Genomic DNA, 236714 nt, shown 5'->3' with positions numbered 1-236714 from the left:
GTTTAAGTTCCAGTTAGGCAACACACAGTGTAATGTTAGTTTCAGGTGTACGATATGCTGATTCATCACTTCCATACATCACCCATTACTCACCACAAGTGCCCTCCTTCATCCCCATCATCTATTTCCCCCACCCCACTCCCACTTCCCCTCTGGTGACCATCAGTGTGTTGTTCTCTGTAGTTGAGTCCATTTCTTGGTTGGACTCTGTCTTTGCTTTTTCCCCTTTGCTCGTTTGTTTTGTTTCTTAAATTCCACATTCAGCATTGCATCTTTCACAGTCCTAGTTAGTGAATTTATTTCAACCCTTGGTGTCAAAGATACCATTCTCCCTTCAGCTTACACTCACCTCTCTCGTTCTTTGGCTCTTTCTCTGCCTGCACACCCCAGAGCTTCCTCTCAATTCCCTCCTCTTGCTGAGCCACATGATCTCCCGGAGTGATTTCATCCACTACCCTCACTTCCACTGCTAACTGCATGTTAATGCTCCAGACCGCTTCCAGCCCAGGCTCTCCCTGCCAGGACCAACATGTCTTTCCAGCTCATTCTGGAACATTTTATCATGTATCACAAACTTGCTCTATTTAAGAACTAACTCAGTCTCCCAGGTTAGTAACCTTGATCTAAGTCTCTCTTGCTCCCCTCCCCACCCCACTTTATTAATTCTACTTCTGTTTTATGCCTAGAATCTGACCTTCATTTACCTTTACTTCTACTGTGTTTGCTGAATGAGTAAACATTTCGTGCCACGCTTGGAGCATCTGAGGTGGCTGCTGGGTTGTGTCTTGCCCTACATTTTGAAGTAGACTGTGCAGAGTGGTAAGTAGGGATCAGTAAAATTAGATTTGCTCTAAATCTGTGACATTTTTGGATGACTGGCATACCTCCAATTTTTTACCTAATTCATCTTATACCTCATTGTTTGAGGCCTCAGACACCAGAAGATGTGAATCAGGTCATTCTCTGTAGCTTATGGCTGAGGGATCACTCCAAATCTAAAGCATAAAAGCAGGGAAAGGATTTTTACCTCTTAAAAATTTCCCACACTAGGGTGCCTGCGTGGCTCTGTCCGTTAAGCATCTGACTTCGGCTCAGGTCACGATCTCGCAGTTCATGAGTCGGAGCCCCACGTCTGTATTTGGCTTAATTTGGCTCTGTTGATTGGCTGGGTGTGCATAGTTGACTTTATTTAGAACAAGGAAACCATTACAGATTCTTGGTAGTTGGCTATTGACCAGCTGGATATATTGCATGTCTGGTCAAGGGGAGCACTTACGGGGACTTGAAAGTTCACCTAAGTTTTGATTTCCTGACGTGGGACCCCGGACAGGAGGTGTCCACCTTGGGCTTAGAAACTTATTTCCGTGATGGGGTATAAACATTTCCATATGTCTCCCAGAGAAGCTGTCTTGACACTCTGTATTTTGTATTTCCTAGAATTTCAAACAAGGAGATGTCTTATGGAACATACGAATGGAAAATATAAGGAAATTGCATATATTAATTTGACCCAGGATGAGTTTATCAGTTTTGTACAGCTGCTATAACAAAACACTACAGTTTGAGTGGCCTAAAACGACAGGAATGTGTTCTTTTGCAATTCTGAAGGCTAGAAGTCTGAGATACAGGTGTTGGGAGGTTCCTTCTGTAGGTTCTTATTTTCTTGAATTTTTAAATATTTATTTATTTTTTAGTGAGCAACACAGAACATGAGCAGGGGAGGGTCAGAGAGAGGGAGACACCGAATCCGAAGCAGGCTCCAGGCTCCGAGCTGTCAGCAGAGAGCCCGATGCGGGGCTTGAACCAAAGAACTGCGAGATCATGACCTGAGCTGAAGTCAGACACTTAACCCACTGGGCCACCCCGACGCCCCTCTTCTGTAGGTTCTAAGGGAGACCGTTCCATGCCTGTCTCCCAGCTTCTGGTGGTGGCCAGAACCTGTGGTGTCTGTTGTTTTCCGGATGTACCACAGCAGCGTCTTCCTCCCTCTCCACATGCCTCTTGCCCCTGTGTGTGTGTCTCTGTGTGTCTTCTCTTGTTACACGGACACCAGCACCGAATTTAGGGCCCAACCTAATCCATCCGAACCTCATCTTCACTTGATTACATCTGCAAAATACTTTGTTTCTAAATAAAATCACCTTCATGGGTATGGGGATTAGAACTTTGGGCTACACTCTTCAACCTAGTACAATGAGTTATTCCAATGGACTATTACAGAAGTTACCTTTATGGAAAGACTTAACTTGACGTGAACAGTAACCCCTTTCTTGTTTTATGAATCTAATATCCACATTTCCCCCTACATTTCTCTTAAATATTTTTATTTTCCACTGTGTTCCTTGATGTGAAAATATTGTTCTAACCTTCCTAAAACTAACTCCTACTTTTAGAAAACCATGCTAGGGCTTATGACTGTAGTTCTGGGCATTACGGAGAGGAAGAGGCCACAAAATGTATTTTATCAAGACTAGTGCTCTTACTTTCCAAGACGTAAGTATCCACATAACACTTCTGCCAGTAGATGGGGTTACTGGCTAGGTCTATTTAACGAATGTAGTTCACTTACAGTCTAAGATGAGCTACCTTTTGAACTTATGTAGCTGTTTTTTTGTTTTGTTTTGTTTTGTTTTTGTTAAAAAAAAAAAAAAAAGACCAACTCTGTACCCAAAGTGGGACTCGAAGTCACCACCAGAGATCAAGAGTCTCATGTTCTGCCCACTGAACCAGATAGGTGCCCTGAAAGATGTAGCCCTTTATTAATACAACTACGTTCAGACACTGTGTTACCTACCATAGCGGAAAAGATAACTCCCAGCTACACATTGGGGGGGTGGGGGGGGGCACCTGAGTGGCTCAGTCGGGTAAGCGTCCGACTCAGCTCAGGTCATGGATCTCAAGGTTGAGGAGTTTGATCTCCACAGCAGGCTCTGGGCTGACAGCTCAGAGCCTGGAGCCTGCTTCGGATTCTGTGTCTCCTTCTCTCTCTCTGCTCCTCCCCTCTTCCGGCTCTGTCTCTCTCTTTCGCAAAATAAATTTTAAAAAAATTTAAAAAATAAAAGCTACACATCCGGTTATACAAAAGAAAATTTTTTTTAATTCTCTCTTAAACTGGACTTCATCTTTTTTTTTTTTTTTTTTTTTTTTTTAAATCTTAACACTCCATTTCTATCTCTGGAAGAAATTTCAATCCAGTCATTTTCACCTAAATTCAGTCAAATTTCGTTATCTTTTCATAAATTGAGGTCTGTCACTTTGAGGATTATTCCCTCCACTCCTTCTGTCCTCGGCATTCCTGTCTTCCCCGTCTGCCTCACACCCACCTTGACTTGTCCAGTGACGTCCAGGGTTCCCAGAAAAACAAAACAAGAGGAACAGCAGTTCGAGCTCTGTTAACTGGTCTTCTCTCTACAGCTATAAGAGGAAAGTCGCCTTGTTGGCTATTTTAGGATTTTGTGGATCACCAGGCCTTTCTGTGAGGAGGCGACCACGTCAATCTTCTGTTTAACAGCTAGTGCTCCTGTGGGCTACGTTTTTAGACAGGCTGGCTTAAATCGGGGAACTCACGTCTACTCTCACAACACAGAATTTACTGTGTACATGTGGTGGCTCTCCTGTCACACTCCCCTGTGGCTGGGCAGCAGGGGAGACGGGGATTGGAGGACACTCACCATTATGTGACAGATGCAGATAAAGACCAGAATGAGTTTTGACTTATGTAGGAGTCTACACTGCACCAAATTTAGACCACTCAAGTGCTACAATTATTCTGGCAGGCCGTTTTTCTATTTCCTATAAAAAAAATCTTGAATGTTCAAATGCTTAGGTTTTTTCTTTTTAATAAGCCGTGCCTTATGCCTGGAAAGTTCTCATTCCTAGTCTATGTAAGCCTTCGGGTCTTAGCTAATTTTGTTACTTATTGATTATTTATGTAGTAAGCCCTACCCCCCCTGTGTGGGGCTCGAACTCGTGACCTTGAGATAAGAGCCACACGCTCCAGCCAAGCACTCCTCAATCCCTAGAATCCTAAGTGAAATGATTAACTACGTTCTTGCATGCTGCTCACATTAGTGATGAAGCTGCCTTCCCTCCCCACCTCCCTGTTATTTAAAACAAACAAAAAAAATCTCTACATCCAACGTGGGGCTGGAATTCAGATCCACAGGTCATGAGTCACATGCTCCACTGACTGAGCCAGCCAGGTGCCCCAAGCTTATTTATTTTGGACTTTAGTTTTGAAAAGCAGCTGTTTACTGAAGCTCAGGAGTACATTTGCTGTCTTCCCCCAATTAACCCTAAGTCTCTTTGACTTTCTCTAGAAGCTGTCCTGCCCAACACAGTGGTGCGACCGTCCAATCAAAACTGCCCCCTGCGCTTGCAGGGCGAGCCTTGCGCAAGGCAAAACTGGTACAGAGGTTAAGAGCTTAGACCCACAGCTAGACGGCCCAGGTTCAAATTGCAGCCGCGTCGCTAACTGCTTGCTCTGACACCTTGGTCGAACTATGCCACTTTTGTATCTGAATTTCCTTGGCTGTGAAATGTGGATAGTAACATCCCCTAGTTCAGTGGGTTTTTTTTTGTTTTTTTTTTGTGAGCAGTAAATGGGTTATACTGTGAAAGAACAGTCCGTACCAAGAGCTGCATAAGTGACTCTTCTTCTATCCTCTTTACCCTTTACCACTTGATCCCCTCCTGTACTCATCAGCTTTCTCTTGTCACAACTGGTCGTCCCTGTGTACTAGGCCAGACCAGCTGCTTAATTTTCTGAGTTATTTCTTTAAAAATGTAATGTTAGGGTGCCTGGGGTGGCTCAGTCGGTTAAGTGCCTAACTCTTGATCTTGGCTCAGGTCATGATCTCACGGTTCCTGAGTTCGAGCCCCGTGTCGGGCTCTGTGCTGACAGCTTAGAACCTGGAGCCTGCTTCAGATTCTCTGTCTCCCTCTCTCTCTGCCCTTCCCTGGCTTGTGTTCTGTCTCCCTCTCTAAAAAATAAATAAATATCCAATTAAAATTCAATGTAAAAAATTTAGCTTTATGTCTTGGGCCTTTCACACACACACACACACACACACACACACACACACACACAAATGTAGCTTACACGTGGATACGCAGTGTAATGATTTTCTTTCAGTAGCTGTTGAAGCACTAAGTATGAATAGGTTTGTTCCCGTCCTAGAGGGTCAGCAAAAGAGAAGGCATTGAGTGTGACATTGAAAGGAAGGGGTTAGGACTTGGTGACCTGTTGAATATAGAAGTTCTGATAAGTGGAGGAATCAAACACCACTTTAAGGGACAACCTAGTGTGTCTGGGAAGTTAAAGATAGGGGTGCTGAACAGCCATTTCATTTCTTTGATGGTTTCCATGGATCATGAATTCAGACAGGGCACAGAGGGAAGGCTTATCTGCACTATAATGTCTGGGGTTTCACCTGGAAGGGTTGAAGGCTGGGGACTGGAATCACCCGAAGGCTTTTTATTCATGTTTCTGCCTGGCCCTCACCTGGGAAGTCACACAACGTCGCTCCTGCCAGACTGCACTCACTGTCCAGATTCCAGGCTAGGGACACGGCCCCCACCGCTGATGGGGGGAGGGAGCGTTCATCACAAAGAAGAGCTTGTTGGGTGAGCTGAGTACGGGTGTGGCCATCTTCTAAAAATTCAATCTCCCTCAGCTGCCAACGAAACCTAATGAAGGGTGGGAATTTTCTTGTAGGAAAAACTTGAGTTGGGCTTGGGGTTAGTTGAATTAAAGGTTCACTTTGTTGTCACTCCTTGTATCCTCTACATGACAATCAATACAAAAGACAGTAATGTTAGCGACACAAAGATTGACTGTCTACAGGTGAAAATTCAAGCTTAAGTAATGGGTTCCCCAAAATGTGAGGATAATAATCGTAACATTTACGTGGTTCCCTGGGAAAAGGAACAGGAAAGCAATGCCACGTGAAGATACCAGTTCCGACCCCAGTGCTACCACTTTCTGTGCAACCTGACAAAAAAGTTAATTTCTTTGTTCAGTTAGCGCATTAGTTAAGGGGGAGATAAAAATAGCATCTAACTCATGGAGTTTTTGTGAGGATTAATAGAATTCTTTTTAAAATATATATTTTTTTTAGAGAGCAAGAGCGTGTGGGTGTGCGAGAGGAGCAGGAGAGGGAGAGAATCTTTTTTGGAAAAAAATTTGAAATGTTTATTTTTGAGAGAGACAGAGACAGAGTGCGTGTGGGGAGGGGCAGAGAGAGAGAGGGAGACATAGAATTTGAAGTAGGCTCCAGGGTCTGGGCTGTCAGCACAGAACCCAAGGGCAGGGCTCGAAATCATGAACTATGAGATCATGACCTGAGCCGAACTTGGACACTTAACCCAGTGAGCTACCCAGGTGCCCTGACGACTAATAGAATTCTTTTTTGAATTGTGGGAGTGCCTGGCTGGCTCAGTCGCTGGAACATGTGACTCATGATGTCAGGGTTGTGAATTCCAGTCCCATATTGGGTGTAGTCATTAGAAAAGGGGCACCTGGCTGGTTGGGTCGGTGAAGCATGGGATTACATCTCAGGTGGGTCCCACCTTGGGTGTAGAGCCTACATAAAAATAAAATGAAAAAAAGTTACTCAAAAGATAAAATTAAATTTAAAAAATTCTTAATTGTTCAGTAAAGTTAGCTGTTAATATGCATTCTATTCCCCTCCTACTGAAATAGCTGCAAAAGTATCTCATCATAAATTAAAACCCAATCAGATGTCTGAATAATACTTTAATGAGCTGTGTAGACCTAAGCGGCAGAAAACACTCAGGTGACATCACACCCCGGCACTACAAGGTCGGAAGTGCGAAGACTGGAGCAGCCCCGCCTCCCGACCCTTCCGGGCTCAGGCCCGCTCCTCCGGCCAGTAGCCCCGCCCCTCCTGGATGTCGGCCAATAGCTGCGTGCATCTTCGCCGTCCGAGGCTCCTATTGGAGGAGCGGGCGGGGCGCGGCCGCCCGGGGTGGGCGGGGCAGCGGCGCGGGGACCCCTGGCGTGCGCCGGCAGTCTCCACGTAGAAGGTGTCCCTGGGTGCTTGGTAGTCATGGCTGTGCTGGCGGCTCTCCTGCGTGGCGGCGCCCGTGGGCGCGGCCCCCTGCTCCGGAGGCTGATACGGGTGAGAGGGGTTGGGACCCGGGCTGCAGAATGCCGGCCCGCGCAGGGCAGGACCCCGGCCCGCGAAGCTCCAGGCGCAGGCCTCGGGAACTCTCGCCGGGAAGCCCACCTGTACCGCGCATGCTCAATGCGCGCCGCTGCCTGGCGCCTGCGGGGACCCGCGCGTGGGTTGCGCGGGGCTCGGACCGTTGCAGGCCGAAGGTTCTCTCCTTGGCGGGCGCCCTGAGCGAAACGTCTTCCCCGGGGTTTTCTTTCTTTCCTTTTAAATTTTTCCCGGGATTAAAAGAAAACAAAACATGTTTGTGAGCTCGTTGTCAGGATGTATTATGTTCGTGCAGTAGGTCATCATTGGGCTTGCGAGACGTGAAGCCCTAAGGGGGAATAAAAAGAGGCCCTTGGTGCAGCTCAAATTTGCCAGGGAAAATAAATGGCTGCTCACCATACAAGGAATAGATTATACTTGGTGTTTCGTATTTTGGAAGGGGTGGCCTCCGTGGGCGTGCCTCGCCTCTGGTTGTTGTGCCGGCGGTGCACAGGAGCCACGGCCTTGAACGCCAAGACTGTGTTTCCCATACCTCAAAGCAAAGGAGCCTGCACCTTGGATTCAGGATCAGGCAAAATTTAGGGATTAGTAAGACTTCAGGGTGTGGCTGGTGAGGCCTGAGCTTTCCAGGCTGATTGGGGTAATACGCTTTGAAGTTCACCCACGTCATTTTTTATGAGTTGGGATTTGACCCAAGTCAGTGGAGACCGTTGATGTGTTTTTTTTTTTTTTTTGGGGGGGGGGGGAGTTGTCATAGCCAGAGATCTGGAGGATTGAAGTGGGGGAGAAAACCATTGTCTGTTTTGGTTTGAGGTAACTTGAGCTGCATGCTGACAACAGAAGCTGAAAAAGGGAGCAGCATTATGCAAGAGATTTATGAAAGAATAAATGTGGAACTTGACAGACAGGGAGGGTGCGGGGCCAAGGGTAAAGGAGTCTAAAAATAACCCCCGGTGACTGAGCAAATAGAAAAGGCAGGAAGAGTGGGTTTCCAGGAACCAGGAGTTCTTTTCTTCTTTCTTTCTCCCGGTCCTCCCCCCACCTAGCTGCAGAGGGGAGTTGGGAAATGTACCAGGATCAGTTCTTAATGAGCTTGTTTGGTATTTCATGGAATGATTTGGGAGGTCGGGGTTTCAGCCAGTGTTGGCCAGGTGAACTAGGTCCTGTTAAGAAACACAGGTGCAGAGCCTTCTTAATTTATAGTTAAGATATTACCGTCAAACACACAGTTGCCGATGAAAGAGTGGAGCTGTAAGTTCACAGCGTTGGTAATTTGAATTAAGTGGTCATTTACTGAACTACAGAAATCTGTTGTTAACGGGATTTTCAGTGTTCGGTGCCAGTTTGTTGAATGGAATGTGACTGTTACCCTTGGCACACAAGTGTCTCATGATGATCAGCAAACCTGAACGGACTTCATTGGAGCCTGTTGCCCTGCCAGCTGTAATCACTAAGCGGCTGGAGGTAGATTTCCCTGCCACTCATTCAAAGAATACCAGCGCTTTTCTTTTTTTGTATTATTTTTCTTCCTGTTTACCTTCTTGATACTACTGAGCATCGCCTCCTTGAAGCTCCTATTTTGACCCAAAATTACTGCCTTTTAAAAAAATGTTTGTTTATTTTTGAGAGAGACAGAGGGTGAGTGCGGGGGGAGGGACAGAGAAAGAGGGAGACACCGAATCCGAAGCAAGCTCCAGGTTCTGAGCTGTCCGCACAGAGCCCCATGCGGGGCTCAAACTCACTAACTGTGAGATCATGACTGGAACCAAAGTTGGATGCTTAACTGACTGAGCCACCCAGGAGCCCTTTGTTTTGTTTTGTTTTGTTTTGTTTTTGTTTTTGTCTTAAATACTCGAACTGATAAAACAAATTACTGCATTGTGCCTGTCCTGGGTCTGTTTGTTGTCAGATTCCTTTCTGCCCTCTGTATTGCTGCAGGGCTTCCTTTTGGGTGTGCAAACATCTAGTGTCTACTAGCTGACTTCTGGCTGTGTTCAGAGGCTGGTAAGAGATTGGGAGATAGGAATGGAGAAGCCAGGATTATTTTCTCTCCGTCTGCCCTTGGATGGTGTTGCGGACAAAGTCAGGGGCTCTTTTGGTTCTCGTTTTTGCAAGGTGACCCTGACCCCTTGGCTTTGGTAACCTTGGTTCTTCCCTTTGTCCTAACATCCTAAATGTGCTAATGCCTTCCTGTTGCTAATCTGTACTGCCTGTCTCCTGTTGTTCTTAGCTTTCCTGTCACCTTTGTATTTAATCTCTGCATTGAGTTATGTTTCAAATACAGTGGTTTTCATTTTCCTGGTTGAACCCTGATGGATACACTTCCCATTCCCTTTCACCCCATGGTTTTTGCACCTCAGTCCCTCGGCCTGCTTTCTTAACGCAGGCCAAAAGAAAAGTCAGGATATTGCCGTAAGCTGGCAAGTCGTATAGCAGTTGGATGTGCTAATAAACATAGGCGGAGAAGGAGAGATTCTAGAGGTAGCCTGGAAGTAGAATCTGTTGCCCTTCATGAGTAATTGGCTAAGAAGAACTGAGCGAGAAGGAGTTAGGTGTAATTTGGGGGCCTTGGCCTGCCATTTAGTGGATGGTAGAGGTTTTCAGAGGAACAGATGTGGGGCAGTAGAAAGAAAGTGATGAGTTGTATTTTGGACTTGAGTTTGGAGTTGCCAGTTAGAGGAAACGGTGTGGCCTGTAAGAGAACTGCGTGAAATACACATTTGGAAACGACCAGCCTCGGACGGCGGTAGCCTTCGCAGGCATTGATGAGCTCCGTGAGAGCAAGTGCATGGAGGGAGAAGAGAGCAGGACTTCGCATGGGGCCTTAGGGAGACAGGGCATTTCAGGACAGGCTGGACAAGCAGGATCCTGTGAAGGGGAGGGCAGAGAGCATGGCATCATGGGAGGAAACCCTGGGCAAGAGACTGCGTCTGAAAGCCCAGGGAAGGGAGGTTTTCAGCAAGGGGGATGTGTTAGCTTTCTTGGGCTACTGTAACAAAATTGTGCAATTTGGGCAGCTTAAAACAAGAGAAACGTTTCAGAGTTCTGGAGGCTGGAAATTCCAAAGTCATGGTGTTGCCACGCCCCCCGCCCCCCCCCCCCCCCCCCATCCTGTAGGGAAATCCTGCCTTGCCTCTTCATTCCATCTGGTGGTTTGCTGGCGATCTTTGGAGTTCCTTGGTTTGTTGATACATGGTCCCAGTTCTCTGTCTGCACCGGGCAGTCTCCCCCAGTCTTCTGTTTTCTTCCGTGCATGTCTGTCTCTGTGTTAAAATTCTCTTTCTGTAAGAACATCAGTCCTACCGGATTAGGGCTACTCGTCTTGCTTGTTTCCATAAGGACCACTATCAATAAAGTTACAGCCTAAGGTACAAGGGTTAGGGCTTCTTTGTTTTGGCAGGGTTGGGAAGTGGAGCACAGTTCAACCCGTAACAGGGCACTCAGACTGTAAAGATTTAGTGTAACAAGGTAGTTAGGTAAGATTTTTTAACAGTGGGATTAGAGAAATGAAATACCTACATTGAAAACTGTCGCTTGCAATTAGCATAACTTTTTTAAGTTTGTGTATTTGTTTTGAGGGAGGGGGAGAGACAGAGCACGCGCCAGTGGGGAAGGGGCAGAAAGAGAATCCCGAGCAGGCTCTGAGCTGTCAGCACAGAACCCGACGCAGTGCTCGATCCCACCGACCAGGAGATCATGACCTGAGCCAAAGTCCGATGCTTAACAGGCTGAGACTGAGAGACACAGGCGCCCCCTGATTGACATTTTTAAAGCTGGGTGCATGGAACTGGGCAGGAGGCTGTCATATTGGTGGGAGAGCGGGACAGGACCTGGTGGCAGTAGTGGAGGTGGAGAGGGGGAAGAATTTAGGTGTATTTTGGACACGGGAGTGCCCGCATCTGGGGTAGGGTATCTGGGTTTTGGGGAAGGTGAAGGGTGAGTGTAGGGTCTGGGCTCGAGCACTTGGGTACTGCGATGTTTGGAGGTGGGACGTGCCGGGAGGCAGCCAGTTTCCTGGGGTGCAAATTGAGGGCAGTGGTTTGGACACGGAACTGAGGCCAACGAGGTGGTGCTTGGATCCTGAGTCTGCAGGTCGGTGGGGAGGTCAGGCTGGAGAGAGTTTGCAGGTCATCTGGGCGACCGTGAGGCCGAGGGAGAAGGGAGGCCCTGGCCCTGGGCTGGCTGGGAGGGGTGACACAGCCCAGGACCGTGTGACCGTGGACGCCGAGGAGAGGGAGGCCTCAGTTGGTGGTCCCGGCGCCCTGCGGTGGAGGGGACCCGGCTGGAGGAGGCCCAGGCAGGGAGCCCGGGGCCGGACCCGCTTCCCGAGAGACCGAGCGGCTTGCCTGCCGCGCCGACCCTGCTGAGCTGGTGCCAGGCGGGGGGTGGAAGGGGCGTTGGTAAGCGGGTGGTAACCGTAGGCCACCTGTTGGAGAACTTGGGGACCGGGAAGCCGAGCAGTGAGGTGAACGCTCAGGGTCGGCGGTTTGGGAAGTTTGCGGGTGTTTGTGTGGGAGGCCGCGGAGCCTGACTGTGCGCCTGGATCTGGGCGCGGGTGGGGAGGAGGGGAAGGTGCACCTGAACGTGCGGAGCCTGACTCTGCGCCTGGGTCCAGGCCGGGCGGGGGCTGGGGGGAGGGGGACGAGGAGGGGAGGCGCGCCTGAACTTGTGGACTCTGTGAAAGCGCAGCTGCAGGCAGCATCGGGCCGGCGGAGAGGCCTGGGAGCCCTGGGTTAGAACCAGGAACCCTGAAGAGGAGGAGTGGCCCGAGTGAAGGCCGCGTGATTCCGAGGCTCCGCCTCCCTTCCAGACTCGCTATGGAGTGGGGGTTGGGGGTTGGGAGTATTCACCGCGGGCAGCTCCCGGCATCCAAGGCATCATAGGCCGCGTTCCTGGACCCTGATGGAAGGTCAGTCTCCGAGGAACTGCCTTTGCCTCTTGCGGCCCGTCAAGCTCTTTCCTCCTGTTGGAACAGTTAGGTTGCCTTCCTTTACTTCTCTGCCTGCCGAGGGCTCCCTTCTCCCCTGCCACCTCTGCTGTGACGCCGCGTTGGCCGTGGTGCCGACGGCTCCAGCGCCCGGGACCCCTCCGTTGAAGGGCCCGTCATCACCCAGTTGAGCCGGTCTCTCGGGGTGCCGCTTGGGTCACAGTCCACCCCGTCCGAGGTGCTGTCAGCTCTGGCCAGCGGGAGGAGGGTGCAGTCAGAGGTACTTAGGGCTGTCCCTTCCACCCCATTTGAGAAAGGACTGTAGCTGGAGAGGCCGTGACTGGCATGTTCAGTGCAAATGGGAACTTAAAAAATTTCTTTTCACTGCTTTAGTTACAGCCCACAAGATCGAGTATGTTGGGTTTCCATTAAAAGTGTGTTAGTTTCCAAATATTTGGGAATACCAGCGGGAACTTGTAATTCAAAGTTGGATCACAGAGGATAAGCTGGAATTCTTCACGAGAAGTCAGTTCTGTCCGCAGCAGCCCTGATTATATGATGTGTTAAGGGCGCACTTGTTTTCGCACAGCTGAGAGGGAGGAGTATGGGCATTCGGCAGGTGCACTTGGGTCTCGCCGGCCGAGGCCCTCGTGTGCTGCCCTGGGCCAGTGCGTACATGGGAAGCTCAGGAGAGTGAAGTCACAAACCTGGCTCGTCTAATGACTCAGCTTCCAGAGGGACAGGTAGAGATGGCGGGGGAATGTCATTTCAGGGTCTGCGCGGATGGGTTAGTCTGGAAGTGACAACATGTCGGTGACCTCTGTTGTGTGTACTTGTGACGTATTTATTGGAAAGAAGAACTTAGAATGTAGAGTTGCTGCCCGCAGCGTTTTGTTGGAACTCTGTGTCTGGAGAGCATTGCGTCACGCCAAGTAAGCCTTCTCACTGATCCCTGGGGATGGTTGATGAGGCTCCCTGTGTTTTTTTTACATGTTGTCTTTGGAGTGTGGAATGTGTACATGTAATTTCGACATTTCTCATTTTGTAAGAATATGATGCTGCTGTAATAGAGGGATTATATTTTATGGATACCGGATTCCTGATGTCGCCTTCGGGAAAGTAAATGATTCCAGGGGTTACTGAGCGAGTGAAGGATCAGGTCATTAGCAGGTGTATTTGACATCCCTTCCTCACAAAGACTGTAAAGACATGGCTTCAGAATATGAGCTGCTTTGAATATTGTAACAATTATATGTATATATATGTTTTAATATATTTCTTATGTTTATTTTTGAGACAGAAACAGAGCATGAGTGGGGGAGGCGCAGAGAGAGAGGGAGACAGAGAATCCGAAGCAGGCTCCAGGCTCTGAGCTGTCGGCACAGAGCCCGATGCGGGGCTCGAACCCACGAGCTGTGAGATCGTGACCTGAGCTGAAGTTGGACGCCTAACTGACTGAGCCACCCAGGCGCCCCTAAATTAGGTTATTTCTTGTAGCAAAGTTGTTTATGTGAACTTTCTACCTAAGAGTGACTTACTCCGTCGTATTAACCTGGGGAAAGAAGATGATCTTAAATGCTGTTCTTCCACTGCCGGAACAGCATTCTCTCTTACGTTGCTGTTTGCATCTGTTGTTATCTAAACACTTGATAAACCGGTTTCTTGCGGTTGCTGCGCTTCTCTCTGCTCATAACCACTCGTCGAATCTACTTTCTTTTCGTGCCGAGTTATAAATCGAGAGCTGCCATGGGTTATTTGCGCGAAGTCAGGCCAGCCTTTATGTGTTGTGGGTTTGTTACACTGAGGTGTGATTGCCCACTAATAACTATCAACAAGAATAGGTTCTAAATAGAAGTTGTTAGTTTTGAGTATTTACTTTGCTTTCTGACTTCAGAGGCTAAAAAAATTTATTCTTTGTTCTTTGTCCTGTAAGTTGTTCATTTCCAGGAAAGTCAGGTCTCTGAACTGTGACTTGTATTTCCTCAACTTGGTCTTGATGGGTTTTGTTCCTAAGAGCAGTGCAGAAAGAAGTGGGGTGTACGGCAAGGTATTTACCCTTTTCTTTCTTGAAAAATAATTTGTCTGGGATTATAGGCCATGTTTATAGGAGGTATGTTTGCCTCAGATAAATCAGTACATTCGTTAGAAGTGGATGAAGAAAATAACAAGTTTTATTTATATATTTTTTAAACAACGAGGATATTTTCTTGTGGAGCTCTAAAATTAATTTAGAATTTAGATTTAACTTAAAACTACATTTTATAAAACTTACACTTAAAAAGGCCTAGAAATTTTAAGTTTATGAACTTATCTGAAGTTAAAGCAACATTTCAATGAATAGCTAAAAAGTGTATTAACAAAGTAGTATTTTTTCAGATTGTAACAGTGATATGCGTGGTGTAGAATGTGGAAATAAAAACACACGGAAGCAGAAAGAAGTCCCCATAACCTCGCTGCCGAGAAGTACAAAATGATGTAGGTTAATATTTTTTACACGATAACTTTATAATTGTTTATATTACAGGAAATAAAATACATGGAGCGAAGTTATGTATCAAAACCCACTTTGAATGTAAGTATAAATTTAATTCATACTTAAAAATTTTTAAAATTTAAAGGAAAATGTGGTCAATAAAAAAAATGTCTATCTTTATATTTGCATATTTGTGGGGCCACCTTGGGGGCTGCTGTGGTTGGGAATAGCTAATTCTTGAAATTCTAGGTTAAACTCCCAAATGCCCCTGAAGAGACATCAGTCTACTGCCCTTGCCCCGCGTAGTAATCTGCTCCGTCCCCACTGTCTCCTGCCGGACAGCCTTCTCTCTCAACTGTGCCGTGTTCGTCCTTACTCTCAGGGACCCTCTTTATACCGTGAGGGACATGTAGAGGCCACATGGAAGATACTAGCAGAAAGAAACTGAACCAGGCTGGGTATTAGACAGGAAGGACCATCATCTGATCAGCTGGTGCTTTCTGATGGGTTCTCTTTGTTTTCCGAGTCCCTCAAATGACTTCCTAATGGCCATAAATCTTTTTTTTTTTTTTAACTTAAAAAAAAAAAGTTTATTTTGAGGGAGGGAGGGAGACAGAGAGAGGGTGCACAATTGGGCGAGGGACAGAGACAGAGAGGGAGAGAGAGAGAATCCCAAGCAGGCTCCACACTGTCAGTGCAGAGCCCCATGTGGGGCTTGAACCCACAAACCGTGAGATCATAACTTGAGCCTAAGTCAAGAGTTGGACGCTTAGCTGACTGAGCCGCCCAAGTGTCCCTGATGGCCAGAAATCTAAGGAACACTTCCCTTATTTATCTCCGGCCTTAGGAGAATGCCCAAGGCAAGTGTGAGGAGAAAACTGTTAAAATAGTTTGACAGTGTCTAAGAGGGCTTTATCTATTTTTTCTTATGGTTCATATTCATATTCTCTTACTAATCACTTAAGAAATTATGGTTGTGCCGTGTCCTCCTTACAAGGCCCAGCCCCGTCCACCCAGCACGCAGATCTGGACCGCCCCCCACCCAGAGCCGCCGTCAGTGAAGAAGCCTTTTGGTTAGCGCCCTTGATGGTGCAGGTGACAAGGAAACTGATCGTTTCCTAAATTGTGAGGGCGTAGTAGAATCAAAACTCAACCTTCTGGTTTCAGACCTCTTGTGGATAATGGGGAAGCATCTGTGCCTGCTTTAGACTTGGTTTGTCTGAGGTTTTCAGTTAGATCTTAAATCCTAAAGCACCATTATTGGATTGATTAGTCTTACTGCTATTCAGATACTAAGATGGTTTTAAGGAGTAGTCATTCATAAAAAGTCTGTTTTTTAAGATAATAAAGCGGTCCCCTTATCTGCGACCCCGCTTTCCATGGTGTCTGTTCCCAGTGGTCAGCCTGGGCCTGGAAGGAGACGATCCTCCTTGTGATGTCCCCAGAAAGCCAGTAGTAACCTAACGCTCCGTCCCAGTGCCTGGCCGGCTCACCTCACGTCACCTGCGTCCATGGGCGTTTTATCATCACCCACCACGGTGGTCCTCAGGGGGCATCCAGGACAGTAAGATCCTGGGAGAGGGACCATGTGCACGTGACTTTGATGCCCGTGTATTCTTCTAGTGGTTCTGTTTGACTAGTCATTGTTGTCAGCCTCTTACTGTGCCTGACTTATGAATTGAACTCCGTCACGGCTGTGCACACGTAGGAAAACCAGTATAGTGTTCATTTCTCTCCGGTTTCAGGCGTATCCACTGGGCATCTGAGAAGGTATCCCCGGTGAGTAAGGCTGGGGGACCACTGTGGATCTGTGAGTGATGTTGATTTAATGAGAGATGGTTTGGGTGAAATTTTGAAATCGTTCTTCCCATCTTGTGTCTTGCCAGGAAGTGGTCATAGTAAGTGCCGCGAGAACGCCCATTGGATCCTTTCTAGGCAGCCTTTCCTCCCTGCCAGCCACTAGGCTCGGTTCCCTTGCAATTCAGGGGGCCATTGAAAAGGCAGGTCAGTAGTTGCTTTTGGGTTTTTTTTTTTTTTTTTTTTTTTTTTTAAATAAGTAAACTCTGTGCTCAACATGGGGCTTGAACTCATGACCCGAGATCAAGAGTCGTGTGTCCCTAAGTGTTGAATCGCTCAATTGTACACGTGAAATGAATTCTACACTGTGTGTTAACTGACTGGAATTTGAATAAAAACTGACAAGAAAGCAACAGAGTCATGTGCTCTGCCCACTGAGCCAGCCAGGCACCCCAGCTCCCGTGCTTTTTTGTGTTGAGGGGGGCAGTGATTAAATGGAACAAGTATTAGTTTTGCACTAACTGCGTACATAACATTTAGAAATGACTTAATGCCTTCCATTTCTTTCATTTTTAATGTTTATTATTTATTTTGAGAGGGAGGGAGGGAGAGAGAGTGCGCTAGCGGGGGAGGGAGAGAGAGAGGACAGAAAGAATCCCACGCAGGCTCTGCATTATCAGTGCAGAACCCGATGCGGGGCTTGAACTCCCAAACCGTGAGATCATGCATGACCTGAGCTGAGATCAAGCGTCCGTCGCTTAACTGAGCCACCCGGGTGTCCCTCAATGCCTCTATTTCTAATTTTCTTGTGAAGGAATCTTTGTGCTCCAGGGCCGCCTGGCTGGCTGAGCCCGTTAAGTGTTCGACGCTTGATCTTGGCTCGGGTCATGATCTCATGGTACATGAACTGAAGCCCTGTGTCCGGCTCTGTGCTGATAGCTCAGAGCCTGCTTTGGATTCTGTCTCCTCTCTCTCTCTCTCTCTCTCTCTCTCTCTCTCTCTCTGCCCCTCCCCCACTCACATTCCTTCTCTCTCTCTGGCTCTTAAACATTAAAAAGAAAATCCTACAGTGAGTCTGAATCTCACAGCTGACAAAAAGAAACCATTCCCGCTATATAATGTCGTGTACCTTATTAGTAATCACTGATTATTCAGTTGAATAAAATACGGACATGCCTGTTTTATTTGTGTCACAAAAGGGATTCCGAAAGAAGAAGTGAAGGAAGCATACATGGGGAACGTTCTACAAGGAGGCGAAGGTCAGGCCCCTGCGAGGCAAGCGGTCCTGGGCGCAGGTACCGGGAATTGTTCTTCTTCTACACTTACGGTGTTTGGCGCAGCACTGGTGGCCATGTCCGCTTAAACGAGATGTCAGATGCGTCGTAGAACGTGGATTTATATGGGCAAGAGCGATGCCGTTGGGGGTTAGAAGTTAACGTGCTCTGTTGTGTTCATTTTAACTCTGCGGCTGTCGAAGAGGGTCTTCTTTTTTCACAAGTGTGACCTGACTTGTGTCGGTTTTAGGCTTACCTCTGTCTACTCCGTGCACGACTGTGAACAAAGTCTGTGCCTCGGGGATGAAGGCCATCATGCTGGCCTCTCAGAGCCTCATGTGTGGACATCAGGTAAGAAGCACCTCCTTTTCCAATTTGTGGTGTCGGAAGTCCCCAAAGACGTCGCCCGTGAGTGCTTTAGAAGTGCGATCCTTTGTCCCGAGTACAGCCGCTGTGGTGTTTGACGCGCGCCGTCCGGATTTGCTTATCGCGCTTGGAGGAGACGTCAGATGATAGCTTCTGGGTCTTGTGTTAAAAAACAGTTTTCAGCCAAGATGTTTTAGTCTTTGGGTGACCTTTTACTTGGTCTTTTTCTGAGATTCTGGGTGATTTATAACATCGTGACTTTTTTATTTGCCAGAATAAGAGGGTTTTCATCAGAGATGAGAATAAGGTGCTGACCCTGGGAATCAAATCCTCGACTGAGCCCAGAATTGATGACGCATTTATGGTTCCCACATACCCAGGTTCATTTGTTAAATTGTGCAGGTTTTCTCCTGGCTTTGCTGAATTTTTTAATTCTTTATTTTATTTTAGAGTGTGTGAGAGCGCACACGAGTGCAGGAAGGGCAGAGACAGAATTTTTTTAATGTTTATTTTGAGAGAGGGAGCGTGAGCAGAGGAGGGACAGAGAGAGAGAGAAAGACAGGATCCCAAGCAGGCCCGCACCGTCAGCTCGGAGCCTGGTGTGGGACTCAGAGCTGCGGATCGCGAGGTCATGACCTGAGCCGAAGTTGGATGCTTCACCGACTGAGCCACCCGGGCGCCCCATCCCATCATTACACACTCGAGACCGCTTTTTTCATCGGGGGCAAGAGGGTATTTGTATGTTCGCCGTGTAACAGATGTTGAATGAAGCCCCCAGAACGCTTGTGTGCTGGAGCTGTGAAGCGGGCGTACCGGGTCTGCAGCTCAGCTCCTGTTGGAACTGACATTGTGCGTGTTCGCTGCCGGGCAGGATGTGATGGTGGCAGGTGGGATGGAGAGCATGTCCAACGCTCCCTATGTGATGAACAGAGGCGCTACACCGTACGGTGGTGTCAAGCTTGAAGACTTGATTGTGAAGGATGGGCTGACTGACGTCTACAATAAAATCCATATGGTAATTATTGCTTTTGAAGGAGAAATACCGGCTAGTATACAATACTGCTTGACTTTAAGTTCATTTTGAGAGAGTGCATGGGTAAGCTGGGGAGGGGGCAGAGGGGGAGAGAGGATCCCAGTCAGGCTCCGTACTCTGCGCAGAGCCTTCACGGGGCTCGAGCCCATGACCCTGGGATCGTGACCTGAGCCGAAATCGAGAGTTGGGTACGCAACCGATGGAGCCACCCAACTGTCCCTGCTTGACTTTTTATTTTTTTTATTTTTTATTTTTTTCTTAAAGTTTTTTTTTTTTTTTTTTAATGTTTATTTATTTTTGGGACAGAGAGAGAGCATGAACGGGGGAGGGGCAGAGAGAGAGGGAGACACAGAATCGGAAGCAGGCTCCAGGCTCTGAGCCATCAGCCCAGAGCCCGACGCGGGGCTCGAACTCACGGACCGCGAGATCGTGACCTGAGCTGAAGTCGGACACTTTACCGACTGAGCCACCCAGGCGCCCCCCTGCTTGACTTTTTAAAATAAGTGTGTTTTGGAGAGGAAGGATGGGCTCTGTAAATGCTCATTTTCACCATTCGTTTTGGGAAAATACTGTCCTTTGCCCACTGCATCAGTTTGACTCTGTTGTTGAATAAACCGCCCCACCCGGGGGGATAGGGTGTGTCCTGACTTCTAATGACGGATTCCACAGCTGTTGAATTTGCCTTTGAACTAGCAACTTCTGAGCTCACTCAAGGACCTGACGAGGAGACATGAGTGAAAAATTACCCGGTATCGAAAGAAGTGTATTTTTAGAAACTGAGTTTACCGGCTAACCACGGTTTTAGGTTATACAAAGTTGGTATTTTATAAGTTACGCCAAGTGAATTAGTTTGATAAAGATCCCAACTTGAATCAGGGGAACTGTGCCGAGAACACGGCTAAGAAGCTGCACATCACGCGCGAGGAGCAGGACGCGTACGCCGTGGGCTCCTACGGCAGGAGTCAGGCGGCCTGGGACGCCGGGAGGTTTGCCGAGGAGGTCGTTCCTGTCACGATTTCGGCGAAAGGTAGACGCGTGACGTTCCAAAATCGGTTTGATTTTTAGTGGACTTACATGTTGTGGAAGTCTGGTTTTAAATTAGTATGTTTTTATCTTTGTTCAACTGAGGACACAGATGGTTATGGTCACTAAAGTGAAACGTTGCCAGTTGAGAGAGAATAGAATTAAACCCAATTTAGTATCAGGTTCCACCTCCCCAGATTCCACTGAGAAGAATACTTTCAATTCGAGAAACGGATTAAAAACCTTTGCAGTGTAAGTGACAGACCATATATTAGCCTTTTAAGTGAAACCGGGGATTTATTAGAAGGGCGGGGCTAGGCGGCTCTGGGCTCCACACCCCTTTGTCCCACCCGCATCCCCAGAGCCCCCTCTGTAGGGCTTGTGGTCACAGAGATCACAGGGCAGGTGCCCCCCCGCCCACCCCACCCCCCGACTCCAGCAGACTAAATCCACAGTGAAGTCTTGTTCCTTTGGTTTAGGTTACGTTTCCATTCAGAAATGATGACTAGGCTCCGAATGACGGAATCGCCGGAGCCTCTCCCGACCCCAGGGTCAGGAGAGTGGGTCGTATCTGTGGTGGCAGAATAGGGAGGGAAGAGAACGAGGTGTGGCCACATCCAAGATCCGAATCGTCCAACTATTTAATAAGCTCCTCTTTCAGTCACTCTCAGGGCCCAGGTGATGGAAGGTAGAGTGGAGTCCCCGGGGCGGTGCGAGGTGCACGGGCTCAGAGGAGGCCCAGGCTGCCCGGGTCCTTGCCCACGCATCGCACCGACTCACTGTGGTCTTGGCCGGTGATTACTTAAAAGACTTGTGTTTCAGGTAAACCAGATGTAGTGGTGAAAGAAGATGAAGAATATAGACGTGTTGACTTTAGCAAAGTTCCAAAGCTGAAGACCGTTTTCCAGAAAGAAAATGGTTAGTACTGTGAAATGAAGCGTGACAAAAAGAGGAGTTAATGTACCATAGCTAGTCTGGGAACCACCTAAGGATTTTTTAAAAAGTAATTCTAGAAAACATATAGCTGTTACTTAACATTTTCAGTTATGTCGGGCTCATGTGAAACGAACAAATTAGGTTTATTAAAAAAAATCTTTAAAATCGCTTACTGGTTAATACCTTCAAAATAGAAATCCTAGGGAGGAGATTGTAGAATGGGTATAGAATGCAGTTTTTCATTCGCAGTTCATCTTGAAAGTGCATTGTGACATGAAAGTCGTTGAGATGTTAAATCCCTGTAAGATTCTTGACTAGGAAGCCGACAGCAGAGTTGTTCCCTGTTTTATCGCCAGTGCCAGGTAGGCCCTCAGTAACTGTCAAATGCTACCGTAAGTGGATGCCAGTGTTTAAGTTAATGCTTTTGGAATCCTTGAGAAGGTCAGTTCTGCTTTTAAAATTGGCTGTATATACAGTTGTCGTAACCCAAAGTTACTTTTCTGCCTTTCCTGATTGAGTTTCTCAATACCAACTATAGGAATGGATCAGTCGTCTTTATTTTTCAAAAAGCGTTTTATTTTGAGAGAATGCATGCATGAGCAGGGGGAAGGGCAGAGAGAAAGGGGGGAACAGAATCCCAAGCAGGCTCTGTGCTGTCAGTGCAGAGCCTGAATCAGGGCTTGAACTCACGCACCGTGAGATCACCACCTGAGCCGAAATCCACTCGAACGCTTAACTGACTGAGCCACTCAGGCGTCCCTGGATCAGTCTTTTTTAAAGTATCATATAAAATTCATATTACAGAAACATATTTTTATATTTTTAGCTGCGGTCTACTGTAGGGTCTTTGTTGCAATTAAAAAAAAGAACCTGTTTAGTTGACATAGTTTACATACTGTAACATTCCGATGTTTAAAATGTTCGGTCGAGGGGCGCCTGGGTGGCTCCGTCGGTTGAATGTCTGACTCCTGATTGCTGCTCAGGTCATGATCTCACGGTTCCTGAGCGTGAGCCCCACTTCGGGCTCTGCACTGATGGTGCGGAGCCTGCTTGGGATGCTCTCTCTGCCCCTCCCGTGCTCACAAACGGACTCTCTCTCAAATAAACTTAAAAAGTTGAATGATCTTTAGAGTTCTTGACGTCTAACTTGAAGTGATTATAGAGAACAAGTACCTGGTTTTGATACTGAGTTTTTGCTTCTCTCTTTCTCTGGGGAGAAAAAATAGCGGGCTGGTCTGTATGTCTGAAGTGCAAGCCAGCACGTACCTAGTGCCATCACACACGTGTTTCTGAGCTAGCTTTGACCAGACGGGTCCGGAACTAACCCAAGGCACTCTTACACGAGTGTTAGAGTTAGCTCTGCGTGTGCTTCCCGGAAGCTGGAATTCTCGCCATGCATCGTGGTCATTTTTCACGCGGCAAACCACCCAGGCATTACCCTGCAGGAATTTATTAAATCGATCCTGGTGAATTCCGTGTGAAACTGTGTTCTCACCTCCTGCTCACTGGTGCTTGCAGGCACAGTAACGGCGGCCAATGCCAGCACGCTGAACGATGGCGCGGCCGCCGTGGTTCTGATGACTGCGGATGCCGCCAAGAGGCTCAGCGTTAAGCCGCTGGCAAGGATAGCGGGTAGGTCGTGTTCTCAGCTCGTTTATCCCTTCACGTCTGCACACTTCCCGAAGTGGGGTTTCCATGCTGGTAATACACGGTGTCTACACGTGTACCGTGCGATGGGATGTAACTCCTAGTGGGAGCGAGCAGCTCCTTTAACCTTTGTTACAACTTGCTTTACGGGAAGAGTAAGCTTTAAAAATTTTTGTCCTGTCCGATATGAGGAGTGGGAGAGTACAACGTACATGTTTTACCGTGGCACCAAGGGGAAAGGTAGTTATTAAAAGTGTACGAAATTAGGGACTAAGAAATAGCTCATAATAAATGCCCGAGAAGCTAGATTTCCTGTGTGACCTCGTCATACCCTCAATCTCGTTACACGTATTTCTAGTTGTAAAATCTGCTTTGCCTTCTCAATGTGTTAGACCAATACCATTTCGTTACTTACTAAAAGCCTTACAACTTCAGTTTTAGTCCAGGTCTTGGTTTCTTAACCTCAGCACTGTTGACATTTTGTAACCAGTGATTCCGTTGTTGAGGCTGTCGGGTACTTTGGATGCTTGGAGGCATCCTCACTGGATACGGCAGGACGTGGGATTCTGCCTGTTGCAGCACCCACGGTTATGTGTAGATCATGCCGGTGTCCCTGGAGGCCAGTTCCCTCCAACCTCCTACCTGTGAAAATCCATGGCTTTGATGACTAATGTGGTTTTATAAAGCAAAGAATCCTAGAAAAGGAACAAATACGTTTACATCTATTAGGATTGGGAAGCTTGCATCTTTGCGTATGATACGTAACAACTGTTAGCGATCACTTGTACAAAAGATTTTAACGACCTATTAAATTTTTTAAACTCCAGCGTTTGCTGATGCTGCTGTGGACCCTATTGATTTTCCAGTTGCACCTGTATATGCTGTACCTAAGGTGAGAACAGATGAGGGCCGGTCCTCCGTTATGCCGGCCTCTGGTTTGTTTCTACCAACGCTGCAGGGTTTAGGTTTTCAGTGTCACTCGTCTGCTGAAGGACAGAGATAGCTTGGTTTTGAATCTTCCAACTTCTCCTGAAAATAATTTGAGCAATCCACAGACATCTTCAGTGGAACAGACAAAAACTGTGAATTATTTTTAAGTATGATGCTGAACCTCACACCTGGTGTGATGACCAGAGTAGGAGGTTGGCGTGGCAAGGGAAAAGGGGATACTGAGGGGCCTGGTTCTAGAATTCAAAGCACATATTCACTACTAGGAGGTCTCCATTCTGCAAGGGAACTGTCGGGAGCCGGTCTTAGAGTAAACCTCAAAACGGAAAACCTACATACTCCAAGCTATGGCTCTGATAAGGTCTCTCAGGGAAGTTGCTTTGTGTGCGTGGGGGGGAGGTCACAGGAAGAGACGGTGCTGAACGCGTTGAGGGGCTGAAGGATCGCGGAAGACTGCGCAAATAAATCCTTTCAGAAGGAGAGGGCGTCACCCTGAGGGAGAACTTGAGACCAGCAGTCACAGAGCAGAAATCAGTGAGGAAGGAGGGTAGAGAGGATCAGAAAGGATGGGAAGTGATGGTCTGGCAGCAGGGGGCAGATCTGAGAAAGGAACGGAAGGGCATGGTACGGCCTCTGAAAGTGAGTGCCGCCCTGGAGAGCAAGGGGGGTCAACGGGGATTCTGAAGGCAGAAGTGTGCTCCTGACCCTGGCCCGACTGAGAGCTCGACAGGTGGCCACGCTCAGGTGCCCTGTTGTTGCCTTAGGCTGTTGGAGCAGTAGAGCTTAAAATACTGAGCCTTCTGGAGGAAGAGAGGAAGGGGGAGGAATAGTTTCAAGTTCACAATAAAAGGGGAAATAGCCTGATTTTAGAGAGAGAATCACCATCCAGCCATTAATACCCCAAAGCCTTCCTGCATAGCTGAGGAACCACCAGAACAATAGCTGATAGAATAAAAGACCTGAAATAATTTACAGTGAAGGTACAACAGCTAAGAGTGTCTGTGCCCCTGCACCCCATGGCAACTTTTATAAAGGAGAAACTACAGGAGATGTAGAGAAAAACCCACGCTCTTTGATTTGGCAGACGAAGATCTGCAACCAAGCATCAAGGCAAATAGATCTCAAGGCTGTCAAGTCAGAATCCCCAAATAGAGAATACATGTTCGTTTCGGGTACCCATGGAACATTCAAGAAAATTAAGTTGTTTCGCTGCAAAACAAAGAAATGCAAAGAAGATCCTTTGCTTGTAGTGCAGTAAGATGAGAAATTAAAAGCAGAAAATAAAAAGGCCCTTCCTCCTGGAAACTAAGAAACTCCAAATTTAAATATCTGTTGCATGAGGGGGAAATAGAAACCCAAATTGCGGAATTCCAAGAAAACAGTGAAAATAAATGTTAACTGTAAAATAAAATTTTTAGGTTCTTAAAGATGCAGGATTGAGAAAAGAGGATATTACAATGTGGGAAGTTAATGAAGCCTTTAGTCTGGTGGTGCTAGCCAACATGAAAATGCTGGAGCTTGACCCCCAAAAAGTGAACATCAACGGAGGTGCCGTCTCTCTGGGACATCCGATCGGGTAGGTGGTTCTGGAAACACCTGCGTCTGGGCTAGTGGCCACTTAACGATCTTTGTATCTCTGTCTAAACCAGACTGCTTCCTGCTCATTCCTATTACTCTTAACCGTTTCCTTCCCAGCGTCCTTGAAAGAGCAAACCCCACTTGTGATAGGACTTGACACCGAACACAGCCATGTCACTGTTGCCTAAGAATGGTTAGTTTTACGATGAAGATTATTTAAAAGTAAAGTCTACGCTTGGGCTTTTAAAAAAAGCCCTAACTGTTCTGGAAACCTCTCTCTCCGGTTTAAGAAAAGGGGTCAAATTCTGCTGTCTGTAATGAAAGCCTTTTTTTCTTTTTAATGTTTATTTCTGAGACAGACACGCAGGGGAGGGGCAGAGAGAGAGGGAGACGCAGAATCTGAAGCGGGCCCCAGGCTCTGAGCTGTCAGCACAAGAGCCCGATGCGGGGTCTCCAACTTGCGGACCGTGAACCCCGAGATCATGACCTGAGCCGAAGTGGGACACTTAACCGACTGAGCCACCCAGGGGCCCCTAGACTTTTCAAGTTAATTTGGAATTGAAACAGATTTTGGTTATATATTCTATAATTTATTAAAGACCAAATGATCTCTCTGTCCCAGGATGTCTGGAGCCCGGATTGTCATTCATATGGTTCACACCTTGAAGCCAGGGCAATATGGTCTTGCCAGTATCTGCAACGGAGGAGGAGGGGCTTCTGCCATGCTGGTCCAGAGGCTGTAGAACATCCGCGTGTCCAGAGCAACAACCTGAGGTGGCTCGAAGGGCCCGGCGCCACCAGTATGACGAAGTACCCGAGGTCAGGCTGTAACAAGATCATCTGTTTGGGGTTTTATTTTCTTAACTTTTTTTTAATAACAAGGTCAACTCTCAAATCTTTTGAAATTCTAAATAAATTTTTTCTTCTCTAAATCTTTGGTAATCTTGAAAAGTTTAAAATACTTTTGTTATAAAGCTATACTAGTTGAAACACCAGTGTTCAGTATTAGTGACTTTTAAGTAGAAGCTTCCATTTGAGACAATCGTAATTTAAGAATCCCACGCAGATTCCACACTGTCAACACAGAGCCCACCGTGGGGCTCAATCTCATGGAACCGTGAGATCAAGTCAGATGCTTAACCGACTGAGCCACCTCGGTGTCCCTCCTTGCAGCCTCTTCAAAGTGAGGGCAGCTGTTCTGTCACACCGGCAGGGCCTCCTACCATTAATGAAGAAGCCACAGGTAGTGTGGTCAATGTTGCTGGAAACAGGAAGATAACCATGTGCTCAGGTCTCGGATGGGTACAACTTCTATCAGCAGGCAGGATTTAGGAGGACAGGGGTCTGAGAAGATCCTGGGCATTGCACTCTGGATTACGAAGGAAGGGAACAGACTGCCTATTCCGGTATGCCACAGTGCCTGTCCTTAAGCACTTGAATTTCTTGAATTTCTTGAATTTCAAGAATTCTTGAATTTGAAATTCTTGAAATGTCTTGAATTTCATTTCCTCTGGGAAAAAAAACTACACTCTAGGCAGAGGCTGGGCTACGGATGCCAGCCTCAGCTGCAGAGCTCCCTCTGCAGGGAAAGCTCCTGTTCAAGCTGAGGTGGGCAGTGGGGAGTGGGCGCGGCGGGGGGAGGGGCAGAAATGGTCACTGTGCATAGTCTCCTGGCAAATACTTCATTATGCATCCTTACCTTAGAAGGAAAAGGCAACATAAGGAAAAAAAGTTTTCTTTTTAAAAAATGTTTGTTTTTTGGGGCGCCTGGGTGGCGCAGTCGGTTAAGCGTCCGACTTCAGCCAGGTCACGATCTCGCGGTCTGTGAGTTCGAGCCCCGCATCAGGCTCTGGGCTGATGGCTCGGAGCCTGGAGCCTGTTTCCGATTCTGTGTCTCCCTCTCTCTCTGCCCCTCCCCCGTTCATGCTCTGTCTCTCTCTGTCCCAAAAATAAATAAAAAACGTTGAAAAAAAAAAATTAAAAAAAAAAAAAAAAAAATGTTTGTTTTTGAGAGGAGAAGGACGCAAAATCCAAAGCAGGCTCCAGGCTCTGAGCTGTCAGCACAGAGCCTGACGCACGGCTTGAACTCATGAACTGTGAGATCATGACCTGAGCTGAAGCTGGACACTTAAGTGAGCCAGCCAGGCGCCCTGAAAAAAATGTTATTAAGATTCAAATAATACTTAAAAAAAGTATCTGTAGAGTAGTCACAGCTAACAGGTTTGTGGCTCAACCTGGACTAACTCCTTTAATTCTCACAAAGACTCTCAAGAGGGTAGGTACTATTATTCTCTCTACTATACAGACGAGGAAACTGAAGCACGGAGTAGCTGAGGTGGATACAAATCCAAGCAGAACTCCAGAGCCCAAGTTCTTTACTCGCTGCGCTCGGTAAGTATCTGCCGTGACTGTAACGTGAGGTGGGTAACATACACAAGAAAAGAAAACCCAAAATATGTTAGGATACTTCACTGAAGACTAACAGAATTAACACTGCATCTAAAAGTCCGTGATCTGGAAAAGCTCTCTGCTAATTCTGGGGAAAAACTGAGAGGAAAAGAAAAAAAGAACCAACCAGTAAATGGTATTCTTTAAAAAACAAAAACCTGCGGCACTCCCATCTTTAAGTACTAAGTGGGCAGGTTGGGAAGGCCTTTCGTTAGCAAAATTAATGAACAGAATCATACGAAGATATTCTGGAGAAAACATCTAGGTAGAAAAATGAGTAGCCTTAGTCCTTATTTGTTAAACACTAGAATACATGTGACCTACAGATTTTTATTGAAATAAAGTGTTAAAGATAGAAATCTTTAGGTATGCAAGAGCTTTGATATCTCCTCCAAAAATGACTAAATTTATTACCAGCACATAGGAAGAAGAATCAAAATGGTACTTTTGAGGGAGACAGAGGATCTGAACCATGCTGGTTCTTGCTGCCAGCAGAGCCCAATGTGGGGCCTGGAACTCATAAACCATGAGATTATGACCTGAGCTGAAGTTGGGACGCTTAACCCACTGAGCCACCCAGGCGTCCCTAAAGTAGCTTGCTTGCTTGCTTGCTTGCTTTATTTTTAAAGATTTTTTTTTTTTTTTAACGTTTATTTATTTTTGAGACAGAGAGAGAGGGAGACACAGAATCCGAAACAGGCTCCAGGCTCTGAGCAGTCAGCACAGAGCCTGATGCGGGGCTTGAACTCACGGACCGCAAGATCACGACCTGAGCCGAAGTCGGATGCTTAACCGACTGAGCCACCCAGGCGCCCCTGTTTTTTAAAATAAGCTCTGTACCTGGCATGGGGCTTGAACTCATGATCCCAAGATTAAGAGTCGTGTACTCTACTCACTGAGGCAGCCAGGTGCCCCCAAATTAAAAATTTTTAAAGTTTAAAAGGACTGGCTGGGGAGAAAGGGAATGTAGGGGTAAAACAGGAGTTTATATATATGTGTGTTATATATATGTATATATACGTGTGTATATATATATACACACATATATGTATATATACATATATATATATATACATATGTATATATATATATATATATGCTAAATAAAGGCAAATGCCGTTAGAGTATAAACATGAGTTCTATAAAATGAATCACCATAGAATACAAAAGCTGAAAAAATTAGAGAGTTGGCATGTATCACAAATTATGAGAAGGCAGAAAGTGTTAAAATAGGACTTTCTATATAAAGAAAGGACTATTCAAAACAAAGTTCTAGAGAACCTGAAGACAGACCAGAGAGGCCAGCAGACCCTATCTCTGATTTCTCGCTTGAACCCACTGCACATTGCCGGCATCTTCCTAGAAGTAGTGTGTACGTTTGGTGTCCCACATTTTGCAGCTGCCACTCAAAGGTTGGGTACTTGCATCACTTGGCTTTGGGGGGCAACAGGGCCTGCACTCCTGGGTACTAGAGAATGGCAGCAAATAACCCATTATTAATGGGTGCAGGAGCATCCCCACAGGCTCCAGTGCACAGGGAGGGGGGCAGAGAAGGCTATTGTTTGGTTTCTCTCTGAAAGGGCCCTAACCACCTGCCTTCCCAGCTGCTGCCTGACAGTGCAGCCTTCACTCATGCCTGTGATCCTCCCTTCAGGTCATTCAGGTATGGGTGTGCCCTCAGGTACTGCGAGCCACTGAGAACGGCAGCAGGACAGTCACAGAGTAAGAGAACAAAGAACTCTGGCCAGGCTAACTGATCTGGTTCATCTCCTACACAAGGTCACCATCAAGACTTGGAGGGGTTGTTGTATGTAATGTGTGGAAACCAAAGAAGAGAGTCCAGGAAAATGGAAAGAACAAGATAAAACTGAACTAGCCTTCATGAAACAGAGACCAGTGATTTACCTGATAGAGTTCAAAATAATAGTCATAAAGATCCTAACTGCGGTTAGGAGAACAATATATAAACAAGGGCAGTATTGCAAAAAAGAGAAAGTATAAGAAAGTATCAAAGAGAAATCAGAGCTGAATACAATAACTGAACTGAAAACTTCAGTTCAGCAGCAGACTTGACCCTGTGGAAGAAAGGATCACCAAAATCAGGACAATGAAACTCCTCTAATCAGGAGAGTAAACAGAATGAAGGTGACTTAAAGGACTTATGTGAAAATATCCAGGGGACAAATACATGCATTACCAGAGTCCCAGAAGATAGGGGCCAGGAGCTTATTCGAGGAAATAATGGTTGAAGTCCCTCATCTGGGGAAGTGACCAGAAATCCACATCCAGGGAGCCCCCAGAGTTCCAAATAAGATGAATCCACAGAGCTCCACATCAAGACGTACCATAATTGTGAAAAGTTATAGCCAAGGAGAAAATCTTCGATGCAGCAGAGAAAAATGATTTGTTACCTACAAGGGAAACTCCGTAAGACTATCAGTGCAGTTTTCAGCAAATTGTAGCCAGAAGAGACTGGCAGGATCTGTCCAAAGTGCTGAAAGAAAAACAATGCCAACCAGTACTTTACCCAGCAGAGTTGTCTTTGACATTTGAATGAGAGTTTTTCAGGCAAGAGCTGAGAGTTCAACACCACTAGGCCACTGTTACAAGAAATGCTAAAGGGACATCTTCAACCTGAAACAAAAGTAAGCTAATTAGTAACAAGGAGACATTTGAAGGTTTAAGTGTCCCTGGTAAAGACAAATAGAGTGAAATTCAGAATACTCTAATGTTGTAATGGTGGTGGGTACGTCACTTGTAACTGTAGTAAGAAGGTTAAAAGGCAAAAGTATTAAAATAAGTATAACTACAAATATTTTAATGGTTGCATAAGGTAAAAATAGTGACATCAAAACCAGTGTGGTAGGGGAATGTACAAGTGTGGTTTTTGTATGCATTTGAAGTTAGTTGTTATAGCTTAAAATGAACTATTACAAATGTCCTGGTGGCACCTGGGTGACTTAGTGGGTTGAACACCAACACTTGATTTTGGCTCAAGTCATGAACCCAGGGTTGAGGGATCAAGTCCTGATTTGGGTGGAGCCTTCTCTCTCTCTGGGGAACCTGATGGCTCAGTTGGTTAAGCATGCGACTTCAGCTCAGGTCATAATCTTGAGGTTTATGAGTTCGAGTCCCATATAGGGCTGTGCTGTCAGGGCAGAGCCTGCTTTGGATCCTGTGTCCCACCCTCCTCCTCTGCCCCTCCCCCACCTGTGCACACACGTGCTCTCTCTCTCAAAAATAAACAAAAAATTCTCTTTTCCCCCTCTGCCTCTCTCCCCTGATGGGGATTTCTAAAAATTAAAAAAAGGATACTTAACTGCCTTATGTAAGCCTCATGGTAACTGCAAAACAAACACCTATAGCAGATACACAAAAAGATAGAGTCAAAAATTTACCAAATCACAAAGGGAGAGAGAGGTGAAAAAGGAAACAAAGGGATTACACAACAGCCAGAGAACAGTTAACAAAATGGCCATAGTAAATCCATACCTGTAAATAATACCTTTAAATACAAAGGAACTAAATTCTCCAATCAAAAGATACAGAGTAGCTGAATGGAGAAACAAAGACTGGACTATATGCTGCCTGCAAATAACATACTTCAGCTTCAAGGGCACAGACTGCAAGTGAAGTGTTGAAGATGATATTCCATGTACGGAGGCCAAAGAAAGCACGGAAGCTATACTCACATTGGACAAATTAGACTAAGACATAGAGGAGGCAGGGGTCAAGCCAACAGGAGGCTAAACAGTTTCAAGTATTGATGCACCTGACACAGGGGCATGATCTAATTAGGAAGGGACTTCAGGAACTTCTTTCAATAATGGAAAGACTGTCCAGACATAAAATCAAAAAGGAAATACTGCACTTAACATGTTAGACCAGATGGACTTAGATATTTACAAAACATTCCATCTAACAGCAGAATCCGCATTCTTCTCAAGTGCACATGGAACACTGTCTGGGATAGATCATAGGCCAGGCCAGAAAAGAAATCGTGGTAAGTTTAAGGTGATTGAAATACTATCCAGCATTTTTTCTAACATTGGTATAAAACTAGAAATTACAAGAAGAAAAAGTGAAAAATTCGCAAATATGTGGAAATTAAAAACCATTAAACGGAATCAATGGATCAAAGAAATCAAAAGAGAAATTTAAAAAAATATTGACACAGGGGCACCGGGCTGGGTCAGTCGCCAGAGCATGTAACTCTTGATGGTGGGGTTAGAAGTCTGAGTTTCATGTTTGGTGCAGATTACTCAAATGTAAAATTAGAAGAAAATGTTGACTGACACAAGTGAAAATGGAAATACAACATACCAGAACTTATGGGATGTAGCAAAAACAGCTCTAATAGGGAGGTTCACAGTGACAAATGCTCACATTAGAAATCAAGAAAGATCTCAAACACACTACACTTCAAGGAGAAGAAAACAAAGCAACCTTTAAGTTAGTAGAAGGAAGGAAATAACAAATACCAGAGTGGAAATATATGAAATAGATACAAAAATGACAACAGAAAAGACCAATAGAGCTAAGAGCTGTTTTTTGTTGTTTTTAAAGCAGAAACAAAAACTATTAGCTAGACTTAATAAGAGAACTTGCTTTGGCAGCAAATATACTAAAAATGGAATGAAAATAAGAGAATTCAAATATATAAAAGTCTAAAGGAAGGAGACATCACACAAATACCACACAAATACAAAGGATAATAAGAGGCTACAATGAATAATTCCCAACACATTGGAAGACTCAGAAGCAGATAAACTGCTAGAAACACACAACCTACTAAGAATGAATCATGAAGAAACAGTATCTGAACAGATCAATTAACAGGACATTGATTCAGTAATCACAAACCTCACATGGAAGTCCAGGACCAGACAGTTCCACTGCTTAATTCTATCAAGCATTTAAATAGAAGAAATCATTTTATGAGGACAGCACTACCCTGATAACCAAAACCACACAAGGACACTACAAGAAAGAAAATTACAGACTAATCCTTCATGAACACAGGTGCCAAGAGCCTGAACAGCATATTAGCCAATCAAATTCTACAGCATATTAAGCAGATCACATATCACAATCAAATGAGATTTATTCCAGGGATGCAAGTGGATGATGGTTTAGTATCTGCAAATTCATGATACATCATTAACGAAATAAAGTGTAAAAATGATGTGATCATCTTTACAGATGAAGAAAAAGCATTTGACAAAACAAAAAAATCTGATAACTCCCAACATACTGGATATAAGAAGAATATGCCTCAACTTAATAAAGATCATCTATGATAAGCCCACAGCTAATATACTTTCAATAATGGTTGAAAAGCTCAAGGTCTCATCTCCAAAACATGAACAAGGATACTATCACTTTCATCAATTTTATTCAATAGATTGGAAGTCCTAGCCAGAGAATTATGCAAAGAAATAAAAAGCATGAAAGTCAGAAGGGAACTAAAACTGTCTCTATTTGTAGATAATATGACATACAGAACACACTAAAGACTATCAAAGTAACTGTTAAAACTAATAGACGGATTTGGTACAGTTGTAGGACATAAGACCAATATACAAAAGTCCACTACATTTTTATACACTAAGTCTACTAACAGGGACATTAAACAAACAATCCCATTTACAATTTTATCAAAAAGAATAAAGTATCTAGTAATACCTTTAACCAGGGAGTGGAAAGATCTGTACACTGATACTATTAAGACATTTACAAAAGAAACTAAAGAAACAAATGGAAAGATATTCCATGTTGATGGACTTCAACAAAGAATCTGAAAATTTGTATGGAACTACAAGAGAGCCTGAATAGCCAAAGCAATCTTGAGAGAGAATATAGACAGAGGTATCACACTTCTTGAGTTCAAACAAAGTTACAGTAATCAAAACAGTATGGTACTGGCATAAAGCAGACACAAAGATCAATGGAATAGAGGAGTTAGAAGTAAAACATGCAACATGTGATCAATTAACTTATGACAAAGAGACAAGAATATAAAATGGGGAAAGGACGGTCTCTTCAATTAATGGTGTTGGAAAAACTGGGTAGCCACATGCAAGAGTGAAACTAGACCCTTTCCAACATACACAAAAATTACCCCAAAATGTAAATTAAAAGCTGAAATCTTAAGATCTGAAACTGTAAAACTTCTAGAAGAATACACAGAAAGTGACCATCTTTCCTCCCAAGATTTTACTTAAATTCAAGTTTAGTTAACATACAGTGTAGTATTGGTTTCAGGAGAAGTTAGTGATTCATCACTTACATAGAACACCCAGTGCTCATCACAAGTGCCCTCCTTAATACCCATCACCCATTCAGCCCATCCCCCACCAACCTCATTGAAAGTGACCTTGGCAATGGTATTTTGAATTTGAAACCAAAAGCAGAGGCAGCAAAAGCCAAAAAAAAAAAAAAAAAAAAGGAAACAAATGGGCCTACATCAGACTAAAAAGCTTAGGCACAGCCAAGGAAACCAGCAAAAAGAAAAGACAACATATGGAATGGGACAGAATATTTAGAAACCATGTACCTGATAAGGAGTTAATGTTCAAAAGGAACTCCCATAAGTGAATAGCAAAAAACCAAGCCAACTAAAAAATGGGCAGAGGATCTGAAGAGAGCTTTTTCCAAGGAAGACGTATAAATGAGCAGGGGGTACATGAAAAGGTGCTATCAGTAGTCACCTGGGAAACGAAAATCAAAACTACAATAACGTATCATGTCACACCTAGTAGAATGGCTACCACTGAAAAGACAGAAGCACTGGTAAGGATGTGGAGAACAGAACCCCTGTGCACTGTTAATGAGAATGTAAACTGGTGCAGTCATTATGGAAACAGTGTGGAGTTTTCTCAAAAATTAAAGACAAAAAAATCGAAAAAAATAGGAAAAAAAAATATTCCAAGGAAATGAAAACAGGACGTTGAAAAGGCATGATCCACAGTAGCTAAGATACGGAAACATCTAAGTGATAGTCAACAAATGAACATATAAAAACAGAGGTGGTAAATATATGCAATGGAATATTCAGCCACGACAAAGAGAAATTCTGCATATGCAACAACATGGATGGATCTTGAGGGCATTATACTTAGTGAAATAAGCCAGAGGAAGACAAATACTGCATGCTATCACTTATATGTGGAATTAAAAAAGTCGAACTCCTAGAAACAGAGAAGGAGAGGTGTTGCTAGGGGTTGGGGTAGGGGGAGTGGTGGGTGGAACCAGGATTTTGTAAATGGGTATGTACAACATTTCAGTCTAATGTGAATATGCTTTCGGGATCTAATATATGACAACAGTGGGTAATACTGTATAGTTGAAATTTTCTAAGAGCTCAAAGGTCACACACACCCAAAAAGATAAACATGGGAGGTGATGGATGTGTTTGATGGGAGGAATCCTTCCAAAATGTACTGTAGATCCACTCATGATGTACACTTTAAATATTTTAACAATTTTAATCATCAATTTTAACTCAATAAAGCTGAAAAAAAAAAAATGACAGTGATAGTTATGACAGTGACAGACTGCCCTAAGCAATATAGGAAAACAAATGAAGCGAAAACTGTGGCCAAGGGGCGTCTGGGTGGCTCAGGTGGTTCAGAGTCCGACTTGATTTTGGCTTAGGGCATGATCTCATGGTTCATGAGTTCAAACTTCACGTTGGGCATCTCTACACTGACAGCATGGAGTCTGCTTGGGATTCTCTGTCTTCCTCTCTCTCTGTCTGGCCCCCTCAGAAACAAACATTAAAAAAAAAAAAAAAAGAGTTAAATAAAAAGAAAACCATGGCCAAGATCATTCTATGGGAAAGTAAAGGTTTAGGACAAAAGAGTCAAAAACAAAGGTAGATAGAATTTGATAGCACAAAATTAAAGATCAAACCTAAGCATATTTATAACGAGAATATTTGTTTTTTGGCATCCATGCAAGATTTACAGAAATATCAACTTATCTTCTTACCAGAATAATAAAAACAAATTTTTAGGCAAATAAAGCATGCTTATTCTAAGTAATTAAGTTACCATATAAAAAATAACAAGAATAGGAAAGTACTTACCCTATCTTCCAAATCTTGATGTATTAAGTTGAAATCAGAACTAAATTCATAGCCTTAAATGCTTGCATAGTTTTAAAAGGAAAAAAAAGCGAGATAACTCTTGATTCAATTTAAGAAGTAAAACATGCAGAAGAACTCTGAAGAAAATAGCAAACATTTAAGAATAAACTACAAATTAGCCAATCAGAACAGTATAGAATTTTTAAATTTAAGAGGTGATTTTGTCAAAAAATTAATCTCTAAAAAGAATGGGGTAAGATTTAGAGGAAAAACATGGTATTTAATTCAGACTAAAGCTCCAAGCCTGGTTATACCCATCAGCCTAGAAGAAGTCTTGGGGAAATAAAATGAATTGCTTCTGCAAAAGCCTGCAGGCTTAGGTGATTCAGTTTCAAAGAATAATTATTTCCCGTTCTCAATAATCTGTTGCAGAGTACAGAAATAAAAAACAGCATTGGTAGCTAGTTGTGAAGGTGCTTATTATGTTCCATTGACCTAAATGCTCTACATAAATTGTCTTAAACATCACATTAATCCTAAAACAAGTACTATTTATTATTCCAATATTCAGATAAAGTGGAAAGACACAGAAAGTTTCAAATTCATTGAAAAACTGGCATAAGCTTGAAACCAATCTCATTATAAACATTAAAATGCTGACAAATCAAGTTATATTTAAAGAATCACTAAGATTGCAAAGTATACAATATTAGAATATAAAAACAAATTCATGAATTTAACAAAAATATTTTAATTGATGTTAGAACAGCACCTAATTAAGCTGAACAAATACTCCTGATGTAAATTCTTAAAACACTGCAAACAAAATCCAACACTGTATTGAACATTCTCTTTAAAATGAGGAATAAGACATGGAAGTCTACTTTGATCATTACTAGTTGTACTTGAAGGGCTAATCAGTGTGGTAAGAAGAAATGAAATTAGTTAATAATTATTTAGGGATGATACATCCTTGTTAAGTAAAAAGTAAGCATCAGGAAAGCCATGGCTCTCATAGAGCTCACTTTGTTAAGGGGCTCAAATATAAAATCTAAAACACAAAGATTTCCTACAGTAATCAAGCTGGTGTGTTACTGGCACATCTTTAAAATGTAGACCAATGGTACAAACTTCCAGTTATAAATTAAGTCATGGAGATGAAAAGTACAGCATTGGGAATACAGTCAATGACGTTGTGATAATGTTCGACAGATGGTGACTACACTTATTGTAGTGAAGACCAAGTCATGTGTAAAGTTGTTTGCATCAATGTTATATACCTGAAAGATAACACTGTAGGTTAATGATATTTCAGTTAAGAAAAAAGAGGTCCAGAGGCAAACTCACACATACACAGTTTATCAGCTCCTGACAATGGGAACAGTATGACATATTTGGGAAAGGACAGTCTTTCTCAGTACTGGTGTTGGGTTAACTGGATTATCCATATGGAAAATCATTTCCAGATGGATGCTTAATGAAAACACAAAAGGCTGACCAATAAAACTGCTAGAAGAAAAACATGGTAAAATATTCAGACATTGGACATCCATGGACTTGTATCTAGAACACAGAAATGTACGCATCAGTAAGAAAAAGGCAGACAACTCAATACAAAAGTGGTCAAAAGACACAAACAGAGGGGCGCCTGGGTGGCTTGGCCAGTTAGTGCAGTGCAGGGGCTCTGCACTGACAGCACGGAACCTGCCTGGGATTCTCTCTCCCTCTCTGCCCCTCCCCTGCTCACTCTTTGTCTCAAAAAAAAAAAAAAAAAAAAAAAGACATGAACAGATACTTCACGAAAGGAAATAAACTATCCAAATGTCCAATAAGCGTTTGAAATGGTGTTCAATTGTCAGGAAGAACCAAAATAAAACTGCATTATGATGTCAATATACACCATCAAAATGGCTAAAATGAAAATACCGATTACTGACAATGATGTAAAACAAATGGAACTCTTTTTACAATGTTGATAGTGGCACAATTTAGCAAAACCACTCTGGGAAACTGAAAAATGTGAATAAGGCTGTATATGTGTAACCCGCTAAGCCAGCAACCCTACTCCTGAGTATATAACCAACTGAGAAGTGTAATACATTCATCCCAAAAACGTACAAATATATTCAATTCTATTCATAATAGCTCCAAACTGAAATGTTCAACTCTAAAATGGATTAACTTAAAATACATAGCATTGAAGATGACATCCGAACTACATACGAGTGGATCTTGCAATACTGAGCAAAAGAACTTTTTATAAAAGACTGTAATATTGCACGAATACATTCACACAGAGTTAAAAAAAAAAAAAAGCTCAAATTATGGTGTATATATAAACCAAGACAATTATTACCCTTGGGGTGAGCAGTCACTAGAGGAAGTATGAAGGGCCTCTAGGGTATTGGTAATGTTCTGGTCTTCATCTGGATGATTAAGTGGATGTGTGTACTTTTAGGAAACCCACTTTAGTATGTGAACTTAACAGCTGGCACACTCTGTTATTTTATGCTTCCATACAGATTTTACACTAACTAAAAAACAGTAACCAGTTAGAACGAGAGTTCTCTAAAAATAGCAACAACAACAAAATACTCTGTTTAGCAAGAAATTTATGAGGCTAGCGGCAACTACAAAGCTATAGATATATACCGTATTGCCCTTACCATTTGCCTCTTTCGTTATCAGGGTTAATGTACTTCAAATCAATATTCCAAAAGAATTAAAACATTTAAAAAAATGTTTTTAGTTTTGAGAGAGAGAGAACACTAACAGGGGAGGGGCAGAGATAGAGGGAAAGAGAGAATCCCAAGCAGGCTCCACGTTGTCAGCCCAGAGCCTGATAAGGGACCTGAACCCACAAACCATGATATCATGACCTGAGCTGAAACTGAGTTGGATACTTAACTGACTGAGCCACCCAGGCGCCCCCCACAAAAGAATTTTAATTCTAAAGAAAACTAGTGATTCTAAACAGTTAACCAGGACACATGGCAGGAGTGAGTACTTGAAAAGAATAGTAGTTATAATGGACACAAAGCTATAATCATTTAATCAATGGCACAAAATCTATACACCACAGTATATAGTATACATACGTATAAATTTTTTTTCATGTTTATTTATTTTTCAGAGAGAGAGAGAGAGACAGAGTGTGAGCGGGGGAGGGTCACAGAGAGAGGGAGACACAGAATCTGAAGCAGGCTCCAGGCTCTGAGCTGTCAGCACAGAGCCTGAGGCGGGGCTCGAACTCACGGACTGTGAGATTGTGACCTGAGTTCAAGTTGGCCGCTGAACCGACTGAGCCACTCAGGTGCCCCTATGTGTAATTTTTATTAATGTTTATTATTTTTGAGACGGAGACAAGAGACACGAGTGGTGGGGACAGGCAGAGAGAGAGGGAGACACAGAATCTGAAGAAGGCTGCGAACTGTCAGCACAGAGTCCACAGCAGGACTTGAACCCACAAACCGTGAGATCGTGACCAGAGCCGAAGTCGGATGCTCAACTGACTGATCCACCAGGTGCCCCTGTATGTATAAATTTAATGTAGGTTCAGCGTCTTTGGTCTTATACCTTTAAGGTTAGCTGGGTTTCATGATTCATAATATTCAGGATTTTTAAAAAGTAACATGATGTGTGTATCATACCCAGTTGAATCTCAAACAGCACACTAAGCACATTACTACTTTTCTAGTAAAATGTGAATATCCATACCAAATGAGATAAAGATTCATGTAGCCTCATGTCAAATCAGGTCAGGTTTTGCCATAAAATGATTTTGATGCTAAACTTAGGGGAAAAAATTGGTGTCAGAACCTTTTGGATTTTAAAACTGTGAGTCAGAGATTGTGGATCAGGACAGAGTAAGGGAGACATCGTAAGCAGATGCATGTGAAGAGAGAAACCTTATTTTAATCAATTATAGAATCAAATGGTTAAATATTTAGGGAAAAATTAGACTTTGATCCTTACCTCAGACCAGATACTAAAAAAATTTTTATATGGGTTAGGAGCTAATACCTAATTTTAATAAATCAAGAAATAAAAGCCTAGAAACCAGTGATGACATTCTTCACTGTATCTCTGGTAAGGGAGAAACCGATGCTGTGGAAGAAATGACAAACTGAAAAAATTTTCTGCAAGAATTTGGGAAAATATTTTGAGATCCTTAAAAAAAATGTGCACTCAGTTTTTAATTTGGTAATTCTGCTCTCCTAAAATGTCTCCTAGGGGCGCCTGGGTGGCTCATTCAGTTGAGCGTCTGACTTCGGCTCAGGTCATGATCTCACAGCTTGTGAGTTCAAGCCCCATGTGGGGCTCTGGGCTGGCAGCTCAGAGCCTGCTTCGGATTCTGCTTTGGATCCCGCTCTCTCTGCTTCTAATACACTCGCATTCTGTCTCCGTCTCTCTCAAAAATAAATAAACATTAAAAAAAATTAAAAAGAAATAAATAAAATGTCTCCTAAGGAAGCAACTGATAACACAAACAAATAATAACTGGTTACAAATCTGTCCGTGCTATTTTTTTTTAAACTTTCTAAGCTTTTAAATCATTCATAAATTAAAATCATGACTCTTAATGGCTGTCATATAAATGTTTTTCTTTTTTCCGTTGGTAAAAACTGGAAAATGCTTGGTATTATGTGAAGTGAAAAACAGCATTAGGATGTTATATTTACAGTTTAAGTTCAGCTATACAGAGAAAATAATTTAGGAAAAAAGCATGCCAAATGTTAACTAGTGTTTATAAAAAGAAACAAGTCTATGAGGAGAAAAAGCCTTGGGGGCGCCTCGCTGGCCCAGTCGGCAGAGCATGTGACTCTGAATCAGGGGGTTGTGAGTTTAAGCCCCACGTTGGGCACGGAGCCTACCTAAAAAAAAGGAAAGAAAACAAAAAGGCTAATAATAAAGTGAAAACTTCATGCGGAATTTCAAGAAGCTGAGGCTATGGCTGAAAGATGGTGGCTTGAGAAATAATGAATGTAAAATATATAATAATATTGCATTTGAATTTACTCCTTATCAGAAATAAAATCTTATCCTCCCCTAAGAGTCATGACATCTAGCGTTTGGCCGAATGCTGATGGATGCTCTTCCCATGTACAACTTCAACATACTAAAAGGTTCTAATAATATCCGGGCTAAAATAGTCAAACACTTTAATTACAAGAATTCCCAGATTTAATACACGACTACATTAATCAGTAAGTAATGTCCACAATAAAGAGTAGATCCTTACGTGTACTTACAAAAGTAGGCATAAGTTGTTTATGGTATATATACTCTGATCCAAAAACGTAGTCCCCGGGCACCTGACTGTTAAAATAGATTACCGAGTATACGCTACAACTAAGTTCAGGACTTTGGACTTTTAAGGTAAAATGGAGGTTATGGTTTTACTCTTGAACGTGAATGCAAGTTCCAAGTACAGGTTGTTTTTGGACTATATCTAATGGCTCCTGGCTGGTGACCTAACAATCTTGAATAAAGCAAACTTTATTTGTATGTGAATTCTTAGTACTTAGCAAATACTAATACATATTAATTGAATGAGAAGAAAATCTGTATTTTCCAACATCATGTGAACTTGTGAAAAAGTGGCTTGCAAAGGAATTTAATCAAAGTATCTAAATGAGAATGACTGCCAATATAAAGTAGTTCAAACTTTTGAAGTTACCGAAAATATTTATTCAAACCTAACTGTAGTACAGTATCACACTGAGTTAAATAAACATTACGTGTATGATATGTAGTTCCTTATGAATAGACCACTGCCATATCATAACTCACAAGACAAATTTCTGCAGTAAGATTCAGCAATTATGACATGATTTCCACACTGAGAGAGAGAAGTAGGATGCATTTAGTTTCTTGAAGGCCCAGTATAAGAAAATAAGGCCGAGGAAAAGGACTCTTTAACAACATACACACCTGTAGAAAAAAATCCTGATATACTGATATTTAACCAAACAGAAAGCACTTAAGAGAATATACTTTAATCTAGGCACAATTGGTCACATATTAAAGATAATTTCTGTTCTCATAAAGATTTAAACGAATTTTTCAACTTAACTGATGCATGTGAGTCTGAAACAGAGAAGGCACCTCTTTCATTCTCCTTAAGGACTCTGTGACAGTAACTCTTCGTAACACCTTAGGGGGCACTATATCTAAGTATAGACACAGTTATGTAACAGCCCATTTTAGGAGAAACTACATTAAAATATAAAACTATGATTTTTCTTTTTTACATCTTATGATGGACACAGCTTCCCAGACGATGGCCCTCCACACAAGCTTTAACCCAGAACACAAGACTTAAATCAAATGTGCACTGGTCACTACTACGTAAGAAGTGCTATGGATTAGTGCAATTCTTCAAATCCCCAGTATGTGGGGGAAAAGGATATACATACCAAGAAGTCTCAACTACCACATGAATAGACTTTGTATGGCTCAACAGTCTAAACATTTAAAGTTCTGTAAAAGATCTCAAAAGTTATAAACAAAAGATCAGAACACTCAAAAATGGTTTACAAAATTCTCTTTAAACAAAGAGACCAGAACCATCAGAAGAAACAGTGAAAGTGTAAAACTTCAGGAATACAACCTTTGCTGTAACAAGAAGGGGTAATAAAGTATTCACTCTAGAAAAAATCCTAAATTGTTAATTTCTGGTCTCTCTACCACCAGATGAGGTTGTCATCACTTCTGTACTACTTTGTGGCTGTCTTCAAACATCTTGTAGGACAGTCACCAAAGGCAACTGTAAGGAAAAGCATCATTTTCCCCCCAAAAGTGAGAAACTAGTCCAGATGCATCAACCTCAGAGTTAGGGATCACAAGAAGTCAAAAAACACAATGTAAGAACGCTAGGCTGATTTAACCTCTATTTCAACCAGATTCATACAATATTTACAGTACGTAATTGTCACAGCTATACAGTTTTGCAGATTGGATTTACTTACATTTCTGCAAATGTTTTTTCCAAAATAAAAAATATACCAGGTAAATCTATGTACAAAGTAGGAAGCTGCTTCAGAAACAGCATGATTCAGGTATAAAGTGAAATTTCAGTACAAGGAAAGTGCAGGTCAGGTTCTGTCAGTATCTCATTCCCTACACTCAGAGTTTAAGGGATACGAGTTTTAAACAGCTACTGTTCTTTTAGGTTCAGAGTGTTTACTCATCATAATGCAATGATAACAAAAATTTGTCCACATCCATTCCAGCTGGAAATGAACTGGGTAGCTTCTTTTTCTGTTAAAAAAAAAAAAAAAAAAAGAAAAGAAAAGAAAAAAAGAAAAAAGAAAGAAAGAAAAGAAAAAAAAGAAAAAATAAACCTAAGTTAACATATTGAACTCAAACAAGGGCAAAAAACTTTCATTTGCAACCTTATATCAGGTTCTTCCTATACTACAATTCTGCCAAAACTTTTAGTTCACTGGAACTTTAGTTACACAGAGAAGCAGAAACACATTTTCTAAATCCAAAGTTATTAAATTATACCTCAGTGGTACTTTAACATTAGTTTAGGGCAAAAGACATTATACAAATCCAGAGCTGATGAATGTTGAGTAAGCTAGAACACGCTTTCTATAAAGGCGGTCATTATTACCAAAACATAAACCTTAGAAAGCTTTACTGACTGTCAGTCACAGGTACCGTTCAAGTTCCCAACACTTAATGCACCCCCGTATCTTATCAACACTACACTCGGGGAAGACGTGTGGTAACCTCGTATCAAGTGATGCAGCCGAGACTTGAGACTCGGGCGCCACGGGCTTCACCACAGCCACAGGCCCAGCGAACAGAAGATGTGAGATTCCGACCCAGGCTGGCACGGCATCGAGGCCAACACGGTCTTCCCCCGGCACCATACTTCCCCTAAGACATCCTGAACACCTTTCTTTCTATTCAGTTCACTCACTAAATGGCTCAAGAGGTTTAGGAAAAATGGGTTTCAGTTATCAATGCTCTCCCTGCGTTACCTTCCCACAGAGAACTATGGTCAAAGAAAAACCAGGTAAATGTAATTTTTCCTCTGCTCCAACACATTAGCATCTGTTAGAGCCAATGGAAGAGATGGCAGGACGTGCGGAAAAAAAACAAAAAGGAAGAGCCGCAGAGTTGCTTTCTACTTGGTAATTCCACACGTGACAGTGGCTTCCCAATCTTTCATGCCTTACGGCATTCTCCCAAACACCTGGGTCCTACCGTGACAGAAACAGAAACCTCCTTTCCCCAAGGAAGACGTTTAGAGATAAACGCCTTAGCAACGGTTCTGCAAACGCTCCATTCCACCTAGACACACACTGAGCACCACACTGGCTGAGACACACCGCCATAAACACATTCTGTCAACCAAAACCCAGAGCTGTCTCGACCAGAACGTGTGGTTAGGGAGCTCTGGCAAAAACGCGGAGATCTCTACTGTGAGCACTGAACGAAGGGCAAAGGTGTGGTTTTGAAATTAAGACTTTCAAACTTGCCTTAATTTTCTTCTTTTTCATCGGTAGTGACGAATTTGCAAGACTTTTATTGGAAGTACGGGAGGTTCGTTCGCGTTCATCTAATTCCTCAATCTTCCGCTTTTTGGTGGCGCTCCTCGAAGATGCTCTGAATTGTTGTTGTGTGTTGTCTTTCAGGGGAGTTGTCGAGGTGGTCCTGGAGATGGCAGCCCGGGACAGAATCATCAGCGTGTGGGCAGCCATGTTCACACTGTTCTCACTCCCCGTCTCGCTGGCAGGGCTGCAGGCAGGCAGGTCTGGGGTGACAGGAGGGACCATGACTTTGGCTGTGCTACTGTCTTCACCAAAACGCCTACTGGAGGGGACCTTGATCCCATCTCTAGGTTCTTCTTTATGTTTGTCCCCTGCCCCCAAGCCCGCTGTCCGGGGTACAGGGGAGTCAGAGCTATCGGGGAGCCTACTTACTGGGCTGTGCCACTGACCATCCTGCAGCATTTCTGAGCCAGGTTTGGTTAGCGGGTTAACCAAAGAAGCGGCACATTTAGTTTGTTCTTGCTTTGGATCCTTCCCAGCTGCACCTACCGAAATGACATTTTTACTACTTGAGGACGTGCCTTGTTTTTTGGTCAGTTCGTGCAGTGAAGTTACGGTTTTCTCATTCCGTATACCCCCATTTTGCTGCCCATTTGACAGTTTTGAAGTTTCGGGATTTTTCTGCCTTTCGACATCGCTGCATAATTCATTCTCCTTATTAGCTGTCGTTTTATGGAAAGATTCAAGTACAATTTCTGTCGGTGGGACTTTCTTTTCTGACTGAGTTTCTTTTGTGGTGCTATGTCGGCTATTGGGAGTTTCTGATTTAGATAAAATCTTAGGCAAAGGAGGTTTCTCTCGGTCTCTTTTGAGAGCATTATTAGAAGGGGCCTTGGAGGTGGAGGACACAGTGGGTGACTCGAGATTAGGAAATGAAATGTCATTCCTTTCCTTGTTTTGGGACACCGCCTTATGGTTTGTGCCCTGTGTATTCGCCACAGAAGCAGTGCTATCAAAACAGAGCACACGTCTGTGGCTTTCAAATGGTTTGCTAGCTGGAACTACACTCTCTAATGAGAAGGGAACCGTGATTTCTTCCAATTTTTTCCCGAGATCGGTGGCCATATTCTTGTCAGACACTTCAGTTCTGTAAAATAAATAAATAAAATTTAGCAACATAAAGAAATCCTTGTCAGACACTTCAGTTCCGCAAATCAATTAATTAACTGTTTTTAGCAACACAAAGACATCTTTTATGTTTTTTATCTGAGCATTCAAAAAATCTAGAATGGAAACTACATGGATGCTCACCTTTGTGCATGACATCCAACTAAATGACTAGATGAATCCACCAAATTATTTACCTGCTTTCCTGGAATTATAAATGAAATAATTAGAAAAGAGAAACATTCCTGAGAGAAAGAGTACATTACTCTGAAAGGAAATGGAACAGACCACAGTATCACACATCATGAGAAAAATTTAAATGACCGCTAATGTACAAATGAAGTACTCTCACATACTGGGTGTAAAAAGCAGCTTCTAATTTTATATAAAAGACAGTCACTCATCCATTTTACAGAGGAAATACACACATGGAGCAAATGACTTGTTTCCAACTTCAGGCAAATATTATGAATCCAGTCTCTGGATTTATCGATTACAATGTTCAACATAGCACTTAAGGGTACTCCTTAGATTTAGAAAACTAAAGAAAGCAATATATTAATGCCTATTTTGAAATTCTGCCCATTTAACTCTCATATTTGCAAGCGTATGTCAGGCAGAGCACCAGCTATGGAGTTTTAATAGCCATATTTTAATTTCCAAGGACTTAGGAACTGATGTGGGGAGTAGCAAGATACGAAGCTAGAGAGAAAAGCAGAGATGAACTCATAAAGGACCTTGTGCATTATGCAAAAGGTTTCTTTTTTTATATATATATATATATTTATTTTGAGAGACAAGGAGGGAGGGAGGGAATCTTTTTTTTTTTTTTTTGAGAGAGAGAGAATCTTAAGCAGGCTGTGCGCTGTCAGCACAGAGCCTGACACAGGACTCAAACTCACACACCATGAGATCATGACCTGAGCTGAAACCCGGAGTCGGACGCTCAACTCACTGAGCCACCCAGACGCCCCTGTGCAGAAGGTTTCATGGAGAATCCTTACGAGTTTAAAATAGGGAAGGTGCATAAATCGATTTATGTTTCAGGAAGTCATTCTGGCAGTAGTGTAGAAGATGGACTAGAGAAGCAAGAAAACTGCAAAGATAAATTCTACATACATGGCTACAAATACTCCAGGTAAGAGATGAGAGAGGCGTCAGGAGACCGGGATGGGCATTCACAGAGACATGAAGGGTGAAGGAAGACTCAATGGTGACATCAACCAAGGAGAAAAAAGCAGAGAGAGGAGGAGGTCTTTGACAGGGAAGAGGTGAGAGGCCAAGACATGTCGAAGTTGAAGGTCTTGAGTTAGGCACGAGAGCAGGAGTGCACTAATTGAGTGGTGGGTCCAAAAGCCACCAACAGTATCAAGTGCTAGAGGGAATAAGGTTAGAATGGAAACGATGCAAAGCATATGACATTATCAGGAGGCCACTGATGATCTCCATTTAAACAGCTGTAGTGGAAACAGGAGAAAAGACAAAAACATGGATGAATAAAGAATGGGAGACGGAAGTGTTGGGGATAAACAAAGGGCTGGCAGGTGAGACAAACCCAAGGAACTTTACAGCCAGACAGGGAAGGATCCAAACAAGAAAAATTTAAGACATACATAGGACACAAGATGCAGGCAGACTGCATTAACCTTAGGAAGAGCGAGATCATTATTCCTGTAAGAAAGAAAGGAAAGGGAGGAATGATTCTGGAAGAACAGGTACACACCAAATGGGATGTGAGAAAATGCAGCTTCCTACTGATGAGGTGGGAGAGAAGAGTGCTGGCTTGACAGGAGGAGGGTGGGGACTGAAGAGACGTGAGAAGAGCTGTGAAGTCAGAAAGAGCCTGAAGGGGGATGGGAAAGAGCGCCAGGAGGACATGTGGAGTGACCGCTAAGAGACCGTGAACAGCCCCACTTTGAATGCAATGCCGGAGAGCCCAGGTATAAAGGCAGGGATGGGTGCCGGGACAGACCCAGGGCGGACAGCAGCAAGAGGGACGGTAGAAGAATGTGTTGGCTGAGGCCATACACGTGGGTCTAGCCTGGATGGGGAAGGGAGTCTCCAGGAAGGAAATGGGAGGTTCATGTGAAGTGTGAAAGTTCAAGTAATGGGAACTCACACTGGAGGCCGAGGTTCTCCGGTATGTGGGGAAGAGGTACGGGAGAGGCTGACTGGCACACACATACAGACTTGGAGATGGAGGGGTCTAAGGATCATGCAGGTTAGGCTGCGGGCCAGGCTGACACCACAGGCATTCATCATCCACGAGGATGGGAAGTCTGAGAACTAGATGCAACCCCGAAATGAAGATCGGGTATTATTCTGTACACAGTGTCTTCTGTGGAACACAAATCTTTAATTTTGGAGTAGTCAGTGCTATCAACTTTTTCCACTTATAATGATGGGGTTTTTTTTCATTTTTTAAAGCAATCCTTTTATCCTTGTGCCATTAAGCCATTCTCTTACATTTCTTTTACTGTTTAATTGTTTTGCTTTACATTTTTAGGTCTTTAATCACCTTGGAGTTCACCTTTCACCTTTGTATATGGCATGAGGAAGGGATGTAAAGTTTTTCCTATAATGTATGTAATGGCCAATGAAATTAATTTATTAAACAATCTTTCCCCTTCTCTCTGACTTCTGATGTTACCTCCACCACATACAAATTTCCTTAAGTACATGGTCTCTTTCCGAACTCTATTTTGTTCCATTTGCCTTTTTTGTTTTTATTACTAAAAAAAAAACTTCAAGCAAAGGTTGGACAATCACCTGTTGGGAATGAGACAAGTATTCAAAAAGAAAATACTGTGGCGTTGCTGCAAACAAATGCACATAGAGAACATAAAACTGACATTAATGAACTTAAAAACGTACCTGTACAAGGCTTGTTTCTCAGTCCCTGAGTCTTCTGAGACTTTGGAGGGATGGGGAATTGAGGGATACTTCTACTGCATACAGGTGCCGCCAAAGGCATATGAAGGACCTAGAAGAGAAGCAGCCGTTAACTATACTACGTTTGAGAAGCATCACTGTGCCATTTTCAATTAAAAAATCTTACCTGCTGAGGAGGAGCAGGAAAGGTATTTCCATTCTGTCCAACCACAGATACAGGGATCATCCCCACCATTCCTTGGAGTACAGGTTGGACAGGAGAGGCAATTATGATGGCAGATCCTTAAAAAAAAGAAAAAAAAATCTCAGTAAGCTTCTCATAAACAAGAGACTCCAAAGTAATTATTAATTTAAAATAAATTCTATAAAATTGTATCTCTTTCCCTTAGAATCTACTCTCCTTAAAAAAATTTAGGAACAGCAAGGCTACAAATTAAGAAAAAGGCAACCTGAATTATTAATCTTATGGCCCTTTCGGCCAGAACTGCCATCTTCCAGTAATTCACGCAAAGGACCAACACAAAGGGAAAGAGGGGGAGTACCCCCTATATATTCTCTAGGCCTTTCAGAAAATACGGAGTTGTTCTTTGGACACATTCATGCAAATCTACAAGAAAGGTGATGTTGCGGACATCAAGCGAATGGGCACTGTTCAAAAGGGAATGCCCCACAACTGTTAACAGGGCAAAACTCAACAGTCTACAATGGTACCTGGCATGCTGTTGGCACTGTGATGAGTAAGTTAAGGTCAAGATTCTCACCCAGAAATAATGTACATATTGAGCACATTAAGCGCTCAAAGAACCGAGATAGCTTCTTGAAGTGTGTGAAGGAAAACGAACAGATAAAGCAGGAAGCCACACAGAAAGGTACTTGGGTTCAACTGCAGCACCAGCCTGCCCCACCCAGAGAAACACACTTTGTGAGAACCAAGGGAAAGGAGCCTGAGCTGCCAGAGTCCATTGCCTATGAGTTCATGGTGTGATAACTGTAAAAAAATAAAAGACCTCAGGCCTGTAATACATACGTACACACACAAACATACAAAGCAATCTTACAGCATTTGGTCGAGGTAAGTATCACGAGTAATTCATTAGACTTCACAGCCAGGAGATCACATTATAGTTATATGTTGACTGTCTGGCTAGAATAGTGAAACTGATCAGAAAATTGATGGTGAAGGCTTCAAGTTTCAATCTTATACCAGAAAATTAGGGTCTCAACTGAATGTTTATGGCTCAAGACTCGCTCAGAACTCCAACCTATAACCTCTAATGGTACTTGTCAAAAAGAGTCCAGGGAAGTGTACAAACCGTCAAAACTATGGGGGGAAATTACAATGGCTATATGCTCCCTAGAAATCAACAATATAGTCTGTGGCTATCCTCATATATCCCTGTCGCACAAGTGAAACTTCCTTAGAGTCACTAACAGTTCCTGTCAGGTGGATCTCACTTTCACAAACACTCACTTCAGTCTCTCAAATACCTACTTACACTTAAGAATTCCCTTCCTTGGGATGCCTGGGGCTTAGTCTGTTAAACATCCGACTCTTGATTTTGGCTCAGGTCATGATGTCGCAGCTTGTGGGATTGAGCTCCGTTGTCAGACTCCGTGCTGACATCATGGAACCCACTTGGGATTCTGTCTCTCTGCCCCTCCCCTGCTCTCACTCTCAAAATAAATGCATGAACCTTCCAAAAAAAAAGAAAAAAAAATTCCCCTCCTTTACTCCAATTACTACTTCATTTCTCTGAGCTTCAGCTCAAGTCCCACATTCTCTACTAATTCTGACCCCTCTTTTATGTTATTTTAAACAGCACTTCAAGCAGGACCATCATGCTTGCTAGTTGATTGTTCACATTTAGTCACATTTTATTACATGCCTACAATATAAAAAAAAAAAAGGGAAAGGAGTTTGGGAACCAATATATAAGGAAAGGTACATGAATGATGTATCATCAGCTCCATCTCCAAGAATCACTGAAACCAGTGAATTCTGTAACTTAAAAAAAAAACAACTTTATTTATCTGGGGGGGGGGGGGTGCAGATAGAGAGAGGGAGAGACAGAATCCCAAGCAGGCTCCGCAGTGGCAGTGCAGAATCTGACGTGGGGCTCGAAACCCACAAATCATGAGATCATGGCCTAAGCCAAAGTCGAGAGTCGGACGCTCAATTGACTGAACCACCCAGGCTCTCCATGAATTCCATAACTTACCACTAGATTTAAAAAAAGGTCTGAATGAATGAATTAGGGAGAGAAAACAAGAGCATCAACACAAATTTCAGTCTTTTCTCACACTATATATCCATGATTTATCACCTGCTAGTCAGTAACTGCACACGCAAGAGAAATGAGACACCATTCCAGAGACGTGAACTTCAACGTGTTCTTGAAGTTACCTTGTGAAAAGCTGGGTGACACGGTTTGATTGACAGCAAATACGCTGTTTGACCTTGGCGGTGTCTGTAACTGAGGCGGCGGGGGCTGAGCAGTCCCAGGTACGGAATTTCCAGGCAACACCACCACATTAGACTGACTGACAGTGGTTCCTAAGGCTGTTGGATCAGTCATGCACGTAGCTATCAGAATGTTATTTGAATTTCCAAAAGTTGTGCTTGTAGCTGGCATCAACTGTATGTATCCGCCATCCTTGGAGACGCACGGTGGGGCACTGGCTGAAAAAGCAACGCTGCCTTCACTCTGCGCATTCACTGCGGAGTCTTCGGGTTTGAGGGCCAAGAGGCTCTGTTCCACCGATGCTGAATCCCCCGTTCTTTCCGCAGATGTGAGAGCGCCTGGGGCTTCTTCTGAAGACAGGCACTTAACCAATTCTCCATTTTTGGCAGGGGACTTAGTGGGAGAGGACAGTATTATAGTCGGCAGGTTCTCCCCACTGATACTAGAAACAGCACTGTTCAGTTCAGTATCTGAGGAAACAAATGGATCATCACTAATGATAATTTTGAGAGAGACAATATTTGCTGCATCAACGTCTGCCGAGCTGTCAACACCAGGTCTGTCGCTGGTGTTCTGGGACTCAGGATGAGAACCTCCCACTGAAGAACACACAGATTCTGACAGAACAGCACGTTTATCTTCTACAGGGTCACCTTCTGGAGCAATCAATGCAACTTCCCCACAGTTACCATTCTCACTTAAAGTGAGAAAAATACTATCACCATCTTCTTTTAAAGATGAAGGCTCTTGCGAACCGCCAGCAACTTTCTCAGACCTTGAAGGCTGAGTTTCATGTTCTTCCGCGTGATTTAACTCAAGAGATGATGAACCATCAGGCGGCTGTTTAACCGAAGATGTTGTATCTTCCAGACAAATGTCTACTTGTTCGGATATATTTAAACCTGAACTTTCAACCGATACAGGTAATATCTTGCTTTGAAGTGGAGAATTATCACGGCAATCCACATGTTGTTGTGATGTGACCGGCAATCCGTTGTGAATCTCAGTCTCACTCTGCAGAATCTCTTTAGGGTCTGGTGACTTAGAACCAGGGAGGTTAGTTTTAAGTCTTCCTGTGTTGTTAGAGCTTTCACAAAACTGACTTGTTTTAGATGTCTTTCCAGTTAATGGAATATTTTGGGATAAAAGCTGAGAACTCTTCCCAGAGAGAACGAAGTTTTCACTGTTAGTTTCCCCCCCGAGGGAAACAAATGACGTTACTGGTATACCAGACTGATCAGGCTGTAATGGAGAATCACGTAGCGCATCCGGCAACAGAGAACTCTTTCCGACCTCCATTGCCATGGCGGTTTCAGTGGACATCTGATGGGTGTATAATTCGGCACAACGCTGATTACATTCGGCATCAGAATTTACTCTTTGGTTAAAGTCATTCAAATGAGGCACAGATTCAAAGGAAATATCAAGGTTACACTTCTGTTCATTAGGTACACCCGTTTTAAATGCCTTTTTCTGGACATTAGAGCCTATCTGAGAAAAGTGTTCCTGTGCTTCTGGTCTAAGCTCATCGTGGTTGCTGCCATTCTTCAAGGCACTGGATGTGTCTTCATTTTGGTAGGATGTACAAAATGGGGGCTGCCCAGACTGATCACCTGCAAAATAGGATGGAAGAGACAGATAGGGAGTATGCGTTGCTTTCTGAGGGAGTCACGTTTACCGTAAGACCTATTTTGCCAAGGAAGTAACGCATCTCAGACATAACGCAAAGGGCAGGTCTGAAAAACCGTATCTCACATTTTCTGAGTCTCAAAAAATTCACAGGCACTTTTTTTCTTTTTTTTTTTTTAATTACTGATGCCTTTCTGAGTAACTGCCAGACTGTTTTTCAAACCTCTTGGAAAACAAATGACACAATGAAGGAAAAAATATATGGGTTTCAGAACATCCAATGTTTATCAGTATGTAAAACTGGCCCCACACATGCAGCTGTTTTCACAATAGCTGGCTTTTCAACTTTTACCATTTCTATCAACCTTACTTTATCTGATATATTTTTCACGGTGAAATGGGCCAAGTACACTGTGCATCATCAGCATTTGATGTTACTGTCTACTGTGTGCAACATTCAACATTCAGTAGAAACATAGGAATATGACCTAAAATGTTTTAATATCCAGAATTCAAGACTATCACTACAGTATATAATCTCCTCTAAGCAAGTAAGATATAGATCTTGAGCACTCAGTTGCACTTGCTTACCAGGCTAAATGATTAATACCACACACCAACGTTACATAGCAGAGATTTGGACTTGTAACACACAAAAAACTGTTAAATGTTATATAGACTTTTGTCAAACTGGTCAATTCTATTAATGCTAAATTGCGCAGGTCAACAATTATGAAAGAATGAGTACTAAAAATTCTCCTTTTAATTAAATTACTAAAAGACTTGGGATTTTTTCTTTAATGAAAAGAAAAAAACTTATTCTTACCAGATTGTTCTGATTCAAAAGAACCTTTAACTGCTAGATTAGTTTCATCTGCTAACACTACACTGGGATTGGTGTCCAGATGTGGACTGCAAATGCCTTGGGATACCTGTTTATTATTCTTGGATTTACCTGTTAGAAAGGGAACAGGGAAATAACTGGTTAAATGATCAAAATAAAAAAAGCATCAGTTAATACAACTTAATGGTGATCCATCAAATGTTTAACTTTATGTCTTTTGGATATAGCCTTGTATATCATGGACAAAACCAAAGATTTTTGTAACAGACTGGTAGTTCTTAAGCTTTAGCCTACATCAGAATCATCTGGAGAGTCCAAGAATTTGCATTTTTAACGTGTTCTCAGATAATGCTGATAATGCTGGTCTGGAGACTAACTCTGAGAATACTGCATGAGACCATAAAATTAAGGGCAATAGCCAATTTCTTGCATTCCTTTTGTACTACCCAATTGTGTTTAATATAATGTATGTGTTAACCTCAACATATTTGTGCTGACTGGCAAAAATGCCCACACAAAAAACAAAATACAAAATGTTTTCCATTTTTATAGCTTAAATTTAAGGAAAAAACCCACCCTCCCCCACTCCCAGACCCTTCACAGCCATAGACTTGCTTTGAAGAAAATAGGATATTTTTCCAGATGCTCTGGGAATTTTGCTTCAGTCTGGCTAAGGTGCCCAAGAAATGGAAACTTTTTTCTTCTAACTGCCTTGAAAGAAATGGTCTACTTACCATAGTCAAAGAGATCAAAAAGTGCCTGAAATGCCGGATCTGATTCTGTCTGCTCCAGTATGTCCTGGATAGCCTCCTCAGACATATGGATTTCACTCTGCAAAAAAAAGAGTGATCCTAACTCAATTAGTGTAGTTTAATACCAGCAAAATAATCATAGGATATCTGATAGCTCTCAACTTCTATGTATAATTATTTCCCTCCAGGAAAATTTCTTCTGATTATGACACTAGGCTCATGTGAAATAAATTAAAACAAGACTAGAAAGGAGAAAATGAATGTTCCCTCATTCAACTTCCTAAAGTTAACTGTCTTGGTGCATATATTCCCAAACATTAAACATAAGTAAAATCACACTATAAATGTTCTTTTTTAAAAACTTGACATCCAGCAACGAGTAAGTGCACAGCATAATGTCTTCGCCTACATATGGTGTGAGATAATGACCACAGTAAGTTTGGTTAATATCTATCATCTTATACAGATATAACAACAGGGAAAGTGTTCTGAGAACTCTTAGGACTTACTCTCTTAACAATTTTCAAATATGCCACACAGCGGTGTTAACGACTCATCATGCTGTACATTACCCCGCAGTGCTGACCGCCTTCATCCAACTGCCCTACTCTCAATGCCCTGCCTCTGGTAACCACAAATCTCATCTATTTTCCTATTAGTTTGGCCTCCTCCTGTATAAAATCTCACACTTTTTATCTACCTGTTTTGGCCTTTTAATATTAAATGCTTTCCTTAAGTGTCAGACAATCCTTGCACGTCCATTCACATTTTAGTAGCATGCCAAAAGCTACCTGCAAACTCTGTGCTAAGGGAGGGAGCTTGTCAATTACCAGGTATGCAACAGAATAATCTCACAGAACTATCCGTATTTTTAGTTTTTTTTTTTTTTACATTTTTGTGAGAGAAAGGAAGAGGGAGAGTGTGCAGAGGGTGGAGGCAGAGAGAGAGTGAGACACAATCCCAAGCAGGCTCTGCTCTGTCAGTGAAGAGCCTGATGTGGGGCCTGACCTCACAAACCACGAGATCATGACCTGGGCTGAAATCAAGTGTCGGAAGCTTAACTGACTGAGCCACCTAGGCACCACTAAGTTTTTTGTTTGTTTGTTTGTTTTGAGGGAGTTAGACTTCTTGGTGGATGAGTTTAGGGCTGACAAATGTGTTTCTGGTAAACAGTGTGAATGGGGGCAATGTTGAGACTTTAACTACGACCTCCTAAATGTTGCACGCTGTCTTCCTGCTTTAGCTATCTTTACATCTGCTTTCGGAGCTACTGGTGCTAAGCTTTTTGGGATTTCTATGTGGTAAAGTTGGTTTTTCCTGAGCTTCGCCTTTACTGGCTTACAACTCGGAATCTCGTAAGTACTACATGTCCATTTTGACTTCTGTAAGTTTCTTTTTTCCCTTTTCTATCCTCTTTCCTTTGTTCTTGTGAGTTTTTAAAATTTCCCTATGCTGTCTAGTAGTAGGGTACAAAACTAAATGTTTAATCCACTATCTATGTAAGAAAAATGAATCCCTTTGTAACAGGCTTTTTGTTTGCTAACTATGCCACGATTTAGCCAATTACCACTGATGGATATTAGAATTTTTTCAAATTTTCAGTTACAGTAGTGAATACCACAATGAAAATCTATCTAGGAATCTGTTCATTTCTTTCTAAATTTTTTTTTTTAACGTTTATTTATTTTTGAGACAGAGAGAGACAGAGCATGAACAGGGGAGGGGCAGAAAGAGAGGGAGACACAGAATCTGAAATGGGCTCCAGGCTCTGAGCTGTCAGCACAGAGCCCGACGCGGGGCTCGAACTCACGGACCGTGAGATCATGACCTGAGCTGAAGTCGGACGCTTAACCAACTGAGCCACCCAGGCGCCCCGGAATCTGTTCATTTCTTACAATAAATTCTTACCAACAGAATTACCGATTCCACTGATGAGAAGCAGCCGGAGGATATACACATTTAAAATTTTGAGAACTGGGGGAAAAAAAAAATGGGGCACCTGGGTGGCTCAGTTGGTTGAACGTCCAACTTCAGCTCAGGTCATGATCTAGCAGTTTGTGAGTTCGAGCCCCGCAAAGGGCTCTGTGCTGACAGCTCAGAGCCTGGAGCCTGCTTCGGATTCTGTGTCTCCCCCTCCCTCTGCCCGTTCCCTGCTCATGGTCTCTCTCTGTCTCTCAAAAATGAATAAACGTTAAAAAAAAAAATTTTAAATTTTGAGAACTGGGGAGCCTGAGCAGCTCAGTTGGTTAAGCATCCGACTCTTGATTTTGGCTCGGGTTGTGATCTCACAGTTTACGGGATCAAGCCCCGTGCTGGGCTCTATGCTGACAGCAGGGAGCCTACTTGGGATTCTCTCCCCACCACTCTCAAAATAAATAAACATTTAAAAAATAAAGTAAAATTCTGAAGACTACTACCAAGTAGCTTTCTACAGAAGTTGTGTTAAGAGTTCCTGTTCTGTGTAACAATGTACAAACTTTTTTTTTTTTTAATTTAACGTTTATTTATTTTTGAGACAGAGAGAGACAGAGCATGAACGGGGGAGGGTCAGAGAGAGGGAGACACAGAATCTGAAACAGGCTCCAGGCTCTGAGCTGTCAGCACAGAGCCCAATGCGGGGCTCGAACTCAGGGACCGCGAGATCATGACCTGAGCCGAAGTCGGCTGCTTAACCGACTGAGCCACCCAGGCGCCCCAACAAACTCTTAACAATAATGGGCAATATCAATTTTTAAGCATCGTTAGTCTATTGAATAAAAGTAATCTGTTCTCTTAATTTGTGATTATTGAATTGAATATTATCTCCATGTTTACTAAACATTTCAACATCTTTTTGAGACCAATATGATTTAAACAGAATGACACTGAACACATTTTAAAACAATGCATTCAAAGCTGGTGAGGAACCAAGAGGGTGAAGGGTACATCCTATTCTTAAGCAGTCAACAAAAACGTGCTGAGGTTTTTCAAGTTCACAAGTCACTGGGGTAAAACACCACCATCACGACCACCTTTGTTTCCTTTAAAAGTTGGAGCAAACAGATTAGATTGTTACTTCACACAGGGATAGGACAGATACTCAGTGAAAGGCTGGAGTAGTATGCCAGAGGGTATGCAATCTAGCTAGATAAAATGATGTATTTTCCACTTGCATCAATTTTACATGAAAATAGAATGTTTTTTTTTAAAGAAAAAAATAAAAGAAATAGAGACTAAGAAGCAAAACTGGTAAGTCTTGTCAACTAAAATATTATTATTTCAAAGAAGTTTCAGTACATTCTGGCTAGGGTCTTCATTTACTCTTCTCATAGTTGAAGATTTAAAATTCTCAATTTTAGTTATTTATAAGTCATGGTGCAATGTTGCATTTTTCAAGATTGATAAGGCGTACATTTGAATACTGTGGAACAGGAAATTCACATGCAGCAAGAGTTAAAGGGGAACTTTCATGAAGTGGTAAAAACTTGGTTGTTTTTTTTTTTTTTTAATAAAAATGGCCATAAAATGAAAAGAAGAACCTGTCTGAAGTTAAAGAGCCAGTCAACTTTGATTATGAGGATGTACAGAGAACATCAACAATTCTTGATGAAATGTGATTTGGGAGGAAGCCTGGAGCTTGAACAAATATTTCTATATGCATGAACTTGAAAATTTACAGTCATGTAAATAATGTCAAGGATTCAATGTAATCAAATTATGAAATGGTGGATGCACTCTTATAAAAGTTAATGTTGATGAAATATACTCTTCTGGTCAATCGTTTTACTCTAAACTTCAAAAGTTACAACCAGAAGAATCCTGAAATACATGTTCCAATCAGTCTTCTAACTATTTTTAAAAATCAAAGTAGAATTTACACACAATAAAAGGCACAGATTTTAAGTGCTCAATGAGCACAGCTCAATGAGCTTTGAGAATTTTAAGGACTATGTAACCACTACTCCAATAAAAAACGTTAAAATGGGGCTCCTGGCTGTCTCAGTCGGGGGAGACTGTGACTCTTATTTTTTTCTAGTTTAAGAAACAAAGATTGTCAATCTGGATTTTATTACTATTATCACTATTATTTCTTATTCTCAAGTTTGTTAATATACAGTGTAGTCTTGGCTTCAAGAGGAGAACCCAGTGATTGATTCATGTCTTATGACACCCAGGGCTCATCTCAGAGCTGTGAGTTTGGGCCCCACATTGAGAGTAGAGATTACTTAAAAATAAAATCTTTAAGGAAAACAAAACAAAACAAAACAAAACAAAAGTAAAACATTTCCACCACTCAAGAAACTCACATACCTATACACACCATTCCCTCTTCTAGAGAATTCTTCTTCTCGGCAAATCACTCCCCTCACCCTCACTGGGGCAACAACTTCTGATTTCTATCACCATAAATTAGTGCTGCATGTTTCACAACTTTATATAAATGGAAGCACACCCTTTGCATTGTTAGTCTATCTTCTTGATCAACATGTTTTAAGATTCATCCATGTTGCTATGTATACTAATAGCTCATTCCTTCTTACTGTTCACCAGTATTCTATTTCATGGCTGTCAAAATTTGTTTATTCCTTTTTTTGTTGATGGACATTTGGTGAACATTCTTATAGAAATCCTTTTGTAAACATATGCTTATTTCTTTTGGGTAAGCAGCCTCGTAATTGCTAGGTCAAAAGGAAGGTGTACAGGTGGATACATAACTTTGTAAACTATCAGTTTTCCAAGCAGGCTGTACCATTCATAACCTCCATCAGCAATCTTTCAGAGTTCCAGGTGTTTCATATCCTCGTCTCCATTTGATATTGTCAGATTTTTAACTTTTTAGCCACTGTAGTGAGTGAAAGGGTATCTCATTTTATTGTTAAAGTTCACTTATTTTTTTATTTTTTTTTTATTTTTTTTTTATTTTTATTTGTGGGACAGAGAGAGACAGAGCATGAACGGGGGAGGGACAGAGAGAGAGGGAGACACAGAATTGGAAACAGGCTCCAGGCTCTGAGCCATCAGCCCAGAGCCCAACGCGGGGCTCGAACCCACGGACCGTGAGATCGTGACCTGACTGAAGTCGGACGCTTAACCGACTGCGCCACCCAGGCGCCCCATTAACTTATTTTTTTTGAGAGAGCGAGAGTAAGCACATGAGCAGGACAGGGGCAGAGAGAGAATCCCAAGCAGGTTTTGAGCTGTCAGCACAGAGCCGGACACGGGGCTCGAACTCACACAAACCATGAGATCATGAATTGTGCCAAAAAGAATGAGACACTTAACTGACTGAGCCACCCAGGCACCCTTCATTGTATTCTTAACTTTCATTTCCCAAATGACAAATAAAGTTATCTTTTTATAGACTTATTAGCCATTCCTCTATCTTCTTTTGTCTGTCCCAGCCTTTTGCCCATTTCTTAAAATGGGTGGTTTATCTTTTTACTATTGGTTTGTGGGGGCTCTTTTTATACAGTGGATACAAACTTGTCAGATAAATGTATTATGAATATTTTCTCCAAGTTGGTGGTTTGATATTTTCTTTAATGATGCTTTTAACAAGCAGGTATTTTAAATTTTAAGGAAGCTTTTTTCTTTTTTTAAATCTTTTATGTGTAAAAATATCTTGCTACTCCAAGGTCACAAAGATTTTTAACTACTTAAAAATTTCTACTTCACCTATTCATATAACTAATCACTTCTTAGTGTATCTGATGTTTTTACTACTCAGTTGGGCAATATGTCTTGCTATTCTTTTAAAAAGTTATTTAGGGGCGCCTGGGTGGCTCAGTCAGTTGAGCATCAGACTCTTGATGTCAGCCTACGTCACGATCTCACGGTTCACGGGATCCAGCCTCACAATGGACGGCGCACTGAGCATGGAGCCTACTTAAGAATCTCTCTCTCTCTCTCTCTCTCTCTCTCTCTGGGTGCCTGGGTGGCTTGGGTGGTTGAGTGGCTGACTCGTGATTTCAGCTCAGGTCATGATCTCATGGCCATGGAATCAAGCCCTGTGTTGGGCTCCATGCTGAGTGTGGAACCTGCTCGGGATTCTCTGTCTCTCTCTCCCCTCCCCACCTCCGCCCCACTACCCTACTTACACTCTCTCACATTAAAAAGATTCTCTCGGGGCGCCTGGGTGGCGCAGTCGGTTAAGCGTCCGACTTCAGCCAGGTCACGATCTCGCAGTCCGTGAGTTCGAGCCCCGCGTCAGGCTCTGGGCTGATGGCTCGGAGCCTGGAGCCTGTTTCAGATTCTGTGTCTCCCTCTCTCTCTGCCCCTCCCCCGTTCATGCTCTGTCTCTCTCTGTCCCAAAAATAAATAAAAAACGTTGAAAAAAAAAAAAAATTAAAAAAAAAAAAAAAATTCTCTCTCTCTGCCCCCTCCCGTACTTATGCTCTCTCTCCACCAAAAAAAAAAAACAAAACACAAACAAACAAAAAACTTATAGTTCGTTAAATTTACAGAATTTCACTATGGGAAAATATCACAATTAAAAATTATTTATTTATTTAGTTATTTATTTAGAGAGGGAGAGAGCAAAGTTGGAGCAGGGTAGGGATACAGAGGGAGAGAAAATCCCATGCAGGCTCCATGCTAACAGCGCAGAGCCCCAGGCAGGGCTTGATCCCATGAACCGTGAGATCATGGCGTGAGCCAAAACCAAGAACCAGATGCTCAACTGAGTGACTCACCCAGGTGCCTAGAAAATTTTCTTAAAGTATTCTGAAAGAATGGACAAAAAATAAATAAATAAAATAAAATTAATCAGTGGTCTGACCCAGAATTCATCTGAAGCAAACCTGCCACAATGAATTCAATTGGTGGGCATGGCAACAAGCACGGATTACACTGCGTGAGAGCCCAAGTGAAAGGATGTGCTACGGTCACAAATCTCCGCCGCTCTTGAGAAAGTATTTGCACAGGAACAGATCTCAAAGATACAATATTGTATTCTCCCTCCACCAGCTTACAGTCCTCCATCTTCACTATCACTGAGCAGCCCAAGTGACTACACCCCACCTTCCTTCTGTTAGCGGTAAGCGGTCACACTAGTTAGTAACCTGTCTTTTTCAAGTGTCTTGTTCATTTTATTTGGAATCATTAAATATCTTTAACGTAGAACTTCATTGTTCCCTCACGTTTTAACATCGTCTGTAGCAGATAAAAGGAATCTCATTTAAATATACGCTGTATCATATTGTTGCTTCCTGTGCACCCATGTACCCACTCAGGTACCTGAAAGTATTAAATACTTGGATATCCAGGACAAGGGCTGTATAGCTACAGCAGACAGCTTTAGTGATACAGGGAGAAACTGGAGATATTAGATGGCTTAGGATGTCTTACTCCTTTTACCATTTAAACAATGCAATTTACACTGATTATTTGAAAATTCACTAGCACATTTTCAGGAACACATTATATTACATTTAGATAAAGAAGGAGATCTCTAAAATTATTATTTTAAATAATTTTATACATCTAATCTGTTGGCAATGGATGTGAAATGAAACCAAAATGTTCACTACGAGCATATGCACTATATGCACACACCGTAACCTGTACCTGAAGTCCCAGGAGCTCATCAATTGAAGTCTCTGGTTCGGTAGGGTTGCTCTCTGTTTGCTTAGGTACTTGAGCAATATTGTTGTCACTGTAATACAGAAAGAAAAATTTTACCATAGCTCTCAGTTAGGTGAAAACAATGAAGCATTTTAAACACACATAGCTTACCTAGTCAGAAATTTATTAATGTTTTCTGCAAGCTTTTCTTGAAGAGATTTGTTACTTAATATTTTTTCTCGTGCATTTTCAATAACCATTTGCTGGAAAAGAAAGTCAGTATTAGAAAAAAGAATAGGGTAGAGCTTCCAGTAAATGACAGCGAGGATAGTTTTAATAAATCTAGGTGGAAACTCCGAAATTGTGGCTCCCTCCGTATTAATACTCAAATACAACACTTTACAATTGTTTTCACAGATCCTTTACCAACCCTTTCTTAATTGATTACAAAACACAATTCCAAGCTCTTTAACTTTTTATACAAGGTTTCAAATAATTTGCCTCTAGTAAAATGCCCTTTGTATCGCATAAGCCAGCACCCACAAGATATTTACAGTTTCCGGAACATTACACTGTTTCTTACTTGGTGCACTTGCTCATGTGACCTAATCTAAATGGACTGTCTCCTACTCATAAATTTTACTACTCTCTATCTGATGGCAATTCCTCTGCACAGTGTTGTAGAAATATTATAACACACAAATGCATATACACACTAAATATATATACCCGTTTCTCTATCAGTATTTTAAAACTCAGGAATGTCTCAAGTTGCAAACCTTGGTAAGGTCACTTACTTTTTCTACTGCAAATGCATTTGGATCCTGGAAATTCCGTATTGTTGAATGAGGTCCAGACAGAGTGTTACTCTTCCTTTGAGATTCACTGAAACACATTTTAAAGCTTGTCTTTTAACTAGGATGTAAAACAGATTCAATGATAATTACATATGCAGACACAAATCTTAAGATCATGGAACACCAGGCATTTTTCCTCTTTGTGGTGGGAACAAAGGGCAGTAGAACAGAAAAGCATTACTAAATTTGGATTAATAAAAAATGAATCTGAGGTCCAGCTTTACCACTTACTATGTGGTCTGAAGCAAGGTAGGTTCTGACTCTTTGACCTACTTTTTAATGGGATAAGACCAACTGTATTATTAATTTTATGAAATAATTGAATAAAGTGAAGTATGTGAAAAGACTTCATAAAAAGGCCAAGGTTTCACTCTCGCCATTGTTATTCAACAAAGTATTGGAAGTCTTAGCCTCAGCAATCAGACAATGCAAAGGAATAAAAGGCATCCAAACTGGCCAGATGGAAGTCAGACTTTCACTCTTCGCAGATGACATGATGTTCTAGATGGAAAACCAAAAGGTTCCACCAAAAAACTGCTAGAACTGATCCATGAATTCAGCAAAATCAGATTATAAAACCAAGAGATTTCACCAAAAAACTGCTAGAACTAATCCATGAATTCAGCAAAATCGCAGATTATAAAATCAACGCACAGAAATTGTTTGCTATCCTATACACCAATGAAGCAGCAGAAAGAGAAATCAAGGAATTGATCCCACTTACAATTGCACCAAAAACCATCAAGTACTTAGGAATAAACATAACCAAAGAAGTGAAAAATCTATACACTGAAAACTAGAGAAAGCTTATGAAAGAAATTGAAGAAGACACAAAAACATGGAAAAATATTCCATGCTCCTGGATCGGAAGAACAAACATTGTTAAAATGCTGATACTACCCAAAGCCACCTACATATTCAATGCAATACCTATCAAAATAACACCAGCATTCTTCACAGAGCCAGAGCAAACAATCTTAAAATTTGTATGGAACCAGAAAAGACCCCGGATAGCCAGAACAATCTTGAAAAAGAAAACCCGAAGCTGGAGGCATCACAATCCCGGACTTCAAGCTATGCTACAAAACTGTAATCATCAAGATAGTATGGTACTGGCACAAAAACAGACACTCAGATCAATGGAAAAGAAAAGAGAATCCAGAAACGGACCCACAACTGTATGTCCAACTAATCTTTGACAAAGCAGGAAAGAATATCCAATGGAATAAAGACAGTCTCCTCAGCAAGTGGTGCTAGGAAAATGGACAGCAACATGCAGAAGAATGAACCTGGACCACCTTCTTACACCATACACAAAAATAAACTCAAAATGGATGAAAGACCTCAATGTAAGACAGGAAGCCATCAAAATCCTCGAGGAGAAAGGCAAAAACCTCTTTGACTTCGGTCACAGCAACTTCTTACTCAACACGTCTCCGGAGGCAAGGGAAACAAAAGCAAAAATGAACTATTGGGACCTCATCAAAATAAAAAAGCTTCTGCACAGTGAAGGAAACAATCAGCAAAACTAAAAGGCAAATGACGGAATGGGAGAAGATATTTGCAAACAACCTATCAGGTAAAGGGTTAGTATCCAAAATCTATCAAGAGCTTCTCAAACTCAACACCCAAAAAAACAAATAATCCAGTGAAAAAATGGGCAAAAGACGGAATAGACACTTCTCCAAAGAAGACATCCAGATGGCCAAATGACGCAGGAAAAAATGCTCCACATCACTCATCATCAGGGAAATACAAATCAAAACCACAACGAGACACCACCTCACACCTGCCAGAATGGCTAACATTAACAACTCAAGCAACAACAGATGGTGACGAGGATGCGAGAAAGAGGATCTCTTTGGCACTGCTGGCAGGAATGCAAACTGGTGCAGCCACTCTAGAAAACAGTAAGGAGGTTCCTCAAAAAAATTAAAAATAGAACTACCCTATAACTCAGCAATTGCACTACTAGGTATTTATCCACGGGATACAGGTATGTGGTTTCGAAGGCGCACATGCACCCCGATGTTTATAGCAGCACTATCGACAATAGCCAAAGTATGGAAAGAACCCAATGTCCATCGACAGATGAATGGATAAAGATGTGGTGTATATATACAATGGAGTATTACTCGGCAACCAAAGAATGCAATCTTGCCGTTTGCAACTACGTGGATGGAACTGGAGGGTATTATGCTAAGCGAAATTAGTCAGAGAAAGATAAATATCACATGACTTTACTCATATGAGGAATTTACAATACAAAACAGATGAACATAAGGGAAGGGAAGCAAAAATAATATAAAAACGGGAGGGGGACAAAACATAACAGACTTTTAAAGAACAGAGGGTTGGAAGGGTTGTAGGAGGGGGATGGGCTAAATGGGTAAGGGGCATTAAGGCATCTACTCCTGAAATCATTATTGCACCATATGCTAAACCTGGATGTAAATTAAACAATAAATAAATTAAGAAAAAGGGCCAAGGTTTCTATAAATGTTAGATACTGTTATCGTTATTTTACTATTAAAACAATAAAGGAGGGGAGGTCAGCCTTGAATGGGAGACAACCAAGTAAAAAGCGTAACAAAAATACCCATGGTGTGGCAGTTAAGAAATCAGAAAAAGCATTTAAAAACTATTCTCTCTTTTCTGAAATATCCTTCAAACAAAGACACAGGGCTAAGTACAGAAAGAACTTTGATCTCAAAGACTTCCTGAAAAGATTTCTGACTTTGAGACTCTAAATATTTATTTGTGAAAATGCCAGTATTATTTATATTTACTCAAAAACAGCCTACTTAAAAAAATCTGATAGTACCAATTTTAAGACATATTTTTATGCACTATTTTAGAAAGAACAGATTTCCAACAAAACAGTGATAAGCCATTGAGTATAAGATACAACTAGATATCAAGGAGGTTAAAATGTGGGAAAAAAATGCATTTTGCAATGAATATAATAGTAAATAATCCCAAGAAGTGAGTCCATTCTTGTTATTTTATTCATAATGTAAATATCCTGGTGTAATTCTTATTTAATTTTAATGGTTATTAGAAACTCTTCCTTTTAAAAGGCATTTACCTTTTGCGTCTAGCAGGAGACATTACACTGGCTTGAGTTTTCCTTTCCTGAGGACCAGGAATGATACTTAAAGACTCTCCAGCTGTATTTCAAGAAAAAAAGTATTAAGTCAAGGACATGGAATAGTTTTCTAAACTTGAATTAATGGAATAAGCAGCATCACATAATGATTATTTTATATTAAATTCAGTTAGCATACACTGAATGCTTCACTATGTGCAAGGCACTGTAGAATATATTAGAATGAGTAATATCTATTGTTTGACTTCAGGCTTTTAAACTTTTTTTAACGTTATTATTATTTATTCTTAAGCGAGATAAAGAAACAGAGCATAAGTGGGGGAGGGGCACAGAGAGAGAGGGAGACACAGAATTCAAAGCAGGATGCAGGCTCTGAGCTGTCAGCACAGAGCCCGACGCAGGGCTCGAGCTCACAAACCGAGAGATCATGACCTGAGCTGAAGTCGGACGTTTGACTGACTGAGCCACCCAGGCGCCCCAAGATTATGCATTTTTGACAAGCTCCCAGGTGATACTGATACTTCTGGTCCACTGACCACCATTTGAGCAGACAAGATTCAGATTATTTTCAGTATTTTGTCATTATAAACAGGCTCCCCTAGATTAAAAAAAAATTTTTTTTTAACATTTATTCATTTTTGAGAGACAGAGTGCAGGTGGGGGGTGGGGCAGAGAGAGAGGGAGACAGAATCTGAAGCAGGCTCCAGGCTCTGAGCTGCCAGCACAGAGCCTGACGCGGGGCTCAAACCCACGAACCATGAGATGTGACCTGAGCCAAAGTTGGACGCTCAACTGACTGAGTCACTCAGGCGCCCCATTGTCTGACTTCAGGTTTTACAATTAAGTACAGCACAGTCTCAACAAAACATGGCAGATTGGAGGAAGTGTAAGAATTGTAAACTAAGTGTACACTATAGTGTATATATACTACATGTTTTTACCCCGGGGTGTAAAAAAGGTTGGAGAAGAGATGGAAATGAAGGAGGATGTAATGGATGGCAGTAAGTTTCAGCTGCACAGAAGAGAAAGAAAACTTGTCTAAGTGAAACTGGCATCTGAATTTTAATCCCAACTCTGTTATTAAATAGCTTTTCGCCCCTTAGTATCAGGTGTTTTCAACCATTTCAAGTACACAACAAGCAAGCTATACTAGACGATCTCTACGTGTACCTCCAGCTCTAAGATTCACAGAATATGAATGATTTTCAACATGTAGATAAAGATGGAGGTGAACTGGAAGAACACCGTTCATTCTAGGAGACTGGCATGAACAAATAGAAGGAGGCGGTCAAATTTACTGTGTATTACTTTTAAAATCAAATATAACACAAGTCTTTTCTATTAATGTAGAAAACGGAGAATTAGAAGAAAGTTCCAGGTTGGACCTCAGAATAGAGATAAGAATTCTAGATTAAAATGTTTTCTAAGTATAACAACATGCTCACTTTAAGACAAACTTACCCAAAGTCTGTTCCAGTTTATAGTACTTTACAATTTATAAAGACAGTAATATATCATCTATTTACACAATGTGATTAAAAACAAAACTCAGAGAACAAAATTTAAACTCACTGGCCACAGTGTCTTGTGACTGTGAATGGTTAACCACTACAAAATTTGACCTCACAGGAGCTGTAATCTGGCCAGCTGACCGGACAAGCTGTGTGGCTGTTGAAGGAGTAGCAGCAGGACATTGTCCTGAAAGATACGCTAAAGTCAGCAACTCTGAATTGACGGGAGCCGCTTGAGACGCCAGCTTTCTCTGTCTTTTGATTTCTGCAATTCCACTTCTTGTTCGGACTGCAACACAGGAGAATTTAAAAAATTAACTCAGTGTCAGAGTGCTCTGGCAATTTTAACAAGTCTATGTGATACACATCCTACTATTTAATAACATATTAGAGCTATAGATTGAAAAAGAGCCCTTGAAAGTAACAACTAACTTTAGGTGTTAATTTCGTATGAAACAAACTAAAATGCATACAGTTGACCCTTGAACAACACAGGGGTTAAGAGCACCGACTCTTTGCACAGTCAAAAATCCAAATACAACTTCTGACTCCCCCCAGACTTTAACTACTGATAGCTTACTGGTGACCAGAAGCCTTATCGATAACCAACAATTGAACACACATTCTGTATGTTATATTATACTGTAGTCTTACAACAAAGTAGCCTTAGAAAAGAAAATGTGATTAAGAAAGTCACTGGAAGCCAAGATACATTCATATTCCTGTACTGTATTTATTAACAGAAAAAAATTATGAATAAGTGAACCCACCCAGTTCAAAGCAGTGTGATTCAAGGGTCAACTGTATACACAAAGTTTATAAATCTATGAGTATATTTCTTTAGTAATTCATACTAATAACACCTCTACAAATTAAGAAACAAACCAATGAAATGAGAATTAAAGACATGAATACATTAGAGTCAATGAAAAAAAAACAGGGAGTACTTCAAATGCTCTTTTCTACAATATAATTTCCTATTATGGTAATAACTGTACTTCAAAGAGCAGTAGTTAAAATTTTTTTTTTTTTTTTTAACGTTTATTTATTTTTGAGACAGGGAGAGACAGAGCATGAACAGGGGAGGGGCAGAGAGAGAGGGAGACACAGAATCTGAAACAGGCTCCAGGCTCTGAGCTGTCAGCACAGAGCCCGACGCGGGGCTCGAACTCACGGACTGCGAGATCATGACCTGAGCCGAAGTCGGACGCTTAACCGACTGAGCCACCCAGGTGCTCCAAAGAGCGGTAGTTTAAACAAAATATATACTTAGCATAAATTTGACAGTTTAAGTCTGAATTAATGCTAAACATTATTTATAAAGCTGAATACCTACCTCTCTGACTGGCAACAAACCCTGGGGAACTTTGCATGCTCCTAACAAATAAAAGAGTTAGACGTTAAAAGATACGGTCTAGTTTATTAACAGTCAGACCTGAAGTAAACTGAATTAAAAGATAATAGACCTCTCTCAGATAAAAAAGATACGCACATTTTTTTTGAGGGGTGACCAATCTTACTTGCTTTAGAATGGTGGCATGTTAACACACTCACACACACCGAATTTTAATAATCAAGTTTTTATCCAATGCGGTAAGCATTAGAGAACTCTGACATCCCTTTAAGAATTCGACTTGACTTTAAGAAGTCTATATATTTAAGGAAGCCACGGATAAAATTCTGTAGTTATTAATTACCTTTTATCACTACAGTGATACCTTCACAAAGAAATTCTTCATTTCACATAGGACTCCATACATAAATATGTCAGAATCCCGAAGTTAATTTCAAAGGATATCCTGCTTTTAACAAATTTACTACTTATAAAACTATTTTATCCAGTGTCTAACAAAGGAGGAAAGCAAACAGGAAAGCAAACATATAAGAAAATTCACAGTATAAGGTGATTCTCCTTTTATTATGAACTGGTTACCCAATCACAGACACTGCTCTCTTCCTGGGAAATCTGTTAAATTAGTCTCTATGAAAAAGAGCAATAAAACTTACTAAATTGAAAAAGCATTTTTAATAACACACACACACCAATCTTGGAGAATATTTGACTAAAAGCCTTTTATTTTTATGTAGCATCTCAACAAAACATCTCAGTAACTTATAAATATTTATAGGTGCTAATTGTGAATGTCTTTCAAGATTATTTGAAAGGGGGGAAAAAAGTCAAGAAAGGGGGAATAAAGGTAAGAGTACCAAATAAGATGTGATAGAGTTAGACAGAAAGCATTTGAAGCCATTTCAGCAGTTTAAACTGGGAAGGAAATGAAGCCCCTGCTGCATTTATGCTGAGTGTTCCACTTTCTCTGGGAGAAAGGGTAAGAAACTGTTTTTATACTATACTCTAAAGTTAGGTAAGAGCTGTTTACCAGTAGGGCATTACATGGCCATGACCTCGGTAAAAGGTGCATATTAGTACCATGAGAACATTCCAAAATTAGAAGATTCCACAAGTAGCATTTTATTTAGGCTTGTTTCTTTACAGGGGAAGAACCAATGAGGCACGAATTCAACACATCAATTCTTGGCATGAGTAATGAAGATTCAACTGTGTAAGGAAATTCACACAAGGCTGGATTAGATTTATATTGTACCCAGAGAGCTGCCTCTAAATTGCTAAGGGACTTTGGGAATATCATTAAACATGTGTAAGTCTCAATTTCCTTATTTCTAAACATTTTATTAAATATGTATTTTATTTCAAATTATTCCAATAAAAAACAGGAATATCCATAACCTCTGGAGTAAATTTAAAATTAGATCAGTATTACAGAAGTGCACTGTGTGGGTCATAAGAAGATTTAAATCTGAAGAGCTTTCTGCATGTGTTTGCATTCCCAAATCATCATGCATGTTCTGATAACTTTACTATACAGGCTTTTTATTTATTACCTGATCTGGGAAAGCGTATGGTCTAACTTCTTCCACAGAGATGACATAATTGCTGGAACATCATTTGATGTTTCTAGGGAAGAAGAAAAGTTAATGAATATGGCTGAAGAAAATTCATCACTTAATTTGGTCACAAAATCAACAAGGAAAAAACCTTTTCTCTCAACTGTTGACCTTATGTTGGAAACTAGGAAATAAGCCTACTTTGTAAAATGACCTGCAAAGCTGTACTTCTTTCTTTTCTCAAGCCACTGACTATCCGACGCAATGAGTGGAAATGGACATCTGTAAAGTCTCTGAAGCTTTTTAAGAACGATTTTATATCTTCTTTGTATTAAATAAAAAACAAACTATTTTATTTCCTTTTTTTTTTTTTTAAAAGATTTTTAAAAAATTTTAAATAATCTCTACACCCAACATAGTGAGCTCACAACCCTGAGATCGAGAGTCACATGCTCCACTGACTGAGCCAGCCAGGTGCCCCCAAAAGGACAAACTATCTTAAATCTGTTCTAGTTGACAACATGTGACATTTAAAAGTGAATTAAAATAATGTGATTTATAATAAATTTCATAAAGGTTATGCAAACTCCTGTGAGTGTGGAAATTATTTTTCCACAACCAATTTTTTCATGTCCAAATTACTGTGATTGGTCAGCAACCCCTCAATAAAAGCACCACCGCTTGGAGCGCCTGGGTGGCTCAGTTGGTTAAGCGTCCGATTTCGGCTCAGGTCATGATCTCGTGGTCTGTGAGTTCGAGCCCCGCGTTGGGCTCTGTGCTGACAGCTCAGAGCCTGGAGCCTGTTTCAGATTCTGTGTCTCCCTCTCTCTGACCCTCCCCCGTTCATGCTCTGTCTCTCTCTGTCTCAAAAATAAATAAACGTTAAAAAAAAAAAAATTAAAAAAAAAAAAAAAAAAGGCACCACCACTTACTATACTTAAGAGTTACAGGTAAAATTCCTGAGAACTGATTTTTTTTTTTTTTTTTAGGATATGCTCTTAAAGTCCAGAGTGTTGGGGAACTTACAGGATATTTAAAATCTTTACCATATACTTACAAAAAACTCAAACCAGAGAAAGCTACCCAACATAAAAATGGGATTAAACGTTCATATTGCAATAGCATATAGTTTTTGATGTTATTTACACTGTAAAAATTCCTGTAGAGGGGCACCTGGGTGGCTCAGTTGGTTAGGTATCAGGCTCTTTATTTTGGCTCAGTCATGATCTCACGATTTGTGGGATCAAGTCCTGCTTCAGGCTCTGTGCTGGCAGCACGGAGCCTGCTTGGGATTCTCCCTCTCCCCCCAACTCTCTGCCCCTCCGGAGCTCACACTCATTCTGTCTCAAAATAAACAAACATAACATTTTAAAAAAATTTAATATTACTCTCTGTAGTTTCTAGGGCTGCAATCTGGGAAAAGTTGTTTGGCCTAATTCTCAGTTTCCTGGGATCTTAACAATAAAAATGGATTTTTTTTTTTAACATTTATTTTTGAGACAGAGAGAGAGCATGAATAGGGGAGGGTCAGAGAAAGAGGGAGACATAGAATCCGGAACAGGCTCTAGGCTCTGAGCTGTCAGCCCAGAGCCCGACGCGGGGCTCGAACCCACGGACCGTGAGATCATGACCTGAGCGAAGTTGGACGCTTAACCGACTGAGCCACCCAGGCGCCCCTAAAAATGGATTTTAACAATAAATACCTCTTACTGGGTTAGTTTAAGGACTGTTTACAAAACATATGAAAGCATCTAGCACAAAGCTGTCTACAGACAAATACTCAATAAACATGAAGCATCCTTCCTTTTTTTCAATGCTATTGTTTTATGGTAATTCTTGTTAATGTTCTGAGCTACAAAAATAATATTAGAGAATAAAACAATTTTAACTTTCCCCTTAAAATATTAACTTAGGCAACTATTAATTTATATTCTGGCTAATATAAATCAGAATTTTATGACTGGGTCCTGTGTCCAGATTTAGACTACAAAGGACTTAAAACATTATCTTGAAATTCTCTAACACGTAGCAATGCTGTTCATCAAGGCAGAGACCTACATTTAGGAGTTTTATTTTTTACAAAATTTATTTTGTTACATTCATCAGCATTCAGATTTTTACGATTTCTCAATATAAATGCAAACTTTTTAATTAGGTATTTCCCAGTAAAACTTCTCTCATCGTAATGGAGATAAGTTTTTTGCTTTGTTTTGTTTTCTGAAAAGTTTTCTTTTGATTTGCAAGAGGCATTATCCTTTAAAAATTATTTCTACTTAAAAATTAGATAAAAAGAATCCCTGAACTTGAATTCTTACCTTTTGCTTTCATAGCTACATATTCATTCAGAATTGTTGTCAAGTTTTTTCCAAACAAGGACTGAAAAGAAAAAAATCAAGCATTACAAAAATTGTGCAACACTGCAAATAATCTTCCACCATAGAACGTCTATATAACGTTATAAAAGCCCTGGATTTTTTGATGGGGGTGAAGAACAAGGTATCAAAAATAAAGAGTCACTTAAGTTAGGAGTTGCATCAAATCTTCCACGAGTCAAGAAAATTGCCTGTTTGAAATTTTAAAAAAATTTTATTTATTTTGAGAGAGACAGTGAAGAGTGAGCAGGGGAGAGGCAGAGAGAGAGAGAGGGAGAGAGAGAATCCGAAGCAAGCTCCGCACCATCAGTGCAGAGCCTGACATGTGGTTCAAACTCATGAACCATGAGACCATGACCTGAGCCCAAGCCGGAAGCTTAACTGACTGAGCCACCGAGGCACCCCAAGGACCTTGTCTGTTTGAATAAGACACTAAGACTATGTTTTTTTAAGTAAGATAGTCCAAAGGCAGAAAAGTAGTTTTCAGCTGCAAGGGAGGGATCCAGTCACCTAAGTTTTAAAACTGTAAGGACCCACTCCTAATCTGCCCTTTCTTTTAAAAAAAATTCTTTTTAAAATATTAATTTTTGAGAGAGAGAGAGAAATGTGAGTGCACAAGAGTTAGTGGGGAAGGTGCAGAGACAGGGAGACACAGAATCCGAAGCAGGCTAGAGGCTGTGAGCTGTCAGCACAGAGCCTGAAGTGGGGCTTGAACCCACAAACTGTGAGACCATGACCTGCGTCAAAGTTGGTCACGTAACCCACTGAGTCACCCAGGTGCCCCACCCCCGCGACCATTCTTAATCTTATTTGTATGTTCTTTCTCACAGAGAAACCTGGCTCCCATTATCTACATTACATTTTCATTATTTGTTGAGAATGGCTAATTTAGTAGAACTCAGAGGGATTTATTTAAGATTCATTCACGCTTTTTGAGTCAACAGCATGTTTGCTTTTTGTTGTTTAGTAGTATTCCATTCTATGGCTGTACCACAGTTTATCTGTTTATTGGCTAAAGGACAGCTTGGTTGTTTTCCGTTTTTGACCATCACAGATAAACATTAGTGTGCAGGCTTTTGTGTGAACATGTTTTTCAATTTACTTGGATTAAGTATCTGGGTGTATGAGTGCTGGGTCACATGGGGAACACATGTTTACCTTTATAAACAACTGCCAATTTGTTTTTCAAAGTGGTTGTATGATTTTACATTCTCAGCAGCAATAAATGTGAGTTCCTGCTGTTTTGCACCATTACTGCTAATGATCTGACAGTTTTTAAACTGTTCTTTACAGTAGCCATTCTAATATATATATGCTGGTATCTCTTTTTTTAAAAAAAAAAAAAAATTTTTTTTTTAACGTTTATTTATTTTTGAGACAGAGAGAGACAGAGCATGAACGGGGGAGGGTCAGAAAGAGGGAGACACAGAGTCTGAAACAGGCTCCAGGCTCTGAGCTGTCAGCACAGAGCCCGACGCGGGGCTCAAACTCACAGACTGCGAGATCATGACCTGAGCCGAAGTTGGACGCTTAACCAACTGAGCCACCCAGGCGTCCCTCTCTCTCTCTTTTTTAATGTTTCACTTATTCTTGAGAGAGAGAGAGAGACAGACGATGAGCGGGGAAGGGGCAGAGTGAGTGAGGGACACAGAATTGGAAGCAGACTCCAGGCTCTGAGCTGTCAGCATCGAGCCCCCGTGAGGCCCAAACTCACAAGCGGTGAGATCATGACCTGAGGCAAAGTCAGAGGCTTTACCGCCTGAGCCACGGACGCACCCCTGTTGATATCTCTTTAGAGTATTAATTTGCATTTTCCCAATGACAAATGATTTGGAGTTTTTAAATTAGCTTATTGCCATCTTCAGATCCCTTGCCCTTTAAAAAGATTTTCTTTTTTGGGGCACCTGGGTGGCTTGGTTGAGTGCCCGACTTCGGCTCAGGTCATGATCTCATGGCTCATGAGTTCGAGACCAGCGTGGGGCTCTGTGCTGACAGCTCAGAGCCTGGAGCCTGCTTCAGATCCTGTGTGTGTGTGTCTCGCTCTCTGCCCCTCCCCCACTCACTCACACTCTCTCTCTCTCTCTCTCTCTCTGTCTTCCTCAAAAATAAACATTAAAAAAATTAAAAAAAAAAAATAAAGAGATTTTCTTTTTAAAGAGTTTTTTTTTTTTTAATGTTTATTTTTGAGAGAGACAGAGAAAGAGACAGAGTAAGAGCAAGGGAGGGGCAGAGAGACACAGAGAGAGAGACACAGAATTTGAGGCAGGCTCCAGACTCTGAGCTGTCAGCACAGAGCCTGATGTGGGGCTCGAACTCACGAACCATGAGATCATGACCTGAGCCGAGATCAAGAGTAGGATGCTTAACTGACTGAGCCCCCCAGTCACCCCCAAAATAATTTCATTAAAAAAAATTTTAATAGTTTTTAAAAGGGTGTTCTGGGTACAAATCCTTTATCACATAACTGATAATGTAATTTTTTTTTTCCAGCCTATGGTTGGTCATTCTTTGAACAGTCTATTGTAAAGCAAAATTTTTAAATTTTTAGGAAGTTTAATTTACCAATTTTTCCTTTTTGTCAGTGTCATACTTAAAACTCATCATCAAATCTAAGTTAACATAAATTTTCTCCTGAAAAGTCTTATAGTTCTATGCTGTACATTTGGTCTATTATCCATTTTGGTAGTCTTTGTATGATGTATGTGTAGAGAATCTTTTTTTGAATCTGCATGACTAATTGCTCTATCTCCATTTGTTGATAAATTACCATCTCCAGTGAATTCCCTTTGTACTTCAATCACAAATCAGTTCTGCATGGGTCTACACTGGGCTCTATTCTGTTCCACTGATGTAAGTGCCAAACCTCCCCCTAACATCACCGGATCATGATGACCAGAACTCATTAATAAGTCTTACAATTAAGTAACAGGACTCTTCCAACTTATCCTTTTTAAGAACAGTTTGGAGTATTCTAGTCCCTTTGCTTTTCCACATGAAATTTAGAAATCAGCTTGTTGCTATCTATAAAAATGCTTATGGGCATTTTAATTGTAATGAATCTATAGATCAAAATGGGGAGAATGGACATCTTAAATGAATGCACTATCTTTGATATTCCCTAGCAGTTTTACTTTTCAGGTTTCCTCCACAGAAAAGAATGTTGTTTGTGACAGCTGAAATGAATCTAAGGAGCCATGTTTAAAAAAAATTAACAAAATACTATGTCAAATAACGTGGTTACAAAATACACCCACTGTATTCCCAATGATGCTCTGTTGGTCTAGTAATCTTTTTTTTTTTTTAATGTTTATTTATTTTTGAGAGAGAGAGACAGAGACAGACTGTGAGCAGGGGAGGGGCAGAGACAGAAGGAGACACAGAATATGAAGTAGGCTCCAGGCTCTGAGCTGTCAGCACAGGTGAAGTGACAACAAAGATAACAAAATACCTGTTTTTTATTTATCTAAAGTAAGCAACCAGATGCAGGAAAAAATTGGTTAAGTGTAAGACACTATATAGCAGGTGGCTTAAATAATAGGCATTTCTTATTCTGGAGGCCAGCGAGTCCAAGGTCAAGGTGCCAGCCAATTTAGTTCCTGGTGAGGGCCACCTTCCTGGCTTCCAGACATCGCCTCTGTGCTTATTCAAGGAGAGAGATCTCTCTCTTCCACTTCTTACAAAGGCAATAATCACAACACATGAGGCCCAACCTCATGACCCAATCTAAACCTAATTAATTCTCAAAGATCCCACTACCAAATAGCATCACACTGGTGATGGGGTTTCAACATATGCATCTTGAGGGACACAAATATTTTAGTCCATAGCAAGCAGAAAACAAGTGAGCCTCAAGATAAATAGTAGTGGAATTAATTAGAAATGAGAGAGTCATTTTGAAACTGATTCTTAGAGGCAAAAGTTGTAATTGTGTGAAATAAATGTGTGAAAAGAAGAGTTGGCCTTCTCTGGGTCTTTCCACTCATGCATGAATACTATCAAATCTTTACGAATTCTGGTACTGCTAATGAGCTGATTTTAAGACTGTGTTTACAGTCTCTCATGTTGGCCAGTGAGGAAATATTTCCTGTAAGGAACACATCACTCACCAGTAAGCAGGCTGGGATAAAACCTTCATCTGTACAATGTTCGGCATATTCTTTTAAATTTGAACTTTCCAAAATAAAAGTCTGGCAGGTAGAAGTGAGGTTTTCCTGTTGCAAGTAACCTAAATGAAAAACAGAAGTTTAGGTGATGCCAGTAAGCTTCTCTATTTTTATCAAAATGCTGTTGAAATACTACAGAAGTTTCATATCACAAATGAACCCTTAGGTAGAATGTGCTGGGATTCTGCAGCCTTGCCCAGAACCACCAGTATGGGCTTCAGTACAAAATAAGTAGTCTTCATAGAATAGATGGCTGTTTGATGGAAAAAACTCCAGGTAAACGAGAAATATAAGGTGTCTGATAAACAGCAACCAACACCCAGTAATGCTTAGAAGAGAATAAAATAATGATAAATAACAGGAGAACTAATAAGGAAATGATAAATGTTCTTCTACTCCATGAACTCCATACTCACAAGGATGGCAAAGAGTATTAAATTAACTTACTGGCTTATCAAAAAATACTACATTCTCCTAAAATTGCTACTTACTTGTACATTTCACTTATTTGCCTACTGGTTTAAGAGAAAAATGAACAAAAGACCTACTTCTCAAGAAAGGCAAGAACGGCACTCCTTTGATTTTTAATTTATGCCCTTTGGGAGTCAAAACACTATTTCAACAAGAACTTTATTAGCATTTACATCTAACCAACATTTATGGAACAATCTTACGTATCAGTGCTTGGTACTTGCACACATATGACCTGACTAGCAGTCAGTCTATCCTTGCTGTTTTGTTTCTTAGCATTACCAACCACTAAAAAAAGGTAGTATAGTACAGAAAGAACATTGGATAGGATCCTGGGAGACCAGGTTCTTCTTCCATTCTGTTAAAATAAGCATTGTGAATATAGGGCAAAAAAAATCACTTATATTCTGCAGAACTAAGGTGCTTCATGTATAAAACATCACACTTGCCTTGACTTGTGGATCAAAGCTGGTGAAATTAAACCCTTGTGTAAAGCCCTTTGATCATGTGTAAAGCCCTTCCATCACTTCCTGTATCTCTGTTTAAATTTCTAAAATCTTAGCAGTTTCAGTAGGAATGGCAACATAAGGACCTCCAAAAATCCTCTCGTCCATAAAAGAAATGAGAACGCTAGCACAAATTATTAAAAAAAGGTCACAAAACTCTGAATATAATCAAAGTTTTGAGAGCATTTAAGAAAAATAGATGAACATCATGTATAATGAACATCTTGGCACTTAAACTAGCTCTATTCCCATGATCATCTCCCTAGCTGAGCAATATATACTTGAAAGTCAATAGCCTGCAATCACAATTAAAACAAACAGCCTAGCAGCCAATGGAGGGACTGGATATGCTGGAATTTTTCCAAAGACTCATTTCCAGAAATTGTCATAATGTGATCTGTGTGAAAATTCCCTGTAAAACTCTGGTTGCATGGCTTGTCTCTGAGACGAATCCGAATTTACCCAGTGCAAAGAAACTTCTTTAAGATGTTTGCTTAAAACTACCGCCACGAATTGCTAAACACTACAGCTGCCTGTGACAGAAGAGTAGGACAAACAAGCTACCTCAAAGTTAAAAGGAAAAAAAAAGCTAGGGCATGAAGAGTACATGGCAGGCTATGAAAAGCTAGGATATATTCCTGAGATAGTAGGAGGCCACGTGCAACTGTAGGGCAACGTGCATACTCAAGAATATACCTGACAAGGCCCCGAGCCCTCGCCTCTGGCTTACTAGGTAAGGCTCTGCGGAAGCAGGAAGTGAAAGCTCAGGCAGAGTCGTCAATGGTTTAGCTGAATGTTGAAGTGTGCCCAATATACACACAGCCCCTTGGTAAACAAAGGGAGACTAACTGACAGCAAGCATTTAAAAAATGAAAAATAAAGGCAGGGGGATGGGGCGCTTTGGGGGCTTAGCCGGTTAAGCGTCCAACTTCAGCTCAGGTCATGATCTCGCAGTCCGTGAGTTCGAGCCCCGCGTTGGGCTCTGGGCTGACAGCTCAGAGCCTGGAGCCTGCTTCGATTTCTGTGTCTCTCGCTGTCTCTGGACCGCCCCTGCTCAAGCTCTGGCTCTCCCTCTCTCTCTCAAAAATAAATACACATTAAAAAAAATAAATTTAAAAAATGAAAAAAATCATTCTCCAATCGTAGGATATAAATTTAAAGACTATAGACCTTACAGAATTAGTTCAGGCAGCAGTTCACAGCCACTACTGAAGCAATAAAGTGCAGTAACAAAGAGAGTCTGATCATAAGAGTTGTCACATTATATTATTTAAAACGTCAAATTTTCAACAAAAAATTATGAGACATGCACAGAAACAAGAAAGTATGCCTCATATGCAAGGGGAAATAAAAGTAGTCAACAGACATCATTCCTAAGGAAACCAAGACACTATAGTTAAAACTTTTAAAAAGTCAGCTATTTTAAATAAGTTCAGAGAATTAAAGAAAAATATTCATAAATACCTAAAAAGATTATGAGAGCAATGTTTCACCAAACAGAAATAAGACAGAAATTCTACAAAAAGCATAAACAAAACAAAAACCAAATAGAAATTCTAGAGTTGAAAAGAACTAAAATGAGAAATTCTCTAGAGGGGGGCTCAACAGATTTAAGGCAGATGAAAGAATTAGTGAACCTGAACACAGATCAAATGATCTGTATCCAGCATAAGGAACAAAAACAAATAGGATCACGAAAAGTGAACAGAGTCCCTGGGAGCTGTGGGGTACCATCAGCTGTACCAAGACACGCATTATCAAAGTCCCAAGAGAGCAGAGACAAAAAAAGCAAAAAGACTATTTGAAGAAATAATGTACAAATAACGAACCTCCAAAATTTTTGGAAACACGTTAGTCTATTTATGCAGGAAGGTCAATAAACTCTAAGTGGGATAAAGTGAAAGAAATCCACACCTAGATACAGCATATTCAAACTGTCAAAACAACAAGAGAGAATCTTGAAATCAGAAACAGCTCATCACATACAAGCAATCCGCAGTAGGATTAACGGCTTTTTTCTCATTAAAAACCACAGAGACCACAGGCAGGGAGATGACACATACAAAATGCTAACAAAAAAGTCAACCAAGACCAGCAAAACTCCTTCAAAATGGACAAATTAAGATATTTCCACATTAACAAAACAAAACAAAACCCAGACGCACTGTTGCTAGCAGACTCACTCTATAAGAAATATTAAAGGGAATCCTAGGGGAGACCCTAGGGTGGCTCATTTGGTTGGGCATCTCATTCTTGATTTTGGCTCAGGTCATGATCCCCGGATTGTGGGACTGAGCCCCATGTCGGGCTCCATGCTGACTGTGGAGCCTGTTTCATATTCCTTCTCTCAGGGTGCCTAGATGGCTCAGTCGGTTAAGTGTTTGACCTCAGCTCAGGAGGTCATGATCTCGCAGTTTGTGAGTTCCAGCTCCACATGGGGCTCTGGGCGGTCAGCACAGAGCCTGCTTCAGATCCCCTGTCTCCCTCTCTCTCTGCCCCTCACCCACTCACTCTCCCTCTTCTAGAAATAAACACTTAAATAGTGGATTACAATAAAAGGATGGAAAAAGATACACCATTCATACAGGAACTAAGAGCTGAAGAGGCTACACTGAATCAGACAAAGCGAGACAAACATTGTTAGTAGGGGCAAAGATGGCGAAAAAATATCCAATCATTCAAAAGATACACAAAACACAAAGGAGACACTCACAAAAGTGCAACAAGAACTAGACAATTCAATAAAAGTTATACACTTCAAAAAAGTCTCACTTTCAATAATGAATAGACAACTAGAGAGTTCAATAAGGAAACAGAAGACTTGAACACTATAAACCAACTAGACCTAACTTCTATAGTGTACTACACCCAACGATAGCCGAATATACATTCTTCTCAGGTGTATGTGAACATCTTCCAGGATAAACTATGTATTAGGACATATAATAAATTTAAAAATTGATGGAAATTATATAGAGGATGCTCTCTGACCCTAACAGAATGAAATTAGAAATCAATAAGAAATTCATAAATATGCAGAAATTTTTTAAGAAGTTTTTTAATGTTTGTTTATTTCTGAGAAAGAGAGAGTGCAAAAGGGGGAGGTGCGAGGGAGACACAGAATCCAAAGCAGGCTCCAGGCTCTGAAGTGTCAGTACAGAGCAAACGTGGGGCTTGAACCCATGAACCCTGCGATCACCTGAGGCGAAGTCGGATGCTCAAACGACTGAGTCAACCAGGCGCCCCACAAATATTCAGAAATTAAACAACACTCTCTTAAATAATCAAAGCATCAAAGAAGAAAACAAAAAGAGACAATATTTTGAGATAAACAAAAACAAAAATGCAACATGCTAAAACAGGATACAACTACAGTAGTGCTTAGTGGCATATTTATAGCTTTAAATACCTGTTTTTTGTTTTTTTTCCAAGCAGGCTTCACGTCCAGCTCAGGGCCCAATGCAGGGATTGAACTCATGACTCTGAGATCAAGACTTGAGCTTATATCAAGAGTCAGGCGCTGGGTTAACTGAACAACACAGGCGTCCCAGTAAATACCTGTATTTAAAAGATAAATATTTTGGGGGTGCATGGATGGCTCAATCAGTTGAGCAACTGACTCCTGATTTTGGCTTGGGTCATGGTCCCATGTTTCATGGGTTTGAGCCCTGTGTCAGGCTCTGTGCTGACAGTCTGGAGCCTGCTTGGGATTTTCTCTCTCCCTCCTTCCCTCTGCCTCTCCTGCATGTACTCTTTTCAAAATAAATAAAAACTTAAAAAAAAGATAAAATATCTCAAACCAATACCCTATCCTTCCATTTTATAAACTAGAAGAAGAGCAAACTAAACCCAAAAGAAAGCAGAAGAAAGAAAATAGAGTAGAAAAAAAAAATGAAACAGAATAACAAAAGAGACAAATCTATGAAACTAAAAGTTGATTCTCTGAAAAGACTAACAAAAATCAACAAATCTGTAATGAGACTGATAAAGAAGACTTAAATTCCTATATTCAGAAATGAAAAGGGGGGACATTACTATTAAATTACAGAAATAAACTGGATTATAAAGGGATACTATGAATAGTTGTATGTACTATGAACAATTTAGAGAGCCCAGGTAAAACAGATACTTCTTACAGAGACATTAAACGGACTCAAGAAAGAAGAGAAAATCTGAACAGACTTAAAACAAGTAAAGAGATTTAACTGTAATAAAGAATCTTTTCACAAAGAAAAGCCTAGGATCAAATGGCCTCACTGGTGAATTCTATCAAACACTGAAAAAATTTCACCAACTCTTTTAAAAAAAGTAATAAATAAATAAAAGAGAGATTTCCCAATTCAGATGCTAGTGGTAGTAATAATCTGATAATAAAACCAGACAATAACATCACAAGAAAACTACACACCAATATCCCCCATGAGAAAGCAGATGTAATAATTCTCAACATAATACTAACAAAATAAATTCAGTAACATTTAAAAATGATTATACGCCATGACAAAGTACAATTGTGCCAGAAATGCAAGACCAGTTCAATAAAACAAAAATAAATCCATGTAACACATGATATTAAATATCTAGTAGCCATTACCCTGTATATTAATAAAGAACAAAACCATGTTATCTCATAAGATGCAGAAAAACCATGACAAATTCCAGTATCTTTTCATGATGCAAATATTAGGAATATAAGGGAATTTCTTCAACCTGATAAAGGCATCTATGAAAATCCCACAGGTAACATATCACATCTCAAGGGTGAAAGAGTCAAAGCTTCCCCCATAAGATCACAGACAAGATGATGCCTGCTCTTGCCATTTCAATGCAACACTGTACTAGAGGTTCTAGCTTGGGCAATTAAGAAAGAAAATAAAATAAAAAGCATCCAGATTGGAAAGGAAAAAAATCAAATATCCCCATTCGCAGATGATATGATGTCTTAAATAGGAAAATTTAAGGAATCCATGTACACAGAAAAACTATTAAAGTCAATAAATGACTTCAGTAAGGCTGCAGAATACATGATGAATATACAAAATTTAACTGCATTTCTATATATTTGCAATGAACAATGAATTTCAAAAATGAAATTAAAAAAGTTTCATTTACAACAGCATCAAAAAGAATAAAACAGGAATAAGTTTAGCAAAAGAAGGAAATGATTATACTAAAAACTAAAATACCACTCAAAGATATTAAAGACTAAACAAATGGATATATCTTGTTAATGGATTAGAAGCGTTAATATTATTGAGATGTCAATACTCTCAGACTCAACATAATCTCTATCAAAATTTTAGTTGTCTTTTGTGCAGAAATTCACAAACTGATCTTAACATCCATAATACAAGGGACACAGAGTAGTTAAAACTATCTTCAAGATGAAATAGCTGGTGGAGAAACACCCATTTCAAAATATACTACTATGTAATAGTAATCAAGCTAATATGTTACAGGCATAAGGATAGACACAGATCAATGGGACAGAATTCACAGTCCAGACATTTATGGTCAACTGATTTTCAGAAACAGCGCCAAGTCATCTCAATGGGGGAAATGGTCTTTTCAACAACTGGTGCTGGGAGAACTGGATACCCACATGCAAAAGAATGAAGTTGGACCCTCATGCCTCATACCAAATATAAAAATTAACTAAAAATAGATCAAAGATGTAAGTTTAAGAGCAAAACCCATAAAAGTCTTACAACAAAACAGAGGTGTAAATATTTCTGACATCAGATCAGGTAATGGTTTCTTAGTTATGACATTTAAAGAACAAGCAACCAAAGAAAAAATTAGATGAAGTGAATTTCACCAAAATTAGAAACAATTTGTGTTTTCAATGAAAAGACAATGGATGAAACGGAAGAAAATATGTGCAACTCATCTACCTGATAAGGGACTACAATCCAGAATTTATAAAGAACAAACCATTAAGCACATAAGAGGCTCAACTTCATTAGTAATTAGGAAGATTTAAAACCAAAACTACAATGAGATATACCAATTCATACCACTAGGATAGCCAGAATTCAGATAGTCGTGAATATTGGCAAAGATGTGATGAAACTGGAAATCTCATACATTGCTGGTAGGAATTTAAAGTAGTACAAAATCGTTAGAAAATTCCTTGTGAAGTTCTCAGAAATATTAAACATAGAATTACCAAATGACCAAGTGATTCTACTAAGGTATATGTGTAAGAGAGCTGAAACAGTATGTCCAAACAAAACTTGTACATGAGTGCTCACAGCATTTTTCTTAATATCCAAAAAGTGGAAACAACTTAAATGTCCATCAGTGAATGGACAAAATGTGGAATATCCATACCATGGAACAGTATTCAGCTATGCAAAGTACTACTTCCACTTGCTGCAACATGGATGAATCCTGAAAACATGACGTTCTAGAAGTCAGGTACAAAAGATCACGTATCGTATACGGTAAAACCTTGGATTGCAGCAGTAGCTCACACATTGTATGCAGTAAAACCTTGGATAACTTGTTCTGCAAGTGTTCTGTAAGAGCAGTGAACATTTCTAATACAAAACTTTAACTTGATAAACCAGTGACGTCTCACAATGCTAGTAGCACATGACAATGAATGTCATGTGATCACAACTGAGTCAATGGTTCTCGAAATTCACTTTGAAATACAAGAGCTTTGGATTACAAGCATGTTTCCGAAATGAATTCTGGTCAACAAACCAAGGTTTTACTATAATTCCATTTATATAAAATGTCCAGAATAGGCAAATCCACAGAGACAAAAGGAAATCAGTGGTTGCTAGAGGATGGGGGGATGGGGCAAGTGGGAGTGACTGTTAACAGGTTTGGGGTTTCTTTCTGGGATGACGGAAACATTCTGGACTTAACATAGTGATGATGGTTGCACAACATTGTGAATATACTGAAAACCACTGAATTCTACATGTTGTGGTACATGAAACTCAAAGTAAAAATGTAATCCTTAATTCTTAACATGTTATATGAAGTTCTACTTGTTTTCCATCCCAATTTCTTCTTGAGACTTGTGTCATTCCATCTCTCTCAGACTAACTGGTCTCTCAATTGTGCAAATTCATGAATGTTCTGATATCAAGGCCATTGTAAATGTCATTCCTGTTGCTTGGGCAGCTTATCCTTTCTTAGTCTAGCTAATTCCAACTCATTTTTCAGGTCTAGGGTAACTACCACTTACTCAGAGACTCTTTTTTGGCACGTATTATACTCCTCTTATCAGATCCTTTTGTACTAGACTCATCTCAGTGCTGGTACAGTACTCAAGTATTTAACTACCAATGCAATTATTTAGGTCTCTTCCAACTTTAAAATTATAAGGTTCTACTCTTCTCACCTGGAACTGTGTCTTTAACCAGGCCCTCCAAGTCAAAAAAGTAGCAAGAGTGTCTATGAAGTCATTATATATGAAGGTTATAAAACGAAAGAGCCAGAAAACTGTCATCCCATTTTAGGAAATGGCCTAATTGGGATCTGGGAACCAACTCACCACTTTCTACTTACAGGTGATGAATCAGTTTTCCAACCTTTTGTTAACTAATGCTACAGGAAGAAACAAATAAATATACCAATAAAAACCCCAAAGATATGTCCTTTGGAGTATGGGAGGACATTTAGAAACAGAAGAAACCTTTTATCTCATATATTACTACTTCAATATCTCTATCACTGAAGATGTGAAATCACCTCAAATAGGAAAGCAGATCAAGGATAAATGGCTATGTTTTACTTTTTTATTTTTTACAAATAAAGAGCTCAAATATAAACCCTTATAATTCTACAGCCAGCTGAGAAGTTATCATTTTTATGAAGGTTTGCTTTTTGAGTTACATTATTTGTAGTAAGTCAGCTGCTACTAGGATTTCATGAATACAGAAGTTTAAAATATGTTAAGAACCACTGGAGTCACTCTGGAATCAGGGCAGGTGGAGCTTTTTATATGCTTCAAAATTTAAACTGAAGATAAACAATTTCTTTCCATGGGAGAGTTTCAAAAGTTCTAATCACCCAGATGTATTCATAACCACTTGAGACTTCTAACAGGTGGTGGTGTGAAATCTAATTCCTTAAAGTGGATTTGCTTTTCTGCAGACCAAACATTCTCAAAAGAACAACATAGCCTTAAGGGGATGAAAATTGGTACAGAGGCAGCAAGGGAACAAAGAAAATACCACTGTTTTTATGCATAAGTCACAGATATACATACAATATGTAAATAGTGTACTTGTGACATTAAAATATTTGGAAATGGGGGGGGTGGGAAGTCTAAAAATACTCCTTAAGGGTATGATAATGAAGTAAGGTTGAGAAATACCTCCCTAAACACAATGTAGTAACAGAAGTAACCTTTCTCAGAATAATATGGTCACTTGTGGTAGCATATGCTGGCCAAGGAATGGTCACAGATCAGACAGTTATGGCTTATCATAAGACATTACACTTCAGTATACACTTCAGAAAAGGCTTTGTTAAAAGACTAAGTTACTTCTATAAAAAATGTTCAAAAATTACAATGCATCTTAAAATATCTAAGATATTTATCTTTGGCTCTTAGAAATATGTCCAAGTTTAGGCAATCTAGAGTTCCCACTTTAGATTAGATTTAATGTTTTCTGCTTTACTTTTTAAAAATGAAAACAGCCAAAGTTAATAAGCTAGTAGTGTAGAGAAAATGGAATACTAAAAATAACCCATAAGAATGTAGGAAAAAATGGCACATTTTTTGGTTGGAAACAAATGAGACAAACAGAAAACAAATAGTGAGATAGTAAACTCAATTTAGCAACTACTTTTTGGTATTTACTCAAATGAAATGAAACTTACGTCCACACACAAACTTGTAAGCAAGGTTATAAACATTTTTAAAGTTTGTATAAGCTTTATAAAACTCAAATATGCATCAACTGGTGAACACAGCATATACATTAATAATACATATGTTGTTTACACATACACAATATTATATATGTAGCATACACATATACAATAAAATACAGCAAAAAAGAGGGATAGGCTGGATTTTCAGGAAGCTTTCTTTGGAGAAGGGTTTGTTAAAAATTGAACGAGTTCCTGAATAAATGGATAGCTAAATGAACAAATGAATAAAAATCTATGATCAAGGACGGTCTTTCAGTGTTTTCTGGCATTTAAAAGAAAAGCAGTTTATAGCACACATATATCCTCTAGGGACCTCGCTTTCCACCAATGTATCATAGAGCAAGCAGTTGCTACTTTTCTGGGGCCTTGAGAAGATCAAATAAGATAATAAAATATGGGGTGTCTGGGTGGCTCAGTCACTTAAGTGTGCAACTCTTGATACTGGCTCAGGTTTTAAGATTGAGCCTTGTACTGGGCTTGGTACTGACAGTGCTGAGCCTGCTTGGGATTCTCACTCTCCCTCTCTCTCTCTCTCTCTGCCACTCCCCTGCTCGCTCGCTCACTCACTCACTCACTCACTCACTCACACACACACACACCTACTCCCTCTCAAAACAAATTTTAAAAGAGTCCATTAAAAAAAGATGTTAAAATGGGGCGCCTGGGTGGCGCAGTCGGTTAAGCGTCCGACTTCAGCCAGGTCACGATCTCGCGGTCTGTGAGTTCGAGCCCCACGTCAGGCTCTGGGCTGATGGCTCGGAGCCTGGAGCCTGTTTCCGATTCTGTGTCTCCCTCTCTCTCTGCCCCTCCCCCGTTCATGCTCTGTCTCTCTCTGTCCCAAAAATAAAAAATAAAAATAAAAATAAAAAACGTTGAAAAAAAGATGTTAAAAAAATATTTAATATGTCTGGCCCATAATCAGAGAAAACTAGTGATGTTTAAAGCTATGATGCATGTGTGCAGGAGTAGGGGTACCTAATCCTGAAAATTCAGGCAGAACGGCTTACTTTATTTTATAGCCTGGTTTCCATCTCGTAGCATTATCATCAGTTTACCAGAGAGGGACAAGAGACTTTTCAGCATCCTCCACATGACCCATTTTCTCATGTGTGGGGCTGATTTTGTGCTTGTACAGACAATTGATGCCCTTCCTCAACTCTTATAATTGGAGTTATTAGTCATGACCATAGGATTAACAGTTTATATTGAAAGTGTTCCCAGGGATTCTGTTAGTTCCTTTGGCTTCTACTCAAATTTAACAGAGATTATTAGAATTAGTATTTGTGATTTCACCCAGCTTCAAATATTTTACAGACGCTTAACTCTTAGATCCTTTTATCATTCCAACAGATTTAAACTCCGAGATAAATATTCGTTTGGGAGCTTTTATTTTGTTTTGATACAAAAACTACCAGAGCCATGTGATTTGAAACTGACTTCTAAATGAGATGCTCTCTAGCAATCCAAGTATCTGACATGGTCATTATTCCACTGCAAAGCACAGTTTACCCCAGGGAATGTGCTCTCAGAGAAAATTAAAACGTAGCTGCCCACATCAAAGCCCATTAAGTCATGAGGTGGCCCTTCAGTAAGTGAGCTTCATTTTGCTGCTGGGCTGCAGGGCACTAGGAACCCTACCAGAGACACTGATGAGAGCCTCCTGCCTGCAGATTTCTTTATCCAGGAATCAAAGAATTTAGACCTGAGATGGACCTTGGGCTTCCTCAATCTGAAGAAGAAGAAACTGGGCACAGACGACATTAAATGGTTTTTCCAAGATCTGTATCAGGTTACATAAAGAGTTAGGAAAAAAACCCAAATACCCACAGCATCCTAAAATCCCAGATTCTGAGTGGTCCTGAAGGTGGGGTCAATTATTCTAGACTGATGTGATTTGGACAGTGGAATCAGAATACCATCTGGGTTGATGACTGCTTCAGATGAAGTAAAAGGATTCTTCAGGGGCGCCTGGCTGGCTCCGCCAGCGATTCCTTGATCTCGTGTTGTTGAGCGATATGTTGGGTGTAGAGATTACTTAAAAATAAAATCTTAAGGGGCGCCTGGGTGGCTCAGTTGGTTAAGCGTCCGACTTCAGCTCAGGTCACGATCTCGCGGTCCGTGAGTTCGAGCCCCGCGTCGGGCTCTGGGCTGATGGCTCGGAGCCTGGAGCCTGCTTCCGATTCTGTGTCTCCCTCTCTCTCTGCCCCTCCCCCGTTCATGCTCTGTCTCTCTCTGTCTCAAAAATAAATAAAACGTTAAAAAAAATTAAAAAAAAAAATCTTAAGAAAAAAACACACCAATTCTTTAAAAACAAAACAAAAAACATGCCCAACTTTGGGCGATCCAGATTGGACACTTTAGATTAGACTTGATGTATTTTGCTTTACTTTTGTCTTAAGACTTCCAAAACAATGTGGTAATTGTATTAAGTGCCTACTTCACCGTTTTGACTACTTCAAAGCTTACACATACATATATATACATACACCACAGGCAGATGTATATGTATACACACGCACATACATACATATATATATATATATATATAAAACCAGTTATTTGCTTACTAAAAGCTTACTTATCATCAAGTACTAGATCGTGACCAATTCTATTAGAATAATAGAAGTTGGGAATGCAAGCTGGTGCAGCCACTCTGGAAAACAGTATGGAGGTTCCTCAAAAAACTAAAAACAGAACTACCCTATGACCCAGCAGTTGCACTACTAGGCATTTATCCAAGGGATACAGGTGTGCTCTTTTGAAGGGACACGTGCACCCCCACGTTTATAGCAGCACTATTAACAATAGCCAAAGTATGGAAAGAGCCCAAATGTCCACCGAAGGATGAATGGATAAAGAAGATGTATATATATGTATATATATATATACATATACACACACACAATGGAGTAGTACTTGGCAATCAGAATGAAATCTTGACATTTGCAACTACGTGGATGGAACTGGAGGGTATTATGCTAAGTGAAATTAAGTCAGAGAAAGACAAAAATCATATGACTTCACTCATATGAGGACTTAAAGAGACAAAACAGATGAGCATAAGGGAAGGAAAACAAAAATATAAAAACAGGGAGGGGGACAAAGCATGAGAGACTCATAAAAATGGAGAACAATCAGAGGGTTACTGGAGGGGTTATGGGAGGGGGGATGGGCTAAATGGGTAAAGGGCACTGAGGAACCTACTCCTGAAATCATTGTTGCACCAGACGCTAATTTGGATGTAAATTAAAAAAATTAAATAAAACAAAAACTCACAGAACTGAGAATGAGTGATTTCCACTGTATGTAAAATTTTCATTTAATAAAAAATTGTAAAAAAAAAAAAATAATAATAGTGGAAGTTTTAGGTATAAATTATTCCAAATGTCAAAATTTACAATGAAAATACAAAATAGGGGTCAAAGATCTTATTATAATACATATAATTACTCTTTAATTAACATTAGTGATTATTTTTTACTTCTAAAAACAGCTTTTATGTAAACTTATTTTCAAAGAGGTACAAAAGGTAAGAAAGCATGCCTGAGTTTCCTTTTTTCTTAATATAATACTGTCTTCAGCCTGCTTTTCAGTGGAGGGAGTAATGAGTAACAAAATAGACCAAAGGGGAAATATAACTAGAAAAGAGAAGGAAAGATAAAATCCTAATTATATCTAGAGTATTAAAATTTTAGACTCATGGCAAGAGTCAATCTTCTTTCATTCTATTTATGGAGAAAGAAAGAGAGGTGCCTCATGAAGAAAGCAAGAGATCACAAAACCCCGACTTGAAAATAACTCCTTCACATTTTTTTTAAAAACTGTTTTATTTCTGACAGGAGAGACAGAATGCAAGCAGGGGAGGGGCAGAGAGGGAAACACAGAATCTAAAGCAGGCTCCTGGCTCTGAGCTGTCAGACAGAGCCCGTCAGCGGGCTCGAACTCACCAACCATGAGATCGTGACCTGAGCCCAACCTGAGCTTAACTGACTGAACCACCCAGGTGCCCCAATCTCCGACATATAATACTTTCCCAGAAATTATCCAATTATTTAATGATTAATGATATTTTAAATATGTAAGTAATTCTGGGGCACCTGGGTGGCTCAGTCGGTTGAGCATCCGACTACAGCTCAGGTCATGATCTTATGGTCCGTGAATTCAGGTCCCGCATTGGGCTCTGTGCTGACAGCTCAGAGCCTAGAGCCTGCTTCGGATTCTGTGCCTCCCTCTCTCTCTGCCCCTCCCGACTCACACGCTGTCTCTCTCTGCCTCTCAAAAATAAAGAAAACTAATAAAAAAAAATTAAAAAAAAAAGTGATTCTTGGGAAGACTTAACTTACTGATGTAACTAGATTCACAAATAACAAAAGTTTCTGTCTATAAAGAAGTTATCTAAAAGGACCCAAAAGATATATATGCAAGTAACTGTAATACAAAGAAAAGGTAGTAACACAATAGGAGTTACTTCCTGAGGGGATGGGGCTAGAGAAAGTATTACTAGACTTGGGGAAAATTATGACTATCACAAAGAAGATGTTGAGTCTCAAAGGATGGTTGGGGAATCCCCAACAAAGCTTATGAAAAGCATGTATGGAGAACATGCCCAGTTTGGAGGAAGCACAACGTATATGAAAGAGAACAGCTGGAGATACAACTGAAAAGACAGAATGAGTAAGGATCATAAAAAGCTGTAAATGTCAGCAATGACATATTATGAATAAATAATATGAATAAACACAATCTGAATAAAAACAGAAAACATGGGTAAATGACGTCAGTAGGCAAAAAGGACTGTTATGATCACAGTTGCACGTTTGTAAATATTTATCAAGTATTTATAATGTTTTAGCTATATACAGGTGAATAGGATCAGTGGCTCTTGACCTTCCAGGAGTGTGTCAATTCTGGTTCTGTTTGCTTTCAATCTCTTCTTCCTCTTTCTCTGCTGCGAAAGATAGGAAACCTGACCCCACGCAGACAATGTTTCCTAGGCTCCAGGTCAGCTGGCTTCTAGCTGCATCCAAACAATGCGAAGCACTGGTGGGGGACTGGAGGGCAACTGGAAGAAGCCATATTGTTTTCTCTCACTTCTTCTTTACCTTGGCAGAATATCCTCTGTGACAACTGCTCCCTCACCAGACAAGTCTACCTTCCATCTTCCTCAGAGAGAACCCAGCCTCTGGATTGCTTCATCTCTCCTTGTCCTCCTGATTATCATAGTGGCTTCCTGCTGAGGCTACTCTGAGTCTGTTCACATAAGCTGCTTGTCTTAGTTCTTCTATCACCAGTGTAACCAATTCTCTCATTAAATCCCTTCCCTTTAAATACTCACATTGGTTTTAAGTTTTCCTGAACGGACTCTGAATCATATAGAAAGGAACAAACCTATTGAGAAATCCGAAAACAGTTCTGGATCCTATACCCATAAAAATGCCCAACTGTACATAAATCTTTACAGACAGTTTTGGGGGGGCTTCCAAGAACCCTCGAAGCTGGTCTTATTAATCTCTGATCAAAAATACCAAGGACAAAAAGGCAACTTTCAGTTTGGGAATATGAAAAACTACAGGTCGATGATGGTGATGGTTACAGAACAATGTAAATGTACTCAATGCCACAAAATCATACACTTAAAAATGGCTCAAGTGTTGTATATGTTTATATTATGTACATTTCACAAACATAAGTACGGCATTAGATGGAACATCAGGTGGGGTCTAGGAAAAGTATTTGGGGGGCAGGAGGGGTACACGCGTAAGGGTAAAAGAAAAAAAACACAACCCTAATTATGTGAACTCTAAAGGGAGAACTTGTCTATTCTTAGCATTTAGCACAGTGTCCGATACTAAGCAAAGATTTGCTTAAAGAACATTATGAATAAAAGGAACCAACAAAAAGGGAGCTGCTGAAAAAGGTGCTTTGTACTGAAAGAAGAATCATAAGGAAATAATGAAACTATTACTATTTTAGGCTTCTATGCTTTGTAATTATGGATCACCAGGTGCTAACATAACTTCAAGATACATAATACTAAGTGAGAAGAGTACGAATGGGTGTGGGTGGGGAGACTTTCTTTTCTTTTGTATTACACTATACTCTTTTGCACAACTTTAAATTTTGGTAAGTGCATACGTTTTTCAACTTTTAGAATGGGAGGTGTAATGTGAATGCTTTAGGCAGACTTGTTCAATAGTAAATATCAATAGCAAGACTATTTGAGAAGCCACGAAAGAAGTCCAAAAGAAGGCATGGGGGGCGGGCATATTAAGTAGGATTGGTGGCAATTAAAATGGAATGTGAATGACAAAGAATTTTAGGAAAAGAAACAATTAATTTGGAGTTTTTATCCATTAAAAAAACTAGGAAGTCAAGCAGAGCAGATGGCTTGTGGAGAACACAAGTAGGTGTGAATTATTCCAGTTAGAAAATCATATTGCTTTAAGACCGGTTGTTTTTAGCTGGGGGTGATTTTGCCCTCCAGGGAACATACTGGCAATATTTAGAGACATGTGTTAAAATGTCATAAGTGGGTGGGGGGTGGGACTGAGGTCTTACTGGCATCTATCCATACATGCCAGGTATCTAAACATCTCACAATGCACAGGACAGCTCCCCATAATAAATAATTATCTGGTGCCAAAAGTCAATAGCGAACAAGGTGAGAAACCCTGTTAAGGACTTCTATAGTTACATAAAATCCGGTGGATTAACCAAATTGCCAAAACTCAAAAATTCATAACCAAATGATACACCTTCAAGAAAAAACAAAGTATGTCAATATTATCTTCAACACTGTGAAAGTCTACTTTAGGTTATGAGGTTTACCATAAACCTCATAAATGTAACTAACAATTACAAGATAGCCAGCTTTTTCTCACAGATAGAGATGGAGGCTAACTACTGATAAGTTCTCATAAAGTGGACAAAACAGTAACCAAACATTAGCAAAAATACTAGTTTAAGCTTATGTCACTAGTTCCTCCAAAAACGGGCTGTGGAACAGTTAGTCTCTCCTGTTTCCTGCAAAATGTGCTCATCAAAAGCCCCGTGCACGAAGGCCTGTTTTTCTGGGCAGGGCTGAGTATTTAAAAAAGTAAGACTAATGGGATTTTCTAACAATAAGGTAACAGTAGCAACTACTGTGGACACGACGGGAAATTTCATCACAGATGTTTACCATTTACTTTCAAGGGTGTCGCGTATGAGGTCTGCAAACCACTGGCTCGGGATCTGAGGGTTTGAGCTTCCTACAGATCTGGTGCTCAGCAGCACGACCCTCTCCATTCTTTTGGGAACAAACAACAACAAAACCCGTTTCCCACAGAAACAATACGCCCTGACAACAGGCCCGCTGAACCGACCGTCCTCAAATGGAGGAAAACACTAACCATCAGAGCTAGAAAACGTTCAACTGGAAAGCATTTCCTCTGCGAAATTGCTCGCCCGTCCTGTTTTAGAACATGCAGCTGGCATTTCAGACCTCGGTGCCGGACGACTAACTGCGGGGAGGGAGGGTGAGGGATGGGGAGGCAAGATCACCCCCGTTCGCCCCACATTCGTAGTTCTAAGGGCGAGGGACGAATAGGGCGTCGGGAAGGTCTTTCTGCACGACCGGGTGGCTCAGGGACGTCCTCATTTTTCCTAATTAGAACGTGGGTCCGTCCGTCTCGTCCACAAGGCTCCTTGCAGGGGTCCCAACGAAGCTTGCAGGCCCGGCTCCCCCTCCGAATCCGGGCCTCAGGTGTTCCGCCCGGGCTTCTCCTGGGCCCTCCCCTCGCCACGCAGCCTCCGGGGAGCGCAGCATCCACACAAAGAGGCTTAAGCGGTCCGAGAGCCCGGCTGGGGGAGAACGGCCGCCGGTCAGAACTTGCAAACGCGGAGGCAAAGCCCCAGAGCCTCCCCGCCCCGGGAGAACCTCTGGCCCCAAAGGTCGTTCCGTCCTGCTCTGCCTGGCCCAATAACTGTCCCTCCCGCGCCTGCACTCACCCAGAACCAGCCGCGCAATGTCCGAAGGTAACAGCATGACCGAAGCCGCAGCAGGAACCGCAATAGGAGACGAGACTCAGGTGAAAGCCCACACACCGACAGCTCCTGCGCCGCATCTCCCGGTTCCAGTGGCGGCACCGAACCCGCGGCAATTTGGCCCGCCTCTTTCGCCCCACGTCCGCCAATCGCTTCCGCCGGAGAAAGAAAGGCGCCGAAATGAAACCCGCCTCCGTTCCCGTCGGAACTGTCGTCACTTCCGTCCTCGCGTTAGGAGGGGTGGGGCTGAAGGCGGCGAGGAGGTGGGATGCAGGCGCCGGAGCCCAAGTCGGAGGGCGAGCGGAGAGCTCAAGTTCGCATGCCATTGGCGGGCGACGCGCAGGCGCGTTCGCTCAGACGAGCCGAATGTTTTGAGGGGAGCGAGGGCAGGAGGCGGAGAGCGTGCGGGGGTCGTCGCGCATGGGCAGAGCGTGCCCGCTTCTGGGTCACTCTGACTTCTTCCTCCGGACACCCAAGCTGTGCGGGCACGCCGCGTTTGAACCGGAAGCGGGAATAGTGGGTGTCTACTCGGCTGGAACCGCTGTGGACGCGGGAAAGGCGAGTGGAGCGGGATTTAGGCTGCAGCCGCCGCCTCCGCTTTGGGAAATTGCACTCTGGCCGTTCGAGTGCAGCGGTAGGTTTGCGGCGAGCAGGCAGCGGCTTCTGCGTGGGGGTACTTGAGGGGCGTCCAAGCCATTCTGGGCCAGCCCCCTGATGGCGGGTGTACCCTGCTGCTCTCTAGAGGCGTATTATTCCGCGCTGCACTTTCTCCCGCTCTCTCTGCGATCCCGTAGCGGACTTAGCGGAGTTAATAGCCGGGACTCTTCTGCCAAATGCCGCGTTGAGTCCTGCGCGTCCCCTTTCTCTGTCCCTGTATGGACCAGCTGTAACTAAATGACTTGACTAATCATGCCCCCCCTCTTCTTTATTAGATGTGATCTACGAGCATCTGTTGAGGTTTAAACTAGATTGGCGTGCGTTGGAGCGCGGAGTGTGGAATTACTTTTGCTGGAGCTGGAATTCTGGCTGACATCTGCAACCGCGCTGTACAGCCTCCCTTGTGATTATTCTGGCCTGTGGTGAGCACTCAAGAGCGTTCGCTGTTGTTCTTGCAGGGTACCGAGAAGTTTTAGGCTTTTTTTTTTTGTTTTGTTTTGTTTTAAAGAGTGGCAGAGGGAGGGACAGTGAGGATCCCAGGCCGGCTCCAAGCTCAGCGCTGGGCTGGATCGAACGACCCTGGGATCATGACCTAAAAAGAAATCGAGAGCCCCATGCTCAAAGGACCGAGCCACCCGTGTGCCCCGCTGGGCACAGGAAGTAAAAGGACCCTTAGAGCTCAGGGGGATAATCTGAGAGAGAACTGTGACGGCAGAGGAGCAAATGAGGTTGTGTGGTAAGACCTCCAATTGTTCAGTGGCCACTGAACCCGGAGGGGTATGGTAGGGGCCTTGCAGACAAGGGGAAATGCATGTAAAGGCATAAAGTGTGGAAGGTTTCTGAAGCTCAAGAGTGAGGTCTGGCGTGGATTGAAAGATGTGGGCATTTTCAGCATGGTGGGGTCTTAGGGATGGATGAGACAACCCTGGGAGAGCATAGGTTGAGAAGTAAGGACACAAAGATCCTCTTGCAGGTGTGGGTGGAAGAAGAACCAGCAAAAAAGATTAAAGAAACAAAGGGAATAATGATAATTGCTAGCAATGGTTGGGCATTTGCTGTGTTCCAGGCACTGTGTTAAACACGCTCGTGCACCCTTACAAAACCTTTGAAGTAGGCACCCTTACAATACCTTTGGTATTGTTTTTTATTTTATCGTTGACAGAACTGACGTTAGAGGAAATAGCTATCTTGCTCAGGCTTATACAGTTTCTAAATGGCAGGACGAGGATTTGAACCAGTATAATCTAAGTACAGAGCCCACACTATTACACCGGGAAAGAATGGCATGCCAAGGGCAGAATTGTATGCGGGAAGATGGGGTGTAGGTATCATTGTCAAATTCTGTAAAGGGACCAACTTGGTGGAGATCTAAAAAGGGACATTGGATTTGCCATTTCAGAGGCTGTTGCTTAGGAAATGTGTATTGTTTAACTGCATGTTGGTAGTGGAATGTAGATAGTTCTGGATGAATGTATTAATCAAATTCTACCTGATCTGTTGACTCTTTTGCTGTAGCTGACTGCTTTGTAGTTCTTTGGTTTTCTTTCACTTCCTCCAACATACCATGCACTTTTCCATTTTAAGACCTTTTGGTGATACTAGTCTCTGCTGCAGTGTTGGCCCTCTAGCTGTTTCATTGATTGGCACCCGTTCAGATCTTGGCTTTGTTGTAACCTCTGCTGGGATGTGTTCCCTGGCTCCTTATCAAAAGTGATCTTCTCCATTGTTATTGTATATTGTGTTTCCTTTGAGTCATATATCAGTTTGGAATTATACATTTATTTTTCAGTGTACTCGTTTGTCGTCACTCTCCCTCACCACTTCTGACTCCACAAGGGTAGGATTTGTGTCTCTTACCCGTAACATAGTACCTCGAACACAGTTGTTGCTCAGTAAATGTTGCATGTATCAGTGATTGAACATTTCCTGATTGGACTGTTGTGTTTTCTTGAAAGTAATCCATTTTTGGGAAACGGAAGAGAGAAAAATAGAAGGAAGCCAGCAGAAAAATCACAGCTTTAAAAAAGAAAATTTGAGGGCTACATCTTCCTGGAAGTGTCACGTGGTCAGTAAACATGTGATTTTTTTTTTTTTTACATTACAAACAACACGTTTAGTATATCTAGAAATAAATGTGCCTACATTTATGGTTCTTTGGATATTGCTAAGGTGTTTTCATTGGTTACAATCCCAGTTTTGTTTTCCGTATTGACTCACTCCAAGAGGGTTTTAAGCTAAGAGTGAGTAAGAAGGGGGAAGAGTCCTAGGTAAAATTGTGAGGAATGGAAATGAAAATAGCATGAACATGAAAATAATAGTTTTTTTCCCCGAGAAGTTTACGACCAAACAAATAAGACTGTCAAGTAAATAACAACCTGTAATCCACAGCAGTGTAGAGGAGGTTGTACTAGGGATAAGAGTCAGAAAAACCAATGAATAAAAATGAAGAAGTGACTTAGACTTTTCTACCAGTGCAATAGGTAGGCTCATTAGGTAGTGTGCCTTCACTGGATGTTAAAAGAGTGTTGAAATAATTTTGTAGGAGAGATTTCTTTGTACGAAGATTGGACGTGTTCTCTCAGTTCCGGTTTTAAGATCCTGTAAGTGAAATAGCAGCAGGGAAACATACTTGATCTTTAAAGAATGAGTAGAATTTATGTGAATGCATGGGTAAAGGACACCCCCCCCCTTGCCTCTTGAGATAGGTAATACACAAAAAAAGGTACATATTTTCTTTGTAAATATTTATAGTCTAACAAAGATGAAGCTTCTTTGTAAAGTGACTCAAAATTAATGACACGAAATGCTTTTCTTATATGAGTTCTTTTAAAGGTCATCAGAGGTAGGCTTGATTATGTTCAAAAACCTAAGAGGAGAGCTACAGCAATGGCATTCAAGCCCAGTAAGATGTAGTTGATTTTTGACTTTTGCAAGGGATATCTCTGTAGTATTTTTTTTTTAATTTTTTTAACATTTATTTATTTTTGAGAGACAGAGACAGAGCATGAGCAGGGGAGGGGCAGAGAGAGAGGGAGACACAGAATCCAAATCAAGCTCCAGGCTCTGAGCTGTCAGCACAGCTAAGCATCTGACTTCAGCTCAGGTCATGATCTCACTGTCTGTGAGTTCAAGCCCCACATCAGGCTCTGTGCTGACAGCTCAGAGCCTGGAGCCTACTTGAGATTATGTGTCTCCCTCTCTCTCTGCCCCAACCCCACTCATGCTCTGTCTCTCTCTCAAAAATAAATAAACGTTAAAAACAATTTTTTTTTTTAAGTGAGAACCATCAAGCCAGTTGAGACTTAAGTGCTAGGCAAGGTTTGCCAGCTCTGATAACCTCCTAGCTATCAATTCCAGAGCACAGCAAATTAAACTTTTGGCTCAACAAATGACACATCGCTACATATAAGAAAGGGTGCTGCTGTTAAAGTGTTAAATCCTTGGGTGCCCTTTTCCTTGTTCTTGACCTGTCTGTTTTCTGTTTATCTTTTACGTTTTAATAGAAATATCATATACATGGAAAATCCGATAGACTCCACCAAAAGTCTGCTAGAACTGATACATGAATTTAGCAAAGTTGCAGGATACAAAGTCAATGTACAGAAATCAGTTGCATTCTTATACTCTAATAATGAAGCAACAGAAAGACAAATAAAGAAACTGATCCCATTCACAATTGTACCAAGAAGCATAAAATACCTAGGGATAAATCTAACCAAAGTTGTAAAAGATCTGTATGCTGAAAACTATAGAACGCTTATGAAGGAAATTGAAGAAGATATAAAGAAATGGAAAAACATTCCATGCTCATGGATTGGAAGAATAAATATTGTCAAAATGTCGATACTACCCAAAGCTATCTACACATTCAATGCAATCCCAATCAAAATTGCACCAGCATTCTTCTCGAAACTAGAACAAGGAATCCTAAAATTCATATAGAACCGCAAAAGGCCCCGAAGAGCCAAAGTAATTTTGAAGAAGAAGACCAAAGCAGGAGGCATCACAATCCCAGACTTTAGCCGCTACTACAAAGCTGTCATCATCAAGACAGCATGGTATTGGCGCAAAAACAGATACACAGACCAATGGAATAGAATAGAAACCCCAGAACTAGACCCACAAACGTATGGCCAACTCATCTTTGACAAAGCAGGAAGGAACATCCAATGGAAAAAAGTCTCTTTAACAAATGGTGCTGGGAGAACTGAACAGCAACATGCAGAAGATTGAAACTAGACTACTTTCTCACACCATTCACAAAAATAAACTCAAAATGGATAAAGGACCTGAATGTGAGACAGGAAACCATCAAAACCCTAGAGGAGAAAGCAGGAAAAGACCTCTCTGACCTCAGCCGTAGCAATCTCTTACTTGACACATCCCCAAAGGCAAGGGAATTAAAAGCAAAAATGAACTACTGGGACCTTATGAAGATAAAAAGCTTCTGCACAGCAAAGGAAACAACCAACAAAACTAAAAGGCAACCAACAGAATGGGAAAAGATATTTGCAAATGACATATCGGACAAAGGACTAGTATCCAAAATCTATAAAGAGCTCACCAAACTCCACACCCAAAAAACAAATAACCCAGTGAAGAAATGGGCAGAAAACATGAATAGACACTTCTCTAAAGAAGACATCCGGATGGCCAACAGGCACATGAAAAGATGCTCAACATCGCTCCTCATCAGGGAAATACAAATCAAAACCACACTCAGATATCACCTCACGCCAGTCAGAGTGGCCAAAATGAAGAAATCAGGAGACTATAGATGCTGGCGAGGATGTGGAGAAACGGGAACCCTCTTGCACTGTTGGTGGGAATGCAAATTGGTGTAGCCACTCTGGAAAACATTGTGGAGGTTCCTCAGAAAATTAAAAATAGACCTACCCTATGACCCAGCAATAGCACTGCTAGGAATTTACCCAAGGGATGCAGGAGTACTGATGCATAGAGGCACTTGTACCCCAATGTTTATAGCAGCACTCTCAACAATAGCCAAATGATGGAAAGAGCCTAAATGTCCATCACCTGGTGAATGGATAAAGAAATTGTGGTTTATATACACAATGGAGTACTACGTGGCAACAAGAAAGAACAAAATATGGCCTTTTGTAGCAACGTGGATGGAACTGGAGAGTGTGATGTTAAGTGAAATAAGCCATACAGAGAAAGACAGATAGCATATGTTTTCACTCTTATGTGGATCCTGAGAAACTTAACAGAAACCCATGGGGGAGGGGAAGGAAAAAAAAAAAAAAAAGAGGTTAGAGTGGGAGAGAGCCAAAGCATAAGAGACTCTTAAAAACAACAAACTGAGGGTTGATGGGGGGTGGGAGGGAGGGGAGGGTGGGTGATGGGTATTGTTGAGGGCACCTCTTGGGATGAGCACTGGGTGTTGTGTGGAAACCAATTTGACAATAAATTTCATATATTGAAAAAAAAAATAGAAGTGTCATGTCTCCTAGAAAAGGTCTCGGGGACGCCTGGGTGGCTCAGTTGGCTAAGTGTCTGACTTCAGCTCAGGTCATGATCTCGCAGTTCTTGAGTTCGAGCCCCATGTTGGCTTCTGTGCTGACAGCTCAGATCCTGAATCCTGCTTCGGATTCTATGTCTCCCTCTCTCTGCCCCTCCCCTGCTCACGCTCTGTCTCTGTCTCTCAAACATTAATAAAACCATTAACAAAAAAATTAAAAAAAAAAAAAGAAAAGTTCTCAGAACAATAAATTACATGTTTTCTATTTTTATCCCACTGCTGCACACAAATTTACATGTTTGAAGCTTTGTTTTGATATATTTTAAGAAAATCTCAGTTGAACATGGAAACGTTAAGAAAAACCACTGTATGTTTGAGCACAGTATATCTCTAGTTGTGTAGTTTGACCTGCCTATGTATTAATACCACAATCCGAAGGTCTAAAGTAATTTTGCATGTATGTATTTTTTACAGTGACGTTTTCTGAAATTCTGAACCATGAGTCTAGCACTTAACGATCTGCTTATTTGCTGTCGTCAATTGGAACACGATAGAGCTACAGAACGAAGGGTAGTAAATTCCTGAAATTTTATATTTCCTTGTAGCAGGTGTGTGATTGGCAATCCATTACCATGTTCTTCTTCATTTTCAGAAAGAAGTTGAGAAATTTAAGCGCCTTATCCGGGATCCTGAAACTGTTCAACACTTAGATCGGCATTCAGATTCCAAACAAGGGAAATACTTGAATTGGGATGCTGTTTTTAGGTATTCCATTCTAATTTCATTTTAGCGTCTTTAGTTTTTGCTTTCATTTTTATTTGTTGTGGTATTTTTGTGTATGTAGGTGTTACTTTGCTCCCTATATACAATTGTGCTTCGTATATAAAATTGGTGCTTAACATTCATCTGAAACATAAGTTTTAAAGGATGTTCATGTAGAAAAAGTTACATTTTTTAAGTCATTTGATCAATAAAAGGTCTTAGACATATCTCACTCAAGATTAGAGAAAATTCTGGGGTGCCTGGGTGGCTCAGTATGTCGAGTGTCTGTTTCTCAGTTTCAGCTCAGGTCATGATCTCACACTTCATGAATTCGAGCCCCATGTCAGGCTCTGCGCTATGCAGATTTAGTTGATTTTTGACTTTGGCAAAATCCTCTTTCTTTGCTATTTCCTACTTGGTGCTTTCTCTCTCTAGAAAATAAATAAATGAATGAATGAAAAGATTAGAGAAAATTCCTTTCATACTAGTTAGTTCAAAAGTCTTAATTTCTAATTCGAGAAAAAAATTAAGTTATAAAAAGTACTTTATTATTTTTGCATCTTTTAAAGCTTGTTTATTTATTTTGAGAGAAAGAGAGAGAGCATGCAGGAGGGTGAGGGACAGAGAGAAAGGGAGAGGGAGAGAATTCCAGGCAGGCTTTGCACTGTCAGTGCTTGTGGAGTTTGACACCCAGGCTTGAACCCACAAACTGTGAGATCATGACCTGAGCTGAAACCAAGGGCCGGATGTTCAGCTGACTGAGTCCCACCCGCACCCCTGTTATTTTTACATCTATATTGCTGTAAGTAACTGCCATATGTTAAATTTTAACAATAACAAACAAAATTCAGGATTCAGGCATTGGAAAGACAGAATTGATTAGTGGACTGGAGTGGCAGACAGAATTGATGCTTTTTTACATTAAAATATAATTTTTAACTGTGAAGTCTGTAACTAGAAATAGATCGTAAGACTTAGGGCACATGAGTGAAATATTTTAAATTAATAGAGAATACTGGGAAACATGAAACAACATTTTCAGTCAAGGAAGTTGTTAGTATTTAGAAAGAACACTTTTATTTTTACTGCGTATTTGGTACTGGAATGACTTACAGATTTCAATGCAGATAACATGAAAAATACATGATTCTCTTCCTCTGGTTAGTTTATTTCGAATACCACAACTATAGTTATTATCTAAAGATGACTTTTGCGTAAACTGTTCAGATCGGTCAGAGATGCACTTGGCACTTTCAGCTAATCATGAATATTTTCTAGGCAGCCTTTATTCCAAAGGTAGAAGTGTTACCAACTGCTTAGGGAAGGTGTGGGTTGTACAGAATAACAGGCAATAAAGAATCAAGAGCCCTAAAACAATTGTAAGCTTTTAATAATAAGGTGAAAAAGCAAGCAGGAAAGCAACAGAAAATCACGGAGGCTCCAGATCCAGACCAGACTTTAAGCGGGTGTGGTGGGGCTTAGGCCTTGAAAGAGAAAATTGTTTTATTTAGCTGGTACATTGATGGCACATTGTGGCTTGTTCTCTGTATAATGGCATAAGGACTTTTTAGAATTGTTGCAATAATTTTTTTTTTTAATGTTTATTTTTGAGAGAGACTGTGTGAGTGGCGGGGGGGGGGGGGCATGCGCAGAGAGAGTTGGAGACATAGAATCCGAAGCGGGCTCCAGGCTCTGAGCTGTCAGCACAGAGCCCGATGTGGGGCTCGAATTCACGAGCTATGAGATCATGACCCAAGCCGCAGTCAGCCATCCACCCAACTTAGCTACCCAGGCGCCCTGAACTGTTGTAATAATTTAAGCATTTAATGAGTTTTCTGAAATTCTACTTTGTTTTCTTGAAGATTTTTACAGAAATATGTTCAAAAAGAAACAGAATGTCTGAGAACAGCAAAAGCAGGTGTATCAGCCTCAACACAAGCCACCAGGCAGAAAAAGATGCAAGAAATTAGTAGTCTGGTCAAATACTTCATCAAATGTGCAAATAAAAGTAAGTGCTGTTGTTAGTTGTAACGAGCTGGTTTATTAAGAGTTACTGTTGCCTGAGTCTGGTTGTAATGTGTTGAGGTAATAGTTGATGCTAACTCTAATCTCTAGTACATATCATGGTTTTTAATACTATAGATTTAACTATTTGGATGAATTTATGCAAGCATGGAATGGTAGTGCCTGGATTGAAAGATTAAAAATTACTATTCCAGCTGCCCGTTCTTCTTCTTGGACCCCCTCTATTTGTTCTTAGCACTTAGGTGGCCTTAATGATGAACATAACCTTTTGAGGCCTTTTTTTTTTTTTTTTTTTTTTTTTTTTTGCTATCTTTGAATAGCTTTAATAGTAGTAAAAACTTGTCTCCCTTTGTTATTTATTGCTTCTGCCTTCTCAGGTAATAAAGACACATCCCAATAAATTTTTTCAAAATGGTATCCTTTGAGGTATTTGAAGTTAGCCATGACATTTTCTCTGAGGCTTTTTCTCTAAGCTAAACAGATAAACTTCCTTCAGCTCGTATGACCTAGTATTTGTGTCAGTCTCTTCTGAATTTTCTTCAATTTAATTCTCTCTCAAAGTGTGGGACTCAATTATAGGTATGTTCTGATTGGTACAGAGCAGTGCATGACTCGTATATCTTTTATTCTATACTTGTAACTCATTTTGAGATCACAGTGGCTTTCTTGGCAGTCAAAACCCACTCTTGTAACTATAACTGTGCCTTCTATTGATTAAAAAAGAAAATAACTGTGATTTTTTTGCTTCTGTTGAGCCACATATTTCCATTTTGAACTGATGCGGTGAATGCTTTAAAGAGTTCATATTTTTGAATCAAAACACAGGATCCTTGTAGGCTCATGTAAAGAAACGGGCTTCATACAATCCTGAAAGCTAGAAGCAGAAATGTTTGTGTACAGACTCTTCGGCTTAAACTCTGTTCACTCTTCAAAGATGTGGCTTTGTTGGGAATGCGAGCTGGTGCAGCCACTCTGGAAAACAGAATGGAGGTTCCTTAAAAAACTAAAAATAGAACTACCCTACGACCCAGCAGTTGCACTACTAGGCATTTATCCAAGGGATACAGGTGTGCTGTTTTGAAGGGACACGTGCACCCCAGTGTTTACAGCAGCACTATCAACAATAGCCAAAGTATGAAAAGAGCCCCAATGTCCACCGAAGGATGAATGGATAAAGAAGATGTGGTGTGTGTATATATATACACATACGCAATGGAGTAGTACTCGGCAATCAAAAAGAATGAAATCTTGCCATTTGCAACAATGTGGATGGAACTAGAGGGTATTATGCTAAGTGAAATTAGAAAAAGACAAAAATCATACGACTTCACTCATATGAGGACTTGAAGAGACAAAACAGATGAGCATAAGGGAAGGGAAACAAAAATAATATAAAAACAGGGAGGGGGACAAAACAGAAGAGACTCATAAATATAGAGAACAAACTGAGGGTTACTGGAGGGGTTGTGGGAAGGGGGATGGGCTAAATGGGTTAAAGGGCACTAAGGAATCTACTCCTAAATCGTTGCACTATGTGCTAACTAATTTGGATGTAAACTGAAAACAATTAAAAATAAATTTTAAAAAATGTGGCTTTGCGATACCAAGTTTAGTTTAAGAATCAGAAACGCCATTGAGTCACTGTATATTGGACACCTGAAAGAAATATGACACTGTAGGCTATCTTGGAGTTAAAATAAGGAACTTAGTAAAATAAAAAGAATCAGAAAAGGCCAGTGTTGGTAAATGTTATTGAGTAGAAGGATACAGATGGTTAGCAAATGATATTTTAGAATGGTGGTATGAGACTTGAGTCTAAAAAGTGGTGGTTTAGGAGAAATTTATTTTTCCAGCTCTGAGATGCCAGTTGTGTGGATAGGGGCAAGCCCATGTCAGGGACTCCAGCATGGACAGAGGAAAGCTACACTGAAATACTCTGCACCTGCTTTTGCCCTGTAGGATAGCCCTGCATTTATTAAAATTTGATTTCTTGGCTACTGACATTGGGTTCTTATTAGATTTTAATCTGTACTTAGAGAGTAAGGAGAGAACGATACCCAAGCCCATTTGTAACCCCTCAGAAAACTTTGCAGCATGTAATTTTGCATTAGAGTGAAAAGACCTTCAGTCACAAAATTAACAGTGGACATCACATTTGAAAATGTGTGAAAGTATCAATATTTTGTTTATAGGAAAGAGTAGTTAAAATTATCAATATAAGATCATTTAAATGGTTGAAAAGTGGTTGTTTTCATTTGAAGCTTCCTTTTCTTTCAGGTTTAACTTTGAATTTTTTTTAAATGTTTATTTATTTTTGAAGGGGAGAGATGGGGGGTTTGAGTGAGGGACGGGTAGAGAGAGAGGAAGTCACAGAATCTGAAACAGGCCCCAGGTTCCGAGCTGTCACCACAGAGCCTGATGCGGAGCTCGAACTCGTGACCTCATGTGCCCTGAGATCAAGACCTGATCTGAAGTCTGATGCTTAACTGATTGAGCCACCCAGGTGCTCCAGTTTCAGGTTTAACTTTGTAACTTAAATGTCTTTAACCTCAGAACAAAGGTAGGGTGTTACTATTATGTCATCTCACTTCTTTGTGTTTTTCAAAGAGGTGAGAGAATTGATGGGAATTGAAACACATGTGCAGACTTTGCCAGACTTAGTTAGCACTGGTATTCAAAGTGTGACGAAAGAAACAGATTGAAAAAAGACAGTTGGGAAGGAACCAATAAGCATTTGTTCATTCTTTTATGTAGGCATTTATCTGCTTCTGCACAAAGCACATTTGTAAAATGTTAAGTTCTGTGAGGTTCCTTAAATCCTTTTCAGCCAACTTAGTTGTCCTCTGGAGGCAGATTTTTATAGAAAAGAATGTCAGCATAATTCTTAAGGCCTTTCTCAAATTTGGCAGAGGAAGGAAATATGTTGGGACTAAGACCATAGGGAAATGTGATTTCATCCTGACATTAATTTATGCAGTTAATAAATGTTTACTAAGCAAACACTATTTAGGACAGTTACTGGGTTGTGTTGCAATATAGAGATTAATTCCTTAGGAATGTTATAATATAACAGACGTTATGGATAAGAAAATGTTACAAGGACCATAAGAGAAAGATACACAGGGTGTTAAAGCAGAGGATCGTGGGATTGTGCATTTCATGATTGGCCAGAGATGCCTAAAATTGTAATAGAGGACACAAATGAAAATAGTACTCCGATTATGTCAGTGTGTATTTGCTTACTGTAGTTTGATGGTTGTCACCATATGAAAATGCTGAACTAGAATATGATCAGATACATATGATTTGCGACCTGCTGATAGCTTATAACAAAAAAAATGTTAATGTGTGGTTTTAAGATTGTTAATGTTGAAATAGGATAAAATTTTAGCCGCAACATCAGTGTGATTTGCTGAAAATAAGAAACAGTTTTTAAATATCCTTTTGTTAAGAGTATATCCTTTAGTACTGAATTTTTGGGACCTCTAGTAAATAAAAGAGGAAATATTACTGCCTTACATACTTGTATGCCATACATGCTGTTGTAGGATTTGAAAGTAATTTGATTTTTAGTGTAAATATCTTCCTTACAATCTCAAGTTATTCTAATGAATTCGTTCTTTTTAAAAAGTACCAAGAAACGTTGGATCATTTTAGGTCTAATTCCAGAAGTTGTGAATTATTAAGGATAGGATGAATGATTGTTTTTGCTATATATTCCCATAGAGATCAGCAAACTTCTTTTGTCAAGGGACCAGACTGTAAACGTTTTTGACTTTTCAGGCTCTCTAGTCTGTCTCAGTTATTGAGCTCTGCTGTTGTGGCATAAAAGTAGCTGTAGACAATACATAAATGAATGGATGTGGCTGTGGCCCCGTAAAGCTTTCTTTCCCAAAACAGGCAGCTGGCTGCATTTTGCCCACAGGCCATAGTTTGCTGCTCCCTGCTCTGTGAGAAAGAGGTTAATAGTAATTTCCCACATGGAATTATTTATATAGTTGTACTTCCAGGTGTTCTTACTTGTCTTAAGATTTATACGTTTTTATTTACTTGCTTGTTTATTTTTAAATAGGAGCACCCAGACTAAAATGTCAAGAACTCTTGAATTATGTCATGGATACGGTGAAAGATTCGTTTAATGGTACTGTTTATGGAGCCGACTGCAGCAACATACTGCTCAAGGATATTCTTTCAGTGAGAAAATACTGGTGTGAAATAACTCAGCAACAGTGGCTAGGTATGTTTTGAAGTTTGTTATTTTTGAATTTTTTCTGTGAAATGAAATGTCAGTAAAAGGCTGGTCGGAATCTGTATCCCCCAAATGACCTGGCCGTTTCACAGTATCCTGGTAAAATGAAATGGTTACAGAATCCAACACCTAGTTTCATTTTTTAAGGACTTCCGAAGTTATTGTCTCTATCATAGGTAAGGAGTTACAGAATTGAAAGAAGCCATACCTGTCCTCAAGAACTTGACAGGCCAGTGGCAGGAAAAAACCAAGTAAACCAAAAATTCTAACACACTATGACATAGATATGTTTGGAAGCCGTGACTTCACAGATCAATGACACCCAAACCCCACCATGATTAAAGTACAAAGAAGAAAACCAGTAGGGAGAGGTGTTGTAGAAGTGAAAGCAACAGAGTTTCAGGTTGGAAGGGGGATGACGTTTTAAGTGTGGTGGAAATGATAAAACACAGAAGAATCCATTGGATTAGGCTTGTAGCAGGTCACTTGTAAGGTAGCGCACATTACGGATAGCACAGGATGTACAGGCCCCAGTGACTACAAGATGAGGAGAGTGGGTGCCAGGGAGGAATCGAGTGTTTTTGACAGCCTGTAGGTGAAAGTTAGTAGAGACCACAAAGGAAGGAAGTTAGGGTCAGAGGCTGAAACATTTGAGTTTATTGATTTCAGAGGTGGAGCATTTCCGTTGCTGAGTGGGTTCAATGGGTGAGAATGGGATTTCGCTTTAGTGAAGCCACTCTTAAGCCATATCAGAGTCGTCTAATACAACCACCTCTGAAAATCTAAAAGCTCAGTATTTTTCATTGTAAATATTCAAGATAAATTTTGCTGACTACCTGAAAAGATGTTTGTATTATTTGTCGTCAGTTTCTCGTTTCAAAATGAGATATATGTGGATGGTAAAACCATGACCTGATCAGTGCTCTGCATTATACTCTACTGTTCCCACATGAAGGAAAGCCTTCTGAGCTGCTGTATTAATTTCTTAGATGTCATCTGGGGCCTCTGTTGTTGTTCTGGACGTAAGGGAGGCTGTGTCCCAAATCCGACCCTCAACAAGTCTTGTAGAGAATAGGCTAGTGATATCCAGGATACTGTGACACCTGTCTATGACCAAAGTGGTCCATCCTAAGTATTCAGAGGGTTTGTGTATCTTAGATTATTACATGTAACCACAGGTCTCACTGAAACAAAGGTGGTCCTTCCTGTAGCATCCTAAGTATGGTTCCATCATCTGGCATGTTCTCTGAAACGCTCTTTTTATTTTTAAGCATACTACTTTCACTTCTCACCATCTGCCCCTTGGTTGAATTGTTTTTCTAGTTAGCTCCCTCCTCTGATGAGAACTTGCTTCTTTAATGAGGACTTTGCTCAAGAAGTGAAGTTTATGTTCAGAACCCATCTTTAGTAGTGATGTTGATGGAGCCCATGGTTAAGGATGAGACTTTTTAGAGGGAGAGTTTTTGTTTTTTTTTTTTTTAATTTTTTTTAACGTTTATTTATTTTTGAGACAGAGAGAGACAGAGCATGAACGGGGGAGGGTCAGAGAGAGGGAGACACAGAATCTGAAACAGGCTCCAGGCTCCGAGCTGTCAGCACAGAGCCCGACGCGGGGCTCGAACTCACGGACCGCGAGATGGTGACCTGAGCCGAAGTCGGCCGCTTAACCGACTGAGCCACCCAGGCGCCCCTAGAGGGAGAGTTTTGAGGAGATGAGAAGATGGCCTGAAGCCAGCCAGCATTTTCATACAAAGTTTGGAATCCGTTTGTTGATTTCTACAAAAAACCCTGCTGGGATTTTGGTAGGGATTGCACGGACTCTACTGAACAATTATGGAAGAATAGACTTCTTAACCATGTAGAGTCTTCCAATCCATGAACATGATGTATTTCTTTGTTTAGGTCTTTGTTTTTGTTGTTGTAGTTGTTGTTGTTCTCTTCCAAATTTTTATTTAAAATCAAGTTAGTTAATATATAGTGTTAGTATTTATTTCAAAAGTAGAATTTAGTGGTTTATCACTTATATACAACACCCAGTGCTCATTGTAATAGGTCTTTTTTGACGTAAAGAAATCAATGTTTTATGATTATCAGCATACAGGGTTTGTATATTTTTATTAGATTTATATAGCAATAGTTTATAAATTGTATAATGTTAAAATTTTCAATTTCTGTATTGTTCATTACTATCATACAGAAGTACAGCTGATTTTAGTGTATTAATCTTGTGTCCTGGGACCTTGCTAAAATCACTTATTAGATCTAGGAGTTCTTTTTTACCTTCTGTGGGGTTTTGTCTTTAGGCAGTCCTGTATCTGTGTTTTTTCCATTCATTTCTGAGCTGTGTGACTTTTATTTATTTTTTTCTGCTGTATCCTATTGACAAAGAGCTTTAGTATGATTTTTTTAAATGGTGAAACGTACATGACATAAAATTTACCGTCTTAACCATTGTTAAGTGTGCAGTTCAGTGGCGTTACGTATTATATCCACATTGTTGTGCAACCATCACCTTCCATTTCCAACACTTTTCTCATCTTCCCAAACTAAAACTGACTCCTGCAGCCCTTGGCAACCATTCTGCTTTCTGTATCTGTAAGTTTGACCACCCTGGCCGCCTCGTGTAAGTGAAATCATACAGTGTTTGTCCTCTTGTCAGTGGCCCATTTCACTCGTGTCTTCAAGGTTCATCCATGTCGTAGTGTGTCTCGCAACTTACTTCCTTTTTAAGGCTGAGTAATATTCTACTGTGTGTATATACTACATTTTGTTTATCCATTCATCTGTCATTGAGCATTTGAGTGGTTTCTACCTTTTGGCTGTTGTGAATAATGCTGTTATGAACATGAGCGTACAAATAGCTCTTTGAGTCCTTTCTTTTGGGGGGGAGGGTGGCACAAAGGTGATTTTATTAAAGCACAGGGACAGGACAGGACCCTTGGGTAGGAAGAGCTGCCTGAGTCCTTTGTTTCAGTTCTTTTGTGTATTTATCCAGAAGTAGAATTACTGCATTATATGGTAACTCCGTGTTTAATTTATTGAGGAACCACAAAACTTTTCCTCAAGGGCTGCATTGTTTTACAGATCCACAATCACAAACGTTCCCAGTGTCTCCACACTCTTACTACCAACACTTGTTCTTTTTCTTGTTTTGATAGTAGTCCTCCTAATGTGAATGCGTATGAAGTGGTGTCTCGTTGTGATTTTGATTTGCATTTCTCTAATGACTTTAACACGTACTTATTGGCCATTTGCACATCACCTTTGGAAAAGTATCTATTCCTGTCTTCTGTCCAGTTTTTATTCTATGTATCTGTGTGTCTATTTATTTATATATTTTTGAGTGAGTGAAAGAGAGAGAAAGGGCGTGAGTGAGCAAGGGGCAGAGACTGAGAATCCCACAAGGGGCAGAGAGTGGGACGGAGGGAGGGAGAGAGTGAGGGGCAGAGAGAGAATTCCACATGGGCTCCGCACTGTCAGTGCTGGGCTTAAGCTCACCTGACGTGGGGCTTGATCTCAGGAATGGTGAGATCTTGACCTGAGCCAAAGTCGGATGCTTAACCAACTGAGCCACTCAGGTGCCTCCTTTGTCCAGTTTTTTTTTTTTTTTTTTTTTTAATTTTTTTTTTTTCCAACATTTTTTTTTATTTATTTTTGGGACAGAGAGAGACAGAGCATGAACGGGGGAGGGGCAGAGAGAGAGGGAGACACAGAATCGGAAACAGGCTCCAGGCTCCGAGCCATCAGCCCAGAGCCCGACGCGGGGCTCGAACTCACGGACCGCGAGATCGTGACCTGGCTGAAGTCGGACGCTTAACCGACTGCGCCACCCAGGCGCCCCCTTTGTCCAGTTTTTAATCAGCTTGTTATCTTGTTGTTGAAATGTAGGAATTATTTACATATTCTGGATGTTAACCCCCGATTGTCAGATATATGGTTTGCAACTATTTTCTCCCATTCCATGGGTTGCTTTAACGCTGACAATAGTGTTCTTTGGTATACAAAAGTTAAGTCAACCTTGCATTCTTGGGACATACCCTCCTAGGGCATGATGTATTATTCTTTTTACGTATTACTAGATTGAATTTGAAGGTTATTTTTGGAAGGTGATTTTTAACTATGAATTCAATTTCTTTAACAGATATGGGAATGTTTAGTTTATTTCTTTTTTAGTTAGCTTTAATAACTTGTGTAAGAATTTGTACACTTTATCTAAATTGTTTAATGCAGGAGCGTAAAGTTGTTCTTAAACATTATTACCTTGTTGTCCTTTTAACGTATGTAGGCTTGATTTGGTATTGCCTCTTTCATTATGGATTTCTGGTATTATTCTTCCCTTATGTTTATTTTGGGTTTAATTTGTTCTCTAGTTTCTTAACGTAGAAGCTTACATCATTGGTTTGAGAGCTTCTTTCCTAATATGTGTATTTAATATAATAAACTTTTCTCTGAACACTGCTTTGTCACATCTCACGCGTTTTGGCATTGTTACATTTTCATTTTTCTTCAAGACTTGTTTTTCTTGAAAGTTCTTCTTTGACCTGTGGATTATTTAGAAGTGTGTTATTTAATTTCCAATTGTTTGGGGGTACTTTCCTATTTTTTATTTCATTTTCCCTTTTATGGTTTTTAGTCTAATTACATTATTGCCAGAGAACATACTTCTTATAACGTATTTATAATTATTATGACTTCTTTTATGGCCCAGGATAAAGTCTAATTTGATGAATGCTCCATATGCATTTGAAAAGAAAGTCTATCTGCTGTTATGGGTGATTCGTTCTGTAAATGGCAACTAGAGTCAGTTGGTTGATGGTGTTCAATCCTGTAACAGACTGGTGTGAGAGCTTGAGTGACAAGTGAGGAGATGGAAGAGCAAAACGACACTTTCCAAAGCTTTGGTCGTAAGGTGAAGGGAAAGAGGGGTCCTGCTAGAGAGGAGAGTAACTAGAGTATGCCTAAATGTAATCAGAAGGATTTCATGCAGAGAGAGTGTGTGAATACACAGGAAAATGGACTGTGTTTTCTGAGAATAAGTGTTTCCAAAGGAAGAGCTCTGGGATTGTCCCAAGGAAGAGGGCAGGTTTTCTAATGAGGTAGGAAGGAAGAAACGTGAAAACCTCTCGTGGCTTTCCTGTAAAACTGGCAAGAAATGTCGACTCCCCCTTTGCTCGGCCTTGGAAGCGCGGGGTAGCTCTGCCTACCTCTCTGACCTTAACCAAAAGCCTGCCCCCGTCCTTCTGATCTCTGTGTTCTGGCTACAGTGGCCCTCATTCAGATTCTCTAACCCAGTGGTCTCCAGACACTTTAAAAAACAGACTGCATTTTTTTAGAGCCATTTCAGATTCATCGCAAAATTGAGCAGGAAGTACAGAGTCCGCGCGAGCCCTCACACACTGGCACGGCTTCTGCTCTTGTCAACTTCCTGCATCAGAGTGGCACGTTTGTTTCAGTCCACGCACCCATACTGACCCCTCCTGTCACCTGGCATTCACAGTTGACATTGGGATCACTCCTGGTGCCGTCCGTTCTATAGATTGTGACATATGTGTCATGAGGGGTATTTACCATTATAGTGTCACATAGAATGGTTTCACTGCCATAGAAATCTTCCATGCTCTATCAGTTCATCCTTCCCTTCCCACTGATCCCCAGCAACCAGTGATCTTTTTACAGTCTCTCTAGGTTTACCTTTTCCAGAATGTGATGTAGTTGGTATCATGTGGTCATAGTACATAGTCTTGTCACGCTGGCTTATTTCACTTAGTAATATGCATTTCAGGTTCCTCCGTGCCCCCTCGTGGCTTGATAGCTTACTTCTTTTTAGCGCTGAATAATATTCCATTGGCTGCATGTGCCACACTGTAATTTTCCATTCATTTACTGAAGGACACCTTGATTGCTTCCAGGCTTTGACAGGTTATGAATAAAGCTGCCATAAACATCTGTGTGCAGATAGGTTTCCAGCTCATTTCAGTAAATACCAAGAAGTATGATTGCTGGATCATATGGTAAAACTTTGTTTAGTTTTATAAGAAGCTGCCAAAGCTCTCTTCCCAAATGGCCGTTATTGATTTCTATGTCAGTAGAGCTTAATTTTTTATTTGTAATTACTTCTAATTTAAAAAATAAGAGTTCTAGTATTTCCTTCTCACACGGCTACGGATCATCTCGCACTGTTTCGAGAGTGCAAGCCCTTTCTTGCCTCATGACGTGTCCTCCTCTTGTTAGAGGCTACCCTTTGTTTGGCTGGTTTCTTCTCATCCTGCAGGTCTCAACTTAATGCCACTGCTGTGTTCTGGTCTCCCCTTCTAAATTTGTTCCTGTCTTTCCATATTCTACCATAGTACCCTGTTTCCTCAGGATTCTCGCAGAGTCGTGACACCGAGGCTTTTTTCTTTAATTTTTTCTAACGTTTATTTATTTTTGAGAGAGAGAGAGAGCGCGAGAGAGAGCGCGCGTGCGCGGGGGAGGGGGAGACAGGGAGACACAGAATCAGAAGCGGCTCCAGGCTCTGAGCTGCCAGCAAAGAGCCCGATGCAGGGCCTGAACCCATGAACCATGAGATCATGATCTGAGCTGAATTCAGATGCTCAACCCAGGTGCCCCAAACACGGAAGCTTTTTATCCAGGAAGGAACTTTATTTGTGCCAGCACCACTCAGTTGGGTTCCTACCCAAAGAACTGAGCACTCAACGTCACATGGCATAGGTTTGTTTTGTTTTGTTTTAATTTTTTTTTTTTAACGTTTTATTTTTGAGACAGAGAGAGAGAGAGCATGAACAGGGGAGGGTCAGAGAGAGGGAGACACAGAATCCAAAGCAGTCCAGGCTCTGAGCTCTCAGCACAGAGCCTGATGTGGGGCTCAAACTCACGGACCGCGAGATCATGACCTGAGCCAAAGTCGGACGCTTAACTGGCTGAGCCACCCAGGCGCCCCTCATGGCATAGTTTTTTAAAATACATTTTCTATTTCTTTGTCTCCCCATATATGGTAACACACATAAACATGCAGTCTAAGTAGTCTCAGTTTCCAAGGTCATGAGGGATGTTGTCACGCAGGCAGATAGCCAGGTTACCTTGAAGTTTTCTCTCCCTTTTTTTCTCCCCTTAGGGAGAGGACCCTACCACAATAGTACTTTTGTGAAAATAAATAACACACTTCTGAATTCATGGGTCAAAAGAAAAGTCTTCAAGGAAATCAAAGTATACTTAGAACTGGATGAAAATGAAAAAAAAAATACAAGATGTCAAAATTTGTAGAATGCAGCTAAAGTTATATGGAAAGGGCAATTTTTATAGCATCGACTGCCCATACTCGGAAGGAGGAAAAGTCTCACATCAGTAACCTTAGCTTCCACCTCAAGAAACGAGAAAAGCAAAACCAAACTCTTTGAAGCAAGGGGAAGTAAAGAAATCACTGGAATTGAAAACAGAAAAACAAGAGAGAACAATTAATTAAATAAAAAGCTGATTCTTTGACAACATCAAGAAAATCTAGAACCGCTAGCAGGAGTGACTTACATACAAAAGAAGACACAAATTGCTGATATGAGGAAGGAAATAGATACAGTTGCATGTTTTGCAGCTATTAAAAGAGTATTGACATACTATGGACAACTCTATGCATTTAAATGCAGCAGTTCCTTTATGGATTCCTTCTTTTTTTTTTTTTTTAATGTTTATTTTTGAGAGAGACCGAGCGTGAGTGGGGGAAGGGCAGAGAGAGACGGGGAGACACAGAATCTGAAGCAGGCTCCAGGCTCCCAGCTGTCAGTGCAGAGCCTGATGCAGGGCTCGAACTCAGGAACTTTGAGATCATGACCTGAGCCGAAGTCAGGTCTTAACCGACTGAGCCACCCAGATGCCTCTGGACCAGTTCCTTTAAACCACATCCTATCAGAACTCACCCACTGTGAAATAGATACTCTGAATAGTTATGAATCGATAATTTAAAACCACTCATAAAAGACACTGGGAACAAGGCAAGGATGTGTGCCCTCCCCACTCCTGTTGAGCCTTGCAGTAGAGGTTCTACTGTTAGGGCAGTAGGCCAGGAAAGGAAATAAAAGGCGTACAGATTAGAAAGGACTAAAGAAAACTGTTCCAGTTTGCAGATAGCTTGAGTGTCTATGTATAAAGTCCTAAGGAATCTACATTTAATTTAAAATTTTTAACTCCAGAAGTCCTTTTAAATATCATGTTCCTTTACTATTCATTCTTTGAGCTTTTCTGTCTGTTGAATTCATGGAGGAAGTGAATCCACCTGGAGGCATGTCCTACAGCCTTTTTTTGAAGAAGTTGGACTCTTTGCTTCTGAGACTTCTGTTGACGGCTTATACTGTTTTTTTTTTAATCGCTTGCTAGGATAGTATGTGGGATTCTATGAGAATTGGGATCAACTTCTCTGATCTAACATAAATGCCCTAAAACTTGAGCTTTAATCCAAGACAGTTGGCTTTCTCATTTCACCTCTCTGCACCTACCAACTAATAAGAGTAAGGTAACCACTCCTGTGTTCTCTTCTCCACGTTTGTGTGTATTAACTCACAGTTTTACCGTTTAGGTGTTGTATGTCGTGATGAAACTTTGGGAAGCACTGATGTAGAGTTGCATAAATTGATGTCAGATACGATAGGAATCATTTGAACGATCATTTTCTTTACTATCATGTTTGAGGTATTTATATTGTCCTTATTCTTTTGTATTTGATAACTGATTGTAAACTATTTTTGCAGAATTATGTGATATTATACAGTTGAAAAGGCAGATACCCATGGTGTTAGTCTTACTTTACCAGCCAAGGACTTTGTGTTTTTCTCTTTATGGGAAGAAAATCCTGCATTAGCAACTTTGGTTTTCATTGTTTTGGGAGATGATTCTCAATGCATTTCAATGTTTCTGCGTGTCTTAAGAGCAGACACTGGCTGCTTTATTCCTGGCTTTTTTTTTTTTTTTTTTTTTAATGTTTATTTACTTTTTGAGACAGAGAGACAGAGCATGCGTGCGAGACAGGCAGAGAGAAAGAGGGAGACCCAGAATCCAAAGCAGGTTCCAGGCTCTGAGCTGTCAGTACAGAGCCCCACACAGGGCTCGAACTCATGAGCCGTGAGATCATGACCTGAGCTGAAGTTGGACGCTCAACCGACTGAGGCCCCCAGGCGCCCCGTCCTGACTTTTTTTTAAGTACGTGCGTATAGCAGACCTTGGAAGCCAGAGATGATGGCTTCCTCAGAGCAAGGACAGGCTTGCTTGCTGCCCGTTTGTTACAGGTGGCTTGAGATTTCTCTTCTATAATGTAGCTCACTTTTGTATCATGTCCCTTGCCCCTCTTCAGGTTGCCTTTGGGGCTGAGGAATTTATGTAAGAAGGAAGGTCCTGTGGCTATTGTCATTGCTGTGAGAAATAAACTGTCATTTTTCTCGGACCAAGAATATCTTGTCTTCTGCCAACACCCAGGAAACTGGCATTCTGATTCCTTAGGTTTCAAGTAGAATAAAATGTTATCCCCTTGACATGGTTCTTGATGCGCTTGATATATTTTACACGTGTTATTAATCAACCGGCTTTAAAACAAAATAGTAGATTGTGTGTGCCCTGTGTCACATGCTCTGTTAGACCTGCATGGAAGGACGTAGATATTGAAGAGGTGCCACAGCTTGTCTGAGGGCCGGCTGCACATGGTCTGCGGCCTTAAGTTGTTCCTCTCGAAGGCAGTTTACCTAACATAACATTGAATACTGATTGAACACTTTTACTGTTTTGAGTGTAAATTAGTGTAATTTTTAATCTTTTTGTCTGTATGGGATTATTGAAATTTAAATTGTAGCAGGACCTTTAAGTTAAATGCTTTGATAATTTTCTTTTTGATAACATAACTAAAATGTTTTTTTTTTGTTTGTTTTTTAAGAGTTGTTCTCTGTGTACTTCAATCTGTACCTTAAACCTGCACAAGACATTAATAGAATTTTAGTGGCTAGAATAATTCATGCTGTGGCCAGAGGGTGCTGTTCGCAAACTGATGGATTGAATTCCAAATTGTTGGATTTCTTTTCCAAAGCGATTCATCATGCAAGGTAATCTAGTCTCGTTTTGTTCTGTATTGGAAATCTGTTTGATCTTTTTGCAAGTATATCTTTTATTTTCAGTGCGTGTGTGTGTGTGTGTGTGTGTGTGTTTTAATGTGTATTTATTTTGAGAGAGAGGGCAAGAGGGGAGGGACAGAGACAGAAAACCTTAAGCAGGTGCCATGCTATCAACCCAGAGCCCGACGTGGGGCTCAGACTCATGAACTGTGAGATCATGACCTGAGCTGAAATCGAGAGTCAAACGTTTAACTGGCTGAGCCACCCAGGTGCTCTGCAAGTCTGTCTTTTAGATCTAGCATCTGAAAATGTTACCAATTAAAAAAACAAAAACAAAAACATCGGCCCATTGTAGTAGAATTAGTAGATTCCTAAAGAAAGTATCACTCCAGCTATTCTTGAATATCCAAAGGCAGAACATGAAAATGATGTTTTTAGATGGGAGATCAGTGCTGCTTTATTAAAAAAGATAAATATCCTCTTAAGTAGTTTGATTTTCCCCATTTTTGAGAATAGATGTACTAAGAAAAAATGAACTCGTGTATTTTGGAAGTATCAATATCTTACGTTTGTGCTGCATTAGTCTATAATATGAAACATTGTATACATGGTGTTTGAGCAGCAGAGAGAGCTGGTGTCCTAGCACCAGATAATGTTGTTGCTGCCTGTAGTCCCACTAGGATTTGTTTCCTGAATAGTTCTGAAACTAAGGCTATTGTTATTTGAAGATTAGATACTTTTTTCTTTCCAGCGTGCAACTTCATAACTGTCTTCAGTGTTCATTGTCTTCCCTGTTAAGCGGAGTGTGTTTATTTTCTGTGACAGACAAGAGAAGAGCTCTGCAGGTCTAAACCACATCTTAGCAGCATTTGTTATCTTCCTCAAGACGTTGGCTGTTAACTTTCGAATTTGCGTGTGTCAGTTAGGAGATGAAGTTCTTCCTACCTTGCTTTATATTTGGACTCAACACAGACTTAATGATTGTTTAAAAGAAGTGATTATTGAATTATTTCAGCTGCAAATTTATATCCGTCATCCAAAGGGAGCTAAAACCCAAGAGAAAGGTAATAAAAGGCAGTTTTTGCTGTTTTGAATTTACTTCCTCATCGAAATGTAGGGGCTTAAGTATGAAAATTGTATTTTGTAGGAGGTTATGACCTTCTTATGGATTACTGTGCTTGATAATGGTATTAGTCACAGGGATATTTCTCACACTTTTTTGAGAATTTGAAGTTGTGGTAGCAAGTCATATTGTGCCGTTTGTTTAGTACATTGCTAGGCATCACGAGGAAACACAAATATGACGTGATGTCCCCTCTGGGAGCTGATGATGCAGCAGTTAGGTGCTAAAAGGTATTTCTCATACTATAGCGTAAAAGAGTTCAGAGAAGGCAGGGTCTTGTTTATTTACATGTGGCTTTTATTGGGAGGTAGAAAAGATAAATATGGACCCAAAGCAGTCAGATTAGTCAGTTCCTCAGGGAGATGTGTACATGCTGCTTTAAACCTCATACTTGATCCAGGCCCCTGTTTGCTGGGAATACCAGAAATGAATGATTTCTCCTCTTTGATACCTTTACCTTCGTTTTTCATCAAGAGAGTATTGCTGGTTAATACATATCGCATATTTGAAAGCAGCTAGGATAGTAGATCTTAAAAGTTCTCATCACAAGGAAGAAGCTTTTTTTTTTTTTTTTTTTTTTTTTGTTATGTAAGGTGTGTTAACTAGACTTAACTGTGGTCATTTCACAAGGTTATACAAATACTGAATAATTACGTTGTACACATGAAACTAACGTTGCATGTCAATTACACCTTCATAGAAAGAGTACTGCTGGGATGGTTTCGCTTCATTCAGTAGAAGGGAACTTTATTGGGCGGAACAGGAACTGAACGAGTTCCCCCATGCTCAGGCTGTGTTTACCTTTGGCCTTGTACTGGCCTTTGGTTGAATTCATCATGGCGAGCGTAATGACTGTGTTAGGAAATCATGCTACACTGAGTAATAGCAGCTAAAATGGAGGAAAACAGTTATAGCCAATTTTTTTCAAAAGTAGCAATGTTTAATGGGCTCTTCTAGTATGTGTAGTTAGAGTATTTGTGGCCCGAGAAACTACTGAAGCCAAAGAATGGCGGATTCTCTTAGTTTGTCATCTTTCACACAGCTTTCACCAGGATGAAGATCAGGCTTAATTTATGGGACGGCATGATATGTTTAGGATTTTAGTTAATGGTATATTTAGGATGAAAATTGACAGGATGGTGAGTTTGCCAGAAACACTAACGTAGTGTTAGACTGCGTCAGTAGATTTTATGGTTCTTTGTGGGGAGTAACAGCTCCTTTGTTACCCATCGGGTCAGATGACAGTGGGAGTATTCTGTCTACCAGATTTTGGACAGTCACCATTTGAAGAGAGATCTAGTAGACTGGAGTGTGTTTAGGGAAAGGTGACCAGAGTAATGAGAAGTCTGGGTAACATGTCATTTGTACACCAGTTAAAGGAACTGGTAACATTTTTCTCTAAATGATGTAGTGAGAACTTGGTCCTCATGTAAATGACAGAGCCTGTTAATTACATTTGCCTCAGGGTAGAGACACAGTTAAAGTTCGATTGAGATTTTCATTGAGTTGATCAGAGAAAAATCAGACTATTGAAGAATTTTATAGGAAACACAGGTAAGCTGAGCATGAAGCGGACACTTAGAAAGTAGAGTTTGGCAAGGATATTGTCACAAGAGGCATTAGTACTGAGTGGGCAGTTGGCCCAGTTTCCGCCTCAGTAGCTGAATGGTTTTGTGGGAGGTGGTGGGGCAAATGGAGTGTGTATGTACATTATATTCTCTTTTTTTGAATTACAGGTGCTTATGAATCAAATAAATGGAAAAGTATCTTATACAACTTATATGATCTGCTGATTAATGAGATAAGTCATATAGGAAGCAGAGGGAAATACTCTTCAGGATCCCGTAATGTTGCTGTCAAGGAAAACTTGATTGACCTGATGGCAGATATTTGTCACCAGGTACAGTTGGTTGCAATTTTCCATTAATTTCCTTTTATTTGGTGTTTTTTTTTTTTTTTTTTTTTTTTTTAGAGATAGAGGATCTTAAGCAGGCTCCAGCGTGGAGCCTGATGCGGGTCTCCATCTCACGACTTGTGAGGTCTTGACCTGAGCCAAAATCTAGTTGGATGCTTAACCAACTGAGCCACCCAGGTGCCCTTTACTGGACTTTCCAAATGTGCGTTCTGATAGGAAACCTTGTCAAATTATTTTGTATATGTAGCTTTTCTGTTCAAAATACTGTAAATATTTGGAATTAATCTTCTGACTTAAAAAATAACTATTTTGCACATATGAACTTAGTAAAAACTAGGGATGAACTCTTCATTCTTAGAAGGTTGTCTGTAGAAAATCAGATTATGTTTCTTGTTTAAAATTTTCTTTTTCTACTGAGTTAGAAATCACATAGCATACAAGTACACAATTGAGTGGTTTTCAGTATTTTCACTATATTGTGCAAGCATCACCACTGTGTGATTCCAGAATATTTCCACTACTCCCCAAACAGACTCTGTACCTGTTAGCAGTCAGTCCCAGTGCCCAGCTTTTTTCAGTTTTTAGCAGCTAACCACTAAGCTCCTTTCTGTCTCTAAAGATTTGCTATTTTGGACATTTCATGTAAATGAAATAGAAACACAACTGTAAACTATGTGGAAACAACTTGTAGTCTTTCCTCCATGTTGTGCTAGGAACTAGTGGTTCATTCCTTTTTATTGCCTGATAATGTTTAGTAGTGTGGGTATTTTACATTTTGTTTGCCCGTTCATCAGTTGATGGCAGTTTTTTTTTTTTTTAATGGTTTTTTTTTTTTTTTAATTTTTTTTTTTTTTAACATTTTATTTATTTTTGAGACAGAGAGAGACAGAGCATGAACGGGGGAGGGGCAGAGAGAGAGGGAGACACAGAATCGGAAGCAGGCTCCAGGCTCTGAGCCATCAGCCCAGAGCCCGACGCGGGGCTCGAACTCACGGACCGCGAGATCGTGACCTGAGCCAAAGTCAGACGCTTAACCGACTGAGCCACCCAGGCGCCCCTTTAATGTTTTTATTTTATGTTTGAGAGAGAGAGAGAGGGACTGAGTGTGAGTGGGGGAGGGGCAGAGAGAGAAAGACACAGAATCTGAAGCAGGCTCTAGGCCCTGAGCTGTCAGCACAGAGCCCAACGTGGGGCTCGAACCCACAAACTGCGAGATCATGACCTGAGCCAAAGTCGGATGCTTCACCGACTGAACCACCCAAGTGCCCCTATGGCTTAATGTTTCTTAAGTAAAACTTTTTCCCAGAAATTTGATTAACATCCTGGGTAATTTCATTTGTCAGATATTTTCTTAATGCTAAACTTAAAATACTTTTTTTTAATTAAAAAAGCTTTTTTAAATTTAATCCCATTGAAAATACAGATTTTTGCTTGGTAATATGTGCTTCCTGGAGAGCTGTTACAGTCCTGTAAAATGTTTGTTCATTACTATGTTATCATACTTATATATTTCCATAATTTACTACTTTTGCTCTATGACTTTGCTGTGTCTAATTTGAGGAGGAACATTTTTTCCCTCATGAACTATTAGAAAACAGGAACAGTGTAAAAAAACAAAAAAAGTAAGTTGTCTTTTTGTTATTTTACAGGTTTTTAATGAAGATACCAGATCTTTGGAGATTTCTCAATCTTACGCTATCACACAAAGAGAACTTAATGATTACGGTGCAACTTGCAAAAAGAGGAAAATAGAATTAGGCTGGGACGTAATAAAAGATCATCTTCAGAAGTCACAGAATGATTTTGATCTTGTGCCTTGGTAAAATGTTACCTTTTTCAGTGTCATCCTGGTCTCATTTAGTTTTTCTTATGAGACCTCTACTACGACAGCCTGGCCATAACTAGGTCATCTGTCCACTCCTAAACCAGTCATTGGCAGAGGGGAAGGTGGTTGCTGGGACGTGTTGAGGTCCACCACCGTGGCTCATGTGCTGGAGCCGGGGCCACGGCCTTAGCAAAGGAGATGGGGGGACAGCAGCCTGGGAGACAGTCATGTGTGGCTCGTGGAATTTCCTGAGTTGTGCATCTCAACATAGACATTTTAGCAGGTACAGCACCTGCTAGTAAAAGTAGCTTGGGAAGAAATTAAAGATGGCATTCAGAAATCACAGAATAATTTGGACCTCTTGCCACAATAAAAGGTTGTCTTTTTAAAATTTTGCTGGGTACAGCATACACAGTTACTTAAATGATTAAATTGTTGACTTCTGTGATAACATAAAATACTAGGTTTGGTAGGAGTCTTTAGAATTCATCCAGTCCACCCTGTTCGTTTTATCAAACTGAGGAAGGTTCCGCAGCTTGGACAAGGACACTTAGAAATTTGTAGGTGACAGTCAAGCTTCTGTGATCCCTGCCTCCGTTTTCCCCATGTTGATGTAATAGTTAAATATAATTGCGTTGTGGGGGAAAGCGTCTTGATTTAGATACCTAGTGTTTGAGCTCATGTTTGTTTTATATAGTGGAGAATCCCTATTTCAGATTCTTCAATTTGTTCATTTCCTGCAGGGTTATTTATTGAATACTTGCTTTGTGCCAAGCATTATAGATGCAAGGATGAATAAGATAAAGTTCTTCTTCTTGAGCAGGATGCATTCTAAGAATTCACAGCAAATATTTTTTGACTTAACCAACATCTAGGAAGAATAGTTGTTTGGCTTTTTTGTTCTTGTTTTAGAGGAATAGTCTTCGTGGCTAAAGAGCAAGGATGGGTGTGATAATTCAGAAGTAGAAAATTGGGTCATTTAGGGGCGTCTAGGTGGCTCAGTCAGTTAAACATCTGACTCTTGATTTCGGCTCAGGTCATGATCTTACAATTCGTGAGACTGAGCCCCACATCAGGCTCTGCACCGACAGTATGGAGCCTGCTTGGGATTCTCTCTCTCTCTTTCTCTCTGCCCCTCCCTTGCTTGCTCTCTTGCTCAAAATAAATAAATTTTATTAAAAAAAAAATTGGAGCATCTGGGTGGCTCCATCAGTTGGGCTTTCAACTTTGGCTCAGGTCATGATCTCATTGTCCGTGGGGTTCGAGCCTCACTTCGGGCTTTGCTCTGACAGCATGGAGCCTACTTTGGATTCTCTGACTCTCTCTCTCTCTGCCCCTCTGCCACTTGTGTGCTCTCTCTCTCTCTTTCAAAAATAAACATTAAAAAATTAGCAAAAAAAATATGGGGCGCCTGGGTGGCTTGGTCGGTTAAGCGTCCGACTTCGGCTCAGGTCATGATCTCACGGCCCGTGAGTTCGAGCCCTGCGTCGGGCTCTGTGCTGACCACTCAGAGCCTGCAGCCTGTTTCAGATTCTGTGTCTCCCTCTCTCTCTGCCCCTCCCCTGTTCATGCTCTGTCTTTCTCTGGCTCAAAAACAAATGTTGAAAAAAAAAATTTAAAAAAAAAATTAACAAAAAAATAAATAAAAGAAAGTTGATAATTTACTTTTTATTTATTTTTAAGTAGGCTTCAGTGTGGGGCTCACACTCCCAGCCCTGAGATCAAAAGTTGCATGCTCTACCTACGGAGCCAGTCAGGTGCACTTACCTTTAGTTACTCCTCAGAATTTTTGTGTAAGGGAAATATGACAGCTCCCCTACCTGGCCAAAAAGTTGTCATTCTTCCTGCCACTTTAGGAAGTAGGGCTTAATAAATACTAAGAGCCTTTTATTTGGAGAGTAGTATGGAAAGTAATGATGGTGATTCTTTAGGATATTGTAAAGGTGCTATGTCTGTAGATTTATTTTCTGTTAGCTTGTTAATAGACTTGAATCATTTTCAAATTAATTACACTTTTTTCTTTTAGGTTACAGATTGCAACCCAATTAATATCAAAATATCCTTCCAGTTTACCTAACTATGAGTTGTCACCATTACTGATGATACTGTACCAGCTTCTGCCTCAGCAGCGACATGGGGAGCGCACGCCGTACGTGTTACGGTGCCTTGTGGAGCTTGCATCGTGTCAAGGCAAGAAATCAGACCTGGAAAGCTCACAGAAATCAGATTTATTGAAACTCTGGACTAAAATTTGGTCTATTACTTTTCGCGGTATAAGTTCTGAACGAATACAAGCTGAAAACTTTGGCTTACTTGGAGCTATAATTCAAGGTGGTTTAATTGAGGTTGATAGAGAATTCTGGAAGTTATTTACTGGGTCAGCCTGCAGACCTTCATGGTAGGTTGATTTATGTATTGTATTAGATTTTTATATATACATATACTTCTTTTTTTCCCCTCTGGTTTTTGTAGTTTTTCACTTCAGTTAAAAATATGTTAAATTCTGGGGGTGCCTGGGTGGCTCAGTCGGTTGGGCATCTGACTTCGGCTCAGGTCATGATCTCCCTGTTCCCGAGTTCGAGCCTGGCTTCAGGCTCTGTGCTGACAGTTCGGAGCCTGGAGCCTGCTTCAGACTCTGTGTCTCCCCGCTCTCTACTCCTCTCCCACTCATGCTGTGTCTGTGTCTCTCAAAAATAAACATTTAAAAAAAAAAAACCAAAGAGATTCAAATTGTTCTTGAGGGAAAGAATGTGGACAGGAGATGGTAACTTAAAATTGGTGCATTGCTGCTTTTCCTGCAAGAATATATAGGTAGCATTTATAGTCTCCTCTTGCAGTGCTTTTCTCCCATTGTTGACTCTCCTATTCTGTCACTCAAGGGTGGGGAACGCTTTGTCATTCTTTCATCACATTTAATCTAATTTTGGTTATTCTCGTGATGGCACTTACTGCAGAAAGAAAACATATAACTATTAGGACTGGGCCCGGGGTAGTGGTGGGGGGAAAGCTTATTTTTAACAACAGCACCCTCTGTTTTGTTGTAGTTCTGCAGTGTGCTGCTTGACTTTGGCCCTGACCATCTGCGTTGTTCCAGAAACAATAAAGACAGGAGTGGAGCAGAATACATGTGAAGTAAATAGAAGTTTTTCGTTAAAGGAATTGATAATGAAATGGCTCTTATTCTATCAGTTAGAGGATGACTTTGAAGACAGTACCGAGCCGCCCCCAGTTCTTCACAGGTGATTTGAATTCATTAGCATCCAGCTCCTTTTTGTATGGGGAGGTACCGGAGGCTTGTGCTTGTTTGATACTCGATGGCTTGTCGCACAGTGGTAATGTGGGGTTTCTGAGACCTTACCCCAGATATTAAACAGTCCCTTTGTTTTTCCAGTGTTCTGTGTCTTTGTGCTTGGATGTCTTCATGTCCTTTTACTTTGTTTTTATCTCTGCTGAGACAGAACACAGGGGGATGTGCCTGAATAATACGAATTATAATTCTTTGAGCACTTCCGTGTTCCTTTGTGATTTTCTGTGAGTAGGTTCATCCGCATGTATGTCTGATGCAGCCGTATCCCGGAATCAGAACGGGAGTATCTTGTGCGTGACGGGTGTTAAATTAATGGGGGGAGGAAACTGGAGACAGTCAAAATGGGGCTTAAGCCCCAGAACGGGGAGCAGCTTGACCCTGTAACCTTTCCACAGCTGGTGGTCAGGACTGAAGGAGTAGAGGATGGGATTTTCTGGGTCCTAGTGCTTTTGTTTTAATTTCACAATCTGTTTCAGATACAATTTTTAAAAATTAGATGAGTCTGCTGCCAGGAAGTATTGAAAATTATAGTAACATAAAATAAACGTATGCTTCTTAATTCTTGTTTTAGATGTTAAAAAATTCAGTAACGATGAAAGAAAGTGATGTCAAGATTTACAACCAAACATGGATATTTAAGTATAAACAATGCATTCAATGGGTGTTGGTCTTCTAAGTGAAGATTTTTTTTTAATTTTCCTTTGTAGTAATTTTCCTCATCTTGCACTGGAGAAAATTCTTGTGAGTCTCACTATGAAAAACTCTAAAGCTGCAATGAATTTTTTCCAAAGAGTGCCAGAATGGTATGTTATCTAATAGAGTTCTGTATTCGTTTAAGCTATGGCTGTTAATTACAAAGATGATAATTTTAGCAGGGTAGTAGCTACATCTTAAAAATTATGAACTAAGTTGATCAATTAAAGAAAATTCCATCTCTGAGCCAGGGAAAAAGCTGCTTTTAATTCAGTGATAGTCATCTGCGTTCTATAATTTTAGATCCTGTCGACTGGTTTTTAACGCCGTGTAGTATAGCGTGGCAACTCATGCCAATGGAAGAAATAGAATAGTTGTCATGGGTGGTTAAGACATGAGTTTTTTAAAGATGTGACCCATTTTTGTGTGCCATGTAAAATCTGTTCGTTTTAAAATTAATGGTAATGGAGGATAGGTCAAAGTAAAAATAAGTCTAAAAACCTCATTTTAGTTGATTGACTCAAGAGGCCCCTGTTTGTCACTGTGGCGGAAAATGACTCACTAGTATTAAGATTCCTGATCTCCCTTGAGAGGGCATAGCATGAAAAACTCCTCCATTTTGGAGAAATCAAAGCGGAAAAAAGGAAAGTGTTTTCAGATAATGTTTATCTTAGTGTTTGTACCTGGTGCTATTAATGTTTTCTTTTTAATGTTTTTGACTTTGCCTTTGAAATTATAACCTATGTGTCTTTCATCCATGTGTTAGTGGAATTTGCTATTGCAAAATGAAAGCTGGTACACGAGTGTAGCCATTCCAAAGCCGAGAAGCCTTTAAAAAGACTAATCCGTTAATTGTGTAAGCAGTCTGTAAAGTAGATGCTAAGTTAAAGTTTTCATTTATGATATATTGCTGCTGCGTGGAGGTGAAGCAGTTAGTCACTTGATTGTACATTTAAGGTCTTACTCTCTTGAAGTGAACAACACCACAAAGATGCAGAGGAGTCTTCGTTCTCAGAAATTGAAGAACTGTTTCTTCAGACAACTTTCGACAAGATGGATTTCTTAACCATTGTGAAGGAATGTCCCATAGAAAAGCTCCAGTCCAGTGGAGGCATTTCTGTCCACCAGAACCTCAAGGAATCACTGGATCGCTATCTTCTGGGGTTATCAGAACAGCTTCTAAATAACTACTCCTTTGAGGTGAGATTTTCAGAAGAACTAAAGCCTACATCTGACTCAACTTTGGTGGACTGTTAGGAAGGAGAAACAGGCAGAAGGGGCCCTGAGGATGGTGACAGGCTTAATTAAAAAAAGCATAGTGACAGTACATGCGTACAAATAGGGAAGACTTACTACAAGAGCAGAAAGACCCAAGAAGAATAATTTGTGTTTCTTTTGTACCAGGAGTTCCAGTAGATGTTAAAGAAGTAGAATTCTTTGTGTGGGTGCGTGGGGAACAATAATGGTTTGGAGCATAGGGATTATATGATGAGAAAGAACCTCTCAACTGAGAGGAGGGAGAGGTTACAATAACAGACAAGAACATCATTTAAACTGATCTAAAAGATCTTGGTGACACTTGAAGAGGGAGAAGTGTTAATAAAATGTAATAAATGATCTAGCAATCACCCATAGTTTAGAGGTCACTCGTAATTTCTCATAAATCATTTTCTTCACTGTCTTAAGATCACACATTCTCTTGGGGCGCCTGGGTGGCTCAGTTGGTTAAGTGTTCGTCTCTTGATTTTGGCTCAGGTCATGATCTCGTGGTGAGATTGAGCCCCGCGTTGGGTGTTGGGCTCCACGCTAGCAATGGAGCCTGCTTGAGATTCTCTCTCTCTCTCTCTCTCTCTCTCTCTCTCTCTCTCTCTCTCTCTCTTTTTCTTTCTCTCTTTCTCAAAGAAAAAAAAAGATCACAAATTTTCTTTGTGTGTACCATTCTCTTGCTGAAACTCCCGTTATTTTTGACGTGAAATAAATATCTTTCTACCCATTTTTGTGTGTTCAAAATCATCCACATGTCAAAATCCTGCTAAAGCCTTTTTTAGATAATCTCAGCCATAATAATTCATCTTTTGATTTTCACAGTACTTAGTATTTCTCAAAAAAAATTTTTTTAATGTTTTATTTTTGAGAGAGAGCGTGAGTGGGGGAAGAGAGAGGGAGACAGAATCTGAAGCAGGCTGCAGGCTCTGAGCTGTCAGCATAGAGCTTGATGTGGGGGCTTGAACTCGAGGACCAAGATATCATGACCTGAGCCAAAGTTGGATGCTCAACCGACTGAGCCACCCGGGCGCCCCTACTATTTCTTTTTAAAGTAACTCTTAGTATATTCCTTGTCCCATGGATATTTGTGTGTATGTTTTATACGCAGATGTTTCAGGCCATGCTGTAAATCTCCTTGAAGGACATCTGTATTTTTGTTAATCTTTGGATCTTCCACAATGCCTTGTTATATTGTAAATGGTGAAATATTTGTTGAATAAAATAAAATCTGCAAGTTAGAGGAGTGAATTCGGTAGCCAGGGATGATGACCCACAGAACCAGAGAAGAGATAGTGTGTCTGTTTCATATGTCTTATCCTTAGTTACTGACATTCTGCTAGATCACGCTTGTAACCATTTTCGTGACAAAGTAATACAGTCTTCTGTGTTTTCCCCTAAAATGACATTCCCTACAATATAGGAACAGAGCAATCTGGAAATGTTATTTTTCTGTGTAGCCATTGCAGATTTGTAAATAATTGTGTAAATTTGGCTGAGTGATAGCTACTTGCAAAATTTGTGCTAGTTTCTAGAGTCTAAAAAGCTGAGTAAGTCGGGGTTCTTATCTTTCTGAAGCTCAAAATGTCATTTTAATATCTCTTTATATGAATCTGATTTCTACTCCTATTCAAAGAGTTATAGACTTTTATTTGTGTATTATTTTTTTTCTTTCCACTGTACCTCAAATATTAAGGGCCTTTGTGTACAGTACATTGTGCTACTGTAAGAGGAGATAGATGCCTAACTTGGCCATTAGGAGATAGTTTTGTTTTTCCCAAGATTTCTACTTATCACAACTCCGCAGGGATCTCTTAGATGTTTTTAGAGATAATCACAATTATGCCACTATTAAATCAGTTAACTAGTTTCTTAATGTGTACCTAAGATTTGTTCCTACAAAAGATAACTGTGGTACTCAAAATTATTTGTGAAACGTGTATATTTTTTCTTTCTTGTTTCACTTGAAGTCTACAGATGCAGAAACGCTTATCCGATGTTCAAGTCTTGTGGTGGGTGTTCTTGGCTGCTATTGTTACATGGGTGTAATAGCTGAAGAGGAAGCATATAAATCAGAGTTGTTCCAGAAAGCCAAGGTATGAGAATTCATTCTGTTCACATTCTGGATAAATATGAGTGCAATGTATTCCTGGGGAAATTGGTATATTTGCTTGAGAAAACATAAAAACTTCTACATAGGGTAACCTTTTCTCTTTGGTTTATGCTGTCTGAGAGAAATGGAACTATCCATCCTTCCTTAAAACTTGATTTTAACCCAACTATACGTAGAGTAATTGAAATAGTATCACATTAACACTTAATCTTGTTAAAGAAAAATACTGACTTGTATGGGCACTTTTAAACGTTTTTTTCTGTGATCAGTTATCCTAAAGAATCCTTGACTGAGTGTTAAGCAGTTTTGCTGGACACATGAAACTTACTTTCATCTCTGAGTCCTGTTCTGTCAGCGTGTGGTTTGTAAGGAGAACAGAGTATACGTTAAGTCATTAAAAACACTGTTAATTGTTACTATGACTTTTAATTGCTCTGGATAGCCAAGTATAACTTAAGAACACTAATTTTATTTCTTAAGTAGACTTTGAAGAGCAATCCCTAAACTGTCATTTTAACTAGAGTTTGGATTTTTTCTTCTTTTATCAATAGTCTCTCATGCAGTGTGCCGGAGAAAGTATCACTGTGTTTAAAAATAAGCCCCATGAAGAATCTAGGATTGTCTCGCTGAGAAATTTGATGCATCTCTGTACACGTTGCTTGTCTAACTGTACCAGGGTAAGGTGTTCTTACTTCACTATGTGGTCACTCAGCGTGGTGGATAACTGGGTGCTGGTGGTACCGTTTTTTGGTCCATTTGTAATTTACAATTAAATGGAATGTAAATAAAGGTAGCATCCACAGGAATAAAGCAACAGGTGATCTGAGTTTCTCAGGAACGAATTTCATCATTTCAGGAAGGTTTCTGGGATTACCACTTTTATAGACAACTCCAGAGGCAACTCTTTTATGGCCAGCGTATTTTCTTTCATTTAGTAAAAACTTGTTGACTGTGGCCATGTGAGGTGCATACCACTGTACCGGGGCTAGTGAGCACCATGAAGATAGAGAACTCCAGCACATGCCTTGTTCTCTTTTGCCCAGATAGTCTTGTAGAACCCTGGGCACAAAGAGTGTTGCTCTGTGTCATCTTTGTTTCGATTTGGAGTAGGCCTAAGTTGTACCTGAGCCAGGCCAGAGTGTCAGTCACAGTTGCAAAGCAAGTTTTTCGAAAGCCAATGATAACTACATGGCTACATAACAATATTACCAGCACATATTTTTAATTTTATAATGTGTTTTTCTTTTTGTTTTAACTAAAAAAACATAATGTGTTTTTCTGTAAATGGGGAAGGAGAGAAATGGAAGTATGAATTCAAACTTACAGTTATCACTTGTGTTTAGGGTCAGTAGTCAGTATTTTACTTTAATGTTTATACACAATATACTTAAATGTGCTGTAGTTATTACTCTAAGAAAAGAGGTTAGTGTTGTTGATGCAGTTTATATCTTGGCCCTGATGGTAAACTGATCATCCATGCTTCTCATGATAGAGAATTTCCAGTGTCAAAGAAAATTGGTATTTCATTTAAGATAGAGAAGATATTGTCTGCCAAGAATAAGTTTTTATTTTTTTGCTTGCTTGTGTTTTTGTCTTCATTACAGCCCAGTCCAAGTAAGATTGCATCTGGATTTTTCCTGAGATTGTTGACATCAAAGCTAATGAATGATATTGCAGATATTTGTAGAAGTTTAGTAAGTATGCGTGTTTTACCACCCTGTTTCATTGATTCTTTGATTCTTTTTTCGTTGATACCTCTCTTCGGTAGGTATTCATCTCACGATATATGGCACCTTATGTATTTTTAAATGTGGAAATTGAAGTTATTTGGTTTTGGAGGGGAATATATTCTTTGCTTCTTAATATCAGTACATACTGGTTGGCTTTTAGTTTTTCAGTAATTAGTAATAGACTGAATGATTGTAAAGTAATCATCCAGGCTTACACTTATTTCTATGTAACACTATACCAGAATTCAAAATAATTGTTTATCTTTAAAAATAAAAACAAAAACTGTGTCAGACGAACAACACCTTCTCATCATGGCATTGACTTTTCTTCCATCCATACAAATGGGCTTTTGCTACATGTATTCTTTAGTCTAGAACAGTGCCTGGCACGTACATTACATACTCAAATGTATGTTGAATGAAAAATATTCTGTAATTTGGTCATTTTTCTATGTTGCTACATGCTGCTGTTTTTTATTTATTTATTTATTTTTTAATGTATATTTATTTTTGAGAGACAGAGACAGAGCACGAGCAGGGGAGGGGCAGAGAGAGAGAGGGGGAGACACAGAATCTGGAACAGGCTCCAGGCTCCAAGCTGTCAGCACAGAGCCGGACGCAGGGCTTGAACTCACGAACTGCGAGATCATGACCTGAGCCGAAATCAGATACCCAATTGACTGAGCCACCCAGGCGCTCCTACTTGTTTTTTTAAAGTAGCATTGTATCTCATTATATGGGAATGGTATATATGTATTTTTAGTCCATCTGACCTTAGCATTAGATGTCGTTTCTATTTTGTTGTTGTTACGGAGAGTTTTGTGGTAAAGATTCTTGTATTTTTGTCTACTAGTATGTGTGTATATCATGAATGTAGAATAAATTCTAGCAGCGGAATTGCTTGTTTAAAAGGAATGCGAATTTTACTTTTTGATGGATATTGTCAATTTCCTCAAAAAGTCATACCAATTTATACTTTTCCCCATATGTTCATGACATTTCGGTGTTATAAAGCTCATTGTAAGAAATTATTTTTAAGGTTTGCGTATCATTGTTGTATATACATACTACAGTTTATCCATTTTTTATTGTTAGACATTTAATAGAAATAATACTGCAGCATTCATACATGTGAATGTTGAATTGTTTGATTAGGTGAATTTTAACTAAAACATGCTTCTGGAAGAAGCCAATTTAAACATCTTTGTTTTTCTTCTCTGAAGGCATCCTTCAGCAGAAAGCCGTTTGACTATGGAGAAGTGGAATCAGTGGAAGATGATCCTGACGAAAGTCTGATGGAGGCGGAGGATCAGTCATCCATGAGTCTATTCAGTGATTACCCTGCCGGCAGTGTTAGTGATGCTAACGTATCTGGAGAGGGTCAAAATACTATTGGTAAATACGCATTTACTGCTTGGGATTTCTTTTTCCCTTTGTATTGATTTGGCATTACGAAAGGCCTCAGAGATACCAATTTTTTGCCCATTTTATTTTCCCTTCTATGGTCTGCTGGGATTGGTTCCCTTCTGTGTACCTTAGATTTCTCTGATTTTGAATTGAATTTATTAGTTACCTGTGTTATTCTTCATCTAAGGAATTTAAAATAGATTATTTGGAAAACAAAGCAGGAGAGTGAAAACACCCCTGGGGCCATCGCTTTTAACCTTTTTTGTCTTTTTGGAATCAGCATCAACCGTTCACGTGTTTTTTTATGCCTTCATTTCCTTTTAACAACTGTGAGCATTTTTTTTCATTAAGCTTTATTGGTAGTTATACTTAAAAAAAATTTTTTTTAATGTTTATTTTTGAGAGAGAGCAAGAGAGAGAGAGAGAGAGATTTAGAGCAGGGGAGGGACAGAGAGAGAGGGAGACACAGAATCTGAAGCACGATCCGGGCTCTGAACTGTTAGCAGAGAGCCCAATGCGGGGCTCAAACCCACGAACTGTGAGATATGACCTGAGCAGAAATCGGATGCTTAACTGACTGAGCCACCCAAGTGTCCCGATCATTGTACTTTTTAATGGCTTCATTGTATCCAAATTAACATATGTACCATAACTCACGTGACCATTTTTTTTGTCACAAGTGTGGGTTCCTCTCTGTTTCGCTGTACTTGGCAGTGCTTCTGTGAATGTTTGTATAGATTATTTATTGATGACAGAATCCTAGAGTAACTTTTCATGAAGAATTTTGAAGCTTTTAGTGTTTAATCACTTTCACCATAATTTTGCTTTCCGTAGACTTTCATCCCTCTCTTTTTTTTTTGTAGACTGGAAAATGTTTGAGTTAATGTTCAATATATGTGTGTTGTGTCCCTCTCTTAGTTTTAATAAGTGCTTTTTATTCAGGTGCCATGAATCCTTTAGCTGAAGAACATCTTTCAAAGCAAGATCTACTTTTCCTCGACATGCTCAAGTTCTTGTGTATGTGTGTAACTACCGCTCAGACTAGTACCGTGTCGTTCAGAGCAGCTGACATTCGGAGGAGACTGTTAATGTTAATTGATTCCAGCATGCTGGACCCTGCTAAATCCCTCCACCTGCACATGGTGAGTTCAGGGAAAGTGACACACCTTCAGTTCCGTCTGATGTTGCTGGATAGAGTATATGGTACTTGTGATGGTTTGAACCTGCTTCCTTGAGGAACAAATCTGACGCCAGTTATAAAAATGCTAGTTATAAAAAAATGCTGGTTATAAAAATATAACAATCTGATGCTAGTTATAAAATAGACTTTTTCTTTTCATGTACTGTGAAAAAATTTTAAGTGGATAGTGAAACATTAAAACTCGGTTGGACTTTGGATACATTTATTATTTTTAGTTATAATTAATTATTGTAAATTACTTTAAAGTAGGCCAAGACTCCCGAGTAAAAATAATACATACCTTGTAGTTGAATTCTGAGTCTTGCCTTGACCTTATTTACATGTTGTAGATATTTTTAGATGTAATTTCAAGATGACAGTAAAGTAATGATACTACAAGAATTCCCATATTTCCTTCACATGCTTCCACAGGTAACATTTTACCACATCTGCCTTTTTAGTAATTCTCTATCCTTGCCTCAAATTGTCATGCATTTTCAGTCTCTTTCAATCTGGAACAGTTCTTTAGTCTTTCCTTAGGACGTTCGTATTTTTGAATAGTATAGGCATTTGTCCTTCTCTTTTTTTCACTTGCACACACCACACAGTGCTCATCACAACAGTTGCCCTCCCAATACCCATCAGCCGTCTAGCCCATCCCCCTGCCCACCTCCCTTCCAGGAACCCTCAGTTTGGTTTTGGTTAAGAGTCTGTTTTATGGTTTGCCCCTCTCCCCGCCCCCCCATGTGTCTCTTCAAATCAGTATGTTTTTTTAATGTTTCTTTATTTTGAGAGAGAGAGAGGGAGGGAGCGAATATGAATGGGGCAGGGGCAGAGAGAGAGAGAGAGAGAGAGAGAGATTCCCAAGCAGGCTCCACGCTCTTAGTGTGGAGCCCAGTGTAGGGTTCCACTCCATGAACCGTGAGATATGACCTGAGCCGAAATCAAGAGTCAGACGCTCAACCGAGTCACCCAGGCGCCCCTCGAATCAGTATTTTTACATCCTTCAGGTAAATACCTAATAATGCAACCGTTAGGTCATAGGGTAGTTAGTTGTATTCTTAACTTTTTGAGGAACCTCCATGCTGTTTTCCAGAGTGACTACACCAGTTTGCATTCCCACCAACAGTGTAAGAGGGTTCTGCTTTCTCCTTATGCTAGCCAATACCTGTTGTTTCCTCTGTTGTTAATTTTAGCCATTCTGACAGGTATCAGGTGGTATCTCATTGTGGTTTAGGTTTGTGTTTCCCTGATGATGAGTGATGTTGAGCATCTTTTCATGTGTCTGTTAGCCATCTGGATGTCTTCTTTGGAAAAGTGTGTATTCATATCTTCTGCCCATTTCTTAACTGGATTATTTTTTGGGGGGGTGTGTTGAATTTGCTAAGTTTGCTGTAGATTTTGGATACTAACCCTTTATCCGATATGTCATTTACAAATACCTTCTTCCATTCCATAGACTGCCCTTTAGTTTTGTTGATGGTTTCCTTCACTGTGCAGAAGGTCTTTATTTTGATGAAGTCCCAGTGGTTCATTTTTGTTTTTGTTTCCCTTGCTTCCGGAGATGTGTCTAATAAGTTGCTATGGCTGGGGTGAAAGAGGTTGCTGCCTGTGTTCTCCTGTAGGATTTTGATGTTCGTGTCTTACATTTAGGTCCTTCAACCATTTTGAATTTTTTTGTGTATGGTATAAGAAAGTGGTCCAGTTTTATTCTTCATGTTGCTGTCCAGTTTTCCCTACACATTTGCTGAAGAGACTGTCTTTTTTCCATTGAATATTATTTCCTGCTTTTTTGAAAATTAGTTGACCATATAATTGTGGGTCCATTTCTGGGTTTTCTATTCTGTTCCATTGACTTACGTGTCTGATTTTGTGCCAGTACCACACTTCCTGGATGACTACAGCTTTGTAGTATAGCTTGAAATCCAGAATCGTGATGACTCCCGTTTTGGTTTTCTTTTTCAAGATTGCTTTGGCCATTTGGGGTTGTTGGTAGTTCCATACCAATTTTAGGATTGTTTGTTCTAGCTCTGTGAAAAATGCTGGTTGTATTTTGATAGGGATTGCATTAAATGTATGGATTGCATTAAATAGTATAGACTTTTTAATGATGTTTGTTCTTCCAATCCATAAGCTTGGAATGTTTTTCTGTTTCTTTGTGCCTTCTTCAATTTCTTTCATCAGTGTTTTATAGTTTTCAGACTATAGATCTTTTACCTCTTTGGTAGGTTTATTCCTAAGTATCTTAGGGTTTTTGGTACAATTATACATGGGTCGATTCCTTGATTTCTCTTTCTGCCACTCCGTTATTGGTGTACAGAACTGCAACAGATATCTGCATTAATTTTGTATCCTGTGACTTCACTGAATTTGTGTATCAATTCTAGCATTTTTTGGTGGAGTCTTTCAGGTTTTCTACATGGAATATCATGTTGTCTACAAATCATGAGCGTTTGACTTCTTTGCCTATTTGGATGCTTTGGTTTTTTTTTTTATTTTTTTTTTTAAATATTTTTTTTTGACGTTTATTTTTGAGACAGAGAGAGACAGAGCGTGAAGGGCGGAGGGGCAGAGAGAGAGGGAGACACAGAATTGGAAGCAGGCTCCAGGCTCTGAGCCATCAGCCCAGAGCCTGACGCGGGGCTCAAACTCACGGACCGCGAGATCGTGACCTGAGCTGAAGTCGGACGCTTAACTGACTGCGCCACCCAGGCGCCCCTGGATGCTTTGTTTTTCTTGTTGTCTGATTGCTGAGACTCATACTTCCAGTCTTATGTTAGATAACAGTGGTGAGAGTGGACATCCCTGTCTTGGTCTTGACCATAGAGGAAGAGCTCTGTTTTTCCCCATTGAGAATGTTAGCTGTGGGTCTTTCACATATGGCCTTTATGAGTGTTGACATATGTTCCCTCTATCCCTACTTTGTTGAAGTTTTGTATCAAGAATGGATGTTGTACTTTGTCAAATACTTTTTTTTACATCTATCGAGAGGATCGTATGGTTTTTATCCTTTCTTTTATTAATGTGATGTATTACATTGATTGATTTGCAAATACTGACCCTCCTTGCAGCCCAGGACCATGATCATGGTGAACGATTCTTTTAATGTACTATTTATTGGATTGGATTTGCTAGTAGTTTGTTGAGAATTTTTGCATCCATGTTCATCAGGGATATTAGTGTATAATTCTTTTTTTTATTGGAGTCTTTGGTTTTGGAATCAAGGTAATACTGGCCTTATAGAAGAGTTTGTAAGTTTCCTCCCATTTCTACTTTTTGGAACACTTTGAGAAGAAAACATATTAACTGTTCTTTAAATGTTTGGTAGAATTTACCTGGGAAGCCATGTGGCCCTGGACTTTTGTTTGTTGGGAGATTTTTGATTACTGATTCAATTTCTTTGCTGGTTATGAGCCTGTTCAAATTTTCTATTTCTGTTTCAGTTTTGGTAGTTTGTATGTTTCTAGGAGTTTATCTGTTTCTTCCAGATTGCCTAAATTGTTACGTATCATTTTTCATATTACTCTCTTACAATCGTTTGTATTTCTGTGGTGTTCGTTGTAATCTCTTTCATTTGTGATTTTATTTATTTGGGTCCTTTCTTTTTTCTTTTTGGTAAGTCTAGCTAGGGGTTTATCAGTTTTATTAGTTCTTTCAAAGAACTAGCGCCTAGTTTCATTGATCTGTTCTGGGTTTTTTGTTTGTTTGTTTCTATATTGTTTATTTCTTCTCTGATCTTTATTATTCCCTTCTTCTGTTGGCCTTAGGCTAAAAGCATCAGAAGAAGGGAAATATAGCCACTTGTTCTTTAGAAGCCCTCACTTTGGGTTTGTCTCATGTTTCCTAATAAGTAGATACAGATTTGTTTTTTTTGTTTTTGTTTTTGTTTTTTTTTTTTTTGAGACTATTAAGAAAAGAATCCCTCTCCTGCCCTAACCCCATTAATCTGTCTACCTACCGATAGATTTCTTCAGTTCCAGTCCAACATCATAGGATTTGTTGTTTTCTCTGTCCATATTTCTAGCTACCTTTCCCAACAGTAAGGGACCTGGCTTCCCATTTAACTTCCATACGTTTACTTGGTTACTCAGTATTCTTATATGTTACTTAGCTCCTGACCATGTAAGTCATCTCCTTCGCCCCAGCACTACTGAACATTTAGGGAGAGCCTCTGGCCCAGCAAGTATGCTGGGTGAGTCCGTGGGCATGTCCCTAGTCCCAGAAAATTGGCAAACATGCCTGTGTTTCCTCAGACCCAGGAAACATGCCAGGGGATTCCGTAATTAGAACCTTATAGTCATGAAGTTTGAATCCTTGTGGAATCCTTGTCATGTTCCAGCTGTCGTGAACAAGCTTGTTGATCCTCTGCCCCCAGCAAATGTGCTCAGTTGAGCCTTGTGTGATCCCCTGGTTTTGACCCTGGCCAACACTCTAGTCAGGTCTCCAGCCCCCACCAGTGAGGAAGGCTCTGAGCTTTTCTTGAGGCTTTGGTGTTTAAAGTCAGTTCAAGATACTCTATGACATCGTGCATGTGACTCTCAAAGCAAATATTTAAAATGGTCCAATTTAATCTTCTTTTATAATATCTGAGAAGGAGGAAGAAACATTTTTCTACATATGGATGATAGGAAAAAGTATCTTTGAATTTCTTACTATAGCTAGAAAATTGTTTGGCGGCTCTCGGAAACCAGCTGCCTAGTTACAACTGCCATTATTATACCTGGTAGTTGCTGAGTGGCCCTTGGTATCCCCAGTACCATAGAGAACCCTACAAGGTTGCCTTTAGGAAGAGAAGCCAGTGTATTTGCCTTTTCCCTGCCCACCACTATGTCTGCTGTCCAAAATTCCATAGAACAGTTTTGAACCATTGAAGTCTTATCCCGAAGCATTATTTTTGGAGGGTAGGAACATAATAATCATTTCAGATTCTTGCGCAGGCTTTTATTTATTTTATTTATTTATTTATTTATTTATTTATTTATTTATTTATTTATTTATTTATTTCTGGGACAGAGAGAGACAGAGCATGAACGGGGGAGGGGCAGAGAGAGAGGGAGACACAGAATCGGAAACAGGCTCCAGGCTCCGAGCCGTCAGCCCAGAGCCTGACGCGGGGCTCGAACTCACGGACCGCAAGATCGTGACCTGGCTGAAGTCGGACGCTTAACCGACTGCGCCACCCAGGCGCCCCAGATTCTTGCGCAGGCTTTTAACCCCAACAGTGATTACAACTATCTATTTACTGAATTCCTACAATACATGCTAGACATTTACATTCATTTCCTTTAATCCTCAGTAACCTGGCCATGTAAGTGCCCTGTCTGCATTTTACAGGTGAGAGTACAAGGCTCCGATGACAAGGCACGTTTTTTAACCATGCAAGTAATAGGTTGTAGTGCTGGGATTTGAGTCCAGCTCTGTTTGACTTCAGACCCTTTTTGTTACTATACTGCCTCTTTTACAGATTCACTGGTCTTGTGTGTGTATGTGTGTGTGCACATGTGTGCATGCATTAATGTGTGAATTTATGGTTACGTGTGTATACTTATTTAAGCAAATGACCTATAGAAAAAAAATGATTTAACCCCCTCAACTGTCTTAGTATCTAGTGCTTTTAAAGGAGCTTCCTGGAGAAGAACATCCTTTGCCGATGGAAGAGGTTGTTGAACTCCTAAAGCCACTATCGTAAGAAATTAAAACCATGTGTTATGTTCACTTTAAATTTATAAACTAACTGGTGTGTTGTGCTGTACTTATAAAGTTAAATTTTTTCCACTACAGCAACGTGTGTTCTTTGTATCGCCGTGACCAGGATGTTTGCAAGACAGTTTTAAACCACGTCGTTCATATAGTGATGAACCTGTGTCAAGGCAGTATGGATGCTGAAAACACAAGGGATGCCCAAGGGCAGTTTCTAACAGTGATTGGAGCGTTCTGGTAGGTGCAGAGTATTTTGTGGCGTTCTTAACTTTCTTTTACTACTCTGGATGCAATTGTTAACTTTGTCTTTCTGCATTAGTGATTTGTTCGAATCCTTGAATGTGAGTATATACATCTTTTAACAATAGCAGAATGTAGTTTCTGTTTCCTTCCTTGATTGCTTGAAGAACAGTGAACACATTGGCCTTGTCCCCAGTGTATGCATGTAGTCACAGCGTGACGTGACACGAGGCAAGTTTTACCATATTTACAGAGGAGCACATCTTTAGAGCCCTCCTCCCACTTGATTTGTAAGGATTTCTGAATCAGTGTAGAATGTGGTTTTGAAATCTTTGATATAAAAACAAGTTTTACAAATGTTTTCCTTTTAAAGCAAGGTTATAAATAACATGGTTCGCTGAAGTATGATAGCCCCCAGATGAGGCATGATCATAGAAAACAAATAAGGTACATTAAAATGAACTCCTTTTCAAACTAACTTTTTTTATTTGGAGTTTTTTGGAAGCTGAGAATATTGGCCTATGAGGATTACAGAATGAGAATTAAATTTAGTATGAAAAGAAATTTTGGAAGAAACCTAGAATAAGTATGACACTCAATGATATATTTTGACTGAGCTTTTAGTGGAATAATTATTTGACTTTGAAACACTTACTTTATTTCAGGCACTTGGCAAAGGAGGGGAAATGCACATTCTCTGTAAGAATGGCACTAGTAAAATGCCTTAAAACTTTGCTCGAGGTGAGTTATTCCACATCAATTATTAATAAGGTCTCTATTGAAATTTTTAAAGTAGCCTTTGTTTCTGTTTGTTGATGGATAATTTTTGTCTTAGTATTTCATATTTAACCTTAGTTCTTTTCCCATAGGCTGATCCTTATTCAAAATGGGCTATTCTTAATGTGATGGGCAAAGAGTTTCCTGTGAACGAAGTCTTTCCACATTTTCTTGCTGATAATCATCATCAAGTTAGCATGTTGGCCGCAGAGTCCATCAATAGGTAATAGGTCCTATATTCATGACGTGTCTAGAATGCTGCAGATAGCGTGTCTCGTCTGGCACAGTTGTGGGTCACTAGTTGTGATATTGAAAGTAGGTAGCACTTACTGGGCATATACTGTAGGCCTGGCATTTATGTTTTCTCTTAATTCTGACACTTTTATCACTTAGATACTATTATTTTCTCCATTTTGTGAGTAAAAAGTGTGGCTCAGTGAGAGAAAGTAACTTGCTCCGTGCCATACAGCTAGTAAGTGGTTGAGTTGAATAAGATGTGTGTCTTAACCACTTCCAGAAGGTATTGAATGTTTGGATGTCACTGTGACTTTTATATGAGTTTATAAAATGAAGATTGGGACATTTCGTTTTGTGCTAATTACGATTATATTTATTCTGGTGAACATGCAGTCACAGAGTCACTGGAGTGATTCTATCGTGTAGACCTGTTTTATGTTTGAGTACTTAAAGGAGAAACTGTAATTTTTTAGGACTGCGTGTTTTTGTCAGGTTGTTCAGCATTCTTGAACGCTTGAAATGTTACGTTCTAACACATCTACCTAAAATATAAGCTGCTTAAATGGGCTCAGGTTTCATTAGTTTTTTGAAACAAGACCCAGTATGTTAGTGTGTGTCACATAGTGATTTATTTGTGTCTGATAATATACTTTGGAAAGTTGTATTTAAGGTAAATTATTTCACTTTTTACTTTTTTTTTTTTTTTTTAAGATTATTCCAGGATATGAAGCACGGAGGTTCTTCCACATTATTGAAAGCACTTCCTTTGAAGCTTCAGCAAACAGCTTTTGAAAATGCATACTCGAAAGCTCAGGAAGGAATGAGAGAAGTAGTAATTTTAATACTTGCTAGTATCATACACTTCTTATAAATATGGTATATACTACTTTACCAAGCGTGGTCTAAGACGACATCCGCTGGTTTACTAAAACAACTGTATGAGTTAATTGAAATTATCTTGTTATAGGTTAGACTTGGTCCAATAATGGCAATTTCTTTTGATTCAACTTAGATGTACTATTTTTGTGGGAAGAACAAAATTTATTGAGTGTAAATGGCTTCCTTTTTCATTAAAATTTTAATTGAGGGGTGCCTGGTTGGCTCAGTTAAGTGTCTGACTCTTGGTTTCGGCTCAGGTCGTGATCTCACGGTTCGTGAATTTGAGTCCCGCGTCAGGCTCTGCGCAGTGTGGAGCCTGCTTAGGATACCCTCTCTCTTTCTCTCTGTCTCTGTCTCTCTCTCTTTCTGCACCTCCCCCACTCACGCTGTGTCTGTCTCTCTCAAAATAAATAAAAATAAACTTTAAAAAAAAAATTTTTTTAAGTTGAAGTATCGTTAAGGTACAATGTTATATTAGTTTCACGTGTATAACATGATAATTTCACAATTCTGTACATTACCCAGTGCTTACGATAGACGTAGTCACCATACTATAAACGTAGTCACCATGCAGCATTGTTACATTATTATTGAGTATATTCCCTATGCTGTATTTGTCATCCCTGTGACTTATTTTATAGATGGAAGTTTGTACCTCTTAATCTCCATTCTCTCTTTCACCCATTCCTCCACCCACCTCCCCTCTGATAATCACCACTTCTCTGTATTTAAAAGTCTGATTTTTTTTTTGTTCACTTGAAGTGAAATCCTATGGTGTTTGTGTTTCTTTGATTTATTTCACTTAGCATAATACCGTCTGCGTCCATCCACATTGTTGCAGAAGTCAAGATCTCATTCTTTTTTGTGGCTGAGTCATATTCTGTTGCACCCACCTGCCCACTCATCCTCCATATATTCTTGATCCATTCATTTGTCAGTGGACACTTGGGTTACTTCCCTCACTTGGATATTGTGAATAATGCATAGGGGTGCATATATCTTTTGAATTAGTGTTTTTGTTTCTTTGAGTGAGTACCCAGTAGTGAAATTATTGGATCATAAGGGATTCCTATTTTTAATTTTTTAAAGAACCTTATACTGTTTTCCACATTGGCTTCACCATTTTATATTCCCACCAACAGTGCACAGGGTTCCTTTTCTCCACATCCTCACTAACACTTGTTATTTTTGATTTTCTTGATAGCAACCATTCTGACAGGTGTGAGGTAATAGCTCATTGTGGTTTTGGTTTGTATTTCCGTGATCATGAATGATGTCGAGCATCTTTTCATGTGTCTGTTGGCCATCTCGATGTCTTCTTTGGAAAAATGTCTGTTTAGGTACTCTGCTCATCTTTTAATCAAATTTTTCTTTAGGTGTTAAATTGTAGAAGTTCTTTATATATTTTGGATGTTAATTCCTTATCAGATATATCACTTACAAATATCTCTTTCCTTTCCGTTTTGTTGATGGTTTCCCTTTGGTGGGCAAAACATTTATTTTGGTGTTCTCCCAATAGTTTATTTTTGCTTTAGTTTTCTTTGCCTGAATTGATATACAGAAAACTGTTGCTAAGGTCAGTGTCCAAGAGAATACTGCCTATGTTTTCTTTTAGGAATTTTGTGGTTTCAGGTCTCACATTTAGACTTTTCATCCATTTTGAGTTTATTTTTGTGTATGGAGTTAGTGGCCCAGTTTTATTCTTGGCCATGTAGCTGTCCAGTTTTCCCAGCACCATTTTATTGAAGATACTGTTTATTTCGCATTGTATATTCTTGCCTCCTATGTCATAGACTCACCATGTAAGTGTAGGTTTATTTCTAGCCTCTCTCTTCTGTTACATTGATTGTGTATCTTTTTTTGTGCCGGTACCATACTGCTTTGATTACTGTGATTGTGATACCTCTGGTTTTGTTCTTTTTCAAGACTGTTTTGGGTATTCAGAGTCTTTTCTGGTCCCATACAAGCTTTATAAGATTATTTGTTCCAGTTCTGTGAAAAATACTGTTGGTATTTTGATAGGGATTGCATTGAATCTGTAGATTGTTTTGCGTAGTATGGACATTTTGATAATATTAATTCTTCCAATATGAGACCATGACATATATTTCCATTTTTCTGTGTCATTTTCAGTTTCTTTCATTAACATCTTATTTTTTCAGAGTATGGGTCTTTTACCTCCTTGGTTAAATATACTCCTAGGTATTTTATTCTTTTTGGTATAATTGTAAATGGCATTGTTTTCTTAGTTTCTCTTTCTGCTACTTCGTTACTAGTGTATAAAAAACTGCGACAGATTTCTGTGTATTAATTTTGTATCCTGCAACAGCATACTGAATTCATTTATGAGTTCTAATGGTTTTTTGATGGAGTCTTTAGGGTTTTCTTTTTTTTTTTTTTAGTTTATTTATTTTGAAAGAACACAAGCAGGGGAGGGGCAGAGGGAAGGAGAGACAGAACCCCAAGCAGGATCTGCACTGTCAGCGCAGAGCCCGATGTGGGGCTTGAACCCACAAACCACAAGATCATGACCCGAGCTGAGATCAAGAGTCAGACGCTTAACTGACTGAGCCACCCAGGCACTCCGTAGGTTTTTCTATGTGTAGTATCATTTCATCTGCAAATAGTGGCAGTTTCACTTCTTCCTTACCAATTTAGATGCCTTTTATTTCATGTTTGGTTGCTGTAGTTAGGGCTTCCAGTATTGTGTTGAATAAAAATGGTGAGAGTGGACACCTTTTATTTGTGCCTGCTCTTAGAGTAAATGCTTTTAGTTTTTCACCATTGAGTATAATGTTAGCTGCGGGTTTTTCACATATGGCTTTTATCATGTTGAGCTTTGTTTCCCCTAAACCCTCTTTGTTCGGAGAGTGTTTATCATGAAAGATGTTGTATTTTCTTAAATTTTTTTTTATCTGTTGAGGGGATCATATGGTTTTTATTTTTCCTCTTGTTAATATGATGTATCACATTGATTGACTTGTGAATATCGAACCATCCTTGCATCCCTGAAATAAATACCCTTGACTGCAGCAAATGGTCTTTTTGATGTATTGTTGAATTTAGTTTGGTATTATTTTGTTGGGGATTTTTGCATCTGCATTCATCAGGGATATTGGCCCCTAGTTCTCTTTTTTGTCTTTCTGCCTGGTTTTGGTATCAGGGCCTTCTGGAACAAATTTGGAAGTTTTCCTTTCTCTTCTCATTTTTGGAGTAGTTTGAGAAGAATAAATAATATCTCTTCTTTAAATGTCTGGTAGAATTCACCTGTGAAGCCATCTGGTTTTGGATGTGTTTGTTGGGAGATTTTTGATTACCAATTCAATTTCTTTACTAGTAATCTATTCAAGTTTTCTGTTTCTTCCTGATTTAGTTTTGGAACTTTATGTGTCTAGAAATTTACCCATCTGTTCTTGATTGTCCAGTTTGTTGGCGTATAATGTTTCATAGTATTCTCTTATTCTTTGTATTTTTGTGGTATCAGTTGCTATTTCTCCTCTTTCATTCCGATTTTATTTGAGTCCTCTTTTTTTTCTTGATGACTCTGGTCAAAGGTTTATCAATTTTGTTGATCTTTTCAAAGAACCAGCCCTTGGCTTCCTTGATCTTTTCTGTTTTTGTTGTTGTTGTCTCTTTTCTTTATTTCCTTTCTAATCTTTATTTCCTTCCTTCCACCAGCTTTGGCCTTTGCTTTTTCTTTTTCTAGTTCTGTTAGGTGTAAAGTTAGGTTGTTTTCTTGAGAGTTTTGTTGTTTCTTGAGGTATTGCTATAAACTTCCCTCTTAGAACTGCTTTTGCTACATCCCAAAGATTTTGGATCATTGTGTTTTCATTTTCATTTGTTTCCATGTATATTTTTATTTCCTCTTTGATTTCTTCATTTACCCATTGGGTGTTCAGTAGCATGTTGTTTAGACTGCGTGCATTTGTGGTTTTGTCAGGATTTTTAAATTGATTTATACCATTGTGTTTGGAAAAGTTGCTTGATGTGATTTCTGTCTTCTTAAAATATTTCTTGTAAGATCTGGTTAAAAACCAATTTGGAGAAAGGTGATGGTAGGAAGAAATGGATTGAAAACCCTGTTCTGATAGGGGAGATCAACTTATATTGGTGTTCTTTAGGGAGCCTTATGATTCTTATATTTCTTTGTAGAATAATATTTTTCTTAAATGGCAAAATTATCTGAGTGTTAGAATTTATTCACTTATTTATGCCTTGATATGTTTGTGAAAAGTATATGAGGTGGTTAATCAAATACTGTCTAGTCAGTGATAACACAAAAGGACAGTTTTTGGACAGTTGGGTGAAAGAATGTGAATTTCAAAAAAAGTTTCAATAGATTGGAAAAATGAATGTGAATAATATAAGATTTAATAGAGATGTATATGGTACATTTAAAAAAAATTTTTTTTTTGACGTTTATTTATTTTTGAGACAGAGAGAGACAGAGCATGAATGGGGGAGGGTCAGAGAGAGAGGGAGACACAGAATCCGAAACAGGCTCCAGGCTCTGAGCAGTCAGCACAGAGGCTGACGCGGGGCTTGAACTCACGGACCGCGAGATCACGACCTGAGCCGAAGTCGGACGCTTAACCGACTGAGCCACCCAGGCGCCCCATATGGTACATTTTTAAATTAGCCTGTCTTAAGCAAAAAGGGAAAATACTGACTTGATAGAAATTCATTTGTAACAAGTCCTAACAGGTTTTACTCTTGAGAGCACTGTATGAATCCCATTGCAATAGTTATCAAAAGAAACAAATTCTGCCTTAGATGTCATTAATAGAAGCTTACTGTCACACACAAGCTGATAAAAAGAATCTGGACTCATCTATACATTATAGAAGGCAGCTTGTATTTTGGGTTTGGTTCTGAGTAGAAGTAGATTTTTAACTAGGATGTTAGAGTCTGTAGATCCTGTCTCTCCTAAGGAGTTGGTGAAGGAGCTGACTTAGTGGGAACCTCATAGCTATTTTCAAACATGTCAATGATGGCCATTTAGTAAAGGCTCTTCCTTTTCCTTGTTCCAAAAAACCAGAAGTAGGATCAGTGGGTAGGAGAGTTTTCTAAATGTGAAGAGAAACTTTTTTTTTAAGATTTTATTTTTTAATTTTTTTAAATGTTTATTTATTTTTGACAGAGAGAAAGAAATAGAGTGTGAGTGGGGGAGGGACAGACAGAGAGGGAGACACAGAATCTGAAGCAGGCTCTAGGCTCTGAGCTGTCAGCACAGAGCTGACCCAGGGCTTGAAGTCGCAAACCACGAGATCATGACCTGAGCCAAAGTCAGACACTTAACCAGCTGAGCCACCCAGGCGCCCCATTCATGATTTTATTTTTAAGTAATCTCTTCACCGATTGTGGGGCTCAAACTCACAAGTCTGAGATGAAGAATCTCATGCTCCACCTACTGAACCAGCCAGGTGCCCGAGAAGCTTTTATCAATTACAGCTAGTCAAAAAATGTTCACATCTGTTGGGATATTATAATGATGGGTCATTAAACTAGAAGCATGTGTCATTCTGTCTAGTTGCATGATTTTATTTTTACCTTTTTTTTTTTTTTTGAGAGAAAGAGCACACATGCCCATGCACGCATGCAAGTGGGACGGGGCAGAGGGAGAGAGAGAGTATCTCAAGCAGGCTCCCTGCCCAGTACAGAGCCTGTCGTGGGGCTTGAGATCACGACTGCGAGATCATGACCTGAGCTAAAATCAAGAGTTGGACGCTTAACCAACTGAGCTACTCGGGCGCCCCCATTTTTACTTTTGACAGTACACGTGACTGTATGTTTTGCAGTATAAAGTGCTGTCTATGAAATTATGATAATAAAAACATCCCAGGATGTATACTTTGTAATTGAAAAGGAGCTTTTAGTTATTCTCCCCTACTTGGATTTTTTTTTTTTTTAATTTAAGTTTTTGTTTTAATTCTCGTCAGTTAGCCTACAGTGTTTATACTACCTTCAGGTGTACAATGTGGTGCTTCAGCATTTCCTTACATCACCTGTGCTCATCACAAGAGCACCCTTCATCCCCATCACCTGTTTACCCCCCCACCTGCCTCTCTGGTGACCATCAGGTTGCCCTTGTTGCAATTTCTTTCTTGTTTTTCTTTAAATTGCTTTATACCTCACTGAAATGTTTGTGAATTCTTTCCCTAAGATATTATCAGAAACAGTTTTTGCACTGTAGAAACTTTGATATTTTCTCATATCTCTGCTCTTGGCTCCATCACTCTAGGGTTTAAAATTGCTCACTGGTGGGGGCCTGGGTGGCTCAGTCAGTTAAGCGGCCGACTTCGGCTCAGGTCATGATTTCGCGGTCCATGAGTTTGAGCCCCACGTCGGGCTCTATGCTGACAGCTCAGAGTCTGGAGCCTGTTTCAGATTCTGTGTCTCCCTCTCTCTGACCCTCCCCTGTTCGTGCTCTGTCCTCTGTCTCAAAAATAAATAAATGTTAAAAAAAAAAATTAAAAAAAATAAAAATAAAAAAATAAAATTGCTCACTGGCTGCTTAGACGTTATAATGGTGAACATTGATTTTAGCCTGATTGGTTTATTTGTAATGTTTGTGTACTCATATGACATCATTGTTTTTTTTTTTTTTGTTTTGTTTTTTTTAAATTTTTTTTTCAACGTTTTTAATTTATTTTTGGGACAGAGAGAGACAGAGCATGAACGGGGGAGGGGCAGAGAGAGAGGGAGACACAGAATCGGAAACAGGCTCCAGGCTCCGAGCCATCAGCCCAGAGCCTGACGCGGGGCTCGAACTCACGGACCGCGAGATCGTGACCTGGCTGAAGTCGGACGCTTAACCGACTGCGCCACCCAGGCGCCCCAACATCATTGTTTTTAAAATTCCATCGCAGGCCCACAGAGCTGAGAACACTGAACTCGTAGATGAGGTTTATAACAGAAAATCTGTCCTGCTGATGACGATGGCTGTGATTTTATGCTGCAGCCCCGTCTGTGAGAAACAGGCTTTGTTTGCCCTGTGCAAGGCTGTGAAAGAGAGTGGATTAGAACCTCACCTCATTAAAAAGGTACATGTGGATGAATACTTTTTATTATCTTCCTTGGGTAACTTGTAAATAATTTAAAAAGTGTAAACTTATTTTAAAGTGGCTCTTGGAGACCGTTTTATTTTTTAGATCTGGAATATTGGAAAGTAGTAACTCTTCAGCGTATGTTTATTTGTATGTGGTATCATTTATTTTTTACCTCCAGCGTGTCACGGGGTGTTCATTGAACTGATAGGGATCAGTGACCTTTCATCAGGCAGACCAGGCCCTCTGGAATTGCTTTTATTGAGGGAGACCCATAGAGAAAAGAGCAGTAGCAAGTGTTTTGCCTGGGAGTTCTGGGTCACGACCTTGGGATCTAGCAGGGCTAGAAGTCAAATCATAGAGCTGTGACACTTTTAAAGTTGCAGGACTGGGAAAGGAACACTAGAGTCCATTTGTGCAATCACATCAGCACATTGTTGTTGAATGTTTGCCTCTGCCCCGTTCCACCACCTCACCTCCATGGTTTGGAAAGTTCCACGCCTTTCCATCATAGATGTTCATGTGATGAACCAGTGATAGACCAGTGGCCTGACAGACCATTCAGGATTCTACCAGCATGGTCTCCATGGACCCTTAAAGTAGGCCAGCCTGTGGGTAATCAATCTTAGACCAGTTAACCTTTTAACATTTACTGAGTGGTCGCTATGTGCCAGGCTCTGTGCTAATTATATTAAATACATTTTTCTTGTTTAGCGTCTCTGAAGTATAAGTACTTTTATTATCTCCATCTCATAGATGAGGAAGCCAAGGTATAGAATAGTTGAATGAACGTGTCAAAGTTATGCTGTAAATAATGAAGGATTTAGATCTAGATATATTATTTCATTGGTTTCTTAAAGCATTGACTTCTTTCTGATTTGTGCAGGTTTTAGAGAAAGTTTCTGAAACCTTTGGGTACAGACATTTAGAAGACTTCATGGCTTCTCATTTGGATTATCTGGTTTTGGAATGGCTGAATCTTCAAGATACTGAACACAGCTTATGTTCTTTTCCTTTTATTTTATTAAACTACACAAATGTTGAGGATTTCTATAGGTAGGTGTACACACACAAGAAATATGTTCATTTTAAAATTAGAGGGTAATGTTTGGGAGCCCCCCACCCCCACCTGACACACGCACATACACACATGCACATACACATGTACGTGTGCACACACACACACACACACACACGCACACACACACACACACACACACACACATCCGGAGCTTGGGGGCTGTATAGTAGGAGAGACAGGGCTGCTTGTTTTAATTAGAGTGTACTGAAGGGAATCACTGGGTTTAGGGTCCGGTCCTAGCTGTGCCAGTAACTAGCTGTGTAACTTCAGGCAAGCCATGAAAATACCTGCTCGGCTTTGGTTTTTCAATCTGTACAGTAAGAAAGTAACATCGGTCTCTAAGGACTCTTTCAGCTTTAAATTTTTTTTTGAATTTTTTTTATTTTTACATTTATTTATATTTGAGAGACAGAGAGAGACAGAGCACGAGTGAGGGAGGGGCAGAGAGAGAAGGAGACACAATCCAAAGCAGGCTCCAGGCTCTGAGCTGTCAGCACAGAGCCCGACATGGGGTTCGAACTCACGGACCGTGAGATCATGACTTGTGCTGAAGTTGGACGCTTAACCAACTAAGCCATCCAGGCGCCCCTCTTTTAGCTTTAATGTTTGGTATTCTTCCCTATGACAAACCAAAGAGAAATTACCAGTGGCTGTTATTTCTGCATTGTTCTTCCTTTCTGTTCCTTGGCTATGGACCATTTTGTCATTATTTTTATTAGATTTAAAGTGTAACGTAAAAATACTTATTTTGCTAAATCCTAACTCTTGAGAAGAAAATTTTGAAAATAGATTTGGAACAACTGAAGAATCATCTAGAGAATAATGTTTTGGTCTCAGGATGATGGGAAAGCAGTGCGTTATTCAGTGATCCTTGTTGTTTCATTTTGGCTATAACAGTATTTACATTCATAGTTTGAATTCACCGGGCACCTGGGTGGCTCAGTTGGTTAAGCGTCCAGCTCTTGATTTCAGCTCAGGTCATGATCTCACCATAGGTGAAATCTAGTCCCACATCAGGCTTTGTGCTGACAGTGTGAAGCCTGCTTCAGATTCTCTCTCTTCTCTCTCTCTGACCCCTCCCCTGCTTGTGCATGTGCTCTCTCTCTCTCAAAATAAACAAGTAAACTTTAGAAAAATAGTTTGAATTCATACATTTCTTTCACATTTCATTCTACATAAATGAAATAATTTTGCATAAATTGATTATGTAGAAGAGAGAAATTCATTTCCCACTTTTTTTGATCATAGAATTAGGTTGGTGTATTCTAAGATCTCTGTTTTCTTATGTGATTATTTAAAATTTATTTAACTTCATCTCTGCATTTATAAAATTAGAGTAAGAATGTTTAGTGATCTAGACAAAGTGATGTTCTAATGCTCGTTTCATTATTTTAAGGGCTGTATTGTAAAATTTGACTTTGAGAAGTTATATATAACATGTACTTGAAATTTTTACATTTTTAGATCTTGTTACAAGGTTTTGATCCCACATCTGGTGATTAGAAGTCGTTTTGATGAGGTGAAGTCCATTGCTAATCAGATTCAAGAGGATTGGAAAACTCTTCTAACACACTGTTTTCCGAAGATTCTTGTAAATATTCTTCCTTACTTTGCCTATGAGGGTACAGGAGAAAGTGAGACAGCACAGCAGAGAGAGACTGCTACCAAAGTCTACGACACACTCAAAGATGAAAACTTTCTAGGAAAACAGGTATGACTTCACTTTTACCTACTAGCTCTAGGCCAAATGTGGGGCTCGAACTCACAATCCTGAGATCAGGGGTCTCATGCTCTACCAACTGAGCCAGACAGACACCCCTCTTGAGCCCCTAATTGGTCTGAGATGTAACTTAAAGATTTTCTTTTTAATGTTTATGCATTTTTGAGAGACAGAGACAGAACGCTCTGCGAGTGGGGGAGGGGCAGAGAGAGGGAGGGAGACACAGAATCCGAAGCAGGCTCCAGGCTCCGAGCTGTCGGCACAGAGCCTGACTTGGGGCTTGAACCCACAAACTGTGAGGTTGTGACCTGAGCCGAAGTCGGACACCTAACTGAGCTACCCAGGTGCCCCCTGACATGTGACTTTAAAGTTTTAAGACCAGTCATCATTTATGTAGTAAAATTTAATATGTAGTCATCACTGTCTGGTGTAGGCAATCCGTGAATTTTTTTATTGTTGTTGTTATTACAGTGGTCTCTTCTTTTGAGTAGCTTTTATAAATGAAATGTTTTTAACCAGAAAAATTTTTAAAAACTTTGAAATTTATTGCTTTTTCATTTTTAAAATTTATTTTTATTGGCAGTAATACGTGAATGCAAGCTGGGTGTTCAATCCATGCACTACTGGACAGTGTATACAAAGTGTTCCTCACTTTCTCTTCAGTCCCATTGAGCTCTTTACTGTTCGGGGAGAAGTATGATCCCAGACTCCCATGCTCTGCTCTTTCTTTTTTCCATGACACTTACCACCTTTTAACGTGTAATATAAGTTACTTAAGAATATGGTTTATCTTCTCTGCTGTGAGTACTCGGACAGATTTTCTGCTGTTTTTTTTTTTTCTGCTTTGTACCCCTGCTACTTTGTATGTAGTGAATACTCATAATTTGAGAAAAGATGGAGTCAGGTAAAAAAGGATCTAACAGCTTCTGTTTTTAATATAACTTACATACATCCAAAATAATTTGAGGGAGATTACATTAAAAACACATATATAAACTTTGTTTAAGGTCAAAGAGGATTGGTAACTCTCAACTTTTTTGTTTTGTTTTGTAAGTAAGGGATGACTAAGCAAAGTTGGCTAATGTTAAAATTACAGTTAGATAAACTTCAAAAGACTTGTTTTGTTTGCCCCTGACCTATATGGAGCCAGCAAACGGAACGAATTTCCCAGCTGCTTAGAGGGACCACTGCCAGTCAGAGCTGCTTCTCAGTCAGTCTGGAGGCAAACGAGGAGCTCCCTTCTCAAAAGTTACTTGGAACTGGATGTTACAGCTCCAGACGTTATGGGATTTATGAAAGACGCTGCTTTTATCCCCTCCCAGCCCGTCTTCCTGCTTAGACTTCTAAGCAGACCTAATCTTACTACTTCTTAAAATTATTCAAACCAAAAGACAGCAATTTTCAGAGTCAGAGTAAGTCTAGGAGGAGAACACAATTACACTGAGGCCTGATTGAAACATCAGTCTTGAGAATGAAGAGAGGCAAACTTAAATGATAATTTCTTATCTTCTTGGTTAAAGACATAAGTTTTTATTAGTTTCAATTCCAGTTAGCATTAAGTTGTCACAAGTTAAGTTTTTCTTTGATTCTCTAATACACACTTTCTCTGAATCCATCTTGTTGATTCTTTTTTCAGTGAGTAAGGGTTGGTGCAGCTATTATTATTAGTCTCTAAGCCTCTTAAAACTGTCACTTGTGGAAAGCCAAAAATATTAACAGTTGCAACATTGTTTAGCTGTACCTAGACATCTGAACGGTATGTCCCTCAGCTAAACAGTACAGATCGGGCTTATTACAGAATAATAGGAAACTAGTGAAGCCGCTGGTCATTTTTTGTGTAAGGGAATTCATGAGTTTTTCCTTTGTTATTAATCAGATGGGGCCAATTTGTCCTTCCTTGTCCCAGATATACTTTGAAATGAGCTGGTGTTTTAAGAGGGTTGAAACCTTGGAAGTGGTGACCTGAATGACGGATGTGTAAGCCTGAGGGAAAGGCTAGCACCTTTACGTTTGGCTTCCTTTTTGTCACATTTTAAAATGCTTCTGTTATGAGGAAGTGTGTTTTCAAACCTCCTTGCACACCAAGTAAATCAGCCGTTTATTTGCCTTTAAGTTTGGTGCCCTGGTAATTCCTAACTTGGAGAGCTAATGAGTCCTCCTTCACAACTTCATGACCGTCCTTCCCTTGGCTGGGGTATATGTAACGCAGTAGGCCCATTCTGTATAATTAGAGAATGTGTGCCTCTCTCTGGGAGGCCGCCGTAACAGGAGGTGGATCGATGGAGAACCTGCTCCTGTCTGGGAGGATTTTGGTTGACTGATGATGACAGGGGATGTGGGGGCCAGCTAGGCTCAGAATTTGGCACATCAGCCAAGTAGAAATCTGGGGGACAGTTCTGCAGGGAACAGAGAAATGCTTATTGCCAGTCACTGGGAATTCTTACAAGTATTGTTAAGTGAGAGAGATCTCCCAAGTGAGTCAAGAGTAAAATGCAGACTGAGAAGCCGTGTAGATCAGTGGGGAATTTGGTTGGCAGGAAAATTACTAGGTTGAGGAATTCAGTGCTACAGCTGAAGCCTTAGTTAAAATGATTCTTTAAAATGAAACTAGAGTCAGATTAAGGGAGTCTTGTTTGGTTAGATTTCCTTACTCTCCCCCAGGCTACAGGTCGGTTGCATAGCAGAAAAAAGTGGAGTTAGCCGTATGTCTTGGCAGATCTTAGGTCTTTCATCATCTATTTCCTTTTACGGTCACTGACTCATTTTGGAAATGATGCCGTAACATTAGCCCCTTGAGCCGTGTTAAAGCTCACAGACATAAGAACTTAAACATTATTTTAATTTTGTATCCTTACAGATTGATCACTTATTCCTCAGTAATTTACCAGAGATTGTTGTGGAGTTACTGATGACGTTACACGAACCAGCAACTTCTGGTGGCAGCCAAAGCACTGACCTTGGTGACTTTTCAGGGTACGGGTATTTTAAACTTAGCGGATTAACTGCAATCTCAGAATTTCCTTGGGAAGCTTATTGCTTGACACCTTCAAATGTCTGTTTCAGTTTTTAGGCACAGCTATGCTTTTAAATTGTTTCTTTAAAAGTAACTGCCTTTGACTTGAAGTACCACCTCCTTGCCTCTACTGGAGTCTCCCCACCATGATTGCTCGCTCTTTCAGGTGGATCACCTGGTTTGCAAATCCGTTGACCTTTTCCTTCTCAATCTTTCATTCTGTTTTTTGAAATTTCATGGACACATCCATGGGTTTCTTACCTGTGGCTTGCATGTCTAGATCACCTTTTCTTGATGCTCCTTAGCTCTCAGAATCTTACCTATGACAGCTTAACTTGGATGTGAGACGCACTTGGCTGTATATGTTACTTTCCCAGCTTGATTGTAAGCTTCTTGAAAGCACCCTTTACGTATTTTTGAGTTCCCTACCATGCCAGCTGTGCAAAAAAGTAATAATATCCACCCGAATACTTTTACTGTATAATTTCATTTGATGTAAATAGTGTTTGATTTCCCAGTCTTAAGGTATTAGTGCTTTTACAGTACTAGCTTAGAACTTTAATTCAAATGTGAAGTGATACCAAGGCTCATTTGTGGGATTGCCATTAACTTCATAAAAGATTTCGTCAGCAAATCATTTAAAATTGATTCAGTCATGGAGGGCACAGGTATTTAGATATGCTGACTGCTAACATGTAGACCGTCATAAGTCATTTGTGATTTTATTTAAAAGCCAAGTTTTTCAATGGAAGAGTAGTTGTAGAATGTGGGATTATTATTGTCTTAATTTTGTTCTGAAAATGATGACTGTGTGTTTTCTTCTGACTCTTAGGGATTTGGACCCTGCTCCTAACCCACCTCATTTCCCATCACACGTGATCAAAGCAACGTTTGCCTATATCAGTAATTGCCATAAAACCAAGCTTAAAAGCATCTTAGAAATTCTTTCCAAAAGCCCTGTGAGTACACATTTCTATTAAAATAACTGAAGAGAGAATTCCTTCTTTTTCAGCTCAAAAATCTGTGTAAGTGCATCTTAAAGAGAAAAAAAGATGAACAAATGGAAAATTCATCTGAATTAATTAAAAAGTAAAACACTCCTCAACAAGTTTATATCTTGGTATCTTACCTGTCAGTATTCATTGATGAAGCCTGAATTTCATGATAGTTTAGTCATATGTTAGCTCAGAGTGTAGATATTTTTTAAATTATTTTTTGCTGTCTGAAAGCTAGATAAATTGACAATAGTTTTTTAAGTTCATGATATTAATTTTCTTAATGTAATATTTGCCTTTGATATCAAACCAACACAAAATTCTGTAATTTGTTATTTTGAATATAAAATACATTTGTTATAGCTGAGTATAAATGATTACATAAGTTTTTATGAAATGTCTCTTTATTTTCTAGGATTCCTATCAGAAAATTCTTCTAGCCATATGTGAACAAGCCGCTGAGACAAATAATGTTTATAAAAAGCACAGAATTCTGAAAATATATCACCTATTTGTTAGTTTATTACTGAAAGACATAAAAAGTACCTTAGGAGGAGCATGGGCCTTTGTTCTTCGAGACGTTATTTACACTTTGATTCATTATATCAACAAAAGGTAAGAAATATATTTAGAGCAATATGTAAGTTTTTTCTACCCTGTTAGTTGAAAATTTACATAGTTTTAAGATGTAGAAGCCACAGTATTGTTTTCTTTATTTTGCTTTCTAATATATAGCTACTTAATATTTTTTAAAAATTACATTACTATTTCTTCATCTCAAAAAATATTAGTATTAAGGGTCTTCAACATTTAAAAAAAATTTTTTTTTTTTTTTTTTTGAGAGAGAGAAACAGTGTGAGCCAGGGAGGGGCAGAGAGAGGGAGTCACAGAATCTGAAGCAGGCTCCAGGCTCTGAGCTGTTAGCACAGAGCCCAACGCAGGGCTCGAACCCACAAACTGTAAGATTGTGATCAGAGCTGAAATCTGATGCTTAACTGACTGAGCCACCCAGATGCCCCAATTCATCATTTTAAAATAAACTAATTTTAGATGGCCTGAAATATCTATGTCACTATAGTGGTTCTGGTCACCAGTTCCTGTGTGTGTGTGTGTAACACCCACTCTCCAGACACACACACACACACACACACACACACACACACACACACTCACACAATTATCCAGACACCTGCTGGGTGTCCTACAGTTCAACTCAGATGTAGCTGGTTAGTGTCAGATTCCACAGATTGAGGTCTCAGTCCTGCAAGACTGCCTGCCCCTCCTTCCTTTCCAATGGCAGTCACTAGCCAGGATTAGCACCTGTGCTGTCCAGCCAGCTCTACACTGCAGGTTCCAATGACCCTCTTCCTACAGTCCTGAGTCATTTTTAGAGTGGCTCTCAGAACTCAGGATAGCTGTTTACTGACTAAAATACCGCTTTATTATAGAAGGGCATAGCTCAGGAAAAGCCAGATGGAAGAAATCGCGTAGGACCATGTATAGGGAAAGTGGGCACCACTTTGGATGGACTTGGCATCCTTATCAGAAATCATTTGGCCCTTGATGTGTGGATTTATTTCTCGATTCTCAATTCTGTGTCCTTGGTTTGCCCTTGTGTCAGTACTACCTGGGTTTTTTGCTGTTGTTTTTGTTTGTTTTGTTTTTTTGAGAGAGCACAAGTGTGAGGCAGAGGGAGAGAGAATCTGAAGCAGGCTCCATGCTCAGCATGTGGGGCTCAGCCCCACAACCCTGGGATCAAGACCTGAGTTGAAATCAAGAGTCAGATGCTCAGCCCCCCAACCCACCCAGGCACCTTAATCTGATTATTTTTTTAATTTTTGTGTGAATTCTTTATGTATTTTGGATATTAACCTTCATCAGATATAGCATTTGGAGATATCTTTTATCTTACCTTGTTGTTTTGTTGATAATTTCCTTTGCTGTGCAAAAGCTGTTTATTTTGATGAGATTTTTTCTTTTGTTTACCTTGCCTGAGGAGACGTACCTAGAAAAATGTTTCTCTGGCTGATATCAAAGAAGTTACTGTCTGTGATTTCTTCTAGGAGTTCTGTGGTTTCAGGTTTCCCATTTAGGTGTAATGCATTTTGAGTTTATTTTTGTGTGCAATTATAAGAAAGTGGTTTAGTTTCACTCTTTGGCACATAGCCGTTCAGTTTTCCCAGCACCGTTTGCTGAAATGACTGTCTTTTCCCTGTTGTAGATTCTTGCCTCCTTTGCTGTGGATTAAGTGACTATATAAGTGTGGATTTCTGGGCTCTCTGTTTTGTTCTGAAAACTGGCTATTTTACTATTAAATTGTGGTAAATGGGGAAATCACACTCTCCCCTTCCCTAGGGTTTGACTTTTTTTTCCCCTAATTGTCGAAGGTTGTAGTGGTCCATATGTTTCACGAGTGTGCAAACTCTTTTTGCCAAGGGTGTGTTCCTCACCGTATGTGGCTACTGAAGAGTGTTCCTTGTGTTCAGGTAGTATTTTTACACAGATTTCCTTGAATGCCGAGAGCAAGTGATTGAATATGAGAGAGAGAGAGAGAGAGAGAGAATGAGAATGAGAATCTTTCCCAACTTCTGCAGGTTGGCTCTTTGTGAGGACTTGCCTTCACAGGCAGGTTCTCACCGAGCCTAGGGACTAGCCCAGCATGAACGCGTATGGTCTTCCTGGGTGTTTTTTGAATAAGCTTCTTACCTTGGGCATATGTGTGGCTTTCTCAGTGTCCCAGATATATGAGAGATTTTGAACTCTCTAATTTCAGGAAGAAACTTTCTTCCCAGCTTTTCATCCAAGGCTTTAGGCAGTCTGTTGCATGTCTGAACAATAATCTGTTGCCCCTCACAGCTGTGGGTAGTTGGCCAGTGTTATTTATGGTGCTTTTGAGTACTGCTCATGGCTCTTACAGCCTGGGGAGATTCAAGTAAGACAAACCAGAGTGAAGCACCCGCCCTTCAGGTAGCTCCCAGACAGGCTTAGGACAGATACACACAGTCATTAACAAATACGCTCTGCTCTGCTCCATCCAGAGCAAAGGGCCAGGATCCCATGCTGGGAATGGGGACTATAGTTTTTTCATCACACCCGCCAAGCTGGGGAGGGAGTAGCGAGGCAGAGGCTGGTAGAACGCCATGAAGCTTTAAGTCTTTTTTTTTTTTTTTTTTTTAAACACTTGTTTATTTAGAGAGAGAGAGCGCGCCAACGGGGGGGAGGCAGAGAGAGAGGGAGAGAGAATCCCAAGCAGGCTCCGTGCTGTCTGTACAGATCCCAGTGCGGGGCTCGAACCCATGAACTGTGAGATCATGACCTGAACCGAAGTCAGATGCTTAACCGACTGAGCCACCAGGCACCCCTCCAACTGTTTTTAAGTTGCCGTTTTTGTTTGTTTTTTGTTTGTTTGTTTTTTAGCATTTGCTCGACTTCTGTACACCTTTGCCTATTTGACAGAGTTCTGACAAAGTTCTGCCCGCTCGGCCTGTCAGGAGGGGGGATTGGAGCTGTCTACTCTCTCATTTTGCTGTTGTCACTTCTCTTTTTGGTTTTTAAACCATTAAGGAATTAGATACAAAAGTGACTTTTGTGTCGGGGTCACTTCAGAATTAGAGCTCCTGAATAAAAATGACTTTTTAATGAGCTCATATGGAAGCAGTTTCCCAGAACTTACTGTTTTTTGCCTGTGTCACAGGCCTTCTCGTTTCATGGACGTGTCGTTACGAAGCTTCTCCCTGTGTTGTGACCTGTTAAGCCGGGTTTGCCACACAGCAGTCACTTACTGCAAGGATGCTTTAGAAAATCACCTTCACGTCATTGTCGGTACACTCATACCCCTTGTGGATGATCAGATGGAGGTTCAGGAACAGGTGATGCCCAAATCATCTTCACAAAGATATTTGACATACATTGATAAAGCGTTATTGGAAGGAGCTGAACGTTTTACGTTTACTTGGTGCGGTGGGTCATTTCAGCGAAAATATTCTTTGAAAAATGGTTGGAAAAACATTTTCAGTTAATTAAGCCTTGTAATCATTTAATTACAGAGCACCTAATAATTTTTTTTAATTTTTAAAATTTTTTGTATTTGAAAGAAACAGAGACAGTGCGAGTGGGGGAGGGGCAGGGAGAGGGAGGAGAGAGAGAGAATCCCAAGCAGGCTCCGCACTCCCAGCATAGAGACCAGTGTGGAGCTTGAACCCACAAAACCTCAAGATCATGACCTGAGCTGAAACCAAGAGTTGGGTGCTTAACGGATCGAGCCACCCAGGCGCCCCCAGTAACTTGGATCTAACAGATTACCTAACAGTGTCTGTCTCTTCCTTGCTTTGAAGTATAGAGGTAATGAAAACGAGGGACAGCAGTTCATACTACTGTCATGGTGTGTGAGATACTGCTTAAATAAAATGTTCCGGTAATATTGGCATTTCTCTACCCCAGTGCCCATGCTATAGCAGCAACTTACGTATTTGTTGACTCATTTGAAAACAGTAATAGCTGGTACTATAGAAGTAATTAGAACCTTTTATCTGAACTAGGCCAGTAGAGTTTTTATCACTTATTATAGTAGGTTTGGTTGTTTTACTTTAAAATGTAATTAAACCATTTTTTCCTTTTGATTTTTTCTTTTTTAAATTATGTTTAGGTATTGGACTTGTTGAAATACTTAGTGATAGATAACAAGGATAATGAAAACCTCTATATGACAATTAAACTTTTAGATCCTTTTCCTGACCATGATGTCTTTAAGGATTTGCGTCTTACTCAGCAGAAAATTAAATACAGTAAAGGACCCTTTTCACTTTTGGAGGTAATAATTATTCCATCATCTTACTATTTTGTATTAGGATAAAGAGCAATACTTTTTGAACACTTCTAATTCTCTGAAAGAAAACAACTGAGTCTTTTAAAAAAAACTGTGATAAAAAATAACCTGAGATTTAGCTTCTCAACAAAAAAGTGAGTCTTAATATATCCTCTTGTATTGCAGTAAAATTGTAAATATTAAGTTTTTTTTTTTGTTACGGTCTGAAATTAAGTATTGAAGAAATGTGATATAAAATATGCCTGATTTTCGTATGCATCAGATTCATTAATTCCTCAAAATTACTGTGTGATCTTTTGAAGGACAATTTGATGTTTGAAGTAGAGAGGATATTTGAATTTTTAAAGAGTTTTTCAAGTTTTAATCTTACTTTAATCTTTATAAACTTGAAAATTATTTTCAAGTGTGTTTTTTAGCATAAATTTTCTTCCAATTTTAAAACCATACTCTATATTTGACTACATATCAATGTGATAATATAGCTAAATGTACTAACATATAAAATGAGAGTTACAGTACTAAATAAGTAGAAATTTAAACTTTTCCCTTGGAATATGCTAATTATAATCTTAAAATCTTAAAGATGTTCTTGTGAGAGAGTCAAGATTAAAACATTGGCCAACAAAACAAAACAAAACAAAACAAAAAAACCAAACCACATTGTAGGACTGAAATGGAAGAAGTCATTTATTTCTACCTTGTTTGGTAATAATAAAGCTGTGAGTCAGTGTCTGTGAAAGGCTCTTAGTAATTTTTTTCTTTTGAGTTTTATTTCGCAGACTTCATACAAATCAAAAAACCAGTTATGTTTTTAACTAATGCTCTCTTTCAGGAAATAAATCATTTTCTCTCCGTGAGTGTTTATGATGCACTTCCTTTGACAAGGCTCGAAGGGTTGAAGGATCTTCGCAGACAGCTGGCACAACATAAAGATCAGATGTTGGATCTCATGAGAGCATCTCAGGGTACTGATGTCAATGACCCGGGTTATTTGTACCTATTTCTTTTGGAAAGAGCTTTGTAAACTTTTTTTTTTTTTTTGAGTTTTGTAAACTCTTACTCTTTGATTAATTGCCACGGACTTAGTTTAGATTCTGATCCTTTAGTTCAAACCTCTATCATTTCTCTTCTAACTGGGAAAGAGGTCATTACATGGCCTCCTCACCTTGAATTACCCTCATTTCATCCATCCCCTGCACCTCAGCCAGGGTGATTTCTCTGAACCCAAACATGATTGCATTATTCTCTTGCTTGAAAAGTTTTAATCACTTCCTGCTGCCTGAGACAGAAATTTGAGTTCCTTAGAGCCAGGCATACAGGCAATGTGTCTCTCTGCCTCCTGCTCCAACTCGTATTCATAGAAGAAACGTATCCCACTTACAGCCTCTTAGCCATGTGTGTGCATGTAATTGTGTGCATATGTGTGTGTTTTCTGTATACACACATATTTGTATATGTGTTTCTACCTTTTTCTCATTTAAGAAAACATTCATTTTTATGTTATTTTGATTTCGGTTTAGGTTACTGTAATATTGTACTTGGAAATTTTCTCTACTTACATTTTGATTTTCATCTTGTACCCATTAATTTCATATTTCCATTGTGATTTTTTTCCAGTAACTTTAAAAACTAATATTGGGGACGCCTGGGTGGCTCAGTCGGTTAAGTGTCCGACTTCGACTCAGGTCACGCTCTCACGGTCCGTGAGTTCGAGCACCGCATCGGGCTCTGGGCTGATGGCTCGGAGCCTGGAGCCTGCTTCCGATTCTGTGTCTCCCTCTCTCTCTGCCCCTCCCCCGTTCATGCTCTGTCTCTCTCTGTCTCAAAAATAAATAAACGTTAAAAAAAAAATTAAAAAAAAAATAAAATAAAAACTAATTTTGATTTTGACCACCTGAGCTCAGAGCTCGTAGCACATTTGTTCTGAGATGAGTGTTTGTGTAAAGATGAGAAACTGTATCTTTTGTTCTCGTGTGTTTGGGTCATTCATTGGTCTAGACTTCTCTTGTCCAGTAGCTATTCATAGCTACTTAAATTTCAGTGAATTAAAGTTTAATAAAATTTAAAATTTAGTTTCTTATATCATACTAGCTCATGTCACGTTCTCAGGAGTAAGTGAGCTAGTGGCTGTTGTTGGACAGTACAGATTATGGAACATTTCTGTCATTGCAGAAAGTTCTATTGGATATTGCTGTTCTAGACTAAATGCTAGATGTTGAAGAACAAGACATGCTCCCAAGGTCTCTTTCAGGTTGATGTTGAATGACTTTTGTATTTCTTACTGTGATTTTCCTAAGGTATTGACTTATCTGTGCAACATATGAAGACATTTCTCTTTCTCTCTCTGCCAAATATTGCCAGTCATTTTTACATGGTTCTGTTTTATAAGTCGAGATCTATTCACTATATATTTTTTGACCTTCTTATGGTTTTAAAACCTTGTTTTAAAAAAAAAAAACTTGATAAAAGTGTTTTAGATAATTTGATATATAAGCCTGTTGTAAAGAAATGTGTATTCTCCGGTGTAGTTGAAACTAATTTTTTTAAAACTGCTCCTAGAAAACCCACAAGATGGCATAATGGTGAAACTAATCGTCAGCTTGTTGCAGTTATGCAAGATGGCAGTGAGCCACACTGGTGAAAGAGAAGTTTTAGGTAATCTCTGGCTAAATGAATGTGAGTTTTTCTGTTTGAGTGGCCATTCCTGTTTTCACAGTCAGTAGAAGTTTGTCATTTGGGTTATTAGGGAAACGTGCAGTGCTAGCTGAGGTATAGTTCTGTCTAGTTCAGATGGCCTTAAGCAACCCTCCTTTCGTACTTTCCTTAAACATTTATAAAAGTGAAAAGTTAGCGATATACACGTGTGCAAAACCGTTCTTTTGAAAAGGCCTTGGTTATCTTTAGGAAAGTTTGAAATACCTGTTTGTAGCATTAAGTTGCAAATCATCTTTGATACATTTTGTAAATATAACTGATTAGTACTTAGTCTTTTTGTAGGACAGAAATAAGATGAGGTTTTGGAGGGCTAGATGAATTAAACTCAGATATTAAAACCACATTCGGGGCATCTGGGTGGCTCAGCTAGTTGAATGTCCTACTTCAGCCCAGGTCATGATGTCACCATTCATGAGTTTGAGCCCTGCGTCAGGCTCTGTGCTGACAGCTCAGAACCTGAAGCCTACTTCAAATTCTGTGTCTCCCTCTTTCTCTTCCCCTCCCCCTCCCCCACTTACACTGTCTCTCTCCCTCTCAAACATTAAAAAAAAAAAAATTAAAACCACATTCAAGTCCTATACTATTTGTAGGGTATCGTATTGTAAGATAAATGGCCACCATACATCCTGCCTAGAAGAGGTGTTTAGACTTAGTGATCCCAGGCTGGAAACACTGAATGATTGAAGTCAGCTTGAAGTTGTCATGACAGCATTGATTCAAATAAGAAAAATGGAGGAATAAGAGGTCCTTCAGATACTATTTCCTTTCAGTGAAGCCTTCCTTCACATCTCAGGGGGAGCCTGTTATCTGGGGCACTTCTTTTTTTTTCTTTTGTAAATTTTTTATTGAAATATACCTTACATACAGAAAAGTATACAAATGATAAGTATGTAACTCGAAAACTTTTCACAAATGGAACACACCTGTGCTTTTAGCATCCAGACCAGGAAACAGAATCTTATTAACGCCCTAGAAGTTTCCTTTGACCAAGGAATTTATACCTTATCCATGGTGGCACTGTTTCTAGAGACAAACCTGATTTGCTACAGGAGCCCTAAGTGGCTTTCCTGTGTAGCATAAAATCTTAACATGGTTTTATTAAGTAGCCACAGCTCACATCATACTTAGTGGTGAGAGACTGAAAGCTTTCACCCCCACATCAGGAAAGAGACAAGGTTGCCCTCTTTCACCAGTGCTGTTCCAAGTTGTACTGGAAATTCTAGCCGGAGCAGTGGGACAAGAAGAGAAAAAGCATCCAAATTGGAAAGGGAGAAGTAGAATTGTCTCTATCCACAGATGACATCATTCTGTATCTAGAAAATGCTAGAGAATCTACAAGAAAGCTACTGTAACAGGGCCAGCAAATGAATCACAATCGCAGGATGTAAGATCCATACACAAGATTGAGTTGTGATTATGTACACCAGCAGTGAACAATCTGAAAAGAAAATTTCGTTCCATTTACCATTCTGTTCATAATAGCCTTTAAGAGAATCCGGTACCTGGGGATAAATTTAAAGAAGGAAGTGAAATACTTGTACACGATCTGTTTGTTACAAGTGAATCACCAAGGACACCCCACATTGAAGGGGAGAGGAATCAGGCTCCACCTTTGGAAAAGAGAGCTATCAAAAAAGTTGTGAACATACTTTAATAAATTCCATCACTCCTGGAAAAGAGCGTGAGGGAGTTCTCTGGCATACAGAAACTGCTCCCTATCTTCATCTGGGTAGTGATAACACAGGTGGAAAAAAACATGTATGAATTTTCACTAAAGTAAGTGTTTCAGATTGGTGTGCTTCGTGTGTGTAATACTTAAAATTTTAACAGGCTTAAGTCTGTTGATAACGTTCATACAGTAGCTCTGTTTACACTTTCATTCTTAATACCTATATTCTGTTAATGACTTCTCTGTCCTGGATATGATTTTATATGGGAAAATACCTTTGCCCACATGGATGTATAAAGGCAGTGATACAATGTATTGCAGCTTCTTTATTCAGTCTTTGGTTAACCACTCAAATCTTGAAGAATGACAAAACATTTTATTTTTGAAGTTAGAAAAGTTGTTTTATGGAAGAACTCTAAGCTACAAGTGTACTGACAAGGAGTTTCTCTATACAGAGGCTGTTGGAAGCTGCCTGGGAGAAGTGGGTCCTATAGACTTCTCGACGATAGCTATCCAGCATAGCAGAGATACATCTTCTACCAAGGCCCTGGAGTTCTTTGAAGATAAAGAACTTCAGTGGACCTTCCTAACGCTGACCTACCTGAATAATACGCTAGTAGAAGATTGGTGAGTATTTAATGATACTTTATATCTGATAGCACCTACCTCGTCCTGTGTTCAAGGAGAATGATACTTTATATAAACAAACATCTCTCCTAACTAAACTTTTCCCCTGTAAGCTGCATACTTTTTTTTTTTTTTTTAAGTTGATTTATTTATTTTGAGAGAGAGCATGTACACGTGCCGGGGAGGAGCAGAGAGAGAGGGAGAGGGAGAATCCCTGACATGGGGCTCGAACCCACACACCATGAGATCATGACCTGAGCCGAAGTCAAGAGCTGGATGCTCAACCTACTGAGCCACCCAGGCACCCCATAAACTGCCATACTTGTAATCTCAGGTATTCTAATGAAAATTGGTGTATTTTTATTAATTCACATAATCGCTGAAACCCTGCTAGGTGCCAGGCCCTGGATTCACTGGTGAGCACATCAGACTAGGTCCATGTTAAATTCTAGTGAGAGTAGACTAGAGAAACAGTAAGAAAAGTACCAGGTGGTTCTGTACAGAACATTAAAATAGAATTGCCAAAGAGGATGCTTGGGGCCCTTGTCAAGATCACAGGTGCTGCTCTCCTCTCATTTAGAGAATTATGATCCTTTTCCAGTAAGTCCTGGAGCAGAAGCTTCCTAACTCCAACAGTCTTCAGCTTAGACAGAGTTTTCTTTTGCCCTTTTATTCATTATGCGAAACAAAAGTGCCACACATATTATCCTGACTACTGCTTTGGTGGCTATGAATTCACTTGGGCTTTCTTTCTGCACACCCCTGCCCCATTTATGTATCTGTTTATTTTTGGTGTATGTGAGCACCTCCGTTTTGGGGAGGGTGGGTTCAGAGGAGTTTTGCCCACCACCAGACACCCTTCTAAGGTAATAAGGTGTCTTACCTGTGTTTGCCCGCAACTGGCCCACCTCTGAGAGAATAAATAGCTGGCAGTAATGTCTACGTGACATGTTTTCATTGTTCATTTAATGGGCATGTATCTTTCTCTTTTCTTGTTACAATAAAAATGCTGACAGCATTTCTTTCTCAACATTTTATTTAAAAAATTTTCAAGCCTACAGAAAAGTTGAAAGAATTTTACAGCAAATACCCGTATACTCACCACCTAGATTCTACCCTTACTGTTTCACTGCTGTCTCTGCTTCATCACCTCAAGCCATCCTTCTATCCACTTAGTAATCCATCTCATCAGTCAAACTGTATTTCAAAGTGTATATGGCATAGTCGTTGAAGATGTTTCCACAGAAAATTGGCAGGCAGCATTCACTACGTGGTAATTTGGAGTTGGCTCTTCTGAAAAGGGTGGGCAAAGATATTTAATGTGACTTAAACTGTAAAGCATAAGGAACCTCTTTGTGTAAGAGGAAACAAATCATGACGTTTGAGGGCCTCCGGTCTACCAAGGGAATGTTGACCAGAGGATTCTCCCAAGAGCTGGTCCTGGAAGGCTTGTGTGAGCAAGTGTCATCCCGCTGATCACTGATGGGTGTGAGCGGGAATGAAGTGTAGGTGATAAGGGATGAAACATCCCAGACTGGGAGATAACTCCAGAGCGGGGATTAGCGTGGTGTGTCTGAGGAGCAGAAAGAAGACGATGGTGTGTTTGAAATTAAAAAGATAGGACTAATTCTGATTAAGAAATTTGGATTATATTTGAAACATACATGAAAGCCATAGAGTTTTGAGCAGAGTAGTGTCAGGATGCAGCCTACTGTTTCACTCTGGCTTGTATGTGGCAGATGGCTTGTGGAGGGGAAACGGGAAGCCCAGTTATGGAGCAGCTGGGGTGGTCCAGAGGGGAAATGATGGTGATTCGGGTTAGGGTGGTGGGGACAGAGGGCAGGTGGAACATTACTGGAGCCAAGGTGTGTTTTTAACGGAGACCCGGCAGGACTTGCCTGTGAGTCGGGTGTGGAGCAGTGAGGGAGAGGGGATGAAAGGTGAGTCCAGGTTTAGGGTTTATGCTTCCACATCTTAAATTGAGAAACCCAGGAGGAACAAGCCTTTATTTCATAGCTCATCGCCAGTTTACAGGGTCAGGCTTTTGATGTTCTTGTCCACTTATATTTTCAGCTTTCTTGTATCACAGCCCTCCTTTTCCTAATATTTTGCAAAGCAAAAGGACTTTCAGGGTATTATGACAGGTTTCAGATGCCTTACCTCATGATTCTCAACTAGGTTCTGGTCAGAATACGTGTGTACTTACTGTTTGTTTAAAGTTGTTGCAGACTTGGGGCCCCTGGGTGCCTTTGTCAGCTAAATGTTCAGCTTTGGCTCAGGTCACGATCTCGTGGTTCGTGAGTTCGGGCCCCGCATCGGGCTCTGTGCTGACAGCTCAGAGCCTGGAGCCTGCTTCAGATTCTGTGTCTCCCTCTCTCTCTGCCCCTCCTCTGCTCACACACACACTCACTCCCTCTCAAAAATAAATAAACATTACAATAAAACAAATAAAATTGTTCCAGACAATAATTTTATCATTTGAGGGAAAAGCTATTCTTTTTTGCCCAAATGATTTACATCTTTTAGATAAAGCACTATCAAAGTATTGTTTTCTCAGGTGAATTTGTATTCTGTGGTTCTCATTGCCCATATTTATTAGCCATTGTTATTTCCAAGTATTTCTTTTCCTGAGTACTTTTAATTTATAGCAGTCATAATGTAAACTTTATTGTAGTCATTGAAGGGAATTGCTGCAGTGATTAATAAGTCAGGCTTACTGAAGGAATATTAAAAATTCACTGATAATTTTGGCTTTGATGCTGTAGAATTTTATAGGTGTAAACTTTCCTTGTGTTAAAACTGCCTAACACAGTTGGCTTTTACAGTTTACAGTTGAACAACACAGAATTGAACTCTGCGGATCTACTTCTATGTGGATTTCTTTTGATAAACACAGCCCAGTACTCTAAATATATTTTCTCTTCCTTATGATTTTCTTAAAAACAGCTTTTTCCTAGCTTGCTTCTTTGTAGAAATACAGTATATAACACAGAACATATAAAATATATGTTAATTGACTGTTTATGTTATCAGTAAGGCTTCTGGTCAATAGCAGGTTGTTAGTGGTTAAGTGTTGGGGGAGTCAAGATTTTTATGCAAATTTTCGACTGTGGAGGGATCAGCACTCCTAACTCCTGTATTATTCAAGGGCCAACTGTAATGTAAATTTACTTAAATTTTTTATTCGAGGTTGATTCATGACCATAGTTGATATACTTTATAGGCATTTGAATTATGTATGTTTTTCAGTGTCAAAGTGCGATCAGCTGCTGTTACCTGTTTGAAAAGCATCTTAGCCACAAAGACTGGACATACTTTCTGGGAGATTTATAAGACGACAACTGATCCCATGCTGATCTATCTACAGCCTTTTAGAACATCGAGAAAAAAGGTCTGTCAAATAGTGAATGTTTATTGAATACACACTGTCTAGAACAGTTGTATGTGCTGTGAGATATGACTGTCAAGTTTCTTAAGTAGCATTATACTAACGTTTAACCTTTCTCATAAGTAATTCCAACTGTACTTCTTGAATCCAGGGGATTTGTTTTTAATTTTAGCAGTGTGGAATAGTTGAGAGATAGAAAGCTCAACTTCAGATTGACGCAGGGGATAGGAGGAGTTCTTAGTGATAGGCCTTTTTTCTTAGGAGTAGAAAACCCTTACGTTGATCCCTCGAAAGCCCTTGGTGTTGGGTGTGGTGTGTAGTGTAGGTATTGTGCCACAAGCAACAGTTTATTCCCGAAGGAAGTTAAAATAGCACCGTCCTTCGGGATAGAAGGAACATACTTAAACATCATAAAAGCCATATATGAAAGGCCCACAGCTAATATCATCCTCACTAGGGAAAAACTTCCCCCTCTCTCCCTGGGAGAGCTTTCCCCCTGAGATCAGGAACACGACAGGGATGTCCACTCTCACCACTCTTGTTTAACGTAGTGTTGGAAGCCCTAGCATCCTCAGTCAGACAACAAAATGAAATAAAAGGCATCCAAACTGGTAAAGAAGAAGTCCAACTTTCACTTTTCACAAATGACATGATTCTCTACATGGAAAACCCAACAGACTCCACCAAAAGTCTGCTACAACTGATACATTAATTCAGCAAAGTTACAGGGTACAAAATCAATGTACAGAAATTGGTTGCATTTTTATACACCAATAATGAAGCAACGGAAAGAGAAATAAAGAAACGGATCCCATTTACAATTGCACCAAGAACCATAAAATATCTAGGAATAAATCTAACCAAAGATGTAAAAGACCTGTATGCTGAAAACCATAGAAAGGTTATGAAGGAAATTGAAGAAGACACAAATGGAAAAATATTCCACGCCTCTGGATTGGAAGAATAAATATTGTTAAAATGTCAATACTATTCAAAGCAATCTACACATTCAGTGTAATCCCAATCAAAATTGCATCAGCATTCTTCTCAAAGCTAGAAGACACAATCCTAAAATTTGTATGGAGCCCACAAAAGTCCCCAAATAGCCAGAGTAATACTGAAGAAGAAAACCAAAGCAGGAGGCATCACAATCCCAGACTTCAGCCTTTACTACAAAGCTGTAATCATCAAGACAGTATGGTATTGGCACAAAAACAGACACATAGACCAGTGGAATAGAATAGAGAACCCAGAACTGGACCCATAAATGTATGCCCAACAAATCTTTGGCAAAGCAAGAAAGAATATCCAATGACAAAAAGACAGTCTTTTTAACAAATGGTGCTGGGAGAACTGGACAGCAACATGCAGAAGAATGAAACTAGACCACTTTCTTACACCATTCACAAAAATAAACTCAAAATGGATGAAGGACCTGAATGGGAGACAGAAAACCATCAAAACCCTAGAGGAGAAAACAGACAACAACCTCTTTGACCTCAGCTGCAGCAATTTCTTACTCAACACATCTCTCCACTTGCAAGGGAATTAAAAGTGAAAATGAACTATTGGGACCTCATGAAGATAAAAAGCTGCACTGCAAAGGAAACAATCAACAAAACTAAAAGGCAACCATGGAATGGGAAAAGATATTTGCAAACAACTTATTGGATAAAGGGCTGGTATCCGAAATCTATAAAGAACTCACCAAACTCACACCTGAAAAAAAATAATCCAGTGAAGAAATGGGCAGATGACATGAATAGACGCCTTTCTAAAGAAGACATCCAAATGACCAACAGACACATGAAAAGATGCTCAACGTCATTCATCTTCAGGGAAATATAAAAGCCACACTGAGATACCACCTCACACCAGTCAGAGTGGCTAAAATGAACAAATGAGGAGACTATAGATGCTGGTGAGGATGTGGAGACACGGGAACCCTCTTGCACTGTTGGTGGGAATGCAAACTGGTGCAGCCGCTCTGGAAAACAGTATGGAGGTTCCTCAAAAAATTGAAAATAGAACTACCCTACGACCCAGGAATAGCACTGCTAGGAATTTACCCAAGGGATACAGGAGTGCTGACGCACAGGGGCACTTGTACCCCAATGTTTATAGCAGCACTTTCAACAATAGCCAAATTATGGAAAGAGCCCAAATGTCCATCACCTGATGAGTGGATAAAGAAGAAGTGGTTTATATGTACAATGGAATACTACTTGGCAATGAGAAAGAGTGAAATCTGGCCATTTGCAGCAACGTGGATGGAACTGGAGGGTATTATGCTAAGGGAAATAAGTCAGTCAGAGAAAAGACAGAAACCATGTTTTCACTCTTAAGTGGATCCTGAGAAACTTAACAGAAGACCATGGGGGAGGGGAAGGGGAAAAAAATTACAGAGAGGGAGGAAGGCAAACCATGAAAGACTCTTAAATACTGAGAACAAAGTAAGGGCAGATGTGGGGTGGGGGAGAGGGGAAAGTGGGTGATGGTCATTGAGGAGGGCACCTGTTGGGGTGAGCACTGAGTGTTGTATGGAAACCAATTTGACAATAAATTACATAGTAAAAAAAAAAAAAACACCATCTGTAGTGAAATCTAAGATGACCTATAGATTTCTCCTTTGTCCACGGTAATAACCATTGCAAGGTTCTGAAAGTAAATACATAAGAACTCTTCCTTCTCTTTAGTCTAAACTTTCCTCTTTAGTATTTTCTTTTCATAAAGCACCTGGGAAATACACAGTAGAATTTTCACCAAATTAACTTGAGGACATATACCCATTATTGTAATAGTCTTTTTAATAGATCATCAATACAGTTTCGGTCTCAGTGAAATTACTGTTAATATAAAGTATTAATAAAACCAGTCATCTAAGCTATAAAACACTGTAGTTTTAACATTTTGAGAACTGATTTAATCTTGAAATCAGTTCTGTGTGGTGGACCCTGACTGGTTCTGTCCACAAGACAGGTGCTGCAGAGAGTTTGTGATTCATATAACACACTAGTGAGCTGAGGTTCGAACTCATGCATCCTGCTGTGTAGACCAGTAACTTTTTGGCATACCACTCTGCCATTCATGTAAACATAAATGTATTTTAATTTTAAAATGTACCCATTGCTTCCAGATTTTGTTTTAACTGTAGTTTGGTTTGGAAACAGATTCGTTTATGTCTGGATATTTGTTCTGCATAAGAAAGATAGAATGTATTTCTAATTGCCTTACTTACATGTGTTGACTGTTTTCTTTCTAGTTTTTAGAAGTACCCAGACTGGACAAAGAAAGTCCTTTAGAAGGCCTGGATGATACGAGCCTGTGGACTCCTCAAAGTGGAAATCATGACAGTTGGATAAAGAGGCTGACTTGTGCATTTTTGGATAGTGGAGGCACGAAGAGTGAAATTCTTCAATTATTAAAGCCAATGTGTGAAGTAAGATTAGTTAGTCTGACTTAATTACTCCCTTCCTACCTTTGCTGTTTTTATTTGAGCCTTCTCTTAATAGCTTTCTTGGCTGGTCACGTCCCGTTCGGCTTCTGTGTACACGATTCTGGTCTGCAGATCTGTGGTACTCGCATCATCTCCGTGGAGCGTCACCTCCATGGAGCAGTGCCCGCGCTCGGCCTTTGGGAACCCATTGCACGGGCGTGTTTAAATATTTAGCTATAACTTTGTGCGATCGGTTTCTGCTGTGGGCTAGCTACCTCCTAGATGAGCTCTAAAGGGTGCCACTAATGATAGTTAAGATACGGATGGTTGTAAATTATTTATATGAACCAAAAGTCTCCTGCTTTATTGTTAGTTTACTTTTTTTTTTTAAGGTGTTTGTGATTCTCTTTCCCTGGTATATACTTTCTTGAGTGAGAAAAAGAACTAGGGTAGCAGTTAGCATTGCTCTTTTATTTTTGAAGGTACAGTACAGTTTATTTCAATAGAGGGTAAAGGTACATACCCAATTAAACACCAACTTTGTGTGCTTTTATCAAGTGTGCCAAACAGTACAATATCATGATGCTCTAAGGCTTCAAAAGCTGCATGATTCAATAGCAGTGTGAAAACAGAGTATCTGACTAGTTCAGACATCTGCCAGTTCAAAGTACTGATAGAGAAATGAGTATTTGGGTAAAGTGCCCTGATTGAAAGCAATTTAAAAAACGGTCCTTACTTCTACAGAAAAATTGTTGGCAGTGAATAAATTCTCACACTCTCTGCATTACTACGTAGCATTTGTGCTAAGTCAGCATGGTGATAACCCTGGACACACACACACATCATATTTCCCATTAGTGAACATATCTGAGATTTTTTATAAAGTCCTGACTTTGGGTCACAAGATAAAATATTCCAAATATACATAGAGACAACACCCCAGCTCCAAATTCCTTAAATTCTTTATTTCTAAAACTGCCATTTTGATTTGTCTTTAGTCTAAAAGGAAAAGATAAAGTGTGCATTTGGTACACATTTGTTTTGTGTGTGTAGTATGTGATGAGTAATGAAGAGAGTGCCTTGACAAACATAAGGTTGTATGCTGTTTCAGTGTACCACGGGTATTAAAGTACTTATCTATACCTTGGAGTAGATCACAAACAAGTACCCACATCATATACCCATAAATTGGAGTTTATTAAAATAATAAACATTTTAACATGACTGTTGTAGCTTTTCACTGAGTGTAGAAAATGTACAAACATCAGCTTTCCAGCTTTTTTCTTTAACTTCAATCCCCATTTTCCTTTATAACAAATTAGAAAGCTGCTTTATTTTTTCTAATTTTTTTAATGTTGATTTATTTATTTATTTTAATTTTTTTTTTAACGTTTATTTATTTTTGAGACAGAGAGAGACAGAGCGTGAACAGGGGAGGGGCAGAGAGAGAGGGAGACACAGAATCTGAAACAGGCTCCAGGCTCTGAGCTGTCAGCAAAGAACCCAATGTGGGGCTCGAACTCACGAACCATGAAATCATGGCCTGAGCCAAAGTCGGACACTTAACCGACTGAGCTATCCAGGTGCCCTGAAAGCTGCTTGTTATTAGTAACACTTGTCAACAGTGAAATTTTATTTGCTGTAGTGACCTAATAATTTCACTTGTAAGCAGTATCCTGTTTCATTGCATGCAGGTGGCCCAGGTCGGAAATGAACAGTTGTCATGTAATTGACACATATGTTTGACATAGATACTCTAGATTAGTTTGATTTGTTTAAGCACTGCCTGAAAATGTATTTTGATTGTGTTTTAGAGGTACGTTGAGTTCATGGCAGATTGATTTTTTTTTTTTAAGTCTAATATGCCAGTAATGGATGAAAATTTTAAGTACATTATTTTCACTCAAACTCTTGATTTGATATGCTTGTATATTTTAGGTGAAAACTGACTTTTGTCAGACTGTGCTTCCATACTTGATTCATGATATTTTACTCCAAGATACAAATGAATCATGGAGAACTCTGCTGTCTACACACATTCAGGGATTTTTCACTAACTGTTTCAGACACTCCTCACAAACGAGCCGATCCACAACCCCTGCAAATTTGGATTCAGGTATTCTGTTCAATTTCTAGCATTTATACTTTAAGTTCTCAGTTCTAGAGAAAGGTGGATTTGTTTGAATCCCTTCAGGATGCTTTATTGGCTTAATTCCATAGCATCTAAATACTATTTCCTCATCTGTAGAATGGTGATGAAGGTTGTAGCCAGTTTTCAATGAGATGACATATAAAGCACCTGGGATAACACTTGATGCACAGTACTCCCTCAGGAAGTTGTGGCTCTTAATAAGGGAGCAACTAACTGAGCATTCGGTGTGTGTCAGGCACTAGGCTTGGCACGGACCTTAGCCACACAGAGAAGACGCCCTACAGTCTAGCAGTGGAAAAAGCAGGCTAATAAATGCAAGCAAATGTTAGGAGTACCATGTTGGAAAGATGATGAAATGTTCATGCTAAAGCTCTGGCCCCGACTCATTTGTTTGAAAACAACCCTTTTTATTACCAAATATTTATTGTGGAAAATAGAAATGAGCAGAAATTAAAAAATTAAGTTGCCCATAATTCCATGATCAAGGATAACAACCATTCACATGTGGTACATATCCTTGGGGTTTTTGCAAACAAAAATTAGATTATACTTCATTTGCTCACATAACCTCCTTTCTTTTCATGCTTTATAATAAGTATTTCCCATGGTAGAGCTTATAGTGGGAGAAATTCCACCGGGAACAGGAGCACTGTATTATGGGGGGTATATAATATATATATATATATATATATATATATATATACACACACACACACACACACAATATATATATATATATATATGCGCATAGTTGAGGGCTTCTTCTGGGTCAGGTTTTCAAACCTAAGATTAAATAAAGGCAAAACGAATCACAAATCTGTAATGGTAACTTACTGTCTTTAACATGTGTCATTAATGTATTTTATGTGCAAACACAAAACCAGGTGCAAATTCACTTGGTGTACTGGACACCAGTGCAGTTCTAAGAGAAGGACCGATGTACGTTCTGTTTTGCTGCAACTGACTTGCTCTTCCCAGTCTTGATACAGTTCTAGTCACTTTGGCAGAAGCTGTGACTTGTCCCACTCGTTTCCCTCTTTACTGCTAAAACCTTCGACACGACTGAGGTGTCACTTAGGCTTATGTTTCACGTAGTTCTTCGTTGATAGCAATTACACCCTTACCATGTGAAATAATCTAACTATAAACGTAGACCTGGAAGCTCACTCTGTGGTCTGAGTAGATTATACATTGTCATGTAAATGACCCAAAACATGCTTACATGAATTTTCTTCAGATTATTGGAATGAAATTCATGAAATAATTCTCGTAGAGACTTTGCAAACTAAACTGTGTCTCCTGTCCTTAACTTGGGAAATATGGTGTAAGTGATTCAATTACCAGTAAGCGTTTAAACTTTAAATATTAAAATAATTTAAAGTTCTGTTGAAGACGATTTTATTACCAACTTTAATGTAATCATTGCTTGTGATGACCTGGCAGTTCCTTATCATGAACATGATAATTGTTTTCATATTTATCCTATATACATACATGTGTATATATGTATATGTGTCCTATCACCATTCATTGGTAGAAATCTGCCCATTTTATTTTATCTCTGTGTAAAGTGCCAGTATCTGTGACCATAAATGACAATTTATATTTCACCTGTAGAATTCTGTTGTTTACAAGGAAAGCAAATACACATTTCCATCAGATCTGATGTCTGTAAGTCTCCCTGACCTCACTTGACTGTGTCCCGTGCACCTTGGACTCACTTCTCCAGAGTAAACTTGCCATCTTCCTCCTATCCCCTCCCCTCGGCCTCTCCGACCATGCACCTCGTCAGTGAAGGGCACCCACTTAGACCTCTCTCATGTTCACCCGACTGCCAGGTCCTGCCACTTCTGTGTTATAAATCCTGCTAGTCCCTCTGTGTCTGCCCCCAGCATCCTTGCTGCTGTCAGCACAACTGAAATTCTTACAGTGAGTTCCTGTTGCAGCCGCCGTAGGTGGTTGTTTCTCTTGCCTGGGACACTGTCTGCCACTCTTCCATCGGATACCCCTTTCTCTGTGAACCTTTCCTTGTTTAGATTAGGTTCCATCCTTTGTGCCTGTCCACTCTCCACTTCACTGTCACATCCTCATCACACAGAGGTGAGACTCTCAGGCAAAAGCCAGTGACTTCTGTGTGCACAGAAACAGTCTCTCTTATTCAGAGTTGTATCCCAACTGCCCAGTACATAAAAGATCCTCGGTAAGTATTTACTGAGCCAGTGAATTAGCCCCCTTCAGAAATAAAATATAAATTGTAATTAAATTCTCAGTTTCATTAATAAGCACAGTTTCTTGTAAAAGAGTAAGAAATGCCATTAAGTTCTTATCGATTCATACTTATTAAGAACCAGTTTTATGCCAGGTGACTGCCCACCAGAAGCTTAGAGTGTAGAAGGAGACAGACGCACGCCCAGAAGGAAGGATGCCCTTAAGCAAGTCTGCCCAGACTAAGGGGAGCTGTCTTTCTTTGTCAGACTCAGAGCACTTTTTCCGATGCTGTGTGGATAAAAAGTCGCAGAGGACCATGCTTGCTGTTGTGGACTACATGAGGAGACAAAGGAGGTAATGGAGTGAACATGGCTTTTGGGGTTTGGGGACTTAGAAGGGTCACTTGTTACTGCCGGCTGCATTGTCACGTTCTCTGAGGTGGTGCTGTTTCCAAGGTGCTGTAAGTACTTTGTGTGATGCTTCTATCTTCTTGAAATAACCCATATTCAGGTGGCACTTTGGTTAAATCAGGCCTGCAGCTTGGATAGGTAGGAAGTGGCGTCTTCTGTGCGTGTATGCTGGTGGCGGCAGTGGTTGACGAAGGGCGGGAAGGAGAGTAGGGGAGGAGTGCAAAATCCCCAAATGCCTTTACGTTTTCAAATGAATTCCTCTTTGTCCCCCGCATACCATCCCACACCGCTCTTAGAAATGTTAGGGTTTCAGTATGTTTCCAATTAGAAAGTTACCGATACGCTATATTGTCGCGTAGAGATCCTTTCCTGAGAAAGCCCATAAAAAGCTGTAGCTGTAGCCAGAAGCATGTTATTTCTTGGGGCTGGGAGTCCGTTTCACCTCTGAATCGTTCAATGCAGATTCGTCATCAAGGTAGAGTGGTGTTGACATTCCAGTCCTTGGAAGAGATAAACATTCTTCACATTTAGTTTTCATTCTAAATAGGCCGTACGGAAGATTCCTTGAGAGAATATGAACAGAACAAAGGAGTGTAAAGGACCTCAATTTATGTCCGATTCTGGTGCTTAGAAGCTTTGTGATCTCTGAACTTCAGGTTCCTCAGCCACAGGGTTTGTTTTTTGGTGGTTTTGTTTTTTATTTTAGAGAGAGAGCACGTGCAAGTGGGGGAGGGGCACAGGTGGGGAGAGAGAGGGCAAGTGGGAGCAGGGGAGGAGCAGAGAGAGAGGGAGAGAGAAAATCCCAAGCAGGCTCCCTGCTCAACCGACTGAGCCACCCAGGTGCCCCTCCGTAGCTACAGTTAAGCGTCAGCTCTGTGACAGGCGCTGTATTCATCAGCCTGATACGTGTTATTTAATCATTGCAAATTCCGTGGAAGATGGCTCTTGTTCCCCGGTTTTACAAATGAGAAAATTAAACCTTCAGAATCGAAGTTGTTGAAGGTGATATATCTTGTAGTGGGTGGTCCAACCGGACTTGAACCAGGCCATATGCTGGCCTAAAACCAGTGTTGTTACCCACTACCTTGTCGCATTTCATTTATAATGCTGGTTTTAAAAGAGATAGATGATTGCTTCCGATTGTGACCCACTGTTACTCCCAGAAGGTTTTTATTAAGTAACTTAGGCGAAAAAACAAAGAGAAAACGGACTGCATTAGGAAAAACATGTACTTGTGTTTTGAAGAAACAGTATTTCCATTAAATTGGCCACTTTTTAAAAAAGATTTTTGTAGGTGTTATTGGGTATTCTGTGCAGCCTACCCTTAGCCTGGAGTCCATAGACCCCTTGATGGAAGGTAGGTGTGAACCCCAAATTTGTATGAGCTCTGATGATCCGTAGCTTTCCTCAGATTCCGTACGGGGTTTGTGATCCGAAAGGGGTCAGATAGGGCTCTTCAGCCGTAGTATGTTAACATGTTTACAGCTGTATGTTGGGGACATGCGGTTTTTGGCTATTTGAATCTAATTTTCTTTTTAACGCTTGCTACCATTGTGTTCTATATCAGCATACTCTTCTTTTGATATTGAAGTTAAAGAAATGGACATGACTTGATGTTAAGTTTTTCCTTAGACCTTCCTTAGGAACCGTTTTTGATGATGCTTTCTGGCTGGAGTTGAATTACCTGGAGGTTGCTAAGGTGGCTCAGTCTTGTGCTGCTCACTTTACAGCATTGCTCTACGCAGAAATTTATGCAGATAAGAAAAGCACAGATGACCAGGAGAAAAGGTAATGGAATTTAGACACTTGGCTTTTAAAATCAGTGTTGACATTGTTTCAGTAAAGGTATGTATTTTATTTTGCTCCCATTCCCCCATTTAAAAGACATTTTAGATAGAAGTTTTCTATTAAAGTGAAATAATATTTTAAAAGATATAAATAATTCTGCTCTGAAATAAAACAGATGTTTATTCCTTAAGAATTGTATAAATTCTAGATAGCAAACTCCTTATTCATCTCTCTGTTCCCCATAGCGGTAGCATTGGGAATTTAATAGAAGTGATCAATAAATAGTTTTCAGATGATTGAGTGATTGCTTGATTTTAGTGAAATTACTTTTACCACTAATCCCCCAGCTTGTTCAAGGTCCATTTTCCTTGTTTATTATAAAGTAATGTACTGATTTCTTTCTGTGACTCAATTACTTTCATTACTTTGCTATCTACCTGTATTTCTACCAACTTAATTAACTTTTCCTCTGAGTTAGAATTCTAATAGGAGTTGAATAGGTGTTGTCCTAGATCTTAGTGAAAAACAAGAAAGCAAGGAGGTTAAAGAGTAGAGAATGCACACTGTATTATCCCAGCTGCACTCGTGAGATCTTACTCATTTGAAGTAGCCTAGTGTTGGGGCGCCTGGGTGGCGCAGTCGGTTAAGCGTCCGACTTCAGCCAGGTCACGATCTCGTGGTCCGTGAGTTCGAGCCCCGCGTCAGGCTCTGGGCTGATGGCTCGGAGCCTGGAGCCTGTTTCCGATTCTGTGTCTCCCTCTCTCTCTGCCCCTCCCCCGTTCATGCTCTGTCTCTCTCTGTCCCAAAAATAAATAAAAAACGTTGAAAAAAAAAAAAATTGAAGTAGCCTAGTGTTTATTTTTCTTCTTAGCCTCATTCTCCCACCACAGAATCACTGCTATTACAGAATTGCAATGGCAAAGATATAATATGTTGCTATATTTCTCATGCTTGCTACTTAATGATTTCTACCTTGGACTGTCCTTAAGCTGGAAACAGTGTGATTTTTAGACTGTGGAAAACCAGGAGCCAGAATTCAGATCCTCGTCCAAACATAAATAAATGAGTTACTTGGACTGATTTCTTAAGTCTTTGGTTTGGTATTTAGTTTCTCCTTTTCAAATGAAAACAAAAATCTATGATATGTAGATACTATGTATAATATGTAATTGGTTCATCATCACTATAGACTGTATGAAGACAGTTATGTTCGTTAAATATCAGTAAGAAATGGATCATTGCCCATTCTTAGAGACTTAACATTTGAGTCAGGGTCTACATACTTGGCAGTAGTAATTATGATCTGAATGTGTTTCAGTATCTTGGTTTCATTGTGTATTTCCTTCTAATTAGTATTTCTTCTAATTGGGAGTGAATACACTTGTCTAGTAGTATAATGTTCATTTATTTTTGAGAGACCGAGCATGAGTGGGGGAGGGGCTGAGAGGGAGAGGGAGGCACAGAATCCGAAGCAGGCTCCGGGCTCTGAGCCGTCAGCACACAGCCTGACATGGGGCTCCAACTCAACAACTGCGAGATCATGACCTGAGCCGAAGTCGGACGCTTAACAGACTGAGCCACCCAGGCACCACTCGTCTATGAGTGTAAATAAAATCACCTTAATTTGTAGATAGGTGATGGGATAGATTTTGGCAAACTTTTGCAGAATTGTTTAACGAGCAGGAGGCCCGGATTTTGATTTGGTTAACTTTAGGAACAAGTCCTTGACAGAGAAGGCTTGCAATTTGCTTTAACAGTTTGGTTTTGATTTTTGATTTTTTTCCCCAAGTGCCTGATGGGACAGGAAGGGCAGACAGAGGGATGAGCTTGACGGAGGGTAGGGAACGCTGGTTTTCTTCAGTGACTCAGTCAGGTACCATAAAGTTTTGTTTGTTAACTTGCTCCTGAGAACATACGAGATTTCAAAGCTAGTGTCCATAATTTTTCAGAAAGAAGTGTAAAACTCCCTCAAACAGATTTAGACCAAAGGTGTTCATTCGTGACCTCGGTTATGTGAGTGTCACTGGTACTTGAGGCAGCGTCTGCCAGGTCCTGGCGGCTCTGTTTTTCCTGGATTAATTACAGCCTTAGACGGACAAAGTTACAACCTCTAGTACTGTCTCCCCTGCTCTCCAAATTTCTCCTCTGAAAACTGTCTTCTGCATGACCTGCCAATAAGGAAAATAGATGTAATAGCTACACATAAATTGGATGTTGTCGCCACTCTTCTGTCAGGCAGCAGTCTCCTCTGTCCCATCCCTCTGTCTTCCCTCCGGGAGGTGAACGTGAGCTCGTGTTTTGTGTTCATTCTTATAGGTGCTGTTTTTATCCTAGGAGTATGAATACATAAATATGGTTTAGTTTTCCTCATTTTTGAGCTTCATGACAAATTATGTGTGTGCTTTTCTAGAACTTGTTTTTCGTGTGTTGCTGTGGTCAGTACTTTGTCACTGCCACTGCGTGTCCCAGCGGGGGGCGGTGCACCACGATTCGTTTCCTCCTTCCCCGGTTCAGGATCTGTGTCTAAGGGGAAAACTACTGGGCTGCAGGGGATGCAGAAGTTCAGCCTTGTCAAGATAGTGCCAGATTGTTTCTGAAAGTGGTCACAGCCGTTTGCGTACTTGTCAGAAATGGAGTTGTGGGAGTGGATCCGTAGAAAGCCTTACATTTGAAGGAGGGAGCCAAACAGGAATCAATTGATAAGTAATAACAGAGGCACTCCCACTTAGGTTACTATTGATTTTATACACGGGATAATTATTGTCGCCAACTTTATAGCTGACATGACTTGGGAGTTGAAATTAACTGATGGGACTGAATATCGTGTATGTACGTGCAGGGCTGAAAGCTGAGGCCTTGGGGTACCCAGATCTCTGTCTTCTTCCTGTCACTTAGTGGTTTTATAACCTTGGGTGGGTGGATCCCACCCATGCCCCTCTTTGTGAACACTTAGTATTATCACACTTCCTAATTTTTACCGATTTATCGCTTGTTATGTGGTGTCTCGGTGTGGTCTTGTGTGCCCGTGATTATTAATGAGGTTGAACTTCGGGTAAAACCCCTGACAGAACATTATAAATTGGAGAGCATTTATTTTTAAACAGGCCTGGCCCTATAAATAAGCGCAGTTTGACTTATGGCCTTCCTGTCTATGAGATTGTCATTAATATTTGATAATCATGAGAAGAATTAATATTCACAAATTTTTTCCATTCTAGGTGTGAGTCATATTACATTTTAAAGTATGAATGGTTCATTATGTTTTATCTGTGATCTTGGTTAGTTTTTCTCATTCAAGGCTATAGTGTGTGTTAGTAAGCTTCACAATAGTATATTTTCATTAAAAGATGTGCTCTTGTGACAAACAGAAGCCTTATGTTTGAAGAAGCAAGCCAAAATACAACGATTTCTAGTTTGAGTGAAAAAAGTAAAGAAGAAACTGGAATAAGTTTACAGGTAAATATTACAGAGACCTTATTATTTGTGATACTATTTATTTTGTATTATTATTTTATTATAGAGATGCTAGAGACGTCATTTGATTTTCAGACTGACGTTACTGTTTGGGCTGAGTGTCCTGTACGTAAGCTCACGGTTTGAACGTTAGGCCTCGGGGTGGACAGAGTTGAGTTCTGATCCTGACCCTGCTGCTTGTAAAATCTTGTGCAGATCACTCCCCCTTTCCAACCTTGAGTTCCTTCATCTGACACTTGGAAGTAAAACCACCTATCTCATACAGATTTTTCTGCCACAGTAGCCTGTTTCTTTTCTTTATAGAATTTAACATTTGTAATCATATATTCATTTGTTTACTTGTTTACTGTATGTCACATCGCAGGGCCGATTCCTTCTATAAATTTTTTTTAATGTTTATGTATTTAGAGAAAGAGAGAGAATCCCAAACAGGCTCCATACCGTCAGTGCAGAGCCCAACATAGGGCTCGATCCCATGAACTATGAGGTCGTGACCTGAGCTGAAACAAAGAGTTGGACACTTAACCGACTGAGCCCCCCAGGAACCCCTTCTATAAATCTCTTCATGCCTACTCCTAAGTTGGCCATTCTCGCTGAATTTCTTTGGTCGGCTCAGTCCTCTGAAATGACCGTTTCTACCTCTCCACTTGGTCTCTTCCCTTTTGCTTGTAGCTTGCCTCCTGCTTCTCGAAGAAAACCGGGGAGGTAGAGACGAAGTCCCAGCACATCTCCCCATCAAACACGAAATCCCCCTGCATCGCTCGGTGTAACCTTTCCTGTTGTTAAAGTGGAGAAACACTTTCTCCTTCTAGTCAACACAGTCCTTCCTGTGCTTCGTTGTTTATGAGTTCTTTCTCAGAGCAGTTACTCTTCACTGTGCTCTGCTCCCTCTGGACGTGTCCAGACGTTGTCACACTTCTGTTCAAGTCATTCCCCTGCAGGGGCGCGTGGCTGGCTCAGTTGGTAGAGCTCGTGACTGTTGATCTCAGGGTCATGAGATCGGGCCCCACTTTGGGCATGGAGCCTACTTAAAAATAAAGTCATTTCCGGGGTGCCTGGTTGGCTCAATTGGTTAAGCGTCCGACTTCGGCAGGTCATGATCTCGCAATCTGTGGGTTCAAGCCCTGCGTCGGGTTCTCTGCTGACAGCTCAGAGCCTGGAGCCTGCTTTGGATTCTGTGTCTCCCTGTCTGCCCCTGTCCAGCTCACTCTCTGTCTCTCTCTGTCTCTGTCTGTCTGTCTGTCTGTCTCTCTCTCTCTCTCTCTCAAAAATAAATAAATATTAAAAAAAAAAAAAAATAAGTCATTTCTCTCTTCTGTCACCCTTTCTGGCCTCTTTTTCCTTAACAGCTGGACTTGTGAAAGACTAACCTCCTCCCAGAAGCAGCACTTGCTCGTGGGCCCTGTGAACTTTGTGTTACTAGCGTGGGGGTCGCCTTCCTTTCAGCATCTTCTCTGATGTTTCACTAACCCTTAGCACCATCAGCCTCTCCTGGCGTCTTGTATGTTCTCTACTGTTGATCCCATTCTCCTTTCTCTTTTCCATTTGTGCTTTTTGATAGTTTTACCCTCTTTTGCTGAGTTTTTGCAGTATTTTCTGTGCTAGGCTGGCTACTGCGCTAAGCTGGGTACTGAACATTCCAGCACCAAGGGCTCAATTTCACGTTCATGAATAGAAACAGTTTAATTAGAATTCAAACTGCAGGGGCGCCTGGGAGGCTCAGTCGGTTGAGTGTCCGACTTCAGCTCAGGTCATGTTCTTACAGTTCGTGGGTTTGAGCCCTGCGTTGGGCTCTGTGTTGTTGGCTCAGAGCCTGGAGCCTGCTTTGGATTCTGTCTCCCCCTCTCTCTCTGCCCCTCCCCAACTCACACTTGTGCTATCAAGAATAAATAAACAGTAACAAAAAAAAAAAGAATTAGAATTACAGACTTATGCCAGTATCCATGAAGTTGTATTTAGTAAATATTTCCCAGAGCAAGCACCATTAAGCAGTAAAATTGCTTGATTGGTTTTCTGTGCAGAGGTTTCTAGTTTTTCCAATCTTCTGTTGTCTTTCTGTTTTCATTTTTATTTTACTGAGATGGTTTTAAACAGAATCCATTCTGTGTACATTTTACAACAAAGATTGGAGTCATCAAGCTGCTTCTTTATCCTTACTGTGTTTTACCAATTGTAACATAATTCAGTTTTGAGTTTTCTTTGAAAGAAAAGTTCATGACCTTTATTTTTACTACATTCAGTTTCCAAGAGTCAGACTTTGCAGATGTCATTTTCCTGTGTCCATTTTTAGCTGTTGATAGGATTCTTTGTTTTTATTTAAATGATTACTTATGCATGTGTTTGAAAGCCTGATAAATTGGGGTTGATTTCTTATTCAATGCATGAAATTGTGATCAGTTCTTTTCAGGGAGCCATTCTGTTGTCTGGGATCTGTTCGTTGTGTTGCCGATTCACATCTTTGGTATACATTTCCATATCACTATCTCTTACGTTTATGACAATAATGTGTAGTTGGGAGACATGTTGGTAATGATACAATTTCCATTTTGTTGAATTCATAAAGCGGTATTTTTCCCATCTCCAATTTTTGTTGCTGCCCCGTTTTTAGGATCTGCTCTTAGAAATCTATAGAAGTATCGGAGAGCCAGATAGCCTGTACGGCTGTGGTGGGGGGAAGATGCTCCAGCCCCTTACCAGGTAAAACCCGTGCTTCTGGATGGCGGGATGGTAATTCTGTCTGTGAAGGAGCCACACGCAGGTAGAACTCAGAGGTACCTTGGAAATCTGTAATTACAGGCTGCGAACGTACGAGCATGAAGCCATGTGGGGGAAAGCCCTGGTGACATATGACCTTGAGTCGGCAATCTCCTCATCCACCCGCCAGGCAGGAATCATCCAGGTGAGTTCTCTTCTGCTCTGGTGAAGTCCTGTGTCGCGTGAGGGGATTTCAGTACATGGGTGGCGTCTTCAGCCGGCCACGTAAACTCTGGACACGGGCATTGGGGTCAAAACCCAGAGGGTCGCTGACCTGAAAGATGGTGTGGGTTTGTTGATCACAGTCTTGTTAGCCAGCAGAAGACATTTCTCACTAGCACGCAGCGTGGCAGGTCGTGGATTACATCCTTTCCGTGGAAAGCCTCACGTAAACTCTTGCTCGTAGTCTGTATGTCAGGTGGTCCGGAGGCTGTCATCTGTGCTGCTGGCTGGCGCCCCTCAGCCGGGCTTCAGTCTCTGTCTTTGTGTTTCGGGGAGAGCAAACTAAATGGTACTTGGGGATTTTCAGTGATGGTGTTGTGAAAGTTACTTCTCATGTTTTGTTGTTTTTTAATGTTTATTTTTGAGAGAGAGAGAGAGAGAGAGCAAGCATGGGAGGGGGCAGAGAGAGAGAGAGACAGAGGATCTGAAGCAGGCTCCTGAGGGTGGAGAGTTCAGTGCGGGGCTTGAACTCACAAGCCATGAGATCATGACCTGAGCTGAAGCTGGTTGCTGAACCGACTGAGCCCCCCAGGCGCCCCTACTTTTCATGTTTGGCCATTATTTTTTCGCTAGTTTTGTTATCTTTGACTACTTTTTTTTTTTTTTTTTAAACTCCTGCTTAGGCCCTGCAGAATTTGGGACTCTGCCATATCCTTTCTGTCTATTTAAAAAGGATTAGACCTTGAAAATAAAGAGTGGAGTGCAGAGCTGCAGGAGCTCTGTTACCAAGCAGCGTGGAGGAATATGCAGTGGGACCACTGTGTTTCTGCCAAGTAAGAGCTTGGACATTTTCTTCTGGTTGTAACTGATGAGCTGTTTTTATTCTTTTTTAAGTTTATATATTTATTTTGAGTGAGAGAAAGGGAAAGAGAGAGCGTGCATAAGCAGGGGAGGGGCAGAGAGACAAGGAAAAGGAGAGAGAATCCTAAGCAGGCTTCGTGCTGACGGTACAGAGCCTGACGCAGGGCTCGAACTCATGAACCGTGAGACTGTGACCTGACTCAAAATCAGGAGTCAGATGCTTAACGGACTGAGCCGCCCAGGCACCCCTATAACGAACTGTTTTTAGACTTACTCTGTGAGCATAACAAGAGTTGGGGGGTTTCTCGTGTTTTGTACATGCTGCAGGCTATAGAGATGCCCGAGTGGCTTAAACATGACAGCAGTAAGCAGTTCACGTATCTGGGTTGAGTTACACCCTCTAATTCCATCAGGGCATCCCTCCCCGCCCCCCCCCCCCCCCACCCCCCGGCCTGCTGCCAGACATACTTGAAAATAGAAATGTAAAATGTATTTTCTCCTGAGAATCTTCTCATTGATTGTTTATGAACCCAAAGAGAAGTATAGCCTTTCCGCTTCCCAGTCCCTGCGGTATTCAGGTAGCACCGTCATGGCTGGACAGCACTCCTAAGACTGCTTATCTTTAGCGATGGGATATTTTCTTTCATGAAAAAATACTGCTAATCCCGGAACATGGGAAGATACCGTTTGTAGCCCTGTATGTAACATCACCATTTGCTCCGAATGGAAAGCCAAACACCTGATCTTAGAAAAGATTTCTCATTTATGTAAAAAGTCTTTTGATGACATAGGCACCAAAAAATGAAACCATATTAATTGTATGTTTAATTGCCTTCACAGAAAAAAATTTCATCAATTGGAGTGTCTTTCAGATTTCAGACTGTTAGATTGCCATATGATTAGAGAGATACGCTTTCATATTTTTATAGCATTTACTCTTGCTTCCTCTCTAAGTCACCGTATACTGTTCCCGCTGCCTGCTGTATTTCAGGCACGTGGGCTTTCTCTGTGTTCTTCCTGCACACCAGGCTGTTGGTACGTAAAGGCCTTGAATGTATCTGCTGCCTGTTGCCCCTGTTGCCCCGGGTGTGGCTTCTCGTCATGCAGATTCTAGTAGGACAGTGTCATGTCTCAGACATTCCCTGACCATCCATCTCAAGTTGCCACCCGGTCCTTCTCTTTTGTTACCGTTTTAATTCTCTGCACGTTCCTTGTCAGCGTCTGGCTTATTTATTGTCCATCTTCTCTGAACCACAACATGAACTCCATGGGAATGGCGACCTTATCTGACCTGTCCAGTCATGGACCCCCTTCCCCCCGCTCTGCCCCGGCTTTGGAGCCTGGTGCCCCCTGGCCCATAGTCGGTGTTTGCTGAATAAGTGAGAATTAGAACCAGGCACAAGAGCTGAGAAATACACTTTTTTCTGCTTGAATAATTTAAATGATCCACAAGATTCTTTGTATTTCTTGCCAGAATTTCTAGAAATGCATTCTTTGAAATGGAGACGCCTTAATTTTAGTTGTCAAATTTTGTTTTTTTGGTGCAATTATATTGTATATACCTGTACATTTTAAGACTTTTTGTTTTTAAATATATTTTTTCTCTATGTTTTAATTATCTCAGTAAAGGAATGGAGGGAACCAGTTACCATGAATCCGTGTACAATGCTCTACAGTCTCTGAGAGATAGAGAATTCTCCACATTTTATGAAAGTCTCAAATATGCCAGGTATTGTAAAAAGAGTTACTGTATTTTAACATTTAGTGTCATGGCTGCTTTTCTGAAAACTTGATGAGTAATTTCAGCATGCGGATTTGCACTGCTGAAGGGTAAGGACTTGGTGGCTTTGGTCAGGTTGTGTCTTCGTCATTCCCACCCTCTTGTCAGGCAACACCTTCGCTGTGGAATAAATCATGCCAGTCACTGTTGGGATTCAAACAGTGCAGAAGGGGGAGGCGAAATCCTGTAACAATTTTGTAGCTTATGTACATCTGAGAAGTAAGTGCTCAGATGAGTTTTATCTTCTGCAGGAATGTTTTTAATAGGAACTGTGGGTGTTTTCCGTATCTTGGAAGGGCATTCTCTGTGTTTCAGCAGTTTTATATGAGAGAATTCTCTATTCGTATTTGTCACACAAATACGTGTGTGTCACACACACACACTCTATAATAGTACCTTTTTATTTTTTGTTTTAGATGGAGGAGCTTGCTCATGTTAGGTGCTTACATAAATTGTTACATTCTTTTTTTCTGATAAGATCTTTTTCCTTGTTCATGTGGTTCAAATCTGTTCTTTCCTTAAAAAAAAAAAAATTCCCTTTGGTACCAGATCAGCTCTTTATGTACAGCCCTCGAGAACGAGATTCCCACCCCTCTGTCCCGTTCCTGGGCCTCTGTGTCTCAAGAGTTGTAACCTCGCCTCCGTTGGTAGTTGTATGGCATTTACCTCTTAGCACTGGTGTTCTTTTTGTTAAGTGCTGACTGTGGTTAGTACTTACCAATACTTAGGCTTGTTATGAGGCGCAATGAGGTAATACACCAGAAGGTACTTAACTATAACAGGTTAAACACAGGTAACATACTATTTATTTAACAGTAGTTAGTGACCTGTTAAATCCTGTATTTGGTTACAAAAATATTTGCTGCTATTTTGGTGCTTATTATGTGCTGGCCATTTTGTTAGGCTCTTTCTATGTGTATTCTCTAATGTTCAGAAGAATTCTGAAAGCGAAGAAACCTAGGTGCAGGGGAGTGCAGGTTAGACAGCCTGCGGCTTAGGGCCGGGTTGCAGTACAGGTCCGTGCGAGGATGGTGTTTCTGCCGCAGGATGCTGGGGCCTCCACAGCATGAGGTCAACAGCACAGCCAGCAAAGCAACTCTGTATCCACAGATTCGAACTTTGATCTTTCTGCAAGCCTCTTCGTGTCCCAAGCGTCTTGTCTTTTGCCCCCAGGGTGAGAGAAGTGGAGGAGCTGTGTAGGGGCAGCCTCGAGTCCGTGTACTCGCTCTACCCCACCCTCGGCAGGCTGCAGGCCATTGGAGAGCTCGAAAACATCGGGGAGCTTTTCTCCAGGTATGTGGTTCCTGCGATGCTGTGCCTCTCCCCTGAGGGCAGGTCTGCTGTGTGCAGTGAGCCCTGACCAGAGAACTAAGACAGAGGGTGAGCCTTGACCGGAGGACTGAGACAGGAGGTGAGCGCTGACCAGGGAACTGAGACGGGAGGTGAGCGCTGACCGCTGAAACATTTTCAAAAATATTTACTGTAAAAATTCCGGTTTTTAAAATTTAGCATCATTGTGCTGATTCACAGCTTTCCCCCTTCCTACCCCAGGTAAAATTGCTTTTCCACGGTTTTTTTCGCCATAGCACGTGATCGGCCATTCTGTCTTCAGCACTGTGTTGGCATTGGTGTTGTTTTAGGTCTATGCTGCCATGCTGTACTAGAAGCATACTTTTTTTTTTTTTAATGAATATAATTTATTGTCAGATTGGCTTACATACAACACCCAGTGCTCATCCCAATAAGTGCCCTCCTCAGTGCCCATCACCCATTTTCCCTCTCTCCTACCCCCCCATCCACCCTTAGTTTCTTCTCTGTATTTAGTAGTCTCTTGTGGTTTGCCTCCCTCCCTCTCTGTTTGTACCTATTTTATATTTTCCCCTTCCCTTCCCCCCGGTCTGTTCAGTTTCTCAAGATCCCCATATGAGTGAAAACATGATAATCTATCCTTCTCTGACTGATGTATTTCACTCAGCATAATACCTTCCAGTTCCATCCACGTTGCTGCAAATGGCATGATTTCATTCTTTCTTATTGCCAAGGAGTATTCCTTGTATATATAAACCGCATCCTCTTTATCCATTCCTCAGTTGATGGACATTTAGGCTCTTTCTGTAGTTTGGCTATTGTTGAAAGTGCTGCTATAAACATTGGGGTACAAGTGCCCCTATGCATCAGCACTCCTGTATCCCTGGGGTAAATTCCTAGCAGTGCTACTGCTGGGTCATAGGGTAGATCTATTTTTAATTTTTTCCGGAACCTCCACACAGTTTTCCAGAGCGGCTGCACCAGTTTGCATTCCCATCAACAGTGCAAGAGGGTTCCCATTTCTCCACATCCTTGCCAGAATCTATAGTCTCCTGACTTGTTCATTTTAGCCACTCTGACCAGTGTGAGGTGGTATCCCAGTGTGGCTTTGATTTATATTTCCCTGAAGATGAATGACGTTGAGCATTGTTTCATGTGTCTGTTGGCCATGTGGATGTCTTCATTGGAAAAGTGTCTATTCTGGTCTTCTGCCCATTTCTTCACTGGATTATTTGTTTTTTGGGTGTGGAGTTTGGTGAGTTCTTTATAGATTTTGGATACTAGCCATTTATCCGATATGTCATTTGCAGATATCTTTTCCCATTCCATGGTTGCCTGTTAGTTTTGTTGATTGTTTCCTTTCCAGTGCAGAAGCTTTTTATCTTGGTGAGGTCCCGGTAGTTCATTTTTGCTTTTAATCTCCTTGCCTTTGGAAGTGTCAAGTAAGTAAGAAATTGCTCCTGCTTAGGTCAAAGAGGTTGTTGCCTGCTTTCTCCTCTAGGGTTTTGATGGTTTCCTGTCTCACCTTTAGGTCTTTCATCCATTTTATTTTCGTGTATGGTATAAGAAAGTGGTCTAGTTTCATTCTCCTGCATGTTGCTGTCCAGTTCTCCCAGCACCATTTGCTGAAGAGACTATCTTTTTTCCATTGGATACTCTTTCCTGCTTTGCCAAATATTTGTTGGGCATACGTTTATGGGTCCAGTTCTGGGTTCTCTATTCTATTCCACTGGTCTATGTGTCTGTTTTCGTGCCAGTAGCATACTGTCTTGATGATGGCAGCTTTGTAGTAGAGGCTAAAGTCTGGGATTGTGATGCCTCCTGCTTTGGTTTTCTTCTTCAGTATTACTTTGGCTATTTGGGGTCTTTTGTGGCTCCATACAAATGTTAGGATTGTTTGTTCTAGCTTTGAGAAGAATGCTGGTGCAATTTTGATTGGGATTGCATTGAATGTGTAGATTGCTTTGGGTAGTATTGACATTTTAACAAGATTTATTCTTCCAATCCAGGAGCATGGAATATTTTTCCATTTCTTTGTGTCTTCTTCAGTTTCCTTCATAAGCTTTCTATGGTTTTCAGCATACAGGTCTTTTACATCTTTGGTTAGATTTATTCATAGATATTTTATGGTTCTTGGTGCAATTGTAAATGGGATCCATTTCTTTATTTCTCTTTCTGTTGCTTCATTATTGGTGTATAAAAATGCAACCAATTTCTGTACATTGATTTTGTACCCTGTAACTTTGCTGAATTCATGTATTAGTTCTAGGAGTCTTTTGGTGGACTCTTTCGGGTTTTCCCTGTAGAGTATCATGTCATCTGCAAAAAAAAGTTTTCCTTCTTTGGCAATTTTGATGCCTTTTATTTCATTTTGTTGTCTGCTGATACTAGGACTTCCAGTGCTATGTGAAACAACAGTGGTGAGAGTGGACATCCCTGTCGTGTTCCTGATCTCAGGGGGAAAGCTCTCCGTTTTTCCCCGTTGAGGATGATATTAGCTGTGGGCCTTTCATATATGGCTTTTATGATGTTTAAGTATGTTCCTTCTATCCCAACTTTCTTGAGGGTTTTTATTAAGAAAGGATGTTGTATTTTGTCAAATGCTTTTTCTCCATCTATTGACAGGATCATATGGTTCTTATCCTTTCTTTTATTAATGTGATGAATCACACTGATTGATTTGTGAGTATTGAACCAGCCCTGCAGCCCAGGAATGAATCCCACTTGATCATGGTGAATAATTCTTTGTATATGCTATTGAATTTGATTTGCTAGTATCTTGAGAATTTTTGCATCCATGTTCATCAGGGATATTGGCCTATAGTTCTCCTTTTTTATGAGGTCTCTGTCTGGTTTAGGAATCAAGATAATGCTGGCTTCATAAAATGAATCTGGAAGTTTTCCTTCCATTTCTGTTTTTTGGAACAGCTTGAGAAGGATAAGTATTAACTCTGCTTTAAATGTCTGGTAGAATTCCCTGGGACTAGCCATCTTGTCCAGGACTCTTATTTGTTGGGAGATTTTTGATAACTTTCAATTTCTTCACTAGTTATGGGTCTGTTCAGATTTTCTATTTCTTCCCATTTGAGTTTTGGTAGTGTGTGGGTATCTAGGAATTTGTCCATTTCTTCCAGGTTGTCCAGTTTGTTGGCATATAATTTTTCATAGTATTCCCTGATAATTGCTTGTATTTCTGAAGGATTGGTTGTGATATATCCATTTTCATTTGTTATTTTATCTATTTGGGTCCTTTCTCTTTTTTTGAGAAACCTGGCTAGAGGTTTATCAATTTTGTTTATTTTTTTCAAAAAACCAATTCTTAGTTTCATTGATCTGTTCTGTTTTTTTGAATTCTACATTATTTATTTCTGCTCTGATCTTTATTATTCCTTTTTTTCTGCTGGGTATGGGGTTTCTTTGCTGTTCTGCTTCTAGTTCCTTTAGGTGTGCTGTTAGATTTCGTATTTGGGATTTTTCTTGTTTCTTGAGATAGGCCTGGATTGCAATGTATTTCCCCCTTAGAATTGCCTTTGCTGCATCCCAGAGGGTTTGGATTGTTGTGTTTTCATTTTCATTTGTTTCCATACATTTTTTTTTTTAAATTTTTTTTTTTTTCAACGTTTTTTATTTATTTTTGGGACAGAGAGAGAGACAGAGCATGAATGGGGGAGGGGCAGAGAGAGAGAGGGAGACACAGAATCGGAAACAGGCTCCAGGCTCCGAGCCATCAGCCCAGAGCCTGACGCGGGGCTCGAACTCACGGACCGCGAGATCGTGACCTGGCTGAAGTCGGACGCTTAACCGACTGCGCCACCCAGGCGCCCCTGTTTCCATACATTTTTTAATTTCTTCTTTAATTGTCTGATTGACCCATTTGTTTTTTAGTAGGATGTTCTTTAACCTCCATGCATTTGGAGGTTTTCCAAACTTTTTCCTGTGGTTGATTTCAAGTTTCATAGCATTGTGATCTGAAAGTGTGCATGGTATGATCTCAATTCTTTTGTATTTATTGAGGGTTTTTTGTGGCTCAGTATGTGATCTATGTTGGAGAATGTTACATGTGCACTCGAGAAGAAGGTATATTCTGCTGTTTTTGGATGAAAAGTTCTAAATATATCTGTCAAGTCCATCTGGTCCAGTGTATCATTCAGGGCCATTGTTTCTTTATTGATTTTCTGTCTAGATGATCTTTCCATTGTTGTAAGTGGAGTATTAAAGTCCCCTGCAATTCTTACCAATAAGATCGCTTATGTTTGTAAATAATTGTTTTATGTATTTGGGGGCTCCCATATTCGGCACATAGACATTTATAATTGTTAGCTCTTCCTGATGGATAGACCTCGTAATTATTATATAATGCCCCTCTTCATCTCTTGTTACTGTCTTTAGTTTAAAATCTAGTTCGTCTGATACAAGTATGGCTACTCCAACTTTCTTTCACTTCCAGTAGCATGAGAGATGGTTCTCCATCCCCTCATTTTCAATCTGAAGGTGTCCTCAGGTCTAAAATGGGTCTCTTGTAGACAGCAAATAGATGGGTCTTGTTTTTGTATCCATTCTGATACCCTGTGTCTTTTGATTGGAGCATTTAGTCCATTTATATTCAGTGTTCTTATTGAAAGATAAGGGTTTAGAGCCATTGTCTTGTCTGTAGGTTTCATGCTTCTAGTGATGTTTCTGATGCTTTTTGGTCCCCCTTAGGATCTCTTGTGCGTCTGGTTTAGTGGTGATGAATTCCTTCAGTTTTGTTTAGGAAAACCTTGATCTCTTCTATTCTGAATGACAGGCTTGCTGGATAAAGGATTCTTGGCTGCATGTTTTTCATATTCATCACATTGAAAATTTCCTGCCATTCCTTTCTGGCCTGCCAAGTTTCAGTAGATAGGTCAGCTACTACCCTTATATGTCTACCCTTGTAGGTTAAGGTGTGTTTATCTCTAGCTGCTTTCAGAATTCTCTTTATCTTTGTATTTTGCCAGTTTTGCTGTGATATGTTGTGCAGAAGATCGATTCAAGTTACGTCTGAAGGGAGTTCTCTGTGCCTCCTGGATTTCAATGTCTGTTTCCTTCCCCAGATTGGGGAAGTTATCAACTGTGATTTTTTCAAGCACACCTTGGGCCCTTTTCTCTATCTTCTTCTTCTGGAATTCCCAAGATACGGATGTTGTTCTGTTTCATTGAGTCACTTAGTTCTCTAATTCTCCCCTCTGCCTCTTCAGTTCTTTCTGTGACTGCCTCTAGTTTATTTTGCACCTCATTTACAGCATTTTTAAATTCATCATTACTATTTTTTAGTTCCTTGATCTCTACAGCAGTAGATTCTCTGCTGTCTTCTATGCTTTTTTCAAGTCCAGCTGTTAATCTTTTTTTTTTTTTAATTTTTTTTAATCTTTATTTATTTTTGAGAGATAGAGACAGCGTGTGAGCAGGAGAGGAGCAGAGAGAGAGGGAGACACAGAGTCCGAAGCAGGCTCCAGGCCCTGAGCTGTCAGCACGGAGCCCGATGCAGGGCTCGAACTCACGAACTGTGAGATTATGACCTGAGCTGAAGTCGGACACTCAACCGACTGAGCCACTCAGGCGCGCCATTCAGCGATTAGTATTATGACTATTATTCTAAATTCTAAATCTCCCTACCGTAGTGGTGTTTTGAACCCTCCACTAAGTGTGCTTTGATTTGTTCATTCAAGTAGCCCTGGAAAGGAAAACAAACAAAACTCAGAAAACAAAAACACGCGAACAGACGAAAAGCCAGAAACAGAAACACCAGCTGCAAGTACCCATAGGGTGGAGGCAGTGCTGTTGGAAGAGGCCTTATCCCATTCGGAGAGAGAAATGACAGGGGCCGGGGAGAAAGAAAAAATAAAAATTGACCAGGCAGAGAAACTCTATGGCTTAATCCAGAGAGAGAGAAGGGAAAATAAAGAAGGAAGTGGGGGAAAAGAAAAGAAAATAAAGTTATCCAGACAGAGAAACTATACAGCTTAAACCAGAGAGAGAGAATGGAGAATTAAGAAGGAGGTGTGGAACATGTATCAAGAAAATGGATTAAATATGTCTGCTTAAACAAAGCAGCAACCAGAGTAACCAGACTAGAGGAGGGAAGAGAGAAAAAGAAGAAAAGGAAGGAAGAATATATGTCTATAATTAGAATTATCCGAGAATTAATCCAGGCAATGCAGCAGCTCAGGTCTGGACGAGGGGGCGTCCGGTTGCTCAGCGCCAATCCTGTTCCCGTAGATACACAGCACGCGGCGCGGAGGGGTGTGGTTTGGTGTAGGCGGGTCCCGCCTCCGCTGTGGGCCCTGCCGTCTGTGAGCTGAACTGCCCCCTTGGTGGTGATGGCAACCCCAAGTCTCTTCTTCACAGACCTGGTGTTCCAAACCACTCTGTTCGAGCCGTCCTCACTGTGCCACGGACACAAATGAGGACGCAGATTAGGCGGTTTGTCCTGCTCCACCGATTCCCATGCCTGGGGCTTGGCTGGGACTCAAACTCCCGCTCCTTGCGCCCGGGTACTGGGGAAGCACCCTTCCCTGCTGCCGGATATGTGGTCCCCGACCGGCAGGCGCAGCAGGCTTTGCCCTTTCCCGCAGCACTCCAGGGAGGGGATCGCTGTCTCCTACTGCGGACTGCACCCGCGACCTAGTCCCCGAGCCTGGGGCTGGCTCCCCTCCTGCCCAGTCGCGTGATCCGGACAGCTGGCCCAGTCCTGGCCCAGCCCGGAGCAAGCCCTGCAGTTAGAGATGGGCTTTTTCTCCGTCCTGGTTTGAGGTTTTTCTCTTGTCCAGATACAGTGCTATGCTTCCTCAGCTGCACTTTCTCTTCTCTTTGTGTCTCTGCAGAAGGGAATCCCTCTCCTCCGTTCGTTTCATCTCTCCCAGTTCAGAATCATGCATTTACGGCAGTCAGGTTGTCCCTGTGGGTCCCTGGAAGCGACTGTCTCTTTTCCTCCCGGACTCTCAGAATTCAAAGTCTTTTAGTTTCAACACTGCTTTGTTTCACAGAGGAGGGAACTTTGGATCCCCTTACTTCTCTGCCATGTTGGCCCCTCCCATCTGGAAGCTTCCTGAAGGAGCTTTCATTTCCTAGTCACCATCTTGTCATCTTCTTACTGTCCCTTCTTCATCTTGATTCCTGTCAGTACAGTGGCCCTCAAGGATTGGACGGTATTGCTTAGTGTGACCGTGTGGGAAGCATCCTTTTCATGTAAACTAATTGCACAATATGCATTTTCTCTTCCTTTAATCAATAATGTTGGGGAGTGAGACCTTTGCCGGCTACCAGCATTTCTCCCCCTGAATTGTGATTTCTTTAGCAGCTGTAATTATGCATAGAGTCCTCCCCTGCACCCACTTGGGCACAGCAGAAATTAATACATCTGTTCCCTTTCCTTGCTCACATGCCGCCTTTTGCCACAGGGAACGTTGAAGCGGGACTAGAGGTGTCGGCGTTCTGACACCAAGCTTCATGAAGGTGTTCTCGTTTCAGAAGAATATATACTTAGAAATGCTGCTTTTTGTGAGCTTTAAGAGTATTTTTAAGAAAATCTTTAAAAACATTCATCATCTGTAGCCCCTGTGCTGACCCTCACAAGTCTGCTGGTTTTGTAGTTTTATGAACTTTGGTGCTTACTTTGTATCCTTTTTAAGCTCTCGTGTCATTACTGTCAAAACTCCTTTGTGTTTTATCTTAAATGCAGAAGCTGTGTGGTAGCATTTTTGTCCTTCAATTTCTCTTGCTTACGTGGCTTCTGTGATGTTGCTTTCAGATCGGTCCCCGGTAGGCAGCCCTCCGAAGTCTACGCTAAGTGGCGGAAACACTCCCAGCTTCTCAAAGACAGTGACTTTAGTTTTCAGGAGCCCATCATGGCTCTCCGCACAGTCATTTTGGAGATCTTGATGGAAAAGGAAATGGAAAACTCCCAGAGAGAATGTTTTAAGGATATTCTCACCACGCACCTTGTAGAACTCTCCATACTGGCCCGAACTTTTAAGAACACTCAGGTAATAAGATTTAAAATGATGTCGTCTCACCCTATGACTTTTTCTTTTATGACCCAGAAAATGGAAAGCACGAGTAAAACAGAAGCGTCACCGAGAAACAGATTGCTGTAAAAATATTGCTTAGGATAATTGTTCAAGATTTCCCGTTTTGGCATCAGACCTGAGTTCAAGCCTTGGACAGGGTACTTCTCTAAGCCTCAGTCTCATGGTTCTGAAATGAGAAGATACCTAACTGACTATATTGATAACAATTCAGTGGTCTTATATACTGCACGCATGCATACATCTATATGTATGTATTTGTGAGAGAATCAGATGGATGCCGGGCTGAGGGAGGCAGGCACAGATGTACTTGAGACCGTCCTGACAAACAGTCGTCAGTGATGGGAGTTACTGCTTCCATGATTCGTGCTAGCAGTAGTAACAGTAATGGTATTTATTCCCATATGTCGTTTTCATTTCAGCTCCCTGAACGGGCAATATTTCACATTAAACAGTACAACCCACCTGGTCGTGGAGTCTCCGAGTGGCAGCTGGAGGAGGCCCAAGTATTTTGGGCAAGAAACGAGCAGAGTCTCGCCCTGAGTGTCCTCAAGCAGATGATCAAGAAGCTGGACTCCAGTGGTGCAGAGGTTTACTGGTTTTTTTTAATTGGCTGAATTAGTATTTTACTGTTGTAAAGCAACCACTGAGCTTTAAAATAGATATATTTTTAATTTTTTAAATGTTTGTTTATTTTTGAGGTAGAGATAGAGCATCAGCGGAGGAGGGGCAGGGAGAGAGGGAGACACAGAATCCAAAGCAGGCTCCAGGCTCTGGGTTGTCAGCACAGAGCCCAATGCGGGGCACAAACTCACGAACCGTGAGATCATGACCTGAGCCAAAGTCGGACGCTTAACTGACTGAGCCACCCAGGCGCCCTGAGAGAGAGAATCTTAAGCAGGCTCCATGCTCAGTGTGGAGCGCAACAGGAGGTTTGATCCCACGACTTTGGGATTATGACCTGAGCCGAAATCAAGTCAGATGCTCAACCGACTGAGCCACTGAGGTGCCCCCTAAAATATTTTTAATAAGTCCACAGTTTTATTAAAGCCTTGAAAGTTGCTTATCTATGAACAAGAAAGTATAAAAAGGAGACTGGAAAATTACTATTTGTAAAGAAGTTTAGAAATACTAATTTTAGTTTCTCTTTACAATAATTCTGTTAGTCCATCTTGTGGTAGATTTATTTGATTTAACCCAGTGTTAAGCATTTTTTTTTAAACTTTATATGGAATTCGAGAAGAGTATGATGGAAACAAACATGAAATAGCCAGTACAGGAGGTGGAGGGGGAAGAAATAGCTACTATAAATTCAAAATAAAGAAATGGAAGAGGAAATGTGTGAGAGAACCAAAGTTTAAAAAGGAAGCAAGTTGGAACAATTAAGTTGTCAGTCTTCGTACTTAGGAAAAAGAATGTCTCATATTTTATTTAACATGACCCACTGGTTACTGGAAATCTGTGTGCCTCTGTAGCTGTCTCTCCAGCGTATTATGGGCACAGTAGAGGTGTTTGCGGGAGTCGTGTGGTGTTTGCAGGTGTGGCCACAGTGCTCTCCTTCTGACACGCACCTGCCTTTCCGGTATTGGGCACTTTAGGACATCCTCATCCTAAAGAGTTTTACCATTATACCAGAGCTCCGGGAGCTGATACAGTATGATGTTTACACGTTGCTTAACAAGTGGGGCCCGGGATCAGCCTGGCTTGAGTTACCTGCCCCCTCTGTATGTCCGTACTGCCACTGCACTCTGCAGATGAAGGGTAATAGAGTCCTCGCCTCACAGGGTTCTTGTGGGGATGAGATGAGGTAACATACAGAAATCAAGCCTTGCTAAAGTGCCTGGCATATACGAGGAAAAATATTCTTAACCTGCTTTTTTCCCCTACACGGAAGATACCTTCGCATAGTCATGATAGTGAATTACATTTTAAGATTTTGCTTTTCATATACAGAATGATCCCAGCCTAAGACTTCTGTACACAGAATGTCTGAGGGTTTGCGGCACCTGGTTGGCGGAAACTTGCTTAGAAAACCCTGCGGTCATCATGCAGACCTACCTGGAAAAGGTAAGGTTTTCTCACAACCCTTAGGAGAGCTGTTCAGCATGAGTACGCTTGATCTTTCATCAAGGCCATGTGCATTTCAAAAGCAAATAAAAGGAAGATTTCAGTTTTGGAGTATTTATTACTATAGCAGCTCCATGTAATTTTTAGGGCAGGATGAAACAGTGGTAAAAAAGAAGGACCCTGTTTTGAAAGGAAGCCCAGATGTGTCTTCCCTCAGTTCCCCCCCCCCCCCCCCCCCCCAACACACACACCACCTACTCTCTGAAGTTGTTTCTGGTCATTTCTCCATTTACTTATCTACAAGAAGAGCTGATTAAGGAACATGCAAGTTAGTCTTGACTGTGCACTTGTAACCCAACCGCCTTGCAAACAGGATCAGGACTTTGTGCTCCGGCCCCTCTCTCCCTCTTGTTTCTCCCCTTATTCCTGTAGTTTAATTAATTTTGGAAGTAGCTATCTCACTATAAATAAGTATAGCATGAAAAGTATAATATGACCGTCTTTAAATTTTATGAAGCCCTTTGTTTTCTACAGTTTGTTAAAATATTAGCTGTTTTGGTTATTTCTACACTGTCAAAGTTGTTTGAAAATTCAAAATACTGTGCTTCATATAATTTAGCTTATCCATAAAAATATGTATAAATTGAACTTTACTGTGACTGTCTTTTTAAGTGGTTCTTTAGATACGTTTAGGATCTGTGTAAATAACATAAGTTATTGTGTTTTCTTGAAGGCAGTGGAAGTTGCTGGAAATTATGACGGAGAAAGCAGTGATGAGCTTAGAAATGGAAAAATGAAGGCATTTCTCTCATTAGCACGGTTCTCGGATACGCAGTACCAGAGAATTGAAAACTACATGAAATCATCAGAATTTGAAAACAAGCAGGCTCTCCTGAAAAGGGCCAAAGAGGAAGTGGGCCTTCTTAGGGAGCATAAAATTCAGACCACCAGGTAACTACATGTCCACCAGTGATAAGTGACAAGATGCACAGAAATGCAGTGACTGTATGTATAGACAAGATGTACAGAACCGGGGCGTGATTGCGCACTGTGGTTCTAAGCTCATTGTAGACTGTATGGATGTTAGCTTTTTGTTTTGCTTTTTGGGTTTGTTGGTATCATAGTGAAAAGGAGATAGGTGGTGAAATTAAATATGGAAGAGTTATCTATTCTGATGTGTGTGTGTTTTTTAAACCCTTTCTTCATGCGTCCCTTTTGTCTGAACAGGATAGTGAAAGGAGAGAATAAAGTTAAGTAGGTATCTTGAGTAGAGTCCACTTGGCCCCTGGTTGCCTAGGATGGCTTTTGATGTTTACTTTTATTTTTGAGAGAGAGCGTGTGTGCTCACAAGTGGGGAGGGGCAGAGAGAGAGAGAGAGAGAGAGAGAGAGAAAGAGGGAAAGAGAGAATCCTAAGCAGGCTCCACGCAGATCACGACATGGGGCTGATCTCACAAACTGTGAGATCATGACCTGAGCCGAAATCAAGAGTTGGACGTTTAACCAACTGAGCTACCCAGGCGCCCCTACAATGACTTTTGAATTGCCCAGACTTACTTTGAGATACTAAGTTTGTTCCCTTATAATTTTTAGAATTTTGCTTTTTCTCCTAGGATGGACAGTTGACTTTTCATTTATGTTGTATATCATGTATGATGTAGTTCTATACGTTCTGATGGATTTTGCATCTTCCTTTAATTATCCAACACAAGATACACGATAAAGGTGCAGCGAGAGCTGGAGCTGGATGAGTGTGCGCTCCGTGCCCTGAAAGAGGATCGTAAGCGGTTCTTATGTAAAGCAGTTGAAAATTACATCAGTTGCTTATTGAGTGGAGAAGCGCATGATATGTGGATATTCCGTCTTTGTTCTCTCTGGCTTGAAAATTCTGGAGTTTCTGAAGTCAATGGCATGATGAAGGCAAGTCGTCTTTGTAAACCCCAGATTCTAGCCTGCGCTTGAAAAGCTTAGACAAGAGCCTGCCAGTGTTACTGATTTTGTGTATTCTTTGTATCCCTGCCATCTGGTTCGGTGCTCTACTCCTGCGTACTTGATCAGCTCTCATGATGCAGGTTTATGCGGAGACGAGAGCCTTTAGGTCATTCTTTCACCGTACCTTTGCAGTTACTGCTGGAAAGTACCAGAATGCCAGATTGGGAGATTTCAGGCAGGTTCTTCCTCTGGCTTTATCTTTTCTGGGATTTTTACAGTGAATTACTTTTGCAAATGACAAACACATTTTTAAGAAACATGAAGGCAGTAGTATTTCCTGAGTTTTTACTTAAAAATTTTAGATTTCAGTGAGGATACCTAATTTTAAAGTTATGCTTACAGGATCTCCATCGGCAATCCATTTGAAGCTTAAAAATAAAGTGGTTCTCCTGGATGAGAAGAATGATAAGACACATAGTAGTTACAAGCAAGCAGTCTCTGCTGCAAGTGCACATTCAATCCTGTTGCTTTTGGCGTCAGGGAACCCGGTTACCCCATTTTATTACACACGGACTTCCCAGGGGTCCCCATCACAGCAGCCCTCCCGTCTCATGGAATGTAATCAGTGCAGGTGTTCCAGGTCTGAACAGTTTACTTTCGGATCGAGCACTGTGACTCACCAGTGAATCAAATCCAGAATACCACTGAAACTAAGAGAAGATGAGTCTTGAGGGGAAAAATGTAGCTAGTGCAGTTTTAGTAACAACCAGCAGGTGACTGTGGTGGCAGCGTTACCTTAGAGTAATTTATTTGCTTAGATGTGAGGCTTCTTGAAACGCATTGCTTCTTAAGGTTTGTTTGTTCTTTTTAACGGTAGAGCAAAGGAATGAACATTCCGTCATACAAATTCCTGCCTCTTATGTACCAGCTGGCTGCTAGAATGGGGACCAAAATGATGGGGGGCCTAGGATTCCACGAAGTCCTCAATAACGTAAGTACGCCTGCAGACCAAGGCACAATTGGTTGTCTTTCATGGGTTGTACGCTAATGTCCCACTCTAGGAGACGAAGATAAAAAATATCCCAGTCAGTTGCATTTATCATGCTGTAAAAGGGCGGGAATAAAAATCTCCTTTTGTCTCGTCTCTCCACGTAAGTTACTCCATTTCTGTATCATGCTCACATTCCTCTGTCCCACACATATACAGCGCTCTACCCACTATGGCATCTGGTACCCTATGTGTCTTAACGTCAAACAAAATGAAAAACGTAATGGATTTTCCACTTTTGTTTTTTGGTTGATTGATTGCATAAAACTAATAGTTCTTTATTTTCTGACAGCTTATCTCTACAATTGCTATGGATCACCCCCATCATACCTTGTTTATTATATTGGCTTTAGCAAATGCAAACAAAGATGAATTTTTGACCAAACCAGAGGCGGCAAGAAGGAGTAGAATAAGTAAAAATGCACCTAAACAAAGCTCTCAGCTTGATGAGGTATTTGGATTAAACATACATACCTTTTTGAATTATAGTATTCATTTTTTCCCAGAATGTTCTCTTCTTAATTCTCAGGGATTCTAAGAAGGTGTGTTGTTCATACTCAGTTTGTAAATCCTTTGTTATCATGCCACCTAAAAATGGTTCAAAATTCCTGAATATTCTCAAAGCATAGGACATACCAATACTTTTTTTCCCTCACATCATTGAGCAAAGAAAAAACATTTCAAGGCACACCTAAGTCATTTACTGTTGATAGTATTATACCTTTGGTGTATTGCATTCACAAGGTGACTGTTTTGTTCATTTCTGGGGGACGCGAGTCCTTCCAGTGCTTAGATCAGTCCATTAACTTTGGTGGTTCTTTTTGTTATAACTCTGAAAAGTGCCAGTGTCGGGTATTCCTTTGTGTAATGTTTTTTTGCTTGTTTTTTTACTAACAGGATCGAACCGAGGCTGCAAACAGAATAATATGTACTATCAGAAGTAGGAGACCTCATATGGTCAGAAGTGTAGAGGCACTTTGTGATGCTTACATCATATTAGCAAACTTAGATGCCACTCAGTGGAGGACGCAGAGAAGTATGTGTTGGGAAGAAAGAGTGTTGTTTTCTTGCTGTTTTTCTCTGTAGGGATATATTAATTATAGAGCTTAATATGTAATCTCTTTTAACTTATACACATAACAGTAATTATAGACATGAAGGTCTTTATGATTACGATTCACATGTGATCCACAGCTTAAGTTTTACCCAGTGACTTCAACATCCCCTTGTCACTTCTCATTTAATATCTTGTATCTATCTGATGATAGATGACTGCGCTGAGTTAATTGGATTCTCTGGGTAATATTCTGGTGCAAATACTTGTCTCAGAGAATTCATTGTGTAGAGACCAGTGCGTTAAAATAACTGACAATTTTCAGGGTCAAAAGTTCTTAAAATGATGTCAGTTACTCACTGTGCTCTGGTACTTAAGAGTGAGAAGGCCTCACCATTTCCTCCACAGGTGTTAGAATATCTGGCACATATATAATCCCTCGTTCTTCTTGCCGTGTCTCTTCCAGTAATCAGAAGCTGCTATAACATTTGGTTATGTGCATACACTCGAAAGTCTCTCTCCGCATTCTTGGACAATTATATTCCCTTTTCCGTTCAGGACTGTCTCTTCATATTTACATTTTTGCTACTTTAAAATAAGAACGAGACTTTTCTGGTATTTGTGTAAGCAAACAAAGAGTATTGATTGTCACATCCTTTGGTTACATCTGATAGTGATGTGGCAGGAGTACATTAATCTGTGTGCTGTGCAGACTTGTGGAATTATCTTAAGGTGCTCAGCCTGGACCCTCAGCTGGGATGGGACCTAATCACTAGCGCCAGGTTACCTGCAAATCCGTGTGTCAGCCATGCTCTTCTCTGAGCTACGTTGTGTCGCAAGCCCTGGCTCTTGATTCCTCAGTCAGGGCCTGAGCCGCAGGTTGGGGTCTGTGGCGTCTGCTGACCTCTCCTGCTTTCCCTTCCGAGCTGTTGGTCAGGGTACAGGTGTTCACCAGAACCTCTTTATTTTAAATACAGAAGGCATAAATATCCCAGCAGACCAGCCAATTACTAAACTGAAGAATTTAGAAGATGTTGTTGTCCCAACTATGGAAATTAAGGTAATTTACTATTAGCTGTTTTGATTTTTTTTATTGAACTAAATTCACATTTCTCTTGATTAGGCTAAACCATTTGAAACAGACTTTCTTTTTTTTTTTTTTTTTTGCCAAAATTAGCACTTTTCATTTGTTTCACCATACAGTTTCTTTATACATTCCGTTGACCCAGCTCTTAAAATACTTAAAGGACTCTCCTGCTTTCTTTTCTTTTGCCTTCAGTTTTGTACCTCCCATCTTCCCTGTAGGGAAGGTCTGTAGACGGTTACCTTCATTGGCCAAAATAAGGAAAGGTTCCCGTGCTTATGCCAAGACTAATTTTTAACTTGGCAATAAAGTCCCTAAATACTTTACGTTTTAAAAATTCTGGATGTGTTAGAATGTAGTGACCGTGAAGTGTTACGGTATTAAGTAACACGGTACAGGTTATGGTAGTAACTGTAATATATGTGATACTCCTAGCTATGTTGTAGTGATCTTTATTGCTAGAAAGACCACGTTGGCAGGGATACATGTAGTAATAATAAAGGTTATAGTTTAGTGATAGACTCCTAACTCTAGAGAACAGACTGGTGGTCACCAGAGGGGAGGCCGGTGGGGGGTATGGATGAAATAGGTCATGGGGATAAAGGCCGCACTTGCTGTGATGAGCACCAGGCAACGTGTGCAAGGGCAGAATCACTGTATTGTACACCTGAAACTAACACCAGAATTTAAATAAAAACTTCAAAAAAAATTTTTTTAATGAAAGAAAAATCATTTTGAGTACATTCTTGGTATACGTAGTTACTTGATTTGAAATGTAGCTCCGTCATCTGGACTAATAGTACCTTTCCAACTACAATAGCAAAGGTAGTTAGCTGAGTATTTCCAGAAAATGCCAGATTTAGCAGTTACCACCCTGGAAACCACTCTCCACACTTTTCTAAAATTTACCTTCCTATCTTGTTGTGATAAATTTCACTATTTCTCAGATGACTGAACATAGACACAGTCACTGGTCAGACCTGAAAGCAGCTTTGTGGCTACCCTTTCCAACACTGTGTGCCCCTCTTTTAGTGAGAGGTACTTAGGGGAGGTAACTTGTGGGAGTTTATAAACCTTTTCCATGTTGAATTTTGGTTCTTTCATTTATTATTTTTTGTAATTAAAAAACATTTTAAGTTTATTTTGACAGAGTACAAGTGGGGGAGGGGCAGAGAGAGAGGGAGAGAGAGAATCCCAAGCAGGCTCCGTACTGTCCGCACAGAGCCCCACGCCGGGCTTGAGCTCACGAACCAGGAGATCATGACCTGAGCTGCAATCAGTAGTCAGTTGCCCAAACTGAGCCACCCAGGCACCCCATGTTTCTTTCATTTAAACAGGAAGTAAATTATCACTCTAGCTCTTAACCCACAGCATGTTGTCATTCATTCCTGTGTTTCATGTTAAAATTGTTGTTTATAGGGGCACTGGGTGGCTCAGTCAGTTAAGGATCCAACTCTTAATTTCGGCTCAGGTCATGATCTCACAGTTCGTGGGTTATCGAGCCCCATGTCTGGGCTCCACGCTGAGCATGGAGTCTGCTGGGATTCTCTCTCTCTCTCTCTCTCTCTCTCTCTCTCTCTCTCTCTCTCTGTCTCTCTCTCTCTCTGCCCCTCTTGCACTCATGCACTCTCACTAAATAAACAAACTTTAACAAAAGAGTGAAAAATAAAAAAGAGTAAAATTGTCATTTATAATTCGTCTTTAAATGCCCATAATATACCTGACCTGTTTATCACATTTATACTTTTATCAGGTGGATCCTACTGGAGAATATGGAAATCTGGTGACTATACAGTCATTTAAAGCAGAATTTCATTTAGCAGGAGGTTTAAATTTACCTAAAATAATCGATTGTTTGGGCTCTGATGGAAAGGAAAGGAGACAGCTTGTCAAGGTGAGACTCCCCTCGAGTGGTGTGGTCCTTACAGGCTTAGTGAGAAAAGTCACAGCACAACTTCCTGCTTGGGTCTTTATTTTTCTTCTCAAAAATTACAAGTGAGGAAAACTTACAAAATATAAATTACATCATTGTCTAGAAGCAGATTGCTTTTCCTAATTTTTTTGTGTCTCTGGAAGGCCATCATTATAAAAGTTGATTGAAATAAAAGAATGCCTTTAACATGCACAGTATGATGAGGTTAACAGCTTGCTTATTCTGGAAAATCTGTTTGGTGATTGTTGCTTATTTTCTTGAATAGTTCAAGTTGAGGGCTCTTGCTTCCCTATCCTGAGACTGGCACTGTGCCAGCTGCTATTAACTGTATGAGGAAGGGGACAGCCTTCCTCCCTGACTCTGCTCCCAAGTCCTGGGGGCCTTGCTGGGAAGGAGTAGAGAGAACAGTGCTGTGCCTCCAGTGGAGGAACAGAGGGGTTCCAGTTAGCCTGGCTACAGACGCAGCTGAGGGAAGCTTTTTCCTGAATCGGTCTGCCTACCCAGTGTTAGAGCTAATTCTAAATGAAAGAGTAGCGATAGGTCTTAATTATTTTAAGAGACTGTGAGGAGTACAGATGCCCAGATTGATTTGGGGTTTTTTAAAAATTTTTTCAGGGTTTACTTAGTTTTGAGAGACAGAGTGCAAGCAGGGGAGGGGTGGAGAGGGAGACACAGAATCCAAAACACGCTCCAGGCTCCGAGCTGTCAGCACAGAGCCCGATGCAGGGCTCGGACCCACAATCTGTGAGGTCATGACCTGAGCTGAAGTTGGATGCTTAACCGGCTGAGCTACCCAGGCGCTCTGCCCGGATTGATTTCTGAGAGCCCTGTCACTGTCCTGATGTGACCCTCTGTATGGTCCTGTAATAAAGAAAATGGACTGAGCCTCATTATTTGCGTTTGATGTCCTGAAGGGCCGTGATGACCTGAGACAAGACGCCGTCATGCAGCAGGTGTTCCAGATGTGTAACACGTTGCTGCAGAGAAACACCGAGACCAGGAAGAGGAAATTGACTATCTGTACATACAAGGTAAGTACCTCAGGCCTCTGCTCCTTCATCAAGAGCATAGGAAAGAAGCCATTATTCAGACTCGGGGCCGGCCAGTGTTTTCTGGGAGAGTAAACATGTTAGAGTCTGTGTGCCACATAAGGTCTCTGCAGCCTGGTCCCGGGCAGCGTCCACACTGGACGGCGGCTCTGCAGTCCCAGGCCTTCCCCCTTTGGCCGTCTCCCCTGCTTCTCCTCCCCTGCTTGGTCTGTGATGAGGGTCTGTGTCAGGTCACATACAGCACTTGGAAGGCCTGGCTCCTGACCAGATCAGGGAGTCATGTCGAGGTCTAAGAGATACTGGATTAATATCTCCACCCCCAACGCCCAAGCCAAACACAACTGCTTTTCCCCAGCTCAGCGGGACCTTCACCCCGGTCCTCCGTCCATATCCCGGAGGTGCAGTTTCCTTTTTACTTTTAATACTGCTAAAAATTTCAAACATATAGAAAAGTAGATAGGATACTGTAATGAATTCCCTTGTACCATCACCCAGTGATCAGTAGTGGTCAACTCCCGGATAATTTTGTTTCATTTCTTCTTCCACCCATTCCCTCCTCTCTGATGATTATATTTTGAAGCAAAATGTCATATCATTTCATCTGTAAACGTTTATTTCAATGTGTAGTTACATGTCTCTTTAAAAAGGAAAAGAGAACCACAGTAGTGTCATCCTAGGAGAGTGAGCAGTAATTTCCAAATATCACCAAATATTCAGCCTATTAACCCCGCCCATGTCTCATATCTAACATCTGTTCCATCAGCACTTCCTTACCCGTCCGCTTTCATTCGACCCACTTTTTCCACGTCTGGCAGTCCGCCCTGCACTCACATCTCTTCAGTGGCGTCTGGCTAAGCCCCTACTTCTGGCCTCGGCCCCGCAAAGCTAGTTTTCTCACAACCGCCAGAACGATCTGTTTAAAGAGTCCAAGGCTGAATCAGTATGTCCGTTTCCTGCTCGGAACTCCAGATGACTTCACATTGTCCCTGAAGGAAAGGGATTTGCCTCTCCTGCTCCCTTTCCACCTTTATCTGCCCCTCTCCCACCCTCATCCCTCTTCTTCCTCGTGATGGCGGCACCTCCCCTGGGCCCACCTGGTCTTCCCGCTCTCTCTTGTTCACATGCACCAGTTTTGTTTGAGCTCAGGGCTTCCCTGTTCCCCTCTGCCTGGAATGCTCTTCCCTCGGCTCATGCCTCCCTCCCTCATGTCATTCAGGTTCTCTCCGGTCACCTTCTCGTGGAGCCCTTCTCTGACCAGATGTCTCTTACTCACTATTTTCAGTGCCTGTTTCATTCTTTCGTCCTTGTTCTCTGGCATCATTACGTGTCTTTGAGCGCGTATGTTCCATCGCCAGCGTGAAGCTGTTGGACAGCATGGTCCTCGTCTACCTCGCGCGCCACTCTCCTGCACTTGGGCACCAGTGAGCACAGAACAGACCCTCAACACACGTAGTAAATTAAAGACACAAACCGTAAAACAGTACAGTGCAGCCTATTTGAGCACATTCAAGTAAGAACTTTATAGAATCAAATATTCTATGAAGACAAGTGGCCAACTGAGAAAAATGACTTTAAGGATATTATAATAACAAAGAATTGTTGTAATATTAATAACAAGGGATTTATATACAGAACATATAAACAGCTCTTACAAACCAGTTATAAAAAGACTAACATGTCCGTAGGAAAACCGGTAAAGAATACAGACAAGTCACAAGAGGAAAATACTTGAGTGACCAATAAGCCTGCCAAATTTTACTCAGCCTTAACTGGGAATCTGAAAATACAAATTGAAACCACAGTGAGCTACCATTTTACCTGTCTCAGATCGGCACAGTTTATTTATTTATTTATTTTTTAAGTTTGTTTTTGACAGCAAGCGTGGGTTGGGGAGGGGCAGAGAGAGAGGGAGACACAGAATCCGAAGCAGGCAGCAGACTCTGAGCTGTCAGCACAGAGCCCGACGTGGGGCTTGAACTCACAAACCGTGAGATCGTGACCCGGGCCCAGGCTGGATATTTAACCAACTGAGCCACCCGGGTGCCCCAGATTAGCACAATTAAAATAAAAGTCTTAACAGTACTTTGTGTCGGGAAGGTCGTGGAATGAACTCTACTTCTGGGTATATAAATTGGCATAAGCACTCTGGGTAGTTATTTGGCAGTATCTGGTTAACTAAATTAAGATGCACATCCCCTGTGACCCACGTATTAGATTCCCAGGTATGCGCGTACCCGGGAGACACTGAGATACTGTCACCAACCAGTACACTAGGGCATTGTAGCAACACTTCAGGGGAATCTGGACAGAATGTAATCTTAATTAACATGCAGATTGCAGCAAGTGGATAATTATGGTGTACTTCTGCAGTGTATGTTTGTTAATCGATTTAGTTACGTGTACTCACACAACTAATGGTAAAATAGTGTTGAGTGAGAAAAAAACAAATTGCAGGCCCATTCACCGAGTATAATACTCCTTTACTTAAAGCTTACAACTATTTACGCATATACTGCTTTGAAACAAAAATATAGCAGAAAATACCTGAACACGATAAAGTTACTGGTGGCAGACGGCATGGGACCAGTGAGGGGTTCAAAGGGAGCTTCCTCTCTTGCAGCACATAGGAGAAAATCTTTAGATTTGAGAAACCTGATTAGTGGGTAAAAGGATGTTTATATCATTTTCTGTACTTTACGTATCTCTATACGTGTCATAATTTCTAATCTTTGCGGTAAAATTGCTCATTTCATGTTCAGGAATAGATTTCCTCTTGATGTAGCTAACAAGACTACAAAGCAAAAATATATGTACTTCTAATGATCAAAGTATTAAGATTTATATTCAGTATTTTTCAAAGTGACATTCTTTAAATTTGTTTGCTATTAAGTAGAAGGAAAGCAGGCAGCTCCCTGCTAAATGGAGCAAACCGTTGGGTCACAGACGATGCAGGAAAGTATAGTTAGCAGGACCGGCCTCAGCGAATCCTGGAGCTTGAGAGAGGAGCAGGCCCTCAGGAGTTCACACGGCGGGCTGGAAAATCGTGTTCTTGGAGTCTAAGTTTATTTTCCTCCAAGGAGTTTTGTCTCCTTTGGACAGGGAAATAGCGGTCCCACCTGAAGAGCTGCTTCGTGCGGACTCTGAGAGTTGAGTGACCGCCGCGTGCCCGGGGATACCTTTGCATAATCAAAATGTATCTAATCTGGGACTCAGGTGGTTCCGCTTTCTCAGCGAAGTGGAGTTCTCGAATGGTGCACGGGAACCGTCCCTATCGGTGAATTTCTTGTTAACAACGAGAATGGCGCTCATAAGCGATACAGGCCGAAGGATTTCAGCGCCCTTCAGTGCCAAAAGAAAATGATGGTGAGTGACACTCAGAAGTACGAATTATTGCAAGATTATTCAATAGCTTATTAAAGCTGGCAGTTACCGAATGTTACTGAGTACAGAATATTTTAATTTCATCGGGTAATGATACTAAGGTTAATGACACGAAGTAAGAGAAAGTGGGCTCACCGGAATGGAAGTTTGTGTGAGTGAAAAATGAAAGTGGTTCAACTATATAAAGTGTCAGCCTTGGTCTGATGAGAGATTTCACATTCAGTGGAATGCTAATTTGCTTCCAGTTTGGGGTGAGCTGATTCAAGCGCTGACTAAAGCCAAAAACAGGTTATGAAGTAATTTTTATATGAAACCGATAGACCTTTAAAGACACGTGCCACAAGACGCCATCTGGCCTGACGGTCATTCAGCCAGTCAGCAACATTTACTGAATGCCCCCTGTCTCCCAGCAACTGTGCTGACACGTCACAGACGTTAGGACTAATCATCATCGTATTTCTCCCATTTTAAAACGAGAGGAAGTTCAGAAATGTAACCTGCCCGCGGTCAGTGAGCAGTAAATGGTGGAGCAAGGATGTGACTCTTGTCTGTCCAGCTCTAAAGTCCTTTGCTTTTCCTTTCATTGTGCTGTTCTATAGAGATGGGAGGTGTGTGATAGAGCTCTACGGGCGCTGTCACGGAAGGCTGTCCAGGGCGCCGCGCGGGGCGGGAGGTGGGCAGCTCTACCTGAGACAGACAGGGGTGGGGTCAAATTCTGGAGGGCTTCATGGCGGAGTGGCCTTTGAGCTGAGATTACTGCCCGAGCTGGTGTTCTAAGCAGAAGGAGCACGCGGTCAAAGGGCAAGAGGGGGCACGGAGAGGCAGTTAGAGACTGCTTAGGCCTCGTCTTTGAGGAGGAGGTGTACGTGAGACTCGCAGCAGTAGTTGTCAGAAAATGGAAGGTTCCTTCGTGAAATGCCGGGAAATTTGCACATTATCCTGTGGGCAGTAGAGAACCCTCCAGAAGGTGCTGGTACCACATTTGCATTTTAGAGAAACGACTCCAGCAGCACCGTGGGCTACATTTTTGAGAAGCTGACGAGAAGCATGACACAGGGGTCCTGATTAAGACTAATAACAGGAGGAACGGAGAATGGGGGAACATACCAGAAACAGTAAGGAGGCAGAACTGATGGGATTTGGTTGCTGACTAGAAGTGGGTTTGGGGAAGAGAGTCATTAGAGGCACCCGGTTTTCTGGTGAGGGGGTGGAAGGAGAGAGGAAGTGGCTGAGGTTTGCCGAGGCGGAGACAGGGAAGAGGTTTGGGTTTGGAAGTGCTCCCCGCGCACGTGTTGAGTGAGCCGCTGGAGAAGCACATCGAGCTGGAGCTTAATAAAGACACGGGGCCAGAGACGCAGGTTCGGTTCGTCAGCATGGAGCGGCGAGTTGGGCCCAATGAACCAGATAAGCTTTGCTTCAGGGAAGGACGAAGCGCCGTCAGAAGGTCTCGGAGGACACATCCGGAACACGTGAGCTGCTTGGCCGTCCATCAGTGACGCTTCCGTTCTTCTTCCTGTTTCCTCTTGACCCTGGTGCCGTGAGGCTAGAGCTGCCTCTGGCTTTTTTGTGTATATGTCCACATAGATTTTAGCACTGAATTAAGAGAAGAACAGCCACTGTTGGTGTCCCCCGAGATTGACACGCGAACCCTAAAGGGATTCTGACTTGGAATTGTTTCCCTGAGCAGACTGGCAGCTGCCGGTGGCGGAGGTGATGCCTCGTTCACCTCTTGGTCGCCTCTGCGTCTGTCGTACTAGGTTCTATCGAGAAACTCCGAGTAGGTGTTGAAAGTAGTTGAACACAGCGTTGAGAAAGTTTTATGTTGGGTCTTTCAAAAGGATGTACAAAAGAAGTCTTTCGAAGAGAAATATAAAACCTTCACGGATATCTGCCAAAATTTTCAACCGGTTTTCCGTTACTTCTGCATGGAAAAATTCTTGGACCCGGCTGTTTGGTTCGAGAAGCGACTGGCTTACACGCGCAGCGTGGCTACTTCTTCTATCGGTAAGCTTCTCACACACTTGGGCAGATGCAGCACTTGTGCTTTCTGAGCTCCAGGGGGGCGGCCGTGGTGGTGGCTGTCAGCTGGGCGATCCTCATCGTGAGATCTCGTTTCTTGTTCATCCTGACTCTCAGCTTCTAAGTGCAGCTCCTGCGAGCTTTTGCCCAGAAGGCTTCCTCTCCTCTAAGGAAGAGAGACCAGGCTGGTCATTCCTCTTTGTTGCATAGTGCATATGGTGTATTTTCCCTTCCCTCGATACACTGTTTTCTCACATTTTCTTTGGAAAATCATAAAACCCATAATAACTATATTTAACTTGTCTCCTTTAATTATTGTTGTTCTGTACAGAATCTCTAATATCATGCAGTAATTGAATCTGCTTAATAGAATTTTATTTTTGCATTAGAAATCATGGTATATATTTAAATATGCAACAATGCATATTTTGGCTTTGTTTTTTGTTTTTGTTTTTTTAATTGGTAAGAGATTGGAATAGCTAGATAGGGCAATTAACAAAATCCTAAACTATGAAAACTCATGTTGAACACCAGAGATTTCTTAATCTATTGATTTTAAAGTAATAAAGACCATTCCTCCATCACTTAGGTACCACACTCCAGGAGGGCAGGGCATGTACGTTTTGAAAAAGTTCTAGGTAATACAAAACCCTCTTCTTTTCCACACTGAGAATCTCTAATCTGATTGAGCTAATTTAGTTTATAAACAAGAAAGTAGAGCCAGTTAATGTGGCTACACATACAAGCCTCCTGACTCCCTCTTCACTGCTTCTGCAGTACCGCACGGTGTTTTTCATTGGATTAAAAGCATTCGTGCATGCCATCATCTACGTTAAAAACAGAAATGCAGTTTTCCCTGGATAGATATCTGATGAAATGAATTAATGATTAATTTGTGTGAAATGTAATTCATCACAGGGGAGAAAGTTTCACTGAGGAATGAAGAATTTACCCATAGGCTTCTCACTTTAAAAGTATACTGAGTAAAATATTCGAATGCATATAATACTGCTTTGACCTTGCCCCATAATGGGTCTCGACTTTAACCACACTAATTTTGGAAGTATGTACTAATATTTTTAGATGTATGCTTATTTGTAAAGGGAAAGCTTTTTTTTTTTTTTTTTTTTTAAGCACATCATCTAGGATTTGTAAAATGTAGTATAAATGAAAATAGCTGGCAAGACTTGACTTAAAACACAAAGTGGCAAGTTATATACATATCTGCCTTTAGGCTAAATGTTCTACACTAAAAAGTCATGCGGTGGTGGTATTAGTTGACATTGTGGCTAAATGTGTTCTAGAAATAGATACCAGTGATCTCAGGTTGTTGTTTTTTCTCCCAGTCGGTTACATACTTGGACTTGGTGATAGACACGTACAGAACATCTTGATAAATGAGCAGTCCGCAGAGCTCGTACACATAGATTTAGGTAAGTGGCGAAAGATGAGAAATGCATCTTTATTCTGTTTCACAAATACGGTGTCTTAAGAAATGATGTTTGCCCCCAGCTTATTACAGGGGAGAAGGAGATAGATACACCACAGCAGGAGATGTTTCAGATAGCAGCAGCATGTGCAGGAGGGACTGGCTGACTGCTGGCGTAACGGGTGGTTCTTCTAGAACAGGACGTTTAAGGCAGGTCTTAGAGTGAGCGAGCAAGGATCATCCGGACAGGAGAGAGAGCAAATACGGAGGGGTGAAGAATGAAGACGAGTTTGCGGGAATGGTGAGACACGAAATATGGCCGAGTGAAGGCCGCATGTCGCTGAGCAGCTGCAGAGGTAGACAAGGGAAAAGAAAAGATTTCACTTAGTGTGGAATTTAAGATTTGTAAAAGGGTGTAGTCTTAGGAAATTACAAATTCTGTAGTAGCCACGTAAGTGGTTTGCCAAGAGAGAGTAAGGCTGATTTCCATTAGAATAGAGGAGATCAAGGGTATTATATGGTTTTCCCCAGAATGCATTTATTACGAAAGAGTAGTGATTGCTGGAAGCACAGGGTGGGCGGTGTGGGCGGTGATAGGCCGTGGGAGGATGTGGGTGGCTATAAAAGGGCCAGTACGAGGGATCCCTGTGGTGATGGAAATACTCTGTGTCTTGATTCGATCAATGTCAGTATCCTGGTTGTGATACTGTACTATATAGTTTTGTAAGCTGTTCCATTGGGGGAAAGTGGATAAAAGGTATATGAGAAATTTTGTATTTTGTGTATTGTATCTTACAACTGAATATGAATCTATAGCTGTCTCAGAATAAAAACTTTAGGGGTGCCTGGGTGGCTCAGTCGGTTAAGCATCTGACTTCAGGTCAGGATCTCACAGTCTGTGAGTTCGAGCCCTGTGTCGGGCTCTGTGCTGACAGCTCAGAGCCTGGAGCCTGCTTCAGGTTCTGTGTTTCCCTCTCTCTCTGCCCCTCCCCAGCTCGCACGCTCTCTCTCTCTCAAAAATAAATAAAACATTAAAAAATTAAAAAAAAAAAAAAGTTGTACACTTAACCGATTGAGCCACCCAGGTCCCCCTGTGTATATTTAAATAAAGAAATATAAATTAAGATTACATACATAGTATGTTTTGCATTTTAAATCTTATCCATCATTATTTCATTTAAAAAAAAATCACTGTTTAATCTGGAGCTTCTCTAATGTCTAGAGTAGTTACACTTTTTCAATCTGAGGTGCACCTCCTAGGCAAGCAGAGCAGAAAAAGAATAAACCACTGTGGGTTCTGGTGCTCCGGATTGTCGGTGACAGATTATTTGGGGTATATGCACAGCTCACGTGCCACACGGGAGGAGGGAAGCTCCTAACGCTGCTGTACTGTTGACTTTAGGAGTCGCTTTTGAACAGGGTAAAATCCTGCCTACTCCTGAGACGGTTCCTTTCAGACTCACCAGAGATATTGTGGATGGGATGGGCATTACTGGTGTTGAAGGGGTCTTCAGAAGGTGTGTATTTATTTCTTTTTCTCCCCAGTTGTATTAAACAATAACTGACATCCATCACTGTAGAAGTCTAAGGCACACGGCATGATGGTTTGATTTATATATATATATATATATAGAATGATCACAGCAGCTTCGGCTAACATCCATCATCCCATACCAATACTATAAAAAGCGAAGAAGAACAGAAAAAGACAAAAAAAGTTTGTGATGACTCTTAAGATTCCCTCTCCTAACAACTTCCTTACGTATCACACAGTGTGTTAACTGGTGTCCTGTCGTACTTGCCGTGTCCAGTACTTGTCTCCTACCTGGGAGTTTGTACCTTTCGCCACCTTCCTCCCCGTCCCCTCCCCCACCTACCACCTCTGGTGACCACCGGCCTGTTTTTTGGGTTTTTTTGAGAGAAACAGAATTTTACTTATAATCCCTTAACATTAAACATAATCGGGGTTTTTTTTTTTTAAGTTTTTATTTAATTCTAGTTTTGTCAAAATTATTTGGATGATTGATTTCTGTAGATTATAGAATTCACTGCTAAATTATGTTCCAGTGCTTTATTGGTAGAAAGGAGAAACCCGAGATAGAAAGAGTCAGAGTTTTCCCTTCCTTCTGACCATCCGGGACCTCACCTCACAGGACATATTAACCTCCTTCCTAGTCCCCTCTGGAAGCAGTTGCCTCCACCTTTAATGCCCCTGTCCCAGCGAACTCTCTTGTTATTATTGCCCAGAACTCCGTTGGGCGCTCATTGTCGGGCCTATAACCTGTGCTGAAGGAGTGTCTGATGTACCAGTTCCTGCTGAGAGCACGTCGCAGTTCCCCATAGTTTTCCCAGCATTGGGCCGTGTACTCCGTTTTTAAAAGAGTAGATTCTAGTTAAAATGAGCTAAAAATTACCACAATAATCAAGGACAGAGAAATGTTTCATAGTAGTACTGTGTTATCCTTATAATGCTTAGCTTACGTTCACCTACATACTTCTGTTCCTTTCAAAAACATTTACTGAAAACAGTCTGCCCAGTACTCTGCTCTTTGAGATACTAATTTGGGAATTATTAACAAGAATAGTCTCAGCACGGTATACGTGAATGTACATAGATGAAGGTATGTTGGAAACAGTGTTGTGTAACAAAATCCCTATTTATGACGTGTTTGTAGATGCTGTGAGAAAACCATGGAGGTTATGAGAAGCTCTCAGGAAACCCTGTTGACCATCGTGGAGGTAAGGCGGATTATAAGGGAATCTCTGTTGAGAGACTGTGGGTCTTGTTAGAAGGTGACTGGTTTGAGGGTCGGTGCTTCATTTTCATGTGGTGGGAAGCTGCCGGGCAGCAGGAGGGGGGTGGGCGCATAAATCAGTAAGTCATGGTTTAGAAACGCCTCCAGTCCTCTCAAATTTCTGGGCATTTTACAGCAGTATAAGTAATCTCTAGTCTTCGATTCATAAATCAGCACTTTGATGTCGTAGGTCTCTCCTGTGGCATTACTTGCTTTCAGAATGGTTTCCGTTGGAGTTTTAAGAGAAACCAGGAAGTCGTATCTCCTTTTCCCTGCCCAGGTTCAGAACCATTGAGTCACTGACTCATGTTGATCAGGCAGAAAGGGAAGGAAGGAAAGCAGATTTGCAGGGCCTGTGACACCAGCTCTACCCAGGACGAAATTGGGTACCTGGAGCAGGCACTCACCACGCTGGCGAGAAGGCTGTGTGGAGCAGGAGGTAGTAGGGTCTCCTCCTCAAGGCACCGTGGGGGCCGGAGCACAGGCGAGCCTCCCTCCCGTAGAGTCTTCGGCTTTTATTCCGTTACCCGGTGGTGCCGGACCGGCTGTGCTCTAGGATCACCTGCACGCCTTTTAAAAAAATGTTGAGGCTGACCATACGCAAACCATACTTCTGGGGACAGGGCAGGAACATTTGTGGTTTTTCAGAGCTATCAGCCTGTACTGGGTCGAGGCCGGGGATGCCGCTGAGCTTCCTTCAGTGCACAGGACACCCCCACAACAAAGCGTTCAGCCCGATCGTGTCAGGAATGCCGAGATTGAGAAACCCTGTTCTAGCTTAATCAGGCTGTGTCCCTTTATTGTGTTCCATTCGGATAGTAAGACTAAAGTCAGTTTTTGAAATACTCTGGTTCCTCCTTGATTTCAGAGTTGGCAACTGTGACTCCAGCAGAAGCCCTAGAGTTTGAAATAATTTATGTTTCTTCAACCCAAGAAGAACATACGGGCTTTTTATAATAGTAGAAGCCTCCATTTCTTTTGGTCGATTAATAAAATGTACCTCCCTATGGGTTCAAACTTAAGTGCCATCCACTTCAGATAGACTGCTATATGAAAATGTTATATATAAGCCTAATGGTCACCACAAATCAAAAAATACTAATATATGCAAAGAATAGAGAGAAAAGAATCCAATTATAATTACTAAAGAAAGCAAACCATGAAAGAGCAGGAGAAGGATCAGAGAAAAACCACAAAAACAACACAAAACAAATAACAAAATAGCAATAATTACATATCTGTCAGTAATTACTTTGAATATAAATGGACTAAATGCTCCAATCAAAAGACATAGGGTGACAGAGTAGATTTAAAAAAAAAAAAAAGACCCATCTATATGTTGCCTACTAGAAACTCATTTCAGACCTAAAGACAGACACAAGCAGACTGAAAGTGAGGGGGTGCAGAAACATTTATCACGCAAATGGATGTCAGGATAAAGCAGAAGTAGCAATGCTTCTATCGGACAAAATGGCCTCTGAAACAAAGACTGTAAGAACAGACCAAGAAGGACACCATATAATACTAAAGGGGACAGTCCAACAAGAAGATACAATAATTGTAAGCATGCACATAACAGGGGAGCACCAAAATACGTAAAACGGTTAATGACAAACATAAAGGAACTAATCAACAGTAATACAATAACAGAAGGAGACTTTCAACATCCCATTCACACTGATTATCCAAACAGAAAATCAACAAGGAAGTAGTGGCTTTGAATGACCGACTGGACCAGATGGATTTAACCGATATATTCAAAAATTCCATCTGTTTTAGGATGGAATTACACATCCTCTTCAAGTGCACATGGGACATTCTCCAGAACAGATCATATATTAGGCCACAAAACAAGTCTCAAGAAATTAAAAAAGACTAAAGTCATACCATCCATCTTTTCTGGCCTAGGATACTAGAAGTCAATCCACCCACCCACCCCCAAATCTGGAAGGACCACAAATACATGGACATTAAGTAACTTAGGAATGAACGGATCAACCAAGAGATCAAAGAAACAAAAGAAAACACAATGGTCCAAAATCTTTGGGATGCAGCAAAGGCAGTTCTAAGAGGGAAGTATATAGCAATACTCAAATACCTCAAAATCTCAAACAACCTAAATTTGCATCTGAAGGAGCTAGAAAAAAAACAACAAACAAAACCTAAAACCAGCAGGGGAAAGGAAATAAAGATTAGAGCAGAAATAAATGATAATAGCAACTAAAAAAAACGAGAACAGATCAATGAAACCAGGATCTTTAAAAAGATCAATAAAATGAATAAACCTCTAGCCAGACTCATTAAAAAAAAAAAGGGGGGGGGGCTCAAACAAGATCACAAATGAAAGAGGAGAAATAACCAACACTACAGAAATACAAACAATTGGGGGCACCTGGGTGGCTGAGCTGGTTGAGCATCCGACTCTGTTTCAGCTCAGGTCTTGATCTCAGGGTTTTGAGCTGAAGCCCCACGTTGGGCTCATGCTGCACATGAAGCCTACTTAAAAAAAAAAAAAAAAAAACAAAAAAAACAAAACAACGAATTATAAGAGAATTATTATGAAAAACTATTAAACAAATTAGACAACCTGGAAGAAATGGATAAATTCCCAGGAACATAACCTACCAAAACTGAAGCAGGAAGAAATTTAAAAATTGGACAGACTGATTACCGGCAATGAAATTGTTGGGATTTTTTGATTATCGACTCAAACAGAAGTCTAGTATCAGACAGCTTCACCGACAATTTCAACCAAACATTTAGAGTGTTAATTTAGGGGGTGCCTGGGTGGCTCAGTCTGTTAAGCGGCCGACTTCAGCTCAGGTCATGATCTCGCGGTCCGTGAGTTCGAGCCCCGCGTCGGGCTCTGTGCTGACCGCTCAGAGCCTGGAGCCTGTTTCAGATTCTTTGTCTCCCTCTCTCTGACCCTCCCCCGTTCATGCTTTGTCTCTCTCTGTCTCAAAAATAAATAAACGTTAAAAAAAAAAAAAAGTGTTAATTTAAAGAAGAGTTAATACTTATTCTGTTGAAACTATTCCAAAAAATAGAAGAGGAAGGAAAACTTCCAGATTCATTCAATGAGGCCAGAATCACCCTGATGAAGACACCATAAAAAGAACTACAGGCCAGTATCTCTGACAAACAGATGTAGATGTAGGTTCGGTATTCGCAAATCACTCAACATGATGCCTCACATCGATAAAAGACAAAAACCACATGATAATTTTAGTTGGCACAGAAAAAAGCATTTGACACGGTACAACATCCATTCATCATAAAAGCCCTCAATAAAGCAGGTGTAGAGGGAACATACCTCAACATAATAAAGGCCTTATGTGAAAAACCCACAGGAAACAACATATTCAGTAGTGAGAAACTGAGAGCTTTCCCCCTAATAAGATCAGGAACAAGATGAGGATGGCCCCTCTCACCACTTTTATTCGACATAGCAGAAGTCCTAGCCATGGCAGTCAGACAACAACAAGAAAGAAAAGACATTCACATTGGTAAGGAAGAAGTAAAACTCAGTATTTGCAGGTGACATGGTACCAAAAAAGATAATAACCCTAAAATACTCCTCCAGAAATGACTAGAACTGATCAATGAATTCAGTAAAGACACAGTATATAGAATCAATGTGCAGAAATCTGTTGCATTTCTATACACTAATAAGGAAGCAGCAGAAAGTGAAATTAAGAAAACAATCCCATTTATAATTGTATCAAAAATAATACACCTAGGAATTAACCTAACCAAAGAGGTGAAAGAGCTGTACTCTGGAAACTATAAAACACCGATGAAAGAAATGAAGATGACACAAGGAAAGAAGAAGACATTCCATGCTTATGTATGAGAACAGATACTGTTAAAATGTCTATATTGCCCAAGGCAATCTACACATTTAATAAATCACCAGCATTTTTCACAGAGCTAGAAGAAACAGTCCTAAAATTCGTATGGAACCACAAAAGACCCCAAATAGCCAAAGCAGTCTTAGAAAGGCAGAGCTGGAGGCATCACAATTCCAGGCTTGGAAGTTCCATTACAGAGCAGTAGTAATCAAAACAGTATGGTACTGGCACAACAGTAGACACATAGGTCAATGGAACAGAATAGAAAACCCAGACATAAATCCACAATTATATGGTAATTAATCTTTGACAAAGTCGGAAAGGATATAAAACGGGTAAAAGAATGTCTCTCCAACAAATGGTGTTGGGAAAACGGGACCCCTTTTCTTACACCATACACAAAACAAATTCAAAATGGGTTAAAAACCTGTGAGACCTGAAGCCATAAAAAAATCCTAGAAGAGAACACAGGCAGTAACTCCTTTGACAATGGCCATACCAACTTTGTTTCTAGATATGTCTCCTGAGGCAAGGAAAACAAATGTAAAAATAATAAACTGTTGGGACTTTGTCAAAGTAAAAGCTTCTGCAAAGTGAAGGAAACAATCAACAAAACTAAAAGGCAACCTACTAAATGGGAGAAGATGTTTGTAAATGACATATCTGATAAAGGGTTAGTATCTAAAATATATAAAGAGCTGATAAAACTCAATACCCAAAAACCAAATAATCCAATTAAAAAATGGACAGAAGACACGAATAGACATTTTCCCAAAGAAGACATCCAGATGGCTAACAGACACACGAGAAGATGCTCAACATCACTCATGATTAGGGAAATGCAAATCAGAACCCCAATAAAATATCACCTCCCCCCTGTCAGAATGGTAAAATCACCAGTAGATGTTGGCAAGGATGCAGAGAAAGGGGGAACCCTCTTGCACCTTTGGTGGGAATGCAAACTGGTACAGCCACTCTGGAAAACAGTATGGAGTTTCCTCAAAAAGTTAAAAATAGAGCCACCCTATGATCCAGTAATTGCACTACTGGGCATTTACCTTAAAAAACGCACTAATTCAAAGGGATACATGCGCCCCTATGTTTACAGCAGCATTATTTACAATAGCCAGATTATGGAAACAGCCCACACATCCATCAGTAGATGAATGAATAAAGAAGTGATGTATATATACAGTGGAATATTACGTGGCTATAAAAAAATAAAATTTTGCCAATTGCAATAACATGGATGGAGCTAGAGTGTATATTCTAAGCAAAATTATTCAGAGAGAGACAAATACCATATGGAATTTAGGAAACAAATGAGCAAAGGGGGAAAAAAAAGAAACAGGCAAACCAAGAAATAGACTCTTGAGTATAGAGAACATACTGATGGTCACCAGAGGGGAGGTGAGTGGGTGGGGGAATGGGGAAATACGTGATGGGGATTAATGAGAACCCTTGTGATGAGCAAAGGGTGATGTATACAAGTATTGAATTACTGTATCCTACACCTGAAACTAATATTACACTGTGTTTTAACTATACTGGAATTGTAAAAAATGTACCTCCCTTGTGTGGGCGAATCTGGTTTGGATGCCTCAGCTTAGAGCATGTCAATGCCCAACTTAATGTCACACAGGAATCCTCGAACTTGCAGACAAACCACATATATTCAGGGTCGGTGCCCCTATGGTTTTTAATGGCTCTGGGGGTTGCTTAAAACAGTGGAAAGCATGAAATGGATGAGCCAATTTTGGTACTGCTGAATCAGTACATGTCTTGGAATTGAACATGTAACGCTAAAGGCAATTTATAGTCGCAGCCCACAGAACTGAGAAAACATGAAGCAGCAAAAAAATGGTACAGTTCTGTAGTCATCATCCCTGGAAATGAGTTTTCACTTATTAAGACCTGTCCGGTAAGCATTTTTGCTAAGGAGTATTAAAGAAAAAAAAAAAAAAAAAAGTCTGTGCTTATAAACAGCAGGGGCAGTTAGCTGTTCTACATTGCCAAGGTCAAAAATCTCTCATGACCTCATTTACTAAAATTTAAGACCTAAAGTCCCTTGCTCTGGCCATGCCAGTTGTTCTGGTTTTCAAATTCTACTACATACATCTGTCTCCACACTGCACTAGACCTTCGGTTTTGAGGAGTTTTCAATAAAGTATACCCTTTCTTTTCTCCAAATTTGAAACTTATGGAGAGAAAAGGAAAAAGCCTTAAGAATAAGGTAGAAATCAAAATGTTCGGGTTAGTACAGATAAAATCATTGGAGACGTGGCTAGAGGTGAAGCCCAGACAGGCTGGCCGGTCCTGTCCAACTCCCACACCTGACCTCTGCCTGGGTCCAGCCCGAGGGGAGCTGGGGTGGGCAGAGCAGGTGCCCTCGCCCAGGACCATAGCAGTGAGGAGGAGAGAGGAGGAGGAGAGTGACTAGTCCTTATCTCTTGACTAGAGCAGTTTCCGGGTGGGGGGAGGTCGGCACCCCCACACAAGAAGAATGGTTTGGGGGGTGAGAAGCCCGGAGCGTCGTGCTCGCGTGGTCTCCTCCACAAGGAGGTGGGGGCTGCCTGCCACAGGCTGGCCCATTCCACCCCCCTCCATCCTCCCGCCTAGCATTTGACCTCCGTTACCTTTATCACGCGGGTTCTTCTGTGTCCAAGTACACGTCCAGGCGCACATTGTTCTTCTCCCTGCCTAGGTCCTCCTGTACGATCCCCTCTTTGACTGGACCATGAATCCTTTGAAAGCTCTGTATTTACAGCAGAGGCCGGAGGACGACGCGGAGCTCCAGTCCACTCCCAGTGCGGACGACCAGGAGTGCAGACGCGGTCTCGGGTGAGCCCTGCTGTCGCCTGCTCAGACCCTCCTCTTCCCAAGGCCCTTTAACCCGCTCCGCCTCATGCAGCCTCTGTGTTTGTCCTTAGTGACATCGACCAGAGTTTGAACAAAGTGGCCGAACGCGTCCTGATGCGGCTCCAAGAGAAACTGAAAGGGGTGGAGGAGGGAACCGTGCTCAGCGTCGGGGGGCAGGTGAATCTGCTCATACAGCAGGCCATGGACCCCAAGAACCTCAGCCGGCTCTTCCCGGGATGGAAAGCGTGGGTGTGAGGCGGCATGTGCCTCGCCCTGCGGTTCAGCCCTTCGAAATGACATCGCGGCCTTCATTTTTAACGCAGCCGGTGTACTCGGAACAGGCGTTAATGGACAACCGAATGAACTGTGTACTGTGTCTTTAAAAAGTGTTTAACACTTGCCTTGGTCACCAGAAGATGCCTCGACCGTCTCCACGAAAATCTCTTCTCTCACATTTTAGAAGTGTCGTTCATGCTGTACTTCTGGGCTGAGCGTGTATTTCTTCTTCCCGAGTACATACTTGTGTTGTTCGCGGTATAACCACTGACTTCTGCTTCAGCTTAAGGGCAGGAACATAACTGACAGTGAATTAAAGGAGATAAACTGCTAGGTTTGAGGTAGCTTTTAATTAAAACTTGTTTCTCAGGTATTATATATGAATAAGTTATCTGGTATTTATAAAAGGAAAAAAACTTTTACAATTGTAACCGTTTATATATCATAGTAAAGCTACAATAAAATGAAGCAATATTGAGGGGCACCTGGGTGGCTCAGTTGGTTAAGCGTTGACTTCCGCTCAGGCTGTGATCTCACAGTTTGTGAGTTTGAGCTCAGTGTTGGGCTTTGTGCTGACAGCTCAGAGCATAGAGTTGGCTTCAGATTCTCTGTCTCCCTCTCTGCCCTTCGCCCATTTGCGTGCACGCTCTCTCTCTCAAAAATAAGTAAATTGAAAAAAATATAATCAACATTAAAAGCAAATTAGTACTTAAGAAACATATTTGGGTTTTCAGTGGGAAGATCACTCAGCGTTACTAGATTGTGAAGTTGTTACATTATGGAGAACAGATTTCAAAGACACGGTATCGTTTCTATTTTTTAAAATGTATACTGGCCCTTCTCATTCTATTCTCTTCATCTTTGAAACCCTTCTGTGCTCTTTTCTCTTTCTCTGATGACTTGAATCCCTTTTCTGGTTTATGAATTCTCTTGTTAGCTATGCATAATCTTTTTAGACCATTCATCAGGTTTCTTTTTTCAAGAATAATTTTTCATTCTTAGCTCTGAATCATTCATCAGATCTGTTACTTGTTTTGTAACGTCCACTTGTTTTTAACTTTTCTGTTCTTTTTCTGTCACTAAGCATTTCACACATCCCCATTTTATAGTCTCTCTAACAGCTCTGCATTAATCACATTCCTGCACTTGTGTCTGTTGAATCTCTTATGTGGCGGACTGTTGATTCGTGTGTCTTGTGATTTTGTAAGGTGAGCTTCAGCTGGGCTTTCTCTGTGGGAATCTTGAGTGACCAGGGTTAAGAACTGTTCCTTCCAGATTAGGTTTCTGGAGAACTCATCTTGAAATGATCATTTTGCATTTCAAATTACCAACTTAATCTTGACGTATCTTTGTCTTATACACTGCCTACGTGAATAATTTGGTATATATAGGAAGTTTTATTACTGTAGTGAATCAAGGGAATGTAGTAAACTTATATCTTTATGAAAGCCTTGGAATCTTCATGGATGGAATAAGAGATTATGAGCTAGATGACAGTATAGGTAAATGAACTGTGGCTAATTCTTGCTAGTTGATGCATACAAAGAGCTTTGAATGACATTAATCTACGCTTCGGCCTCGAGGTGCCTTGAGGTATGCTGTAAGTTTTCTGTCCTGTTGCACATATTATTATAATGGCTTTGTCCAGTCTGCCAAATTTGCAGATAACAAATGTAGGAGGAAGAGTTAATTCACAGGTGGTAGAATTAAGCTTCTCAAAGATTCCGACAGGAACACTGCCTGGAAATGAATTTTTTGTTCATTTGTTGCATGCTGAGTACCGGAAATATATGCAGCATCTCTTGGAAGATTAGTGATTTTATCCCAGTTTACATCTGGAGAAAGTGAAGTTGAGAGAAAGTAAAAGTAACCTGTCCACGACCGGAATATAGTACAGTGAAGGTACAAGTGTAAATGGACAGTCTCTAACTTTAGAAGCTTTCAAGTAAGAAGAATCTAGGCGTCACCAATTGCTCAGTGAAAGCCAATAGAAAGGCTAATAGATTGTAGACTGAACACTCGTGTCTAGATTAAAGGAGAGAAAGCGCTGCCTCATTCTGTGGTCAGTCCCGCTCTCCTTACAGTATATACTTAAAATATATGCACTTAGAAATTCGGTATGAAGGAAATAGGAAAAGCTGTGGATTTCTTAGTTACAGTAGGCAATTCTTTAAAAAAGTAGAAAGCTAGTATACTCACTTGAAATCTAGAAATATATGCCACTTCAAGTATTTTAATTGCACTTTAATGAAATTATATATTTTCCGTAGATCGATTTTAGTACCATTGAATGTATTTCTTAAAGCCTGTTGCACTGTTCCCTGTTTTTGAATAAAATTTTCTAAAAGGAAATACATGCTAGGACTCATTTATTTTATTCAGATGTTTGTCTTGTGTGCCAGGCATGGTGCTAGTTCCCGGGAGACAACGGTGAGCAAGAGGCGGGCACAGCGGACCCTTAAAGAGCCTGGGGTCTGGCGCAGACAGGCTGCTTGTACGCAGGTCAGCTGGGGAGCCAGCTACCCAGATCCGGCCCGGTGCCCTGCACTCAGTCCTTGCGGGGACCTCTAGCCCTACCCCTGGCCCCAGCAGCGGTCTACGGTTTTATTCCTGGGAGAGGTCTCTGAGCTGTAAAATCTCAGGCCCGTACATACCCTAATACCTGAATCTAACACTTAACACCTAGCTCAGATCCTAAAAGTAACCTAACTGTAGATGTGAAAAGAGTGGCTTCCAGAATATGCTATGAGAAAAGCGGCCTAGTTATCCTGGAGAAGACCCCAAACATTGAGGTATTGGTAGTATTTCGGAAAATGGTTGTGACAGTAGACATAAAAACAGAAGGACCGACTGAATACGTATTTAGAGTATTTTGAGCCGCCGATCCCTCCTTGCCTCAGCTCAGTGGATGGCTGCTATGTCTATTCTCACCCGGGCAGAAATCTGGGGTTTTAGTCTCTTGAGTGGTCTGTGAACCGCAGGATAACCAGGTACACACCTAATCCCTAACCCTAACCCATAACCATAACTATAACCCTAACCCTCTGTAGTCTCTGAACTGCAAAATACCAAACACATAAACTAACCCTAACCCTCTAACCCTAGAGCTGAGAAGAAAAAGAAAAAAATAAGTTCTAGAAGCACAGTATCTCCTAAGCCTGTAACCCTAGAGCTGAGGAAAAAAAGAAAAAGAGAAGTTCTAGAAGCAAAATATCTCCTCCAACTGACAACTTTGAAACCAGATTCTGAGTAGGGTTGTTAACTTTGCTAGATTTTAATGTTAGGTTATTTGAAAACCACCCCAAAATTTTTCCTGGTGGTATATGTAGTGTTTGAATATTCACTGTACACTTATAAATCTTTGTAAATATTGCTGAACTTAATATTACAAAGATTTTTTTAGTGTTTATTTTTGAGAAAACAAGCAGGGGAGGGGCAGAGAGAGGGAGACAGAGAATCTGAAGCAGGCTCTACATTGTCAGCACAAAGCCCAACGCGGGTTTTGAACCAACAAATTGCAAGATCATGACCTGAGCTGAAGTCGGACACTCAACCGACTGAGCCACCCACACACTCTAAATTTAGTATTTTTTAAAGAACTTTCTTTTAGATATTCATGATTATAAAAGTTGGAAATACTCTAAGAGAAAAATGGGTAATCAGCTGATTACAAATTTGTTGAAAGTCATTGCAGTGTAAACCAACTTGGAAAATGGATCTCCTACCTCTCAAACATATTCATGGCATGGAAAGGATAAAATACAATGAAAATAATCCTGATGAATCAATGCCTTCGACTTCTAAGGAAGTAATGACACCAGTGCTACAGAAACGCTTCTGATATTAGTAAGAGCCCTTTTATGAGTCCTGTATCGCCCTTATATCAACAATTACAAGAGTTACAAGAAAATTGAAGACCAATATCATGAACATGATACAAATATTAGTGAATCAACTCCATCAATTAAAAAACAAAAAGTATATCATGACCAAATGACATTATTCCAGAAATATCAGGTTGGCTTAATATTTGCTGTCAGTTTAATAAACTAACAAAGAAAAACCATATCATGTCAAGAGATGCAGAAAAATCATGTGACAAAATTCAACATTCATGATAACTCATCAAACTAGGGATAAAAGGAACATTTTCAACTTGATAAAGAAGAACTATTAAAAACTCACAGCTCATTGGGGCGCCTGGGTGGCTCAGTCAGTTAAGCATCTGACTTCGGCTCAGGTCACGATCTCACAGTTCGTGGGGTTGAGCCCCGAGTCGGGGTCTGTGCTGACAGCTCAGAGCCTGGAGCATGTTTCAGATTCTGTGTCTCCCTCTCTCTCTGCCCCTCCCCCACTCGTGCTCTGTCTCCCTCTGTCTCAAAAATAAATAAACATTAAAAAAATTAAAAAAACAAAAAACAAAAAAACTCACAGCTCACTTCATACTTAATGGTCAAAGACTAAATGTTTTCCCCCTAAGATGAGGAACAAAGCAAGGATGCCACTCTTACCAGTTCTATTCAACACTGTACTGGAGTTTCTACCCATGCAATTGAGCAAAGAAACAGAAAGAAAAGACATACAATTTGAAAAGGAAGTACAATTATCTTCCATTTGCATATGACATGATCGTCTATGTAGAAAATCCTCAGGATTCTGTATATTAAAAAGCGCCCCTATGTTCTAGAACTAGTGAGTTTACAAGATCAAATAATAAAGGCCAATATACAAAACGTCAACAATATTTCTGTGTATCAGTGTCAAAGTGTCCAGACTAGGCCCAAGATGGGGTCACTTATTCTAAGTCCCATATCCGCAAACCAAAACTTAACTGAGTTTCTATGCTCAGCTCTCCCAGAAAAAGAAGGCCCAAGCCAACCAACTGGCACTTACCTGCTCAGCAGAAGTTTCTTAACCAAGCTCCAAGACTTCCCTTTACTCCACTTAAAGTAATCTCACTTTGGGGCGCCTGGGTGGCTCAGTCGATTAATTGTCCAACTTCAGCTCAGGTCATGATCTCACAGTCTGTGAGTTTGAGCCCCACGTCAGGCTCTGTGCTGACAACTCAGAGCCTGGAGGCTGCTTTGGATTCTGTGTCTCCCTGTCTTTCTGCCCCTCCCCTACTCATGCTCTGTCTCTGTCTCAAAAATAAATAAAAACATTAAAAAATCAAAAAATAAATAAATAAAGTGATCTTACTTTAACCAGTTAAATGCCCAACTTCCTATTCACTTTGGTCTGTGAAACCCTCTTGCTTTAAGAAGCTCCTTTTGGTTTTCTAGACTGGATTCTTCCCAAATCATGAATTGCTAAATGATAGTCAATTACATCTGGAAATTATGTATCTGTGAAATTTTCCTTTATCACCAGTAGTGAACAGTTTAAAATTTAAATTAAAAAATACCATCAAAAAGATGAAATAGTTGGGCATAAGTTCAATAAAATATGTTAGGTGCCTGGACACTGAAATTTATAAAACATTAATGAGGAAAGCAAAGGCCTAAATATACAGAGAGATGTACTATGTTCATGGATTGGGAGACTCCATATTGTTAAGATAGCAATTCTCCCCAAATTGATACACAGAATCAATGCAATCCAATCTAAATACAAGCAAGCTTTTTTCTTTTTTTTCCTTTTGTAACTTGACAATTGGATTATAAAATCCAAATGGAAATGCAAAGGAATTTGAATAAGCCAAAACAATTTGGAAAGGAAATACAAGTTTGAAAGACATACACTAAAGCCACAGAAACAAATACAAGGTGGTACTGTCATAAAGATAAGACATACAGATCAATGGAGCAGGATAAGGAATCCAGAAATAGACCCTTATATATGGTAACTGATTTTCAGCAAAGGCTTCAAGGTAGCTTAATAGGGAAAAGACAGTGTTTGCAAAAACAACAATAACAACAACAAAACATATCTATATGCAAAAACCCCCACAAATCTCAAATCTTCTCTCCTACTATATATAATAACTAACTTGAACTAGATGATATACCTCAATGTGAGAGCTAAAGTTATAAAATTTGTATAAGAACTCCTTTGTTGGCACAAAAACAGACACATAGACCAATGGAATAGAATAGAAACCCCAGAACTAGACCCACAAACGTATGGCCAACTCATCTTTGACAAAGCAGGAAAGAACATCCAATGGAAAAAAGACAGTCTCTTTAACAAATGGTGCTGGGAGAACTGGACAGCGACATGCAGAAGGTTGAAACTAGACCACTTTCTCACACCATTCACAAAAATAAACTCAAAATGGATAAAGGACCTGAATGTGAGACAGGAAACCATTAAAACCTTAGAGGAGAAAGCAGGAAAAGGCCTCTCTGACCTCAGCCATAGCAGTTTCTTACTTGACACATCCCCAAAGGCAAGGGAATTAAAAGCAAAAGTGAATTACTGGGACCTTATGAAGATAAAAAGCTTCTGCACAGCAAAGGAAACAACCAACAAAACTAAAAGGCAACCAACGGAATGGGAAAAGATATTTGCAAATGACATATCGGACAAAGGGCTAGTATCCAAAATCTATAAAGAGCTCACCAAACTCCACACCCGAAAAACAAATAACCCAGTGAAGAAATGGGCAGAAAACATGAATAGACACTTCTCTAAAGAAGACATCCGGATGGCCAACAGGCACATGAAAAGATGTTCAACGTCGCTCCTCATCAGGGAAATACAAATCAAAACCACACTCAGATATCACCTCACGCCAGTCAGAGTGGCCAAAATGAACAAATCAGGAGACTATAGATGCTGGAGAGGATGTGGAGAAACGGGAACCCTCTTGCACTGTTGGTGGGAATGCAAATTGGTGCAGCCGCTCTGGAAAGCAGTGTGGAGGTTCCTCAGAAAATTAAAAATAGACCTACCCTATGACCCAGCAATAGCACTGCTAGGAATTTACCCAAGGGATACAGGAGTACTGATGCATCGGGGCACTTGTACCCCAATGTTTATAGCAGCACTCTCAACAATAGCCAAATTATGGAAAGAGCCTACATGTCCATCAACGGATGAATGGATAAAGAAATTGTGGTTTATATACACAATGTAATACTACGTGGCAATGAGAAAAAATGAAATCTGGCCTTTTGTAGCAACGTGGATGGAACTGGAGAGTGTGATGCTAAGTGAAATGAGCCATACAGAGAAAGACAGATACCATATGGTTTCACTCTTATGTGGATCCTGAGAAACGTAACAGAAGCCCATGGGGGAGGGGAAGAAAAAAAAAAAAAAAAAGAGGTTAGAGTGGGAGAGAGCCAAAGCATGGGAGACTGTTAAAAACTGAGAACAAACTGAGGGTTGATGGGGGGTGGGAGGGAGGGCAGGGTGGGTGATGGGTATTGAGGAGGGCACCTTTTGGGATGAGCACTGGGTGTTGTATGGAAACCAATTTGACAATAAATTTCATATATTAAAAAAATAAATAAATAAATAAATAAATAAATAAATAAATAAATAAAAAAAAATTAAAAACAGATTCTTGAGTTCAACTGAGGGAAAATGTCAGAGTAGGAGGGTCTGGACTCACCTTGTCCCATAGACACACCAAGGTAACAACTTCACGTGTTGTAACAAACTCTGAAAACGGACTGCAGCCTGGTAGAACAGGTCTATCACAGCTCACCCTCGACAGAAGCCCACACCAGAAAAGGAAGGTGGGGTGGAGACACTGTTGGGAACCCCTTTACCACTCCACACCCCCACCCCAAGCAACTGACCAAAACCAGGAGGGGCATCACCAGCAGGAAGAAGCGGGAGGATCAGACCCCACACTGGGAGACACCCCCCCAGACCCCTACAACGGGAACAGGCAATAAGGAAGAGGAGTTCCCATGAAAACTAGCTTTGAGAGCAAGTGGGGCTTAACTCCAGGAAGTTTAAAAATCAGGGCATCTTAACTTCATAAGTTTTAATTATCAGCAGGTTTTACTCCAGGAGAGTGTGAAGGCAATAGGCAATGGAGTCCTCAGCCTTGAAGAGCCGGCATGCTAAATAGCTCTGCCCAAGGCACAGCACAGGAGAAGCAGTGTGAAAAGTGCCTGCGGTATTCGTGAAGGACAACGTGCCAGGGGGCAGGGATCTGTAGGGGATTTCTCCAGGAATGAAAGTGCTCGCGGCATCAGTTTTCTTCCCCTGCCCCAGCCTGGAGAGCCAGAAGCTTGAAGGAGCCAATGCTAACACATTCCATCCACCTGGCTGGCAGAGCAGGCCCTCCCCCTCTGGTCCCCTACAGACCCACCCACCCTACCTCTGCCCCACCACACGCAGGCAGCCCGGGCCAGGACCAGCACCACTCCCAAGTGACTCCCACCCTGGGGAGTGAGGGAGATAACCACCCACATCGCGCGCCCCCCGTTACCGCAGTCGGGCCCTTTAGCTGGCTGTGCGGGGAGCGAGCCCCGACGTCCGGTGCACCTGCAGCCGTGGCAGCGAGGCTGACTGCAGACGGCCAGGCTCACTGCCCGACCTGCCCACCAGGAAGCCTGCGGCAGTCACGGCTGGGCTCCCAACAGTGTGGGGAACAAACACTGCTCAGTCTACCCACTGCAGGCAGAGCGGGTCACTGCCTCAGGCTGGGCTGGAGGCGACGGCGCCCCAGCCACAACAGGAAGATGCCTGCAGCCCACACAGGGAAGCCCCCGGAGCACCTCATTCTGGTGGCTACGGGGGTCTGTGCCCAAGGGCACCACAGGACCTCTTCTACATAAAGCTACTACCTCCAAGCCCAGGGGACAGAGCTGACCTACCTAACACATGGAAACAAACACAGACACAAAACGAGGAGGCAGAGGAATAGGCCCCAGATTAAAAAGCGACAAACAATCACAGTAAAACAGCTAAATGAAACAGAGATAAGCAATATACTTGATAAGGAATTAAAAGTAATGGTCATAAAGATACTCCACGCACTTGAGTACAGTCGATGAACTCCGTGAGAACGTCAACCAAGAACTAGAAAATCTAAAAAGGAACCAGTCAGGGCTGAAGAATTAGTTAACTGAAAGGAAAAGTATACACTAGAGGGAATCAATAGCAGATCAGAGGAGGCAAAACGGATCAGTGACCTGGAAGACAGGGTGATGGACAGCAACCAAGCTGAACAGCAAAAGAAAACAGAATAAAAAATCAGACTAGGTTAGTGGAATTCTGTGACTCATCAAGAATAACATTCACATTAAAGGGATCCCAGAAGGAGAAACGAGAGAGAGAGAGAGAGAGAGAGAGAGAGACAGAAGGCGGCAAAAACTTATTTGAAGAAATAATAGCTGACAATTTCCCTAATCTGGGGAGGCAAACAGACATCCAGGTCCAGGAGGCCCAGATGAACCCCAGGAGGTCCACACCAAGACACATGATAATTAAAATAGCAAAAAGTACTGATAAAAAGAGAGTCTTAAAAACAGCAAAAGACAACAGCTACATTCAAGAGAAACCCCAGAAGGCTATCAGCTGATTTTTCAGCCGAAATTTTGCAGGCCAGAAGGGAGTGGCAGGATGTATTTGAAGTGCTGAAAGGAAAAAACCTACAACCAAGAATACCTTACCCAGCAAGGTTATCATGTGGGAGTGAAGGAAAGGTCACTCCCAGAAAAACAGAAGGTAAAGAAGTTCATCACACTAAACCACTTTTTAAAGAAATGTTAATGGGAATTGTTTAAGTTGAAAGAAGAGGCTGTAGCTAGAAGTAAGAAAAATATGAAAGGAAAAATGTTACAGGTAAAAGCAAACATACAATAATGATAATGATAGATTAATCACTAATAAAGCCAGTATGGAGGATAAAACACAAAAACAATAAAATCAATTATGTCTATAAAAATTAGTCAAGGGATACAAAAAATAAAAAGATGTAAAATATGCCACTATAGACATAAAATATGGAGGAAGGAGTAAAAATTGAGTGCTTTAATGGTGTGTTTGAACTTAAGTGAACATCAACTTAATATAGACAGTTATACACATAGGATGTTATATATGAAACCCATGGTAACCACAAATCAAAAAAACTCTGATACGCAAAAAAAATAAGGAGAAAGTTATCAAAACATACACTAAAGAAAGCCATCAAACCACAAGGAAACAGAGCAAGACAGCAAAAAAGAACAGAGAACTAAAAACCATAAAACAATCAACAAAATGGCAATAAGTATATACTTGTCAGTAATTACTTAAAATGTAAATGGATGAAATGTTCCAATCAAAAGACACATGGTGACAAAATGGATAAAAAACCAGACCACCCCCCCTAAAAAAAAAACAAGACCCATGTATATGTTGCCTGCATGAGATCACTTCAAACCTAAAGACACGCACAGACCGAAAGTGAAGGAATGGAAAGATATTCTATGCAAACAGAAGTGGAACAAAAGGTGGAGTAGCAATACTTATACCAGACAAGATAAATTTTAAAACAAAGACTTTCGCAAGACAAAGAAAGGCATCACATAAAGATAGAAGGGATCGTTCCAAAAAGACTATATAACAACCGTAAATATCTATGCACTCAACACAGAAGCACCTAAATACATAAAGCAAATATTAATAGACATAAAGGAAAAACAGGCAAGAGTTAAACACCCTATTGAATCAATGAATAGATCACCCAGACAGAAAACCAACAAGGAAACGGTGGCTTTACATAACACATTAGACCAGATAGACCTAACAGATGTATACAGAACATTCCATCCAAACACAGAAGAATACACATTATTTTCAAGTGCACACGGAGTATTCTCTAATATAGATCACATGTTAGGCCACAAAATAAGTCTCAATGAATTTAAGAAGGCTGAAATCATATCAAGCATCTTGTTTGCTCACGACAGTATGAAACTAGAAATCAATCACAAGAAAAAAAAAAACAGCTAAAAGAACCCACAAAAACATGGAGGCTAAACAATATGCTACTAAACAACCAATGGGTCAACAAATAAATGAAGAGGAAATTCAAAAAAATACATGGACACAAATAACAATGAAAATATAGTGGTCAAAAAACCTTTGAGACACAGTGAAAATAGTTCTAAGAGGGAAGTTTATAATGATACAGGCCTAAATCAAGATCAAGAAAAATCAAACAACCTAACGTTACACCTAAAGGAACTAAAAAATATAAGAACAAACGAAGCCCAAAGCTAGTGGAAGGAAAACAAAAAAGAGTGGAAATACATAAAATAGAGATTAAAAGAACAATAGAAAGGATCAGTGAAACTAAACACTGGTTCTTTGAAAAAATAAAGTTAATAAACCTTAGTAAGACTCATCAATAAAAAAAGAGAACTCAAGTAAAATCAGAAATGAAGGAGGAGAAATAATAACTGACATCCCATGAAGTACAAAGGATTATAAGAGAATATAATGGAAAATATATGCCAACAAGTTAGACAACCTAGAAAAAAATGAATAAATTCCTAGACACACATAACCTTCTGATCTGAGTCAGGAAGAAGTAGAGGGGCGCCTGGGTGGCTCAAGTGGTTAAGCGTCTGACTTTGGCTCAGGTCATGATTTCAGAGTTCGTGGGTTCGAGCCCCACATTGGGCTCTGTGCCGACAGCTCGGAGCCTGGAACCTGTTTCAGATTCTGTGTCTCCCTCTCTCTCTCTGACCCTCCCTGGCTCAAGCTCTGTCCCTCTTGCTCTCAAAAATAAATAAACATTAACAACAACAACAAAAAGAAATTTTAAAAAAGGAAGTAGAAAATCTGAACAAACCAATTACCAACCAGTAATGAAATTGAATCAGTAATAACAAAAACACCTAACAAACAAAAGTCCAGGGTCAGATAGCTTCATAGGTGAATTCTACCAAACATTTAAAGAACAATGAATACCTATTCTTCTGAAACTACTCCAAAAAAAAGGGAGAGAGAGGAAAACTTCCAAATTCATTCTATGAGGCCAGCATTACCCTGATACCAAAACCAGACAAAGACACCACACAAAAAACTATAGGCCAGTATCTCTGATGAACACAGATGCAAAAATAACCAACAAAATATTAGCAAACCGAATCCAACAAGACATTAAAAGGATCATTCACCATGATCAAGTAGGATTTATTCCAAGATGCAAGGGTGGTTCATATTCATAACTCAATTAAAGTGATACATAACTTTAACAAGAGGAAGGATAGAAACTGTATGATCCTCTCAAAAGATGCAGTTAAAGCATCTGGCAAAATACAACATCTTTCACCGTAAAGACTCTCAACAACACAGGCATAGTAGGAACATACCTTATAAAGTTCATAAATGAACACTCCCCAGCTAACATCATCCTCAATGGTGAAAAACTGACAGCTTTTCTTCTAGGATCAGGAACAAGATAAGGGCGTTCACTCTCACCACTTTTATTCAGCATAGTGTTGGGAAGTCCAAGCTGTAGCAACCAGACAAGAAAAAAAAAATAAAATAAGAGGCATCCAAATTCTAAGAAAAGAGTAAAACTATCACTATT

The 236714-nt window shown here is 40.7% G+C and overlaps 3 protein-coding genes and 1 long non-coding RNA gene across 4 annotated transcripts; 3 read left to right on the top strand and 1 right to left on the bottom strand.

The window, feature by feature from the left end:
- Positions 1–6999: 6999 nt before the first annotated feature.
- On the top strand, positions 7000–26111 carry ACAT1 (acetyl-CoA acetyltransferase 1). Its single transcript, XM_019469261.2, has 12 exons — positions 7000–7142; positions 14636–14683; positions 16471–16588; positions 17581–17676; positions 17906–18006; positions 18893–19036; positions 19931–20081; positions 20900–20995; positions 22532–22645; positions 23488–23552; positions 25027–25184; positions 25809–26111. Exons 1-12 carry the CDS (start codon positions 7071–7073, stop codon positions 25927–25929), a joined length of 1284 nt encoding a protein of 427 aa, XP_019324806.1. The 5' UTR covers positions 7000–7070; the 3' UTR covers positions 25930–26111.
- A 1301-nt stretch (positions 26112–27412) lies between these two features.
- LOC128776116 (uncharacterized) lies at positions 27413–28620 on the top strand. The gene is made up of 2 exons (XR_008421040.1): positions 27413–28225; positions 28444–28620. It is a non-coding gene; the product is annotated as an uncharacterized LOC128776116 (long non-coding RNA).
- Positions 28621–41391: 12771 nt separating this feature from the next.
- Positions 41392–94499, bottom strand: LOC109278701 (protein NPAT). Its single transcript, XM_019469259.2, has 18 exons — positions 94305–94499; positions 76381–76499; positions 72218–72278; positions 69900–69972; positions 68332–68372; positions 67057–67284; positions 65464–65545; positions 62316–62403; positions 61690–61781; positions 61522–61609; positions 53959–54055; positions 53207–53335; positions 50694–52364; positions 48456–48571; positions 48272–48380; positions 45542–45602; positions 44219–45377; positions 41392–42986 (listed from the first exon to the last, which is right to left on the bottom strand). The coding sequence occupies exons 1-18, from the start codon at positions 94339–94341 to the stop codon at positions 42909–42911; spliced, it is 4329 nt and encodes a 1442-aa protein (XP_019324804.2). The 5' UTR covers positions 94342–94499; the 3' UTR covers positions 41392–42908.
- A 368-nt stretch (positions 94500–94867) lies between these two features.
- Positions 94868–226576, top strand: ATM (ATM serine/threonine kinase). The gene is given in 66 exon segments (XM_019469253.2): positions 94868–94974; positions 95273–95456; positions 96953–97062; positions 100954–101049; positions 101132–101244; positions 103104–103249; positions 107339–107503; positions 117426–117591; positions 118426–118664; positions 120460–120623; positions 122288–122457; positions 124490–124861; positions 125508–125702; positions 126478–126573; positions 127438–127663; positions 129697–129822; positions 130391–130516; positions 131444–131533; positions 132793–132964; positions 133919–134118; positions 139759–139841; positions 139938–140093; positions 140762–140837; positions 140966–141096; positions 141822–141942; positions 148859–149032; positions 149922–150091; positions 151581–151827; positions 154694–154809; positions 155682–155808; positions 156260–156459; positions 159539–159713; positions 160490–160654; positions 161502–161634; positions 163229–163324; positions 165509–165680; positions 168930–169071; positions 172331–172507; positions 174443–174620; positions 177131–177218; positions 178907–179062; positions 182431–182518; positions 185145–185233; positions 185333–185435; positions 186136–186180; positions 186182–186285; positions 187938–188042; positions 189267–189386; positions 197173–197407; positions 197872–198039; positions 199403–199516; positions 200250–200467; positions 201227–201434; positions 202324–202437; positions 202787–202945; positions 203392–203530; positions 204526–204608; positions 206386–206526; positions 207480–207596; positions 210828–210977; positions 212834–212999; positions 214361–214447; positions 215846–215960; positions 217119–217182; positions 223794–223930; positions 224020–226576. Coding segments are annotated over 63 exon segments (9174 nt in total). The 5' UTR covers positions 94868–94974; positions 95273–95456; positions 96953–97062; positions 100954–100977; the 3' UTR covers positions 224204–226576.
- The last annotated feature ends 10138 nt before the right edge of the window (positions 226577–236714 follow it).

The sequence above is a fragment of the Panthera pardus genome, unplaced genomic scaffold (assembly GCF_024362965.1).
Source record: "Panthera pardus isolate Hobbes unplaced genomic scaffold, ASM2436296v1 HiC_scaffold_12, whole genome shotgun sequence".
Classification (NCBI taxonomy): Eukaryota; Metazoa; Chordata; class Mammalia; order Carnivora; family Felidae; genus Panthera; species Panthera pardus.
This window is presented reverse-complemented; position numbering and strand designations above follow the sequence as displayed.

Excerpts from the sequence above, each read along its gene's own strand:
- ACAT1 (XM_019469261.2), top strand. The coding sequence starts at position 7,071 with ATGGCTGTGCTGGCGGCTCTCCTGCGTGGCGGCGCCCGTGGGCGCGGC. Across the intron at positions 7,143-14,635 it reads TGCTCCGGAGGCTGATACGG|GAAATAAAATACATGGAGCG; the intron begins GTGAGAGGGGTT and ends TTTATATTACAG. Across the intron at positions 16,589-17,580 it reads GGGGGCCATTGAAAAGGCAG|GGATTCCGAAAGAAGAAGTG; the intron begins GTCAGTAGTTGC and ends GTGTCACAAAAG.
- LOC109278701 (XM_019469259.2), bottom strand. The coding sequence starts at position 94,341 with ATGCTGTTACCTTCGGACATTGCGCGGCTGGTTCTGG. Across the intron at positions 62,404-65,463 it reads TCTCCTGCTAGACGCAAAAG|TGAATCTCAAAGGAAGAGTA; the intron begins GTAAATGCCTTT and ends AATGTGTTTCAG. Across the intron at positions 61,610-61,689 it reads ATTAATAAATTTCTGACTAG|TGACAACAATATTGCTCAAG; the intron begins GTAAGCTATGTG and ends TCTGTATTACAG.